This window comes from Tachysurus vachellii, chromosome 20 (assembly GCF_030014155.1).
Source record: "Tachysurus vachellii isolate PV-2020 chromosome 20, HZAU_Pvac_v1, whole genome shotgun sequence".
Classification (NCBI taxonomy): domain Eukaryota; kingdom Metazoa; phylum Chordata; class Actinopteri; order Siluriformes; family Bagridae; genus Tachysurus; species Tachysurus vachellii.
This window is the reverse complement of record NC_083479.1, coordinates 8,842,876-9,131,233: the sequence shown is the minus strand read 5'-3', so window position 1 is coordinate 9,131,233 and position 288,358 is coordinate 8,842,876. Positions and strand designations below refer to the sequence as shown.

General features: G+C 37.3%; 10 protein-coding genes and 1 long non-coding RNA gene across 20 annotated transcripts in view; 3 read left to right on the top strand and 8 right to left on the bottom strand.

Moving 5' to 3' along the window:
- Positions 1-3,058, top strand: part of rab38b (RAB38b, member of RAS oncogene family) — a 4,691-nt gene extending 1,633 nt beyond the window's left edge. Inside the window, exon 3 of the mRNA XM_060895939.1 lies at positions 2,127-3,058. Coding sequence (XP_060751922.1) covers positions 2,127-2,279 — 153 coding nt within the window. The 3' untranslated portion in view covers positions 2,280-3,058. The remainder of the gene's footprint in view (positions 1-2,126) is intronic.
- A 979-nt stretch (positions 3,059-4,037) lies between these two features.
- Positions 4,038-14,492, bottom strand: LOC132863330 (uncharacterized). Its single transcript, XR_009650114.1, has 3 exons — positions 13,575-14,492; positions 8,336-8,456; positions 4,038-4,241 (listed from the first exon to the last, which is right to left on the bottom strand). It is a non-coding gene; the product is annotated as an uncharacterized LOC132863330 (long non-coding RNA).
- A 940-nt stretch (positions 14,493-15,432) lies between these two features.
- On the bottom strand, positions 15,433-27,752 carry tmem135 (transmembrane protein 135). Its single transcript, XM_060895211.1, has 15 exons — positions 27,588-27,752; positions 25,858-25,985; positions 23,153-23,245; positions 21,181-21,214; positions 21,017-21,082; positions 20,757-20,803; positions 20,607-20,648; positions 20,332-20,493; positions 20,020-20,089; positions 18,752-18,919; positions 18,529-18,592; positions 18,371-18,447; positions 18,074-18,172; positions 16,580-16,647; positions 15,433-16,386 (listed from the first exon to the last, which is right to left on the bottom strand). Exons 1-15 carry the CDS (start codon positions 27,726-27,728, stop codon positions 16,254-16,256), a joined length of 1,392 nt encoding a protein of 463 aa, XP_060751194.1. The 5' UTR covers positions 27,729-27,752; the 3' UTR covers positions 15,433-16,253.
- A 1,045-nt stretch (positions 27,753-28,797) lies between these two features.
- Positions 28,798-36,468, bottom strand: cct8 (chaperonin containing TCP1, subunit 8 (theta)). 2 transcript variants are annotated; one of them, XM_060895209.1, is made up of 16 exons: positions 36,309-36,468; positions 35,339-35,429; positions 35,168-35,247; positions 34,316-34,465; positions 33,426-33,606; positions 33,260-33,321; positions 33,000-33,137; positions 31,783-31,961; positions 31,600-31,666; positions 31,427-31,514; positions 31,076-31,191; positions 30,878-30,949; positions 30,265-30,429; positions 30,028-30,147; positions 29,529-29,660; positions 28,798-29,038 (listed from the first exon to the last, which is right to left on the bottom strand). In XM_060895209.1, the coding sequence occupies exons 1-15, from the start codon at positions 36,366-36,368 to the stop codon at positions 29,553-29,555; spliced, it is 1,677 nt and encodes a 558-aa protein (XP_060751192.1). In that variant the 5' UTR covers positions 36,369-36,468; the 3' UTR covers positions 28,798-29,038; positions 29,529-29,552. The 2 variants fall into 2 exon arrangements, with proteins under 2 accessions (XP_060751192.1, XP_060751193.1); XM_060895210.1 differs by lacking the exon at positions 29,529-29,660.
- A 2,576-nt stretch (positions 36,469-39,044) lies between these two features.
- map3k7cl (map3k7 C-terminal like) lies at positions 39,045-47,121 on the top strand. Of its 2 annotated transcripts, XM_060895993.1 has the most exons (6): positions 39,045-39,250; positions 39,541-39,658; positions 39,743-39,825; positions 41,619-41,677; positions 43,777-43,892; positions 46,146-47,121. In XM_060895993.1, exons 3-6 carry the CDS (start codon positions 39,750-39,752, stop codon positions 46,324-46,326), a joined length of 432 nt encoding a protein of 143 aa, XP_060751976.1. In that variant the 5' UTR covers positions 39,045-39,250; positions 39,541-39,658; positions 39,743-39,749; the 3' UTR covers positions 46,327-47,121. The 2 variants fall into 2 exon arrangements, with proteins under 2 accessions (XP_060751976.1, XP_060751975.1); XM_060895992.1 differs by lacking the exon at positions 39,541-39,658.
- Positions 47,122-50,577: 3,456 nt separating this feature from the next.
- bach1b (BTB and CNC homology 1, basic leucine zipper transcription factor 1 b) lies at positions 50,578-63,884 on the top strand. 3 transcript variants are annotated; one of them, XM_060895394.1, is made up of 5 exons: positions 50,578-50,712; positions 52,518-52,769; positions 52,930-54,093; positions 59,578-59,784; positions 62,634-63,884. In XM_060895394.1, the coding sequence occupies exons 2-5, from the start codon at positions 52,530-52,532 to the stop codon at positions 63,045-63,047; spliced, it is 2,025 nt and encodes a 674-aa protein (XP_060751377.1). In that variant the 5' UTR covers positions 50,578-50,712; positions 52,518-52,529; the 3' UTR covers positions 63,048-63,884. The 3 variants fall into 3 exon arrangements, with proteins under 3 accessions (XP_060751377.1, XP_060751375.1, XP_060751376.1); XM_060895392.1 differs by having other exon boundaries at positions 59,566-59,784; XM_060895393.1 differs by having other exon boundaries at positions 50,599-50,712; positions 52,492-52,769; positions 59,566-59,784.
- Positions 63,885-71,739: 7,855 nt separating this feature from the next.
- grik1a (glutamate receptor, ionotropic, kainate 1a) lies at positions 71,740-126,121 on the bottom strand. The gene is made up of 17 exons (XM_060896159.1): positions 125,850-126,121; positions 96,836-97,003; positions 96,345-96,602; positions 92,051-92,232; positions 91,750-91,803; positions 90,956-91,129; positions 86,495-86,638; positions 81,982-82,089; positions 79,094-79,204; positions 78,736-78,939; positions 77,953-78,176; positions 77,272-77,390; positions 74,379-74,596; positions 73,520-73,745; positions 72,918-73,168; positions 72,483-72,652; positions 71,740-71,820 (listed from the first exon to the last, which is right to left on the bottom strand). Exons 1-16 carry the CDS (start codon positions 125,965-125,967, stop codon positions 72,518-72,520), a joined length of 2,694 nt encoding a protein of 897 aa, XP_060752142.1. The 5' UTR covers positions 125,968-126,121; the 3' UTR covers positions 71,740-71,820; positions 72,483-72,517.
- A 1,875-nt stretch (positions 126,122-127,996) lies between these two features.
- On the bottom strand, positions 127,997-177,576 carry tiam1a (TIAM Rac1 associated GEF 1a). Of its 4 annotated transcripts, XM_060895338.1 has the most exons (28): positions 177,296-177,575; positions 167,890-168,024; positions 160,908-160,983; positions 159,323-160,220; positions 158,058-158,529; positions 156,237-156,409; positions 155,368-155,592; positions 153,848-154,033; positions 152,029-152,175; positions 151,697-151,771; positions 150,388-150,555; positions 148,721-148,825; positions 147,682-147,763; positions 147,501-147,587; positions 144,026-144,238; positions 143,191-143,327; positions 135,845-136,057; positions 135,560-135,628; positions 135,189-135,314; positions 134,992-135,100; positions 133,900-134,079; positions 133,275-133,393; positions 133,083-133,191; positions 131,644-131,702; positions 130,801-130,897; positions 130,282-130,369; positions 129,989-130,158; positions 127,997-129,848 (listed from the first exon to the last, which is right to left on the bottom strand). In XM_060895338.1, the coding sequence occupies exons 4-28, from the start codon at positions 160,208-160,210 to the stop codon at positions 129,301-129,303; spliced, it is 4,845 nt and encodes a 1,614-aa protein (XP_060751321.1). In that variant the 5' UTR covers positions 160,211-160,220; positions 160,908-160,983; positions 167,890-168,024; positions 177,296-177,575; the 3' UTR covers positions 127,997-129,300. The 4 variants fall into 4 exon arrangements, with proteins under 4 accessions (XP_060751321.1, XP_060751322.1, XP_060751320.1 ...); XM_060895339.1 differs by lacking the exon at positions 167,890-168,024 and having other exon boundaries at positions 150,388-150,549; positions 177,296-177,576; XM_060895337.1 differs by lacking the exon at positions 167,890-168,024.
- A 24,659-nt stretch (positions 177,577-202,235) lies between these two features.
- Positions 202,236-206,621, bottom strand: sod1 (superoxide dismutase 1, soluble). Its single transcript, XM_060895833.1, has 5 exons — positions 206,463-206,621; positions 205,166-205,262; positions 204,966-205,035; positions 203,946-204,063; positions 202,236-202,723 (listed from the first exon to the last, which is right to left on the bottom strand). Exons 1-5 carry the CDS (start codon positions 206,532-206,534, stop codon positions 202,616-202,618), a joined length of 465 nt encoding a protein of 154 aa, XP_060751816.1. The 5' UTR covers positions 206,535-206,621; the 3' UTR covers positions 202,236-202,615.
- Positions 206,622-207,854: 1,233 nt separating this feature from the next.
- Positions 207,855-221,892, bottom strand: scaf4a (SR-related CTD-associated factor 4a). 2 transcript variants are annotated; one of them, XM_060895660.1, is made up of 20 exons: positions 221,713-221,892; positions 218,149-218,232; positions 217,945-217,989; positions 217,676-217,837; positions 215,955-216,093; positions 215,675-215,820; positions 215,407-215,583; positions 215,214-215,302; positions 214,781-214,901; positions 213,805-213,957; positions 213,550-213,620; positions 213,230-213,420; positions 212,910-213,010; positions 212,683-212,796; positions 212,433-212,589; positions 211,105-211,211; positions 210,739-210,901; positions 210,494-210,574; positions 210,252-210,344; positions 207,855-209,792 (listed from the first exon to the last, which is right to left on the bottom strand). In XM_060895660.1, the coding sequence occupies exons 1-20, from the start codon at positions 221,740-221,742 to the stop codon at positions 209,065-209,067; spliced, it is 2,952 nt and encodes a 983-aa protein (XP_060751643.1). In that variant the 5' UTR covers positions 221,743-221,892; the 3' UTR covers positions 207,855-209,064. The 2 variants fall into 2 exon arrangements, with proteins under 2 accessions (XP_060751643.1, XP_060751644.1); XM_060895661.1 differs by having other exon boundaries at positions 215,961-216,093.
- Positions 221,893-254,927: 33,035 nt separating this feature from the next.
- Positions 254,928-285,187, bottom strand: postna (periostin, osteoblast specific factor a). Of its 2 annotated transcripts, XM_060895768.1 has the most exons (24): positions 285,001-285,187; positions 284,535-284,633; positions 279,180-279,244; positions 277,761-277,918; positions 277,440-277,604; positions 276,302-276,448; positions 275,370-275,514; positions 272,788-273,000; positions 271,638-271,772; positions 270,998-271,146; positions 270,607-270,743; positions 268,730-268,860; positions 268,503-268,633; positions 266,074-266,176; positions 262,682-262,749; positions 262,510-262,555; positions 262,401-262,433; positions 260,478-260,723; positions 258,939-258,989; positions 258,701-258,778; positions 257,149-257,208; positions 256,949-257,035; positions 256,823-256,864; positions 254,928-255,640 (listed from the first exon to the last, which is right to left on the bottom strand). In XM_060895768.1, exons 1-24 carry the CDS (start codon positions 285,117-285,119, stop codon positions 255,582-255,584), a joined length of 2,667 nt encoding a protein of 888 aa, XP_060751751.1. In that variant the 5' UTR covers positions 285,120-285,187; the 3' UTR covers positions 254,928-255,581. The 2 variants fall into 2 exon arrangements, with proteins under 2 accessions (XP_060751751.1, XP_060751753.1); XM_060895770.1 differs by lacking the exon at positions 258,701-258,778.
- Positions 285,188-288,358: the final 3,171 nt, after the last annotated feature.

Below are 288,358 nucleotides of genomic sequence, written 5' to 3'. Positions count from 1 at the left end.
GAATTTAGGATAAATTTAAAACTGAAGCTTAAATTTAAAATTCAAGCTCTAAGCTTCCTTAATGTTGTTTTAACTGATGTTAGTAGTTCTTGCACCAGACATAGCCATGGGGCCCATTACTCCCTGCAATCCCATACAGTATCTTTTTTTTTAACACATTCACCAATAATTTTGAAAAAAAAAAAAGAAAGGAGGAAAGCAGTAGCATTTTGGTCACAAACAACCTATTACACACTATGGGCCTCATTTATTAACACTGTATTAAAAAAATCTAGATTAATGTCCTAGAATTCATACAATACACAATAAGATGTTAATTTAAAAAAGCTGCATAGGCAGATTGTAGAGACAATCGTAAGTAATAAAATATGATAAATAACAGCTGTTTGTTGTAGCTGCTATGTCACATTTGAATATTGGCATGACCATAATTAACCATAAATTGTATGCTAAGCATTGGTTTAAAGAAAACCTAAAAAGGGCTTATTCTATTTAAAAAATAATGTCTTTGCACAGGTATTACATTTGTGTGCCTTGTGTCCCTCTGAACATGGGCTGTAACTGAAAGTACAGACTATAATCAGTTTTGGAATATGACAGGCCTAGTTTCTGCCAACAAACCAGTCAGACATCATAGCAAAGGTTAGTCCCTACAGTATGTCTTCTGTTCAAGTGCTCTGGCTAGCAACCTCAGGTCACTATTTCTAACAACTCTGTTACCTTTTAATGGGATACAGAAATTTAGATTTTATAGTACAGTATATTAAAATGCTAAGAAGTCCAGATGATTAAAAAAATTATAATAATCTGCATCTGATATTTAATTCATGCACTATATAAAACGATGCACTATATATCTAATTCGTGTACTATATAAGTAAAAACACAAATGATCTTAAATTATATAGCTATGAGATTTTTAAGGTCCAGCTGTAGCAGGATTCATTCCTGTCTTCTGATCCTGTTAATTTATTTTAATTTATTTTTTTTGTTTTTTTAGTGATGGGTATATAAATGTATATAACGTCTATAAATGTCTGTTTTACTGAAGTGTTCTACAATAACAATGCTTGATTAAATATTGACTTTTTATATTTCATTTTACATTACTATCTACTTTTTTAAGAAAATTGTTGCTAGATGTCAAGATTTAGTACAGTTGACTAAAGAATTATGACCTTTTGTCTGGTCAAACAATACAAATTATGGAATCTGAACTTCACAAAGAACTGATATATACACACAAATAATGTGAGAGCTGTTGATTTTAGAGCTTGACTTTTTGACTAGTCACCTGCCAATATATAAATAGGATTTGGATTAGAAATAGCTAAGCAATCTTATATAGGCAGCTCAGGCTGTAATAGTATGTCAGGTGGCCAGAATCAGGAGATTATGAGATTATGAGACCTCTAATTAAAAGTCATGAATATTCAATTCCTTATTACAGCAGACGGGCAACTCAAGCAGCTGCTGAAGGAAAGTTTTAAGCTATTCAAGGTTTTTTCTCATTACACTTAATGCAAACTTTTAAATAAAGTAATTTATTCATTCATTCATTCATTCATTCATTCATCTATTCATTGCAGTTTACCATCCACTTTCATTTATATGTAATGAAGACAAAATCAAAACTGTCGTCTTAACAATTTGAAGCATTTTAATAATTCACAAAATTTCTCTGATATCTTCATATCAGCCTAATGATCAAAGGCATTGGGAATAATCATACTGCAATGTTAGTACGCTATTCTGTGCCGTGTGTTTTGAACCTGATTACATTTTTTTTCTCTAAATAACAACCGCAATGTATTAAATGGCTAATTTCCCCATTATTAACTAGATAACATTCAGGAAATAAAATGTTTTTAGGCTGATAAAGGAGTGTAAATGAAATTGCTTGACCTCGAGTTGTATATTTGCCAACATGGCAGTACACAGATATACGTAGCTTAGTTTTTCAGTAAAGTCAGTTAATTTGCAGGATATGTATTTACTGTGTTGATTTTTACTGTGCATCTGATGTTTATCAGATGCAATGATTTACTGTGCATCTGATGTTTATCAGATGCAAAATAGTGCACATTATTTATGAGTTTTCACCTTCTCTCTGTCTCAATGTTTAGGAAAATCTAAACATCAACGAAGCTGCAAATTTCCTGGTCAAGCACATCATTGCCAGCGAGAATGATATTCTCAAATCAGCAGTTCCCGATACCATTTCACCTCAACTGTCCACGAACACAAAGATGAGCTGTTCTGCATGTTTTAAACCCTAACATCTGGCCAGGAGGTGGATTCAGGCTTAGCAGCTGAGAAGAACACTTCCACTAAATCTATAACCATAAGACCTAAGCAAGACTTCAAAGATTAACGTGTGTGAATGTAACACAGATACATATATATAGGTACTTTGTAAGATTGCAGTTATTTATGTGCAACACAAGTCTGGAATCAGCATGCACAGTTTTCAGGTTATGTTTGATTCCAGATGAACAGATTGACAACCGTAGTGCCCTTTTTAATAAGTTACATCTGTCCAGCAGTTGTTTGTGACTTCTGATCTCATATGTGTTTTACATGTAGGACTTTTAAATGTTTAAATGTCTCAATGTTGTGTTAAGCAGATATTTTTATTGAATCATACTTTTTTAGAATTGAGACTATGTAGATTACATGCAGAACAATTTTAGATAAACTTTCATCTTTATGGTGCATGAAATGAAAACCTACACACACTCTCTGTGTGTCTCAGTAGCTCTTTCCATCTATTTTCTGCATTCTTCCCATCTCTGTTTCTCATTCTCACTCTTTCTCCATGCTCTTCAGTGATTCACTTTCTGACTCACTGCCATTATATAAAGCTCCCATGAAGCCCCTCTTCAGCACACACTTTGTTCACATCTTTAAACATGGTTATTGATCTAAGTTCCTTTCTGTTCCACTGCCTGCTGAGAGCAAACCTCTTGCACTTTCACATCGTACTAGTCTATTGTCGTCTATGTGGGAAGTATTACATAATTTAAAAACACTTTATCCCAAGTATTAAATAATTTTTTTTTAAAGTAGACATGTATATAAATATAAATATAAACTCTTTTGTATTTGGATAATAATAATAATAATAATAATAATAATAATAATAATAATCATGTTTATTTCTATTGCATAAATGTATTGTGTTTCTGACTTAAAATGGAAGAAATCTGTTTTGAGTAAATTGTCTCTATTTGTCTCATTAACAATACTACTGTTTTAAATTGAGAAATCCTACGCAGTATTATAATTAACTCTGGTTAGGTTTTTGTATGTAAATATAATCATGGAAATGCAGTTATTTAGTTTTCTTAGACTTTTTTCTACAGCTTTTAGCAATAGAGTATCCACTATTATGTATCATGTACTATTATGTATTCCTGATATAGATTTTAATGAAAGTGACAACAAGCACAAAACTAATTATTTTGTTGGACAAACAACAATTGTTCTAATATACTGACTATATATTTAGTTCTACATTTTTCATTTATATTTGTATGGATTGAAGCACAGAAACAGTAATGACTCAATTCTCAAATTAAACTAAATATGTGTTTCACTATCTGGAAAAATTCTTGAGGAGAATAAAAGCAATAGTTCCTGTCAATGGGAAGAGTACATGATAGAATGTTGGTGAAATTGCAGTGCATTTTAGCATATTACTCATATTCAACCCAAGTCCTCTGGTATCACCATGACAACTGCTGAGCACAGAAGTATAAAAGCTCATTCGATGAAGTTTGAAGCTCCTGCAACATCCGGATGATTAATATTCTGCAAACCTGTGCATGTTGTTGCTCTATCGTTTCATTAGTACCCTGGAATTAAAAAAAAAAACAATTGATCAGACTGAGATATTGACCAAATTAAAAAAAATGAACGACAGGAAATATTGTTAGTACAATTCACATATAGGTGATTTATAATTATAATAAGCACTTGGGTTATATCCATCTTTACACTGAGTGAATTATTATTATTACAGCGAATAAATGCAATTCTAATATATAACAGATTAGTTTTTCTACCTTTCAATAATACTTCAACCAGGTTATGTAAAAGTATGTTTATAGCTGAGGTAAGTGATAAGCTTAGCTGAGGACTTAATGTGGAATTACTGCCCAGTTGAATCAGGAATTCACAGGTTGCTGGTAATCAGTGGCACTGCTAGTCATATGAATCCCATTAGCATGCCTAGAGTACTTTAATGGAGACACACAAGAAAAAAAAAGATTTACAGAAAAATGCAAGAAAGAACACCATCCACTATCAGTCAAATTGAGATCATCCTATTCTTTTTTAAGAATCAACACAGTAGCTCATAATCTATGTTACCAAATATCACTCCTATTTGATGAGAGCATTTAATTTCAGATGTTGTATTCATGAGTGATGCAATTCCTGCAATTCCTTCTCCTCCTCCTGGAGGAGATGTGCTTCTACAGCAAGGCATTCCTAATTTAGACCTGACAGGACATGAATTAAATCCAGTTCTTCAAATATATTGCATCATATTCATTATAACATTCATACATCATTTAAACTCACCATAAGTTAAAGGACAAAGAAATATTATATATATTATTAATTCCCTTGGTTTATTTTCAGCACAGGACGAGGATGTAACAGACATCCTTGAGGTTTAGAGCACATTCTGGGAATAATAATCTAAAATACTCTTAGATCATCTTTGAAAGCAGAAAGTACATTATATTTTCCTACACATTGTGGTATTTAAGCTGTACTTCCTTTTAATCATCATACTGCCTGGTATAAACTGACTCTATATACACACTCCACTAACACTTCAGTCAGATTAGCTTTTCCAGAGAGTATCACCCACACAAAAGCAGCAACACTGCACACACACACACACACCCCCCCACACACACACACACATACACACACAGCATGCAGGCATAACTGAACACCACCACCTACACTCACACTAGTTCAGACTGTACACAGATATAGAGGTTTAGAAATACTATCTGGCTTCTCTCTCCTCTTTCTCTCTCTCTCACTCATACACACACAAGCACACATGTACACACAAACACACACACACACACACACACATGCACACGCAGAAATTTTCCCTTTTTGTAGGTTCTATTCCTCATGTAATGATATGCTCTTTCTCTATAAACACATAGTGAGTTATCACAGACCCACAGCAAAGGATACAACTAATAATTCTGATAAATCTTTGTTAAACATCTGAGTAAATCTGATACACAATGATAATCCACTGCATACAAAGCAAGCTCCATAAAATGATGGTTTGCCAAGGTTGGTGTGGTGACTCTGAAGTGGCCTGCACAGAGCCCTGACCTAAACCTCACTGAACATCATTGGGATGAGCTGCACATTCCAACATTAACCGACATCAGCGCCCAAACCTCACTAATTCTTTTGTGGCTGAATGAGCAAATCCCAACAGCCACATTCCAAAATCAATTGGAAAGCATTTCTAGAATAGTAAAGGTTATTATAACAGCCAGAGAAGGACTAAATTTTGAATAACATGTTCAGCAAGCAGGACAGGTGTCACTGATCAGATATCCTCATACTTTTGGGAAAAAAAAGTGTATATTTAGACATTCTGCTTGAATCTCGTACATTTAATTTTAGTAGCTAGACACCTTTGCTTTAAAAAGTTTTTCACCCTAATACTCTGACAGATGTTCAAGACACATGGGGTCACCAAAAAACGTGTGCAGGGTATGTCTTAATTACACACTGCAGCTTTAACATGGTCATTGTCAAGGCAACAAGCATGCAAATGGTGCCCATCTTCATCTTCCTGAAGGATGACACTAAAGGCTGCACAAGCACAAGTCTTGTTGCATGGCCCATTAAATCACACTGGAAAACCAAGAATAGCTTGAATTTAGAAAAATATCAAATGATTTGTGTTAAAAGGCTCAGTAGGTGTGGTGAGGAAGACTTCCTTGAAAGGCTTTGCAAAATGGTTAATAAAAGGGAATGTAGAAAATAGCAGTGTAGAAAAATCTAGAGGCAGTGCCCAACTCAGTGTGTAGAATGAGGGGTGGCAGAAAAGAAATCTAAATCTAGCCTTATTGTTGTGTGTTTGCAGAACAGGCTATCATAGCAATTTATCCCTCCAGTCACATGTTAAGTGTTATGTATAAGAACTACCACCTAATGTTCTCATGGAACTGTGTGGTTGAATTTTAAAGGCAGATAAAACCAGAGCCTATAGGCAGTTACTTGAGGTATTTAATCTTTGAACTTTAGAGCATGACACTTGAATCACATGATTCTGGCATTCTGAAGAACAGCGACACCACAATGATGGAACAAGCTCAATATTAACTACTCAAAGACCAACTATATGATAATATGTTGGAATTTGATCTTAATTTACATTGTAAGCCAGAAGAGAACATTCTTTATCTCTGGAGTTAAAACAGCAGGCTAGTGTTTGCCTTATTTAATCTATATATTTCTGTGAAGCTGCTTTGAGACATTCTGTATTGTAAAAACTGGTAAATCTATGCAGCTATTCATAAACCTCTATATCATGGACTCAAGATCAGGATCTTTAACGGTGGATGATGTAACCTCATTACATTATAAGGTTGATATGAGCTTACAGCTTACTCTTTGCAAATCATTAGTTGACTCAGAAGCACAGGTTTAATTGTACGGCAATTAGGGAGCATGGTTTCAGTCCTAAAATACAATTTTAAAATATGTCATTGGTTATATGGCTCATGATGTGAATCAGTGTTTCAAATACAACCTACTTGTATTTCAAATACAATCAAATACAATCTTCATGTTCATAGAACTAATTTGAGACTGAAACTTGTTCTTTGTGAGATGGTGAATTATCATGCTGGAAATAATCAAGTGGGTTAAATAGTAGCCATGAAGATATTAGCACATGGTCGGCAATAATATCAGATATTCAGATCAAAGCTTGGCATTCTATAAATGTTTGGTATTAAGGGTTCTATTAAGTGCCAAGAAAATATCCCTTATACAATTTCACCATCACAACCAGCCTAAACTGTTACTTTAAGGTAGATTAGGTCCATGAATTAATTCTGCTGATGAAAATTCAGACCCTACAGACTTCCTCAGACCAAACAATGTTCATTCTTTAGTTGTACAGTGATGGTGAGCCAGTACCCACTGTAACCAAAGATTCTTTTTTTTGGTTGTCAAGAGTAGAGCCCGATGTGGTCTTTTGCTGCTGTAGCTCATCAGGTTTGAGGGGTTATGTGTTCTGATATGTGTTTTCCTCACACAACCCCACAATTACACAACAATTGCACCATTGTTCGTCCCTGGTGGTCCAGTGGCAGGATCGCATGCTCTCACCGCCCTGGCCAGGGAAATTCTGGGCAGATAACCAACCTAGCCACTGAGGGGTTAACTCTCAGTGCCGGTCCCAAGCCCGAATAAAATGGGAGGGTTGTATCAAGAAGGGCATCTGGCATAAAACCTAGGCCAAATCAAATATATGAAGATCAAATGATACGCTGTAGAAATCCCAGACAGGGAACAGCAGAAGGACAACATCAACAGTTTTACCAACAACAGTTTTACCACCTTATTTGCCTGTCAGGCTACCTCAAGCCTGTTTGCCCATTCTCCTCTGCCCTCTCTCATCAGTGTGCTGTTTTTGCCCACAGAATTATGGCTCACTGTATGTTCTGTTTTCTCAGAATTAGGTGTAAAAACTACAGACAGTTGTACATGAAAATTCCACTTTCTCCCCTGTCTAGACATCAACAACCATACTACAGTCCAAGTAACTGAGATTGGATTATTCTGATGTTAATGTGAACATAGGCTGAAGTTTTTGACCTGTACCTGTATTATATGATTTTATGCATTGCACAGCTGAAACTTGTTTGGATGACTGGATAATTGCATGAAAGTGCAGATGCAAATTTGATTCGATTAATGTATCTCGTAAGTTTATATTTTATAGGGTTTTATGCAGCTTCATTAAAAAAGTTGTCTGTCAATGGTCACTATTCTTCAGTAAAAGAAAACCAACTGTGTTGGATTAGCGCAGTTCTATGGTGGGTTTCAGTTCAGTAAGAACAATAAAGGCTCACTGCTTCCAGAATGATAAGCAAATTTATCAGCAGGATCTGTGACAAGCCATATGGATGTGGTTTTGCTTCATGTATTTTGCTAGGAGACCATCTCTGGCTTTTAGCAGAAGACGTAAACGTCTATGTTTTCAAGAAATAAAATACATTAAAGAGACTAGACAACAGTAATAAGTGCTAGATAAAACTAAAATACTTACAGTGGAAAAATGTTTAGTTCAGATGATATGGTGGAGCAGTGGGTTGCATTTCTGCCTCATAGGTTTTCCCTGGGTTCATTGGTTTCTTCCACCTCCCAGAACATGCCAGTAGGTAGTTTAGCTGTCATTTAAAAATAACACAATAAAAATTGACATACAGTACAGATGTAATTTATTGGCTTTGCGTGTCATATGGTGCTTTTTACAGCCACTTAATGAGTTCTCTTATTGTGTTCATAAGTGGGGCATTAGAAACAGACACAAGTGTAGATTCTCAGTGGACTTAAATGAATCAAGAGCAGCCAAAGCTGAATATAGGCTGCATTTTAAATGGCATACAGTATAAAATCACTTAGGATTCTAAAAAAGCCTGCAGGCTTCCATTTAAGTTTATGGAAAAGCGCTCTGCCGAGGCTCTGATGTAAAAGGTTTTTAGTTGGAAAAATGCATTTAGTTTAAACAAAGGGTCCATATTTAAACCAATAGACATAACAGCTCAGAAAACAAAGTGCAGAAAAGGCAAAATCAGGAGAGCATGCTTATGTCATTCATATGAACATTACTGGTCTTGTATTAAAAATCAATAGCAGTTGCAACCTCATTCATAAACAGTGGAAAGGCATTTTAAAAAACTGTCACCCACAGCATTGTCAGCTAGGTTGTCATCCTAACTCTTCTAAAATACCTCAGAGATTTAAATGAAGAATAAAAAAGCCTTATGGTCAAGCCTGGGGCATTCATTAAGAGAAGGACTTGTTTTATGACACACAATGACAGAGTCATGGCCCAGGATAATACCCTTTATTGCTCTGCATGGTGAGTCATGTCTGTCCTTAGTAAGATATTTCCAGCCTTAGCGACTCCAATGCACTTTTCTGTGACAGACACACAATAGGATGACACACTGCCCATCAGGTTATGGTTATATCCACTGTTTATGTCTGTTTTTAAGAACATAAGCAAAAACCTGTATTTAAACTTGTATCCACCTGTATTCTCTGGTTTATACACTAGTTTATACATTACTATTCAAAAGGTGGTGATAGCTGCGGATAAATAAATAAATGTAAAATTAAATTATTTTATATTTTTATAATTACTATACTATAAAATATTTTTTATTACTATTACTTTATAATAATAACGACATTAAAACCATGAAACAACATAGATAGACTTTCACAGAGTAAAGTGTTACAACCATTAAAAAACAAATAAAACCAGTGTTCAGAGTTCCAAATGAACAGAGCACAAAGAATGACATTATTTATACAACATTTTTGGTACACTAATTTGTTTGGGCAAGTTTCGTTCCAAAAGTGCTAATATTTAGTATAAAAATTATGAAGACATTTCAATGTTTGTAAAATACAAATTCAAGCAAAATTGTGTTATACTGAAACCCTTTTTTAAGCAAATATGAGGTTTTATAGGTCACCAGAAGTATAGGACCAAATAGTCTTTAAATTATTAACACATAGATATCAGTTCCTTGCAATAACTGAAACACTGCATGAATGAAATCAAAAAGCTGGTTCATTATTCTTTTTTAAACAGATTCTTTCAGATGTTGTTTGTGTTGGGAGTTTCTTTCATCAGTGTCCTTTCTGGAGGTGGGATACATTCTCAGTTTTCAGGTCTGGTGATTGGCTTGGCTAGTCTTTCACTTTTTTCTGATTTCCTGTTGTGTTGGCAGTGTGTTTTGGCTCAATTATTTAGATGCATTTCTCTGTAAATTGGCAGATAAAATGTTTCTGTAGACTTCTGAATTTTGTGTATATGGATCATGAGTGGATCCTTTCTTCCTTCATGCTTTGGCATTGTCATCTCTTCTTAAGTTTTACAAGTTAAAGAATGCATTTCTTTCTGAATTCCAACCTGGTTTTCCAGTTCTTACTGCTGATGAGTGGTTTGCAACTTGTGGCATGGCCATTATGTTTCTGCTCTCAATGAAGAAAAGGGTGTATTGTGATATGTTTACTTCTGCCCTGTGGAGGTTGTTGGTGATGTCACTGACTGTTGCTGTTGGGGTTTTCTTCACAGCTTTGAAATGGTTCTGTCATAAACTGCTGTGGTTTTCTATGGTCGACTTGTTTGATCTCTCAGTTATAACACTAGTGGTTTATTCCTTTGTCGGGATATTCCAAAATCATTCCAGTTCTGATGAACCTGTACAAATGATAGCCTTTTTGGTTGACAAGAATGTTATAGTCCATCCACCTCAAGGTTTGATGCTTTTCTGCTCATAAAGGTTGTAAAGATTATTTCACTAAGATGTTTCCAAGTGCAGAATTGTCACTCACTCAGTTTTTATTTTGTTTTACACAACGTTCTGTGAAAAGTCTAGAGTCTGTTGTGTGTGAAAGGAGATCAGCAGATTATGAAATACTCAATCCAGGACATCTGGCACCATCATCCTTGCCACAGTTAAAGTCACACACGTTTTCCCCATTTTTCTTTAGTCTCCGCTGCCACATGATTGGCTGATTAGATATCTGCATGAATGTGCAGGTGTACACATGTTCCTATACATGCACACACAAATAGTATAAAACTGACTTATACTATATAGAGTCAGTGTGTTTATATGTTTACATTTTTATTTAGTTATATATGACTGTAATACAATTCCAACTGCTCTAAAGCACCCACAACCAACTCACACTTGGGTCATTACATAGAAAGCTGATCTAGGATTAGCATAGTAGTCATTTTTATTAAAACTGTCAGGAGCATCAAAGTGTAATGGCTTCTGCTCTGTAATTAAAAAGAAGACCCATTTTAACGTGAGATAGAGAAAGAAAGAGCACAGAGTCCCAAACTTCTGTACCATGGGCCTTACCCTCCAGACACATCTCCTGCACATTTTAATTAAACCTAGAGAACAAATGAATTTATCTCCAAGATAAGGAGAAAAGGTATTCCACAGCCCAATCCAACGTTCAGATAGTAGAAGTAATATATAGAGCTGAGATTCTGTTTTAATTTTGGCTGGAGATATAAATTCCTTACAAGAGGAGGGGAATTTACTTATAAGGCAGCAATATCAAGATCATCTAAAATTATTAACACCTATAATGCAGAAACAAATGAGAAAAATGGGAGAAACTGTTAGATTTTTCTCTAAAATCATTTTAAGAATTACAATTTTTAGAATTCCTTTTCTTTTATATGTGGCAAAATATTTTCAAAACATCTTAACCTTTCATAAAAGTTAATATTCTATATAAACAATTTAAATATAGTTTAAAAAATCTGGAAACACTTTAAAATGAGTGTTTTATATAAGGTGGTGTTATTTAAAACAAAAGCATTTATTCGCTATATATCACTCATTGTATTAATTTCATATTTGTATTAATGTATATTTTATTAATGTCATATTTTCATCTTGTTTACATACAGGGATGGTGTAAATAGTCCTGGAGTTGATTGTACATACACAGCCAAACGGAAATGATTCTTTCAACCAAATGATTTCTGGTATAAAGTTTACTGTGTTTTAATACAAAAGTCTGGGGGAAAATTTGCTAAAGCCCACCAGAGTGTTGTTTAATGATCATCATGTTTTCTTTCATTCCCTCATTTATAAGAACACAAAAATGGGTCAACATAGATTATGTTTTCAACAATTGGACAACAAGAAAATTTCACTATAATGAACCCACAGTGTAAGAAATACACCAGTGTGAAGATGCATTGATGCTCTACAGAAAATTGCAAGCACTTAATCCAACTGCACTGTTGTGAATGCGAGTGTGTGGCCTCATTCTGCCAAATACACCTGACAAGGCCAGCAGTGAAAGAAGGAAAAGCACAGTGTGTGCAGGTGCACAGAGGACAATAACAATGCACACACACCTTATCTGTTTGTACATGACAGGATGACATGGTTCCTTGTTCAGTGCTGTTTGTAGACAACAGACTCTGCATAATAATGTAGGTAAATATAAAATCTGAAGCTATGTCCAAATACTGTACTTTACTTAACAGGTGCTAATTAATACAGCAAAACTGTACCGCATCCTATACCCTAATAAAGTGGTAAGAATTAGCTTATGCCATTGTACAAACATTACAACCCATCTACAGTACACAAATGCATGCGGCTATGCTTCATATCATCCTCTGTTGCAACAGACAAACAGTGGTTTATTTATACTTTTTTATATAAATATAGATAGATAGATAGATAGATAGATAGATAGATAGATAGATAGATAGATAGATAGATAGATAGATAGATAGAAACCCCTCATTGTCACACACACACCAATTAATACATGACCAACTTAGGATACGTACTGACAAACAAAAATGACATTGTAGTGGACCTATATATATATCTAGTTTATCCAGTATATAAAGTTCATGAGCATTTTTGAGTAGTGTTGAATATTTAATAGTAGATCACAATGCAGTTTTGGATGTAGCCATTGAAGGCTGTGAAAGTGGGAGTGTGTGAAGAGCAAACGATTGTATGGTATTATAAAAAAAAAACATAATCTGAAAGTCTCTAAATGTTAACATTCATTATACTAAACATCCACACACATCCACACACACACACACACACACACACACACACACACACACACACATTCTCAGAAGCTTATGCAGTGATATGACAAGCTCCTGTTGCCACGGCGACAACCGGGCGTGATTGGCCTACGCGCAAAAAGAAGTGTTCGCAGAAACTTTGAGTCGTTATTTTTATGAGCTCTGTGGGGAAATGAGAGCCTTATATGGGTGAATTTCTTCCTTGTGCAATTTTCTCAAGGTCAGTTAAAAAAAATACTGGCTTAATTAGATGCGTATCCCTTAAGACAGAGCATATTAACATATGTAAAGTAAATCAAAAGTGAGGCTGAACTGATTCAGTGATTGGAGGATAGTTAACAACATTTCAGACAACATCTTTTTAAGATCTGTTTTGCCCCTCCAAAATTATTTCTCAAGATGTGTGAACCTCTGACCAGAGATAAAATTACTGTCACCAGAGAGAAGTGAAAAGTGTTCCTCTCTCCCCATCTGATGAGAAATTGCAGACCATTTTAAAAGACATTGTTATAAAGTGGAGCATCAATAACTGATCTATATCATATTGAAAAGCCATTGAGTTATTATTTTAAAAGAAGAGGGTGTGGTGTGTGTGTGAGTGTGTGTGTGTGTGTGTGTGTGTGTGTGCATGTGTGTGTGTGTGTGTGTGTGTGTGCGTGTGTGTGGTGAAAGGGTATACCATGGGATTGTCTGGTGATGTGGTTTGGGGAGTTTAGGGCAAAGAGTAAGACCATCACACCTCTCTGGACACAACGCAGCAGTACACATGCATTCCTGGGGGTCTTAGTTATGTGGCCTATAGGAGGAAGAAATCTCTCATACAGAAGGTTCTCTGTGAAAACACAATGAGAAAGGGTGAGTGATGAACAAGTCCTGGACTTTTCTTTCCCGAGGCAAGCCAGAGCTTAGGCTTGATCATGTGAAAAGCACAAGGCTGAAACCTGTGCTGCTTATGTGTCTCGATTCTATGACTTCAGGAAGCTAACCAACTTCTGGTGTGTAGAAAATGGTTCAGCCCTTTAGTATAGCATACTCTACAGTCAGATGATTAAGTCAACAACCAACAAGGGAGGACAGATGGAAAAGGCATGTTATAAAAAGTTAATATTAAAGTTAAAATAACAGAAATAACAGAAGCTGTTCATATTGTACCAGTTTGGATCCAAAGTATTTTTCAAGGTTATAAAATGATCATTTGAAATCAGGACATGATTTCAGCGCAGCACCACATCACCCTCCAGTGGACAAAAATATCAGAATTTCTATATAATTCTATATAATAGAAATTCTATAGCGCCTTCTCCAATTGTCACACATATATTTATTTATGTCATAAATCAAGTTACACAAAATTGCCCTTAGTATTGAAAAGCAAAGTAGTTTGCAAAATAATTTATAAAAAGTAACTATATGCTGGGGGGGCACGGTGGCTTAGTGGTCAGTACATTTGCCTCACACCATGTGTGTGTGTGTGCCCTGCGATGGGTTGGCACTCTGTCCAGGGTGTATCCTGCCTTGATGCCCAATGACGCCCGAGATAGGCACAGGCTCCCTGTGACCCAAGAATAGTTCGGATAAGCGGTAGAAAATGAATGAATGAATGAATGAATGAATGAATGAATGAATGAATGAATGAACTATATGCTGTTGCTATGAAACCTCTAAATTAGGTTGAGCTGCCTTAGGAGATTCATAATGATCTGAATGGGTTCCGTCTGTGTTACAAGTGATCTCTATAAATGCACATGGTCCTGGAAGGGCCTTATTATGCTTCATGACGATGAAGGATTTATTCAATCAAGTCTGATTAAGTTTAAAAATTCCAACATTCCCATGAAGCACCATTCAATCAATTATTAAATTCCACATCCAAGAGGCTAAAGGTTATTCAAAACTACCAATACAATGATTCAATGTAGGGATGAAACTCTCAGGGTCAATCAGCAGTGTTGTGTATGCCTATATATATTACTGCCTGATATTGTTCAATGATTTTATATTCAGAGTCTACATATTGCACTGTGGCATTTTTCTCAAGTTCAAAGGAGCAGAGCCAGCAGGTACTGTAAGTCTGTCACGTGGTGTTTTGTTTTTTGTGTTTACTAGTTATAAATTTTGTAAATTTACTAGTTAAATATGGTATGAAAATAGAATGACCGACCCAGTATGAATTTCTGAACTCATTCAGCGGACAGGCATCCATCTCTTTCCTCTTTTCTGCCTCACTCCTATGAGTTTGGGATCTCAGAAGCACTCCTAACACTCATCTTTCCATACTTTAACAATTTTTTGTTCTGAGCAGTTGTATACATCCTGAGATCTGAAAATAATGTCCTCGTCCTGCATCGTAATTCATGAAATGATTAATAAATAAATAGCTCACATATATCTCTACTATATAATAGTACCTTTTTGTACTGTTGCATATACATCAGGTTATTAAGATTGTAAGAAACAGCTAAAAAATAAACCTTTTATTAAACCTGCAAGGCAAAAAAAAAAAAGTTTCAATGTTCAAATAAAACTATCCACAGAAATGCAGTGGAAGACATTTTAATATAAATTATTTACTTATAGAAACAGCAACAATTTTACATAAATTACAGGTTCATACAAGTATAATATTTTGATATTATATATATATCACTAAATTAATTAAAATTAAAGAAAATCTGTGCTACCCTAATGTTTCTATAATTATACACATATTCAGTGTGTTTCATGATGCAAACCTGCTTTTTATCCAAAGCATGTATTCAGTTAGTGCTGATCTTGGGCATGCACGATTAAACTTAGGTTATGTTGATTTTCTCCTCTTGAATGCTTTCAAGTAATGTTTTATGTACTGAAAATGCCAGTAAGTTTACATAAAATAATTAATTCCACTACAGAGGAAAGCCTAATTCTTGTGTATCTGTCACATGTTTTGGACATTTGCTCATACATCATGATGAGCAAATGAAAGGCCAGATTGTTCCACTGGATAGAGTTACAATAGTGTTACACATTCTTCCATATCTAAGCAATCTAGTTTAAAATCACATCTGAAATTAAGGCATTATGTCAAGTATCCATAGTCACAACTAAAATAAAAATGATGGTCTCAGCACTACACGTGTAATGACTGAATGATGAGAAGTCTTACACCTACAAGCCTTAATTCTGGCAACGTTTCAATCAGTTTAAGTGTGGTAGGAAATTGTTCCAATTAAACTCCAAGGATTACGATTGGATAGGAGGATTTAATACTGCCTTCTGGCAATGCCAGAATTTTATACTAGCAACCAGTGCAATTATATTCACATTATTTGTTGAATGAGGCAGCCTGGGTGGTCACTGCAGTGATCTTCATAGCTTGTTAACTTAGCAGCATGTCTTCATCTTGAACAAACAGCGTGTATCTGGGGTCCAGTTTGGGAGTGAAGCCTTTAAAGTGTCTAGAAGCCTCAGTCCCAAACAAATCCAGCACTTTTCTGTTCATCAGTGCAAACCTGAAGATTTACAAAAAAAAACAACTGGAGGTTATCTAACATGCTTAGCTAAACTCTGGCTTCAGCTTGCTTTCAGTTTGCTTTATTTTTGCCAGAAAAATCACCCACACCAAAAACACCCACACACCCTGCCTCAGCTCCTGATAATAAGCAGCAAGCAAAGAAATACAAGAAATAGTCTATACATACTGACCTGCCCTTGGTCAATCTCAAGAGAAACTTCCAGTATGATGGTCGCAGATTCTGCACTTCCATCACCGCCTAGAACAAATCAACAAATAAAACATTAATACAAAAACTCATTTGAACTTACTGGGCTTGTGCTGAACAATCTGATAATGTATTACCTTTATTACATTTAAATACTAGCTAGGACACATCATGTACATTTTTTAACTCGATTTTCATAAAGGCAGCTGCTGAATGCCAGAAATATACATGTAAATACTGTATGTCCAGTCACAAATATTCTGCATTCGCTAATGAAAAATAGGAACATTTTCGAGAAGGAGAAGAACATTTTCACTGTGGTTAGATACAACATGTGCTTTAATCTATTGTGACATGGTGGCAAAATGCTGACTGAACAATATATCAATTAATATACATATATTCATGTATGACGGCTGATCCTGGAACTGGACTATAAACAGATTTTCAAAATACTTATTCAAATTTTAAATACATAATATAATATGTACAATATGTGTCATATAGTATCTGGTCTAAAAATATTAAATACAAAATGCTTAAAATAATCCTTCTGGTAAAGATACATGAAAAGTTCAGGATAATAAAATATAATATAAAATATAACATATGGACAAAAAGGAGTGTTGTCTAAACTTTTTTTTTAAAGCAGTCAGTAGAGACGTCATGACAAAGAGGAAGGCTGTTTTTGTTACACAATGAAGACATTCGGTTTTGAGCTCTAATTATATCAATAAATATTATTTTCAGTTTCAGATTTCATGTCGATTTATTAAACAATTTGTTAAACGTGTAGATGTATTGGATAAAAACATGTATGTATCATAGTATATTGGATTTCAAATTAAATAACAGATATGACTTTAAAGTTTAGACTATCAGCTTTACCATTTTAAGGAGACCCCCACTCAACACAATTATAATACAAATGCTCATTTTTAATATCCACTTTAGTTTTGGACTCACACGGTGCCTCACAAAATGCTCAGTGGTTTCCAGGTTTGTACTTGTCTGCAGCCTTAATAGTTCATTTACACAGCCTGCTGCCACCCACAGGTGAAAGTAATAAAATGCAATATGTTGGATATATTTTAAAAGAGAAGCTTTAAGCCTGTTAACATACTGAATGTCTATAGGCCATGTTTGATCCTGGCCAAAAGTACTGTAGGTACACATCTGAGCATCGCACCCACATCTGGACCTTTCTTCAAACTGGTGCCACAAAATTGGGAGCACATGGTTGTGTAAAATGCCTTTGTATACTGTGGCATTAAGATTTCACTTCACTAGAACCTGTTTCTGCATTGTACAGCTTGTTAAATGTCAAAATGTGACCACCTGAAGGGTTTTCAAAGGCCACCACAGGCTTAACCGACGACACCGGTCAGGTTTTTATCACAGATTGAATAATCGTACATTAAGGTTGCATAAATTATTGAGTTTAAAATGTGTCTTAAATGCAGTTGTGAGGACTCACAGCCTGGAAGCAGATAGCCGTTGAGATGGCATAGATTAATGTGTCAGAATTAGGGAAGTAGGGGAAGTGTCCTGCCTCGATTCCTTTGAAGTACATGGTCTGTCAGGAGATGGTAAAAAATCCAATGTAGTGAAGAGAAATACAGAGAGTACCAATATACCACATCAGATCCTAGCTTATAAATAAAATATATATATAATCTATAAAATACTTTATAAAATAGCTTACAGCTTTAGGATGTACGACTAAAAGCTATTGTATGAAAATAAACTGTAATAATATGAAAATTAAAGTCACCTCCACAAGCTTTGAAAAGAGATACATGGAGATGGTGGTGCTCTTATAGAAGAACATGGAGATGCCTGCGAGAAAGCCTGAAAGAACAGACCAGAAGATGAGATCATCCAAGAGCAGAAAGCAAATGACACAGTGAAAACACACAAAAAGGAATATACCTGCTATAAGTGCATGGAGCTCATCATCCAGGTTACGCACCCACCTAAGGAAACAGCTAGTTCCCTTCAAGAAGGGGAAGAAGTAAACCAAACAAAAATATCAAAAACCGACAGCAATATAAGTGAAAAAAGCTTTAAAATGAACAGAATCCAAAACTGCAGGCAGTGAATATGATACACGCCGTAGGTCACACGTTAAAAATGACACATTGAAAATCTCTACCTTGTAAATGCTGACGAATGAACCGAGAAAGGCTCCCAGTTGGAAATTCTCCTTATTGTAGAGTAGTGATAGAAGACGAGAGGGTTTGGTGAAAACATGCCTAAATGTTGATGGAACCTTCAAACAGCACTGGATGAGGTAACCCACGCTAAACATGCGGATGAATCCCTTGAGACGCACACAAAAAGGTTTTTTTTTAACACTTTATGCATCTAGATAGCAGTTTTTAGTTATATTCTTTGATAGACCCTGTAATGCTACAGACCTTTACCTCACTCAATAAATGTTGGACTTTTGTCAAAAACCTCTACAGATGTGCTTTGAAGTCTCTATCAATAAATACTCCCTGATACTAGTTTATTAGGTCACAGACTAAGAATAACATCAGTCTAAAAACTCTGTTGGGTAGGAAATATACCAAGAAAACACAGACTTAATTTTTTTTATGTGCTAATTTAAGTACTTACAGGACTGTAGATGTTGTTATGCTACTAGAGCTGGTAGATACGACAATATACTATCGATACCATAATAAATTAGAAGTCAAATTATAGTTATATAAACTTGTTTAATAATAATATTTAACATAAATTGATTATATCGTTCATTGATATAATCATTCATACACAGTATGGTCAAAGGTTTGTGTTCGCCTGACCATCACGCCAATAAGTGGTGCATCCAGCAGACTGGCTGACTTTGTATGATGTAACATCACAGTTTTGCTTCACTGTAACCAAGGGGCCCAAACATGTTCCAGCATGATATCACCACTGTTCACAAAGTCCATGAAAGCATGGTTTACCATGTTTAGAGTGGAAAAACTTGAGTTAAGTGACCTGGCACAGAAGCCTGACCTCAACCGCATTGAACACCATTGAGATGAACTGAATCATTGACTGTGCCACAGGCTTCTTCACCCAAAATCGGCTGACCTCATTAGCACTAATATGGACTCTTATGGTTCCAAAATCTAGTGGAAAACCTTCTCAGGAACAGTAAAGAGGAAATTTATCAGGAGAAGATATTCAAAAAGCACATGTGAATGATATGATCAGTTGTCCACAAACCTTTGGCTGTAATGAGTTATGAAAGTTTTATGAAATGTTAAAGGGAGAACTTTTACATACTATTTCAGTGACCTACAGTTAAATGTTTAGTGACAATTTACATACTGACCAAAAGATCTGTTAATCCAAATAAAGCCTTCAACACACAAAGATACATATCCACTAGCAGCAAAGCTAAGAAAGGGCACAGACTCTTACTTTGATGCAATAGGAGATACAGTTGTCCTGGTAGTGTTTGCAACACCTATGTCTGGGACCATGTTTGCATCTAAAAGAGGGCAGCAGAGTACAGAACATGTAAACAAGCGGTACAAAGAGGAGAGCATCAAAGTGTTTTACTTGTTTAATATTAATATGTACCGTTATGTTAAAAAACATTCAAATGTAATATTGTTTATTCAAGTAAAAAGTTAAAATGAAATGAACAATAACAATTTTGAATTATTTACATACAGCCATCTACACAGCCACAGTAATATTCAAAATTAGATTAAATGTTTGTCTACTCACAGAAAGTCCAGCAGCCTGCGAGTCAGAGCAGCGATGCTCCTTCCACATGTCGAATGCTGTTCAGCGTCTGTTGGAGGTAAAACTGGCCTTTCTGATCGAGATGCACTGGGCAGCTCAGACAGACTGGAATGTGTGGGGATCTCTTCTTTTCCTACAACAAACCTACCATAACAAACAAAAAGAATTATATAATAATAGCAGCATTTTTTGCAACAACAAATATTAGGTAAAAAAAAAAAAAAAAAAAAAGATCATTTTGTAATACGAATACGTACTTCAATGCTGAGAAAGCAAAACCATTAAGTCCGTCTTTACATCTGAAAACAAAACAAAATAACTCAAATATCTACAAGTCAGAAGCAGACTTCCATAATGATCTTTAACACACCACATGATTCATTTTGCGCAAAAAGGTTTCCACTCACCTGAAGAAAAACATGTAAAGTGACGCAGTAATACAGAAAAGGAGAACCTGAAAAGTGAGATGTCCACAGAGATGGAGATTGTCAGACCCAAGTAATGTTAAATCCATGTGAAAATAAATTCACACGCTGGCATAAGAAAAGAGCAAATATACCCGTACATGCAGGATTGACCCAACTATTCAAGATATCTTGACAATAAATACATCAGCACAGAGTACAGTGAAGTATAACAAATTTAGAAAGTTTAATTCTACTTGTACCTCTCCATGTTTTAAAGGGTTAATGATGCCTCGTGTGACAGCCATCCGAAATATTGTCTCGGTTGCCTAGAAATAAGTGGACATTATATAATGTTAAGCATAATATAAAACCTGCAATATATAATATCTATTAATAATCCTGATTCGATTCTTAAGGGTCTCACCAGGTTTGCCATATATATTGTTAAAAGTCCTCTTCTGCAGCAAGAGAGAAATTAAAGATTATGAAATAAGTCAAAACATTAAAAAAAAGAAGACTTGTATATCATCCACTTTATTAGAACTATTTGTACACCTGCACATTCATGCAATGAGCTAATCATGTGGGAGCAACTCAATGACTCTAAGGGCTTTACTTCATGTTCACATAAAACATTAGATTAAGGATAAAAAGTAATGGCAGGACATTGCATGGTTGTTGATTTGAGCATCCAGAAACTGCTGATGTCCTCTGATTTTTAGTCACAACTCTGTTTCCAATATTCAGCTATAATGTTTTAAGGAGCCTGTGCCTACTATACACTCAGATTCCTGTTCTTGGATGAGACGAGTGGAACCCACCCTACTAGTACCAACAACCAGCAATCAAATTCACAGAGATCACATTTTACCCCATTCTGATGGTTGATGAAGTCCTGTATTTGCACATCATTTCATTCTTCTCCAGATTCACATGCTAGAATATTTTTGCAGATTATATGTAGAGAAACCCAAAATCCTCTTTATCAGCATTTGGCATACAGTCACCTTTGCAACTTCTGGAACAATCATTTTGCTTTTGCTATAAACTGAAGAGTTTGGGTTTGAGATCAAAAGAAAATATGAGCTGATAGATCACAAGTTTCATTTTTCAGATATTTATATCTTGAACTAAATATAAGCAGTAAGAATCAGATGGCCAAGCTTAAACGTAACCAAAGTGATGGAAAGGCCAAGGATCTTCTCCTGATCTAATACAAACCAGCTCATCAGTCAAATATGGTGGAGGTACTATCATGGCTTGGGCTTGTTTGGCTGCTTCATTCCAGTATTTTTATACAGTATACAGTATATACTCTGGTCAGCGCTGCTTTTGTGTAATGTCTTTTGTCTCACACTGTTTGTACCAGGTTGCACAGATGCACTTTATGTGGCTAGGACTAACTTAATTAAGTCCTTAGCTCTGTGTTGTTGTCTGTAGCCCTGTCTTTGTTCTATGTAGCACCATGGTCCTGGAGAAACGTTGTCTCATTTCACAATGTACTGTGTCAGCTATATATGGTTAAAATTATAATAAGAGTTTCTTGACTTGACTTGCTTCTGGAACAGACTCCATCATCTATATTGATGATATAACTCATGATGATGGCAGAATAATGAATTGAGAAGTCTACAGAAAGTCTACATTCTGTCTGCTCATATTCATAGAAATACATCCATTCTTATTGGGAGCAATTTCATCATGCAGCAAGACAATGATCTAAAAACACACTACCAACACAGCAAAGAACTTCATCAAGGGGGGAAAGTGGAAGTTCAAAAAGACCCGAAGGAAGCTGTTTTAGTAGAAGTCTAGTAAAGCATCACAAAAGATGATGGAATCAGTTTGGTGATGTCAGTAAATCACTGACTTGATGCGGATTCAAGCAAAGGATTTTTTCAAACCAGAGATCATGGTGTCAAGGAAAAACTCCCTGTGACAACATGAAGAAGAAACCTTCAAAGGAACTAGTCTTCCTTTTTTTTTATATATATATATAACTGTATACAATATTTTTTATATAACTGTATACCAAAAATTACAATTGTGTAACCAGTATAAACTGTATATCAGAGTTATTTACTTTAACAATAACTGTTCCTGCACCTAAATATTGGGTGTTCAGCCACCAAAAGTGTTAAGTTCTAAGTTGTTTAATACAGCTAAATAAAAATATCAGGAAGCTGAAACTCAGATCTATCATCTCATATTCATCATTTGATCTTAAATCCAAATACCTTCAATGTATAGCAGAAACAATCAAAAGGGCTTACTGTTCTAATTCTTTTAGAAAGGACTGCGTATAACATTTATTTGTTCATAATATTGATTGTGATTTTTTTATGCATGTTAGTATGTCAGTATTCAAAGTTGGGAAGGTTGGAATCCAAGCAAACCTGCTTTTGCGCTCTATCAGAATAGCGATGTATGAAGCCGGTAGTGCAGCTCCAAAGCCTGCTGACCAGGAGTAGAAACGACCCAGCAGCTTCCTGTGTACCAAATGTGATTACTACCATTAAAACAGATGTAAAATCAATATCACACAGTAGAGTAGTACGTTCTAAACAAAATAGCATTTAAACTAGATCATCAACTAACCTGTATAATCCTGATAAAATGTTCAACAATGCTTATCCTTATTATCAGAGTTAATTCTGAATTTGAATGCACATGCACAAATACATCACCACATATCCTCTCCAATCACATATGGGCCAGTCCTTGGTTTACCCACAGAATAATTCTACTTAGGATCTACTGCTATGGTTTTAAGTCTGCAGGATGTTGCTTGTCCATTTAGCATGAATCACATAATATCTAAATTTTCAAAACAAGCACCGAGTCTCATCATACCCATGTCTCTATCCCATTTCCAATATTTGTTCTGTTTTCCTGTGCATCAATATATTTCTTGAATAGCTCTCACAGCTATGATTACATGGATATTTATGTAATAATATGAGGTCATATTAAAACGTCTGGAAAAGAAATTAGGAGAACTTTGCTCCTTCTTGTTGTAAATGTATTATATGACATTACTTTGAGATATTACATTTAAATGATACATCTCACAGTGATATTAATGATCATGGAACAGCAGCCCATCATTTATTGAATAGTTTTTCTGGGTTCTGTACAGCCACTGGGCTGGTTTTTAATCCTGCTCTCTTCTTGTTCCTTCTGTTGCTCCCTGTTTGGTGTCACCTCAGCGGGTCATCCAATCCGCATCGAAATCCGGGCTGCCGGACCACCAGGGGACACAAATAGTTCTTATTTCTATATATAAACAATAAATGCTGCATTGCGCATTCTGAAATGCTTTTTTGCTCACCACAACTGTAATGAGTAGTTATTGGGGGTATGTGTTAGCTCAGTGGATAATGTGTTGGGCTACTGATCAGAAGGTCATGAATTCGTATCCCGGATACACCAAGCTCCCACTGCTGGGCTCCTGAGAAAGGCCCTTAACCCTCAATTGCTCAGTTGTATAAACCGAAATAAAATGTAAGTCACTTTAGATAAAGGTGCTCCAACTGATCTGCCAAATTTCCTTTGGCCCCTTTTATTAAAAAAGGAATTTTCAGGTTTTCTTTTCTACTCCATTCTGTACAAAGACGTTTGTTAAAACATCAGCATCTGCTTGATTTTATGAAATGCAGCCACATGATTGGCTGATAACTGCATGCATGATCACATAATAAAGTAACCAGTAAGTGTATTTTAGATAATGTTTTGTTAGGTGTTTGATTTACTACAGTTTAATCACTACTGTTGTTACAGACCAAATGAAATGATCCAAAAATTGTAATTATATAAAGAAACTGAATTCTTTCTGAATGGTCTTAATTTACTGCCACTCTGAATGAGCTCCTACTTAGAGGCTGGCACACTTATATTGTAAACAAGATAGAATTACAGATAAACCATAAAACAAATATGTTGTGTGACAAGTACCTAATCAGAAAGATGTAGATTTTTAATCAAAAAGTCATTTTCATATTAGATTAGATCTAGACTGGTAAAATAAGTAAAATAAAATAAATCCAGTAAAATAAATCAACCTACGTTAAAGATACAATAAATATCTCACACACCTGGCCAAGAAGAAGACTCAGACTTTCTGACCCTTCTGATTATTCTCTTTTTCTCTCTTTTCTCTCTCTCTCTCTCTGTGTCTCACACTCTCTGTCTGATACTCACACTCTTAATCTGTCTGTCTAACACTCTGTCTGTCTCTGTATGTCTGTCTAACACTCTGTCTGTCTCTGTATGTCTGTCTAACACTCTGTCTGTCTCTGTATGTCTAATAGATAGAATACTATATTAGAAGTGCATTAGTATTAATTTATCCTTCACAATGCAGCCAGAACTACATGATTGTGTTCTTCCAATCTGTCCAATCAGACAAAATAATAAAGAGAAATCTAGACACGTTACTTATTTCATTTTCTCTGGCAGTATACAGACATAACAACAAGAAAATATTTACTTGGCATTTTGAAACAAGATTATTCAGAGACATTTTCTCATCACAGATAATTTGCAGTTTTCTGTTGACATAAGCAAATTTATTCTCCAGTAACCTCTTTAAAAACACGATTGCAGACAATATGCTGCACTTTTAGTATCCGCATGATGACATTCAAAGACACTAGTCATTTTGAAAAGTTTCAGTTTAGGGGTCGGATACTGACCTGGAAAAAAAAACAGCTGTAAAAAAAAACAAAAAAAAACATATGACCTGAAAAAACCAGTGTACGAATGGTCTAAGGTTTGCAAGGGGGTTATGTACTGTATAGCCTCAAATGTAAGATTTTTTTTTCATGAATCACAACATTTGTTAGAATGAAACTCTTATAAAAGAAGCCCTCAAATGGACACATTCTTTTATATTAAAGGGGTGAATATCCAGATGTCTGATGATTGTGAAACAGAAATTTATTCTTTCAGAAGTCTGTACATTGAACCTGGACTTTAACCAGTTGCTAAGAGCAGATATTCGAAAACTGATAGTCCCTGTCTGTAAAATGACATGCTACTTAACTGACATGTAAAATGGCTTTGCTTTTATTGCAAATAATTAATAATCGTGTACTCTTACCTAAGTATGCAGAAAAAGGCAATGTACAGGCCTCCATTTGTAGTAAGAAATGATGCAGACTGCAGGATTTCAGGAATGAGTCTCTTCTTATAGTAGTCTTTTTTCCTTCTTCGTAAGATAGCTGCAATCTAGAGAGGCATTACATTTGTATGAAATGTACTGTGTGGTCAAAAGGCAGGCTTTTCACTCTAAATTTACTTCTACAAATATACTTGACTTTTACTTATAATTTTGTAACAGAATGGGTATCCTGGCTTCTCTGGTCTTTTTCTCTGTAACGTCTCCTGGGTATCTGAAAAGCCGAGTCACTGTCTGTCTTCAAGAGAAGACCTGCTGTTTTGCAAGCACTGCACTTTAATGAGCAGTGAATAAAAAAAGAAGGAAAAATGATGTCTGCATTGGTGACAGCTTGGTGGTGTTCTAGCAAAGTTGTGTGTTACATGGCCAGTAATAAGATTTGTAAATCTTGTGCAAAAGGTAAATACAGGCATGCGTACCGTCACATGGTAACTGGATATATTAAACGTAATTTTGCTGATTGCATAACAATCTAAAAAATATATTTTAATTAGTGAATGTATTGTAACTCATCAGCCTATTAGTATAATAAATTTGATCGAATATGCAGATCTGAAACGCATTTTGCTACTTAATTTTTTAAAAATGAGCTTAGAGGCAAATCTAGTGACTTTTGGAGCTGATGTTAACAGCGGTTCTGCACTCAATATGGCTCTCAAGTTCACATGAGGAGTTAAAAAACAGGTTCAGTTGACTGACCACCAGTTTTGTTGTGTGACTAGTACATGAGCTGATGTTCTCACTAACCAATCACTGAGCACCACTTTTTTTAAGTGACCAATCATTGGTGAATATTTGTTTGTCCCACCCACACACACAATGCACCTCATACTCTTTTCATGGCTATATGTACATTAATAAAAGTTAATCCATCCATAAACATTTTCAATGTCATTCTAAACTGGACATAAAAACTTTTTTTCTGCCTTATGTTTGCAATAGAAATAATATATCTTGCAAATGTACAGATAGTTAGTACATTAGTGGAACCAAGGAAATAAGTTATCATCTTTATTTCTATTTTGTAAAACTACATTCTATTCAATTGTCTTTTCTTCTATTCAAAAATTTTTTTCCATTTCAAATATACTAATATGCAAATGATTATGATAATTCAACGAATATGCAAATTAGTCTGTTGCCTTGACGACTACTTATAAAAGAACGCATTGGTTTGTTTTTTTTCCCCCAGCACATTTTCAGGGATTTTTCAGTATTTCTTCATGACTCTGATGTTATTTTTGTGTGATGAGTAACACCACAGATCATGTACATCCACATAGGACACAGATTCAACGACAGGTCTTTACCTGATTAGCTCTGATGAACTCTTGCAGCACGTAAAGGCTTCAGTTAGCTAATCAGATTAAATGGATTTGCAGTTAAAAAGTACACAAGTCTTGTTCTCTTTGTGACATTCACCATTGAACTAGAGCTGATCACTTGAGCCATGATTATATAAGACTGCTTGCAATCTTTCAGAAGAGATTAAGACTGTAACCTACTTATTTACACCGTTTCCACAGATATAATAGGTATCTCGTTACAATCGAGACATCCGCTAGCAGTGTCATTGCTTTTTAATGCTAGCTAACGTCACCGAGCTTCATTAGTAATCACTGTATAAATACTTACAAGAACAAAATACTTACGAGATATAACGGTGCATATATTTTGAGAGAGACCTCCAGCGCCCCGGCCGTGACTTGCAGTGCTGACAGTGTACATGATGGGCTCCATGTATGTCCTATCTCATAGCAGTTGTGAGGTATAGACTTGCTGAGAGCAGCCATGTTTAACTGAAGAGCGCGGGAGCGCGCACTCATGTGCTTGTGATAGAAGAGCGCGCACTCGTGCCTTAAAGTGACAGAAACCTCAATCGCAAGTTGAACACTAATTAATTTAATACTAATTCAGCTATTTATTTACGAAATACACCGTCCAAACTACAAATTCAGGACATAATATTCAATAGAAAATAATGGCAAAAGCTTAACAAGAACCATCTAATATGCTAGAAAACTGCTGGAATGCTGCTACCATTAAATGAAAGTCTTATTTCAATAGTCGTTTTTACTTTGCTAAATACTAAAAAAAAATTCAAATTTACCAGGGTTCCCACTCTTTTTCAGAGATCATTTTCCAGGACTTTTCCAGGACATTTCAAATTTAGCAAAAAAAGACAAGGCTCACAGATACATGGCCTAGAGTAATATGTCCTTCTCTCCAGAAGTCTTAAACAACATACACTTTATGGCTATTACTTAACTATACTTTTAAAGACAATTTGTCATGTGAATGAAATTTCAACATTTATAAAATAAAAAGACTGCACATATTAATACCCTTTCCTTTCTCAGGCCAATGCAGTCATGCATGCTTTAGTTTGCTGTGCATTCCCCTTGCACATGATATTCAGATTAACAAGGTTAATATAACCTGCTTACCCCTCACCATTTGCTGAAAACATTCAAGCACTTAAACCATTCCTAGCACCTGAAACCGCCAACCCAAGACAGCGTCATCAGTCACAGCGAGATTAAACAGCATAACAAAAACTCAGCATCCCCGAACAGAGCGCTTTCTTTTACTAACGTTAATTGTTTTGACCAGTTGTAAACTGTTCTTTAAATGATCAAGAACATTTAAAAATAATAATTTTACAGGACAAGAAGATTTTTTCCAGGACAATTTATGTTTTCTCTCATTTTCCATGTGTTTTCCAGGACTGGAACATTAGTCATTAATTTTCCAGGATTTCCAGGTTTTCCAGGACGCGTGGGAACCCTGTTTACTTTGCAAATAGACTTTGGATAAGCGAATTTTGTCTCTCTTTACAATAAAGGAAACAAACACTCAAAATGACAGCTCAAGTGCCATTTATTGGGACCACAAAAACTACAGAGCCATCCTTTTGTGTTCACATGAATAAATCAAAAGCTCGTTCTAAAAGGAAGAAAATAATACAAAACAAGTGTTGATATTAAATAAACAGTTGAAACGTTTAAGTGGTGAAGCAGGACATGCTGGCTCAATCATCTTCATCCCAGTCCTTCTTCTCCTGAGGAGCTTTGGGCCCTCCTGCTGGTTTGGCCATGATAATCTGAACAGACAAGGAGACAATTTTATCACACGGAAAAAAGGACAAGGTAAAGTCCTATAGCAGTTAGTTCAAGTCTGTTAACCACTTCTAAAAGGGGAGGAAAGTGTGCTTCATTTCATGCGACATGCAATCTTCCTGTACCAGAACATAACGTTCAGTTTTGCAACTCTTTGGAACATATTGACAACCGGTTAGTACAGTGCTGTACAAATGTCCCGAAAAGTTTCACAAGTTAACATGTTGGATGAGTGTAAATTAGTAACAAAATCATTTATTTATCCAAGTTAAACAACTTAAAAACGACTTAATATAATCCTTCCTTTTTATATAAAGCTAAGATAACTATAATCCAGTGCAGTATTTTTCATAAAGACCATCTTGTGCCAGTTCAAATTGTGAAAAGGGTGCAGACAAAACAGTAAGTGTGTTCATGCAGTCCCATCCAGCACTCCCACACAAGTGGTTAGGCACACACAAAGAAATAAGGCACCTGTCCCAATTCTGGGGTTTCTGATCAATGATGGGTGTCAAATTTTTCAGGCTCTTCATTCCATTCGTCTTTGTCCCAATGGCCTTGCTGTTTGGGAGCTTTGGGGCCCCCAGCCGGTTTCGCCATTATGATCTGATACAGTATATTCTAGGCTTAGACACAATTGAAGGGATTCCAGAATAATATTGCCTATTTATTCATTTTTTCTATTTCCAAGGATGTCCATCAACAGATCCCAGAGCTAAATGCTAGCAGAACTTTTAATCGTCAATTTAATAAATTCAATGAAACTGAGTGTAATGAATTAAGCAAATGACAATTCTGCTATGAACCTATCAAGGGTGATAATTTGGTAGTCAGCCAAAGAATTAAGGAACAAAATAAAACACAAAAACCTTTCCAGTTTTGTGTGATACTGTGAATATGAAGTAATATAAAAACTGGACAATATTTCTGTGAGGATAAGTAGTGTTTGTGACGACGTGAGGTAGCAGCTGACCTGGTCAACCCGGAGGACAGTAACGGCAGCATTTGTGGCCAATTTGATACCCCAGTATTTGACCAGGTAAGGGTCCAGAATTCCAGCCTCAAGCATGTCCTTCACCGCAGGCCCTTCACCCTACCAACCAAAAGAAGGAAACAGTTAAAACAAGAAAAAAAAAAAAAAAAAAAACAACAGCAACACAAGAAAGCAAACATAATAGCCTTTTGTTCACATTCCTGATTGCACTCTCACCTCAATATCAAAGCCCATGTTTTTGTTGCCCTCATGGTGAACAGCATACAGTTTGGAGATCAACTCGTTACCTTTCACGCCTGAGTTTTCTGCCAAAGCACGTGGCACAGCCTCAAAAGCCTCAGCAAATTTCTTAATAGAGTACTGCTCCAGACCTGGGCAAGACTGTAATGACATACCAACTTAATTTGTTTTAATGGTTTTAACACTATTTATACAAAAAAAAGAGGAACCCATAGACATTGCATGCTGGAACAGGTGATAGATCAAGATGAACCATGTGTTATTGTTTGTTGTTCTTTCGATCCTAAAAGTGTATTCCAAGCATTTGTTGATTGGAATAGGTTTAAAAAAAATAAAGATTTTTAAAATATATTAAGATATTTTTCAAAAAATATCTTAAAAAAAAGGCACTACTAATGCCTTTGACAACTCATCTTCAATCTATTCTAGAATTGTATAACAAACAAAACAAAAATATTTGGTGTAATTAAAGTGAATTTTTCATGTCCGAGAACAAAAGTTGTTGAATTTTACAGTTTTAACACCCGTGTATAAGGAGAGAATAAATAAGTAGTATTCAGTTTTTAAATGTTTCTAGGCAGTGACCTACCTCTCCATAAGACATGATCTGTTTAGCTAGTTCAATTTCAGTAGCACCAGCACCAGGGCACATCCGCTTGTCCTAGAAATAAATAAACAAATGAATAAACAGAATAGCAAGGTGTCTGAGTCTGTTCTGAACAACAACTTTAATATTAGCCATAAAACATGACAAAATATATTTCTTTAGTTATCTGAACAGACTTACCCTGACAAGGACCTTAAATGTGTTTACTCCATCATCAATAGCTCGTTCGATGTCATCCATCAGGTTGTCTGTGGAGCCTCGAATCACCAAGGTAGAAATAGCTCCATCTTCTTTCTCTGTTAGAATCAAATACAGCAAGTCATGCATTCATTTCTGAACGGTACAGAAAATGTGTTCGCTTTATTGTTTGGAGACTGCGGATTTGAATGCCACCACTGTGGAAAGGGTGTGAGGATTGAAGTATTCCTGCTCCCTTACTAGAACTTTCCTCAATGTGTGTCATGACCATAAATTCACAAACAGATAAAACACACTTGTGGAGATATCCGGTGGTGAAGTAGTTTAACTCACCATGTTTGAACACAACAACCTGGGTGTCTCCAACTTCAGACAGGTAAACGCTGTTACAGTGTCCCATTTCCTCTGGGGTAGGAACAGTCTGACAACACACAAAAGGTAAATGCCACCAACAAAAATCCAAAGCAAAAACCAAAGTTCTATTGTTAACTAAAAATAAACCTTACCATTCTAGGCAATGCCACAGCACCAACAGTTTTGCATAACCTTCTCAGGTCCCATTTGGAGTTGAGCCTTAAAGTACAAAAAAAAAAAAAATTTAAAAAAAAATCACATCAAATTAAGCACTGTGTGTGGGTGTATATGAGAGAAGTAGTAGATGGGTGAATCAGTCTATTGAAGGCACTCACCGAACTACCATGAGCTGATATTTGTTGGCGTAGTGTAATGCCATGTCTGCCACTTTGCCCCCAGTTACTATCACATTAGCACCAGTAGCAGCGATCGCCTTCACCTGGGCCTCCATTAGGTTCTCCTCACCTTTGCTGAAGTCCATCAGCTCCTCAGCATTCTTTATCAGCACTGTGCCCTGAGGAATGCACACACCAATGTAATGTAGTCTATTTACCAATATCTGCAGGCAGGTTCTTTAATAACTACGCTTATATTTCCTTCATTTATTATATGCATTTACAAAATAAATTTCTCATCATATATAAAAATATAAAAATATTTTGGTTTGCAGTAACAGTAAAAAAAAAAAGTACAAGTACAATTTTGGTGATGGTGATTACATAGGTATGAATTTAAACAAATTAGCATATTGTGACGTCACTGACTGGGTCTTCAACCCGTGCCTTCGGGCGCATCATTGCAAACCTCATTTTGATGCAGGCTATATAGACCACAAACATTTTGTTTACTGCAGCCTCAGCCATCATTACCAAGCGCGAACCGTTGACACTGACAGTGAATGAGAGTATGAGACGAAGCAAACACACAGGCCATAGTGTAACATCCCTTAACCAATAGTGTAAACATAGATGACGTCACAGGTTTTTATTTAAAAGAAAGAACGTATCCTTCATTTGTATGTAGGCCTGGGCAATTTATATATTTACAATACTTACTAAAATATAATTAATATTATTTTATTGCTATTGTATTAGTTGTTTGAAGAGTAAAAAAAAATTGGTCGGTCTTAACGCAAATTTACAACCGGACTTAAAGCAAAAATAAAATTGCTGTTTTAAAAAGATATGATTAACCTAAAGAACATTTTGTTTATATATTAATAATTAACTTCTGTTATAGCAATTTGTTTTGTCTGAATTTTTTTCAGTAAATTTTTCTTCATTCAGTACTTTAGCATATCCTGAGAATCGAATCAAAAAGCCAGTATCATGAATCAAAATGTGAAAAGCCTAGATTGTTCCTCCCCCTACTTTTAAATCAATGCTATATATAAAAAACTAAATAAAAATCTAATTACACATTGGAATTAGTTTAATTTATTACATATTAGAAACAAATTTTTAAGCCATTACCAAAATGCCTGCAACAAAATGAAAACTATACATTTTAAAAAGATAAATAGATTTCATGTCATTTTAGCCATTACACTCACCTTGGTCTCAGTAACCATGCAGTCAAATGGACAAGAAAACACAACTATCTTTGCATCTTTAATTGATGTGACATCTCCTTCAGTTTCCTTCTTAAAGACCATACCATACAGCATGGATGAGGAAAGCAGCCCACAACCCTACATGAACAGACAACATTTGAATAGAAAAGAAGCCAGTGACTAAAAGCATAAGCAAAATATCAGATGTGTTGTATTGCATAATATTCATATTTACAGTAGGATTCCATATTACAACTCACCAAAATCTTGCACACTCTCACATTATCAACATTGAAATTGCCGGACTCAGGGAGAATCGATACTGTGTAAAGGAAAATGCAGCACATTTAATAAGGGTAAGGTAAATATTATAAAAGCAAGAAAATACCGGGATTAAATACATGTTAAACGTCTGAATGCTCTCACCACAGGCTTGTGCGATAAGGTCAGCAAGGAAGTCCTCATTTCCGTACTGTTTGCTCATCACTGCTGTGCGGATCATGGCTTTGGCCTCAGTCACGTCGTGCAGGTTCTTAGCAGAGGTGCAAACACAGTCCAGAAGAATTTCTAAAGCCTTCTTACAGGCCATCTCATAGCCCTCAATGACCTGTAAAGTGAGGAAGTAGGACAGGAATACTTGGACAGACTCTTTGAAATGGACTACAAACAATTTCTTCTCCTCATAAGAAGTGTGTATGAAACAATTCCACAGAAGACTATAGGACCATTACTGTTGTAGCATGTGCATTAGACACCAACACAGAAGTAGGCTGACACAGTATGAAGAATTCACTGTGTATAGTAGAACAACATTACAGGTTCATAATAGCAGATTATGGTCCTGTACGCATCCAGGCGTACAAACAAGATCAAAATGCTGCTGAAATAACTTATTTCTTTTACTTTACTCATCCAGTAACCAGAAAACAAAATTGTATTGACAAAGTGTTCAACCAACAAGAAACTTTTTTAATGAAATATGCAGTCTGGCTGTTTAGTAAGAACAGTTAAAATTAGACAAACTGACTAGTTTAAACGGATTTAAATGGAACATACAATTTAGGGATTTAAAGATTATGAGAAATTAAGGACATAATTTGAACAGCATGTCTGAAAACATGACAGCTGTTCTTTAAAATCAGGCTACACAATTATTTATATTCTAGTTGTATATGTCAAGTAGCAGGTCACAACCTTTTTAGTGACATCATTACCTGTACTGGTGTAATAACACTACAGCCATTTCAGGTTTCCAGAGTACCTTCGTTTCCTGTAAATTCTTGTCTTTTTAATGCAATTACAACGTTCGTCCTCACCTCTGACACAGAGAGCCCCATTCGGAGCAGCTCCTCTGCCAGCTCTAGCAGAGCGCCAGCAAACACCAGGACAAAGTTGGTCCCATCCCCTACTTCCTGCTCCTGCATATGGGACGCCATAACAATCATCTTAGCAGCTGGGTGCTGGACCTAGAAGAGATAGACACAGTATTTAGTGCATTATGCTGTACATTATTAAATTTCTGTGGACATAGTACAAAAGATGCAGTGGGTGTTTCTCATTTCTTTCACTGAGTCTCCTTGTTTCTTTGCGTCCCTCAATTTGTAGCTCCTTTCTCAATGAAATCAGAGAAAGGTTGGAGGAAAAATACAAGGACAAACATCAGAATAAATGTATTCAGCAAATAAGAAGTTTTTACTTACGGACATAGCACTTTAAAGTAACTTTAGTGAACTAACTAAATGAAGTTTTTTTCCCACAAGCTGTATCAACTGTATAACAGACCTCCCCATGCAGATCAATGCAATTTTGTTATACACTAAATAATCAGACCATCAAATGTGTGTGTTTTTTTGTGCATGTTACAAATCACCTTACTTCATTTATTGCAAGACATATTGATTGACTGTCAGGCAAATATTTTATCTGTATGCACTATTTAGTTAATAAAATTTTGTCATTTTGTGTTTGCGGTGGGAAACACCTGCATACCATCACTCTACAAGCCTCCTAGCTCATGGAGTCCTCTGTGCACATCTGATACAAGGAATTGATGGGAGACTTTGAATCATTTTCAAATCACGGGATAAATATGGGAGGACTGACAGATCAAAAAGGCATCATTTAGCAAGGCAGCCTGTTTTTTACAAAATCACATCATCCAAACTCACCTCGAGTTCTCTTAGAATGGTGGCAGCATCGTTGGTTACCAGGAGTTTCTCTAAATGGTTGATGACCATCTTGTTCATGCCTGGCAAACATAATAAAATGCATTAAGGAAAATTTACATTACAAACTAGATTAAATAAGCAAAATCCTGAAGCAAGGAAACAGTCAGCCACCATTGGGTCCATATGCAGTTCTTGTAGTCTGTGCCAGTTCCTTGCAGGCCTGGATGTTTCTAAAAACTGCCTCCTCTAGACCTGAATAATGCTGATTAGCAGAAAATAGTACAAACTCAGTACAAATTTACAAAGGTTTATATAGAATATCACATTATATTTGAAAAAAAAAATAATAATAATAAATAATAATAATAAATAATAATAATAATAATCAAAAGCCAATAAAAGTATGTCTGGATGACATTATATAATAATGATATCTTTAAATGGTGTCAAAATACACAGATAATGTAAAGTAGTTTTTTATATTTCTTTGTAAAAAATGATTACAAATACAGTAAATAGCTGATCAAATTACAAATTTGCATTTTATCATTTTTTATATTTTTATTACATAAAAACCTCGTTTTGAACATAAAAGTTCAAAAAGACAAAGGATTTGTTAATGTTGTAGACTTCTTAAAAAGCAGCATTACTGTATTGCTGGGAAATGTATTAATTAGCAAACCGTGTTACGTTTGAGAGTCGTGATATGATATAACGTTTTTGTTTTATCGCCCAAACATCCCACAGGCTACAGTGAATCTTCCCCACAATGTTTCCTAATTTGGTTAAATCAGAATTACTGACAGGGTGAAGCAGCTAGCATGCTAACTAGTTTGCCGGCAGATGCACATGCTGAACTAGCAATGCAGCTAATGCAACAAAAAGCATATCATCAAAATAAGTCTAGATGTTATCTCAAATAAAAGGAAGCATTGCCTCAATACTAATTACTAATATCTTGTGCGTGTATAGCTGGTCTAATTTGCTAAATAACTGAATGAGTAGCTAAGACGGTGGAGCCTGTTCTAGAACTCTCCACCCACACGATTCAGGCTAACACGTTAGCTAGCTGGCTAACTAGCTACTTAGCTAACCGTTAAGAACAGACCATAAAAATAAGTAGGATCCTAATGATTCTTACCTTCGCACCATCCTTTAACATTTGGGCAAAGCCAGGTGCTTTGGGGACGTGAAGCGCCATTTTTCTGCGTTTGAACAGCCCCGATATGAGAATAATCCGGACTGGATGCTGCTCGAAGCCACTCCACAAGGCAAGGCACGCAGTTAAGAAAAGACTGGGCGAGAGTTGAGTGCAGAATCATAGATCATCATCCTTACAGGTCAGATAGCAGATCAACGATTCCGTCGAATTCCGGTTTGTTAGTGGTTCCTATTGGGTAACTATAACAACAGCTACAAAGCCTAAAATACAACCAAACCATAACATATGTTACGTGAAACTCTTTAATTTAGATATAATACCAGGTCAACAATACAATTACACTGTAGTTTATACTATAGTTGCTCACATAGTTTCTGACTAACTTCTGATTCTGACGACAAAAATATACAAGAAATGTATTATTATTATTATTATTATTATTATTATTATTATTATTATTATTATTATTATTATTAGGGTTCAAGCGCGAAGCGCTGGAAACCTATTGTTTTCGTTAGGATTATTATTATTATTATTATTATTATTATTATTATTATTATTACGCCCTATAAATGATCGTGCAGCCCAAACCGTAAGGCCTAGAGAGCACAAACTTGGTCAGATGGTAGTACTGGTCACAGTTACTCAGGCCCAAGCGCCCCTCAATGCGTTTGTGCCCATAACTCCTAAACCGTATGTCCAAATCTCAAGTACTTTATATCATTGGAATCCTTGGCTCATGACTTAAAAAACGTATATCTCCGATTTCATTTCCGCCATTAAAAATTTTTTCGCTACAGCGCATTTTTCCGAAACCTACTTTTGCGAACTAATCCTAGGTTTTTCGCCTGATCAAGACCAATCCAGTGCACTAATATTCTTTGGAGTCTCAATTTCAATAATTATCGAAAAAAAAGTCGACATTTTGATTCAGGGTCCTTAAGGGGCCCCAAAACTTTCGGACTGTGAGAGCCAGTTTTACTAAAATGTGAATAACTCAAGAACTAAATGAGCTATCAACACCAAACTTGGGACACATGTGAAAGTGGTCAAACTGAGGTCACAGTTCAAAAACTGTGATTGTTTGTTCTTGTTCTCTCTCTCTCTCTCTCTCTCTCTCTCTCTCTCTCTTTGCTCCACTATCTATCTTTTCAGATCCCTACCATTGGACATCTCCTGTCAATCTTCATTATCCTGTGTGACATCACCCGTCAATCCACCAATCAACCAGAATCAGAATCAGGATTAGAATCAGAAACAGAGACAGAAACACAAGGAGAAAGATGTGTGCTAATTTGTTAGAGGGCTCTATTGTTGTTCATTCGGTTTTAGTATGTCAGACTGTTCATGTATCCCAATTTCTTAGTTATTTTGTGTATGTGACTTGCGGGTCACTTTGTGTATGTGACTTGAGGGTCACTTTGTGTATGTGACTTGAGGGTCACTTTGTGTATGTGACTTGAGGGTCACTTTGTGTATGTGACTTGAGGGTCACTTTGTGTACGTGACTTGCGGGTCACTTTGTGTACGTGACTTGCGGGTCACTTTGTGTACGTGACTTGTGGGTCACTTTGTGTTTGTGACTTGTGGGTCACTTTGTGTTTGTGACTTGCGGGTCACTTTGTGTATGTGACTTGCCGGTCACTTTGTGTACGTGACTTGCCGGTCACTTTGTGTATGTGATTTGCGGGTCACTCGTTCTGCCTCTGGATGCTTGTGTTTCTTCGCTTTATGGATATGACTTTGTTTATTTTGGGGAAAACTGGACAGGTGAGTACTTCACATGACATATATTGTGCAACACATTGGTAAGCTTTTCTGTATTAGAGACACTAGGTTAGGAGCGGGTGCCACCCTCTGTAACTTGCGGGTCACTTTGTGTATGTGACTTGTGGGTCACTTTGTATATGTGAAAATCCTTTAAGGCCTTAAACTCCCTAAAGGCCTTAAACGCTTGAACCCCAGGAAATGCTGCTTGCAGCTTTAATTATTATTATTATTATTATTGTTGTTGTTGTTTTTATTATTATTAGTGGTACTAGTAGTACTAACAGTAGATTAAACATAATATAATATAAAAAAAATAATATATGGAAAGCCTAAACTATCATAGTGTTGCAATAAAATAAAATTGTATATAAAACAGTCTATATAAGATGTTACCCATTTTTCTTATTTTTTCACAGAGCTAAAAATATTCACCTAATAAACTTATTGTTATGTGGAATGACCTTTGTGGCACAAATTTTTATTCAGTTTAAAATGTAATATTTATTTATATACTTATACAATATAAAACATCATATAATCATCATGAATCATGGAACCATGAAATCCAATTTATTTATTTTTTTCATGGGATTCATGGCATCACTCTAAAATCTAAATTTAATAGTAAGTCTTTATTATAAAAAATGTACAGTGAAAGAAAGAAAGGAAGGAAGAAAGAGGTAGGATTAGACGTTAATTATCTTAATCTTGTAAAACAGCTAAATTTCAAAACAGTGGCATCAGGACAGTGTGTGTTACTCAGCACTGATTGGAACAAAGGACATTTTTCTTGCCTAAAGTCATGCGTCCAAGCCTTTTAACTGGCACTGGTGTAGGGGGTGTATCTGTAGTCCTAGTGGGCAGATACACACACACACACATACACACACACACACACACACTCTCTCTCTCTCTCTCTCTCTCTCTCTCTCTCTCTCTCTCTCTGCCATGTTTCTGACGAGTAGCCGAGATGATTCTTATGAAAACAGTCTTCTTCTTCTCCCTGGCCTTTATTAACTGGCCCAGATGATTGTATGACTAGCTCACTGTGGAAAGCTCGAACACGTCCTGCACGCTCTTTCTGTGGAAGGAGTCACTCTTGAATCTCTTGAAGTTTAAGGACTTTCTCAGAAGTAAGCTTTTGTTGCCAGGTAAGTTCAAATTTATCTATATGTGTACTGTGTAAAAGTATCATAGCCGTGATACTTTTAGCTGGACCCACATCATTCTAAAGATGTATTTATCTTTACTCAAAGTTTACTCAATTTTATGTTGCAAAACTTCCCCTTTGCAACTGCTTTGATTTTGTTTAACTGTGGAAACAACATGTTACTGTTCATTATATGGCTTGAGTCATGGCAGATCATAAAATCTCGTTTAATAGTGTATAATTCCATTCATAAGTGCACATGGATTAAACGATAGAAAATGCTTTGGTCAGTGCAAAGAAATTGGAGACGTGTGACCTCACCCTCTGGCTCGGAGGGGCTCTACCTCTAATTGTTTAATCCCCGATGCAGCTTTGGGCACATGATGAAATCCAGTCATTGCCCCGAGAGGTGAATGATCTCACATTACAGCTGTGTATTAAAGGAAACTCGCTTTATGCCCCCTATCCTGTCATACTTGTTTCCCTTCCACAGGGAATAAATGATTACCTCAGCAAGACGAATCAACACAGACAAACCTGAAGTTCAAATCTCCTTCAGCCTTGATGAGTCCTCAGGTACTGTATGTTGCTTGCTTGGGTTCTACATTTGAAGTTGTTACTACCGTTTGCTTTAAAAAAGGCATTGTCCTCTCAAACACCTCCCCCTTGGCTATAATGGCATACACTGCATGCCTCACACCAAAACAGCAACCCACAACAGCTAATACAAAGCCCTTCTCGTACCGGATCCTTTTTAACTTTTGCCATTCTTTACAGTAAAACAGGTGCGCTCTCTATTTCAATCTATCGCTGGCATCTTACAAATAAAATATCTACCTAGACACAAAGCTTATCTGGTCCCTGCTGTCAAAGTGTTTTACAGCTATTCAGACGAATGTTTGGATGGCAGCTGCAGCATCAAATTTCCTCTTTAATACCTCACTGCTGTGTGATTCACTCATTTGCTTTTATAACACTGGCCTATATTTAAAGGTGCCTAACACTTCATCCTCCGTTGCTGCCCGGGAACCTAACATCTTAGTCAATTAGTCTTGTGTTTAAAGACTGTCATGTAAACACGGAGATGATGAAGCACATCTAGTTCTTTGCCGCATAGGTTAAGTTAGTTTTCTTTGATCTTATTGATCAGTACTGTATACTGTATGTCAGACTGGATTTTACTGCTGGTTGTTTTACCTAATTTTTCCTTTTTAAAGAATCTGAAGATATACAAAGGCTTTGTCTTCTGTCTGAGTCTAAGAGTATGTTAACCTTTATTGGAACAGAAGCCTGGTATGTTTGCAAAACCTAAAAAAGCCTATAAATATTTCTATTATTATGGAGTGACAAGCGCTAGAGACTGGATCTTCTACGTTGGGAATTACCTCATCCCTACAGTGTCTTAATTGAGTTGAAATGCAATATCAACTTGTGATTCAAACAAGTGGCTAATTCTGCTTGTGTATATCTTGCTTATAATTAGTCTCATGGTCAATGTGTAACCACACCCCATTTTTAGCTGGTTGCATCAGAGGATTCCCGACATGTGTACCCTGGCTACGTATGGACATAGCTTGCATGATAGCAGCCAGTGTAGACAACTCGTCTGTCATAACCCTCGTTAAAGACAGCTCATTGTCAGGTATCCAGGAGATAGTTAGAACCAATCTGTCCACCAAAGCTTTAGTTCATGTGGACCAGACTAACAGGTGTTGACCGATATTCCCTTTGCAGTGATAGAAAAACAGGCCTGTGGTTTCTATAAACATAGCCAAACTGAAGAACCTCTGTTGTTGGTTAGGCACTTAATTTTATAATTAGTAATGATTTAATTACTTAAACGATGAAATATGTAACCGGGTGCCTCTGCGTATGCTCTGTTTGTGGGATAGGGCAGAGGAGGACATACAGAAGCACCTCTGGCATTTAGTATGTTTCTAAAATGGTATCTAGCCACCAGACAAAATTAGAGTCATTACCATTTAAGAAATTAGATTTTAAACCAATAACTGTAGCGATAATGCCTTGCAGTTCCATAACAGAGCCTGTGATTTGATCCTGAGGTTGTGTTAATGCCCATTTGATATTTTGCACATACTACCTGTGGTTCTCAAGATTCTTTCCACCTTAAAAAAATCTATGTGACCTGTCCATGATAAATTGCTCCTAGGTGTGAATGAGTGTGTTAATGTGTGTGTTCACGGTGTTCATGGTGATAGCCTGCTGTCTCATCAAGGGTGTATTATTACTTTTTAGTACCCAGTGTTCCCCGGACCCACTGCAACCCTTACCAGCAACTGATACTTTCCATCCTTTCTTACTTCCTCAATGCACCAGAGATGCTAAACTGATTGTCTTTATTAATACAGAGCTGACCGATGCAGAGGATCGATTCCCATCTTTCCCTGACCTTGAGCAACGCTTGCAGGTAAGACTGAGTAATTATCTGAAGACAGTGATATATTATTATAAATCAAATATTTGGTTTATAAATGTTTTTGGTCATTTGATATCATAAATAATCAGTGAGTCAGTAAAGGGAATGGTATAAGAATAAGAAAGATGAACAAACGTTGCAATACAATTATTGTACCACAGTTTGAACACAAGAGGGCAGCAGTATGTGTTTGTATATTTTAAGTTCATGAAGCACTGCCTACACAACAGGGTTTCTCACCTTCCTGGAGCCACACTAACCTTAAATTACTAGTAATAATAGAATATTATTAGTCATTATCATTGAATCATATTAAAAACTAGTACTGGATACTTATAGTAAGTACTACTAAATTTCCACTATGTAAATTAGGGCATGTTGTTTAAAACATCAGGAGGGTTAGTTGCTTTATTTTACAATATACTTTAGTCTAAATGTATTTACGAAAATGCCTGTAGTTCACAAAGGACCTGCATTTAAAACTGGCCATAACATGCTATTAAATTGTTGTTAAGCAGTGACTGCTATTACACAACACTTCTGCTTGAAATTCCTGTACAATACAGGAACAATTTACATATGCACACAGGTGACAAATTAATAAAATTAAAACTAACAACGTGTGGTATTAAGGTGTTGGACCCCCACATGCCTCCAGCTTCGTTGCACCTTAGCATACATGTCACGTTAGTAGGTGTGCTAAAGTGATGAGCATTCTTCCAAAAGATAATACCTAACTAATGTATTGACGATGGTGGTGTAGATAATTTTCCAACATGTCAGTAAAAATTCTCTTGTAAGATTGGATATATATTTATTTATTTTTACATTCTTAGGAAACCATTTAGCGAAAACTTGTGATTGCGGATTGGGAAACTCCCATTAGGATTCAAATATTCTATAAGATAGGTTAGCAATTAGAATAACATTTTTCCTACACTTCATTCCTACAGTAGGGCCACCAGTCTTTCTTTCTTTCTTTTTTCTTTCTTTCTTTCTTTCTTTCTTTCTTTCTTTCTTTCTTTCTTTCTTTCTTTCTTTCTTTCTTTCTTTCTTTCAGCATTGGGGGTAAAGGCAGTTAAATAAAATTACACTGATATGTGTTGCGCAGGCAAGGGTATAGCAAAGGTCAGATGAATGAATGAATAAATTAAGGAAAGAATTAAATAAAATGATTAAATGAATACATACATACATACATACATTCTTTCACAGAGCCAGCAATTACGTAATCAGATGTTAAAAACAATGGGTATAGTTATGCATCAGATACGTGCTAACTACAGCATTGAGAACCAACTAAACACAAAGTCACTGAAAGCTGGAAAAGGAGGAAGTAGACATCCAGACAACATCAAATGGGATTCTAAAAAAAAAGAAACAGGATGAATGTATTTTTTGTAGTATATCATGAAGATGCCATCAAACTTATTTAATTATTTTCTCTGTAAACACACACAGTTGGAAGAACTCCACTGCGACACATGTACAGTCAGATCTGCAATAATATCTGATCCCCTAAATGAGCGAACTTATATTTTTCACTTATTGCTAGAGTTCTCGCAATCATCGCTTCATTACATATGTTTAACTAATAAGGGAGTTTACAAGTTCACATACATTTTTTTTAATTTGTTTATTACTTAAATAAATAGGTTGTGAGTTTTCCAGAGCACTTGATGAAGTTGAAGAAGTTGAAGTGATATTTTAGAGGAGTTAGCTATGAGTCATTGTGAAAGCAGAAGTCCTGCTTGAGATCAAGCCAAAAATTTTTTTACCAGCAGTTTCCTACATAATGTGGTTGGATCTGCAAGAGATGAACTAGTTGATATCACGGAAAGCGATACTTTCTGAGGGGATTTTTGTTCCATAGACACCCCAGACTTCAGAACTAGTTTTGTGGAAAGCTATTCAAATAAAAAAGTCCAAACATGGAACAGAAACCACAGAACCTAGTTCAGTTTCAGCTAACTCACTTTCTGTGAGCTCCTTTGACATCAGCATTGATACAATCTGTGTAATTGCTTATTTTTTGTCACGTTTTATAAATGTCAAATTATGTTGGTCTTGTGTCCTCTTCATTTTTGCAGCCAGTGTTGCCATGTCAGTCTCTAAAGGAGTCTGTCCAAGTCTACAGGGACCATTGCAGAATGGCGAAAGAGTTTCACCAGGTTAAAACAGAAATCGCTCTGTTGGAAGACAGAAAGTAAGTGTAAAGACTGAGAGCAGGGAAAACCCTGCCAGTGTACTAAGAAAGCTGATTTTCCATATTTCCCATAACACATTTGTGTGCTCATACATGGAAAAATCTGAATCGTTATAAGTTTCATAAGGGAACAAGGACCAGAACAAGTTTGGATTCTTTTAAAGTTTATTTCAGAGATTTCTGACTGTGATGCAACATGGTTCATGTGGTGCTCTTCCTTAGGACACATTCCATTTTGACTGACAAGAGGGATTTCCTTACATGTCATGCTGTGCTGGGTAAAAATAGGCCTGTGTAATCATGACAGCCTCTTACATACTGTATTGTGGCATGCAACACTTGTGTTTTTCGAAAATGGCTTGGTTTGTCCGTAGCAAACAGGCATGATTTCTTTACATTCAAATGATTTTTTCATGTAAGTGTAAAACTATTTTATGAATTCCTTTTTTCAAAAAAAAAAAAAAAAACTGGATAGCATTGATAAAGAAAGTGTAGTAAGACTGATAAAAAAAATCCATCTGCTTTATTCTTGAAAAAGCAATATAACAGAAATAGCTTCTTCTTCTGTTCTCCAGTGAAATCTTTGGGATATTTTGTAAAGCAAATATTTGAGCTTTCCACAAGTTTTAAAGTTTTACAGTGAAATACAGTATGTTATAAGCGTCGTTTAATTCTCAAATTTGATGTCAGATGTTGATTACTTTTACTATAGCAGCATGCCTCTGACACTACTGCGAGGTTGTTTGTAATAATGCACTTGTTCTTTTATCAATGTTTCAGGGTAACAGATCATTAAAAGGGACTTGCCAGATGAACAAAATGATCTAGTACTAACCAAGCAACTTTCAGTGGCTATTTATTTATTTATTTATTTATTTATCTATTTATTTATTTATGTCCTATAAACTCCTAAAGAGAGAGAGAGAGAGAGAGAGAGAGAGAGAGAGAGAAGAGGTAAAAAGACAGTCTCGTACAGGAATGAAATTGTATATATTTTATCTATAATGTCTAGACTAAAAATATCCCACAACCTCTAATTTGTCTGCTTATCATTGGCAGACCTCTGTGGTATAAGAGGAATAATTGTTCCACCCAGTTGTGGATTATTTTCCTCTGAGTACACACCCTGTCATCTATTATTCCCTACATACTGTATCACATATTTATGAGTCTTATGCTTACATCCATTCATACACTTATAGTTACATGGTTACACCCACATATACATTAAGAGTATCCTTTTAACATTTTTATTGTAAGCTGTAAATTGTTGTTCATTTTCTGGAAGTCCTAGGCTATTGTACCCACCCTAGAAACAGTGTTCAAAGGTCCAAACACTGGCAGTTTCACTTGACAACACTGGCAGCCTGCCATGTGATCACACTTAGTAGAAACAGGAAGTGGTAGTACATGAGACAATACAGATAATTACATTTCAGCTTTTACAAATCTGCAAATAGGTGTTACAGGTCCATGTCTAATGTCAGTGAATTTGTTGTAGATAAATATGGTAAGATTAGCGGACCAGAGATTAGGTGTTTGTTTGACCTTCATTTGATATTAAGATTCTATGTGTACACAAACACTGTGCAAACACATCCATTTAGGAATGAATTTAAACTGCAAAAAAGTTTTAATTTACACACACACACACACACACACACACACATATATATACTCTGAGGTGAGAAAAGCATTGAAAAATTACATTTGAGTGAATGAGTGAATGTTGAGGTAATGTGTCAGTAAGCAGTAAAATGTACTCAAGTATAAAGGCTTCTACTATTAAATTGAGGTTTTAACTGATGAAATTAAGTTAATAAGTTAATAATTGTTAATAAACAAACAAAAAGTTTGCTGGTCATATGCATGACTTTGAGTAGGTTGATAATGAATTAAGCAGAAGTAAAACATTATGTAAATATTTACCATTAGCTAACTCTGGACAATTAATGTACTGAAGTCAATGCAGGTCTAACCTTAATAATAACCTTATTAAAGTAAACAGGCTAAAGACTTTGTTAAATGTAGCCAGTTAACAGCAAATCGTCATGTTTTTTTCAAATGAGATGCAGTTCATTCCTTCTAGCAGGCCATGCAAGATAGCTTGCTAAGACTTTGCTTACTGCAGTATACTGCAGTATATATTGAATGCTTAAAAAAGTAAAAAAAAAGTTAACAAAGTTAAAAGTAAACATCAGTAAAGGATTTCCTTGCCTGTTCTTTGTGTATGTTCGTGTGTTTTTACCACAGAAGGGAGCTGATAGCTGAACTGGCTGAGGATGAGAGGGTCACACTGGAGATCGCTAGACTGGAGGAAGAGTTCCGGCTTTTGACAGAGGAGAACCATACCCTCGTCAGCATGTACACGGAGCGAACTCAGCAACTTGCAACTCTACGCATACTCAATCAGAAGAGGCAGGGTTCCTCCTGACCCTTGGCCTTTTGTGCAATGGTCAGTATGAATATGTTTCAAGATTTTCTCCCTTATGAGCCGCATAACACCGCAACATTGGGGTCTGCTACATTGTACAGTACATTTAACGTTTAACATCCCATTAGCTGTTTTAACCCCAACAGCAGTTCAAAATGGTGAACTTTATACTATGTGAGGTCAGTACATTAGAAAGGGAGGATTGCATATTAAGAAGAGTTTTCTTTGAGACAATTACATCAGGTTTCAAGCTGTATCACTAACTAAGAGGGACAATTGCTCTCTAGCACTTATTGATTGTATAATACAGATCTTAGAATTCTGAGCAACTGTTAAGATGACTAAAGGGATTTAATTCGGAACCTGGATGTACAGTTTAAAATAACCATTGATAAATAATGGGTACAGTCAGCTGTGTCCTGTAAAGCATAATAAAAAATAAATTGTGCTGAGATAATACCAATCTGAGCAAGTAAACACTTTCACACTAGTAAAATTTAGACAACTGTTTATATAATCTGCACTAGAAACCAGAGGATTATCCATTCGGACTCCTATATGGGCTCGGGTTTGGGGTTTGTATGTTGTGTATACAGTTTATGCAAATATACATAATTTTGACATAAATACAGAGCAACAGTTTGTTCTTTAATTGTACTTTATTATAATCATATGTAACCTATAAATTCCAAGCATGCAAACAAAATGATAACCATAAATGAATTCAGAAAATGCATATGCACATTATATTATGATTATGGTCAAATTAATCACATCTATAATCTTTCATTAATCACAACAATTTAAATCAATTAATATGTATATATATATATATATATATATATATATATATATATATATATATATATATATACATAATGTCAAACACTGGTGCTGAATCTAGAAAGCACAATGATTGATCTGTGTTCTGAATAGCTCAATGAAAGTGTTTTTATGTTTAATTCAAAATTCACACTTCTTATGATGTCTTTCACTACAAAGTTATAAGTAATGGATAAGGAGGCAACGTTTCTATTTTAGAATATTTTTATAAATATGACATCCCTGGTGGAGAACATGCTGGGTTCTGAAGTGTTTTGTAAAGGATCACATCAATCTTATCAATAAATACTTTAGGTAATTCTTGTCTGTTTTATCTGTTTATTGTCCAAATGTCTGTCTTCTCATTATTTGACTGCTATTCCGTACTTGGTTACTGATAAACTGACATGGTCATATCACTCTTTAGTCTGTAAATATTATGGCTTTTTATATGTTGGTGCAAGCTGTATACTCTTCACTGTGGTGATTACATAATGAGGAACTGATTGTTAAAAAAATGAGATCAGCACATTTTAGGATTGAGAAATACTTTAAAATGTGATGTCTCACATCCCACACAGCTTCTCCAGACAGCTTCAGAAAGAGGCAGTTGATGTAGCAGTAGATATGGAACATAAAACATGATACATTTGAACATGCATGTGGTGTCCCATGTAAAATTGCTGTTAAGTTAAAAACCTATGTTACCTATGTTAGTAGTATTGTCTATAAGGCATAGCATTGAGTAGGTAGTGCAGATACAAGCAAGTTCTGTGCAAACACTGGGGTGAAAGTTGCGCAAATTAGGTCTTTTTTTAAAATGTCCAGTAGTACCAAATAAAGACAGATGAAAAACTAAGATAGAGTCACTCGTCGGTTTGTACAGTATGTTTCCACCCTGCCATACATCAGAGATGTTGTACAGTCTAATGGCCAGGGGGTCAAAAGAGTTCCTCAGTCTGTGTCAACATGCCTTTGATCATATTGTATTGCATGCTCCTTGGTAGTTTCAGGTTTTTTTTAAATCTCCCATGAAGCAGCTCCTGTTGTCAAATTCTATATGGAAACAGAGATCCTTTAATAACGTAGTTGCAGACTGTAGTATGTTGCCTACTATGAAACTATCACCCAGTGAATCTTAATTCTCAACTGACCACAGAGTAGCTTTGGAGCACACTAAGGAGTAGTAGGTTTGCTCATAAATGTATATATGCCTTCAAAAAATTACACTACCACACATGAACGTCGTTGATGGGAGATACACAGCACTCATCTCATCTCACACATGTCAATGAGACTGACACATGACATCTGGGAGCTCTTCCACAGAAAACTTCACAGTATGTAACACACAACCTAATGTGGTGTGATATGATCCCAAAGGGGATTATTTTATATGATCACATGGTCTGGAGTGTGTTATTTTGTTTATACCACAGCATTTTACTGAAAATTATAATTCTTAATTTTAGTTAGTTATTTATGAAGTTTAATTACTTAATAAACCCCGACACTTTTAACAGTTTCTCGTTATATTTAATGCTGTGGAATGGCATAGGAGTTCCTGTGTTCACTCAAGTTTAATAATAATAATAATAATAATAATAATAATAATAATAATAATAATAATAATAATAATAAATAGTCATTTCTTCAAAACATCTCATTTTCTCTCTCTGAATATATGCAGCTTGTCATTACACTGATAAACTGGAAAGTGCAAACTCTGTTTTGAAATCTTTCCTTCGCTGAGAAACATTGCAAAGCCCTGTGACTAGTAAACTGACTATGAAGAATCCTATTATAAATGGTAAATTCATGTCTCCTGTCAGAAAAACTTCAACAAAGCATCAACAATCATGAACAACACTTTTCAAAAATAATTTATTTCATCTGGAGTGTGTTGTTCCACGTATTTCACAGCTATTTCCCAATGATTATATTTATAGTTAGATATTATGTTGTGGAATATCCAAGAGACAAGTTACTTCCTGTTATCACATACATTACCATTCCTGTCCATCATTACTTCATTATACCAAGAAACTCAACTATGTCTCGAAATCTGTCTATCTTCATACATCCGAGACCACTTCTCTCATTCACATTTATGTCTTATTCACAAACTACTGCCCATGCTTTTACACGAAAACATAGCACCACTCTAGGGTACGGCAACAATTATGATTTAACAAGATTTTTAATCCATTTTTTTTATTATTCTTAAATTTTTGTGAAGCATCAATTCCAAATTAAAATTAAAATTCAGATTCAACTTCAAATGGAATAGTCTTCCTGATAGTGTTCTGGGCTCAGACACACTTTCCCAGTTAAAATGTAGATAAAAAACTTATCTCTTTAGTCAGGCGTACACATAATACTGTACATCCCATGATCTTGTGCTCTAGTACATCTGGTCAAATGCACATTATCATCTAGTGCTTGCTAATATTATGAACAGCAGCTACACTAATTACTCTCCAATGCTTCAGAAATTGTACCAATTGAATTCCATGTCATGAAGATTTTGGACCTTCACTGAGATGAGGCCAACAATGTGAGGATCCTGAGACATCTACAGAGATGTACCAGCTCTAGTTAGACTCTGCTTCATGAAGTATTCTAACCTACTAAGAGGAGATGCCTGTGTATGTAACTCCATGTGGTTTTTAATGACAACAACCTCCTCTTCAATACAACATTTATCGGACCGTATATTGAATTAGCGTATATTTATAATCGCACTTCCAGTGTCACCCAAATGAGGATGAGGTTCCCCTTTTGAGTCTGGTTCCTCTCAAAGTTTCTTCCTTTACCATCTAAGGGTTGTTGTTTTTTTCCTTTCCAGTCACCACAGTCACCTCAGACTTGCTCATAGGGGATAAACACATTTAAATATATCTAATATTAGAATTTGAAATGGAATTTTTGTATTATATTCATCTTCATATTAACCCATTGTTTTATGTTTCTGTTGTGTAAAGCTGCTTTGAGACAAAGTCCATTGTTAAAATTGAATTTGAATAATTACAATCATAACCTGTCAGGAATTTGTTCTCATGTCATCTCTCCTTCTCCTGCTGAATTTGACCTATTTGTTATTTGACTTATTAAACCACAGGACGCCATTATTTTTAGGAGAAGCAGTTTTAATTGAACTCTTATTCAAGACTCGATTTATATGGAGAAGATTTACCTGTAATCACCTTTTTTTGTGTGTGTTAAAGACATTCCTTTCCTTTCCTTTCCTTTCCTAGTAACTTAAATTACTAGGAAATTACATACTGACCATGGCTGAATCCCAATTCATAGTTGTTGGAGAAGTCCATATGGTGTAAGAGACGATATTTTGTACTTAATCTAGGGCACCTAAAGAGAGAGAATGGAGGTATTGGGATTGAACCTGCGTGTTTTTAGTGGGCTGGACAATAACAGTGTTGGCTTTGGTCACATGATGGAAACACAAGCGCCTCCTTGTTTGCTACGAGTCTGAGTTTTATTAAAAGCTACGTGTTATTGTTGACAAATCGAAACGTCTGAAGTTTTCCTCAGGTGACATGATAGGTGAGTGTTAACTTTTCTCACGCTCGAATGTTTATCATGGTGAAGGATAGGCGCTCTTAATAAAGAAGCGCAAGAGAAATACGTGACAACAGCTTGTTCTGTTTAAACATATGCTGTCAAACTTTATCAGACAGGATGTTTACTCGCTAGTGAAATGAGATTAACGTGTGTTAAAACGTGTTTTTTAATAGAACGTGTCAGGATAAGGAGTAACAATCAACACCGCTGGGTTTAAATGAAACGAAATTAAACACGTTTGATATTTACTCTCTCCTTACATTGTTCTGGATGACTTTCTTCGGGTTTTTGCCTTAAATGTGGTGAGAGCTGAACTCCTCCAGGGCATTTAGGGAAGTGGGGTTGTGTGTACGGTGACGTGCGGTGTTGTAGAGTTTCTTCGGAAAGTGACTGGAATGTGTGAAGGGAGAGGCGGAGAAAATGTGCTGCCTCATGCTTTATCAGCAGCGACGTGAGTCAGCACAAGTGACTCGCCTGACTCTACTTCTGTCTTTAGTTTATCTCTGATAAACAATAAAGGCTGATAAGGACACGAATCTGCCCGCAGTTCCATAGCATGTAGAATTAGGGTGCATTTTTTAAAAGGTTAAGCATGTGAGATTTGGGTTAGGTAATTTGTTAGTGATTGGAAGGTTAAGAGTTCGATTCCCAGGTCCATCAAGCTACCTCTGCTGGGCCCCTACGTAAGGCTCTTAAGCCTCAATTGCTCAGTTGTATAATTTATTTTTAAATAAAAAAAAAAAGTAAGTCACTCTGGATAAGGACTTACTTATAAGGGGCAGTGGTGGCTCAAGTGGTTAAAGGTGGTGGATCGGGGTTCAAGCCTCAGCACTGACAAGCTGCCACTGTTGGGCCCTTGCTGCCCCTGTACTTCCACCCCAACCTCCTCATTTGGGATATGTGTAGTAAAGAATTCCACTGTGCTCTAATGTACATGTGGCGATAATAAAGACTTCTATGTCCCCCGTTCTTCTATAAGGGTGTTTGCTAAATGCCATAATTTTTACATAATAAATGTAAAAATATAAATAATAAACAGGAATAGGTAAGCCCCTGTTTCTTTCATGGAGGTATTAGTTCCTGCTTTCACATTGTTTATGGTTAAGGAACATAGTCGCTTCTTGCAGGTTTATTTTTTTTCTTGCATGCACGTGCACCTACACCTGTATCGTTCATGTTGTTTATTCATTTATTTATTTACAAACAAAGACGTGATGATGGTGGTGACTACTGTAGCATCATTAACTGCTTACTGAAGTTGAATGAGTTTGAGAATGTGCATGTCACACTAATTTGTATGTAAAAAGTTGTTCATTTACTAATCTGAAGCTTAGTAAATTCAAACAAGCTTTGGTTTGACTGCAGTTTATTAAACTAAGAAATCTGCTGTAATTAAATAATAAAATCTTAAAGCTATAATTTAAATCTGTAGGTGACAGGGAATGAAATGCTCTAATAGTGGCAATAAATAAACACACATTGATTGTTATACAGAATTTTATTAATGTTAGTAAAATAAACCTGTCATTATTAAGGGGTCCTTGCAGTTTGTCTGTGAAATATGTTCTGGATTGGAAACGACTGGATGTCTGTCTTGGTACAGATCTTAGTTCTGTGATTACAGACTATTTGTCATGACTTGGTATGTGTCGAAGTCCATCTGTTGGAAATCCTGCCAGAGATAATAGGCAGCCATAAATATCTATCGGCCTTGGTTAGGACTGAGCATCAGATTCAACATGTTATTTTTTTCATGTGCAGACATTTCCTCTTTCACTATGATGTAGATGTAATTTAACATGACAATGTCGAGCTGCAAGACTTCAGAGTTCACGTTCCAGTCGTCGGTGCACAGTACCCATGTACTACGCTGTCTGGATGAGCAGAGGCAGAAGGACCTCCTGTGTGATGTGACACTGGTGGCAGAGAACCGAAGTTTCAGGGCCCATCGCTCAGTTCTCGCCTCCTGCAGTGAATATTTTAGCACCCGCATGACCAACCACACAAGCCCGGGACTCATCATAAATTTGCCTGATGAAGTAAGTATACACTGAATATCTAATACCATGTAACACTGACTGCTATTTATTTTATTTTACATTTAGCTTTATACAACTCAGTGCTAACCCTTGAATATTTTTTCTTCAAAAAACGTCTTTAAAAAAGTAATTCTGATTCCAATTGCTCGTATTATCCTAGGTAACAGCTGAAGGATTTGAACCCCTGCTACAGTTTGCATACACCTCAAAACTGCTCTTCACCAAAGAGAATGTGCTGGAGATCCATAACTGTGCCACTGTGCTGGGCTTCAAAAACTTGGACAAAGCCTGCTTTGACTTTATTTTGCCCAAGTTCTTTGACAGCAGCAAAGGTTCATCTAAGGTCCAGAGTAATCAGTGCTGCAAGACCAAATGCTGGGGAGCCAAAGATAAATCAAGCTTTAAAAATGATTGTGCTAATGATACTGGTGATGCATCATCAGCAACTCAGCCTTTGAAAAAACAGGAGCCGAACATCTCCTCAAATCTCAGTGAAAAGGCAGTGAGAACCTGTAGCCCATGTCAAGTAGAAACTGAGGCAGATACAGAAACAGAGACTGACTACTCCGCACTTTGTCCAAAATACCGCAAGTTTCAGCTCGCTTGTGGGAAAGGCCTGTCTAACCCAGACACAGAACCAGAGAACACAGAGAATACCTGCTCTCTAAATTGCCTGCCTTGTTCCAGCTTTGAGAAATGTGAGTCTGCATATACTCTGTCTAGCAAAATTTCAACAGGAATCACTGAGGAAGATGCAGCGTTTTTTTGCTGCCCTTTAACAAAGCACTCACCAATTGAAACACCTCTGAATCTTTGCTCAGGCAAGACATCTCCACAGATGTGTCCAGTGACTGCATCCTGTAGCCTAGGAGGCTCTTTACCCCCTCCTCCTCCTCCTCCTCTATCTGCTGGGGAAGTGGTTGAAGGTTTCCCTGTGCGAGTCACTGGTGAAGAGTGCACAGTATCAGATTGTAAAACTGGATCTATTTGTCCAAATCCAAGAAAAGTGCAAAGGAGCAGTGTGGAGATGGAGGTGGCCAATCAGCTCAGTGCCTGGCCTGACATTTGCAACTCCGGTGTCTCAGAGCCTTCTTCACATGGCCAAGGCATGGCTGTGAAAAGCTCAGAGTTACAATGGCTTAAACAACTGGAGTGTCCCTTTCTCAGGGATTTGGGTGCAGTGGATGCTCAGGTGCGACGTAGTGAAGTGACATCTCACGCAGCAGAGTGTTCCTACATTTCCTCCATTCATTCAGGAGAGGACTCCGATAGCTTTGACACTGAGGGGGACAGTGAGTCCTGTACCAGTGAGCAAGCAAGTCTGGTAAGTCTGGTAATCTTTTTGCTTTCTGATACCTTAACATATTAGCACTCATATGAATGGCTGTACAGAAAGTTGTATTAATCTTAATTGTGATCTTGATCAGTTCCTCAATGCAATTTGATTAAAACAGTGCTGATTCGGCAACATTTGCATTTGGATAACTATCATATAAAACAGATCACAGTTTTTCATCCATTATTAATAACCATAAATGTTGTACCACATGACTTCATGCACAGACCAGAAGTGCTACAAGTCTATAGAAGAAAAAGGCAAGAATCAACCCCATTGGAAAGCTAAACTGTAAGTGAATTTTAAAATGACCCAAATGCCTGCATGTAGTCAGAAGGAACACTACAAAATATACTAAATTCCTAATTACTTAACAAATGATGACTAAATGTTTGAAATGAACAACTGGTCCAAGCACCTAATGGTAACAAGTGCTGCCTCAAACAAACAAGTGCTGCCTCAAACAAACAAGTGCTGCCTCAAACAAGTGCTGCCTCATCTATAAGACTTTATAAAGTGGTTATACATTGCTGTCATTATGTAACTAGCTGTTAATATTACTGGTTTATTTTTAACTTTATAGAACACATTGTACTCGGTGCTCTTTCATACTTCTGAAATAATAGAAAGATATCAGTAATTCAAAATACAGATTAGCTGTAATTAACAGACATGCACTTGAAATAAAGTTATGTAAGATCGTAATAAGTACATATTATTAAATATATAAACATATATTTCAGAGAACATCACATTTGTGATTTTCTTTTTAAAAAGATAAACTGATACTTTTAAAGAAGCAGATTGTAATACAGTCCTCTACTCTCTGTGAGGTCAATTGTGATTGTAATTTCTGACAAAAACTAGGTAAGTTGCCTTTGAGCATTTCGACTATTTATCATAGACATCTGAATGTATACATTTCTCACTTTTTTTTTTTACTACATACCTACATTAGTGTCCTGGAGTTACTGAACAATTTATAACCAGAATATTAAGGGTCTAAGGATAAATGGGGAATATCTGTAATATGGTTAGGAATGCAACTCATTTCCAAGCCAGAAAACTGTATATTTAATCAGGGTTCCCACGCGTCCTGGAAAACCTGGAAATCCTGGAAAATTAATGACCAATATTCCAGTCCTGGAAAACACATGGAAAATGAGAGAAAACATAAACTGTCCTGGAAAAAATCTTGTTGTCCTGGAAAATTATTATTATAAATGTTCTTGATCATATAAAGAACAGTTTACAACTGGTCAATTAACGTTAGTAACAGAAAGCGCTCTGTTCAGGGACGCTGAGTTTTCACGGGTTTTTTGTTATGCTGTTTAATCTCGCTATGATGGATGACGCAGTCTTGTGTTGGCAATTTCAGGTGCTAGGAATGGTTTAAGTGCTTGAATGTTTTCAGCAAATGGTGAGGGGTAAGCAGGTTATATTAACCTTGTTAATCTGAATATCATGTGCAAGGGGAATGCGCAGCAAACTAAAGCATGCATGACTGCATTGGCCTGAGAAAGGAAAGGGTATTAATATGTGCAGTCTTTTTATTTTATAAATGTTGAAATTTCATTCACATGACAAATTGTCTTTAAAAGTATAGTTAAGTAATAGCCATAAAGTGTATGTTGTTTTTAAGACTTCTGGAGAGAAGAACATATTACTTTAGGCCGTGAATCTGTGAGCCTTGTCTTTTTTTGCTAAATTTGAAATGTCCTGGAAAAGTCCTGGAAAATGATCTCTGAAAACGAGTGGGAACCCTGTTAATACAGTAGTACATTTATAGTAGAATTATATTTACCCCCTTGGACCTTTCCTCATTTTTAGTGTTTCAACCTGGAATTGAAATCAACTAAACTTTTTACAGTTTGATTTAAACAATATGTCCAGTATTTAAAGATGCAGGGTTTTTTTTATTGTTGACAATATTTTTTACTTTAATGACACAAATAAAGAAAGTAATATGGTAATTACATTTACAGTTGGTTGTATTGGAAAAATTATATCATCTATATTTAATTTTTTTATTCCTGAAATGCAAAACATGGTACTACTTCTACCTTGCTTTAGTGTGTGACTAGTGTCCTCATGGTGAAAAGCAGTTTTTCATTTTTAGTTTTGATGAAAGTTTCCTCTAGGCAGAGTCACAGATTTCTATGATATTTTTAATGGATTTATTGGTGATCTGTTGACTGTTCAAATTTGGGAAACGTTTTATAATCAAACTCTGATTCATTCTTTACCAGACTTGACTCCGTGGTCTACTAGAAACAGGTCTTTACATTTACATTCATTTACATTTACAATTTACATTCTGATATTCTGACACTTGACACTTCTATCTATATGCATATGCAAATTTTATGGGATATATTTTGTGTAGAATTGTTACATAAAATAATAATAAAGTTTATTTCATTTCAGAGGGGTATGCAAAGAATAAACAAGTCTCTAAACTGTTTATAAAGCCTAAGAAGTTTTAAGTTTATTGGGTAGATTTCTCTTTTTTTCCTATCTTTTATTCTATAGAAGTCAAACATCCAATTGTGCAACAACTGCACTTCTGTAGTAACTATGCTTGCTGGGCAGTTATAGAGGGAGTATAAAATGTTGGCAGTGTTGGTGACATTCTTGTTGATTGGTGACCCTTAACCAGCTTTTTGGAAAAGGCAAAGGTCCATTACATCACAGATCAAATGGCCTCACGTTGGGTAGACACAGGTACACAGCATTAATCTGAACACCCCAGAACTGTATTGTAGCACTGCCACATATTGTTGCATATTATATGTGTGTATAAATAAATAGTAATTGACTCATTTTACTTGATTTTGTCAGAACACTCCCAATGCCCATGTGATTTGTCTAGTGTTTGCATTATCGCAAAAATCAATGGGGTCACCGGGTCATGCCACATGACATGCTGATTAGGCTGCTTGCAGAAGTGAACATAAAGACAGAGACAATGGAAAAGAGCACGCTCAGCTGTTTATGTCAAAATGCTTTGGAGGATTAGCGTCATGCTTAACTGAGCTTGTTACCACTAAAGATACCACTGAAGATTGCCAATGGAAATAATTTGCCCTTTTACTTTTTGGTTCATAGACAGATTTGCTAGTGGAATTATTCAACCCAACCTGTAAGAAATTACCTTTTACAATAGGAATGGTATTCTGGTCAGGACGATTCTTCAATACTGTAATTCTTGTATATGTTTTACCAGAGTGGACTTTCCTCAGCAAGAGAGACTCGAGGTGCACAGGTTTATTGTAAATATTTGGTGGCACTTCTTTTGTATAATGTACTACAGACTGTTGAACCTGTTTGTGATTGTGTTTATTCTTTGCTCTTCACCACACACGATTATAGTCTGAACTAATTATAACCTACAAGTTTGGTGTTATCAGCACCCATGGCCTATTCCAATTTCTAGTAATCCTTAATTAACGAATTAATTCTTTGTTAAAAGCTAGTTGCTATAACTGGGAGCTTTAGTTTATGAAGGTTAGCCAAACCAATTCGTACAAACGTTCTAGACTACATGTTCACTACATGTGTACACTTGTGTTAGTTGCTTTGGTGTATGCTAATCTCTTCATTTACTTACGTTGGTTCGCTCGTTATAATTGTAGTACAATGAGGTAGCTTTCCAGAAAAACTGCAAAGAACTCCCAGCTGAGGCTCTGTTAGAACAGTATCACAGAAAAAGACATGGCTTTGCTTCAGAACTGTCAAGAGCTTCAAAGTAGTAATTAATTCTTAGTAAAAAGGGTGGTTGCACCCAACCTGCACTTGTTGTTGGAAGGTAGAGAAAGCTAAATACATGAATGGAAGACTCTTAACTGCTTCCCTACCTGATGATTACTTAGTGAAGGTTTAGGACAAGCTCAAGATACAGATACAACAGCAGGGACGGAAACAGAGATTTCACAAATGATTACCATCCTCTCTGCTTGAAGTGGAAGGCAGATATCAAGGTAGAGGAATTGGTAGGCTGCATTCTTACTAACATCAATCCCAGTTTTTGCAGCTGAATAAGAGGAACAGTGAGGACAGTTTAACAGCTGTTAAGGTGGGCTTCAGGGTAGAAAAGGACTGTATGGGAGCAAAGGACTATAGGCAAAAGGCTGGTATGCAGAACTCCAAAAGAGAAACTAGCAAGAAACTACCTGGAAGCAGAGGTCTCAGAGTCCCAGAAAATTGACCTACACCTCAGGCAAAAATTCAACATGGCAGATGGGAAAGTGCATTACTCAAGAACAAAGAGGTCGATCACCTATGAGTGGCACAGTTCAACAGTAGATATTTAATATCATGAATGATAACAACCTGGCCTTTATGGTTATCCGGAAGTTAGACCTCACGTCACAAAGACGGTAGCAATTCTTTATGTGGCTAACAATCAGTACAGGCTGCATTCAGGACAAGAGTATGTTTACCATCTGTTCATTAATCACCAGTGGATGCTAGATCCTCCAAACAACATAAGCTAGATTCATCTGTAACCTTGTATTATCACCAGAACCAAAATCCCTGCATCTAAGAATGCTCTGAAATCTGAGACCTGGTCTGGTAATCTAATAATTACCAGGAGTTGAGGAAGCTAATGGAGGCCTAGATTTTAATCAGCTCCTATGCTTTTGGGCAAACCAGCAACACAGGATTTCCACCCAGGATGAGGTTTTGATTCAAATCAGAGCATACAGATTATCAGCTTTCGAAAAACCCATATTGAAGAAAATGTGACAACATGCTAGAATCCTCATTGCGATCCTCATAAAACAGACTGCTCTTACTGGTTTTGCATAGACTACAGATTGAGCAGCAAGACTATTCCTGATACTTGTTCAATGTCCATACTACTTGACATCTTTGAACTTTTGGTAGGCATGTCAGGATGTCTTTGAAGCATGTCTAGAACCTGCCTTTCCAGGTTCACACAGATGCCAGTGAGGTTTGCCAAGGAAGGTTTGCCAGTTTGAAAATGGAGAGAATGTTTATGTCATATGCAGCAAAGGACATTTAAGAGGGCCTGAGCTAAAATACTCTACCCCAGAGAAGGATTGTCTGGCAGTGTTTTGGGCAGTAGAAAAGTGGCGACATTTCTAAGAAGGAGTAGATTTTGAGCCACTTGAGTGGACATTCTATTACCCAAAGACCTCCTCTTATCTGAAAAGGTTGACACTGTGGCTGCAACAATTCCTCACATTTAAATTAAGCATGTTTCACACCTTTCATTCAAATTCCATATAAAAACCCTTACCCAATTAAAACTGAAAGTTTGCACTTATTAGTTTTTCATTATGTTCGTTATTTAATTTTAAGTTCCAAATGCTGCACTATTTTTTTTTTTTTTAAGATCAAAATGTCTGTAAGTAAGGTCAAAATAAGAACTCTAGCACTTTTGGTGCTTAGCACCAAATTTAAATGCAAATGCAAATTGACTGATTTTTCCAGCTTTTTGCACAGATTCAGCTGCCCTTTTCTGTGGAGGGAATTGTATCACTGAGCCGCAACGACTTCCAGCAGATGCTAAAGACACAGCGGCTGACACGTGAACAGCTTGAGTTTGTGCATGACGTGCGGCGTCGCAGCAAAAACCGCGTTGCTGCTCGTCGCTGCCGAAAGAGGAAACTTGATTGTATCCACAACTTAGAGTGTGAAATTGAAAGACTGGTGAGTGACTATAATGTGGTAATTCTTTCCTTCTAAACAGAAGTTCAGTTAAATGATGTGGTTTCTATATTGTACCTGTGTAAAGAAGAAATTGATGAAATGTTACTGAAGTGAATTCTGTAATAACAACTTGACCATTTATACCTGAGTTTAGTAGTAGTTAAGTTCTTAGCCAGTCACCCAATTATCTATAAAGCAAATATCTAATAACATAAATAACAATAGTGTAATAACTAGAGATGCAAGATATATTCAAATACTGGACACATAATGTACATTCAGGAGAAAGAGAAACACTGATTTTAATTTGTTTAGGCAACACCAACATTCAGTTATATGGTGAATTTTGTTTTAATAATGAATTAAATAAGCCTATTTACAGATTCCCTAGTGCAAACACTACCTTTCTCTCAGCTAATCTGATCTAAATATACCACGCTAAGAGACATTGCCTGAACATAAGATGGCACATCAAATAATTTAAGCAGCATAATTTATTCATTCATAAAATGATTAACTGTAGGAGTGACTGGATAACTTTATGAATCTACTGTACTTCAAATGCTTATTAAGGTCATACAGTCAGTAGTGAATTCTTATTCTTTAGCCAGTGTTAGCTACATTTTTTATGTATTACATTTATGTATGATAATCTCGGTTTGCTAGTTATAACTGCAGTACAATAAAGTAGCTTAAACTCCCAGCTGAGGCTCTCAGTACCACGGAAAAAGTCACGGGTTTAGTTCAGAACTGTCGGGAGTAGGTGCACATTCACGAAGCTACTTTCATGTCCAAAATTGCCAATGACCTTATCATCCACACCCTTTTATTCATTATTTTATTTAGGTACCTACTATAAAACATTTATCATCTGGAAAAAAATTCTGGGGGAGACATCAAGGTTAACTGAACTGAACTTGTAAAATATAAGTCTGGCTAGTTCTCCATTCACTTACATGAGAATGGGCAGAGTTAAAAATTGAGACTTTTTTTTTTTAAGTATCAGAGACTTTTTGGCCTCAGCTTTTCACCCCTATTACTATGCCCACCCATATATTCAGTCATTGGTTGGAATACCTTGCTGCCATTGCCTGATATAAGGCAATGGCCTGATTGCCAAGAACTGCATACTATGTAAGGTCTGTTATTTTCACTCACCTTTCATTGTAGACTTTCTTATCTAGACAGCTTTATTGCTGTTGTGTACTCCTTAGTAATGAACCGCTCATGAACTTTATATTTTTCATGTTTATCAGGTTACTTCATGCTTTCTGCTCTTAATCATTTTATAGTGTACATTAGTTTACTTTAAAGGAAGAAATTGAATTAATTAGTTAGAAGAAGTGGGGAAAAGTAGTATTTGAATAATTGTACTTTGTTAATATACTTAAGTACAATTTTGGAGGAACTGAAATGGAATATTTTTCTTGAATAATTGTAATTGAATAGTTAACTTCCAATCAACAAGCCAGAGCCGTAACCACTTGAGCTACCACTACTTACTACTTCATTTATACCTTCAAAGTCCTCCTTAAACATCACAAACAAAACGAAAATGATCAAGGATTACAAAGACTGAATGATGTTTTCAGGCAATAGTCCCTTCAGCTTCAGTTTCAGATAGGTCATTGGCTTATACATGAGTTTTAGAGTTTGATTTCATCAGTTTAAAACTTTTACTTTTTACTTTTATTGAATACATTTTTTTCTTTATTTGTTTAGTTTTGACTGAGTATACTTCCTGGAATTTTATAAAAATACATTAGAGCATACCACACAAACACTCTTGTACTCCTGCTGGTTAACCTTCAGTTCCATGTTACATCAGAAGGTTTGGATTACATTGCGTGTAGCTAGGTAATGTCAGTAATATTTAATGATAAAGGTGTCTGATGTTAGCCACAATATTACATTTCTCCAACACTGAAGACTTTATGTGCCAGAAGACACGGGCACCTAAGATGATTTCTAGATGATTGTGGGCAGATGACAAACTGCCTGTGTGCTGGCAGGAGTATGATAGAAAAACTCTTTGTGCACACACTTCTATCCTGCCTTAATCATTATAACCTATCCTTGATAACTGAAAAATACGGAGTAATAAACTAACCACTGATTACACTTAACTGGTCAAATGTGTGTCTCAGAGTCTTCTCTCCTTACTGCCCCTGAGGAGAATTTCCAGGGAATCCCTGGTTCTCCTGGAATTGGAGCAGCTTACAAGGGACAGACTATTTTCCAGGAATTGGGATGGAAGAGCTTGTAAACATGTGTCCCAGAGCTGCTGCACATAGATGAACAGGTGGCCAACCTAGCTGAGAGTCAAGAGACCACATTAAACATGGCCTGGTTCTGCTGCTTGTACTCCAACTGATTTGGGCTTTTCATTTGGACAAGGCTTTAAAAGCTAGCTCCAAGAATTCCACAGGTGCTTTAGCTGCAGCTGTAGTGCCAGAGGGTTACTCTGCGTATAGTTACTCAGTCCTGCACAAGTATTTTAACTTAGATAACAAATGCTGCCATGTCACTGTGTTGAAATGGGCCATTGTACAAGTTGCACTGAGCATCATGCTAAATGAAAAGCTTTGTCATCCAAGCTAACACTGTTTCAAAATAGTTAATACCTATATGGTGTGATGGTACTTTGGCTTGCAATTAGGTATTGTAGTAAACAGATTTGGACTGGGCTCTGATTTATTATGACCTTGTAGAATGCTTTTCAGAATATTTACCAAAACAGCAGCAGATAGAGATTTGCACTGTGATCTCTTTCTTGATCAGATCTAGTGTTCAGTGAGTTATCCACTAGTATGCATGGGTTTGACACATGTTTGCCTTTTGTTGCACAGAGGAGTGAGAAAGAGAAGCTGACTGCTGAGAAGAGACAGTTGGACCAGCTGAGGCTGAAGACAAAGGAGAATTACTCAGTTTTGTATGACAGGCTGTGTGCTGAGGCCAAACTGCAGCCTGAACAGCTACAGGTGTTTGCCAAGTATACCTCTCTGGCAGAGTGCCCTTTCTCTACACATCTCTCCACCAAAGCACAGCTTTACCACCACTCACGTGCTGAGCTCCAGCTCTTGGCATCATGCCTTGGCAATGACACTGGCATCTATGAACCTGGCACCTCCACGAGATCTGTCAACACTCACAGTCTTGCTGCTTCTAATCTCCGATCTACTGAACCTCCACACACAGGGAACAGCGAGACCATGTCCATCTCTACAGACCAAAGCAGTAAACCTGAAACAGATAAATCATAAGGTGCTTCCTTTTTTATATTTGTAATTCAGGAACTATATTGTCTCCCAAATGAAGCAAACTGTTATTGTTGACAATCAGCATGTTACATTGCTTCAGTATGCTTGTCTTTATGGTGGAAGCCTTTTAATGTATGTTTTATTTCAAGGTCAGGTTTGTTTCTCAGTGTTTTTATGAACCATTCGAACCAAATGATGTTTTTATACTTCTAAGGTAGGTTCCTCTTAATTATACTCCATGGAATCCAGAACAGGTAATCAGAGATCTTGCATTTGTATGCATTACAGTTTATTAATTATGGCAAAGGAACAAGGGCTACAGATGGCCCAGGTAAAAATACATTTTAGGATTATTTTCTAATTTACAGTATTTTGTTTATACATTTTATTTCTCTCTCAAATTTGGATATACCTTCTTAAATATTTGGTAGTTTCATTAAGGTGTTAGCTTTTTTCTTGCAAGAGGCAAGATTATTCATTTCTCTTTCAAGACAAGTCAATAAATCATTTGCTCTTGAGCTTCACTATACACCGCATTGACTCCTTTTTACAAAATAATAAAATTAATTTGATCAGAATTTTAAAATGGTTGTTGTACAGATATATTTCTACATTAATGTTCATTGTCAGCCACCACTTCACCAGCAGATGGCAGCACTTGACTAATAACATCATTGGTAAGATCCAGCCAGAGTCAGAAGTTTTTCGTTTTCATCTGGTAATAGATGCAGCTCAAGCAAAGCCCCTTTATTTTTTATCCTGAAATGTTGTATATTGTTGCCTCATTATAAACTGCACCTTCCCCTGATGTAATAAAGCTGTGCCATTCTGAACCAGAAATAGATTTTTCTATCCAGGACCAATGCAGAACAAAAGAATGTACATGATGTGTTTTATTAGAAAACAGGAAATATATTTTTTTCCATGAGTTCAAAATGCATAAAAACTGGCAAGACATTGGGTGGCATGTGTCACTTCTCATTCTTCCTTGAATTGAAATGTGAATTAAAATTCAACAGATGCTGTATCTAAGGTAGAATCAGAATCCTCAGTGTGTCCTGACAGATTGTTCCCGAACTGTCATTCAGGTGACATTAGATGCAAAGAATAGGACAGATACAGAGGCACATAATCCAAAGTCCTGTTCATTCAAGATTAAAATATAGATTAAATATTCTGCTTGGGGCACTGATTAAGAGCGGATTAGAGGCAACATATCCACCATTACAGCTGTCTAAACCAAATCGTGGAATTAATCCAAACAGGCTACAAGTTAGGGAGAAAAAAATCTTAAGCTGGTTTAACATAATGAAAAGCTTTCTTGGGCTGATGCCTGAGTCCAATAAACATATAACAATGTATAAAATATAGCTGCAAGCAGCGATGGCGGGCTGCTTGCAGCTATACCTAAGCTAACACGTTTTTTTAGCGCTATACGGTGCCTCCCAGAAAACAATGCACGGTGGGCAAGTGCATCAAGTGGGTAAATATCAGTGGACTATTTTATGTTGTTACTGACCCATTTGGGGACTGTAGGTAAATGAAACCCCACATTTTAGACAAACGGGGACGCTAGTGAGCCACTTAAGAGACACACCTTTGTCTGACCTTTTTGTCCACACTTAACAGCCGACAAATGTGATGTATGTGTCAAATTTCAAGTTAATCTAAGCACGCCAAAAGCCTTAAATATGCCTGAAATAAAAGTAAAATTTGACACGATGCCATGGCAACAGTGTTTGAGATATCAAAAATCCGTTCGCAATTTTGCATCTCCAATATCTCTGCGTCATGGTGGCCAAGTCTGGTCTCAATTGCATGAATCCCCTAGGAGGAGTATTTAAAAGTTTACCACAAAAAAAATAAAAATACTCCCGAGCAAAAACAATAGGGCTTTGCACCATTCAGTGCTCGGGCCCTAAATATTGAGTCTTCATGCTTCAGAATTCTTTGAATTGCTTCACAATGCTTTAAATCAGTGGTTCACTGAAAGTGAAGCTTGTCCCATAAACTGGTAGCCTGTTCTGTAGACATTTGCTTCAAATGACATAAGCAAAGCTTAACAGAGGAAATGTGATACTCTTCATTAAACACGTAGAAATACTTTTTGAACTTTTCAAATACATGAATCACTTTCCTTTTTACACATTGACAAAAATGTCCTTTAATGTCTTTTCTTTAAAACTTCCATAACTAGCTCAGTGTAATGCATCTCTCAGCCTTTTTAAAATGACGGCTATTAACATTGATCCCAGTTTTTGAACGCTTATTGCTTTAATTACTTTGCCAGCCTCATTATTACACTGACCAAACTAATGGTATTGTGCTTCATATGTAGGACGTCTCACTGATAAATATGCATCATGAATTCTCTGACTGATTGAAAGAGCTGCTGAACCTGCTACTATCTTCCCACACTGCATTCATTTAAGTATTTTGGGTGTTTTCATGCAGCAGATGATTTGCTGTAGTGTATGTGCTTGTAGGTAGTAATATCTGAAGTTAAATATGAAGCAGAAGCAGACTCATGAGCTCATACTTATCAAGGAGAGGTTTTTACATGGCGTATATTCATCAACCAGGACTAGTATTTCAGCAAGACAGGACCCGTATTGTATTTTTAATGGTATTTATAATGTTATCTAAAGTAAACTAATCTGTGAACTAATGAAACTCCACAGATGACTTCGGAAACATGGTTGTTCTAGACATCCAGACATCTTGTTATCTTTACTGAATACTAGACAAAATATGTACAAATTAAATGGATGAAATATGCTAAAGTAAAAAAATAAACAAACAGTTAAAAATAAAATAACCCAAACAATCATAGACTTAGTATTTTCCCAGAATTGTAAAAAAGAAGTTGAGGTTTTTTCAATCTTCATCCATCGAGTGATGAACCAGGTGAACCAGTTTTCCCTGAAGCCTCAGATTCCTGTTTTTGGCTGATAGGATGGAACCCAATGCGGTCTTCTGCTGTTGTAGACATTTGCCTCAAGGTTGGACATGTTGCATGTATTTGTGTGTTTCTTGATCTCTAGCTGTGTAAAACATGGCAACTTGACATACCTCTTACTTTTTTGGTGAGTATTGGAATAGATAGTCTTTAGACTAATTTAGAGTAACTTAATATTTAATTGCACATCCCTTGCTTGCATTACTGCAACCCACAGACATCGCTAAACTGTTGCATTTTTCTTTTGTGATGCTTTTCCAGGTTTGTACTGCATCTTCCTGATGAAGTCCTTTGTTGTGTTGGCAATGTTTTGGGTCATTGTCTTGCTGCATGATGTCCCAGTTATTCTGTATGTATTTCTCCATGATTTGGCAGCCAGAATATTTCTGTAGACCTCTGAATTTATTCTCATGCTACCACCATGAGTTACTGATACCACTGATGAGTGGTTTGATTCTTTTGGTATAACATCTATATTTCTACTCTCAAGGTCTTATTCAAATGTTTGATTGTGAGACCTTCACCCTGCTCAGTGGAGGCTATTGGTAACGTGATTGACTGGTGTTTTGGGGATTTTTCTTCACAGCTCTCTTATTGTCTCTGTCAGCTCTCAAAACTGCTGTAGTTTTCCTTGGTTAAACTGTTCAGTATTTGATTGTTTCTCCCATACACAGATTTCTGGTTTTCATGCTAAGCTTTCATTTTAACAACAAATTCAGTCTTCAAAAACCAGCCTGGATTTCCATCGATCTGAGCCCACAATTGTCTTTACATTAATAATTTTGCCTCATCCACCAAATACGATAATGTATTAATTATAATTAATTAATATTTGCTTGGGGGGCACGGTGGCTTAGTGGTTAGCACGTTCGCCTCACACCTCCAGGGTTGGGGGTTCGATTCCCGCCTCCGCCTTGTGTGTGTGGAGTTTGCATGTTCTCCCCGTGCCTCAGGGGTTTCCTCCGGGTACTCCGGTTTCCTCCCCCGGTCCAAAGACATGCATGGTAGGTTGATTGGCATCTCTGGAAAATTGTCCGTAGTGTGTGAGTGCGTGAGTGAATGAGAGTGTGTGTGTGCCCTGCGATGGGTTGGCACTCCGTCCAGGGTGTATCCTGCCTTGATGCCCAATGACGCTTGAGATAGGCACAGGCTCCCCGTGACCCGAGGTAGTTCGGATAAAAGCGGTGGAAAATGAATGAATGAATGAATTAATTAATAATATTTGCTTCTGTCTGCTGCTGTTTGCACTGGTCCCAACATGATTGCATAATTTCATTAAATAGGAAATATACTCTGTACTTGCCGCATTGTTGTAAAGCACATAGACAGAGGGTATATGGCCAAAAGAATCTGAGCTAAACCTGTTGTTTACAGGTGCATAGGATCAAGCACATAGCCATACACACATTGTTCCAGTGGGTTCTAAAGAGCTCTGTGACATTTTAGGTTAAAGATTAAAGCTCTAATGCTGCTTAGTGTCAATGTACCTTGTCAAAAACACAATATAAATAAAATTTCATAGAATGAATTACATGCTAAATAGAAATAGATAGCTTGTTCAGTAGAAATGTTTATCTTCAATGAGGCAAAATACAGTAAACACACATACCTCAGATGCATTATCATGGACCCACCATGGCTCTCTCACTAACGCAGAATCTAAGAGGATGATTGAGTTTTCTGCCCATGGTTTTGAGTCTGAAATCATTGACAAAGTTAAAGAAGTGCCTTTGGACAAAGAGTATATTTCAATTGTTAGAAGTTACAGCCATCTGGAGTGTTTAACTGAGAATATACCCCCAACTGGTTTAACAGATGGAAACTATAGCAGGAGCTGCTAGAACAGGCCCTGCAATCTGTTCACACTACCTACAATGCTCTTTTTTTCTGTATGTCTCTGCACCATATGTGCATCTACAAAGTATACAGCAATTTCTCTGCACATATCCAGAATTTGTTTGATCAGTTAGGCCACTGGGTCTTTAGACTCCAAGTTGTGTTGCTTGCTAGAACTGATCATATTTATTATAAGAGGAAATATACTGAATTTTGGCACTGACAGAATTGCTACAACATGATATAACATGCAGTATATAATTTCATGTTTTATCCATCTTTTATCCTTCAAAAATGAGTGAAGACTCCTTAAGCAGTTTATGGTGCATTCACCCATTCAAGTCTCAGGGCTTTGATGCATATGGCTAGTTCTGATCATCCTTGAGCATTTCTTATCTGCTTGTTTGAATGGCTTCCTTTAGCTTTTGAAGTTGATCTCATTAACTAAAGCTTATTGAGGAAACCTATGTTAAACCAATGCATGTGTGTGCATTGCAACTTATGCAACCATGTACATAAATGTCTGTCGGCTAGAAATAAAGAATTACATACTAGAGGTTTCCTTTAGATCATTCACGTCACAACTGTTTTCTTCTTATAGTGTGAAAATCTATTCCGTCTGAGACATATGAGAACAAAATATGTGTTCTGAATAAGAAAAAAATATAGCTGATTTTGATTGAAATGAATGGTTGCTGTATAATCATGATATTTACATTTACATTTACAGCATTTGGCAGACGCCCTTATCCAGAGCGACGTACATAAGTGCTTAAATCTCTAACATTGAATACATTAACGCTGGCTCACTAGGTTACATACTTAAGATACCCTGAGTTTAAAACATTTGTTCAAAGCTTCAATGAAAAAGTGTCATAAAGGTTGTGTTTTTTTTTTTGTTTTGTTTTTTTTGTTTAGTTTTTTTAAATGCAAAAGATAAGGAAAGTAGTGCTAGTTGAAGTGTTCCCTGAATAAGTAGGTCTTCAACCGCCGCTTGAAAATAGAGAATGACTCAGCTGTCCGGACCTCTAGGGGAGGTTCATTCCACCACCTTGGTGCCAGAACAGAGAAGAGTCTTGTAGTATACTTGCATCTTACCCTGAGAGATGGTGGAACCAGTCGAGCAGTGCTGGTAGATCGGAGGGTGCGGGATGCAGTGCGAGGAGTGATGAGGGCTTAGAGGTAAGAGGGAGCTGGTCCATTTTTGGCTTTGTAGGCCAGCATCAGTGTTTTGAATCTGATGCGTGCAGCTACCGGAAGCCAGTGGAGGGATCGCAGCAGCGGGGTGGTATGCGAGAACTTGCAGGTTCTAGCAGGTTGAAGACAAGCCAGGCAGCTGCATTTTGGATCATTTGCAGAGGACGGATTGCATTCATAGGTAGACCTGCCAGCAGTGCGTTGCAGTAATCCAGTCTAGTAATGACAAGAGACTGAACAAGTACCTGAGCAGCCTGTGTGGACATGAGAGGAAAAGAACAGTTGATTGTCCATGGTTACCCCAAGGTTGCGAGCTGTGGCTGAAGGGGAGATCAGATCGTTGTGCAAGGATATAGCAAGATCATGACCTGGGGATGAATCACCTGTTATGAACGGCAGTTCAGTTTGCTAGGATTGAGCTTTAACTGATGAGCAGTCATCCATGATGAAATTTCTGCCAGACATGCTGACATCCGATCAGAAGCTGTGGTATCTGAAGGTGGGAAAGAGAAGATAAGTTGTGTATCATCAGCATAGCAGTGGTAAGAGAACCCATGTGAGGAAATAACTTCATCAACAGAGTGAGTATACAGGGAGAAAAGAAGAGGACCAAGTACTGAGCCTTGTGGGACACCAGTGGAGAGTCTGCGTGGAGCAGATGTCACTCCCCTCCATGTTACCTGATATGAGCGTCCTTCCAGGTAGGAAGCGAACCATTCCCAAGCTGATCCGCAAATCCCAAGACTCCTGAGGGTGGACAAGAGAGTCTTATGGTTGGCCGTATCAAACACTGCTGAAAGGTCAAGGAGGATAAGGACGGATGACAGTTGGCCGATCTAGCAGCATGTAGTTTCTCAGAGACATCCAAAAGGGCTGTTTCTTTAGGATGGGAATAACCCTTGCTCTCTTGAAAGTAGTTGGTACCTGACCAGATGCTATGGATCTATTGATGAATGTGGTAATGAAGGGCAGAAGGTCTTGCGAGATGGTCTGGAGCATAGTGGAAGGGAGTGAATTCAATGGACAGGTGGTAGGATTGCAAGACTGGATGAGTTGTAAAATCTCTTCTGCTGCTACAGTTGAGAAATGCAACAACAAAGGTGTAGGGGAATCCATACTCTGAGATGTAAGTGCAGTCAGGGCTGAAGTGAAGGTCCGGCAAATTTCCTCATTCTTCTCCTGGTAGAAAGAAGCAAAGTCTTCCGCAGTCAGGGAGGATGAAGGTGGAGCTGGGGGGTTGAGCAGAGAAGAGATGATGTTGTGGAATTTCCGAGGGTCATGTGAGGAAGCATCAAGCTTTTCCTTGTAGATGGAAGTCTTGGCAGGTCACATCTGAAGAGAACTTGGCAAGGAGTGTAAGAATCAAGATCTGCATCAAGTTGTAATTTCCTCCACTTTCTCTCTGATGATCTTAACTCTCTTCGACTGTTGCGCAGCACATCTGAAAGCCAAGGAGCTGAACAAGATTACTTGGGTTTAGTGGACATAGGGCAGAGGAAGTCCATAGTTGAGGAAAGAGATGAGAGGAAAGTATCTGTGGCCGAGTCCAAGGGTAGTGAGGAAAAAGACTCAGGATCAGGAAGAGAAGAAAGAGTGCCAGAAGCTACAGAAGAAGGGGAGACAGAGTGAAGGATGCAGCGGGTAAGAGCAAGGGAGTGAGAGGTAGTTTTAGGTAGGATAGGTAGAGTGATGGTGAAGGATACCAAGTGATGATCGGAGACATGTAGTGGGGTAGCAGTCACGTCTGTAGCTGGAGAAGGACGGGTGAAATCCAGGTCCAGGCCTTCTTTGTGTGTGGGGATGTAGCTGTTAAGTGTGAGGCGAATGAGTCGAGAAGAGTCAGGAGGGAAGAAGATTGAAGCTTGTCAGAGGGGAGGTTGAAGTCACCAAGCACTGTCAGATGGGAGCTATTGGAAGGGAAAGCACTAAGCAGCGTGCCCATTTCTTTCCAGGAAGTCCCCTAGGGGACCAGGAGGGCGGTAAACAACAATGATAACAAGGTTGATTGGAGAGGTAACTGAAATGGCATGGAATTCAAAAGATATCATTGAATGCCAAAAAATTCTCCTTATGTCTTATTAACAACCATTTGATTTTAAATGAAAGCTTATAAGAGTGCACTATTCAGGGTTTCAATAAAGGCAAAAAGTAGGGGGAGTTTTATATATGGCCTCTATTGAGGGCCACAGAACTTTACAAATAACCTTTGTCTGGTCAGTACATTAGGGAAATGCTTTGTGTATATAAGAAACTGTGTACTGAATTGCCAAAGCTTAAACATTAAATTAGTCTGGAATAGCTTATGCTCAAATTCCACCTGACACTGTCTGTGTGTACTTATTTTGCTGTACACATTCCCTACAGGAATTAAAATTTAAATCATTTGTGGATACTTGCATTTGACCAAGACCTGTATACAACTATTAATTCATATAGACTAAGATGGTGCTAAATAAAATGTGTAAAACCTCTTTTTAATTTGAAAATTGAGGACTGGACACAAAAAATGCTACAGAAGAATGATACATTTACAATTATGACTTCATTTTTATTCAATAATTCTGAGTACTAAACAAATACACCAAGAAGTGTTCCACTATCACTAAATAAATAAATAAAAAATAATATATTTAATTCAATTCAAGTTTCTTTGCTCAAGGAGCGTTTGGAATTGCATAAGACTCCTGTGAGTACTGCTTTCCCGCGTGGTCTTCTATTCCTCATTGCTTTCCGACACCTGAAGGAGACTCCAAGCTCCTCCATTAGCTCGCTGAAAAAAATGCACTGAAAAAGAAGGTAAAGCCACAAGTGAGCGCTCATTCTAAAAGAGTAACATTAATCTGTCTTACCTTAAAATCTAAATCAGCGAAATTAATTGAAAGAGCATCAGGCACGTTGATATGGAAATTGCTTGGCAGTTCCGGTAAAACTTACTAAAGTTTTTTTTTTTTTGTAAACTTAATAAAACCTACTTAAGCCTTAATGAAAACATATTATTTCTCTTGCAGAAGTGTGAAGTCGAGTTAATGTAGGACTGTCATCATTTCATCACAGTTTCTGTCAAGTGCTTTTCATTTTTTTTTAACGTTCATGCAGTCTTTTGTAAAAAATAATGAAATAAATAAATAAATAACCTTTCAGCCATTGTCAGGTCATGTTCCTGAGAAGAAATGTAGCCTAATACCTTTCTTTCTCCAGTTGGAACAAATAACATTTTTAATTACCTCAATTAATCTATGTCACATTAATGTAAATTACCATGAATAATTTTCTTAAAAGCACACAAGATTAAATGAGTCAGAAATAACAAATTCAAAGAATTGCCATCACTAATGGAAGTCTTTTGCTTTCTTTTTTTTTTTTATCTGAGGGGGATTTAGACAGTGCATGTACAAGTGAACAAAGGTATAGTTAAAGGGACTGGTGATTAATAAGGTCACACGCACCCCTTCAAAAGCTACTGAGGTGAGAGTGGGAGTGATCAATGCAAGGAGCACACATCATCCTCAAGAAGGTGCCCACTCTCTAAATCTGTGGATTTGGATGTGCCAGTGAGTGACGGTGAATCACGTCTCTGCAGCTGCCGGGACTGAACCCCATAATAGAAGCAAAATGCCTTGCAGATGAAAGACACAAATATAATAAAAGAAAATAAATGGAATCATGCAAATAAAAGCACACAAAAAGCAATGCAATGAGACAAAGAAAAAAAAATTACAAATTTAAAGTAACAAATGAGTCCTTATTGAGAGAAAAATAGAATAAAATAAGGTAAAATAAGGTAAAATAAACCTGTACTCCATAAACATGTACTGGTACATGTCAGTACTAATGCTGAACAATGAATTCAGATATTTTTAAACCTGTTAAATCATCCCCACCTCCTCAACATCACTGTTCTGGCGAGATTTGTAGACGAACTCTCCAATTGCCACAAAAACAGAGAGAACAAGGCCAGCAGCAAGCACAATGAAGATGCCCCCAATGTTCTCTACTCCCAAGGCATTGGCCTCCTTGTTGTTCTCCTCAGGGCAGCCATTCCCCCTCCACCACTTCTCCTTCATCATGTGGAGCTTGCCCTCCTCCTGCAGCTGCAGAATAGCAATGGTCATCTTGTCCCGGTAAGGTGAACCTGCAAAAGACACAACTATTATGCTGTAGCTTGTGTAACTGGATAATGGGCATATTCATCTTTACATTGCATATAGATTCACAAACAATGGAGCTGCTTATAAACATTAATGATTTACATTTTGTAGAATAAACTATATCAATATATGATTGCCTGGAAATTTCCTTTCAGCTCCAAATATAATCCAAGCAAAATCAAAAAAGACGTAAAGTATATCTTATGAAAAAGAAATAAAACCTACAAAATAACATTTTTCAAAAGATTGCACAATACAGTAGGAGCATGTATTTATTTGCATTGTCCAAAATGTGTTTGTTAATCTGTAGTCTTTGAATCCACCAGTTGTTTTACCTATAGGTGTTCCTACTCCATAGCCTTTGGAGTCTATGAGTCCCCCAACCTGTGTGAGGTTACAGTTTCTCTGGCTAATGTATTCTATGCTGGTGGACTCCATGAGGAGGGCGTAGTCTGTGGTGAGAACACGTGTGATACCCTCTTTATTGTTCTTCACCAGGGCCGTGTTCTTCCTGCTGCTCATGAATGCCCACATCTTCTCGTATGTTGAGATCTTTGACTTCTGCAAGCAAACAAAAGCAAAACTAAGTAGCTACCGACTAAACATTCTAAGGGTAAAGAGCAATACCATGTTTTCTTAGATCTTTTCTCTATCAATGTCACACTTATCAGTGATATAATGTGGGTCAGATCTGTGCAGCTGATGTGTAATAAAATTGTACCCACTGTGCCTCTCAGGATCAAGTGAAGAAGGCAAGGTGCCACTGATATACTGTACAGCCTTTGTGTTTAGAGAGCTCAGGCAGGTGAAATAGGCCAGCTGCAATGTGAATTTTTCTGGGTTGATTTAATTTGTTTTGTTCGCCTACCTGTCACTGTTTTATTAGCTACAGGAATGCAGTAATCACGGTCTTTAATCTTTTCTGGATAAACCATACTGGCTGTGTTAGCTCTCCTGACCCCAGCATGGTTACAGCTATGCTGTGGGCTCTGTCTTTCTTTTTGCTTGTGTCTTTCTTGCACTACAATATTACTCTGTTTTTCTGCCTCCATCCTTAAAAGCTTTTTTATGTAAGCAGCATAAATATAGCTCACATACACTACAGATATAGCCTGCGAAATCCCCCAATAGCATCACATTGTTTAGATTCTAAAAAGACAGTACATATACAGACACTGCTGTGTGAAATCTTACCTTAAAGAAAGTCATGGTGGAACCGTCTCTCACTGCTCCATATTCTATTCTAGACTGCTTGGCTAGATCATCAGCTGAATCGATTGGAGCATCCATCCGCTCCACAGTCAGAAATGCAGCCAGGTTTGCGGTGTAGGATGATATGATGATTAGTGTGAAGAACCACCAAATACCCCCAACAATTCTGGTGGATAAAGCCTTGGGCATCTGGTCTGACCCTGTCACAATAAGTAGGAGAATTGTTCCGTGCAATATAAGAACACCTTAAAAATGAGTTAGGACCTGCATTAAAAGTATTGTCAGAACTGTAATTTGTGACTATTTTTCATTACTTATAGCATTATCATTTATGCTTCCAAGTATTACTTACTACATTATATCACACAAGAAGATGTACAACCACTGTAGGGCTATGCGTAACTATAAACTACACGAATCTACTAATATACAGTACACTATATGGCCAAAGGTTTGTGAAAACTTGACCAGGACACCCAGTTATGCATTTTTAATTCAACCCATTTGCATGAACATGAAGCATGTGATCTGCAGAGGGGGAGAGGTATTTAATCTTATATTTATTTTATACCACCAGGGCCGTGTTAGAACAGAAACATTGTTTAAAAATCTAAACAATGACTTACTGCAGCATTTATAATACTAACTACTTCATCATCTGTATTATATACTTCACTAACTATTTATTATTTTGTTTCTTCATTATCATTAGAATGTTCATTAATTTCCATGTCTCCAGAAAGCCCTCATTACTAAGATAGTAACTCGTTTATAAATTAATGAGTAACCTGACTCATTTGTTATTCATTAAGCGCTTTGTTAATGGAGCTTGCATGCAGTTCTACCTTAAAAAGGTAGAGGACACTAATATCTTTACAAGAATATTCACCATGCCATTAATTGCCCTATGGTTTAACTTTATTAGTAGAATTGTCTGTAGCATGGTGGAGAAGGGTGGTGTCAGTGGTTCAAATCACAGCTTTGACCACATGGTTGTTAGCTTTACTATTGCCATGTTCAGATCTGGTATTCATATATGTTTCTAGAGGTTGTTAGGGATGTAACAGTATGCAGCCCTTCAACAACCTTTGACTTATAACTTATAGAAGTATATAGAGAAATCATATCAGAAGAAGCTCTGATTAAATCTGAAGTTAATGCTGTCAACTTTTAATAGGGTTACACTAGACAGATGTTAAAACCAAACTGACCAACTGCAGCCTGAACACATGCATTCAAGGGTGGTAATAGACTATAGCACAATGTTTGTGGATAAATATTCAGGAAATGTTCTGTTGACAATATGGCAATGCCTATTAATTTGGTCTATGTTTTAGGTAACTGGATAAACTCATAAAAGTGTCATCAGAAGACTTCAGGTAAGAATAGAATAAAATACATTTATTCGGAATGTAAAGACTTTCATGTTTGACTGCTCAGAAGACAGATAGTTCAGACTCGGTTGGTGGTCTTTGGTTTGGCTTTGACATTTCCTTTGACTTGTCAGGTATTACTATTACCCTATGATTCACAAAGTACATCAAGCAGCTATATTTAGTGGAAAGCAAACACCAACACACAACTGCCATTACCCTGTTTTATAGCCAGAAAAAATGAATTCAACATATTATGGAACAGTTAAAGGGTTCATGTGAGAGCACTAATGGTAGCCAATAAATTAATATAGCCCTGTTATACTGATTGAATGACATTAGCCATCATATATGAAGCGGATCTATGAACACACATACAATTTAATAGTGGCTTATGGATATGTAAGAAGTTTGCTAAAAATATGAGCTTGTATTTTTGGAAGACCTAAACAACTGGAATTACATCCATAACAGGATGCTGAATAAGCTGCAACACCAGATGTTACATTTCAACTTTGACCTGGGACTAGGATGGGCCAACTGAGGAACTTAGGATAAACACTAGAGTTACAGAAAGTACCAAATTTTCTTTTTATAGATATATAATATCCTGTTGTTCTTCACGATGCATTTTGTAATGAACTTTATATTTTAATATAAAGTGTAGTGATTTTTAACTCAAGCCCAGTAATAGGCATAATTATTATTCCTTACAGAGCTCATTGTTATAGATATTATTAATTATTATTAGTATTAAACAATCAAGAATCACATAATCTGCCTGAAGCAAGGCAAGAGAGGTCACCACAGGCCAACATAGGCCCTAGCAAAGTAATGTGGGACATTCAGGCAAAAAGGGGCAAAATCAGAGATCAGAAGCCCTCGGTGAGAGATGTTAGACAACGAATGCGTAGTTCATCTGACAAATGCATGGAGCAGTCAAATTATTAACTTAATATACAAAATTGGACATGTAACGTGACACAGGTGAAGTCACGTGTGTTGAAGACTGGCATTATAATCTGATGAATAACAACATATTTAATTGTACAACTCAGTAATTCTATGCTACAAAATTAAAGTAAAGACACTTCTGTACAGCCAAACTCTGACCATACCATACCAGCCGATTATAGGTGGCTCAATAATGTGTTCATTTCCTACTCCTCATTTTCTATTAAAAGCCACACTTGCTGCAAATTCATGCCAAAATTCACGTGAGCCTTTGCCAGGCAAGAACTGCCTTATTACAGAATAAGTAGGATGAGACTACGAGGCTAGGTTAAATCAGGCAGCCTAATATATATGAAGTCACCTGATAGTAACACCAGGAAAAAACAACTTAATGAAAAAATAGAATTAAAATAATTGTGAATTGCAAGTTTATTTTATTTATTGCTGCCACTCTACCTGTGTCTGTTAGAATGTTTGTACAATATACATTGTTTCTTTCAATATGAGTGTATATTTTATTCAACAGAACTTATTTTTTAATTTCCTACCTTGCCTCATGAGTGCTGCAACTCCAAACCACAAACTATTTAATAATGTAAAGTTGTTTTCCATTACATCTGATGAAGGATTGCAAGGATGAGGGTTATACCATTCGTATGGTGTGAACCTGTATAAAGATTGAACAAGAGAATTATGCACAACCAATACAGGCATGGCCATAAAACTGTGCAGTTTAATATTTAAGTTTTTCAAAGGAGAGGAACAACACGTTTCATAATTGGGGACCCGTTTTCAGATCTCTGGTGCAAAAAGTAGGTCAAGACAAAGTCATGGTTACAGAAGGTTTTGCAGAGAGATTAATTTGCACATATTATAATGAAACTTAACAGAGAGTGTTAAGACACTCATTTGGATTTCCATTACATTTGGAAGTGTGTGTAATCTTGCTCCATTGGTTTCTTTATTCCATAAATGCTCTCTACTCCCATAGAAAGATCAAACCTGGATTTAAAAACACACTAAAGATCTTTGACAACAGATTACGGTTACTTAAAATCCTGACAATAGCAAGATTCTCAAATGAAACAACTTTCATTGTGAAAAACAATACATTCTGCTTTTACATTTTTCCCTGATAAGCTAAAGGAATCACTTTCTCTGAAAACTTGATCTTGAAAAAACCTTGGTGTCAACAATGCAAAATGTCAGCATTGGCATGCTTAATATACCTAGCAATAATGAAGAGAACACAGCTGACTCCCAAACATGCCAACAGCACATACATCCAGATGTCTGGGGTGAGGGGGTTGAGGAAAGAGAAGACTCCTGGGTTGGTGCCATTGGGTTTACGGTACAAGATACTAATACCTAGGGTCATAAACGGCTTAGAAAAATCTATTACTTTTTCTCGCACATAAGTGATGGTCAAAGGGGCCACAGCCAGATCAGCTACCTGGAGAGCAAACAAACAGGTGGTCATTCATTTAGAGTAAAACAAATGCATGCATACATGTGAACGATGATCTGCACAGTGATTAGTATGGATTTGGAAGCCATTCAACAAGAATTCTATTACTAAAACCTGGAAGACTGATGAGAATGATTGTGAATCACACAATAGGGTTTAAAACCTTTGTCACAGTATAATTAAAGAAGTTGAATAGACGATTCACTCAACTCTTTTTAGTATTATGTGTCAAATAATATACATGCCAGTTATTTAAACAATCTAAATTAATCAAACCACACTAAATTAATTATCCAATCAGCCAGACTAAAATATGTATTTAATTAAATGCACATTAATTCTCTAATCAGGTTTTAAATCTATATTATTATACTGTCCTCTTTATGCAGCAGCATTTTATAATATGACACATAATAATTACAATTACAATAATAAAACAATTTCTCCTGCAGTGTCTGTATGAAAAAAACATAAATTCTGCATCAGCCATATGTAAGCATTATAAAGGGGTAAAATGTTTTGGTAAATAAAGTGTGAGACTCACATGGTCAATGAGCTCCCTGACCATTCCGTTCCATTCCCCCTTATCATTTTGGGCACCGTACTTGCCATCTGACACCAGCCTGACTTCATAGCTGAATCCCAGAATGTTGGAGAGCTCCTTCAGCAGATCCAAACAGAAGCCTTCAAAGCGATCATTCCCATAAAGCACTTTATCAGACTTCTTATACATTACATACGGGTTCTCCTGCAAACACCCAAAAGAAATCCACTTTATTAAAATACCTTAATAGCCCTACTCCATTATTACACAGTTAATGTTAATTGCTTTAACTAATTTTGTTATTCATTTCTGTTAGAATTCAGTATTCACAGATAATAACGCTTTTTTAAAATCTTACCAGAATTGTGGTAACAATCAAAGTTCTGTTGGTCAGAGAATCTGTGATGTTATTAGAGCTGTCCCTTGTTTCCGTCAAGTTAAAACCAGTGTATGATTTCCACACCCCAATCTATGAATTATGTAAAATTAATACATAGCAGGAAGAAACAAATCCAGCATATTATACAAGGTTGGAAAAAAATACACTAACAGAAAAATGACAACAAAATGTAATATGGAATTGTGTTAATACAGGTGAAAAAGAAAGATTTTTAATTTTAGCTGATTTTCTAACTTTTTTTAATAACTTTAAATTTTTTTTAAGTATTTTAGTGAGACACGTCAATTGTAATATGATTACAAATATTTAATTTAATTTAAAATATGTAAAAAAAAATGTCCATGTTTCATTTTGCTTGGCACATAACTTAAATGGTATTCTTTCAACATTTTCAGACTTTATCTGTCACAATGAATCTGATTTAACAATAAACCAATGCTAAGCAATGCTTTTGTTGAATGAACCATTAATTAATACACCATTAATACAATATTATTTTTAATATTCAATGAATCAAAGTTAGAAAAAAATCATTTGTAATATATATATATATATATATATATATATATATATATATATATATATATATATATATATATATTCAAACTGTGAAAGGAGTTGGAACACAACCAGTTACAGCTGCAGGTACTGGTGCTCCAAAGCAATATTAAATTAACGATTTTAGAGTCTTAAAACGGAAAAACGGACACTAATTTGAATATGAGAGCTTGATGGGATTAGGACAGCATTATCACCAAAAAATTATTCGTCAATCTGACAAATGGGTTAACTGTATTCACAGGGGAGTGACGTCAAATAAATAATTTTTAATAATTTGTTCGTTTACACATTGGCATTTCTTCAAAAAAGCTAAATATATGAATTTATAGATCAAACATATCTTGTATATGTAAAACAAAAGGGTGGTGATGGTGTGGGACAGAGAGCTTGTGGAATGGGTCTGAATGGAGGTTTTAAGGAAAGTTGGAGATGGGGAGAATTTTGTTCTACTGTGACTGTCAAGCTTGAATCTTGGAGTTGTTAAAACAAAAGATAAATAAAAGCATTCAATTTGACAATTGCATGAATTAAAAAAGCATTGTCAACATTTTCAATTATGTGATTTGGTGGATTAACTGGAGCTGTTAGCAATAAGAATATTTAAGGCAATAGTGCCATTAAATGACAAGCCTGCCTCTGTTTGACAGTGTATTTATTAACAGCCACTTAAAGCCACTTTAAGCATAGTGCAATTCATACAGAACCACTCCAAAGATTTCTAGAAGGCCCCAAAAAAAATTTGGGGCCTTCTGACAAATACGGAGGCTATTCATTAGTTAGAATTTAAATATTCCCAAATCTCAGCTGTGCTTTATCCTTGTGAGAGTTCAGGGATAATCAGTGGAGGAAATTAATAAGGAAAAATTCATAGACAAAGATGACTAGAAGGGTAAGGGATATTTTGTTTAAGGTCTGAAAAATCAAAAAGAAGACAACAACAAACCTTTGTCCACAATTTAGTACGACGTGGCACACCTTCATCTACATGCTTTTGAAAAGTAAGGATATAAAATTAGTTCTTTAATAATTCCTGTATTCATTCAGATCACTTTGAGAATGGCTACATATTAAAATTAATAAAAAGCATTAATTTAAAAAATGTCTTTGTTTTAAAATGTTTTTTAAACCCACCGATTTAAACCCACCGATTTATCAAGTGATCAAAAGTATTGAATCACTTGAATAACAGATAGCTTTCCAGGTCTGCCTTGTTAGACTGACTGCTAAAATAATTATTAGCTCTGAATAACTACAACTGGTTTGAGCCATGGATTTCACCTTTGCATGCTACATTTGTAGTAAAGGACAAATCAACATAAAGATCAAAGAGCTGTCAATGGGAGAGCCAACATGAACAACAACCTCCACTGGGCAGAATCACAAACTACTGTTTGAAGAAAACCTTGAGAGCAGAACTATTAGAAGCCAAACCACAAGATGCGAACCACTCATCATCAGTAGAATCAAAAGACCAGATTGGAAGAAGTTCAGAGATACACAAGAGCCACAAAAGATTTAAAACCAAAATAAACCAAAGTAATGGAAAGTGTGGACAACAAAAGGGTCTGCTCTCAGTCCACAACATACAAGCTCATGGCGTCATGGCTTCAGCAAGGTTGCTTCCATGACAGGGTCACTGATTTTTATTGATGATGATGGAACTCATGAAGGTAGCAGCAGAATGAATTCAGACGTTTACAGAAACATTGTCTGCCAATTTACAGAGAAATGCATCCAAACTAATTGGAAGGAACGTCATCATGCAGCAGGACAATGATCCAAAACACACTGCCAACACAACAAAGTACTTCAAAATGATTAAAAAAAAAAAATAATTCAAAAAGAATTAAGAAGATTAATATTCAAAGATTTTAGACTGGCCAAGCCAATCACCAGACGGCATTAAACGGCATTTCGCCACCTGAAGAGGAGACTAGGTGAAATATCCTAAAACAAACAACTGAAAGAAGCTTCAGTAAATGTCCAGAAAAGAAACTTAAATGATGAATGCCAAAGTTTGATGTAAGTAGATCGCAAGGCTGTTGCAATTATTAAAGGCAAAAGTTATACAACCAAATACAAGCCTTGTTGTAGACAAACAGTCCCCCTTGCTGTAAACCTCATACTCGTATACCAGGGTACATTATATAACATTCAAAAATAAGAATGTAATGAATAGATTGGATCTAGACAAATCTTTCAATGATCCATCAGTCCAAATACTGCTCCATTAGATGCTCTAAAATCTTTTTTTTTTTTTCAGAACTTTAACTAAGCTGCCTCACCTTTGTTGTCCCTTCCTCCATAAGGCTGATGAGGTCCAAATCAAAGTCTCTCCTCAGTCCATCAGTCTTGTTAAGGACAATGCGTCCTGTCAGTCCGTCCCATTGAGCCTGGGGTGTCCACCGAGGTGAAGAAGAGACAAATGCTTAGATGAGATTTGCAGTTAATTATTAAGTTACACCTCAGTCATCAGTGCAGAACAAGCAAAGTCAACTTTTTTAGCAACACGTTGTAATTGTTCGTGGCCTCCATAATATCTGACAGAACTTTGTCAATAAGAATTTGCAAGAAGGGATCCAAATGTGCAAGTGCAGACTCAGATGTGGAAAAATTCAACGGGTGAGTTCTCATTACTTATGCAAGAGCTGTAATTCAGTAAATGCATTTTAAAATAATGGCATTTTCATTCATTCATTCATTTTCTACCGCTTATCTGAACTACCTCGGGTCACGGGGAGCCTGTGCCTATCTCAACCGTCATCGGGCATCAAGGCAGGATACAGCCTGGATGGAGTTAATGGCATTTTATTCAACAAAATGTAACTTTTTGATTAGTAGTTTCACCTGCAGCTTCTGGGAAGAGTACCATATTTGAGTCAGACCAAGAACGGTATTAAATACTTTCTTGTGACTCCAATAATAAATATTGTGATTGTGGTAAGGTAAGGCACATGCTGTTATAAGGCTTGAATTACTTTGCATTTTGAAAGATGCATTAACAGAATCACTGCTTGGGGAATGGAAGATGATGTATTAAAATAAACAGGCAACTCTTCTGATTTCTGTTAGCCATACTGCTAGCCAAAGTCAATGATGCTGGTCTTCACAAAAGTAGATTTCCAACCTGTCACAACACCCAGTCATGATTGGTCACAAAACCAGGCCATACACATTTCCTCTCTGTGATGATCACAGTTCTACTCCCTTATCTCATTACCATTCAGAGGAAGGAAGTCCAAATCCTGTCCAGGAGGATGACAGCACTGCTGTGTGTGTGTGTGTGTGTGTGTGTGTGTCTTCTCAAATCCAACACACAGGACTCAGCTCAGGCTTTGATAATTAACCGTTAATCCAGTCAGGTTATACAAAAGAAAATACTACACACAGCTGTGCCTTAAGCCTCAAGCTTTAGATTTCGAGCACCCCTGCAATGAACAGTAATGAGTCAGAGAAAAATGCTGTCATTCAGCAAAGGTGAATGGACCATGAAACAAAAAGTGACACTGGCCAGGATATATAGCTGCCATCAACATGGACAAAATTTGAAATGATGTAAATACATACTACTGTCAAATACAGTATATCTGTCACACACAGAACATAAAATAAAACCTTCAAGTAGTCTCAAGTATATTGCTGAGATTTTTCTAAAAGAGCTAAGGAGGGAAGAATTCATGACCTTGTTCTTTTCAGGATACTTATTTCACAGGGCTTGTGAAATAAGAGCCATGGTGAGGAAAGCTATACCAGCTTCAGCATTGAAATGTGGCCTTGAAGGGCAAAGCATAGCTCCATGGTATAATCTGCACGGCAGTAAGCATATGATGAAGCGCTCAAACCCTAAACCAGATCCGGTACATTGGTTAGTATTATAGGTTTGTGGATAAACTGTGGAAAAGATCACAATGCAAAAAAGTTAAACAACTTAACAATGCTGTAATTGAGCTTTTATGGGTCATTTAAACATGCCATCTGGAGTCATTTGAGTGTCTCTCTCTCTCTCTCTCTCTCTCTCTCTCTCTCTCTCTCTCTCTCTCTCTCTGAATGCTTTCTGCCTTAATTATACTCTCTGAATCTCTTCTCACATCCACTACTGCAGAGCAATAAATTAGCTAACAAAAAACAAATTAGTCACAAATACTGTTCTTCTGTTCCCATTCAAATATGTAGTGTTCTCTGAACTCACATAATTCTATTGTCCATTATTACTGAAGGCATTCAGTTTGCATGATATAAACAAATATTAAATTGTGATTATATGGTTACACAATGTTCTGCAAGTTTAATATAGTATGCACATAATATTGCATTGATTATTTAACTGAAATTATTTACAGTAATTATTAGGTCAATTTATCAAGTACTCCCAAAAAGATGGAATATATGTGATTGTCGTGGAAGTTTTAATTTTCTAGAGATGTAAAGTATAAAGTATCACACTGGTAGGCACAGGCAAGAGTAAAAAGGTTTCACAATTTATTGTGTGCTGCTGCGCAACAGGACCCAACATTGCTCATTTAGCATGAGTAAGGCAGGGCCACGATTAATGATTACATCAAGATTTTATATGCATGATTCAAACAGAAAAAAAACATGTAAAAGGAAAACATCCTCAATCATTGGCTTAGATGCAAAATGCCTGCTCACCTCCTGATCAAGCTAATCTTGTCCTTACCCAGGTCTACTACAGCTGTTTATGAGCCTAAGTCCCACCATCTCGTCTCCAGTCCCCTCTGTCCTTGTCAAATTCTACAAAAACAACCACTGGCAATAACAATTTCTAGTCACAAAAACTATCAGTCACGAACATAGAAGGACAGGGCTTCTAGTCAAAAGTTCCACCACAGCATTTAACAACAATTATTTAATGGACAATAGAAATACTGAGAATCCTAATACAGTAATAACTAATACATATTACACTGCTCTAATCTCACATTGCCACATGACAAAAAGCATGCAACTGCATTGCATTTTCATTCAAGTCAAGGTTCTAGAGCTGAATGTTCAAAATTGAATTTTTGAGTCTGATGTCCGTAGGCCATCTTGAAAACTTAACTGGAATTGTGTTGAAGGAGTACTACAGCCTAAAGCACCTCCAGGAACTCATTTAATAGTCATCTTTTGTGTAATGAATTCTTCGAGCAAAGGGTAAGCACAAGCTATAAAATGGACAAGGCTAGTGATTTAAACTACATTCAGAGTGCATCAAGCAACACATTTATCAAAGTCCATTTTCTGCCCACATATTCTGGCCTGAAAAATATCTTTGGCATCTTTGGGAGCCTTCAGGTAAAGTGAATAAAAGTGTAATGCATCAAATAAACAAACTTGGAGGTAAAAAATTGTTACTGCTATTCCAGTACTAAAATGCAGTTTTAAGATGCCAAAATTCCAATGGTTTTCCATTTTAATCTCTTGTGTTATATTTGATGAATAATATAAAATAGTGCTATAACAGTATGTGTGTGTACTGTTATAACCTTTAATTATTTTATGGCATGGATTGTTTGAATTTGGAGGTAAAATACTTTCAAATAAACACAAAAAATGTGCTTCGCTTTATGACACAAATATGCTCAGGTAATGTACTGTACCTACCAGTAGTTTAAAAGCTACAAATACCTTGTAAATAACTTATGTAGTTTTAGGAAAGTTATAAAAGACAAACTGTAGAAAATGGGCAACATTAAATCTTGTTTTCCAGCATTACAATCTTTAAAAGAATCTAATTACTGGCCTTGCCTTGACTATTTAGAGTCAGTATTTTGCTACAGATCTGGAGTTTTCGTGGTAAAAGAATCTTTGGTGAACTGGGATATCTGGATGTTGTCACCTTACCACCCTCGCAAGTCACTCAGGTTTGCAGACCGTGGAGTGGTGGGATGCTTTATAGGATGTTTGTGTCACCTTCTGGCGCTCCCTTTTAGTTATGCTGTCATAGCTAGTCTTGCCGGAGTCCCTGTCTGCACTTGATCCCTCCTCTCTCTCGCGCTCTCTCTCTCTCCCTCTGTGTCGAGCTATACATGCCACTCCCAAAATCCCAGTATTCTGAGTTTCTGTTCTTCTCTTCTTACAGACCTACTTTGTCAATCCAGACATTCTACCCCTGGTTGAAGATCAATCCCCAGCAGGGCATTGTCATTTCAGCCAGTCAATCATGGGATTGCTGTGTATGAGGCCGTCCGGAGACTGTCATGCCTTTTTGAACCATTGTTGTATCAGTTAGTTGTATGATCTGGTCTTTATTAGCAATAATTTGAAGACTTGAAATAATTTGAATAATTTGACAGGAAGGAATTAGTGTTGGGTCCATGGTGAACACAGAGTTTGCTCTGACCCATTAGTTCCTCAGGAGCTCTCAATTACACAATTATAAACTGTTGTAGAAATGACATTATTTACATTTAAATTATACACTGAACAGTAAATAATTTAAATGTAAATAATGTCATTTCTACATCACATCTGGCTTGCTCATTAGGGATAGATGTATTTTAAATTTTAAATGAATATTTTAATAAATTAAATTGAATTAATCTTTAATTATTTTATATAGAATTGTGCTATTCTTGCTTGTGGTCTATAACTAAGTATTAGTTTATTTTCAGCTATGCAGAAGAATGTTTATTTTATTTATTGATGTGTTGTTCAGTTGTGCTTGTCAGTTGTATAGTTACCATACCTGATCATAATCACAATGAAATATGAATTACTTCACTGAATAATGTGTATTTTGTATATATTTTCTTTTGTGTTGCTTTCATTTTGTGATTTTATGGACAGACCACCCACCTCCTTAAACAGGTTCATGAAGCGGGGTCCATACCGCCACGGTTTGTGCCTGTGGCACTGCAGAGAGCTCACTGTCATCTGACTGGCCCGCTGGGATGCCACGGCAACCATGAACACAGCATCGTACATGAGAGCAGCTGACGTCTGCATAGAAATAAAACTGATTCCAAAATATTCCAAAATAGAGATCAACCTAAGAGCAGTCTTTCCTAAAACTTGTTATGACACCTTAATATGCAATGGTTCAAAGGTGACTGACTGAAATTGTCAGAAAGACAGGGCAGAGAGTATTGGCTTCTATGTGTTGCCTCCAATATATAATAGGACAGTGTGTTCTCTAAGAGTCTTAAAGCACAGTCAGCAGCATGGCTTAGAGCATAGAGCACTCCAATGCTTCAACATCTTTTTTCAGCATTTATGAGGTGTAGAAGTTGTTAGTCAGCCTCCAAAGACTGGAGCTGTGACCCTGTTAGTGTCTCACTGAAAATAAACAGGGCTAAAATTTGGTAAAACCGTATTCATATAGATTATAGATTATCATATAGGTTATACAGTTCTGCTCAAAAGTTTGCATACCTAGGGAGAATTTGCAAGATGTGTACCATTTTTAAAAAAAAAACATGAGCAAGTGTAAATGAGCAAAACAAATGTATTTTATTTCGTATAGGACTCACGTTAATATGTGAGGCATAACAGAATGGCACAATCATCAAACAAAACATAACAAAAACGAAAATAAGGAAATAATCCCTATTCAAAAGTTTGCATACCTTCAGTTCTTAATATTGCGTATTGCCCCCTTTAGCATCAATGATGGCATAAAGTCTTTTCTAATAATTGTGCACAAGGTCCTTAATTCTCTCAGGTGGTATAGCTGCCCATTCTTCCATTTCCTGTAAATATTTTTTTTGTTGTCTTGTACAAACTGCATGTTTGAGATCTCTCCAGAGTGGCTCAATGATATTGAGGTCAGAAGACCTCAATGTGATGGCCAAATCCAGATGTCAGCAACGCGGGGATAAAAACAGAACCAAATGCAGGATAGCGTAAAATAAACTGAATTTCTTAACTAAAAAACACGAAACAGGGACAAGGACTTGACAAAACATGACATGACCAGACAACATAGGACGACAAGGATTCTACGCCGCCATAGGCAATGCGGCACGGTTAAATACACAACACAATTAACACATCAGGAACAGGTGTGCACAGGCAGGGAGGAAGAGACAAGGGCAGGGCAGACACGTGACACAGAACATAAACAAAAGCATGTGGCCAAAGGTCCGGGCTGGATCCTGACACCAGAACCTTCACCTTTTTCTGCTGTAGCCATTGGAGGATCAAGCTTGCCTTGTTGTTTGGTTTATTGTCATGTTGGAACATCCAAGAGTGTCCCATGCGCAGCGTACATGCTGTAGAATGCAAATTGTCTGCTAGTATTTTCTGATAACATGCTGCATTTTATCTTGCCATCAATTTTTACTAACTTCCCTGTGCCACTGGAAAACATAGACCACCATTCTTTACAGTGGGGATGGTGTACTTTTCACCATAGGCCTTGTTGACTCCTCTCCAAACATAGCGTTCATGGTTGTGACTATAATGTTCAGTTATAGTCTTATAACTCCAAATGAATCCAGAAGCTGTGAGGCTTATCTAGGCGCTGTCTGGCATACTGAAGACAGGCCTTTTTGTGGTATGGGTGCAGTAATGGCTTTCTCCTGGCAACTCAACCACGCATGTCTTTCGCGTTGAAGTATCTCCTTATTGTGCTCCTTGAAACAATCATACCACTTTTTTCCAGAGCCTGTATTTCTCTCAAAGTTGTTTGTGGGGTTTTCTTTGTGTCTCAAACTATTTTTCTGGCAGTAGTGGGTAAAATCTTCTTGGTCTACCTGACCGTGGCTTAGTATCAACAGAACCTCTTATTTCTATCTCTTTGAGTATGAACAGTACTGACTGGCACTTTCAAGTGCTTACATATCTTTTATATCCCTTTCCTACTAAGTCCAACTACCTGATTTCGCAGGTCCATTGGCAGTTTTTTGTCTTCCCCATAGTGCAGTATCTAGCAGTGTCTCATGAGCTGAGAAACTCACTAACTATTTATACACAGACACTAAATACAATTACAATGAGTCACAGGTGTGGAAACTTCCCTTTAATAGTCATTTAAACCTCTGTGTGTCAACCTGTGTGTTTATAATGTGGCCAAAAATTCAAGGATGTGTAAACTTTTGATCAGGGTTGTTTAGGTGATTTCAAGTTCAAGTTCAAGTTTTCTTTATTGTCAACTCTTCCACATGTACAGTACATACATAGAGAATTGAAATTGTATTTCTCTCAATCCCAAGGTGCATAATATTTACAATGGAATTAAAATAAAACAGTGCAAGGCATATGCAAATAAAGTGAAAAATGAGCAGACCAATGCTGCACAAAGTGACTGGTGCATGTTGTCGTATGTTAGTGGGAGGGGGGAGTGGAAGGACCTAGGGATGTGGGATCTGGAGGGGTGTGTTGGGTTCATAGATCTGTGGTGCCTGGGGCAGAAAAGGAAAGTGGAGGCAAGTTCGAGAGCGAGTTCAGCTTCCTGACAGCCTGATGAATGAAGCTGTCCTTCAATCTGTTGGTCCTGGCCCGGAGACTCCGCAGTCTCCTCCCTGATGGCAGCAGACTGAAGAAGCTGTGTAATGGGTGGGTGGGATCACCTGCAATGCAGAGGGCTTTGCAGGTGAGACGGGTCTTGTAAATGTCCTGGAGGGAGGGGAGAGAGACACCAATAATCTTCTCAGCTGCTCTCACTATGCGCTGTAGCATCTTCCGGCAGGATGCTTTGCAAGCACCGTACCACACAGTGATGCAGCTCTATAGTATGCTCTCGATGGTGCCTCTGTAGAAGGTGTGCATGATGGGTGACGTGGCTCTGGCTCTTCTCAGTTTGCAGAGGAAGTAGAGACGCTGCTGTGATTTCTTGGCCAGTGCTGCTGCGTTTTCAGTCCAGGAGAGGTCCTCTGTGATGTGCACACCCAAGAACTTGGTGCTACTCACTCTCTCCACAGTGGCAGCGTTGATGGTCAGAGGAGCATGCTGAGAGTGCGCTCTCCTGAAGTCGACAACAATCTCCTTCGTCTTCTCCACGTTCAGATTGTTGTCACTGCACCACCCGGCCAGGTGTCTCACCTCGTTCCTGAGGTTTATCTCATCTTTGTTGCTAATAAGACCCACTATAGTCGTGTCATCCGCAAACTTGAAGGTTGGAGTTGTGTGATGGTGCGCAGTCATGGGTCAGCAGAGTGAAGAGAAGGGGGCTCAGCACACATCCTTGGGGGGCCCCAGTGTTCAGTATGATGGTGCTGGATGTGTTGCTGCCGACCCGTACTGCCTGAGGTCTTCCAGTCAGAAAGTCCTATAGCCAGTTGCACAGTGAAGTTCTGAGCCCTAGCTGAAGCAGTTTGTTACTGAGCTGTTGAGGGATGATAGTGTTGAATGCTGAACTAAAGTCTATGAACAGCATTCTAATGTACGAGTCCTTTTTGTCCACATGAGTGAGTGCTGAATGGAGGGCAGTTGAGATGGCATCATCAGTCGAGCGGTTGGGCCAATATGCAAACTGGAAGGGGTCCAGAGAGGGGGTAGGGCAGACTTGATATGGTGCATGACTAGCCGTTCAAAGCACTTCATGATGATAGGAGTAAGTGCAACAGGACGATAATCATCGACACATGATGGAGACGGCTTTTTCGGGACTGGAATGATGGTGGCAGCTTTGAAGCATGTGGGGACAACAGCTTGACTGAGTGAGATGTTAAAAATGTCTGATTTCAGTTATCATTAGGTTTTAAAAAGGATTCAAACAACTGTGTGATAATTAATGACTTCACTTGCCCACTATCCTTAAAAAAGGAAATATTTTTTTGCATCATCAGTCATATTTTCAAAATAAATGCCAATGTTTAACAATTTCATTCAGGGTATGCAAACTTTTAAGCACAACTGTATGCATAAAATATTAGCAAGAAACTAAAGAATATTGTATCATAATTCAAGAAGAAATGTCATGGATCAAATGTTAAAATTTTAAGTTTTAATTTAGTTAAGTTTAAATATGATTGTGTAGTTTAGCATCCAATCAGACCAATTTATAGTATGACAGTTTGTGTTAATTCTACATCTGTGCAAGTGTTATGCTGAAACCATCTTCAAACTGTAAATATGTGTCTGGAATATAGAGGCATTAGTTTTTAGCTTACCCTCTTGAGTGGGCCATCTTTTTCAAACAACTTCAACCAGTTTGACTATTTTTACCTAGTGTACAATGCTGGCTTTCTCACTTGTGCATTGTACTCTGGTCATTAACCTTGAAAACATAATTAATTAAAAAAATCACATAGCTCCACACATAGTTAAAATGGAGCTTTAACTGATGGTTGACAAGTGGAAGAGGTCAATCCTTACAGTCATCATGCCACTCATCAGGCTACTTTCAGGTCTGTATGGGGCAAACTGCCAATCCGCACTCCATTTCTGAACAACAGATGCAACATTGGGGTTGTCCAGGTTTAGCAGGCGGAAAGCAGTCATATTCACACCACTGTATCGGTATGGCTCCAGGTCAAGTGCAAAAAGATCCTTAAAAGTAGGCAAGAAGTTTTTTTTAGACTGACAGAAGCTGGTGACTCCTCTGTGAAAAAGTGTGAGAGAGATAGCAGACATGGAAACAGCAAAGTATAGAAATTTTCCAGAAAAACAGGACATTATCGACAAAGACCATTCATCAGCTGTGAAGTGCTTCTGAGGCTCTAGGTGTTTAAAACTCATTGATAGTTTGATTGCACAGCTGATGAATTACTTTTGTACTACATGCCCTGATTCCCTGAAAAGATTGTATCAGGCTGCGATTTTACTACCTCAACATTTATTACTGAACTGATAAATTTATTAAGTGAAAATAATACTTGTACAGTATATAGAGTACCTCTGTGATCAAGTGGGGTGATACACATATGTATATGGTCTGATGGTTGAATATAAAGCATACAATTGGAGTTGTATGTGGAGCCTACGCGATATTTGCATGTGCTATTATTATTAAAACCTTCAGCATCTGTTAATACAGATTAAATATCGATTCTATTTTTATTCATATTTATTTCAGCCAACAAAGCATTTCACTACATGCTATCAGTATATGAATGTGTGTATGACAGCTAAAATTGGAATAAGCATTTTACTGTTTTTTTCAAACTTACCAAAGTAGTGAAGAAAAAATGGTAGTATTCAGTCATCATCCCCATTGACATTAGCTATATGCAGGAAAAAAACAAGAATGCACTATAGCTTACAATTCTTTATAAATAACTATATTTTAAGTATAATAAAATGATGCTTTAAATATAGTAAAAGAAAAAAGAAGAAACTCATGAATAAAATCACAAAAGTTTACATAACAAAACCACATACCTTCAGTCTGACTGGAACATTTCACAATACAAAGACCTTTAAGAGTTTAAGAGTCAAACAAATTTGTGTTTTTTCTTTAGCATCTGACACCTGTTTAAGCAGCTCAGAGGCCATTTGATAGGAGCAGTCAAAAATGACATAAAACTCCTGCTCCTTCTTCATCTCCTTGAGAAGTGGGCGAGCGTCACTGCTCCCTGTGGGCAGCTGCCGAATACGCACCTTCATACCATTCTTGGATGGTGCTTTGATCACCTCCTGCATGCGCATCAGGCCTGTTAAAGTGAGCATAAAGGGAACAAATAAAGATCACAATAATTACGGGGAACAAACTCATTTTGTGCTGCAGTAGTTGCATGCTATTGATTTCCCTGGAGTGAGGATAGTGCTGCACTGTATCACCAAAATTTCGACCCTAATTGTCTTCTATCTATTTACCTCATTAACCATGCTTATACTTTTCTTTAATCTAAAATTTACACTTTTTCCACAGTTATTTAAACCTCTAAACATAAAATTGTGCTTTGTATTTGGAATATGCAACCAGGATTTTATTAATTGACATAAGCAGTGTGTTATTATGGTATCCTGAAGTGCTTGCAGAGGACATGCAAAAAATGCTTGCAGAGGGCATGCAAACTTTTGTGAACATCTATTTACAGTATGACATCACTAGTGTGACCATACAGTTGGAGACATTTATACTGTAGGTTAAAATTCACACTATATACTCTATCCTTATGTTTCTTCTGCATTTTAAACAAAACCTAGTCTGCAGTGCCTGTTACTCCAGTTTCCTACTAATTACCCAGGCAACTTACATATTTTGATCAAACACTTAAGACCAGGGGTCAATTACTTTTAACAGAGGGCAAATTCTTGCAAACAAATTAATTGTCAATCATATTTAATTTTTTTTATTGTTATTAATGTTATTGTATTATGCCTTGATCTTTGTATGACCTGCTTATTTGTTCTTACTTTTAAATTACGAATTTTGGATCTGTGAATTTTGGTATTCTGATCTGAAGCTGGCTTTTCTGAGAGGTTCTGAGATATATGTTGTGACAGCAGCATAAACACTACTGCACAAAGTCAAGAAAAACATTCCTTGTCCCCTTGAACTTGTGGTGCTGAAGAAGCAGCAGCATTTCAGCACCAAGGCTTGCACCACTCGGACCAATCAGGAGCACCCCTAACTCCTCGCCATCTGGGAGAAGACTCCTGTGGACAGCCAGGCTCCACCGCAGGAAAGTATTGGGTGTTAGCATGTGATTCTTTTCTGTTCACAGTAAGTCCACAATTCATTGATCCATTTAAAATCTTATGTTGAATGTCTACTACTAAAACCTGTCTATCCACCTTCTTAAAACCTTGTGACCAAAGCGGAGGTACCACTGCTGCTGAAGAACAATTGATATACATGTTTTGTGCTACTTGTGCTTTTGTGTAATTTTTGATAATAGTTCAGTGTTTACCTCATTCTGCAGACATCATTGCAGATCAGATTTTAGTGTACAGTAAAGTGGCTGAGTACAGATGTGTGTTGATGTCTATGTGTGTTGATGAGGGGCATCAGGGTGTTCAGTGCTCTGACAGCTTGGGGAAAGAAGGTCTTGCAGAACCTTGTAGGGTTTGCCCTGCCGCAGAACATCCTGCCTGATAGCAGAGGCTCAAACACATTGTGGGAGGGGTAGGAGGGATCCTTCCCAATGGCAGAGGCTCTGCATATACAGTGTGCCCGGATGATGTCCTAGAAAGAGGGGAGGAAGACCCCTATAATCCTCTCAGCTATCTTCACTATGCACTTTAGGGCCATGTGTTCAAAGGTTGTGTAATTTCCATACCACACGTAGCTGGCCAGGGCACTTTCCACAGTTTTTCTGTACAAGGTGGTAAGGATGGGTTGTGGGAGGCTAGCTATCTTTTAGTCTTCACAAGAAATGAAGATGTTATTGTGCCATGTTTAGCAAATAGCACTCGGAGATGTGGTAATCTAGTGGTTAAGGCGTTGGTCTACTAATCGGAAGGTCATGAGTTTGAATCCCAGGTCCACCAAGCTGCCATTGCTGGGCCCCTAGCAAGGCCCTTAACCCCTCAATTGCTCAGTTGTATAAATTGAAATAAATTGTAAGTCATGCTGGATAAGGGTGTCTGCTAAATGACAGAAATGTAAATTGTTCCCTCCTCACTGTAAATTTGCTATTTGTATTCCAGGTGAGGTCATCAGAAATGTGTGCCCCATGAAAATTAGTACTACTGTCTCTCCACTATGGAGCTGCTGATGAGCAGGGGAGGGTTGTCAGCTGAGTTTCATTTGTCGTTTCTGATAAGTCCCACTACTGTGGTGCCATCAGCTAACTTGACAATGACATTGGATTTCATCTTTGCCATACAGTCGAGGGTGATCAGCATGAACAGCAGAGGGCTAAGCACACAGCTTTGTGGGACACCTGTGCTCAGTGTAATGGTGCCTAATGCTCTGCTGCCAATGCACACTGCCTGCAGTCTCTGTCAGGAAGTCTACAATCCAGTTACAGAGTGGAGTGTTGAGGCCCAGTAGAGAGACTTTACTCACCAGTTGCTGAGAGATTATCGTATTGAATGCTGAGCTGAAGTAAATGAACAGCATTCTGACATATGTGTCCTTTGTGTCCAGATGAGAGAGGACAGAGTGCAGGATGAGAAAGATAGTGTCGCCAATGGTGCGGCTGGGACAGTATGCAAATTGCATGGTTCAGTGAGGTGGGAAAGTGGAGTGAATGTGTCTTTAGACCAGATGCTTAAAGCACTCCATCATGATGGGAGTCAGTTCTACCAGGCAGTTATCATTAAGACATATGACTGTTGACTTCTTCGGTACTGGGGTGATGCTGGTCTTGCATGTCGCATGGACCACAGTCTGCTCAAGGTAATGTTAGAAATGTCTGTGAGGTACCTGCCAGCACAGTCCCCGAGCACTCTCTCTGGTATGATATGTGGGCCAGCAGATTTCCATGGGTTGACTGTAGATAGTGTCCTTCTCACGTCAGATGTGGCCAGGCAGAGCACCTGATCCTAAGGTATAGGCATGGACTTGCATGCTCGTGTGGTATTCACAGCTTCAAACCATGCATAGAAGTCATTTAACATGTCAGGCAGATGTCAGATTTCTTAATGGTTTTGGAATGGTGAGCCCTTACTGACCTGAGAGGCAACTTGAAGGCAGCATCCCTCTGTTTGAGCAGGTCAAGGAACTCATCCATCAACCACGGCTTCTGGTTAACTCACATGGTTATGAGTTTTTCAACAGTGACATCCTCAATGCACTTCTCTATGTACCCAGTCACCGGGTCTGTGTATTCTTCCAGAAAAATGTGCAGGTCATAGGTTGCAGCTTCCCTGAACATGTTCCATACTCTCCGTATGGTCAGTAACTTTCAAAACAGACCTGTAGATCTGAAGTGGCTCCTTCTGGCTTCATCGATGGCCTATTTGCTGGTAGTAGGAGCACAAAGAGATGGTCTTATTGTCCTAGGTGAGGGCGATGAATAGCTTTGTGTGAACCCTCGATGCTTGTGTAGAATAGGTCCAGTATGTTGTCTCCTATTGTGGAAAAGTTGATGTGCTGGTAAAACTTTTGTGCAGCAGTTTCCAGTTTTGAGTGGTTAAAATCTCTGTCAACAATGAAAAAGGAATCCAGGTGGGTCATATGTTGCTCAGTGATGGTATTGTGCAGCTCTCACAGCACTTCATTAGCATTAGCACTAGTGCCAGGAAGAATGTACACTGCTACTACTATAATAGCGGTGAATTCCCATGGTAGAATGTACCGGCATTTTACTGCTAAAAACTCTAGCTGTGGTAGCAGTGGGTAGCGACTATTATGGTATTCATACACCCATCATTGTTTATATAAACACAGAGTCTGCCACCGTGGCTCTTAATGGAAGTTACTCTGTGCATCTATACGCACGGTACAGCGTCAGTCCATGCAGCTGGTTAGCTGTGTCTGGGACGTTGCTCTGCAGCCACTTTTCCGTAAAGATAAGCATACAGCAATTCCTTGTTTCAGCCTGGGTATTCAGTCGGAGTCTGAGGTCGTCCATTTTATTGTCAAGAGAGTGCACATTAGCCAGTAATACTGACAGAAATGCCGGTCGGCTGGGTTTAGCCTTTAGCCTCCAGCTAAACTATTGTTATACATTTGTGTGCCCTATGATTTGTGTGCCCTATTGTGCTACATTTATGTGCCCTATGAAAGCCCCCTCGTCAAATGTAAAAGAAAATGTAAAACTCAGGGAAAATCTTACAAAGTTCTCCTGAGTAAATTAAACAATGAAACAAGTAAAATGTTTAATAAACAGAATACAATCACAAACCTTGTCAGACTGACTTTTTAACTCACCTATGCTGTCTTCATAGACAACTGTTATAGTTTTCCACTTATAGTAGGTCACAACATCCAAAATGGCCCTGCTGATGGAGCTGTGCTCTGGATAGAGATTTATAAAGAAGGAGTCCTTGTTGTCCACAGAGTGATGTTTCCAGTGGGTCTGAATGTGAGGGACTTCCAGTGCATTACAGATGGACTGAATCGCACTGACTGAAGAACTGTGAGCAGGACCAATCACTGCAGCAACCCCTAGAGCTAACTGATCACATGCTAAGAGAGGGTGGATACAAAGGGGTAGCAAAAATGAATATGGATTTTTTAAAGAGATAAAACAAGAAAAGAGAATCAGGGATTAGTAAAAAATTAAATACAGAGAATGAGTAAACATGCAAGTAAAACAGGTAACAAAGAGAAGAAATGAAAAATAAGAACAAATTAACTGAAAAAGTTAAATAAAAGTAAAATTATTACTCATAGTTATACAGCATGATTTTAATGCTGACCTCTACGGGAGGCTTCAAAGCTGTCAAAAAAGTTCACTCTTTGGATGTCGTAGGTCAGTGTGGTGTTTGACATTAGTGTTCTGTTTCGGTTGATACTGGTAACAGCAAATTTGAAGGCTAACTCGTCCACGCTCACTGGCTCATTCTCCCGAGTTTCAAATATGCCCCCTGCAAATGTAGACAGAGGAACAAACAAGGGGTGAAATATGAGATAAAGAACAAAACAAAATATTTGCATATGTGAATGCCTATTGCTATTTTGACATTTAAAAGTGAAAAACATCTATAAAGTAAAAAAAAAAAAAAAAAAACTATAAATATTAGTGTAATGCTATCAGAAAAGCATTTTGAATACCATTGATAGACTTTAACTGTTCAGAACTTTTTATTTTCCACATACAGGGAGGAAGGAAATGATTTGACTCATGAAATCATAATGGGAATAATGAATTATGCCCCATATAAATAATAAAGACTTTTTTCTTGCCTTGGTAAAATAATCTGTTGTTAACTGTAGTAGGTATTGCCAACAATGCATTAAATTGGAAGTTGTTAGAACATTTTGAATTTCAAAGTATTAGATGTGCCTATTTAAAACTATCACATATTAAGAAGTCAAAGGCAAAGCCAGGCTGTACAGCAAGGTGATGGTGAATGTGGCTGCTGTTGACAATTGCTCAAATTACCCACAGTAGTGAAGTTGCTTCAAAGTCATTAAAACTCAGTGTAAATATTTAATGAATGTTTAATATTGCAGTGAGACTCAAACACATATTACAATTTCACAGAAACAAAGTAAAATACTGTAATGCTACAGCAACACTCCTAAAGCCTCCTCTGAGTGCATCTCTCTGTCACACACACTCACCCCCCCCCCACACACACAAAGACACACACAAAAGATATTGCCCATGTATATAAATACCAAGGATATTGTACATGTATAGCACACATTAACAGAACTCTAGCATAGGTACATTATATACAAACTGAATTTAATGTTGTTTTATAATTTTTCATTAATATAATTGTATGGAAGATGGCGGCACGGCAGTAGCACGCAGAGGCCACTCCGGATTTAATATGCTGCTATTTACATTTTTTATGGTTTTACTTACCTTTTTTTAGCACGACTACTACCAATACATGGACACCAGAGACAGCAGTGTTCATGTATTCAACCGCCAGAAACTAATAAAATACAGAAATCGTGCAACAACCAACCTGCACAATGATGTGCTGGAAAGGCTTCGTGAACTCGGCTTGCTGCGGAGACCAGGCCTCCAGTCCTCGGCATCACCTGATACTGGAGACCAGGAGAGGGAACGCCGAAAGTGGTGCTCGAGGAAGCGGAAATGCGCTAAGCATGCGGGTGTCCATGCTAGGCTAATAACAAACCCTAGCCGGCCGGCTCTCCAGGCCATTCTACTCTCCAATGTTTGCTCCCTGCACAATAAACTGGACTACATCCGACTCGAACGCACTACACGGTGAGAGTTCCAGACGTCGCCATTCAGCTAGACGGGCTCACCTCGTTTCACGCTGACAGAAATGCAGCTCTGTGCGGTAAGGCTCGTGGTGGTGGTGTGTGTGTTTACATTAACACAGAATGGTGATCATCATCAGTAGAGTTTGTGACTGTTAGATGCAGGCCATTTTATTCACCACGGGAATTTACCACTGTTTTCATTGTCGGAGTTTACATTCCCCAGCGATAATGCTAAAGAGGCGCTATGTGAACTCTATTGGTCTATTAGCAATCTTCAGAGTTTTCACCCCGACAGACTGTTTACCATCGCCGGAGATTTCAATCATGCAATTCTCAAGTCAGTGCTCCCTAAATTCCACCAGTATGTGGACTTTGCGACGAGAGGGGAAACCACGCAGGATCTTGTTTACACAAATATTCCCAGCACGTATCATGCGGAGCCCCACCCACACCTCAGCTACTCAGACCACATCTATGTTATGCTAATTCCAGCATACAGACCACTCGTCAGATATGCTAAACCGGATCTGAAGCAGGTGAAAACCTGGCCAGCAGGTGCCACCTCTGCTCTTCAGGACTGCTTTGAGTGCACTGACTGGAACATCTTCAGGGAGGCTGCAACCAACGGCGAGTCTATTAACTTGAAGGAGTACACGTGACCGTCTCATGAAGACTAGACACCTAGCCTTCAGAACAGGGGACAGGGCGGCCCTAAGAACAGCAAGGGCCAAACTGTCCTGAGCCATCAGAGAGGCAAAGTGCGCACATGACAATCCACAGCCACTTCCAGGACAGCAGAGACACCTGGCACATGTGCCAGGGCATGCAGGCAATCACAAACTACAAGACAGCTTCACCTGCCTGTGATAGAGATGCCTCCCTCCCAGATGCGCTGAATGACTTCTATGCTTGGTTTGAGGTGCAGAACAACGTAACAGCAAGGAAGACCATCCCTCCCCCCAATGGCCAGGTACTCTGTCTATCCACGGCCAATGTGAGGAGAACTCTCTACAGAGTTAACCCACGGAAGGCTGCTGGACCAGACAACATTCCTGGCAGGGTGCTCAGGGAATGCGCAGAACAGCTAACGTATGTCTTCACTGACATCTTCAACATTTCCCTGAGCAGCGCTGTTGTTCCTACGTGCCTCAAGACAACCACCATTTTCCCCGTCCCAAAGAAATCTACAATGTCCTGCCTCAATGACTATCGTCCTGCCGCACTCACACTCATCATTATGAAGTGCTTCGAGAAGCTCGTCATGAGGCACATCAAGACCGAGTTAATACCCTCACTGGACCCCCTACAGTTCGCGTATTGTCCAAACCACTCCATAAACAATGCCATTGCCACAGCCCTTCATTTAGCCCTCACCCACCTGGGCAATAAAAACACTTATGTATGAATGCTGTTCATAGACTTTAGTTCAGCATTCAATACAATCATGCCTCGGCACCTGATTGGGAAGCTAAGCCTGCTGGGACTGAACACCTCCCTCTGCAACTGGATCCTGGACTTCCTGACTGGGAGACCTCAGTCAGACTGGATCGGGAACATGATCTCCAGCACCACCACACTGAGCAGTGGAGCGTCTCAGGGCTGCCATCTCAGTCCATGTCTATTCACCTTGCTGACTCATGATCCATATTACCTAGTTCGCCGATGACACGACCGTGGTGGGTCTCATCAGCAAGAACGATGAGTCAGCATACAGAGAGGAGGTGCAACAGCTAACCGCCTGGTGTAGAGCCAACAACCTGTATCTGAATGTCAAAAAAACTAAAGAGATGGTTGTTGACTTCAGAAAAGCACAGAGCGACCACTCTCCGCTGAATATTAACGGATCATCTGTAGAGATCGTCAAGAGCACCAAATTTCTTGGTGTTCATCTAGCGGAGAACTTCACCTGGTCACTTTCTGGTCACTTTCCACAAGCCATCAGACTCCTTAATAACTGAACTGAACTGTACTGAGCAGTGTTGTTTAAAGTACTAGAAATACTTTACAAGTATTTCTATTTACAAGTACAAGTATTGTGCTAGAAAAAGACTTTGGTAGAAGTGAAAGTTACCTTTTATTACTCAAGTAAAAGTCGTAAAGTATCTGATATATACTGTACTTAAGTATCAAAATTAATTTTCTGATATTTAATGTACTTAAGTATTTGAAGTAAAAGTAAAAAGTAAAATTTCAGTGATTTTCAGTAGGCATAAGAAGCACTTCATCCGGTAGGAAGAATCTTTCATTCCAATGTACAGAAACATTTCTTGCAAATGGGCTGGCCAGGGGGTAGCCAAGGCAACTTTAGGGGGTCCACAGACTTATGACACAAATTACCCTAACAAGGAGCATGGATGAATCCCATAATTGCTCATTAGAGGTAGAATATATCTCTCATAATCTATTTTATAATTTATAATAAATTATGTTATAAATTTATCTTGTGTATGTCACACATAAATCAACACCTAATTACATTTTTATGTAAAGCCTAAACTGATGAAACCATCTGTAACAAGCTAAACTTAAATTCTGAACTGGACATGTGACTGACTAACTGACTGACTGCCTGGTGGGTTCTCAATCTGTACAGTATGTGTTTGCTTCTTTAAAAAGAAGTCTGATATCTCTGCCTTTCTTTTCCTTTTTTTATTGACTCTATGTAAAAATATGACACATGGATATAATACATTTAAGCATCAAATAGATTTTTTTTTAAATTAAAACTCAACTTTAACTGCAAATCCCACTATAATAACTGCACTTTAAAATCAACTATTGTATGTATAATTTGAAAGAGCAAATTTTATAATATGAAAATCAAACATGGTCTATCATGCAAGGGATTATCATGCAAGAGAGATTGTAGGTTTAGTTGAAAGTTCTATAGAAAAAAACTTGTGGGGACTTCTAACAATAGCTCTCAATTCTCTAAAGGATATTACTGCTGTTGGCCACCAAGAATAATATCCTAAGTAAAGTGAAAACACTTTTATGAGCATGCTATAAAGGCTGGCAGTTTAAGACATTAACTTGTAAGCATTGAGAACAAGACACTCCTTTTTAAAGACAGACAAGTCTTGAACTATTGTATTATTCTACTATACAGAAAATAAACAAGCACACACACACGCACGTACACACACACAGTGCAATGGAATCTATAATGCGGTTTTAATGAATAACACAGGCAAACAAATCCTAACGTAGGCAAAAACATAATAGAAAGCATGGGCAAAGGTCAAAAGCACAGACAATCAATTCGTGAGGCAAAGGTATCCAAGCAGGTTTAAGAAGAGAGACATTAGAGGAAAGAGATATGCAGTAGTGGGGTGGTAGTACGTGATATTTCATTAGATTGACTTGATGCAGGATCTTGGATGGGATGATAAAACATGGGTTGGGTTTGAGGCCATACCATTTGACCTGGATGATATTGAGGTGGGAGCATCGTCAGTGATTAACCTAAAGCTCCTGACATCATACAGCTCTCTGTAGCCTCAGGTGGGAGCTCTCCCAATCCTCACGACTTGTATTGAACCAGTCTTCGACCACTGGGGTGTCCAATTCTTCTTCTGACCAAGGGAAGAGAGGGGCTTAGTACCCCAATATGCACTGGAAAGAGTTTAGGTTGGTGAATGAGTGGGTGTGCTTAATCTGTCCACATGAAGAACTCCCTCCAGTGGTGTTGTTCTCTGTTGCAATATGTTCTTAAGAAATGTCCCATGAACTGGACCCTAGGGTAGAGTGAGGGTCTAGTTCATGCAATTCTAAATACTTTGGAGGGACCAGCATGTCAGTTACTTGCTTTGTCAGAAAACCTGGTGGTTGGAACCAGGGGAACCCCAGGATGATATGGTTTGCTGGACAGGCAATACTAACATGAAATAGTCCAATCTGAATGCTTTTGGAGATAGTTTGATGAGTGATGAGGCTGTCTCCTAAGAGACCTCTGTGATCAAACTCTGTGATCCAGAGTGAAAATTGCATGGTGTGTTGGGGATGTAGAGTACTTCTAACAGCTGGTGGGAGATCAGGTTGATGGCCAACCCTGAGTCTATGAGGGTTGATACATTTTAACTGTACTGGTAGGTGGAAACTGTAAGGTTTTGGCTCAGCTTGTTGGGTCTTTGGCCACAGTTCAAGCACCTCAACCATCAAGCTCATTCCTCAGGCTATACCCGGTTTTGTCCCTAACGAGTGCAATGGGCATGAGAGACGCTGACAGCAGATGAGATTATCCAGTCAGATGGCCGTGGTGATATACTGTGATAAGGACATCCTGCTCTTTACAGGCCATTATACACAGTTATTTGCTAAAGAGTTGCTTTAAAGTAGAGTAAATGGAAGAAAGTTTCTAGCAATTCATGCAACTTCTTATGCCACAACCTGATAAAACCATCAATCACTAATCTAACCCATGTATCATTTCCTAAATGAGTTAAATAAATTTATCTTAATACACCAAGTATTACTGTATGTTATAATCAAGATATTATGTTTGTGGGGATTTGTACTGTTCAACTAAAAAAGCATTAGTGAGGTCTGGCAAATGTGGTGAGGAGGCCTGGATTGCAAATGTTCATCAAGGTGCTCAATGTGTTCAGGGCCACTCAAGTTAATCCACTCTAAACCATGTCTTAAGGACCAGAAGCTTTATGCACATTCTGTCAGAGCTAGTTTTCGAGTTCCCATCAGCCCTGACAGACTTCAAGAGATCAAATAACCCTGTCACTCTCACCTCAATTTCTGAGGTTTATATGTCTAGTTTCTAAGTTTGAAACCCATAGTAGGTGTTTACTGTGCTGCTGCCAGTCATTACTATTAATAATAATGTAGTCCAAATAAACAGCAGTGTAGGCAGTATGTGGGCAGAGTCCATGAGTTGTTGAAATATGGCCTGGGCTCAACCTAAAAGGGAGGGCGACAAATAAAAAGATTGGAAAAGGAAAAGGAGATTACTTTTCTCTAGATATCTGAGTCATGTAGACCTGCCAATATACCTATATAATACATTTCAGTGTTGAATAAAAGTGAGCCACACCTAATCAGGTAAGAAGTAGGATTGAAGTATGTCTATTCTACTGTTCAACATATTTGCATATTCAGAATATATGATACAAACATAGCAACTACTATTGTACAGCATGTGAAGACATCTTACAGAGATTAACTAAGTAAGTCTTTTGAAAAAATATCAAAATGGTAGATGTATTGACTATGTCTATAAAGTGAGTAACACTTGCCTCTAAAAACGATTCAAAAGCAGGTTGTTTGTTGTGCAACCCAAAAAAAAAAAAAAAAAACATTTTTTAATGGAATGAGAAAATATAGGTTATAAAATTAAAATGTTTTCCTAACCTATACATAACATCTGTACATTTGTGCTCATCCATGGCTAATCCTGTTCCTCATCACAGCAGCCTTCACAAAATCATTTATTATAATTAGTATAATAAATGTTATTGCCTTCTTATTTTTCAAAGAAACATTCAGAGCCTAGGTCATTGCTGATAGTAGGCCTAATAGGAACTAAAATATATACAGAAATACATTCATAATTTAAAATGTATTAATGTCACTTAATTTTCTGTTCTCTCAAAGGAGACCATGTAAAACTTTGGGATACCTGGTAGATTCACCAGCTGACAATTTTGTACCAGCCAATATTACTACAAAGTAGGTGATTCAGTTTTATCCTGACCTAAAAGTCCAGCCATCTCTTTGGGACCAACAGTAGGGCTGTGTCTTTCTTGTCCTGTGTCACCCTATATAATATATCCTTAATAATTGAAAAGAAAGGGTAGGACAGTAAGGGTTGGTTGACCACGAATTACTTAAAATAGTCTGAGCCAGTCTCTAAAGCACCTGTTGATCTTCAGTCTGCTCCTTATGGAGAGAATCTTGACCTTGTAACTCAGCATGCAGCTCGAGGAGGGCTTTATATTGGCTTACTTGTATGCTGGCAAGGGTCAAAATGAGGTCGGCATGGGGCGAGGACTCCATTCTGGCATATCTTCCTAAATTCTGTGTTGAAAAACACTTGGTTGATGTGTTGAGAAATGAGGACACAAGAGGCAGGCTTTAGAAAGTGGCTCACTTTGATCTTCAATTTCTCTTATTCTAAGATGCGTTTTTCTATTTACTGACAGGTGTCACACGAGCATTTGCTGCATCATAAAACATCACATTATCAGACACTTGAACTACATCACACAGACAGACACAAACTGATTAAAGGGTAGTATTTACATCTTTAATAAGTTGATATTTTGGCTGCTTCCTGTTCAGGGTCACCACAACAGATCACGTGGTCCCCATATTTAATTTGGTGCAGGTTTTAAGCTGGATGGTATTCCTGTCGCAACCCCCCCATTTTATCTTGGGATAGGACCGACACTGAGAATTATTGATCTTTAATAAGTAATTTGCAAATTACTTTGTGCCACTAAAACGTGCTGTCCAATTAAAATTTTATGAATTAACAAAAAGAATATGTAGATCTGCCAATACAACAAACTCCTGCTTTGGCATACGAAATATACAGACTGCACTGTCCATATCACCATATCAGTTTAGAAATATAAGTGGGGAATATCTGAGATTCTCTTTTCCCAAGAAAAGGACTAAAACCCAAAATGCAACCTAAAGCTATAAACAGAAAGATAGAACAGTCTTTATATTAAGGGAGGGAGTTGGTGTTAAGACAACCTGAGAAAGACAGGTGCCTCTAGGCAGAATAAGGCTCTAACTAAGTAAACAGAAGGGATAGGAAAAACCGAGAAAACAACTCTTTCCATGACATGAATATAAAAATCTATTACATAATACATTTTACACATATTGTTAACATAAAAGATCTGGCCAGATCTGCCAAAAATGGAATAACCACAGCATAAGGTTTAAGTAATTAAGAAATATTATAATATACCAATGCATATATATCTTCACTGATAAAAGGATGCAGCACATTTCAGAGCATTACTAGAATAAGCAAAAATCAAGAACTGATAATATCTATTGAAACTGTATGGAAACCACATTAATAAATGTTATGCGGTTTTGCCTCATATACAGGGTGAATGTCAGATGTAAGAAAATGTGGCTGTTCTGTGTAAACTCAGCTATAAATATTGTGTGTGATAACTGATGATGTTCATAATGTTAACTGGATTATACAATAAATACCCAAAGGTTAGTGGATATATGACCATCACACCCACATTTGCTTGCATTTACGTTTATATTTACAGTATTTGTCAGACGCCCTTATCGAGAGCGATGTACAAAAGTGCTTTTAAGTCTCTATCATTGAATACATTAAATATGGTTCACAAGGTTACAGACTTAAGATACCATGAGCCTAGATCATTCTTCAAAGTTTTTTAATTTTTTTTTTTCTTTTTTAGAAATACACACATGCAACAAACAGGAAAGAAAGTGCTAGTTGAAGTGTTTCATGAATAAGTAGGTCTTCAACTGTTGTTGGAAAATAGCCAGTGACTCAGCTGTCTGGACTCCTAGGGAAAGTTAATTCCACCACCTTGGTGCTAGAACAGAAAAAAGACTTGTAGTGTACTTACCTCTTACCCTGAGTGATGGTGGGACCAGTCAAGCAGTGCTGGTAGCTCTGAGGGTATCCGTGGGATGTGGTAGCCTAGTGGTTAAGTTGTTGGACTACTGATCAGAAGGTCAGGTCCACCAAGCTGCCACTGCAGGACCCCTGAGCAAGGCCCTTAACCCTCAATTTCCCAGTTGTATAAATTGTAAGTCACTCTGGATAAGGGTGTCTGCTAAATGACAGAAATGTAAATGTAAATGTGGGTGTGAGGTGCATTTCCAGGAGTGATGAAGGCTTTGAGGTAAGAAAAAGCTGGTCCATTTTTGGCTTTGTAGGCAAGAATCAGTGCTTTGAATCTGATGCGTGCAGCTACCGGAAGCCAGTGGAGGGATCGCAGCAGCAGGGTGGGATGCGAGAACTTGACGGATGAAAACAAGTCATGCAGCTGCATTTTGGATCATTTGCAGAGGATGAATTGCGTTCACAGGTAGACCTGCCAGCAGTGAATTGCAGTAGTCCAGTTTTGAGATGACAAGAGACTGAACAAGTACCTGAGCAGCCTGTGTGAACAAAAATGACAGAATCCTTCTAATGTTGTAGTGAAGGAACTGACATGAGCATGTCACATTAGCAACATGTGAGGAAAAGGACAGTTGAGTGTCCATGGTTACCCCAATGTTGCGAGTTGTGACTGAAGGGGAGATTAGATCGTTATGCAGGGTGAACATCCCATTCCATTTAAAACTTATATATATATATCGTCGCTGTCAAACGGAAACCTCGTATGTCCAAATTTGGTCAATTTCATATTTTTTCACATATCGATGCTATTGGTCAGTCCCCACGTGGGTCTGTTATTTTTAGAAGTTATTAACCAATCTAAAGTCTTGAAAATAGCTTGAGCGCAAATCTCATAACTCCATTGGACACTTCAACTGTCCACCTCTTCCTCACTCCGCGGGAGAGCTTTGCGGCATATTTCTCCTAAAGAAGAGTCGCAACGAATCAACACGTCTTCTGAGGTAAATGTCTTCAAAACACTGGGCTCAAAGAAAAAAAATCTTGACCCCCGCTAGTTCTGGTGCTCGTCTGAGGACAGGAATTTAGCGCAAGACAATCCACTGCAACGCGGACTAAACCCTGTGCACTGCAGATTTTTTTTTTTTTCACTGCAGGTACAGCGTTTTTTTAATTTCCTGAAAAATAACGGTTTTGGAGATTCGAATGTAATTGCTTGTAAACATTTAAGCAAAATTTATTAAAAAATTAAAATAATGTTCCCCCCACTCTTCAATGCTGAATTCCTTTAGCTGTGTGATATTTGAGAGTTTTCTTGCATGCACAGTCCGTTTCATATCACCCCACAGGATTTCAATAGGATTTAGATCTGGGCCATTTCAGAATTCCGTGTTTTTTACTTTTCGTCGAGTTCTTGGTAGATTTACTGGTACATTTTTGTCATGTTGCAAGGTCCAGTTCCACTTCAGCTTACATTTTTCAACAAATGGTCTCACATGTTCCTCAAGTTACTTCTGATACAATGTAGAATTCATACTGAATTCTATGATGATGAGCTGGCCAGGTTCAACTGCAGCTTGATGTTGCCTCAGTCTTGGGGGAATCGCTTTTCGGTGCATCTTTTTTCACCGGCCACCTATAACTGTTCAGCCATTATAGGGCTAGAAAATAATGGGTATGGGGCGATGCCTAGGATAGAAGAGACGTGCCTGTTGGGTCTGTGCCCGCTCCTATTCCTTGTACAGATATGAACCCTGGGTCAGCACTTGCCTGTGTGCAGTTTCAGGGTGCCAGGGAGATCAGCGCAGGGCTGACTCCACTCTCAGAAAACCGGGCAGCGTGGGAAGTTCTGACAGGCGTGTGTCAGTGGGTCCTGGATACAGTGGTAAAAGAATACAGGATCCAGTTCACCTCCTGTCCTCCACTGTTTCAGGGTGTGTTGCGAAGCTTACCAGTATTGTGTTCTTCCTTTTGGTCTAGCTTTTTCTCCATGGACATTTACAAAGTGCATGGATGCTGCCCTCTCCAGAGTATATGTGTGCTGAATTACCTGGACCAGATTGGCTCATTCTGGCCCTGTCGAAAGCTATGGCAGCCAGTCACCGAGATGAACCCTTCTCAGAGAACCACCTTCCACAATGCAGGCACATCTGTCTCCTGCCCGGGTGTCTTATACAGTATACAGTATATACTGTATATACACACTCACCGGGCACTTTATTAGGTACATCTTACTAGTACTGGGATGGACCCCCTTTTGCCTTCAGAACTGCCATAATCCTTCCTGGCATAGATTCAACAAGGTACTGGAAACATTCCTCAGAGATTTTGGTCCATATTGACATGATAGCATCATGCAGTTGCTGCAGATTTATCGGCTGCACATCCATGATGCGAACATTCTCTGTAAACCCTAGAGATGGTTGTGTGTGAAAATCCCAGTAGATCAGCTGTTTCTGAAATACTCAGACCAGCCCGTCTGGCACCAACAACCATGCCACTTTCAAAGTCACCTAAATCACCTTTCTTCCCCATTCTGACGCTCAGTTTGAACTGAAGCAGATCGTCTTGACCCTGTCTACATGCCTAAATGCATTGAGTTGCTGCCATGTGATTGGCTGATTAGAAATTTGCGTTAATGAGCAGTTGGACAGGTGTACCTAATAAAGTGGCCGGTGAGTGTGTATATATATATGAGTGCATACACATGTATACATACATATATATACATACATATATATATATATATATATATATATATATATATATATATATATATATGTGTATGTAATATATATATATATATATATATATATATATATATATATATATATATATATATATATATATATATATATATATATATTAGGGCTGCAACAACAAACAAAACGATTATTTTGATAATCGACTAATCATCGATTATTGTCAATGTCATTGACGACTAATCAGTAAGTTTTGAACGATTATTCAGCTTTTTCAATTAGTTAAAACATTGAGTTATACATATTCTAACTATAATATAAAAAAAGAAAATCACTTCAGCTTTTGAAATGGTTGTTTTAATGAACTTTGAGCCAACTAAACAGGTCATTCTCTTTTTAAGCACTGTTTAAATATTCTGTTATCTTTTAATTAAAAAAAAAATATTTTTACACAAATGAATCAGCTGCATTACAGACAATATATATATATATATATATATATATATATATATATATATATATATATATATATGTATATATGTTTGAATGTAAACATCTCTTGGCAGCAGTATTAAGAGCTTCATTTGTAAAACAAGTGTTCAGTTTAATGAAAAGCAGTATGTAACAGTGTCCTTTCTGCACTGGCCTTTTTTGGATTTTCAAATAAGTGCTGAATTAAAATGAAGAAAGGTCAGCATATCAACATGTTCACGTGACAAGCTTGCTCTTTTTTGTGAGCAAATGTTTCCTGCAGCAGAGTTCACAACGCAAGTTCTGCCTTGCATGTATTGCACACAACTGCATTTTTGGTTGGAAGTTTTGTAAAACTTTCCCACACCTTGCTGGTTCGCATTCGCTTGCACTCCGTCATAATTTGCGCTTCTTTTAAAAGTTCTCTTCTACCGCATTTGTTAGGGCTGCATTACACTCTAGCGCTACAGCGCCGTAGCGGTCAAATCGCGATACTGCAGGCCCTTACATTAGGACACGTGAGAACAAACGACTACTCGACAACAAAGATATTTGTCGACAATTTTTTATTGTCGACGTTGTCGACAATGTCGACTAATCGTTTCAGCCCTAATATATATATATATGTGTGTGTGTGTGTGTGTGTGTGTGTGTGTGTGTGTGTGTGTATGAGTGTATATACCATGTTGTGCAAATTTTTTATTTTCACGTGATGACACGTGAGGACACGTGACGTGACGTGACCATAACACACGTGAGGCACTTCCCCTCATTGGGCTGAGTGTTTTGATATGTCACATGTCCATGTTGTGCAAATTTTTGATTTCGCTTATTTTGGGGGCGGGGCTATACACGTGACGTCACGTGACGTGACCAAAATACACGTGGGGCAGTTCCCCTCATTGGGCTGAGTGTTTTGATATATGACATGTCCATATTGTGCTCATTTTTGATTTCGCTTATTCTGGGGGCGGGGCTACACGTGACGTCACCAGTATACCCGGTGGGGTGCCAATACTTTTGGCAAAAAGTGGCTACTGAGGGTTTGGACATTTCATGTCAATACTGCAGTCATTATGGGATTCTACTTATTATTATACTGCATAGAACACAGGAGAGAAGCCGTGCCTGAGCTCTGCGCACGCTGCGTGTGTGAAAGCTTAGAGGAATTTTAGGAATTCTAATTACCTTTATTTTCAAGTATGAGCATGTCATATTTTACTGACAGAGCATTTATTATTGAAGATTGATACTGGTATTCTAAAAAAAAGTAGCTAAAAACGAGTATCTGTACTCATGTTGAAGAAAATTAGCAGGCAATGAAAACATCTGCCAACACATTTGATTTATTCATATGAATATCACAGACAAAACAAGAACTCAGCTTGATAATCAAAACAGAACTCTACACAAAACAAATTGTGGTTTATCGTTGCCACTCATTGGCTTAACTTCATATGATTTACTGAATTCTATTGTCTTGTATATTTCATTGGTCTCCATGGGTACCAGAGAATTTATAGAGCGTTCCACCCACACAAACTTGGCTCTGCTTAAGTGTTTAGTTCTTAGTCTTTGAGGAAGAGGTAGATAAATTGGGGTTCAAATAGAGAATGAATTTGAATGTGCTTGCTTATATCTGCCTTCCAATCTTCCAATAATCTCTACAACCCCTTTCAATAACGTTTCTCTTCTTCCAAAGGCACTAAATATCTCCTCAGGGTTATAAATGATCTCTTCGCTAACTCTTATTCTTTTGTACCTCAGTTCTACCTTGACACCATTCCCCTCTCCCTACACCTATTCCAGGTCACAGCCATTGGTATGTCCGGATGGCAATGACGTATAATGCTCAAAACTAGTTTTATGAGTATGCGATTTACACATTAGCCTGTTTATCTGTTTCAAATCCGCTTTAGTATTTCACTGATGTTTTCTGACATATGCACTTTAACTGGTTGTAAAATACCATTAAGGTTATATCTACAATCAACAATATCAACAATAAAGCTTGAAAATGAAGACTGAATTGCAAGACTTTTTTGTAATCTCTTGCATCATCTTTCTTTAGCCTCACTAAACTGAATACTGCATATTATTGCATTGTATGATGTTCCACACCATTTTTTTTTGATACCTTGGCTGTATTAAGGTTTCTGTAGGCAGACTAAAAAAATTTCTTAAACATGAGCTCTTTGCTTAAATTTTAAGCAAAGAGCTCATATTAAGGCCCAATTGACTTTCTAGAAAATAAGGCAAAAAATCCTTTACCTTAAGAACTCTCATGGAGGAAATCTTACTGAATATCACAAATTTCTACAAAAAGATAAATGTTAAATAAAGGTCTTCTAACAATGAATGTATATAATAACAATAATAATAATTATTATTGTTATTATTATTATTACTACAGAGGAGGCAGAGCAGGGGAGCTTTTGGCTCTGGCTACGCAGAAAAGACAAGGCTTGGGGAGAGACGGAGCCTAGGGCAGCTGCAGGGAGTGGCAGGGAGACCTCCCTGCGGCTACTCCACCACCTAGAGATGTTAAGGGATTAAAGGAGCGAAACATCAAGGATGGGTGGCTCCCGGCTGAAGACCCTGCAGCTGCCTACCCGGCACTGGCGGAAGTGCGTCTGGCAGAAATGCCTAGCAGGTAGCCTTACCTGTGAATTTAAAGTGACATGACATACGGCTAAGTATGGTGACCCATACTCAGAATTCGTTCTCTGCATTTAACCCATCCAAAGTGCACACACACAGCAGTGAACACACACACACCTTGAACACACACCCGGAGCAGTGGGCAGCCATTTATGCTGCGGCGCCCGGGAGCAGTTGGGGGATCGGTGCCTTGCTCAAGGGCACCTCAGTCGTGGCCGGCCCGAAACTCGAACCCACAACCTTAGGGTTAGGAGTCAGACTCTCTAACCATTAGGCCTGACACCATTAGGAGTCAGACTCTCTAACCATAACCATTAGATGTGCGTACATATATAATAATAATGAACTTTATTAGTAAGAAACTTTACTTCAATTTTTGTCCACACTGGCATTGTTAGTGTAGTGTCTCCAGCTTGCATGGTGTGATGTCCTTGTTTCCATTCCGAGTCTATTTTTGTTACTCATGAGAGTGAAACCTACTGAAATTAACAAAACACAGTTACTTTTTGTTTTCTGTGCACTAAATTTAAAATCATAATCCACATTGTGCGACCTGCAAGCCTCATACAACAGTTCTTCAGTTTCATAATTACAGCTGGCATATTACTATGGAGAAAATGAGCAGAGCAGTCGCAGCTTAGTAGTGCGAGCTCTTTTTTAGTGCTTTACATCGAGTTCTTTGTATTAGCACAAATTCTTCCCGAACAGTTTTCTGAAACATGGTGGAGTGCAGAGCAGAGAGATAATCTGTTATATCAATGTGCTCCATACTAGGAAACATTTAGAATGTGCACTAATGAAGTAACAAGCTTAAAGTTAAAAAATAAAGCTTAAGTATAATTAGTAAACAGGAGAGTTCACGCAGTGTGGATGAGAGAGGTGCATTTTTATAGGTGCATCAATCCAAACACATAATAACAATACAAAGGCTTGGTAATGCAAAATGAATGACAATACTTTACATAAGTATTTGAGTGAGTATGATTTATATACATCAAAAACAGAAAGTAACATTTTGACCTGGAATTGGGGTCAAACTAGTTGCGGTCAAGAGTTCCCACTGGTGGTGCCGAGGGGGGGAGTGCCACTGGCATTGTTAAAGAATGTGCCCCTCTATGAAAACCTGTAGACATTCTTCTACCAGGACGACCCTGGGGTTTGGGAGCTTCTCCTGGAATCCAAAATTGATTTCACCAGATAGACTGGGCCTACCTTGATCTCCAGCAAAGGGGGAGATGCCACAATAGAACTGTCCTATCTGGGTGACTCATGGGCTGTATTCCGAGTGGAGCTGCAGGTGATATGCCACTAGACTGACTTGATCCAAAATGGGCCACTGTATCTGAGGCTGAGCTTTTGATTTTACTGCTGAGGTGGGTGCAAAATTCTCTCCAACCTCTTGAAGTGCATTGAAATCGCTTGTCTAAGACAATGTCCTCAGAGATGCCATAAACCTTAAACAAATGGTGAAACAAGGCCTTGAATGTTTGAATGGCTGTGGGAATACCCTTGAAAGGAACCAGGCAGTAGGCCTTTGAGAAATGGTCATTAATTACTAAGATTGTTGTATAACTTTGTGAGTTGGGTAGATCAGTGATGAAGTCAAGGAAGATGTGAGACCAGGGACGTTGGGACATGAGTAGTGTACACCTGGAAAACCTTTATAAAGTCTGTGATGTCAGACACCAAGGTAGGCCACCAGAAGGCATTCTGAACTAGAGTGTTGGTCCGCTGTCTGCTGGCCAGCTCTGGGGCTGTCAAAGCACCTGAGAGCTGAACTGCTTATTTGGAGATGGAGCATGCCCGTCCACTTGTCCGGGATTTAGCCTCTTGGTACTCCAGAAATATTCTTGTAGTCAGTGATAACCTGGAATGTGTGTTGTTCCCCCTCGATGCAAATGCCTTCATTCTTCAAATGCAGCCTTGATGGACAAAAGCTCCTTATTACCCATGTCGTAGTTTGTCTCAGCCGGTGTTAGCTTCCATGAGAAATACAAACATGGAAAAAGCTTGCCTGCTGTTCCATGGCCCTTCAAGAGGACCGTCTATATCCAAAATAGGAGGGAGGTGTCAATCTCTACTATGAACAGGAGTTTAGGGTCAGGGTGCTAGAGGATTGGGACAGGAGTGAACTTCTGAACATCGTTGAAAGCCTTTTGTGTGTCCTTGTTCTACTGTAACCTTATGGGTTTTCCCAACAAAGAGATAAATGTCATGGCCACAGTGCTGTATCCCCTGATGAACCGTCTCTAGAAGTTAGTCAACCCCAGAAATCGCTGAAGATCCCTGATAGTGGAGGGGGGCAGGCCATACAGACACTGCTTGTTTCAGTACTTTAATCGATCCATGGCCTCAGACCCATGTCCTTCTTTTCTGCAAAGAGAAACCCTGCTGCCTCTGGGGAGGTAGACCTCCCCAATGTAATCCTCCATAGCCAGAATCTTGGGAATTGATAACAGGTAGACTTGGCTCTTGGCAGGATAGGTATTCGGCAGGAGCAGTCCCGAGGACTGTGTGGGGATAATAGGGCAGCCTTCTACTTGCTAAACAAGAAAAATTTTTGAGGCTTCATAAGGCTTTCTATGGATGTAATGTGGCATGGAAGGTCATGCTTAATGCAATGTGTGAGGCTGTATAGAGACCATCTTGGGGTCATAACAGCCAGTGAATGAGCTCCTTCAGCTGGCAGGATATGTGGGGGTCATATAGGCTTAACCATGTATAGCTGAGGTTGATTGGTTCTTCCGAGCAATTTCAGAATGATGGTTAAGGTTCAATCCCTCCCAAAATACTGCCTCATTCCATACGCTTTGAGCTGCCAGCATGTGAAATCGAACCGTGAAGTTTGCCGCTGTGTTGGAGCTTTGCCGTAGCTGTAGAAATTACATAGACATTTTCTTTCCTCCTGTCAGATATTCAAAAACATCCCTGATTTGTTAGGAAAAGTGAGCAAAGGAGCTTCAAATTAGGGTGTTATTATCCCAAATTAACAGTGCCCATTCCAGAGCAATGCCAGTTAGGAGTGATATTACAAAGGCACATTTAGTGGTTTCACTCTCATAGGTCTGGCTGGTGATCAAAGAGCACCATTTTAGCGATGTCAGTGAGGTCTCGTAAGACGTTGATTAGCTGTTTGTTAGTGGCATGTAGTATGGCAAGCTTTCGATTGTAAGCTGCAAGCATTTTACCTTGGCGTGTTTAGGGCTGAAAGTCATAGAATCTGCACTAGATCCTCGGTAGGTCAAGTATTCTGCAATAAATCAGCAGAAAAAGCAGTCATAGGATCCATGTGCAGAGACTTATTGATACCCGAGAACATACAATCAAATCAAAGGCCGAGAGAGATAACCAGAACAGCAATCCATGTTTAAAAGAAGTAACATTTTGACCTGGAATTGCTAAAACTCGGGCGAGGGCTCCCTCTTGCAGTGCTGAGGGGGGAGTGCCACTGGCATGGTTACATCTACAGTGTTGGTTGAAAGTTTGTGAACCCTTTAGAAATTTCTCTATTTCTGCATAATTTGACCTAAAACTCAGTCCTAAAAATAAACATAGTGAATACAATTAAACAAATGAGCCAAAAATATTATACTTCTTCATACTTCATAACATTTAACCAATCCTGCATGATGACATGGAAGAATTTTATCTCATTCCTCAGTACAGAAGGGCTTCAACACTGGGATTTTGTTGGGTGTCCTCACACAAACTGCTTGCTTTATGTCCTTTCACAACAGTTCTTTTGGATTAATGTCAGGACTATGACTTGGCAATTCCAAAACATTATCTTTGTTCAGCTTTAATCATTCTTTTGTAGACAGACTTGTGAGCTTGTGGTAGTTGTTTTGTTATATGACCCATTTTTTTTTTTAGATTTGGTTCATGGACAGATGTCTCATCATTTTCCTTTAGAATTCACTGGTATAATTCTGAATTCATTGTTCCATAATTCAGGGCAAGTTGTCCTGGCCCAGATGCAACAATGCAGCAATACAGACCCAAAGAATGATATTGCCACCCCACTGTTAAGTTTAAAATGGTATAAGGTTCTTATGACAGAATTCAGTATTTTCCTTTCTCCAAAAAATAACATTTCTCATTTGAAAACAAAAATTTTATTTTAGTCTCATTCCTAAATAAATTATTTTTCCAATAGTCCTCTGGCTTGTCCACATGATCTTTAGCAAACTTTATGGGCAGCAATGTTCTTTTTGGGAGTAGTGGCTTTCTTCTTGAAATTATGCCTGACACACCAAGGTTGTTCAGTGTTCACCTGATGGCAAACTCATGAACATTAACATTAGCCAAAGTAAGAAAGTCATTTAGTTGCTTAAAAGTTACCCTGGGTTGCTTTCTGACCCAACAGACTTGTCTTGCTTTTGGAGTGATTTTTGTTGGTTGACCACTTCTGAAGAAGGTAGCAGTGGTCTTAAACTCCCACTATTTGTAAAGAATCTGTCTAACTATAGATTTGTGGAGTCCAAACACTTTAGAGATGATTTTTTAAACTTTTCCAGCCTGATGACAATAACTTTTTTCCTGAAGTCCATAGAAATCTCCCTTGTTTGTGCCATGAACCTATTAAACAAATGCACGTCAGATATATTTCTGTTCTGTAAATAAAACAGGGCACTCACAGACACCCGATTGTCATCCCATTGACTGAACTCAGATGGACTCTAATTTGACCTTGAAATTAAATACTAATCCTAGAGGTTCCCATACTTTTGCCTCTGAAAGATATAAAATATTGGACCATTTTCCTGAATAAAAAAAACTTTTATTTTTTTTAAAAATAAAAAAAAACTTTTATTAAAAAAAATAAAAAAACTTTTATTTTCCTGAATAAAAGTATATTATATTTGTATAATTTGTTTGATAAGCTTTGCTTTGACTGCTTTTGGAACTGAAAATGTGATGTTTTGGGTCATAATAATGCAGAAATATCAAAATTTCTAAAAGGTTCACAAACATTCAAGCGACTCTGTATATTATGTTATACTACTCAGTAATCACGCTTTCTAAGTTTCTCAATTTTCTCCAACAGCCTCAAAGTCATGATAAAGGAAGTAATTAATCTTTGCTGACAAAGGAGGACAACATAGAATAGAATTACAGTAAACACTTTTTTAAAAACAATCACAGTCAGTAATTGTTAACCAAACAACAAAATCAACTAGATAAGCAGTAATAATGTTAGGTCCGTGCCAATAACATGTTCTGCACATTCTGTGAGCTAACAGGATTGTATTGCTGCATGCATTTTGAATAATTGCATTTAAACTTAATAAGGCATTACAATAAAGATATACTAGAAGAGCTTGGCTTCTCCAGTGCCTCAAGAAGTATAAAGACATGACAAAAAATAGATAAAAGAAATTTCCATAATTTTCATGTGACATGACAGCTTTTACTTGTAATTTGTAAAGGCATTGGAGGTCATTATTATCTTCAGTAATCACTTTATCATGGATTAGGTATAAAAACCCTGGTTGTAACACTAGTCATATTCATAGCTAGGGAGCTTAAAGGGAACTAGAAAACCTAGACATGATGAGAAGAAATTTACCCAGTAAATTTCAGTAACCTTCTACCTGTTCTACCATAGTGCCACCAGATTGTTTAATTATATTTAAGTTAAACTGCTTTTAATTTAATCAACATTAATGTTTATGTCATGACGCGGGATATAAACGGACCCAAACACAGGATAGCAAAACAAACGGGGTTTAATAACAAAGGAAACACTAAACAACACACGGACTAAAGACAGGACAAGACAACAGTAGATTCCACGCTGCACAAGGCAACGCGGCACAGTTAAATACACAGGGTAATCACAATAGGAAACAGGTGTGTAGACAGGTAGGAGCAGACGAAGGCAGGGCAGACACGTGACGAGGAACGTAAACAGATGCACGTGGCTAAAGCCCGGGCTGAGTCCTGACAGTTTAAAGTTAATCCACTTCTATGGTGTGTGTGCAGCTATTATTTGTTAATATGCTCTGACACATGTGAGTACTTCTGTGATTGCATGTGTGGAAAAAGGATATGTGGAAAAGTTATTAGTAAATTAAGAACAATTTCAGAGAAAACTGCTTCAATATGTCAAACAAATTGACAAACGTCTGTTTACAGCGGGCTTTGGTGTTTCTAATTGATTTCTAAGGCTGCTATTTACTGGAGTCTGTAATTTTTTTAATCACACACTCAGTAACACGAGTCTAAACAAACAAGCCAAGATGCTGCCTTCACCAGCAAGCCTGGGCGATTTGACAACAAAATATATTCCGAACTATAAATTGTCATATATGTTTTCTGATATATTGTGGGTATTATTATCTTAATACTCAAATGTTAACATTTTCTACTATAAAGCATTATGCAACTTATTTTTCAAGTCTATTCTTTAATGCTAAACTATTGTTTCTTTGCATTAGAAAAGTTATATGTTAGGATGTATATTGTGTATTGTAGAGTTATGTCAATGCTGGAAAATGGTGTCTACACTACACAGAGCACAAGGCAGTCTGCAAACATGGCTGCCATGGTATACAACACCCAGCCCCAACAAAGACTGTCACCTTCAAATTCACCATCTTACAGATCACACACTCCCCTGCTCATAATCACAGCTCATGGTATTAAAGGACTTCCTAACCAAAACCCTTTGCTTCTCAACAGTCATTACCATACCATGATATTTGCCTTAGTCTTGCCTAGTCTACACTGTTTACACATCACCTGTTTGCTTACAACTCTTTTGTCTGACATTTTGGAATTGTCTGCCAGTGTCTGTAATAAAACTGCTGTTTTATCAACACTTGCATTTGCTTCTGCCTTGTGATATATATCTTCAATACATACTGTACATATAGAAAACTTCTCAAAATGTTTTTTTTTTTCATATCCATCCCTATCCCTCAGTGCAATTTATAAGTTGTTGCTAAGATTAAACACACACACACACACACACACATACACAAATTATATACAGCCATGGTAAATATGCCATCTGTGCCCATGAGCCATCCATGCACACAAGTCTAGAGAGCAAAATTGGAAGTGCTCTTTGGGTGGCAGGGATGGCATTCTCTCTCTCTCCCCTGATGTTGTTTGCACTCCTCTGACTTTAGTCCCCCAACATCATAACTTTCTGTAACTTTTACACCCCTCCACAGCGTTTTAAACAAAGATCTAGTCAATTTACTTGCAGGAAAAATGCAAGTAAATCCATGGCATGGCAAATACATGGCAGTCTTTCTTACATAGTTACTAACATTTGGATAAACATACTTCACTGCATATAGGGTGGAGAAACAATCATTTCATTGCCTACCTGGTAAATAGAGCACTTATATAAGGAGTGGGAAGGTAAGGTGAACATTCTGAATACTAAATACAGAAAAGAATATTCAAGTATTCAAATTGGTTAAAAACAGCCCTATAGAATAAAAATAATGTAACAGAACAGAAAAAGTAACACGTGAACGGGTTTAGTAAAAATGTGAGGAACTGGGACAAAACTAGGCCACACAAGCAATATGTTAAGCCCTTCAGTACAAATCAAGTCCAGTGTTTGGGGGATGAGGATCAGATCAAGCTCTAGATAGAAAAGAGGATTAATGGAGGTTGTTAAAACTGATTTGGGGATTTTTTGAATGGCACTGGCAGACCTTATACACAGGCAAGGTTTTTCTTAGACAAAACACAGCTATAAATGTCTATGTAGTCATCCAGGTCATTTTATTTGTGAGGTAGTAGCACGTCTAGACATCGTTTTTCATACTTGCCTTAAAAACAAAGCCTGCAAAAGGATCAGTTTTCAAACAAAAATAAAAACAAGTGAGACAAACCTGAAAGCATGCAAGTGTACAAGATACAAACATCATGTTATGATGTGGTTAAATTAGTGGAACACAGTCTACTGACATAAGTGAGAAATTACAAAATCTGCAGCTAATGTTGCTGCTGTAAAACATTACTTCTTGTAATCCTGCTGTACATATGACTGTGGGTTTGGAGAAATAAGTGATCCCACTACTATTTCTGGACTATGCCTTAAGCATTAAGGGTCAACACCTGGTTCATGTGATCAAAAAGAAGTAGCACACATTTTTATGCATATGGCATGATGATTTAGAGACTCACTGTGCCAAAGATCCAAGCTACAGCAACCTTTACCAGTTTTACCCACTGGAGACATCCGCGGTGGGTCTTTCAAATCCACATGATAAACAAAATGTTTTTTGGCGCACAGTCAGAGCTTACTAACAGAAATAGACTGACAGTATACAGCATCGTTTCATAGTGTACCACCACCTCTGTCTCCCAGTGTCATAAAAATAAAACTGTAACAGCTTTGCTGGAGCTTCACAAAGCTGGAATTCACTGTCAGAGCCAGAAATCTGAAACCTTCTGGTGTAAAACACCAATATTTAAAAGCGAATAACATAGTATAAGGATCACAAAGCCTTGACCCCTGAGTAATTACAAAAAATAGAATGGTTTGATTAGCCAAATTTCATCATTTCCCTCATTAAGAATGGAGTTATATTTTGGAGAAAACCAAGCAATGCTAGCACACAATGTCAGCTGCCAACTGTTAAGTATGGTGGAGGAGACACAAATGTTACCATGGTTATTAAACCACAGTGTATTTTTTAAAATTCACTGGATCTCCAGGATGTCACTAGATGTCCACTTTCTGCAGCTCACAAAAGAGGTTTTATGTGTTTCATGGTGTTGTGTTCTAAACTCAGATCACCTCCTATAGGTAGTGATGGGTTCAGGACCATGGTGCACTTTTTGATCCAGATGACAGCTTTGGCTTTGCTCTGCTTGAGACTAAACTGCCTGTGTGAAAGTTCACATAAACATCAATGTCTGACTCTGGATCCATCACGACTCTGATCAGAAAATATGTTAGGCCATCCTTAAAAATATTTTGGTTTGCAGTAACAGTAAAATAAAAATGGTCGGTAGGTAGGTCTATATTTTTTTTTTCAAGTTTCAATGTAAAAAAAAAAATTACAATTTTGGTGATGGTGATTACGTAGGTATGAATTTAAACAAATTAGCATATTGTGACGTCACTGACTGGGTCTTCAACCCGTGCCTTCGGGCGCATCATTGCAAACCTCATTTTGATGCAGGCTATATAGACCACAAACAAATTTATTTGAATGGTGACCGCAAACATTTTGTTTACTGCAGCCGCAGCCATCATTACCAAGCGCGAACCGTTGACACTGACAGTGAATGAGAGTATGAGACGAAGCGAACACACAGGCCATAGTGTAACATCCCTTAACCAATAGTGTAAACATAGATGACGTCACAGGTTTTTATTTAAAAGGAAGAATGTAGCCTTCGTTTGTATGTAGGCCTAGGCAATTTATATATTTACAATACTTACTAAAATATAGTTAATATTATTTTATTGCTTTTTTATTAGTTGTTTGAAGAGTAAAAAAAAAATGGTCGGTCTTAACGCAAATTTACAACCGGCAAGTCGGTCGGACTTAAAGCAAAAAAAAAATTTTTTAATTGAGTCGGTCCTAAATTGACAGGGTCGGTCGGGTTACGGCAAACAAGAATATTTTTAAGGATGGCCTTACCAAGGCTGAATGAATAACATTTTATGAACCTTAAGCACAGAGCACATAGCAGATATCCTCCTACTTTATCTCTGAAAGAACTGGAAGATTCCTCCCAAGAACATTCAGCACTTGTATGACAGCAGTCCAAGAACGTTAGAGATGATCCTGTGGCAAAGAGCAGCTCTAGTCCAAGGCAGCTGATATTAATATATTGTTACATGTTTCTCATTATTACATGTTACCTCTCTGTATTTTACAGTATGCATACAGTATGTTATTTGTGAGAATATGTGTTTTGGTGGCTGCCATCCCACATTAAATGTGGGCATTTTGCTAAATGCCAACTAGAGCAAAACTGCATACATTATTTTCATCTTACATAATGCTACATGGACAGAGATTGATATTTGTGAATGTCCCTGTTAAAACCCATCTTATGTCACTGAGACCGCTGAATGACAGCCACAAAAGTAAACGATAAAACTAAAGAAAATATGAAACCACAAATATATTTCAGATAAAAACAGGAAATCTGTGCCATAGTAAAATGAATATAAGCTTAATCAATTAGAATTTTTATCAGATACCATCTGCCGCTGTTGCCTCAGACTTGCTCATTAGGGATAAACAAAAATTTACTTTAAAAATTTTGTCTATATTTTTATATTTCTGTAAAGCTGTATTAAGACATTGTCCATTAATGTCCATTAATGTCCGATAATGTCCATTCTTAAAATCCCTATACAAAAAAAAAAGAATTTAATTGAATTGAAATAGGCATGGGCAAAGTAGGCAACAGAACTCATTAGCAAACACATCAGCAAGTGTAAGAGGCAACAGTGAACACTTTTCTATAAGTAACATTTATGAATATTTATGAACATTTATAAATATACAACTCATTGTATTGTGTTTAACATATTTACATTACAAGTTCACTGCACAAACACCAGCAATGTTTAAAACACAGCGATGAAAATACAAGCCGCCCTCAGACACCAAAATCAAAAACACAGCTAACATTATTGGTATCATTTTTCAGAGCTGTGATGTACGACATATTTTTTCCCCTTGGTGTAAAAAAACACATAGCTCCCATTTTGTCTATGAGCTGCCTAGTCACAAATACGTTGTAAAAAAAACAGCATTGCCATGTCTGTATACTGCTACCTGTGAAAGAGTAGCACATAAGTTGGAGAGAGATCTTTGTCCTACATGATTCTAAACTGGATAATACAAAGTGTTTGCCTCTAGACAAGATAGTGCTTTCCTGAAAATCACAAGTTAAAGTAAAAAACAGGGGCTTAAAGAAGGTTTGCCATCTTGGAAGCTTAGAAAAGGCAGACAAGTCTGTGTGAATCCTGGAAATGGAAGCAACGTTCAACACTTTGAATCTGATCAAGTGGAGTCATTTCCAGTGTTGTGAAGTAGACCTACTGCACATACTGTAGACCGCACAATGACACTGGTAAGTTATAGCTCATTTATATATATATATATATATATATATATATATATATATATATATATATATATATATATATATATATATATTATATATTCTTACACTGAATTGAAACATTGATTTTCACAAGTGAATTCGAACTTTATTCTGTTTAAATATAAAATAACTTTAGTAATGTGTGTGTGTGTGTGAGAGAGATAGATAGATAGATAGATAGATAGATAGAGTGAGAGAGAGAGAGAGAGAGAGAGAGAGAGAGATAACTTTTTGGTGTCAGAGTTGTTTTGAGTGCCTTTTCTTTCAGCTGAATGAGAAGAAGAGATTTGGCTTCAGCACAGGATGATTTGGCCCACCCACTCATCAGCTCATTACTGAGTCCCCAATCACCCTGGGGTCCAAACAAAAAACTGACACACACAATTTTAGAGCAGGAGAAAGCCTTAGCCTCGGTTGTTGGTTCAAATTAGTAATTTACATGGCAACACATAGGTGTCTTAGAGCCAATAAATAAAGCTGTAAGTCCATTAAAAGTGTTCACAGATGCACTGTCAGTGTGAGAGTGTCCTACCACAAACCATAAAGTTTTTTTGTGCTTGCACAACCCTTGGATATTTAAAATAAACTATTTTTTATATCATTTGATTGATATAGGAAGTGCAATTTGTTATTATGCACATCTACATTACATCTAAAAATCTATTCTAATAAAAAAAAAACAGTTTGAATTATATTTTCCCTTTTCAGTTGCATTTCACCTTTACAGATTTAAATTGTAATCAGGAAATATCTGACATAAAAAAAGCATTAAATTAATAAAAACATCTCATTCCACCCCAATGGATACAATGTGGACAGCATGGGGAATTTAACTTGTAAAGACAGCAATCTGAGTTCAAGATCCAACTCAGGAGCTGTGAGGTTGCAATTCTACCTGCTGCACCACCTTGTCATTTGATCCTGATTTAGTACAGTTTAGAAGCTTATTTACTCTGAGCTAAGCTCCCACGTTTTTTTTTCTACCATATATGTTGTAAATTATGGAAGTACTATTACCAAAATTAGCAGCATTACATTCCCAGAGGAGGAGGTTGATATAGGTTGATGTAGCTTGATAAAGTTTAAATGTTTATTTCACCTCATATAATAAGCAATAGGCTGTTTTATGAAGAATAGCCTACTTTATTATGCAGTCTGTAGAATATGTTGTTTGATACATGGATGTATGGAATTGCAATATTTTTAACGAACAAAACAAGTTCACACTGCAACGTTACAGCCCTACCACTTTACCCCTGAAGAGGTTTGGTAACACTACATGGTCAACCAAACACTAGAGCAGTCTCAGATCAGTGAGTCAGGTGAGGATCAGTAATCCATTTCTTTTACAGGGAAATGAGGTTAGAGAAGAATTGAAATGATAATAAGAAAGATTTTATTAATAGTTAATTTGGCTCAACAAAATTCAGATTTTTCAATACCTGGCCAAAAAATGTCACATACTCGTCGGAGCGCCTTTTGCTTTGATTGTGGCATACATTCGCCATGGCCTCATTTTGATAAGCTTATTCAATATCACAAGGTTTATTTCTGCCCAGATTTTCTTTTATTTCTCACACATCATAAAGGTTCTGTGTAGGGTTAAGGTCTGGACCCCAATAGATTGGAGGTAAATCCATGTGTGAAAATGATGTCTTATACTCCCTGAACTTTCTTACTTTGAGTCTGATGAATCCTGGCGCCGTCATCTTGGAATATGCCCATGCAATCAAGGAAGAAAAAATCCCATTGATAGAAAAACCTGGCCATTCATTATATTCAGGTAGCCAACAGTTTTTGGGCACATAATGTTGCTGAACAGAGACCTGGCCAACTGTGAAGCAAACCCAGATCATAACACTGCCCCCACAGGCTTGTACATTATGCATTAGTCATGATGGATGCATAATTTCAATTTCATCTGCCTCTCTTTTAAACCTGATGCACCCATCACTCTGGAATAGGGTAAATCTGGACTCAGCAGGCCACACGACCTTTTTCCATTGCTCAAGCAAAATTAAGCCATTTTTCCAATTAGTCTCACTGATAAGGGGTTTTCTTAACATTTTCCCAAATGCCATCATTCAAGATTTTTTCTGACCACAGTTCTTCCTTGAAGATGACAATTCACCACTATCCTACAAGGTTTTATTAATGAGTTTGACAGTTCTTAAGCCAATTTAAGTAGCTTTAGCAATCTCTGTGGTTTTCTGTCCTTGAAGCTGGCCAATGATTTGACACTTCTGAAACAGAGTAAGCGTCTTTTCCTCAAACACGGGATACGTTGTGTTTGTGGGATACAATGTTTTCATGCAGGTACGGTATGGTTGTTTAAGAAATTAGAAGCTACTCACTGAACCACTTAGTGTTAAATAACTTGTTTCCATCTGAAACATACTAATCACTGCAGTAATTGTCCAATAGAACTATTTGCTTAGTTAAATCCAGGTGGTAACTTTTTTTGGCCAGGCAGTGTAGATTCTATCAGCAACACTGATACTGATATCAATATGTTAAAAGCAAGCAAAATTTGTCATTTCTTCTTCTTCTTATTATTATTATTATTTAAAGTGGGAGATAGGGGTGTTATTAAGTGCCCATAACACCCTACCTCCACCTTTAAATAATAATAATAATAATAATAATAATAATAATAATAATAATAATAATAATAATACAATAAACAATGGTCATAATATTTTGGATATAGTCACCCACTAAGTCTCTACTTTCTGACACCTTTTCGTTTTTGGCTCACCAACATACTCTTAAAAGTTTAGGACCAGGGAATATTTATCTCTTCAGTCTGTACAGAGACTCTTCAGAAACAGTTCTCACAACGTAAAAATTAATTTTTTTTTAACATAAACGCAGATTCCAAAGAAAGACGGTTTCCAGAAACCTGCTAAGTTCACGTTAAGCTGTTAAGGGACTGAATGATGAACATGAACGTTGTCCGTATACAAAAAAACAAAAACAAAGGCTGCACAATTATATCATGTAACATACCGATCCGGAGGACCTGGTGCTCACTGAGACACAACTTCGACATGATGAAGAACAGCGAGAGCAGCAGCTTGGCTCGTTTTTCCATGGTTCCGTAATCCAAACTGCTAGTAAACTTCATCTCCAACGTCTAATAAAGACGCTGTCGAGTCCAAATGCACTCGCATCCGCTTCCCAGCTTTTTATCCTCAATGAAAATCGAGCATTCTTTACCGACTCGAATGTCAAAAAATCGGATATTTCTCTTCTACCTTTTGTCCGTTTGTTTTGTTCAAATCTCAACCGTCAGTTTCTACATAAAGAACACCTGGATGAGCGCGTGAGAGTTAGCGCGCGCTGTTTTGAGGCGCGTGCGTCGAGCGTTTACATCAGCAACATGATTACACCCAAAGCAGTTTAGCTATCAGTAGGTATTAAAATGTTGTATAATGAATAATATACAATATATTAGTGGAAATTCCAACCCTTCTATTACCGAAGCTGTTACATTTATAATTAAGAGTGTTTATATTTCACTAAAATGCAACTGCAACATTATAGAATTAAATATTTTTCATCAAAAACTCAACAACTCCAAATAAATCAGGCTTCAAAATAATGTGAACCAAATAATAATACAGAAGTTTTCTGAGAATGTTTGATATAATCTGAAGATTATCTCTGAAGATTATATCAAATAGTGAATTGTGATTATATCTAAACATAATGTTAGCTGAATGACATTAGATTAGATTAGATTAGATTAGATTAGATTAGACAGATATTTTAATAGCATTTGATGTTTTGGGCTGAAGACTTTGTGTAGACTGAATTAACAGAGTAAAAGCTGACAATTTGGCAAAAGATATCAAGATAAGAACAGATCACGGTTTCCAATTCCCCATGAGGTGGAGAATGGCGCCATCTAGTGGATATCTATTTACAATTCTATTTACGTATTGTACATCCACTGTTAATGCATTCTTAGAAATATCCTTGTATCAATATGAATTTTATCATATTTGCTTAATTTTTAAATTTTTGTCTTTTTATCTTGTCTTGCACCAGGTTGCACAGATGCACTTTATGTGGCTAGGATTAACTTACTTAAGTCCTTATAGCTCTGTCTTTGTGTTATGTAGCACCATGATCCTGGAGAAACATTGTCTCATTTCACTGTGTACTGCAACAGCTATATATGGTTGAAATGACAATAAAAGCTTCTTGACTTGACTTGACTTGGCTATCAGTGGTACTGGACACATCTAATAAACATGACCTGTTAGACCGCCCACAACGTCTTTCATTTCCTAACCTCAGATCTGGTAATCATCAACCCAAATGTCAGCTACCTGTTTGTCCTGCTGACATATACATCAGAGAGCAGACTGGGTTGGTACTGACTCGGTGCTCAGCAGGTGAGGTACACCTGTCCGCCCTTCCAGGATATTGTGTAGGCCAAAAACATGTCATTCAAAGTTTGGTAACTGTAAAGTACTTCTCCTATCAGGTCTAGCATATTTCTATATATTTGTTATTTCAATAGAAATCTAACAGGAGTAGGACTCATTATCAAATTATATTATATTCAAAAGCAGCAGAAGCTCAATTAATTCTAATTGGAGCATTCACCATGAACTAAGCTGAAATTTAGTGAACAACAGGAAGAACTCTGCTTGAAGTACAACGGAATCAGTGTTTAACTGGCTTGTAGATTTCTTGTAAGCTTTCTTTCTTACAACTTCTTTAATCATTCTTGATCATCTATTTAAAGCCATTCGGGCCTTTTTACAGTATAGTTTATTACATTTACAGTATAGATTATTATTTTAATTGATTGTGTAAATACATTTTAAAGTAATTGCTTTGCTATTTCTTTCTTTTAGCTTAGGTCAGATCCACAGTATTCATTAATATTAATTTATTGACATACATAGATTGCAAAATACAGCTGCGAATTCCTGACCATACTTATGAATATCTCACTCAAAATACTATAATAAAAAGAAGCTGTTTTCAAATAAATTTGAAGGGAATGAATTTCCACTGTACGTAGGTGCAACATTCGGCTTATAACCCTACTGAATCTAAAATCTAAACTTTATGTAGAATCAATCAATGATCTATTCTTTCTTTCTTACTTACTTAAGTAATATATTAAAATACAAATATAAATAAAGATTTTTTTATTTAAAGAAGCGCAATAATAATAGGTCACAAAACTATGAGTATACATTTTCAAAAATCCACAAAGTAAAAGTTGAACAATATTTACAAGTTTTTTTTACAACACATCTCAGCCAAAAGTGATTGCATTTCACATCGTCCATTTTCATTTTAAAAATATAACTTTTATTAATATGCTTTATCCACCATCATCTAAACAACAGTTGTATAAAATACAACAAAAGGTCCAAATTCATCGAAGCCTTATATTTCACATGATTCAATTAAAACTCACTGCTTTTGAACTGTTATTCAAGTGTTGTTCACTACATTACAAGTGTGATTGGTGATGTTACATCGTACAGTGTGTCAATGTTGACCTTGAGTGGGTTTGTAATTCAGTGTTTGACAAAATTGTGATGAGTTTGGTACCTTGAACCAAAAGTACTCCCGTTATTGCAGTGTGCGGGGCTAAAAGGTCAGGGCATAACACCTTCCCAAAACAACTATGATAGAAAATTCAAGTACAGCAGGATCTATAACAATAATTTAAATCATCCCTTCAGTTAATAGGGTTGGGTAATACTGGACTGGAGGGTATACTGTAAAACCAATAGGAAAGGAATGCAAAAAGATGTTGCAAATGCTTAATAGTAAACAGTGAACGTACAGAGGAACGTAATAGCAACACTATACTCTTGTACTCTGGACAAAGTGATCTGTGTGGTGCTGTTGAGAAAAATAAGGCTTGAGTTTAGCCGTGACTCCCTGGACATCACAAACACACACAGCCCTTGAGTATAGAACAGTGGTCAAAAGCTATAAAAACAGAAAAGACCCACGTTCCTAGCATTTTTACAAAAATAATTATTTTGGCAAATAGATTTGGAAAGGAAGTGTAGCTGCCTACAGGATAGGAGTGCACAACATGCAGCATATCAGAACGTGTAGGATCCTTAGACGTGTGATTGTGCAGTAGGTCCCAGGTGAAAGTTGATATGGAGTCCACATTGCTGTGCAATTCCATTCAGATGTTTTTTAAACCTTAAGCTAGTTCACACAGTCATGATACACTACTTAAGAGCTTGGAAATAGTGTTACTACATCCAAACAAGGTGTGCAGGGTCTTGAAGATCCATTGATTGTAAGCCATATTGCTTCTTTAAGCTTATTGGCAAATGTATTTACACCAGTAACAAACCATCCTTTGACATTTTGTTTGCCAGTGAGCTTAATCTATGGGTAGACAACTGGCTTAAATGTTTGTATGCATCTAATTTTTCACTCTCTTGGACTTTCACCATTGACTTCAGAAGATATCAGTCCCACAGCCACTGTTGAAATCATCTCTGCGAACCCAGATAACCTCCACCTCCCTCTGGGCCACCTCATCCTCTACAGCACACTGCTTGCGTAGTGGGGCCAACCTTAGTTGTCCAAGGGATGTTTCTGGGAGCTTGTTCTCTGAACTTCTGTTGGGAACACTGTCTTCCTCCTTTTTGTCCTGCTCCTTCTGGTCCTCCTCTACTTCAGCAATAAGAGCTTCGAAAGATTCTTCCAAGCTGGGCTCAGCTGAGGAACCCTTCACAGACTCACAGTATTCATCATCATCGCTGAGGATGTCTGTCTCCTTTACATCAGTCTGTTTGTCATACAGCTGCAGGTCAAATTGCTCCTCCAGCCAGTGGTTTGTGTCTCCATCATTTTGCTGATTGTTCTGGGATGGCAAGGGATAATGTCTCTGAGGAAGATCTGTGGAGTCTTGGCTAGAGTAATTGTCAAAAACAATGTCGGTGTTGATTGTGAAGCGGTTGCGCACAAGTCTTTTTCGGCCGAGCTTTCCAGGTGGCGCTGAAACTGAGAAAAAGAAGAAGAAGAAGAAGAAGAAGAAGAAGAAGAAGGAGAAGTGAAATATTATCAGTGATGCTGACGTTTCATGACTTGGTGAGTAAATGCCAGGCAGGTTTCAGACATGAAGAAAGTAGATTGATATTTACCTGCTCTGTTCATGGGCCTGGCTCCTTTCAGTGCAAAGAAGCGCTTTCCTCCAAATGGAACGTACTGCTGATTAAGAGGCAAACTCTCTGTCTTCATCAGCTGCCTACGCTGTTTATCCCTTAAGACAGAATGGACTGTTTTCAGGAAGTCCCTCTTACTCTCAGAGGAGCTGGAACAGAAAATAAAAGAGGTCAATACTGTACATTTTTTATAGATGTCGCAGTTAATAGTAATGTCTTAGGCCATGTAAAAATGTATGTCTCATTTGGAAGTCTCCTGGTTGTTGACTTACCTACAACATAGATGAAAAGTCCTCTCTGGCCTCCCTTCAGACTCTGATTTTACGTGAACTATCTCACATACTGCCGTTCCATCAGAATCTTGATAAACATAGACAGATAGCATTTACCAACTTTAGTAGACTTTAAACACAAAAACACTACATGTAACTCAAAGGACATGATTTGTTTTCATATAGAAAGGCAAAATTTGCCAGATAAAGAAGACTTTACAGCTAATCTGGTCTGTGTGGATTTAATGGATGCCTGATATACAGATATAGTGCCTTTAGTAATATAATACTTTATATCTTTAGGAAATGAGATGGAAAGGTACAAAAATCAAAAATCTTTTACAAGCATGATTAATGGCCATTAAATACAGATATGATAGACAGGTTTATGTTTTGTGTATCTTCATGAATCATCAAACATTTAGATTCATTTATTTTCCAAGGTTTTTTCCAAGTATTACTTCTACCTTTTAAATAAGGAAATGGTGAAATAAAAGAAAGTGGAATAGAGACACTCACTGGTAGTATTCCGGACTTGGAGAGCATCTGAAGCAATCATGTGCCTGAATCGAAATGGGTCTCGCTCATCAGAAATAAAGCCTCTATGAGACGTTCCCTACAGCAAAAGAGAGAGAGAGAGAGAGAGAGAGAGAGAGAGAGAGAGAGAGAGAGAGAGAGAGAGAGAGAGAGAGAGAAATAAGTAGAAATGGTCAAAACCATTGTTGAAAGATTAGTGTTAGAACTCTATTCTTTAGAATAGAAGTCTCTACTCTGTTAGAAGTCTCAAGTGCTAAGAGAATAAATGGTATATTATGTATTACTGCAAAAGAATTTTGCCACGTCTCATAAAGTTTATTTAGGGTCAGGTCCAAAATTATTGGCACCCATTAGGAGAAAAAGCAAAAATTATTGTATAAAGTAAACACTGTGCACAATCAGTAAAATTTCCTACTTTAAAATTAAAATAAAAAATCTATTGAGTATAGTTATAATGTATTACAATGTGTTCCCAATATGCTGTAATGTATTCTCCATATATTTAAGTAGTACTACCCAGTGTATGATCTTTCTTTCCTTCTTTTTTCTTTCTCTTTGCACATTTTAAAAAGTGTACCAAAGTGTGCAGTAAGGTCAGAGTCAGTCCTGAGAGTCTATACCTGTTTTGACAATTAATGGGAACTGTAAGTTTCGCTCTGTGCAAAGAGCTTTTCTTCTCTGACATTTTTATTAAAGTGGTACACAATAAAGGGCACAAAGGGACAACCATAAATGCATTAACCATAATCATGCTGTCAGGACCAGACTTGTACTGCCCACGCTGTAATTCTCATAATGCATAATAAAAGCAACAAAAGCACTCACAATTTTTTTCTTCTGCTTGGAGCAATCTTTGTACACAAAAACTATGGCTGTCTTGAAAACTGAAAAAAGAAAAGCAGAGAGAAAGGCATTAGACCAGAGAATTCAAAAAGCATGTCAGAATTTAGGAGCACAGATGATAGATTAATTTGTGCCTGGGGCTCCATGTTCTCGTTTTTTATTTTTCATCCTTTTAGTTCAGCATTTGAAGGGGAAAATCTTCCCTGATATAATGACCCAGGATAACCTGTAATCAAACTGTGGACAAAACAACTTTTAAATCATCTGTCAATTTCTGTTTATTTCTTTTTAAATTTGCTTATTGGCAAAAATATGTGCATAGCACCAACATTGCTTTCAGACACATCCATGGGCAAGTGGTGCATAGTAAAATCATAGATATTCTTACATAACCCTAAATTTTGAGAATAGTTTTTAACCACACAATATTTTTTTCTGTTGACCTTAACTTTGATGTTTTAACTTTTGACTTTTAACAACTGCAATTTTATACTTCTTTAATTTTTTTAGTCCATTTTTTTTCTATAGCAGCTTATACGTCTACAAGGAAGTAATCAATTAGAACAGATAATAATGTTCAGTTTGTCTTCTGATAGCTACCAAATCCACTGCAAATATGATCAATGAAAGACTATTTCATTAATTTCACTATTTCTATCATTTTTGATACAATACACCTTGGTACAATACTAGGTGATTGTCGAAGCTAAAATTTGCCAATTAATAAAAAATGATTCTGTTAACATGTTTGTTTGATGTATATTTGTTTATATTTAAATATACTAATATTAATATGTACGCTAAATGAAAGTTGTTAGCTAACTGCAAATGAAAGTTTGGGTTCATCTTAGTTAGCTTGCTAAAGTGTTGTTAAGGTAGCCTACATTTATAGTGAATGCAAATAGTAAATGGTTGAGTGAAACTGTGTAAGCTGTAGTTACCTATTTGTATAATAACATAATAAAACTACTTGACTTTTCATCTAAACATTCTGTACATACTTATGATTAACAATAATTTAATGCTAAATTAACACTAATGCCTCATCTATGGCTATTCCATCTCTATGTTCCGAAGGTGTATTTATACAGCTGACTATCCTGTCATTACTTCCTGCAGCATGTAGAAATTGATGAAAGAAGACAGCAAAAGTGACAGCAGAAATATAGGTCTGTACATTGGTAGTGTTCTTTAAAACTTAATATTTGAGAAATTTAAGAAAAAGAAAAAGCCATTGTCCATAAAGTTTGTTTGCTTAAGTCTGACTGATGGATCCTTTACACAACACTGGCCATGGGAGAGTAAGTGAAGAATTCTGGTAATGAATAAGAGAATAGATACTATTCCCAGAAGCAGTGTACCACATTTTCTATTGCTCCTTCAAAACACACATAGACATCAAGACACACAGATGCACTTACCAAAGGCAGCAAGCTCTGGGTCTTTCTTTCCCTTCATCAGAGATGATGGAGGATTGATCCAAACCACAGTAACATGCAGTAACAGGTCACCCATAGACAAATCTGCCACCTAGCACACATAGCAAAAATGTAATATACTATTCGCTTTGTTTAAAATATGAAAAGAAATTGTACATTTAAACACTAAATTACCTCTTTCTTGTCTGTACTCTGCTCACTGATAAGTTGGTCAAACACAGCTCCATACTCCTCATGGATCTTCTGCATCTCATTGATGTGACTGGCCACTTTATTCATTGCCTTAATAGCAACTGTTTGTGATGAAAACCAAATATAATCAGACTAGAAAATAATATACACTATGCATTTAACTAAATACAAAGTTCCAAAAAATGACACAATGTTATAGATAATGGACAGTTGGACATTGTTGGACAAGGTGATGATTTTACTTATTTTGGTCACCAGCATATTGGATTTGGAAACTGGAACAATGACTGTGAGTGTATTGTAGACTGACAGCTTGAATTATGTTAAGTACATCTAAATAACTGGCTAGAGAATTACAGCCATAATAAGTAGACATTTTTGGTCCAAGTATGTATCCTTGCATCATTTGTGCATTCCCACAAAAGAGGGCTAACAAAACGGAATGGTGGAGGTTATGGTTAGTGGAACCAGTTGCTGTTCTACAAGATATAATAGTTACTGAACAGGCACATACATGCTTCACTGTAATTTAGCAGACTATTCATGTGAATATTGTTGGTCCCATTTTACACCATAAAACCTAAGGCGTGGGCTTTTCTGTTCTTACCATTGAGATGGTAGTGCTCCTCACTATCAGGGTCAGTAAGACAGTAGAGCTCTCGGAGCAGCAATGGGTATTTCAGTACCCTCTGGATTGGCTTGATCAGGTAGGACTCCAGAGTGGATGAGTGTTGCTGTCTTGGGTTCCTCTTGGCAAGGAATGCTTTAAACTCTGGGTCTGTTTTAGCTATATTTACCCAAATAGAAAAAATGGGTCTCAGACACATTTACCAAAAATGGTTGAAAGAAAATCCCACATAAGTAATATACAGTATTTCTGTATTAAACATATCTTATGTTAAAAATGTCTTTAACCCTTTTTACCAGCACATTGGTGCTTTATTCCACGGGCATAATAGAAATCGACTTATCAGACATTTATAATCAGTATTAACAAATGAATTATTTTATCAGCACAGGTCTGATATAAAATTAGTTAGCTGGCTTTCACTGTTAGTCTTACACAGAATTTTAGTGGTTAAAGATAATGCCTCAGATTTTAGAGACATGACTTAACAAGCACTTGGAGCATCTCAGAGAGTAGAAAATGGTTTGACATCACCATGTACTTTGAAGATAGAAACGGTTTTGTGGGAAAAAAGCTGTCTGTGGGTTTTTGCAATGTTTCAATGAATATATTGTCCTTAGTAGACTACAAATTTGTAAGACTCTTAAGTCATTTCATATTACCCATTACCCACCACTGTGGAGTGTGACATAACAAATAAATGTAATGCTGAACATAGACACCTCAAAACAGATGGAAATATCATATTTTGGCCTCTGGAAAAAGAAGTTAATAATTGCTTATTCCAATGATCCCTTCTGACCTGTGCACCAACAAAGTTATATTCACAATTTAACAATACAGCAACGATGTTAAGGTACTGTAGTTAATGCTTTCTTTTTCATAATCCATATCCATCATGTTAAAAGGCCAGTGTTTCTAACAGCACATTCTACCTCTATCAGCTTACTCCAATCTGTGCTTGAAACAGTCACCCTTTTAATTTTTTCAGGAATGGGGGTTCCTGAACATTGAAAGCACAATTATATAACCACTTAAATTGAAATAAGGGTTAGTGTTGAATGAGTTTACCTTTAGTGAGGACTTTAGGAACTTTTGTATGGCTGGCACAAAAAGCACTGTAAATTTTGAAGCGGTCGGCATAGTAGAGGAACGAGCCACCAAGAGAGAACAACACTTTCTGTGGACCAAGTGGAAGAGAATTTACTAGCACTGAAGTAAAAAAAAATGCCCAATAGAAACAAAATGAGATAGTTTGTGTATAGCACCTTGAACTGATCCACTTTCTCAAGCTTGTTTAAATCTGGAACCAATCTTGTTCCATCTTCCAGAGTCTTAAGGAACTCCACTTGAAACTCAACCATCTCTGGCAAGTTCCCAAAAAGCACATCGAGCTGTAAACACACGCAGAAAACACATCAACATCAAGCTTCTATCAGTTTCCTAGCCTCAAATCCATAGCATCAAAAAACATACCGTGTTTTCAATTTACCTAAACAAAATTTTTTTTTTACAGCAGGTTTAACAACATATTGAACAGAACATGTCCTGCATTTTGTTTTTCATCATATGTTGAAATGACTCAGTTAGTTAAAGGCATCATAACAGAAGTTGGTCCTAGGGTAGTTTTGGCACCCACCTCATCCTGTGACAGGAAATGTTCCTTCTGCAGAGGAGTCAAGTATCTCTCTATCAGAAAATGTAGGTCCTAGTAAAAAAAAACCACATGAGATGATGTAAAAACAGAAATAGAGTCATTGTGGTTTTCTTAGCAGTTTCAGATGTTAACAGAAATAAGGATGTAGCTGTTTTTTTGTCTTTAACCACAACATAAAGTAATCATGATTGGATACAGTATGCAGATGTGTCACACTCATTGCAACTAGTTAAGCTGTTTAAGTATTGTAGTAAAAGTTCTTCTGACCTTCACATAGGTGCGCTCTGTATCCACTAGCTCACTTATAACCTTGCGCAGCTTGTCAGCATCAGAGAGCTGCCGCTGGGTGGAGGGTACAGGCACTGGAGAAATAGGGCTAGGTACACATGAGGAGGAGGCGGATGAGGAAGAGGATGCAACAGACTTGGCAGGATTCATGTCATGAAAACTGCGGCAGAATGCAGTCATTTGCTCTGTACTCTGAAAACAGAAAGAGAGAGAAAGACCACATGAGATACCATGCATTTACTTGATGGAAGAGTAGTATTTTAATTGATCATCTAAAAATTTCATTCATTTCAAATTATAAGCAGCAGCAGTAATAACACAGAGAATGGTGTTAAAATAAATGTAAATGCTGATCAACAGATGACAAAAATAAGCAGCATTTTATTATTCTTTACTAAGGAACAAATATAATTTCAGGTGAATATTAACTTAAGTGTAAGTTCAATTGTAATTTTGGATATAATGTGCTGGATATAAAAGCATATAAATATTGATTGAGGACAGATTCTTAAACTCCACAGAATGTAATGAGAATTGCTTAATCACACTTGCATGCAGAACTCTTACATATATGGGTGTTGCTTTTTTTTTGTTTGTTTTTTTTTTGCTTAACTGGTAGTTGTGTACAAACTGCTGAGGGTAGGTCAAAGACAAAAACGTGGACTAGCCGGCCTGACTGGCTACAGTTACACACATGCACACCCACACAAATATACTACTGATGCCAGTTCATGAGCAGATCTAAAGTTATAAATGATCTTGAATGTGCTTAACACGTAGTCTCACATATTAAACACCAAAATCTTTTTACTTTTCTATGAATGTATTGCCTAAGTAGGTAAAAACAGAAACACGAAAACATTCTTAAAGCAAAATTACATTCCATAAAGTGGTCGTGCAGAATGTAAATCTGTAAATCATATGCTGTAACATGTCGAACGACTTCTTCGAATCACTGATCTAAAGAATTTTCATCTAGGAAACGTGAGAGAGTTTGCATGAGTGTGTTCCTGTTACTCTGGAAAATATTAAGGATATGGCCTGTGCTCGTCTTGCTGTTAAGAAGAAATACTTTACACAACATAAATTACACAACACACAACACACACACTCCACCATCCTGTTAGATTTCTGAATAATTTGATAAATCATGTAAAAGTCCTTCAGAAGCAGCATACACCCTGAGTGTGAGAAGACTGTTATAACACAAAATGGTCAAGTTTTTGTAATATGGAACAACTTTGTTTCTTTGTTTCTTTCGCTGCCCAGTTTAGGCATAAATTGTGGTCACGGTGAATAGTAATAGGTAAATAGTTTTGCCTACTAGGACTGAAAAATGTTATGCAGACTTAATAACTTACAAATATGTACAGCGCTACTTATGCTTGTTTTATTATGTTTTTGCTATGTTTTTTTACTCAACAGGACTAGCAGCAGAGGTGGAACAGATCGACCGGGACAGCAGAAGGAAAGGACAGATGTGGCGGGCAGCAGCGTGGCCTCTCCCCTAATACACAGAGACAGACTGACAGCCCTTCACTATTTTCTGCAAACTGCTGAGACAGCCAATGTAGAGTAGAACGAAAGGCAGCTGAAAGACTGACAGATCTTTTGGATCTACAAGTAATTATTTATTTTACTCTTTGACAAAGAGAGAGATCAAGATTACAGATAAAACGACATGTATAAGGGAATTAAATTTAGAAGGTCATGCAATCTGCAAGAGTGGTTACATAACATTCCCCATAGCAGACACATGCTCAATCATGTACACACATGCACATACTGTACACACACACATTTGGTTGCCTCACCAGCTGCAGCATGTCATAGACAGATTCAGATGAGGGCTTGGAGCTCCTGTTCCTCCACAGCACCGACATCCTAATCCTAACGTTTAAGTGGGTCACAACAGAATGACCCCTAAAGAAGGACCAAACCCAGCTCCACCTTGAGTTTATCTCCTCACAATAGTTGCCCAAGCTTGAGAACAAGACTCAGTGTTCTGATGATATGAGAAAGCCTGCTTTCTGCTCTTTCTAGCTCAGTGTTTTATCAGCGAAACTATTTCCTCCCTGCAACCCTTCCTCTCTCGCTTTGACTACTCTGTTTTCTGGGTGGATAGCTCAAGTGGCTGCTTCGAGAGAGCAGGAGAGAGGGAAATAGAATAATAACAATAATAATTCCATCTGCAGCAGGAGGAGAGGGACAGGATGGGAGGGGTAAAAGGCAGGAGAAGCTCAGCGGCGGCATGTCACTCGCCCCCACTTGCCCAGAAATCCACAGCTTAGTGCTGCTAAACACACGTTATACTGCAAATCAACAACAAGAGCTCAGCATGTGACTCTGTGATGCTCGTTGGTTCACTTTGACTTTTCTTTTCTCTGGAGAATGAGTGTGAACAAATTCCAGTGTAATTACTGTATACTGCAAATAAAGGGCTGTTCGTCTTGACATGCTCAAGTAATGACTTTTCAAATGAGTTATGAATCGAATCTGTCCGTGTACAGGCAGAGCTGCATGTGACACAGAAGCAAGACATTATGCAAATTAACAGTGACTCCAGCATACAGAAGTAAGAACTTTCACCAAAGGACACAAACATCCAGAGATTCTCATTGCAACGCTTCTCAAAACAAGCAAGTGCAGTTATATATATATCTCCTTTCAATATAGAACAGGATATATGAATATATATTATAGAACTGAATATTGTATGTATTATTTATGGCAATGAAGGAAAACTGGCACAAGCAACTAGTACAGCAACTAGTGAACAGAAACCATATAAAGTAACAAAAAAAAAACCCTGGAAAATTTAAGAAAATAAAAAATTGTGAAGATAAGCAAAACATTAACATGAACATTATATTGAAATGTGCCGTACCTCCATCCATGCATGTAGTACCAGTAATGAGCTCAAGGGAAACAACCAAAAGATGATGATAATGAGAAATAAAAAGGGAGCAGTCAAAAGTATGAGAGTGAGAAGGAAGCGAGTCCAAACCTGTTCACAGACTAAGGAATCTGAACTAGGACAGTTTTGTAGGTGTAGTTTTATACTCCCAAGTTCCCACCTCCCAAATAACACACACATACAGCCAAACACTTAAGGAAGACTTGTCTTATCAGAGAAGTGACTCATGGGAGATGAAGGCAAACATTTCCTTCCCTAGAGAGCACGGATGTCCTCTTATCACCCACTTCAATTTCAGCCCTATATTATTACTATAACAATGTTGAATGACAATCGTGCTGCGAGCTCTGGACAAACTGACAAACCTTTCACGGTTCAATGATTATTGTTCTGAGTAAAAACATTAAAAAAGTATAAAGCAGAATGCAGAAAAAAATGGTGCTGCAAGGCTCAAGCTCACATAAGTGTGCGCCATCCATCATTACACAACTGCACACACTATACTATACCTATCCTATAACCAAATCATTAGGAACTCTATTCAAAAACTGGGTAACACTGTGCATTTGAAGTCGTCTTGGAGGTATCATAATATTCCTAATAAATTGGTCAGTGAGTGTATTTGCAAACACAACACACAATGAATATTGACAAATATCAGACTACTACAATGATCTTCTTTAAAAAGTATTTCTCAATCTTATTTTATTATCATATTAAGTGCTGCAGACAAGTGCTGCATTCCCTTCTGTTCAAATGCATTTTATTGGCTGCCAGCTACTACAGTGAGAAGGATTCAACAGGATAACGACTATCATGCATTTTTTTCCATTTCTGTATGACATCACCGTGACAGCGGATACATTACTGGACATTTACTGCAGGAGGGAAAATAGGTTTTTAGTTCAGCTATCATTAAGGTCCTTTATGTCAACATAAAATAATGATTAAATAAGAAATGTATTCCTTAACTGTTTATTCTACTGTCTGGAATCCACCCAAAATGTATGATTGTAACAAACTAATTAATTTGCTTATTAGATCACACAGCGACATCTAGTATATTTCCTCACGCAGTTAATACTTGGCCACGCCACTGTTTGTGATTAACGAATTTTTGGAAAGGACGAAAACAGATAGATAGAAGCATTTAATTCCAAGGTCTTGCTTGGCATGAGCTAATACACACAGACAAGTCTGTAATTCAAAAGTGATAAATGTAAAATTAACTTGATTTTTTAAACCTTTCGGATTTTTTCCCCTCACTGTGATCTGCCAAAACTGCGAGAGTTGTATCTGACTGGTTTAGAACTTAAATGACGACCCTTATCATCCGATCAGAGAGGATGAGAAACGTGTGCATGTGTTATTCAGTGGAAACATAATGAAGTCCTTCTACTCTTTGTATGCTGAGCTGTCCATTTCCTTCAGCACCTGCCTCAATTTATCAGCACTAAGCAATCTGAATTGTAATAAAGCAATTAGAATGATGGGCTAATTTATTTATTTATTTTTTAAATAAAGTGTTCTCCTTCCCTTCCTTGTTTTTCTTTTGCTTTCAAGCAAAAAACAGGCAATGAGATCATAACACTGGCCAGCAGTGTAGTTTAAAGGAAACGAGTCGACAAGGCATGGACGGCTTAAAGGGTCGTACTTAGCAGGAGCTGAATAGCTGTTAAAGATGTTCATTTGATTATACAGAAGGAGCCATGGCTTTAATAAGAGCTATATAAAGAGGGAAAATGGGGTCTAATTACAGACTCTTCACTCTGGAGCGGCACTAGGTGAGAGACGTGAGAGACACTATGATGGCTTGCAGGAATATATTTTTACCTTCAACATGGAAAGAAAATATCTGATTTACATTAGCTAATAAATGAAACATGCAAAATACAAATAAATGAATAATGCATGTACTGATATAGATCAATTCTCAAAAAAGTGTTAGCTGTTAAACCAAAATATGGTAGTGTTGATTTTAATCTTTTTGAGACTTATAGGATTCCTGTGTGATTTTACAAGGTGAATACTGGTGTAATGAGACTCAAGTCAAAAAAGGAAAAAAGAGACAGACATGCATGCGCGCGCACACACACACACACACACACACATACACACACAGACACACACACACACACACACACACACACACACACACAGATGGCATGGCATTGCTGTGCATGAGTTATTGAGGCTAAACATGAGGCTTGGCAGCAGATGGTGTGTCTGCTCACAGGCCAGAGAGACAAAGATTATTTGCTCCTCCTGTACTGTCATCAAGATGGCAGTAACAGAGACATATAAACAATATAAAAAATAAGAAAGATGAGGTTGAAAGTACAAACATGATCAAAAAATAAGCGAAAAACAGGTATCAGCGTTCGTGTATTCATATATGTGATATGACAAACAGACAAGCAGTTTAAATCAAGCATGTAAGCATCAATTTATTTCCTATTCCTGTGTGCTAAATGAATGTACAATGCATTATTTCAGATTTAATAGCATGATGTGATCTCTGAAACATTTATTAACTGGAGGAAATGGGTATCAGTAGTAATTGGCTTTGACTGCAGCAATGGATAATCAAAATGACTAGCGTGGAGCATGCAGCATGGCTTCTGCACTGACACTGAGGCAAATCAAATGTATTGAGCATGATTAGAGTCTTCATCTTGATTAGAATGCGACTAAATGAGGAAATGTGTGCAAACCGGCTCCGTTTTTTTCTGGTTTGTAACCAATGAATATTAAAAAAGCTCTTATATTTCTCTTTTGTTTTTCATCTCAGATTCAATTTAGGGGTGAAAATGATCCTAATGAACGGTCTTGAATGATCCAGATATATATTCAGTAACTAATGACTGGGTTGCTGTGTTAAAGACATCTGTTTGTGCCTGATGTACCGCTAATATGGTTCACTACATGTTCTGTTAAAACTAATTGTGTGATGTTAAATTAACACTAAGTGAGTGATGTTAAATTAGGACTTTAAAAAAACATAAAATCAGGATTTTCTGGCACCCGTGTACACACATGATTTAGCAAGAATAAACTTTTATTTACAAGAATTATTTATTTATTACTTTTTTGCCTGACTGATTACACATCCATGCATGACCTCACTTACCTCAATAGAATATAACAGCAATGCATCATTGCTACAGTTCACCGCACACCCAATGTGTGAGCAATCTCATCCCTCTAATACTGCCTATAAAGCAAATGTGATCTTTAAGATCACATGACAAAAGAATACACTATACAATAGATTTAGACAAAAACACAAAACTCCATTGCAGTGATAGCCATGAGCTCAGAATAGAGTATGCCAGATTCTGTGCATAGTGTAAATAAAACCTCACAGAAAATTACCAATAGCAATAGATTAAGCAAATGTAAGCCTCAGTATAAATTGTGCCCAAAGAAGAAATAGGTATCAGTTATGATACGATATAGGAGATGGATACATTGTGCTTTAGTCAGTGTGCTGATGGAAGAGGACAGACAGGCTTTAAGAAAGCTGTAGAACCAAAGAATCTGAACCTAGGCAAATGAAAACCAAGCCAAAGGCCCTGTAGCAAACATGGAGACGTGCTCGAGACACACACATTCTGCATTTGTCTTTGTGTGTGAGTGCGCATATCTATAGTGACACAATGGCACACATCTGTGTGTGTGTGTGTGTGTGTGTGTGTGTGTGTGTGTCCAGGGACACAATAGCACACAGCTCTGTGTTTGTCTTTGAGTGCATCCACAGTAGAGCTATAATCCAAATATAAATATATTGTTCAGACTGAACAGATAAGGTTCCCTAAATGAATACAATTATGTATATAAATATGACATAAACTATTCATGAGAAATCTTCAGACTAGTGTGTGCTTTGGAGAGCTATTGTGCTTTGGAGATCACTTAAGATCTACTTTCATGCAGACATGAAGACGTCATGGGAAGGGTTGCCAGGCTTCAGCAGAATTCACCACCCAGCTACAACTGCACAAATATCCTTAGCCAGAAATGTTTGGGAAAAAGAAAAATTGGCACATTGTTCTGCTTTTTCTCAGTACTTATTTGATATAGAAGTTAACAGTGGTGCACACACAATTCTAATGTGCAGTAATTGCAATATACATACACTAAAGGACAAACTCCAAGTTCAAGTTAAATCCGAATATGAAAATATATCTGAATATTTTGAGCCCTAAACAAATACAACAATATGGCATTGTGTTACACCCCTAATACTCAAGGACACTGTGTTGCTGTACACACTCATACAGCGCATCTTATCGACCATAATGACATCTGATCTGAAACACACGGACCTTCATTTAATTACTTAATTAATTACTAAGTGCATACAGAGTTCAGAGGCTGACATCATATGATGGTACTTCTGTCCTACCTTGTGTTCAGAGTCCGTATCCAGCTCAGCCACTGAGCCATCCACCGCATCATCCACAGGTAAAGTGACACGTTCTTCTACTTCTGCAGTGTCTGGGCTTTCAAGCACAAGTCCAGAGGCCTCATCCAGGATGTCCTCTAGATGGAGTAGGAGATCAGAGCCAGGTGTTGAGAACACAGAACGAAACCGTAGAGACGTCAGAGACTTATTAGGTGTAGTGTTTCCATCTGAATGTGTAGCAGTTTTTGGACACAATTTTTAAACGTATTACCAAAACAATGCATCATTTATTTGTTTAAAGAAATCTCACCTTTGTAATGTAATATTTTACCTGATATTTGTAAGAACTTCCATCCATCCATCCATCCATCCATCCATCCATCCATCCATCCATTTATCTATCTATCTATCTATCTATCTATCTATCTATCTATCTATGCTTTCTGTACGTTTCCTTTCAGATTTTCTGAGAGTTCCTCCATTATGCCTGATTTGCATTTACTCACACTACCACACCATTTCTAACATGGTTATGTCACATGTATAAAACTGTTCCTGATTTGTAATCAGCCTCACCGAGTAATGTCTAGTATTCATGAAATAGGAAAAGATTAGTAATAAGTGCAGTAGCAATACAATCTGACCTGATTGCCTCTATTGTTATTAATTAAATTAGGGGTAGTTCAAGAGTATCAGTAAATTCATCACTGAGTTCAGTTAGAAAAAAGCAACGCTCAGTTTTTGTGTCCAATATTGTTTGTAATCAAGGAATCAGTGCTTTTTTCTGTATCATAACATTACATCCTAAATCCAACTTGAATTGTGATAATTGTACCTTGGCTCTGCGAGAAGATGTCTGTGTAATGGTCGTGTTGTGCCTCTGAGCGACGAGGAAGCTGTGGATATCGTTGACATGGCTCAGATGAGGGCACAGCACTGACGGTGAGAGTTAGAGAAGGTTGAGCAAATGCAGCATTCAGGTCTGACAGCTCCAACGCACTCGCCTCTTTATCGTTCAGTTTCAGGATCTCATCACCAGCTCTCAGACCTACAAACACACACAGGAATGTAAGAGTGAAAAATAGTTTAATAACCTTATGGTCAAATTTGACTAATAAGACGTATAGGGTGCTCTTTGTGGAAACTCTAGGTAATTGTGGAAATTCTAGATAAATCGATGTGCTGTTGTTTTTCTTTGGCGTTTTCAAAAAAGAGCTGGAAGTAGTGTCACACATTTTAAATCACCTAAATTACGTTTTTGAAATTTTTATCCCTTAATGTCACGAATCATTCATTTATTACACCTCTTGCACATTAGGAAAAGCAAAAAGCTGCCTCTGCTGCACCAAGCAATTCCACTTCTCTTGGTTATCTATTAGCAGCACAAGAGCTGCCCAGTCGTCACCTGATTCAGTGTAATTACAATACCACATGACTGCCACTCTAATTATTTATTGTGCCTGATGTAAAAAATTAAAATAAACTGTTACCACCATAAAGTTGATTATTTTCCAGCAGCATGTTTGGAAGTGTTTTATTCTTCTAAATTTGAGAACATTCATTAGAATTCTTACATTTTTAATTAAAACCATGCCATAATTTTAACCATACCAGATCCTGTTTTCACTTACAGGTTACATGTTAGAGTTATAAACAGTTAAATAGAAGATAAATAAAGTTAATAATTGACAGAATACTTACACCCATTAGAAACACTCCCATCCGAATATCACTATTTACAACCATGTTAAGTAGAAAAGCATCTCAGCATGCATATGGTATCATGGGGACAAGAAGAGGATTAGAAAACAAATCACCCTTCAAATATCTTTTTCCAGTCTTTAAGTTTAGTCTGTCTAGTTTGGGTGCGTCTTTTCCCATGAAACCCTCAGATTCTTGCTCTTGGCTGGCAGGAGAGGAATTTCATAATGTCTTCCTATATTGTTGCCCATTTATCTCAAAGTTTGATGTGTTGTGTTATTCTGAGATGTTCTTCTGCTTACCACAGTTATAAAGAGAGCTTTGAGTTACAATAGACTTCCTGTCAGCTGAAACTAGCCTGGCCATTCTCCTCTGATCTAACTCATCACAAGTTGTTTCAGCCTGCAGACTCTTCACATACAGGAAGTTTTTTTAAACAAATTCTGTGTAAACTTTAGAGACTGTAGCGTGTAAAAGGAGATAAGCAATATCTAAAATACACAAACCAGCCCATCTGGCACCGACAACCATTACACAATTAAAGGCACAAAGATCAAACACACACACACACACACACACACACACACACACACACACACACACACAAACACACACAAACAGAAGCATAGCCTGAAGTGTGACCCAATTGGATGTGAAGCAAACCATCACTATAGGAATAATAATAAAGGTCAGAGGGATGGCATGAAAAAGAAATGCCAGGGCCAGTGTATTCAATCTGACCTGGATTAAGAGCACAGCCTCTAGGCAATATGCTACAGTGTTATATCTTCTATGTGTGTTCATCTCAGACTGTCTTTAATTTCATTGGCAGTATAAAGTGTGTGTTTGGGGCACAAGCTTCACACAGGCTTTGTTCTCTGGGGACAAACACTGTCTACTTGGCTTCGTGTTGATTGGCCTGGTTACTCCTGGAGTCTAGTCATAAGCATTTTTCTGCTCTCATACATGTAAATAGCTGGATGACCAGACTAACTAGTGCTATTAAACCTAGCACACAAGCATGTACGTTTTTAAATTATATAAAGTTTTAATTACAACAGTCCCAAAATATCCTACAGATTACTGTTCTGAAAATCCATATCTCCTAGATGTCCTAAAATAGACATGTGTGCAACTACCTCATAACATGGCCTCTAGTCAAAGACATATCCCTGCTCCTGGTCATCTGATAACTAATGACACTCGTCTGTTTCTAATCACAATGCTCCCTTTAAATAACACAGACTCTCAAATTAAAGGCATACACTCTTGCTCCACTTTTGTGTCTGTGATCATTTCAAACTTTTTGTTATCTACCTGGTGTGATAAATGTTTTGACCATAGAATGCGTATTACTGCTTTGCTCTTGTCTAGATTATGCCAATAGCCTGGTCATAGTCTGGTAATGGTTATTAGCATAACCATATTAGTTTTACTTAGCCTTTAGTTTGCTACGTTGGTTTTAATAACCAGAAAGCCAGAAAACCTGTTAGTCTATCTGCTTTGAGAAATACTGGAGTAAACAATGTGTCAGAAAGAGCATTGAAAGTTATGTTTTTATTTAGCTTTTTGAAGTCATAACCTATGTCAGATGGAGATGAGCCGACATTTGGTAGCATGAAATTGGTTCACCGTGTTGGTCCAGTCACATGTGAAAGCTTTTAAAACACATTTCCTCCAGCTGACTGGAGATTTGGGTCAGAGTGGTATTTTAAATAGTTTGATATTCCCTCAGCAATGTGTCAGCAAAAAGGCCATGGTAAAGCACTTTATTAGAGCATACTAGGTGAGGTTCAAAATGAATCTCCTGCCAAACCTTTTAGCATTAGCTGCCAAGGCAACTTTTGTCAGTAATACTAATGTTGAAGTCAAACTCCACTAATTAAGGTTAACTGGAAAATCACTGGACATTGGAGGGTTTAATATTGAATATAATCAACTAAACTGTGCAACTGCTTGTAAAACAAATTTTAAATATTTATTCACAGGCTTAGTTGAATCTGACTGTTATATTTGTATATTTATTTATGGTACCTTAATTTGAACAGGATTAATCCAGGCCTAATTAATTCTATAAATAACTGTATAAAGAACTAGTGCTTTTTGTTTGTCTCAGGATAAAAAAGCCGTATATGGAAAGATGTTACTGTACTAATTTAATGTTCATAAAAAAAAATGGACCGGGGGAATTTATTTTATAGTGAATGGGCATGTTGCTACAAAATGGCTAGCATTTATCTGGGTTTGGGCTGATTGCACACTGCAAGTTGTAGTGAGTCTAAAAACCACCAGAAATAATTAATTTAGATCCAGACTATCTGGTAGTCATGTGTGATTTGTCAACATGAAGTCTATTTTTTTTGCTTCTCGGGTTCTTGGAAAAATTCAAAGTTGTGTTGAGTAACCTTTACCTTTGCCTGGGCAAAGTGTTTCAGATTTAGGTATGTCTTGTTCTGTGGTTTATCTCACTGTTTGAGCTTTTAAATTTCATCAAATTTGGAAAAATGTACCATCGACACAGATAGGTACAGAACAGTATCCTTTTTTTCTTATAGTGTACTTTTACATAATATGCCTAATCTACATGGAGACAACAGAGTTTAGCCTACCTTTAGTAAAAGCCATGCATCCTGCCTTCACGTTTGTAATATGTAGCTGCTGTGTTCCATCCTCATCCACCACAACTACAGAAAACCCTATGGAGTAGAAAGAAAAAAGAGTGATTGATTCCATTCGAAAAATAGACTGTGGTGCAGTACATTCAGTACAGTAGAGTGAAAAAAGTCTTACCATAACCAATTGCACAGGATTCATTTCTGTCAAACTGGATAACTTTGGTAGATTTGGTACAAATTTCAATCTCTTTGTAAAGCTGAAAGAAAAAGGACAGACTCATAAGGAAGAAAGTGTTAAAAAAAAATAATGATCTTGATTTGACGTTATTAGATAGAGCCTACAGAAACCTTATAAAAGAAAGCTTATGAAAGCAAATAATTTGACATCCTATTTGATTTACACACAGGAAAAATAACAGTAAATTGTTTCCTCAAGGAAGCAAAAAATCAGTTTAAAAAAATAAGACCTCTAATAGTGTTATGAAAATGGACAAATGGTAATATGTTGTTACTGCATTGGTTGCATTTGTCCAATCTAATAACTAATAACAATTCCTCTTTCAATTTATTATTTATACACATAAACAATTTTTCATGAAAGACCAAAAGCTCTTCAGTTATGTGTGCATGCATGAGTTTTATTATTATGTTATTTTGCTGTGGTATTTAAAAGTTTAAATGACTTACACCCTTTTTTGTGCACTTTTGCTATCATATTTATTAAGGAAACTGAGCAGAGCTATTAGTGTTTCAATTAGGAAAATCATTTCAATATTTTTCCACTTTTAATATGGTTATTGTGACCTGAATCCTGAATCAGGAATTCTGAGCCCAAAACCACATCTACTTCATGCTAAACTCTGTGCTCTCTATCAGAAAGTCATTGGGATGAGCCAGTTTTTTGAAGCTAATAGAACATCAATCGATCTATCAATCCATCCATCCATCAATCAATCAATCAGTCAAAGGCATCTATAAGAAGGCCCAGCATTCTATTACTGGGCATGGAACCAACCCAGACATTAAGGGGTTAACTCTCAGTGCTGGTCCAAAGCCCAAAGAAAATGGGAGGGTTGTGACTGACAGGGCATCTGGAGTAAAACCTGTGACAAAATCAGATATGTGGATCAAATGATCCACTCTGGCCCCAAAACAGGGTGCAGCCAATGTACACCAACAACAACATTCAAACCATGACAAAAATGAAATCTCACCAGGTCCCAGAGTTCCTCTTCAGGCTTAGGGACATAGAATTGCACTTGATTGTCGATTAGAAACTTAAGCCGGAGATAGTGCTTGGGCCGATCAAGACTGTGGGCCTTTGGAGAGAACAGAGAAAACAAATACATCATGATTGAGGTCAAACGTGGTGAAGTAAAATAAATGTACCAAAAGACACCATGACGAAGAACCACTATGGGTAAAGCTTGCCCTGTACTGGTTCTGTACAGGCACGTGGCAAAAGGAGATGGCAAATATGTATTAAACATTCAGTACATACCTCACCTTTAAATTATAGATTTTTTTCAGATTTTAAAGAAATTGTTAGGGTTAGATCACCAATCTGAGCCACTTGAACTTGAACTAAAAACCAATACTTCTTTCCAAGTGCTAGTCCTAGTTATGCTGTACGCCTCTCTTTCTCCTACAAATGGCTGGACCTTTGTATCATAAACCATTATTTATTAAATCATGAAAAAAATGCCACTCCATGAAGTGAAAATATACATTTTTTATGACAGAACACAAAACATTAAGTGCCTCATACTGTATTCCATTACGTTATTTGACAGTAAGCTATTTTAATGATTGAATAGGTCTGCAAACTAACAACACAATATAACTTCTTTAAAATTCTATTTCCACAGCCACTGCTTGTTTTTTTAAAGATGTGACGTGTGCATGTGCACACAGAATAAATGAAAACATTCAAGTTCTCTTAGCAACATTCATGTATGAAACAGGCAATCAAGCATGCAGCACATTATCAGCAACCAGGATGAATATAAGTATTGGTTATTGTACACTTTCACATCCCATTCTGCTTCAATGTAATGTTCTCCTCATCAAGATATCAGCCTGAATTCCATTCTAATACCTCAATCCTTCCAACACATCCGACCCATGCTTTACCTTGTTACAGGGAAAGCTTTTTTAAAAACTATATTATATACTGTTTAAACGTATTGTTCAGGGTCAGGTTCTTTGATTCCTGGGTTACTGTTACCTCTAAGTAAACTACACGGAAAAACCCAATGTCACCAGACAGGAATTTGAATTTGCCTTCCTTAAGTATACCAATCCAGACCAGATAAATTGACAACAATTACAAATAAGTGACAACAGCACTAAGGAATTAAGAGTTTATCCCTAGTTTAGGCATATGTACTGGAATCTAAGATTTGGCCTCTTTATGGTAATTACCGGTCTTAGACTTGAAGCCTATTTTCCAAATGCAACCCACTGGAAATATGTTTAGAAGAGTGAGTAAAAATTTAAACATGCATTGTAACTTCTACAATGTTTTGCTTTCAGGAAACGGACTGCAGTCTGTCATATAGCCTGTAATGTAACAAACTATTGGATAATATCTACATATTTACTTCAATATATTATCCATAATTAATACACATGCACTAATACACACAGCATATAGAAATATTGAGAGGTATTCTGACTGGTTGTTATCATTCAAATTAGATATAATGGAAATTTGACAAAATTTAAGCACTACCAATAATCCTTTAGAGGCAGAGAGAGAGAGAGAATATAGTGAAATAGAAAGAAAGAGTATATATTATATCTTTAAAGCTATATCTTTAGACCTGTGCTGATCTCTATGTATGTGCATGTGAGTGTGCATGTATACGTGTGTTTTCACCTTGCACACTGACTCCAGGGCTTCCAGAGTTGTCTCTCCTGGTTGTATAGTTGCCAGAACAGGTTGATCATTGGGCAAAATGAGCCATGATGGAGTGAGGTATTCAGTAACCCAGACATCACTGTCTGCAGCATGCTGAGGAAGGCTCCTCATGGACCCTGTCTGATCCTTGCATAAAGTACACAACAAAAATAGTTAATGTGCAGGTAATAGGGTTGTACATTCATAGTGTGCTCATTAGACTGCTCCTTGGTTTAAGTAATATTGTGGATCATTTAAACAACAAATCAAATAATTAATGCATGAGTGAATTAACTAATGAACAAACAAACAAATAGCAGTTTCATAAGAGTTTCTGATAGTCAGTAGATTTTTTCAACCTTCCCATTTAGCAAAACACACACACACACACACATATACACACTTCGCTGTGTCATGCCTGTACTATTTTAAATGTGTGCTTTATTTAGCCGTATCACAATTAAACAGAGCTGTCTAAATCAATATAGAAGAAATGCATCAAGTCAGATCTGTCTCTAATTCCAGCTAATTTGCCGAATCCAATTAACTTGGCATCCAACCTTGACAGTATCTGATCTCTTTTTGCCCCTTAGAGCTCCTTTGGCCTATGATCACTGATCAGTGGGGTGAGATTTGATGAACAGGAGGACATTGTGGCCAAGGTATGGGACTCTGGGACTCCCAGGCCTGTCTGCAGATCTGTCCTACTGTCAGCAGCAGCATACTGCCCAAGTGCTGATATCTTATCATCCCGTATCAGGTGACAGGCTTCACTGTTCCCTTTCCCTCCCAGCAATCTGGCTACTGCATGCCACTGATGGTGGGCTATGTAATAAATGTGAGCACGATCCCACACACAGGGATTAAGGGGAGTGTAAAGGACTGTGGTTGCACACACATGAACACTCTGATGGCAGGATGATGAAGATTGTTAAAAGGCTGATGAAATAGCAACAGTTCAGTCACTGTGAGGTACTAATACCTGCCATTTTTTAATTCTCCGTTTACATCAAACATAGTATAAAAAATTCTCCGTTTACAAAAAACATAGTATATTTGCTCTTATTAACGGTTCTCTCTCTTGTCACATACTCATGCAAACACAGTTCACCTACCAAGACAGAAACCATCTGTCTCATCCAGATCTGTTATATATGTGACGGGTGGGAAATTGTCTAGCATCCCCCATCTCTCCCCAGAGACCCCTTTTTTTCCCAAATTTGGATACACTTATCTCTTTCACACTAACATCTTTTCACTTATTCGCAGTAAAGCTTATTTTCCTTACCAAGCTCTCCTTAGTCGGATCACCAAACATTTCCTCCAGACTTTTCTTCGCTGGGTCCTCGCCATCTACAAACACCTAGAACAAAAAAAAACACCCAAAAGATCAAAAGAAGGAAATCAACTTCTGCAACAAAAAAGAGAGACATTTTTGTGCATATTAAAAACATTTGCTGTGCATGTAAACACAATAGCAACCATGGGAATCTTTCAATGTATGCATCTTGTAAGATTTAATCACATGTTTTTGAAATGTAGAAATGGCATTTATATTCCAGTCATCCAAATATTAATGATGTTCTATAATCATAAAGAGATTCAGATTAATGTGAAGACCTGGCTAATGCTGGGTCTGCTTTTGCTTTTCTTCTTTGAGGTAGTGTCCAGACCCCACAGTGAGGAAAATCGGCTTTTGCGTTTACTGGAAGATCGGGACAGGGCGTTGGTCCGCCTCCGAACACCGCTCTCTGTCCGTGCTGCAACCTGGAAACCACACACAAATGCACAAAAAAACAATTAATTATCCTACAAAGAGCTTTTAACTGCATATGCAAATTTACCAGAAGCATTAGCCATGACATATAATTAAACAGTAAGCCTCAAGTTACAAAATCATGTCAAATAAACCTGCTGACATAGACAGCAACCAGCTTATCTTCCCTACAGTTACCATTTCTTGGTAATAGTGATAATATAACATGCTGACACCTCAGCAAGCCCTAGGACTCAGATAGGATTTTAAATATTTTGCTGCATATATAGGTCACAGCATGAATTTACAGATAGCCACAATGTTTTGGCATCCACATTCACCTCCTGTAGTGAATGGGAATCTGTCTGGCGTTTCTGGGTTAATTCACATAGGGGCAGAGATGCATAACAAAGCTGTAACTCTGCAGCAAAGACGAAAACGTAAATCCCACATGTCATTAGTAAAGCACTAAATCACTTAGAAAATATGATTGCAACTCTCTTTTGAGGGCAGTGCAATCGCTGATGGGCCAATGCACTGAATCCTGGTGGAACAGGGTTGAGTTTTCTGTTCAGTTTTTATACGGAAGACTGCGAGAAGAAAAGAGTTCTTTTAAAGGACACGCTATGCTTCTTTAAACTTGTTACGTCTTCACAAAGAATATATTACATGGATAGAAGTTCCTACAAACCAAACAAAGCCAATTAATGACTCAGTGCTGAAGCTTTTGTCAGGAAAATAAAACTGTCTCAGCTTAAAACTGTAATGGATTTCGCATTGAAATTCCTTCTCACAGAAGGGAAGAACAATGCTGACAAACTCATATAGTTCCTTCAGGAGGAACTTGTGTTGCCATCCTGTACAGTGTGGGATGATGACTAAGTGTTAACACTAGATGTGTTAAGAGTAGAGTGTACTTGTGGACCATTTCGTCAGTCCGCCTACATACCTCAAACCTGTCTTTTATTTATTAATTTTTTAACCTGAGGGATGTTACATAAGAGTGCTAAGAGTAAGTAAATGTGTCTTGTGAGAAACTGAAATGTACACATACAGAATAATACTGAAGAATGGCATGTATATCACAGAGATTTACATTTATAGCTGTGTGTTTTGTGTACACTGTATGTAGCTCAAAAGGGATTTCCATTGAAAAAAAAACAAAGGTAAGAAAATAAGATATTTCAAAGAAATTGAAAACAAGAAATACAGATATGAACCCTAAAGAACCATTGCTGCGCTAAGGGACATTTTAAGGGACATGTTTACAGGAATACATTAAAGCTATATATGAATAAATAAACACTGGCAACACTTTACATAATTGGCAGGTTTATAACGCTATATGAAACTTTTCATATCAGTTGAACTAGCTATTTTGAGCCATCTTGAAATCTGCCACAACATAATATAATTTATGTAAACGAAAATAAACGTTGTGTCAGCTCTGTCTTGACATCATAATTGAGAAAAAGTAGATATCAATATTTTATGTTAGAACAAAATTTAATAAATGTTTATACAGGCTTATGGCAGTTGTCATGAACAAAAATGTGGTAATGATCTCTTGCTTTACAGGGAGTTCAACAATAATGGATACAGTGAGTGAGCATGTGTGTGTGTGTGTGTGTGTGTGTGTGTGTGTGTGTGTGTGTGTGTTTGTGTGTGTGTCTGTGTCCGTACCAGGGCATGGAAGGAAGAGACGGAGAAAATACCCAGGCGGCCCATGGCCAGCTTTGTGGGGCGCGAGGCGAAAGCTAGTAGGCGCTTGGGGTTAGGAAGCTCGCCGCCCTGCAGGCTGGATAAATAACAGCGAAAGCGAAACAGATCCACATGAAACTGCTCGAGGTTCTGCTCCCAAAGGAAGATCTAAGACCGAAAGAAAAGCAAAAGTGAGGCATAAATTCAGTGAGGACTACAATACAGTTCAATAGCAAAGATCTATATGAGACTGCTTCAGGTCCAACTAGCATTTGAGATTTAGATAGAGAAGTTTGTGGAATAAGATCAATAAAGAATAAAACAGCTTAGAAATCACTGTCTTAACACGCTCTCAAATCTGGCAAAAAATATAAAGCATTAGGTGTTTATGGGCTTTTATATTACTTTTATTACAAAAGATGTAGAGTATGAATATGATAAGAAAGGGTGAGTTGAGGTGGTGAATGCGGTGCTGTGGGCAGGAATTATATTAACACTTATATAGTGCTAGAAAACAGTGTTAGTGAGCAAACCACGTACACACGTTATACTGGATCTATTTAAAAACCACGGAGGAGTATACACCTCCATTATTGGACCAACACAAAACAGAAAACTCTCTCTTGCATAAACCCCTTGCACACACACACACACACCCCCAGCTCCCCCAACAAGCAGTCAGACAAAGCAGTTCTCAAACACATACTGCAAACACCACACACATCTCCCACACACAAATCATAATGTCCATTCATTACTCAAAGACTCAAAGCATTTTATCGCAACCCTATTCAAAAGGTTGTTCTATCAACTATTAATCTACACACAGTACTGTGCCAAAAACACATATAAAAGAAATACTCTAAAGCAAAAATGCTTACAAAAATATTGGGTTATTTTTTTCTTCAGGTTTTTGTCTGAAACATTATATGTTAGCTTCTTTCTTTTTACTGACCCAATAATGTAGAAATCAAGAAATAAATATGTTAAAATAGTTAACAATAATTAATAAGTGAAGACTTTTGAACAGTCCTGTACTCCATACAAAATGATTTTGTATAAACCATCAGGATGAACTATGAGTATGTTTTGAGAAAGCTCTAGAGGATGCATAAAACTGGCCCCAGGAAAACAATGACCTAACTGTAGGAAATTAAAAACAGTAGCAGAAATACACCTGCATTTCGGCAATCCAGTAATCTTAACCGTGTGCACTACATTCCAGTCACATGTAAAAACACAGATTTAGGACTATGCCCTCCTGGGCATGAAATTCTTTCCATAAATCCTTACACAAGCAAAAAGGTTTCAGAGTGAAATGTTAGGACATTTCCCTTGAGACAACTATTTAAAACAATAAATTCACACACACACCTGTTCTTTTTAATTTGACCCTATCAACTCAAAACATTGAATGTTTTGTTAATGTCTCCCTAAATAAGAAAACTGACAGTGCTACAGTAAATCTGGATGTGAGAAGCTGATTGCACTCTATAGCACACCTGTTCCAGAATAGTCTTTCTCTTTTTACTGTCAGTGACAGCTGAAAGCTGCATGTCTCCCATCTTCTTCATCTTCTCATCCATATCAATCTTCTGCTCCAGCTTCTTTATCTCAGCACGCAGGAAACGCACGGTGTCCTCGCGGTGGTGCTGCCGGGCCACTGCCGTAGCACATGCTGAGTGGATGGCCGTGATCCAGTTCTCCAGCTCTGTCTGCCCTGACGTCTGATAACAGGCACACCGAAGTTTGTGGTTAGACGGTGGACTGAATTAGACGTTTGCTGAAACATGTGCCTACAAATGTACTCAACATACATCTGTGCTTATGTTAGATATATACAAAAACAGCTGTTCCTTATTTAACCAACCAAGAACTGGAAACACTTGCTAACTAAAAACTAGAACTGCACGTTTATGGCTGAAAAGAGAGTATTTGGTCATTTATTTGGTCATTCATGGTTGTACGGTCCTCATTTTAATATGACACTGACATAAATAGAAAATTGTGTTGCTATCTAGGACAGTTATAGCATGAATAACATTAAGGTCAGTTTGGAACAAACCTGACAGATTGGCCTTTAAAACTAAGATACATATCATATCCAACACAGTGAAATGCCACTAAGGCATACAGATTTCCTGCAATATTTCCAAGCACATAAAATGGTTCAGTAGAAGTCTTAAGCAAACATTCTGCTGCTACTATCCTGTTTGGCTGAGAAACGTGTAAAATTCAGAGAATTTATCACCTAGTTAGGACAAGTGTAGTGTACTAAATAGCTGGAGGTCTCTAATCTTTGTGTAAAAACTCTTGCTTTAAAAAACATGCAGTGGCATTGCTTTATCTATTGGAATCAGGAATAACTCACCTGGAAGAGAAAAGCATCACCTAATGAGTTACTTAGGCAGAAAACAAAGTCCTTCTTGGGGTGTTCAGGAACAGCCTGGACGATGCTGTTCTCAGCCCACACTGCATGCTTGGGGATACTGTTGTGATCAATTCCTGATCGTCCATCGGTCTCGTAAAGGAAGAGGGTGCAGCCTAGAAAGAGCAGACAACAAAAGAGATTAGATATTTTGTTTGTTAGCATACGGTAGCTAGTACCAAACAGACAAATCTAGTACGGTATAAAAGCAAGATTCCAGCCCATATGGCTTGTGTTCTATAATCTTTTAACCAGTAGAGGATCTATGCTCTCATTCAATGCATTAGTTTAACAAAATAAGCATATTTGACTGAAATCTGTGTGACATGAGATCGTCACACATCAGTGGTCACAAGACAGACAGTGAAAACCTAATTAGAATATCACACCAGATTTGTTTGGGAATTGCAATCCACAGAAAGAGACATAATGGAACCTGGAACAGGCACTGCATTAAAATTCAAGGTTAAGGCTTGGCAGCTAGGTCAGAACTGATTTGTAATGAGCACGGAATAAATAAATAAAAGGGAATCTAAAAGTATAAAGATTCATCTCCACCCTCCCATGGTAATGACAAAATGAGTCAAGGAGTGGGAGGGCAGCAGTGATTTGATTTGACATAGCAAGGATGAGGTAAATTACAGCACAAGGTCTGGAGAGAATACTTTTAAATTATTTTATTAGGGTTTATGTGCAAAGGACAAGGATAGATGTAATTTCTGATATTTTAGGGTGTATCTTATGGGAATAATGAATGAGAGCTAATCCAAATAGATTTGAGTAACCAAAATGAAATCTACAGTGAGTACATATTTTGTCAAATTATATGAAAAACACAGGACACGATACTCTAAAACAGTGGTTCTAAAACCTGGTCTATGTATTTGTACTCCATGTCCTCAGCAGCTTTCTTAGGACTGGTTTGAGAACCACTGTCTTATAATAAACATGTTTCTGAGATGCTGTGAATTGTCTAGTCAGTTCTGTAACAATAATTGACCGTCAGCCCTGGGTCAGGACTATCAAGTTGGAACAGGAAGGGAATTTTATACTCATACAGCACAGATTCAACAAATGTTTTCACCGCAACTTCATACTTCAAAGAATTCCACTCTGTGATGCATTGTGATGTACACTCTTGAAGTGGTTGTAACTAGCATGCTAACACTAACTAGTTTATGCCAAACAAAGTACACAGATTAAGTAACATCCGTGAATGGAAAAGATAGATCGGGGTAAAAAAAAAATCATATCGGAAAGAACCAGGTTTTAGTTTGTTCTCTTCACTGTTGTAGCTCACAAGTATTTTTGTTAGGAAATGTACTTCTGCAAGTAGCCAAGAGTAGCAATTTTTGTTGCTAGAGTGTTTGATATTCACCAATCTTACATCCTGTAGCTGTTGTATGCATCAAACAAAGGAATCAAAAGCTCTGGGGGAAACATTTACTGTTGAATTGATTAGCTAGTGAGGAAGAAAAGGAACAGGTGGTTAGATATTATGTCGTTGCCTAAGGCCACAGAGTTTGTCAAATTCTATTGTCCTTCAGTGGATGTGAGGGCATGTTCTTTTGAGGGAACAAAAGTAACCACAGGTATTTGAAAAATATTTAGTAGGATAACCCAAATCTAACCAACTACTATTAAACCAAGCAATTATTCAAGAATATATAAAATTATTCAAGGTTATAGAACTTTTTCAGCACTTGAATCTATGTCAGATAAATGACAGGTCAGGTGCCATTTACAGTCCATCAGTTTTCTTACCTTTCAGTGATACCCAGTAACGCTTCCACTTGCGCTTTGTTGCAGGCTCCACCTTCTTATTTTTCTTATGTACCAAGAAGTTCTTCACAGCCAAAGCACCTGCCTTGCGTACTGTACCATGTGTTGTCTCCAGAAACAGTGCCTCAGACAGGAAGACAGAACTTGCTGTGCCACTGCTTCTCTCATCACTGACAGCCGACCCTGCCTCCTCCAGGCTTTCGTATGTCAGCCGTGAGCTTGACTCAAGCTCCTGTCGAAAGTTCTCATATACTCCGTTGCCTTCACCCAACCGTCGCTCCCGATCCCCTCCTCCTCCACTGCTGCTGCCACTACTGCTCCTGGCGCTGACTGCAGAGTACACGGAGAAAGAAGCCGACATGGCTTTGCAGCGACGTGACTGGGGCTTGGCATCAACAGTCACACCATCGATTCCACTGTCTCCATATTCACTGCCCTCGCCTGCTGTGATGTCCTTTGAGGAACATTAAGAACAGGTTTTAGTCCCTTTAAAACACTTATGCAGTTCTGCTACAATGACAATTGGATGTGTACACATTTGGAAACATTTGCCAGTTTTCCATGGATGCACTTATCATTCACCCCACCACTGTATCTGAGTTTGGTCTTGGACAAAATTTTACATTCAAAATATTGCTTTTAGCCCTGCTGGCTCAGTGTTGTAGGTTCTTGTAGGAACCTAAAAGCTCCTATGTAGTTTACTACAACAAAAAGGATCCAAGTTGAACTCGTTCACATTTACCCATCCAAAGAAGTCCTTGAAAATTTGTGTAAAACCCTCTACAGTGCCACCTTGAACTACAGAAAACACTTACAGGGCACTTAAAAACCTGACTAGTAATGAAACGGTCTATGAAACACCATCAAAATATCTGTAAAGCAAATATGTAGAAGGCAAAATATTGCTATTGGGATCTTTTCATTTAACATCCTTTTACCCCTTTACATCCTTTAAATCCCACAATCTGGATATTATTTCCAACACAATAGCATGAAACATTCAAAGGGCACCGCATTATTTCTAGATCATTTCTAGAACAAAATGCTTGAGGCCTTTCATGCTTTTTCTGAACCAATATTAAGGATAACAGAGATCAATAATCATGACAATCTGAGGAGTCATATATAATCTAGTCATACATTCCTTGATAATTGCACTTGCTAGTTGTGTTAATATTTTTGGTATCTTTTTAATAAGAGAGTAACTGTTGTACAACAATGTGTATTCATTATTTATGTGTACTTACATGTGAAGTCTGTGCACGCCTTCCATGCATGCTGGAGCACAGTGTCCGCTGTTGGCTGGGAGGACCTTCAGAAAGGCAGTGTGAGCGTCTGCAGGGCAGAGTGTATGCTCCATAACCACTTCCTTCTTCCTCATCTGGAGACAGCATGCTATTGATTATCGTCCCTGCTGCCATCCTTGTGCTATCCCGTCTGTACTTATAGCGATTCCTAGAGCCACGGTGTGTGGCTGTCTTCTCTGTGCACAGATCATCTAAAGAATTGGTCCTCTCACCAGAGTGACCCTTATGTTCGCTGTTTACTATTTTTTCAGGCTCAGTGGTGTGGATGATCTCCTCTGTGCTAGTTAACTGTTCCTGGCTAAGGTCGGACAGCGAGCACTCAAGTGAGTCTTCACGCCACATGTCGGCTGATTTGGAGCGCTTCTTGTTCTTGAAGCTTCCACCTTCACCAGGTGGATCATTCACCTTCTGTAGATATGTCTTTTCTGTCTCATTGAGACCATCATCATCCTGTATATCACCCACCACTGTTTCCCCTCCGTCCTCTGAGCCTGGTGCGGTACTTGGTTCACCAGGCTGGTCATGAAAAGATATGGGCCGCAGGTTCACGCCAACCGGATCCTCCCACTCGTGTCCACTCAGAGCATCTGTCTCATTAAAGGGCTCCAGGCAATTTTCACTCAGCGACTGAGGGATGCTGGGAGTGCTGCTTGATCTGGTGCTGGCTTCTGAACCATGATGCTCAACTTTACCAGATGAAATGTTGCAAGCGTGGCGTGAATGCTTATTGGAAATCCGGAGTGAGTGTGACATGTGTTTGCGTGATAGATGGCTTTGAGCGTCGAAGTATAAGCTCTGGTCTCCATTTTGGCTCTCTATATTTCCCATGGTTTAGCATCTATGACAGACAAGAAGCAAGTTGCAATTAAGAATTTTGCCACAACATAGCGTACTGTTGCAGTTGTAATGAAAGCTGTGCTTTTCCCAGAAATCAAGCTCTCAAACCTGATTGGCCGGCAAACTATACATTCCTCTAATAACGTTACAAATGATGTACAGGCAAGTCACTGTCACCGCATTAGAAGGGAATGGTTTCTCAGATCATGTAAACTTACACAGCACCTGCTAAGGTAAATATAAGTGAATGGCAAAAGAAGTTTCACCATCAATACAATAAGAGAGAGTTGGAGCGTGTGTGTGAATCTTAATCACCAGAAAAAGCCTACTACACCTAGCTGTTGTGTAACCCTATCTTCTCGAAGGGCACCCTATCATGGCTGACCTTGTGCTCTAAGCCCAACTAGGATATGCAAAATATTACTGTATTGTGTAATGTATATGTGACAAAGAAAGGCTTCTTTTACTTCTTCTTCTTCTTCTAAAATGCAAATGCTCTCATTAACATACATAAAAGTTAATTGTTGCTTAATGCCGTTAATATTAAAGCTGTGAACTGGTACATCAGTTTTTAACTTTAATACTTTAATAGCTTCTGTATCATAACAATACTAACAACAATTAATAAAGCCATAACAAATCTTTGGGGGCTGTGTTATATCTCTTTGTATATGAGTTCTTGCTTTACCTGACATCTTCAAAGAGGGATGTCACTGTTCACACATCTCATGGTCTTTCCGAGCTTCTTTAATCATGCAAAGAGCCTGTGGAAAAAAAAACGGAACAACGTGAGAAACTGTAACTTACTTTTCTCTTCTTTTTTTTTTTTTTTTTTTTTTAAAAAGGGGATAATACTCAAGAAATGAGTTAGGGAAATGTTAAATGACCTCCACACATTTGGAAGCAAACACACACACACAAATCCCCTAATTTGACTGGTAAGAAGAACATCATTCATGTGTAGAATTGTATGCCTGAGGAATTATAGTGGACCAGTTCCAGTACCAAAGTAAAAAAAAAACTCAATTACATCTCTCTCAGTACAAGCATGACCTAATTTCCTCTTATCCAAGCCTGAGAAAGAAAGAGAGAGAGAGAGAGAGAGAGAGAGAGAGCTCCTTTTGATAGAATAATAACAAACAAGAGGTCAATGGCATGTTTGCAGGAAGGTGCAGCATACAATCAATCAGAAGCTTAAAAATAGCCAAAGCTATACATATACTCAGATATACCTATATTACACAAAATACGAGTCCATATACACCCACCAGACACTTTATTAAGAACTCCTGTATACCTGCTTTTTTATTTTTTCAATGTGCAATTATCCACTTAACCATGTTGCACTGTAATGTTATAACTGTACACATACATGGCAAGAGCTTCAGTTAATGTTTACATTAAACATGAGGGAAACTTTCAAATCTCCTAGGATTTTCATGCACAGCGGCCTATAGAGTTTCCTTCTAACCTCTCACTGGAATGTTTTGTTCTTCACTATGCTGTGTAAATTCTACAGACACTTAGAGGCTATATATAAATAATTGTAGAACATTCATCTCAAGGGATTGAAGTGTTGTGGAATTCCTTTTAGCTAAAGGGGTACCTGGCTATAACGTTTGAGTGTGGGATCCTGGAATACACATTGGACCACCTGCTGGCCTCAGACATGTATTCTCAAGCTCATTTGATAGTCTGAAAGATTATATGAAACTAGGACACAATTAACTAACAGACTTTTTATATGTCTATCATATATCAGTGTAGTATTGCTGTTTTTATTGGAACAGTTTATGGACTGTTTATATATCTCATTATGCAACACTAATTTTTCAGCATATAAAATTTGATCAACTAAAAATCAGGCTGTGAACAAAGAACAGAGAGAAGTAAGTAGCAGAGTTTTGTGTGTTTATTTCAGAATGTACTCTCAATGGGATACTCATTGTTTCCCACGGAAGCAATGTGTGTGTTTGGTGCAATGGGATGAAGCAGAAAGTTGTCTGGATCATGTTCTATTCTGCTGTCACTAACTGTAATCACAGAGAACGGTAGCGTGTGGTGCCATTAGATGCTGTGCTTCAGCCAGTTGTTCTACAGTGTGTCCTCTCTCTCTCTCTCTCTCTCTCTGTGTGTGTGTGTGTGTGTGTGTGCGTATGTCTACCATGCACTTTAGCAGTCAACCCTGCTGTAGCCTTTCACGAACTTGATTTGGCCCCTTTTTCTTTCCCCGGCTGCACTTTACTCTTCTTTTTCCAACCTCCTCTCCTTTCATCACCCCTGTGTCATTTCCCCTACAGCTCTTCCATTTCCTACTGTCTTTCCTCATCTGTCACAACAGCTGGTGGAATGGAATCTTCTCCACAAAAGATGAAGATCTCGACTAGATCTCAGAGGGGAAACAGACAGACTGATCATCGTGGTAATTTGTCACAGGAATTCCTTTGTAAACTGTAAACTAAAACATTTTTTTCCATCTGGCTTAAACTGTGATCCACCAATCCAGTATAACTCTTGATTGGAATGATTTTCACAGGAATTCATAATTATATTTAAGCATAATACCCTATCACAAACCCAGCCCCATTTTTCATTTCCTTATCTCAATAGTTTATCTTTATTCACTAATCTAATTCGATGTGGGCAGGAATCAGAAGGCCTTTCTTAAAGGATTTAAATGAAAAGAAAAGTTATTCACAGCTTTATTCCTACAATAATGTCATTAAATATTTCTCTCACTGTTTCATTAGTGTCTTAGGCTGATGTGTCCTTCTGGTGTGATTAAACAACAAAAACCTGTTATAAATCGCACTATTCTGCCAGAGAGTCTCACCGAATCTCAAACAGATCATTAAAGGAGTAGTGACAAAAACAATACAAAGAAATCTGCTTATTATTGTTAGCCGAAACTACTACAATCAGTGATATTCAGTATGCCAAGGAACTAAGGTTTTTGGAATTACAGACCAGTAAAATATGCGACTGTGAAAAATGTACAATCATCATCATCATTATAATCAACAACAAGAACAACAACAACAATCTACTATCAAATTTTCCAGAATCCGAAGAACCATTTCAGGAAGCAGAGCAGATTTCAGTTGTTGTAGCTCCAAAAACTATTATAGTTCTTTTTCCATATAAGCTGCTTTTCTACAGGCATGGACCTATATATAGTAGCACAATATCCACAGTAACAAAAAAGGTATTAAAACAAAATAAATGTCCATACCAGTCATGCAAAGTCTCCGCATACGCACACATCTTCCTACTGTTGGCAAAAAAGTACAGTAGGAGCAAAGCTTTTATCGATCCATATGAGCACAAACTATTTAATTATGAAATGACATCAAATGGTTAAAATGAAACATTCCATTTAAGTTTGTGTTTTGAAATGGCTGGCACTTTGGACAATGGTTTTGAAATATCATTGGATGACTGATTGTTAAAAGTGCTCACTGAAAACGTTCATTCATGACCCATGAAAAGCTGGTGTGAGCGGTTATCTGTCTTAGACGATCGGATCAAAAGTGGACAGCGCTAAGTACAGGTCTGAATAATCCCTGAGTGACTGGATCACAAGACACATTCGACTCTGTTGAGACCTGTATTTAGTGCTGTCCATTTGTGATCTGATCATCCGAGACGGATGCTATTATCAAGTCTGAATGGGGCCAGTGTGTCAACTGAGCACAGAAACAAGGAGAGAGTTAAAAAGAAAAGAGAGGTAGAAAGACAGAGGAGAGAAAAGGTAGGTCCATGTTCATGTTTTCATCACAGCTTGCCATGTCTGCTACCTTTCCTGCAAGCCTACATGCATAACTTTGTGAAACTTGAATCACAGGCACTTAGTAGGAGGCCTATCTCCTCCTTACTGTGTAGGATGTTCTGATCTGAAGCCTGTTATTAACACACACACACACACACACACACACACACACATTACCACCTCCTACATACAGAAATGCAATAGAGCTCTAATGTAAGTCATCACATACTGAATCTGCACCCTTTCCTTCCTATCAAGGAAGAGCAAATCTGAATCCACCCAAACCATCATTATGTAACAGGGAGATAAAAAAACATAACACATTTCTAATTAGAAAATGCATCATCAGTAACAAGTCATTTGTTGTTTATGCAAAGCCTTTGCATCCCCCTTCCTTTCTCTAGCTCCATTTCAAAGGAACATGATGATCACCTAACTCAAAATTCAGCCGTCAGACTCTAGAGAAGAGAAAGAGCACAGGATAATGGGATAATGGAAATGAATGACTCCAGCAGCCCCTCCCCCGTATCTGATGGCATATTTTGTGAGAAGAATAGACTCCTGTGGAGTAATGTAGAGGGGGTTTGAGAGGAGGTCATCCCTGCCCCCTAACTCGAGTGGAGGTCAATGTTTCCCTCCAGCTCTTCATTCCTCCTCATGGTAGCACTACACTCCAGCTACAACCTTAGATCAATACGGACCTTAACCAAAAATAGCAACTCTTCAGTACACTTCTCTAAATGTTCCCTAACATCCTGTACACAGTTGCTTCACATTTAACTGCACTGAAATAAACGAATTAGCAACAGCCCTGGATATGAATCATTCAGACAGGTTTCTAAGCAGCCGGGGGAAAGCTGCAAACTCACAGTTATTATAATCCTTCCTTTTTTCGTCTAGAAGAGCCGGCTTGAAGTGATGAGTATGTATGGAGAGAAGTGATGAAATGAGAAAGGATGCAGAGAAAAACATTCTGAACTGAAAGAGGAAGAATTGCTGTGGGGGAAGATGAAGATGAGGATGGAACTGCATATTCCCACTTCTACTTCAGTTCTAGTTAGTTGAGTGCTTAGTCTTTCGTTTTGGGCTGCTTCGCTTAAGGCCCGGGGCAATGAGTGGGGTTAGAGAACTCCCTGAAGCCCAGTGGTAGAGAAGAAAGGGAGAACAGGGGGAAGACAGACAGACAGACAGAGAGAGAGAGAGAGAGAGAGAGAGAGAGAGAGAGAGAGAGAGAGAGAGTGTTCTATTGTTCTCTCAGCTGGAGTCTGTAATTCAGTGTCTGTACATTTAGTGACAGAGCAGAGACAAAGTAATGAACCCAATCAGGACACGCAAGGCTGTTTGTTATTGTGCTGAGTCATTAAAGAACATGCACACACACTGTCTCTTAATCAATCTCACGACCAGCCGTGCATATTTTTTATTATTTCATAGATGTTCAGGTAAATCTAATCTGCTTTCCTTTGTTTGGGTTCATTTAGACAGCAGTAATCCAGTTCTGAAAAACAATTCAGTTGTTGAAATGAAAAAATATGCATCCGTTGTATTGGTATTACAAAGCACAAAACTGGAACTGCAACATAGATTTTTTTTCTATTATTTTGCTGAATTGCACATTAAAGCAATGATTAGAATCATTTAACCCTTTCATGTGCAGCATCCACATTCAGTGCTGTCATGAGAAACAATAAGACAAAGGAAATCCCCTGCAAATCACCTGAAAACCTACCATACCAAGGCGTGAAAAAATTAATGCTATATAATTTTTCTTTTTTCCAAACCCCCAAACATTATATGCTTTGTTTAGCCTAGTTTTCTGCATGGAAGACCCCCAAAAGAGGTGCATGCCAACTGCACCTACTAAAATCCCCCCAAACAACATTTATCATTTCACCTCTTCTGCACACACACATACCCTCAGAGCTCACAGGTATCAGGTTTTAATGTTTTAATGCTTGTGTTCTAATGTCTTCCCTCTGTGCCGTGTTTGTGACAGCACATTTTCTTTTGTTCTATAAAATCCAAATAGGCGCAGCTACCCTTTCAAACCTGTCCCAACAGGAGCAAGCAAGTTTTTTCTCTCCTGCTCTCCTGGCCTCTCCCTCTCTCAGTCACCTGCTTTACAAATTCACATTATAAATTCATAATCCCAGCTGTTAAACATTATAACTGAAAAACGTTGTAATATAAACAGTGTGCTCATAGAGTTTTTGGAAAAACACGGTAGGTGAAAGCCAAACAGGTCTGAGAGCGTTTATTTTTGCATTTAACCTTGTTGACAGGATTAACATGAAAATAACAGAACACCCACAGAGCTGATCTTATCAGTGCTGTATATACGCAACATCAATGCCCTTCTCTGGCATCTCAAATAACATTGGTGAGATAACTCACACTAATGTTCTGCTCTTTCTCTCTTAGGCCACAACAGCTCACAATTAGCGCTGCAGTGAGGGAATGATGGTGCACCATGAAAAAGCAATGTGAAAAAGTAAAAAAAATGTCAAGCTCTTTTTCATTAACAATGCTTCTGAAAAAACAATGAAAACTCGAAACTGTGATATCAGAAAACTACTAACTGGGAGTAAATTATGTTTTCACATCTAAATCTCTGCTACACCTAGAGCCTTCAGGTCAGGTCTCCACTTCCCACATTCCTCATCAGATTCCCAGCTTGGGGAGAAAAGCCATAGAGTTGGGAGGAGTAAGAAGAGTCATTGTTCTTTGCAAAGCTTAGTGTATGGATGAGAGGAGCTATAATCCCAAAGCTGACAAGACAAGAGGGGGCTGAGGAAGGGAAGTTGGGTCAGAGAGAGAGAGAGAGAGAGAGAGAGAGTCTTGGCTTATTCACAAGAAGCCTATCAGTGGTGGTTCTGATGAATTTTTAAGCTGCATTGCCTTGTAACAGACATGTGTACCACAATGCAACCAAAACATTTCCTTCTTGATTCAAAAGGAAATGATTGAAGTGTATCTGAACGAGCTAGGTGGTAAGTGTGTGTAAGATCAGCTTATGTAGATAACATCCCAGCTTAGAAAGGCAGAGAAGGAATCCCAGAGGAGTAAAACCTACACATGCTAAAGAGGAAACTCAACGGACTAAAAAACTACACATGCAATACTGATGTATACACAGAGAAATCCCCAGTATTACAAAGTTTCATTGAAGCTTTAATAAACACTGGGGGGTTTTGCTGAGTGTATATACCACAAGAGGTACCACAATAGTTTCTACCATTAAAGATTGCTAAGGGCTATGCTGTATAATCAAGATGCATAGTACTAAAAAATGAGTCGCATATGTAGTAAACTTGTTTTGACACATTTCTAACATGTACTGCTTCAAAGCCATGTCTGCTCTCGTACACTCTCACTGACCTCTTAATTAATATCTGATGACGTAAATAGCAGCCATCTGCATCAAATCTTACCAGGATTAATATAAATTACTGGCTCACATCCTGAGCTCAGGTTACTGTGTATTTCCTTCAACTTCTCCAGTTTCCTCCCACCTCCAAAAAACATGCAAATCAGTGGAATGGCTATGCTAATTGTGTGTAAATGAGTGTGTGAACGTGTGTGTGCATGCCCTGTGAGTGACTGGCAACCCTTTCTGTATGTATTGTGGCTCTGTGGTGCCTGATCCACAGACCTGACATTAATTGAACAAATGAATTAGTGAATAAATGGATCTATGGATTATTTTTTCCTGTCAGTTGTTAGCAATATATTGTATATGTGCATGGGTCAAAAAATGGTATATAAAATATACTTGCACTGATTAGTCATGTTAAAATCCTGTGTACTAGAAACATTCAGTATAAAAAGTATTTTTAATCTAAATTCTACCTTCTACCCAAAGTCACAGAAATCAGCACTGTAGACTGGTCTTATATAGTACCTCTGATTTATATTCTTTTTGAAGGTTTAGGGTTTAACCGCAGGCTGTTCAAAGTCCGACTCATCAGTTCATCTCTTCAGTCCTGGCTTTACCTGAGATTACACTGTACAGTTTCCTGCTCCCTCAGTGCTCATACTAAACACACACACACACACACACACACACACACACACACACACGCGCACACACACATACACCATACACACATGCACTCATTAAAACCTATAGGCAATTTATATAAAATATTCAAATTTATATTAGCCAATTAACCTTCTGACTCAAGCTCAAAATCACACTTAGTGAATTTACATACAGATTACATACAGAACAATACATTATAATTGTGCAAGGCTAATGCTTATACACACTATGCTGTTGCAGTACTTAATAGAGTACTTAATCACATTTCTTCAGTAATTCAGTAGTAATTAATTAATCAGTAAAAATTCCATCCCTCAGTCAAAGCTGGGGTTAAATTGGTAGACAAGTAAACATTGAATGATCTGCATGTTAATATGAATTGTGATTTATCTCTGCTGCATGTCACTGCAACAGTGGCTTAATCTATTTCAATACCTGACCTGTGGATAGCTGCCTTGAAAGCACTGAAAATACCTGTTTAAAAATCGTCTACACACAGACACACATAGACACCCACACACACACTCATGACTAGATGGTGGTTAATAGGCAGGGATGGTGTGAAAATGGGGCTAATTTCTGTCCGCTGTTTTAGAGAGCAGAGGGGATTGTACAGTGATGGAGTGATGACATGCAGGAGAAGAGGAAAAGAAGAGGGTTGGGGGTATTTGGGGGGAGCACAGATGGCCCCTTCGGCTGTTCAGAGAGAAGGAGTTTGGCTAAGAGAACTTATCATTAACACTCTCCCACTGACACGCCTGAACAAAGCCCTGCAGCCTAAGACACATACGCACATGCAAACACACACACACACACACAGATACACAATCAAACATAGAGATGCAGTCTGAGACTCTAGAAGCTGTCTGACTGGTTTAATAAATGAATGAATGGAACAGAACTGAGATTCTAGTTTTAATACATTCATCTTTTTACGGCTTTTTTTATCCCATTTATAATCCTGATGGCCAGGTTAGGCACCATGTCTAACACACCACACAGACGAAATACAAACACTCTCATTCTAGGAGCACAAGCTTTGCTAAATGCTACAAGAGAAACTGCAGCGAGATGGAACTGGTTTTCAGCAGAGTGGTAGAGACCATGAGTGGGAAACACGCAAACACAGAGGCTTAATCACCTGCCATTATGAGTGTTTACTCAGCACACTGCAGCTCCCTGAATAGAAATAGAATTAGCGAGAGGAAAGAGGGCTAGCTTTTTAAAAGTTTTCTGCAAGTCTGCAGGTTGTGTAGGTAGTCATGTAATGACAACATGAGTAAAGCTTTCTTGAATTAAACACAAAGAAAATACTGCACAGCGAGTGATAAAGAAAAATAGAAAGCTACTAACTGTGCACAGGTTTCCTCTCATTTTATGTTGTTGAATTGTCTAATTCTATGTTAGTCTACTTTTAACAGATGCCTCACTTTTAGCAGACAAACATGCAGTTACTTGCTAAAGCAAGCTGTCGCTAAATAATTATGCTTCAGGTTCTGAGAATTGACTCAGCTCAACATTTTTAGAATCATAAAAGGCTCTTTGCAAGATATCCATCAAATATCATGTTGGGTGGTGTGGTAAACAGAAGGTACTGAATATTTTGTATGTTGTTCAGACCAAATGGTGGCAACAAAATGGTGCGAAAGCTACATGTGTTGCAGAGACCTCATTTGAGGATGTTTTTTTCTGTTTAGTTCAAATACAAATTTAGATAGAAGAGACAATTATGAAATACTGATTTAGTAGCAGATAAATGAGAAACCTTCCTCCAACCAAACAAAAATATCATGCTATGTGATAGAAGAAGTATAAAATTTCTAAACAATACTCTTTAGATACTACTACTAAATACTATTTAGAAAAGTGTTCTTCTTTCTGGGTATGTAATAAAAAAAAAATAAAAAAATAAAAAAAAAATTAAAAAAAACACTGGTCAGTTGCTAAAGAGTGTGGCTCATTCAGCACTTTTTGTTTCAATACACTAGTTATGCTGGGAATATTGCAGCAGTATGACCTGGATAATATCTCTACATTTAACAATTTAAAGGATCAAACTCAAGGTTCTGAAGCTGTGAATCAAGAGAAGAAACAATGTGGAGGAGAAGCTTAGATCCTTGCTCAATGCCTTCAATGACAAAATTCCACACATAATACCTGTGTATGTTTCTTCTTCCACTTGTGCATGTAACCATCATGAACATGTAAACTAGAATCTGCTAGTTTTTGTAAATGGCACTTAGCCAGTGCTTTTGTACACACTGTAGTAGCTTCTGAACTGTTTTTTGCTACTAGGCTCTTGTGCACAGGACAGGTATTTAGTATGACAGAAAGAGAGCGAGGGGGAGATGTTCACATGGACACACCTAATACACCTGAGGCTAGTTCTTAGAAATTCCCTCAGCTGATGGGTCGGTGTTCATACAAGCCCTGGCAAGACCAGACAAGACGGGAGGTGGGCAGGGGGGTTTAGAGGGACCATTTTAAAGAGGCGGAATGAGGGTTCTCCTGTCCTGCTGCACCTGGGTCAACATCCACTGTCGGCAAACAAAGTGTGTGTAGAAAAGAAGAAAGGAGAGGAAAAGGCGGAGAGGGAGGTGTAAGACTGCAGCTTTTGTTTTGGCCCTGGAGAACATCAGAATGTCACACACAAACAATGAACTCACACACACACACACACACCAAATGCTCCTGAAGATGGTCAAATTTTCAAAGAAAATTATAAAGAGTTCAGAAGTTAGAAGAGTAGATTCTGTACAACATTGTCTCCATAATCTACGCTGCTGTGGTTAAAAGACCGTGCGACCTTTTCTAAAATAGTAACAGCCATCGTTGGAGGCCTTTTATGACCCACACTTACAAACATTACCTGTTAAGCAGTCAGTCACTGTGGTTTTTGCTTTTGTGCTCATTTTGTATTAAGAGCTACATTTACATTTGAATCACAATAGACTCATCCTAACATCGCACTTCATTGAAACGGAGACAACAAGCTGGCTTATCTGTTTATCTATGTGTGTGTTTGAGTAAAACCCTGTATACAGTATTAAAATTGTACTATTGCTGGTATATAAACATCTCCAATGACGTAAATATACAATTTCTAACAACGTTATTGAAACGACTAGCTTACTCCGAGCCCCAGCAGATCACACTCACACATCTATATATAACCATGAATTCTACACATCATTGAGCACATACACACCACTCCCATCTCTTACCTCTTACCCACAGCAGGCACTGTGATCGAGCATGTTTCGGCCACAAACACACAATGCACACACTGTTGCTTTTCATAAACAAATTAACAGCACTCTTTTTAGCAACCCGCACTAAAACATATATACAGTACAGTCAGGAGAAATTCTGTCTTATTGGTTTACTGGTAAAGTTGTTCCGCTAACAGAGAACATTAGCAAAAAGTTTTATCATTTATTTAACAGTTTCTGAGAAGGCTTGTCTGTGCTGTGAGGGTGTAATAGAAATTTTTAGAAACATTCTAGAAATTCCACAATGTTCTTAGAATTTTTTCTCATCCAATATGGGGGAAGGGGTTATGTTACAAAAACTAAAAGAGTTGCAAGAACATTTATACTTTATGTAAAAAAAGAGACTTATTCAACATTCAGGAAACAGGAAGTCCTTCGAGTTTTGAGTAAAGTTGATCAAAGAAAAAACAGCTAGCAGAGAATGTTAGCAAAAAAAATTCAATAAATATTGGCAGTTTATATGAAGCCTGTAACGTTCCAGCAACGTTCTCTAAACCCATGATTTAATGATGTTAGTAAAAGCCAAAGTATTAGATTTAGGAAAATTATAAGCCGCTTCTGCAAATGCTATACCTGCTGAACATTTCTGAATTATCCTGCATTAGATAGTTATAATCATTTACAATAAGAGAGGAGACTTGTACTTTGTAGTTTGCATAAAAGGTATAAGGAGAAGTCCATTTCAAATTCTTAAAAAAAAACAAAAAAAAAAACATGGGCCTCGGTGGCTTTCATGACTTCCTGCCTCTTGGCTCAGGTAGCAGAATGGCGATTTTATTGAAACGTGTAATCAGGTAGCCTGACTGCAAGGCACGTGTGACAGACACACTGCAGTCCTAGTGCTGTGGGGGGTTTGTGTCAAGTTCCAGTGCAAGATCACACAAAGGATCTCCTCTGTCAGCAGGTTCCAGCCCAAAGGGGGAAGAAATGCAAAAAAAAGCAGTGCAGGGACACAAACAATAAGACTGCCTCAAAACATGTAGGCTGAGAAGTCAAGCGGCTGCCATCTTGGACTTTTCCATTGAACGATCTGATCTCTTTACTGAAATAAATGTACACAAAAGAAGCTGCTTGTTCACAGAAACACTCGTGTGTGAGTGGGTTAAATACATTTTACTCTTGGGCTGATCATTTCACACTACAGTGAGGCAGCCAAGTGGAAAAGAACCTCATCAACACTCTTCCCTCTGTACACACACACTTATAGACTCAGTTTCTCTCTTCTGTGTGCCGCCTGTGAGTGTCATTTCATCCTTTGACCTCTGTCACCAAACTGATATAGCATCTATAACAAGTAAGAGAATGGCCCATGGGTTTGTGAGCTCCTCTAACAAGCTGGTCATTGCTAATGCACTGAGTCAGTTACAAGAGGGTGTGAGAAAAATGAAGCAATTGTTGATCTGAGAACAGTATTTTGCAATTTATTACGTAATGAGGGTTATTAAGTAATAACTGTTAAAGACCTGTGGACTAAATGTTGAGGATGACCATGCATAGACAACCCAAAGATACATGAGCTTACTGTAGATTATGTCACCCTGAAACCATGAAGATGGCTTTGGACTTTTGATTATAACAGTTTTTCTCGGAATATGCTATGACAGCTTTAGTACCGCAAGTGCAACAGTGAATAATTTCCTGGTACTGCACACCTAATAACTGCACTACTGACCATACAGTTATTAAAAGAATTATTATTTATAATCGCACTATCTGGTGTCACCCACAGTAAGTTCCTTTTTTTTTTCTCTGGTTACTCTCGAGGTTTCTACCTCATATCATCTCAGGGAGTTTTATCTTGTCACCATCACCTCTGGCTTCCTCATTAGGGATAAATTGAAACATTTAAAATGTATATCCTGAATTGATATAGCTGCTTTGTGACAACATACATCATTAAAAGAGCTATACAAAGAGTTTTTTTAAGCTAATGTTTTTTTTAATCAGGTCGCCAAATGGTTAGTCACCAGAAAAGTCCAGAAATTGTTTTAGTTTCAATACACAATGTAGCAAAAGTGTTGGCACCCAAAATCTGGAACTGTTGCAGCAAAACAGCCAAATAGGACAAAGGAACAAATGTTAATACCCACTTTTATTGTCTTCACCGTGACAAACATACTGAAACTAGTCACTGTCACCCACTGTGTGTAGGTGTGAAATGCAAAGGTGATTCTGCTGAAGACAGAAGAATTGGCTACACTCTCTGTTTGGGCCAATGTAGGACTATTCAGGAATGCACTAATCCAAGCCATTATATTGGTTCATTTACAGCTCATTTACAGTGTCTGAGTGGTTTGTGTGTGTGTGTGTGTGTGTGTGTCCATTTACCTAAAACAGTTTCATAATGAATCTGAAATGTTGGCATGCAGCCAGTAAAACCAGACAAATGGCATTACACTGATGCTGGTGGAAGAATAACACAGACACACACACAAACACACAAAAAAACAACAAAATTTTCAAGATGTTTTTACTGTTCCTTTGGAAAGATATGCACTTCACACTGCACATGTCTTCTCTCAAAGCATGTAAAGAATGAGAAGAAGAAGATGAAGAAGAAGAAAAAGTGAAACACAGAGGAGTAAAAAGATGCAGAGAGAGTGAACATTAGTTATACATCGCGGGATGAAAAGGATGAAAAAACAAATTTGTAGGCCTTTTTTCAAATGTCAGATTCTTTCACCCAGAAAACGTCTCACCAGACCCCAAACCCCCTCCTCTGTGTCTCCTCCTGCTCCCCCCTCTGGGCGATTTTGCTTAAACAGCTATACACTCCTATGCTAATACTGAGGCGGGGGGACACGGCGCATTAGGAAGACACACATTAGCTTAAGAGAGGAGGAAGCAGCAGGGGAGGTCAGGAAGCCCATAACACGTGCAGCTCATTCATTCATGGAGCTGATAAAGGACGAAGGAGGAAATTTGAACAAGATAACACAAGCGTTGTGTTATTGATTTCATTTGAATGCAACATGTAATTTTTTTTTTAATATATAGTATTTTTAATCTATGAATACAAGTATCAACACGATACTTAGCCGTATGTCACGTCACTTTTTAGTTATAACTGTGGCAAAAAAGCAGTGTGAAAAACTAGGTCACTATACACACTCATACAAATGTGGCATGGTCTCTTATTGACTTCATTAAGGTGTGCTTTAGACATGTTCTGGAAATGCTACGACCCATTTAAGCAGCATCCAACCCCCTCATACACACAAACACCTACATTCACATGCTTCCACAACCACTCTCCACCCCCACCTTGTACCCTGATGTACCCATCTTCCCTTCTCCATTGGGGCAGAAAGCTGTAGTAAAGTCGCTTCAGGGTTCCTGTGCACTCAGAGCACAGCCTCCATGTTTCACAACAAACACTGCTACATTTGAAGGGTATTTCCAGTGACCTGTGTATTACAGCAGCTCGATAATGATATACTTAACCCTAAACTCAACCCAATAAGCATATATCTTTTAGTTCTTCTAGTTTAAGTGTGTTACATCACAGGGAGAACCACATATCCAAAAATTTCATTTATTCTTTCACACTATACACTCCATCCCCTTTAAGTGTTTAATGGTCGGTAAGCATCCAATATTTTCCAGTCTGTCAGGAAAAAAATCAGCTAAAAATCTATTGAACCTAACGTCAACATTTTTACTTATTGTTTTGCAAGTCACAGGGACGATTCTGAAAAAATACAACCAAATTCTCCACATAATCTATATTTGAAGAAATTGTGTTTAAATCACCAAGACAGACATCCAGACTGAGCCAAAACGAGTTGTGACTGTGATAGAAAAGAGCAGATAACACCAACCGTTTGGGATGGAAGGAGGCTGCTTGCTGAGTGTAATCTTCTCTCTATAGCATGTGTGTGTGTGTGTGGGCAAGTTTTTATATCTTTTTTAGGGACTGAAAGTCACAACAAGATGATAGTTTTGACCTTGTGAGAATAGTTGTCTATGGAAACATTTTTTTAAATAAATAGATTAAATTAAACACTAATAGTAAAATAAAACAAAACAATTTAAAAAACTGACACCTAAAAGTGCTTATTTAGGTTAAGGTTAGGTAAAATTTTATATGTTGTATGGCATCAATTATCTGCATCAGTAATTATTTTAATAGAAGGTCCCTACAAGAATAGTAAGCCAAATGTATGTGTGTGTGTCACAACACCAGGGCAACTGGAGTGTGATAAAGAGCAGACACTTTCTAAAAGCAGCTACTCAAACACAGCCAACCACTAAAACCAGAGTCAGCAGTACATACAGGCATGTACACACACAGGTTTTCTCTCTTTCACTCAAACACACGCACACACACACGCACACACACACAGAAATCGTGGCTCATTGTCTCTTAACTCTCCTCAGTGTGGAGTGGAGGAGAGGCAGCAGGTCTTTGTTTGGGTTGGCTCTCCTCCACCACACTGCACACTAAGCAATTCCATTCAGAAGTAGAGTGTGAGACAGAACATGTTTAAAGTCTAGGAGCAAGTCAGTTTCTTTCTCCTATCATTCTTTCTATCACTCTTTGTATCTCTCACGCATTCTTGTTTTCCTTCACACTCCCTGTTTCAGAATGCACTATATTAAAAAGCCTTGGCACACTTTCTGTGTTTCTTTCTCTCTTTTGTGTCTTTATAGTCGTCTTCCACACACACACACACACACACACACACACACACACACCCCACACCCCCATCTCTGTCTACCTCATTTGCTTTTCTTCATACTTTGCACTTCAAATGGCTTTATAATGGGTGTTTAAAGACAATTAAATGACAGCATATTAGTCATAAACATCGCTGTAATAAGCACTACAGTGTTGATTGTAGTGGTCAGGGACTTCCTTCGATTGTCATTCGTAAGTTGTATTAGGATCAAAAGGAAAATATCAAAATATCACTGAAATCAAATGTCCCTTTTTTCCCCCTCTGTGTGTTGGATGACTGCAGTGACGCTGCACAGCCGAGACATACATCAGCGACCTCCTGACCTCAGCAAGAGCATAGCAATGTCTCTCTCTCTGTCTCTCTACGTTCACACATTCTTCATCTTATGACCCCTGTCTTCTATTCCCACCACTTACTCTCTGTTTTTATTTCCTTCCTGATCTTTGCCTCTGTCGTCTTCCCGTTTCCTTCTCACTCCCTTCCACTTTGACTTCCTTTAACATCATCTCATCTTCCTCTTTCATCCACTCTCTTTTTAACTCTTTTCAAAGTTCAAAACAGTCTGTAAAATACGGAAAGGCCTTTTTATCGACTTTACTTTGAGAAAAAAAATGAGTCCCACACACACTGAAGGTCAGAGCAGAGCACAGCTGAGACATCAAACCAAGATATAGCCAAGATTGTGAAATGATGCAGCACACTCTCTGAGTTCTGGGACGGCTCCAGTTTTGACAGGTTCAGATAAACACAGCACTTCCAGTACATGCTCAGGAGACCAGTCACTCTCTTACAATGCAATATAAAAAGTAAGTGTGGAAGTGTGTGTGACAGAAGATGGATTTCACTCCAAGGATTCCACATATTGACTGCACACTCACAGAATCAAAGAGCATGCACACAAGAAAGAGAAAGATGAGTGTGCTCCCCCCTACTCATCTCTAACACCTCAGTCTGGTGGCAGGGGCTTTACGACCACAAGGCACTTTGGTTCAAAGAACTGCATCTCCACCCAAAACAATGCTGGCCACACACAACACACACACACACACACACACACACACACACACACACACACAAAGACACCAGTTGTCCAGCAAAGGTAGCAATCACTTGTAAGGAAGCGTCAAGAACAATGTGAAACTGTGGTTTTAAAATAACCAAATGTTTTGTATACACACACACACAGCAGAACAACACACACACACAATAGTAATAGATACAACAACAAAAAAAGGTATGAGTATAAAAGAGAGCAAAGAATCACTAAAAGACTATGCAGACTATTAAAAATCCACATATGACTTTGTGTACCTCTAAAAGTCCAAGAAATGCAGCTCCTCTGGTCTCAGACTCTCCTCTTTTATGAAAGAAAGAACTGCAGGTCTAGATCCCCAGCTGTACAGGTAAAGCAGTAGAGTCCACCATGAGCTGACATTCCTCCTGCTATTTCTCTTTTTCTATCTCCACTGTGTTACTGTTGTTACACAGCCATGTGAGGAGTAGAGTAGTCTATCCGGTAAGAGCTGGTGTGTGGAGGGTGTGTGTGTGTGTGTGTTTCCCTCTCTCTAACTCACTCACTCACTTGTTCTCTTGCTCCACCCTCCTCTCTCCACCCCCTCCTTCTCTCTCTCTCCCTCTTTCACTCCCCTTCTCCAGTCTCACCTCCTCTGGATCGAGAATCGGTTGCCAGCATGCAGTCTGGCACTTTGCCTCTGGGTCACGTGACTCCCACAGACTAAAGTTTGCATTTTTAAATTTTCTTTTCCACTGAAGTAACAAGAGAACTTTCTAAAGAAAACTAGGCACTAAAGCTCTATATCAGAGGGTACTTCCAGGAAAAGGCACACACTCACACTAGACCCAGTTCATGGATGGCTGCCTCTTTTAAAAGACCGCCCTTTTTTTCATGCTGCATTAAAAGTAAGTAAAGAGATATCCTTAAGCAAAGCTGATCACATTATCATGAAGCTGCTTTCTTATCTGGAAACACGGAGAGCGTGGGAAAACCTCTGTCACACACACCCATGCATTTTAAACCACAGGACCTGAAACGAATGGTCACAGCTTGAACAAATGCTATTATTGTTACTGTAACTGCTAGCTAATGAGTAACCATGGATGGCTAGGAGCACTGATCAGGTGTTTTCATGGTTGGCTGTGAGATCAGCATATACTGGCCTCCTGCCAGTGACAAAACCTGAATTAACACCCTTCTACAGACGTCACACGCTACCCTGATGTTGTAACAATGCTGAGAACGTTAAATGCTATAAGCACATTTCATTCTGTTGACTTTCATCTCAACAGAAAGAAGAATCCAGGGAGTGAACACTCCCAGCTTTTCTAGCTCTAGCTGTTAAGAACACACACACACACCTACACACACCTACACAGACACACACACACTCCTGAGGTTCTGTGGTTTCCCTGTGCACTTGGGTGTTTCTGTGACTAGATAAACAGCTATGCAGAGAGATAACTAAAAATCTTTTACGGGGAAACACAGCTACAGAGGTCAGCTACCCTTTTGTACTATAAAACTCAAAAGTTGTGTCATGGTTCCTTAACATTTCATGTAAAATAATTCACAATGGTTAAAATTAGATAAGATTACTTATAATATTTAGTTAAATATTCCAAACTTGTCAAGACAAATAGAGTTAAAGAAAAGAAAATCAGATTTTACTGTGCACCTTCAATTAGTTTCCATTTACTGTTTCTCACACACACACACACACACACACACACACACACACACACACACACACACACACACACACACACACACACACAAAATAGATGCAAAACGTATAAACTTGGTCGCAACTTATTCCGTCTGTCATATACTAATATATGTCTCATTTATTTTCTATAGAGACATTATGAAACAAAAAATAAAGCTTGGAAGGAAGTAGCAGAGATGGTTTGTATCGATGGTGAATGTTAGCTAGCAGAGTTAGCTTGCTTTTATTAAATACAAAATAGCAGCAAAACTAATATGAAGCCAAGTGGTATGGGGGAAAGATGTTAGACTGCTGATGGGAAGATCATAAGTTCAATTCCTAGGACCATCAAGCCACCTCTGCTGGGCCCTTGAGCAAGGCCCTTAACTATCGGTTGTATAAAGGAAATAAATGTAAGTCGCTCTGACGTCTCTAATGCTCTGATGTCTGTCAAATGCCATGAATGTGAAAAGCCAGTTTTGAAGAAGATGATGAATTGGGACATGGAAGCCTTTATTATCGCCACATATACATTACAGTGCAGTAGAATTTTTTTTCTTTGCATATCCCAACTGAGGACATTTGGGTGAGAGTGCAGGGGCAGCTATGATATAGTGCCCTAGAGCAGGGAGGGTAAAGGGTCTTGCTGAAGGGTCCAACAGTGGCAGCTTGGCAGTGCTGGGGCTTGAACCCGGATCCTCCAATCAACTCAGAGCCTTAACCCAGAGCCTTTCATACTGATTGTGATTGAGAAGCCTACTGCCACTGTTTGTCAGTAAAACTATTCCTGCATGTGACAGTAATGCTCAAGGACACAATCGACTGTTTTGCTTGCTAGTGTGTATGTAACTACCAAAATTAATGCAAAGGTAAATACTTATGAGAAGAAAGCATTAGGTCCAATCTGCCTGGACCTGCCAACAACTCCTGGCTGTTTTTTTTTTTTTTCAAGTCAAGAAGCTTTTATTGTCATTTCAACCATATATAGCTGTTGCAGTACATAGTGAAATGAGACAACGTTTCTCCAGGATCAAGGTGCTACATAGAAACAAAGACAGGGCTAAAGACTTGTAAGTAGTCTTAGCCACATAAAGTGCAACTGTGCAACCTGGTGCAAACAGTGCAGGACAAGACAAACAAGACAGACAAGACAGTGCAGGACAAAAGACAGTGCAGGACTAAAGACAGTGCAGGACCAGACAGTGCAGGACAAGACAGTGCAGGACAAGACAGTGCAGGACAATGACAGTGCAGACACAAGTTACAAGACAATACAAAAAGTACAAAAAATGCAGTACACAAAAGACAATAAATAGTAAACAGTCACAGAAACAGCGCCGACCGACCAGTGTTAATACTGTATGTGTTAATATAGTATGTGCGAAATGGCTGAGATATTGTACAGTATGTGCAAAAACGGCTGAAATGTTGGGACAGTTTGTGCAAAAAACAGCAGACAAGGTGTGCAAAACAGCATGTAAACAATTTGCTGGATTGTAAGCAGCATGTAAACAGTATGTTGTGTCAGTGTGTGTGTTTTGTGAGGGTCTATGCAGTCCATACAGATGATGTGTGTGTATGTTGTGCTCAGTACAGTACATTTCAGTTGTTGAGAAGTCTGATGGCTTGTGGGAAGAAACTGTTACACAGTCTGGTCGTGAGGGCCCGAATGCTTCGGTACCTTTTTCCAGATGGCAGGAGGGTGAAGAGTGTGTGTGAGGGGTGTGTGGGGTCATCCACAATGCTGTTGGCTTTGCGGATGCAGCGTGTGGTGTAAGTGTCTGTGATAGAGGGAAGAGAGACCCCAATGATCTTCTCCGCTGTCCTCACAATCCGCTGCAGGGTCTTGCGTTCTGAGATGGTGCAGTTCCCGAACCAGACAGTGATGCAGCTGCTCAGGATGCTCTCAATGGTCCCTCTGTAGAACATGGTCAGGATGGGGGGAGGGAGATGTGCCTTCCTCAGCCTTCGTAGGAAGTAGAGACGCTGCTGGGCTTTCCTGGTGATGGCGCTGGTGTGGAGTGACCAGGTGAGGTTCTCCGCTAGATGAACACCAAGAAATTTGGTACTCTTGACGATCTCCACAGATGATCCGTCGATGTTCAGCGGATAGTAGTCACTCCGTGCTCTCCTGAAGTCCACAACCATCTCTTTAGTTTTATCCACATTCAGAGAAAGGTTGTTGGCTCTACACCAGGCAGTTAGTTGTTGCACCTCCTCCCTGTATGCTGACTCGTCGTTCTTGTTGATGAGACCCACCACGGTCGTGTCATCGGCGAACTTGATAATATGATTCGATCTGTGCGTTGCTGCACAGTCGTGAGTCAGCAGAGTGAACAGCAGCGGACTGAGCACGCAGCCTTGAGGAGCTCCAGTGTTCAGTGTGGTGGTGCTGGAGATGCTGTTCCCGATCCGGACTGACTGAGGTCTCCCAGTCAGGAAGTCCAGGATCCAGTTGCAGAGGGAGGTGTTTAGTCCCAGCAGGCTCAGCTTCCCAATCAGGTGCTGAGGGATGATTGTATTGAATGCTGAACTAAAGTCTATGAACAGCATTCGTACATAAGTGTCTTTATTGTCCAGGTGGGTGAGGGCTAAGTGGAGAGCTGTGGCAATGGCATCGTCTGTGGAGCGGTTTGGACGATACGCGAACTGTAGGGGGTCCAGTGAGGGTGGTAGCTGCGTCTTGATGTGCCTCATGACGAGCTTCTCGAAGCACTTCATAACTATGGGTGTGAGTGCAACGGGACGATAGTCATTGAGGCAGGACACTGTAGACTTGTTAAAGGGTTAAATAGGTGGAATCTTGTATATTGTTATCCTACATTCAACACTGTAATTTTCTGCAATCCCATGTCTCAAGTAGTGACAATGTAAGATACCCTTGTGTATTCTGTCTGAGTGGTGTATATGGTGCTGGCTGTATTCATGTAAAATTAAAAGCTTAAGACTGCTTAATCTATAGCAATAAAGCTGCTAGACCGGTAATGTTATACTACACCCAATCTCAGATTATTTGAATAGCTGGAAAACTATTCAGGGCTAATGATAATGTAATAGTTGCATATTAGCAGCTGGGGAAGAGAATAAGGTAAAGGCTTTTCCAACCAGAAAAGAATTTCTGAGTGATTTCTCAAATTTTTCTATTGACAAAGATTTGTATGTTTGCAAGGCAAAATCAGTCAGAAACTACCAGCTCAAGTCTACCAGCCCGTATATGCTTCAGGTTTGATTGAGCTACAATTCCTCTGTATGCCACCGTGACAAGGAAGACACACCTTCCAGGCATATAGGCGTGGGCGACATTCCAACACGCAAGGAGTTTTCTGTTCATGTGAAAGGGAGGCACAGACGACATAAAACACTGGCTTAGAATAGCAAGCATTCAAAGAGAATACACTGAATAACGAGCGCTAAAATTCATAGCGCATTATATCAGTCAATCTCAGTGTGTGCTGTGACAGCTGTTAAACGTGTTAAGACATGTACACAGAACAATGACTGAAACTGCAGGATTTGCCTTCAAAATGCCATTATAGATGGTGCATGTTGTTACTCGACCCCTGGGTCACAGGATGTGTCCCTCTGTACACGGTGGATAGAAAGAATGCATGAAGAAAGTATATTGATAGAATACATGAAGTATAGGGCATAGGAATCACAAGCTATTTGCAATAAGTCCACTGCATTTGTGTGACACTATCAGACATCTCTCATTTTCACTACACTCTAATTCTGATAATGGGGGGAGGGGGCAGGACATCTCTAGGCTATTTGATAAAGATAAAGTGGATTGAGGTGACTGAGATGAACAGAGGCAAAAGAAAAAGATCTCCTTCCTTTCATCTCTCTGTCTGCCTGTCGCTGTCCCTGTCTGTCTCTCAGAAAATCTGGTGAGGTCTGCAGTGCTCTTTGTGCTAGTGACTGACATGGTTTATTCATTTGGGTTGCAATTCACTACTGGAGTCTGGCATACACACACACACACACACACACACACACACACACACACACACACATGCACACACCACACACACACCGTAAACACACACTACACCCACACACCACTCACACACCCACACACCACTCACAGACACTCTACTCTCACACACACACACACACACAAACACACACACACACATACACACATTCAGCACCTCTCTTGTGCATAATATGGGCTTAAGGGAAGTATTAAGTGTTATCTATGTATCTGTGGGCCTGTACATTGAGGAAGTTTGTGTGTGTACATAAGATAAAAATGTTACAGATACTGTATGTACCTATACCTGGTCTCCTATCTGTCATCTTATCAAGAGCAAACTCCACTTTAAGGAAGTTAGATCTGTAAATCCCCCCATTCTCTCTCTCTCTCTCTCTCTCTCTCTCTCTCTCTCTCTCTCTCTCTCTCACACACACACACACACACACACACACACACACACACACACACAGATGCCTTATTACACATATGGAAATATCTGTGGTATTTCCATGTCCCTACTGCTGACCTTAAATTCAGTATAAGAAAGTGAATCTTTTGTCCCTTTGTTGTTTTACTTAAAGCAATAATGAAAAACTCTGCTGCAGTCTGCCAACACACACAAACATTTACACATCCAGAAAAAGCACACACACACACACACACACACACACACACACACACACACACACACACACACACACACACACACACACACACACACACACACACACACACACACACACATACTGTACACACACACACACACACACTGAGCAGGTTACAGCCTGTGGGAAACAGAATCAAAGGCAATCGTGACATGGCCTCTCAATTAAGCTGGCAGCTGACCACCCGGATCCGTCAGTGTCCCAATTACCATGCAGAACAGTGTATTTATCTTCAGGAACAACATAACACACAGCTCCTTTAAGACAGTTAGACACATAGAACATTTGCCACACTCTTGCTGGGATGTACAGACAGACAGCGAGAGGCAGACATGTATGAGCAAGCTGTCTAGCAGGTCTCACCTTTTCTTCCCTGAGCAAGGTCGACTTATCCTGCCTGAGGCCACCTGGACTGAAGCATGCATATTTATTTTGGGGATGCATCACCTGCTTGACCAAAGGCAAGGAGACATGACCCACCTGGAAGTAAAAGAGAGACTAATGTTTGTGAATCTTTGCTAGTGCGTGTAAAAAATTGTGATGAAAGAACGTGATGAAAAGAACAAATGTGTTTGTGTGTGTGTGTGGAACTTTTATATACCTGTTTGCATGCTAGTCTGCTCTCTTTTCTGTTTTGCTTTGGTATATCTTTAATACTCAATTAAACTGTAACTCTAAACATTACTTACAAAAATGCATGGTCCTTCACAGCATGGTTGTGGAAAGGTAGTTAAAAATATTCTATATATAAGTTTTCAGTATTCTACTCAAACTTTAGCAGAGATATTATCAATTTCACACACTGTTCTCAGATCTGAGAAGTCAGTGATATGAAGTATATATATATATATATATATATATATATATATATATATATATATATATATATATAAAGATGTCCAATTTAAACAGATGAGAAAAACACTAATATACCAAGAAAACCAAAGACCGAAGAGGAAACCCAAACAGACACCAGGTTTACGATGATAAAAAGCGACATTGAACCAGGGACCTTGGAGCTGTTATGCCTTACATGTCAAGCATTCTAAGCTTCGGATATTACATTTATTTTTACTGCACAGCTCATTAGCCAATGCTTGAAAAATAACTTGACTATATGACAAAAGAAACATGTTTGTGGTAGTGTCAACAAACAGCATGGTGTATAGCATTACAGCATTTGCTCAGGAACCTGTATATTTAGATCCTGTCAGTGCCTAACATGACTATTGTCTCTTTTAATTAAAAAAAATTAATGCCTCATGCTTTGTCGTCCTCAGGAATTTTAGGAAAAAGTATTTGACAACATTTACACCTAAAGGACAAACAAGAGACAATCATTATTAAGTCTCCTGAGACGTCACAGAGAAAGCCTTAAGCAAAAAAAAAAAAAAAATCCTTTAGGAATAAAGAATATTATAGTCTTGCAGAGAAATTCCCAGGAGAATGCAAAAAACAAGCTTGAGGATCTTAAGTATATTTCAAATGCTTTTGGGAATATCTTACTGTCTGTTAATCTTCCTAGAATAAATGAAAGAGATACGTTGCATAATTCTGTAGTACATTCTGTAGACCTGACAGACGAGCTCTAACCAAACACATCCATAGTAATAAGTGTGTAATAATGCAGTAGCATTTCTGACGTTAGGTTCAGAGCACAAAACCCTATGTTTCTCCAGTTCCCTTTTCTCCTGAGAGATCTTTGATGGAGAAATAAACAAATAAATAAATATATGAAAGAGAACGCTAATGGAGGTGTGGCTTTGGGGTGAAAGTGATGATGGAGGTCAGGAAAAATAAATAAATAAATAAAACAAAGACTCAAAGAAAGGACTGAGGAACAGAACATCATTAGGCAGAAAGCCCAGCTTGTTTGTGTACAGTGTTCCACTACAGCAATTTATATCAAAGCACAAAGAACTCAAGTCCAGGGAGTAAATTAAGCCCCATTTATAATTGACATGGGAAAAAAAAGAATTCTTGCATTCTCTGACACACACACAGACACAACACACACACACAGAGCACAATTTTCAATCAATTTTTATCAGACATATTAATATCTCCTGTTTATTACTATTTTCTATATTTGTCTGTTAAATATAGTAATAAATAAAAACAAACAAATGAATAATGTGATTAATTGATATGATTAATGTCGTTACTATGCTACTCAACAACAAAAAAACATTTTGGATGTCAATGTCTTCTTTAAAACCAACTGCAGATGGAATGATACAGATTTCTAACACTTTTCACTCCTCGTGTTAATTTCATGTTATTACTAGTGATCTGTGTGCATTGATCCAAATGTCACTGCATTTGGTTATTTCCTGTCTGACCCCTGACACCAAATCACTACTAAAAAGTATTTTTTCTGCTCCTTCTGCTTTCTACTTCTACAGATAGTATGCAGTTAGGGACACAGTTAGGGACACACCCTGTGTGTATGCTGATAGCAGTCAATCATCATGTATGTTGAGATGTAAAGGGGTTAATTATTTTCCAGTAACATCATGTGTTTTATTCCTCTTATCTCATAGCAACAATACTTATTTTTAATTCATGAGTGAAAGATACAGCTTCCTTTTTTTAAATCTGTTTATAGTTACATTCAATGTTGTGGATCAACCATGTGTCAAGATCTTGTTTTTCTCATCAGACTCTATGTTTATCTCTTGGAATTGAAATGTCACAGTTCGTCATTTGTTCGAGAAACCAGAAAGCAAGCAGAAAGCTCTGTCCTGAAGACTTTTTTTTAACAGAAAACTTACTGACTCTTACTTACAAATGCTGATGCCAAAAGATTTGTTCTATAAATGTGAAATAAACAACTCATTACAAGACATTTAACCACATTAGCGATAAGATTAGCAATAATTATAACGATTAAATGAAATGTAATAGTATTTAATGATTCGTTTTACTGTATTTGTTAATACTTATAATTAGGAAGAATTCAGCAAGAATTCAGCAGCGTTGTCCAATAAACTGTAAATCTCAAGAAACATGTCACAACCAGAAATATATATTTTAAAGGCATCATTAGCTGTAGCAGTATAAAACAACTTTTTGTCCTTAAAATGTCTTACAGTCATAGGCAATTTCTATATTAGAAAATGTTCTCACATGTCATTAAGACTAATCTACTGTATCTCATGATCAGGTGCACAATCATCATAATCTGGGGAACTATTTGTGTTCATTGTTGTATGCAGACATTTAGCTTTAATGTCAGTTTTCTGCTTAAAGTAAAACTCTTCACAGCACAGAGGAACCTTCAACAGATAAGTATAGCAGGAAAAAGAGTGCTTCAAACATAACTATCATTTCTCTTAGGCAAAGCAGATGTAAACCTAAAAGCCCATGCAAACACAGTTACACACACACACACACACACACACACACACACACATACACACACACACATCCTGATTCTGAGGTCTGAACATGTTGTTCATAAAGTCAAACTAAAAGAAAAAATGTCAGACATCAGAAAAACATGTACTGTTAGTAAATCGTGTGTTTTCACAATCGAAGAAGAGAGAGAGAGAAGCTGGGTTAGGCAGTGAGATAAGACTCATAGTGAAATGGCACTGTAGAAGTGGATTATGAACTCCTGCATCCACTGTGATAAGGGCTAACATGGCTAATGCATTCATTTATCTTCACTAACCAATTTATAATAGCCCACTGTCCCACCTTGCCACCCTATATGGCTAATATGATGATAAGAACATTTATTAGTCATATAATCTTTTCCACAACCTGCATAATAGTATGTTAGAAAAGGCACACCATTAAAAGTTAGTATGTAAAATCACCCCTTTTTCAACCTGAGTGTGGTCACTTGTCAATTCCCACAACAATCCAGTTCTCTCCTATCACAGGACATACTAACTGGTGAGAGTGAATGCTAACACATGCTTCCTCCATGACACATGAAGCCAGCTAGTTACAGCGTTTTGAACTGCTAGCCTTGCTGCATTACTGAGGAACGTACCCACTTCCACATACATGAACTCACAGACAGCTTTGTGACTGTAGCCTATTAGTATTTGAACTGGCAAAACTTCTGGCATTAGGGTAAATTCTTTTTGTTGCTCCAGTCAGGAGCCAAATTTGTTTATGTTTTATCCACATTTGTCATCAGATTACAAGACACTTTGTTATATACTACATCACAGCTTAGCAATTAACCAAACCAATAGACATCGCATAGCATAAATAATTACTAAAAATGTATGTCTATCAGTAATTTAAAAGTAGGCAATGTACTTCCTGCCATGTTTATGGGGAGTATCATGAGTATAAACCTGAACCCTTTAAATGTGAATCATCATCATTATCTGCTGCTTTGCTGTGCTGCTTAGTACATTATTATTATTATTTACAAATTTTATTTTACTCCTGGCCTTCACCATAGGACATAAGCGGAAAAAATTACATTATATTTTTTACACATATTTATAGCAGGGTCCTGGACTTGATCCTCAGTTCTGCATGTTCATCTCATGTCAATGCAATTTTGCTTGGTGTGCTTATTCCACTATCCAGACATCATGCTGGTAGGTGGATTGACAACTCTAAATTGGCCTGATGTATGAATGAGTGTGAATGTGTCTGTGTTTGATCCACGCGAGTGTACAGCGTTCCTGGAACAGGCTTTAGATTCACTGTAAACCTGACAAAGACCAAGTAGTTAGTGAAGATGAATGTATCAATCAGTCATTCTATCAATTAATCTCAGGGATTATTTTTTGTGAACCGATTTGAGTTCGTCTGTAGTTTCCATTACTCAGTGTACTCTGGGGACATGAGCATGACGCAGCCACACTCCACTAGTGCTGTTCTAACATAGTACACATTTCCACGAAAATAAACAGCAACAAAAGTCACATAACTACCAATCCAGTTTTCTAGACACTGACTAAGGCTTAGACTAAATATTAGGCTGTGATTATAACTTGTCAAACTAAAACCGCAGTCTTTTGTGTTACATTAGCAAAGTGACTTCATGCTGTCACTTCTGTGAAATCATGAGTAATTCACATGTTGAGTAATAAACATGGGCTGGATTGATGTACCAACTGCCTTGTGCTGATTGCTCATCACCATGGAAATGAATAAACTGTAAAGAATAATATACTGGTAAGAGAAAGAGTAATAAATTGTACCAAGAGTGTAAAGTGTAAAAAGTGGAACGTATTATAATACATGTAGTGTGTTTGTGTATGTGTGCACATGCCCATGCAAATGTCCCTTATTCTATAGATGTTGGAACTGGTTCCTCATGATTAAAACCATGTCATGAGCAGTTAACTATGAAAACTGAACACACCCAGTATCGACAGAGGGTAGTTTATTTTATTTTATCTAGCCCCACACATTCATTGCAGACATGAAAAACTTGCATTGCAGCTCCAGCGATCCATTAATCAAATCCCTGTAACTTGTTTAATATTTAATACTTTTCATCTAGAATTGGAATTACTATGATAAATAATTTCATGTGTTTATAACACGTTTACCAACTTCAGAATAATCTTCCAGCAGGCCTAACATTGGGTTATTTGGGAATGATGGTCATAAAGAAGGTCACTGGCATGAGGATGTTTACACAACTCTGTACTAAATATGTAATGCAAGTTCCAACATGTTTCTTGCTAAATATCTAATGTGCTGTTTCACTTAATTAATGCACTCAATTAAACTTCATTTAGCTAATAGTGATATAAATGTTGCTGATTTAAGTCCCCTCTCATCTGAAACCAGTGTGATAGTTGTAGGAAGGAAAAAAAACATGAAGAAACATCTTTTACATTTACAGTACATACTGTGCGTATAGCTCAAATGAGCAGGTGTATGCTTGAGAATGCCAATTCTGAGTTCCTCTCTACTCTAACCAGAAAGTATTCCTTGTTCCGCAAAAATGCTGGAACTTATTCCTCTTGTGACGTTATTCATGTCCTGGTAAACACTGAACATTGATCACACTCTGTATTTAACAATTTTAGCTTGTCTGACAATCACAGCACACATGTGTGGATGTATGTTTCATTAAGTGAAATAAAAATAAAATATATATTAAATATATATTAACTCCCACCCCTGCCATATAACACTAATGTATCTATACGACAATCTGTTCAGTTTATAACTTAAAGTTTGCACTACCATAGTAAAAGTTATTCCAGTAAACAATAAACATACAGTATACTGTCCAGAAATATGTTTCCCCAGGTCCACAAAGGCATAAGTTATTTCCAGATGTATTCATCTTTTATTCATTTATAATTATAACCTAAATGCATGATATATCATTTTCACACTGTTAGGAGTCTTAGGAAAATGTACAGTATGTAACATATTCAGTTTACCCAGAAGAAGCATTTATTATTTGTCACATATACATTTTAGCACAGTGTAATGCTTTTCCCCCACATATCCTAGCTTGTTAGGGAGTTGGGGTCGGAGCACAGGTCAACCATGATATAGCACTCCAGGAGCAGAAAAGGATAAGGACCTTGCTCAAGAGCCCAACAGTGGCAACTTGGTGGTTGAACCCTGACCTTATGATCAACAACCCAGAGCCTTTACAATTTGAACCACAACTGCCCACCTAAAGCCTGGTGCTGTGTATTCACAATCACAGATTTGTACACTGATACTGATTGTACACAGATTTGTACACTGAATTTCTATGTGATCCAAGCATATAGCTTTTAGTGTTGCATACATTGATACAAGTACAAGAAGTGACAAGAGAGAGTTCCTTCTAAAACAAACAGAAAACAACTAACCGTAAAGGTTGGTGCTGAGTGCTGGTAGTAATAAGTGCTACAAACAACAATATAAATGATAAGCGTCAGAGACGATCATGCATTTACATTTACTGATAGCGTAAAGTCATAAAAGATGCATGGTTTATGACTGAATCCTTACCACACCCGCTGACCTTATCTTTACTGAACTGAGCGTCCACAAAACAGGAACAAAGACAAATGGTCAAGAGTCATTTCTGTTTTCATGTTCTTGTGTGGCCTGATGGGACGATGTTCAGCTGGTAGATTGGAAACTAACTAACTGTATATGTTAGAAGATGTGAGAGCTCTAAAGCTGGGGCTTCTGATTTCACAACTTTGTCAGGAATCTCAGAGAAGTGAGCAGGAATTATTGACATCCTCATACTGTACAGTATTACTTTCAAGAAGTTAGGTCATGAGTACACACACACACACACACACGTTTTAGATGTGCCCAGAGCATATGTCACCTTTGATAACCTTCGGAAGTCACCCTCTGTTCCAACTTTTTCTCCACAAAATGTGTATAGGATGAGACATTCCACACATTATATTACACTATTTTCATTCATTCATTCATTCATTTTCTACCGCTTATCCGAACTACCTTGGGTCACGGGGAGCCTGTGCCTATCTCAGGCATCATCAGGCATCAAGGCAGGATACACCCTGGATGGAGTACTATTTTAATTAAGAATCATAAATCAGTCTACAAAAGCAATCTAACATGACCTATTTCACAAATCTTCAATTCAGTTAATCGTACATTTACAGTACAATTCTAAGACTACACTTTGCTGTATAATGCACATGGACACCTGACCATGGCTTGCAATTAATATTCCAGTTAATCCCAAATGTGTTTAGTGGGGTTGAGGTCAGAGCTGTGTGCAGGCCACTGGATTTCTTACACACCAAACTCGCCAAACCATGTCTTTATCAACAATAAAAGGGGCACAGGGGCATGTGCACAGGGGCATTGTTCTGTTAAAATAGGTAAGTGCCTTCTTCATAATATTATAAAAAAAAATTGAAATCATTCAATTGCATAAAATGGCTTCGTGTGCTGAAGCATAAATATTTCTGTTCACTAGAACTAAGGAACTCAAGCCCAACTCCAGACCATAATCCATCCACCAAATCTTACTCTTGACTATGCATTTGGGTAGGAAGCATTCTCTTGCCATCTGACAAACAAAGATCCATCCATCAGACCGCTGGATAGTGAAGTGTGCTTCATCAATCCAGGGAACATGTGTCCACTGCTCCAGAGTTCAGTGGCAGTGTGCTTTCTATGTGGCATCCCAAGACAGCGCCAAGTCACTGATTTCTTCAGTACAAGCCATTGTACTGCCAACACTTATCTTTGGAGATCTATGGCTATGTGCTTGGTTTTATGCATCTGTTAGCAATGGGTGTGGTTGAAACCTTTGAGATCAATATTTACAAGAGATGTTTTAACGCTTTTAGCCATATACAGAATGTAGATAATGTTTATTGTAGTAAAACAATAAAATTTTTAAATGATAAAAGTGTGAAGATCTCATAGTGCCATGACAACAAATATTTTAACAAAATAGGCATTCTCATTACTTTTATCTTCACTATGCCTTTGAGTGGTATAATGAAGTCCAAAGTGTTTTGTCTACTACCAAAAACTATTATTCCTATGACAAGTAATGATAACTATCAAGGATGATGTGGTGTGAAGTACATTTTTAGTCACAAAATTTGGGTGCTAAGATAGCAAGCATATTGTATGTTACAAGTAATAATGAATTTCCCGGTTGTTATGGTATATGTTACAGGTGTTTTTTTGTTGTTGCTATGAACCTGTTCATACTGAAGCCACCTTTTCAAAACTTTTCATATAGTCTGTATTACCACCTTGATTCTTGATCAAATCTTATCTCCAGAACTTGTTCGAACCACAAAAATACATTTTATGAATGTCTCACAATAAGCTCATTCAACCATATGGCAACAATTCCTACTCAGAAAGCAGTGCAACTTGTAACACTGACCTAGAAAATCCACTAACAACAGGAATCATTGCATGAATTATGAACTTATTTTCTTAATTTAAACTATTATTCATATAAATCTGTATTTTACTATATAATAAAACATTTTTACATTATTGACTGTAATAAGGTATATGTACTGTAACAAGAATAAAACAGATATGCTGCAATTTGCTTCAATATCCTTCATTTATTCTATATCTTTATAGAAATATATCATTATCTCAGTGCTACTCTTCTTTCCCTGTCAACCTGTCTTCCTTGAGTCTCACCGCTTTTACTAAAAGATGGTAACAAGTCCAAAAACAGGACAGCTCGGCAAGCTTTCATGTGATGTGGCATTTAGCTGTGTTGGGAATGATTATTATTTAATTTTATTGTAATTATTCTACAAAGACTTTCTATCTATTTCAATATGGTTACTGCCTTGAATTGAATGGAAAACTGTTTTGAATGTGATTTTAACAGTTTTGAGAAAAGTGTGTTTTGCAGGTGGTGGAGAATGAATGACAAGAGCTCATGGATTTTGGAAGATGTGGCCATTAAATGCATTTTTTTTGTGAAAGCAATGAAGAATGATTCACAGTTTGGAATGCACAGACTTCTGTTTTACTGTCACAGGTTTAGTTACTGCTAATAAATCTCTGTGAATATGACAATGCAAAATGAGACTCTGACAAACGCTGTTTATTAGCAGTTCTATAGGACTATTAAGCATCACAGCACTGAGGTGTTTTTGCTTGTTGCTTGTAATAGTAAATTCATTATTGTACATAGATTACATGAAATATTCTTATAATGGATAAAAAAAAACATTTGCCTTGATGCGCTATAATTCATTTCATTGGCAAAACAAATATACTACAAAGACTATTTAAGAACTGTTCACCTCATGTCTATTAACACATTGACTCAGGGGCATTGTGTTTTATGTGTTAATACCGATAATGATTTTGGTAATTAACGCACTTTTTTGGTACTTTCATAAAAGTATGTTTTTGCCTATGTTTTTTTTTTTTTTTTTAAATAAATAATTAATAAACTAATGATGTTTATCGGTATTGAACTCTAAACCCTACTGAAGCCAAAACTCTTCTATTATACTTTGATTTGTTCTTCCTGGTTGTGTTATTTATGTCTTAAGTCCAAGGTAGGAACAAAATTATCCTGCAAGTGATGCTGCTTTTCCAGATCATCCAGTAGATTGAATGACAAGGTAGAAATAGATGCTTTACAGTTTAGGGCTTGGAATATGCAGATAAAGCTCACAAAGCGTGACTCCTCTTAAATCGTTTTTCTCTCCTAATGATGATTCAGAAGACGTTCTTATTGAGGGTAAGGACTGGGTGTAGGGCAGATTCTGAAAGCTGGTATTTCATCATTATTAATTTAACATTGCATGATTGTGGTTGTGGATTGTCTATGGTAAACAGTAGTGCTCAGAAATATAGAACATGCAAATGGAGCTGACAGACCAACACTGGAGTTGGCTGGCTATGGCATCTCTCTCTCTCTCTCTCTCTCTCTCTCTCTCTCTCTCTCTCTCTCTCGCTTACCTTTCCCTTTAACCTTTCCCTTTCCCTCTCTCCATTTGTTACTCATTTCCAGGTCAAAGCAATGTCCTCTATACAAACTGCGGACTTTATTATCACAATAACATCACATCTTACAAAAGGAATGAAACGCACAAGTATGACTTTCAGACACAAAGCCACTGTATTCAATTCCACATTACACAGTATATCTAATACATATCTCCCTCTCATGCACATACACAAATCTCATTTTGGCTTGTTTAATATTACAGCTAGAGGTGAATTAAAGGGGATTAAGACATCAGGAAGTCTTATCCTGTAATACAGAGGAACGAATAATCCTGGCACAGAGACAGCGTCTGTACTATTACTAACATGCAGACATATACACACATACTCATACACACCCAAAACCACACCAAACAGCACCAATCCTTTAAGCAGTGTTTGATTCAGGGCTAATAAACCATGAACCATGTAATATTTAAAAGAAGCAATAGAAAAGTGGTTTGAATGTACCAACCAGTCATCTTACAAAACTCCCATAAAGCTAAATGTCACTAAACAGCCTCATGTCACACAGTAAAGACTCAGCAGCCAATATATTCAAATGCAGCACCTTATATGTTAGTGGTATGGAGCTATAGTTTTAGGCACAACTTTTGGGTACTAAGCTAGCTGGTGTATTTATAAAGTTTAACTAAATTTCTGATTGTTATGGTATATGTTAACATATGTATAGTTACTGTTGATGTTATATCATATCCACTGGAGTGTCATCTAAACACGTGCTCTCACTCTTTCTCTCATTTTCTACCGCTTATCCGAACTACCTCGGGTCACGGGGAGCCTGTGCCTATCTCAGGCGTCATCGGGCATCAAGGCAGGATACACCCTGGACGGATTCACTCACACAATCACACACTATGGACAATTTTCCAGAGATGCCAATCAACCTACCATGCATGTCTTTGGACCGGGGGAGGAAATCGGAGTACCCGGAGGAAACCCCCGAGGCACGGGGAGAACATGCAAACTCCACACACACAAGGCGGAGGCGGGAATCGAACCCACAACCCTGGAGGTGTGAGGCGAACGTGCTAACCACTAAGCCACCGTGCCCCCCTCCACGTGCTTTTAATGGAATTGAATAGATTAGACTCTAGGAAAACTTGACCTTTTGTGGAAAAAAGGTAACATGGAGAAAAATTCCAATTTGCTTACACTTAGATGTGTACACCACCTTTCATCACAATGGTGCTCTACTGGCTTCAGAGCTGTTCACTGGGAAGCCCACTGAAGTCTACTGAAGTCACTGTCACCTTCATGGTACCTGTTTGGGATGATGTGCTTTATGACATGGCACATTATCATGCTGGAAGTAACCATTAAATTGTAGGTAATTTGTGGACGTATTGTTAGCATCAATACTCAGATAGATTTTAACTATGTGTTCTTTGTAGGCCAAGAAAACATTCCAACACATTATCAAACCACTATTACTACAACAATAGTGATAACTGATGATCATGGCAGGTTAGATCCATAGATTTATGCTGCAGACGTTAAAGTTTTTAATTTTAAATAACCAAGTTTAGGTGAAACTGTGCTCACTGTAGCTTCAGATTCTCTGTGGTCTTCTGCTGTTTTAGCCCAACTGATGTGTTGTGCATTCCTGCTCAACAGATATAAAAAACTAAACTCACTCCTTAACAGATATATGTTTATAACAGTTATATATATAAAAAAGTAAGAAAGTAAGATATATATAAGATACACTGAGCAAATACTACCTATAAATCTTTGTTTCTCTCTCTCTCTCTCTCTCTCTCTCTCTCTCTCTCTCTCACACACACACACACACACACACACACACACTTTAAATTATCTCCAAGATGCCCAAATCACAGAGCCCTAATGCCCTCAGGTATTCATCTCGACCACAACACATTGTACCAATTATCATCTCTAATTACTAACGAGCTCAGAGACAGACACAACATCCACCAGGGTCTGATAATGAAAAGCAATTACAGAAATAACATTTCTGTAGAGGGTTAAATGCGGTAGGGGTCTTTCTTTTACTGATAACGAATAGCAAAAATTTATACAATATAATCATAATTTATTGAGTATGTTGATTGATGATCACAGTGTGTGGCTTGCAACAGCAACATGGGAAGCAGGAAGGTAGTGTTATTTTGGCTATTAACATTCAGTGCTAGTGACTTAGCTCTGAAGATCTGCTAAAGAGCCAAAACTGAGTTAATCTCTGACCCCATTTTGCCCTAGACGTATGCAAACTTTCGTGCTCAACTGTATGCTGTTGAATGCAAATTGAATAGTTGGTATTTGTAATTACTCCTGCCTGATATCTATGGAAAACAAGCACTGACTTTAAACAGGAAGCAGGTTATGTTCTTATATGAGGACAGAAGGTCTACTTTTTAAATGGCAAGACACAAAGTTTTCCTGCTTTCTTCCTTCTTTCTTTCTTTCTCTCTCTCTCTCTCTCTCTCTCTCTCTCTCTCTCTCTCTCTCTCTCTCTCTCATACACACACTCATGCTGTACATCTGGATGTTCCCTTTCTGCTTCAGCAGTGCCACAATTGTGTCATTTTCCTCTCTGTCAGTTTCTCCCGCAGCACACTGGACATTTGCATTGACGTTGGTCATTCACCAGGAGATTTAAATAACTGCTATTCAGATGGGTTGTCTGGAGTCCCACTGGCCTGCCAGTCTCACAGGACACAAATAGACTAGCATTACTTAGAGACACATTCATAAAGACACAGGCCTCTTGACCCCTGTGAACCCAATAGCTTCAAAAAGTCTGAAAGACCTTTTAAATTCCCACTTCCTGTTTACACTATGAGAGGAATTCCCTACAATGTCAAAGTCTCAGAGATGTGCACATTCGGCAAGTGCAGTAGGAATCTCTGTTTACAGCCAAGTGTAGAGCGGTGTCTTCAGCATAAAGAGCACACACTGTGAGGACAGAGGATTCTGTCAGCAGTAAGTTGGAGGTTTGTTCATTCATTCATTCATTCATTTTCTACCGCTTATCCGAACTGCCTCGGGTCACGGGGAGCCTGTGCCTATCTCAGGCGTCATCGGGCATCAAGGCAGGATACACCCTGGCCGGAGTGCCAACCCATCGCAGGGCACACACACACTCATTCACTCACACACTACGGACAATTTTCCAGAGATGCCAATCAACCTACCATGCATGTCTTTGGACCGGGGGAGGAAACCAGAGTACCCGGAGGAAACCCCCGAGGCACGGGGAGAACATGCAAAATCCACACACACAAGGCGGAGGCGGGAATCGAACCCCCAACCCTGGAGGTGTGAGGCGAACGTGCTAACCACTAAGCCACCGTGCCCCCGAGGTTTGTTCAGTCAACAAATAATTATATAACTTTCCTATAAGATTTGCAAATTCCAAATGTACTTCATGCTCAAGTCTTACCAGTAATCAGACTATCCTGTGCTCATCCCAGTACTCATAAAGACCATGCTTATCGTGACCATCCTGTCATCACACTTAGCACTATTGGGCTTTATAGTATATAGTATATCTTAATTATACACAGTAGATAAGATATAGATATATACATTGATTTATAAATCGACTCTTAGGTGTCACCCAGAAGAGAATGGCTTCACTTTAATGTGAATTTTCTTCATGACAATGTTGGCTCTGGCTTCTTTAATAGAGACCTACATCTGCATCTATATTTACGTCTGGATTTCTAGATTGTCGATTGTTAAAAGCCTGTACAAATAAACATGAATGTGCTTAAATTGACTACAATGTTCAGTGTTTATTATTGTGCTCATTATTATGATTTATAACGGACAGCACCATCTTTTTAAAATCATTTACAGATTTAAGAGCTATTGATTGGCATTGGCTGAGGTCACATTGCACTATGGTTCAGTTCCTGTCTGGAAATCAGTCTGTGGTCAAAGGTCAGGTCCTGCATGCTGTGAACCACTGAGCATAAGTAAAGAGTTGAATAAGGAAACAAGGATACTTTTGATGCTATTGTGGATCTTTAACATTTTGGATTATAAAGGAAATTTATTTCATTATAATGGAAAAAAAAACTGTGAAACTGTATTTTAAAAAACAATAGGCTTCTTTACTTCCACTTTACCAGAATGTTATAATGTTTTGACATGTTTTCTGTTCAGATATAACACTACAAAAATAATAATATGAATTTGCACATCTTTCACCACAATCTTTGCAAAGAACTTGCTTATATCTGCACTACCTTCTCACCTTTCTGCCTTATAGACAATGCTACAGCGTAACAGATTTTTAACTTACATGAGTTGACATTTTACTTCGTTCAGTCATGATTTCAATGTATGTTGCTTATAGTTTAACTACTGAGAATTAGTTTGGGGGTACTGTGTTGTGATAATCTTGATTTTTTTTTGTATGTTGCTACATCCAACCATCCATCCATAAATCCATCCATCCATCCATCTATCTTTTTCATATGTTTCATTGTCCTGATTTTCGCAATTGTGTTATTTTTAAATCACAGTTTTGTAGACATTAACCAAAAAATATAATCTAATGCAATTTGTTGGCTCCATGGGTAGTGGTGTAGTAGTGTATTGTAACCCACATGTTTTTGCACACTATCCCCATGAGAACTTTCCACTAATATAATTACTGATGCAGCAAATTACTGCTATGCTAACACCTAAATCCAACATCAGTAACCAAGATTAAACCTTTTGGATCTTTTAGATTTTTAAATTAAAGCTAGTTATTGAAAAAAAAAAGCAGAAAAATCATGAAGACCAACCAAATGTTCTCACAAGGTCAAAAATATTTGATCCCTATCCTTGTGGAGACATTTGGTTCTCGGTCTCAGACAAATTCAGTAAGTAATTCGTAAGATAAATTCAAGCACATTATAAGTTCATATTTGTAATTGAGAGAGAGAAAATTATGCTGAAAAAAAAAGGAGAAGCTTTCACCCTTCGCTTCCAAATAAATGTAATGAATGGAGCGTGAGGAAGCTGATCCTCAGATCGTTTGTGATAAGCTCAGATATACTTACAATCCATTATGTGCTGTAAAGGTCAAAAAAGAAGAGAAGACACTCTACTCAGAGTTTTAATGTTCTGTGAAAAGTCTGGCCAGACATGACTTCTTAGCAGGCTGTTCTCAGACCTGTTCATACTATTGATTCAGGGAGTCTAGGCAAAAGTAAATGCATGCCAAAGGTGAAAGGTCAGGTCATCAGGGAGCAGTCATTTGTAGGAGAACAAACACTAGGCAACTGGTGGCTCCCACCATGGTGGCCATGCATGGCATCTAACCTGTCTGACCTGCAAATCTAACATTAGTTCAGAAATATCCTCAGATTGTAGAAGGTCTGTGTGAAATGAGGACCTGAAATGCCCCAGAGGGGTGTGGACCAGTTTCAGTACAACAGTTAATGTATACCACACCTTGAAATGAAAAGCAGGAACGGGAATTTATGTACTGTTATATCTATCAGAGTGGTCCCATGTCAGCTTTTATGTTTTAATAAAAATGTCACTAAATTACTTTTTTACCAGCATTAAACTTAGGATGCATCATCAAGTTAAAATAAAATAAAATAAAATAGATTTCAGTCGATTTCATGACCCCATCTCCTATATTCCCTAACAGCTGTTCAAACACACACACACACACACACACGTGCACACTTCAAGCAGCTGAAGAAACTGTCTACATAAACTTTAGTTCCTGCTCAGTTACTGCTAACTGAGATGAAAGATAAAACTGGTTTGTTTTTATGTCTCGGAAATACACATAACCTCATTTATGTAGTTGTATTTGACACCAGCATTTAGTACTTTGTATGTAATCATGTGAGACACACAGTAATATCTGATGTAAACTTTTGATTATAATGCAGCTGTATTGCCCTGAAGTCAAAATGTCCTGTGTCTGTGAAATGCCAAAGTGAACAGCACATGAAAGTTAAACCTGTTTGTACCGATGATGTCATAGTACTTTGAAGTGTAGTCGCAGTAGGAGGCCATTTTGAAAGCTTACTGTTAAACCATGCAGGAGATTTGAGCTGTGCAGAAACACAATCCTGCTCACCCCCCACAGGAGTGTTAAACAATTACTCTTTAACAGGTGCAAGAACAGATTGTGTATCAAGACAACACCACAAAAATGTCAAGTAACTATTAGCAATACCGTGGCGAGCTTTATAAGAAAAGGACAAGAATATTTAACTTTAGTCTTAAGTAATTGAATGTTTTGATAATGTATGGACTAAGGATTGTGGACATCTGGCTATCACAAACAAATGTGGTTCTTTCCCAACTGTTGCCACAAAGCTGGAAGCACACAATTGTACAGGATGTCTACAAGCTCTAGCAGCACACTTCACTGGAAGGGGCCAAACATGTTCTAGTGGTCTCATCGGTAAAAGAGCTAGTATAGGTGCTGGTTTTTATTGCAGTCAAGCAAAAGCCAAACCTGTCTGTCTATTTAAAGCCATGATCAGCTGATTAAAAAGGTTAGAGCTGGATTGGAAGGAAAACCTGTAGCTATACCAGCCCTGTGCAGATAAGATCGGACATCTCTGTTCTAGCATGACAATGCTCCTGTGCACAAAGCAAAATCATGGTTGTGAAGTCATGGTTTGCCAAAGTTGGGGTGGAAGAACTCAAGTGGCCTGCACAGAGCCCTGACCCTGACCAGAGCCCTGAAAGTAAACTATGGTGGTGACAGGTAGGGCAGTAAATCAGTAAGATGTTCATAAACCCAACAGCAGAGATGCAAATGAAAAGAAAAGTGTTTTAATTTCCAGTACAAATGTGGTCAACGTCACTAAAATAACTGATCTGTGGTGATTTTAACATTTTATCTATGAAATTCCCAACATTTCTGTTTTACAGTGAGTAGAGTCAAGTAGTTAGTCCTAAAGGCAAGTTAGCCTTTATTAGAATAAAGAGCAAATATTCTGTTCTGAGGTATTTGTTATGTAACAACTGTCCCTGATACAATGACACACAGAACCAATTCAAAAAAATCATGACATTATGGAAGGCCTACTGTGTACTGAGAGCAGTATTAAATAATAGTTTAAACTATACAATTATAGCTCATACAGTATATATTTTTTAAATTCTATATTTGTTGAGAATCTTTGATAAGGTTGTATTTAGTCTTGAAGTAAATGGAGAAAGCTTTCACAAATGCACACCCTTTAATTAAGGGTCTAGAACTCAGTACTGAAAGATAAGGGTCGTATCTTTTCTAACTGGGGATTAATCAAAAATATCAAAAGTTCATTCGTTAGGTATGACATTTATTCTACTGTAAATGCATCAATAAAAGAGTGAAGTGTGACAAAATGCCCCTCTCTGCCAAACCAGCACCTTCTGTGTCTTTTACTAATGTAGGTAAACATTAACACTTAGCACTGTTCAAGCACATTTAGCACAACGCAGGTTCAGAGCACTGTAAATTTGATCTGTGTTTAAAGTAACCCAATGTTTATTGGATTAATTATGGTAATCAGTTGATATGATAATCAATCTAGTCTTTTTGCTTATTCGGGTTTGAAACACACCTCGTTCTTGACCTTTTTTTTTAAATCTTTATTTTTTTGGTTCTGAGGACATTTTCTGCTTGGGAGCTTGTGCTTTCTCGCATCCATTGTACACTTTCTTTATTATTCAAAGCCTGCCTTGCAGAAGCTATTTTTATCAGCTTTTTGAATCATCATGCTTCACTGACTGTGTCTGCTTCAGGAAACTCAACCACTTGAAGCCTCATGATTGTGACTCCTCACAATGTTTCAGGCCACTAAGCAGTTCCTCTGAAGATAGAATGGCAAATTAATCTTGAATTGCATCTTAAGTATAAACGGGTAAAAAAATTAAATAAAAAAAAAATACCCCTATTGCCAGTAGTCTGGACCTCTATGCCTTCACTCCAGACATCTATCATTTTCCCAGTCTATGGCCTGATTTCTTGTTAGTTTTGAATGACAACACTCTCCCTGGAGAATCAAGAGAATCTCATTTCCTGAAGATGGGAAAACGGAAAGCGACATGCATAGTCATGTGAAAGCCTACTATAATACAAGGGAAAGGGGTCCTGGAGCATGTCATTTCAGCTGGAATACATTAACCATCTGTGTACGCTGGCTAGAGCTGGGTGCAGCTGTTTAATAGCTGGATCAAATATAGACAAGATGTCAAGAACACTTTAAATCATACACAAACAGAATGATTACTTCTTTTTGCTAGCACAGGGTGCATATTAACATTAAGGGGAAAAAAAGAGACTTTTCATTTCACCTGGTTTCATGAAATGTAACCCATAACAAAAGGTGTGTTCACAATGTGTACTGTAGGCAACTAATTATGTTGTACAGACACACCCTAGAACTATTTTGTAAAGACCAGTATTATAGATTTGTAAACATTTTATGAAAAAACCTATAGATTAAAATAGTATGGAAAGCAAGAAGCAGGATAAGGAATGTTTTAATTAAAGAAGAGTTCACAAACATGAACTATTGTTAAAAATGTAAAATGTGCTCCCCCTAGTGGACTGAGCAGGTCATCACATAAGGACTAGCTGAAACACTGGATAAAAACGCCTTCTTAATAGTGGAACTGAACAAACGTTTATTGGATGAATGGGACTCCATTAAAGAAACACCACTAATTCCAATACTTAATGAACATAAGTAGCTGCAAAACAAATTTAGGAGATTGTATGACCATTCTATATATCTGTAAAAATAAACTATTTATTTGTTTTAAGGGCTTAGTTGGGGCAGCAACGTTGGTCACGTATAGTTGAGGTTCCAGTGTGAAAAGGAAGCGGTGAAACTGGTTTCTGGTTTCACTCAGTGATGCCTATCACACCACAAGCTAGACGACCTCCTGCATTGCCTGTTTTGTGACTTTCATCATCTCCGCCTTTGCCCAAGTCATCTTCCTTCTCATGAATCTGGAATAAGACAAGAATTTAAAGTGACAAAAAACAATAGCCAGCACAATTAGGATAATATTAAAATATAACATGATCTCTGTATTCCCAAAGGTTTGTAGGCAATTGATCACCACACCCATATGTGCTTCTTTACCATCTTATTCCAGATTTAGTCCCACTTTGCTCTTATCCACACTTTTGGGAAGCTTTTACATTAGATTTGTACCCATTTAGCCACAAGAGAATTAATGAAGTCAGACACTGATGTTGAGTGATGAGGCTTGGGGAAAAAAGCCAGGCTTACAGTTCATCCCAAAGGTGTTCCTTGAAGTTGAGGTCAGGGCTCTTTGCAGGCCACACAAGTTGTTCCATTCCTTGGCAAAACCTTGTATTTATTGACCTCACTTTTTGTACATAGGCAAATCCTGGAACTTGTCTGGGCTTCTTAATTCCAGTGAAAATAAATCTTAACACGGCAGCACACAAAGCCATTCAAGACACTTGTAAGCTTATACTTTGGTGAAGACCTAAATATGGGTAATAAGCCAATAACTTGCCTAAATTCCCAAAAAGCTTAATCCTGAAAGGTCCATTTAGATCTAAAGGTTATCTACATTTTATTGTTCTGCATTTTCAGGGAGGAGGGACAGTGGTATATTCTGAAGAAAAAGCATTCAGATTCTATCTTGCACAACTTGTTTTATAAGCAATATATAAAATCAACAATTCCTCACTTGCATATAAATACAATGACAAAATGAAAGAGAGAACATGGTTATTTTTGTGTCAAAAATAAAAAATTAAATCTTTCAAAATGTATTGGGTACTTTGTAGAAGCAACATTTGCATCTTAAAGCATTCTTGTTTAAATCTCTAGAGCTTTTGCATGGATTAACTGTGTATCCCATTCTCTCTGTCAGATCGGTTATTTGACTTATGCCAAAGTTCTCCACAGAGATGGTATACTCGCTAGTTGAGCAGTACCTGCTCTGATAGCATAGCTGTTAGATTCATCTCTAGCCAAGCCACTGTATACACAACATAATCTACCCATAAAAACACACAGTCGTGCAACTACAAATTCAAACTCCTTTAATTATTCTGCATTCCCAAACACTATCAATTTTGTTGGTTTTTCCCTATTAACATGACTCATGAGGTTTTATCGTTAGAGGAGGAGTCAAATGGAACTGTAAAAGCAGTGAACGAACAATTAGAAAGTTTAGTTTGGTTTGCTTACCACCATGGTCCTCCCAATGATTGAGTGTGGCCCTGTCAGTGACACGATCTTGTCCTCAATGTCAATTTTAGCAATTCCATCGGAACCGGCAGTCACATTACCCAGATCTCCAACATGCCTGTGAGAAAAAACATTAAAATTAGACTGGTTATTAAAGTTGACATCATCAATACCAACAATGGTATCAGTCAATGTGATGTAAGCCAATAATGAACAGACTGCAGGAAATCTGGTCCTATTACACAATTAATGAGGTAAACAGAGCACAGCAGACCTCAAACTGTGCTGTGTGAAAATAGGAAAAGGAAGAACCATAACCTCTTACTATAGTACAAGTGAAGTAATAAAACCTTTCAAAAAATAAGTAAAAAAAACCCTGAACCCTTGTGTGTGTGAAGGGTTGAGTGCTAGCAGCACACCCATCTTGTCAGTCAGTGAGGCAGGTCTGTACTGTTCAAGGCCACCATTTAAACTAAGGAAATATAAACAGAACTAAACAACAGGTTAAGATGTCCCTGATTGCTTAATATTAAAGTAGATTTCCTCATTTCATGATAAGTATCATCAAGGACCAAAAAAACAAGCTGGTAAATGGTCTATTTGTGGGATGGTTTAAATATAGCACACAAACAAATTCAACTATGAAATCAGCAAATAGGAAGTGATATGTCAGCAACTGTTTGAGCTATTGCCATCCAGTTTAGCATCTCTCCTTTGGAACAAGTGCTGCTGGTCCTATTGGTGTATGGTGTATGTATATGGTCTCCAACTGCTTCACTAACTGACAAACACTAACTCTGCGGTAACACAGTAAAAAATGTGGCTCTTGGTCTCTGACTAGTGGACACCCCTGGTATACATCATTATTATTAAAAACAGACAGCAAGCTGCCAAAATGCATCTTCTTAAATGAATGTATAAAGATGATCTGTGTAACAGGTTTCTGTAGGTAGACCTAAGACAGTTATTTAAGTGTGGCTTTTTATACATTTATCTGTGAAGTCCCTAATAAAACCTTACCTGATCTCATCAGTTGGCCCACCATGGGTCTTGTTGTGGGGGTTGAAGTGAGGTCCTGCACTGATGCACCCTAAATATTAAAACAAGATTGAAAGCACATAGCAGTGAATCATCTACAGCACATCTTAGTGCCTGAGCATGCCGTTATGTAAATCAACATTAGCAAGTTAGGGAGAAAAAAAAAAAAACCCGGACCATACCATTTGTATTGTCTCCAAAGGCATGAACATGAAAGCCATGCAGGCCAGGGCTCAGGCCTGTGATCTGTCCTGTAACTTTCACTGATGCACCATGACTCTGTAAAACAAGGACATAATTCATACATCTAGTATTGTAGAAGGATGGACAAATTAGTACCCTGGGTACATGGGAAAATCATGATTGTGCATGCATGCTATTCGTTTATACTCAGGTGACAACTGGGTTAACCTATTAATAATGTTAATTCAATAAAATTGCCAGATCATTCAGTTATTAATTCATATGTAAGCATCCATTCCGTGAGAGGTTCACAGTACTCAAGCTTGCACACACTATATCGGCTAAGAGTGTATACAATGCAGAGTGCACCATTTGAGACGATTTCAGTTGCAAGATACACGTCTAGATGTAATGTTTCACAAAGCGGCCCATCTTTGCACCTTGTGGGCATGTGGTAGACTAGTGTTTAAGACGTTGGGCTACCAAGCGGAAGGTTGTGAGTTCGATTCCCAGGTCCACCAAGCTGACACTGCTGGGCCCCTGAGCAAGGCCCTTAAACCTCAATTGCTCAGTTGTTTAAAATGAGATAAAAATATAAGGGCGTCTGCTAAATGCTGGAAATGTACCTGAACTACACTGCGTAGTGGAAAAAAGAAACCACTGCCAACACCAGAATCCACTCCATTTGTTCACTTGAAATGAAGTTTCTAATTATGTTTAATAAGCTGCAAATGTGTTGTTATTGAGAATTGAGGTCAGAGAGGAGGAGCATGACTCAGCAATATAAACACCTCACAGCCTCATACGTTATAACCAAAGGTTAACTCCTGTTATTCACGCTGCATGGCATTAGCTACTGCATAACATTATTCGTGGCTCAGACTTTAGAATAATAGCGTTTATATAAGTTAAAATGTATCGTGTGGATTTTACATGTAAATGGATCGATATTTAGCTACAACCTGTGTTTTTCCCCACAGTTCTAATGCCAGCTAACAGCTAGTTATGAAACAAGCTATAAACTAATTAGCAGCCCGTAAGTACAGGCTAAGTGGCTAGCTAGTGAATGACGTTTAAGTATACTCAATATTCTCCTAATGAATAAGAAGTAAAAGCACCACAAATATGACCGTTAAGACTCACCGAGTTGTGATACATTCGTTGCACTGTGCACCAGGCTACATGCTAGCGCACGCGCGCATGCTAGTGGCATGTCAACGGGTTTAGTAACAGACATTAGCATTGATGCTAAAATGCTAAAAGTGTAAAAAAAAACATATAAAGACAAAACTTTACCTGCTGTTCAAAATAGACTGTGCCAGTCACTTCTCCTGTGCCTTTGAGGACGCAGACGGCTTTCGCGGCCATGTTGGTTGAAAGTCTAAAGCCAAACGTATAAACGCAATACTACGGTCGCCACAAGTATATAAGAAACGGCAGGTTGTGTGCTGATTGGCTGAGAGAGTAGGCGGAGACATACTGGTGATTGGCTGAGAGAGTAGGAGGAAACACGCCGTTCATTGGCTTAGTGAGCAGGCCGTGAGAACAACATACAAGTAATACTACAGTATTTTATTGACTAAAAACATACATTGTCAGGGCTGTCAAGTGTCACGCATTGAGAGTGACAGTCACTCATTACGGTCTTTTGTCACGCTCTCCCGCCACACATCGTATTTGTCACGCAGGAAAATGTTTTGACTATTTATCATATATTTAATATGCCGCACCGCTGTCTCTACGGAACCGGGCAGGAATCAAGCGCGTCTCCCCTGGAGTTCTAAGTCGAGCCTGACACTTATCAGCCAATCAAAAAAAAAAGATGCTACACGATAGCCAATCAGAAAATAGCACTATCTGGGAAAAATTTAACGCAACAACCAATAAAAATTGGATGGTGTCACGCTCGCCTGTCTTAAAAACTTGAGAGCCCTGCATTGTAAAGACCTGTATTTTGCTTTAATTGGATTTAATTAAGCCCCCGTAAAAGAAGACATATAACTGATGCCAATTTGGAACTAAAAACGGTCCGTTGATGCAAGAAAAAAGAAAAGAAAAAATTATGTTTATATACTCGCGCACACATATACATGTACGTATATGTATATCTATACACAAGCTGCACATTGACTGTACACACACACACACACACACACACACAGTACAGTCGGGCTATTAAATCGGCGGTAATATGTTCCGCCCCATCAAGCAGCCTAGAGTAAAAAACACATCACTAGAATAAATGTAGTTTAGAGGAACAACGGACCCTACAGTTATGAAGTGACGCGCATGCTTCAAAATACATCAGGAGCATGCTTAAATATAAAGGGGAAAAAGCTTACTTTGGTGTCTTATAGTGAAAAATTACAACATATGGGCTCTTATATTGTGTCATCTTTCATATTGCAAGCCAGATTTTTCTGGCCCCTCATTTGGGATGCTTTTCATGAACATGAAAAACTAATTTAATAGCCCTGCTGTACAGTGTAATGTGACCCTGTCTCCAGTTCTTTAAAGACAGTTGCTCAAAAACAGTATGAACTTTTTGTTGCTGTACAGACTATCTAGTGCAAGCTGTAGCATCTCTGACGAAACGTTTCCCAAACGATCATATTTAACCAATTAATCGTTCAACACGATTAATAAATGCTATACTTTTTTTTTTACACATAAATGAACACATCTGCATTTCTATATTTTGAGTATTGTTTCCATACTTTAATTTCTATTTTGTTTTAATGTTCAGAGTCTGCTTCCAATCTTAACCATTTACAGTTGTGCCCTTTTGCAGTTCAACTCCAGTTTAAATACAGTGCAAGCAAACTAGGCCTGATCCAATACACACTATAAAGCAAACAAAGGTCATTTAAAAGTCATCTAATTTTGCTGACATAATAAGTCATAGTGTGAACTCAGTTTTTTTTTATTTTGGTATGAAAATAGTTTATTAAAACTGAATCCCCATTGCTGAAATATTAAATGAGTTCACATCTGCACAAACTTAAAAATTATACAAACATTTCATCTCTGGTACAATGTAAACACTGTAGGTTAAAAACATTACAGCAAAAGGGCTTTTGTCTCTTATTTTAGTCAAGGTTTCCATCGGGGACATTGACTGAAGAATACTCATTAAAAAGAAAAAAAAAACAAAAAAACAAAAACTGCAACTCTACAAATATTATTAGAGTAATGTAAGCATATTTACAGCTGAGTTATTTTTCTTCTTTTTTTTTTTCCATTTCATTTTGTTTAAAAACGTTTTTATCTCCAGTCTTACTCAGGGGATAGTCCTGCACTGTCCACTTTTAGCTTGGCCCCTAATCCCAACATGCCTGACTGAATTCTTTAACTACTAAGAAGCCCTTCATGATTTTTACATGGGCATGTTAGAGCAGGAAAACCACCAAAATGTGCAGTACAGGCACATGAAACACCGGCTTAGTACAACATTTAACCTCAATAACGGGACACATTCACAGGATGGTGCGCCATATTAGCCAGACACTTGACGTCAATTGCATTTTAAATCAGTGAAATCATTGAAGGAAGACCAGGCATTAAAATGATAATTGAACCACAAACCAGAATTAAGCATTTTTTTGAACAATTTCTGCTCATTAGTGTGTAGTGGCCAAGATTTGGATGGATGGACATAGTATGCATTTTTATAAAGCAGTGCACTGGCCTGGCCTATGCAGTAAGAATGATGTCTGTCTGATTTCTCCTTACATACATATCGTTTCCTTCACATCTAAGCCCATGCAATGTTATCATATCGGTCCCAATCTAGAGAGTTTTCTTGTACATTTTTAGCAAAAGATCACAAGTACACGCTTCTGATTAGGATAAAAAAAAAGGACACCATTTAGAGTTCCAGTCCACTGCCTAGTGTGACCTACGATTGATCTGCTTTAGTTTGTTCTGGAGGTTGGCTCTGATTCTCTGCTTCTGTACTACCTTCTTTGGAAGGAGCTGGAGCTTCTGCCTTGGAATTAGGCATTTCGTTTGAAGAATCATTATGCCGTTCATGGCTGCTAGAGTCTCTGAGCATCTCGTGTCCGTTAGGCTCAAGTTTGTCGAGTCTGTCATCCCTGTCCCAGCGGGTGCTTCTCTCTCTGTCCCTGCGTTTGCCCCGTTCTTCCTCTCTCCCTTGATCCCTCTCCCTCTCTCCATCAGGACTTCTCCAGTCTCTACGTGACCCTGCTCTCTCCCAGCCTCCCCTTGAATCCATCTCTTCATGCCATCCCCCGAAGCGTTCACGACCTTCTGCCCGTTCTCCCCCAAACTGCCTGCGCCCTCCATAACGCTCCTGCTCTCTGTTCCGCTCTCCCCTGAAAGGAGGGCCTGGAGGGGGAAAAGGACCTCGGAGGGCATGTGATGGAGGAGGATGCATGCCAAAATTCCCTGGTGGAGGCTCATGGTGCATCATCTGTGGTGGGCCTCTGGGGGGCATCATCTGGGGGGGCATGGGGGGCATGCCAGGCCGTGGAGGGGGCATCGGGAAGCGCTGCAGGTGAGGTGGTGGGGGCATTCCTGGTGGACGCTGAAGTGGCATCGCCCCTGGCCTTGTACCTAAAAGCCCTGGTGGATTTTGCATATTCATGCCAGGTGGAACTGGGTTACCTTGGGGAATAAAAAAAAAAAAAAAGACAATCAAAATAGAATTAGGCATTATGTAACTATAAAACATGTATTTATATTTATGTAGTTACAAAACTTGCATTTTAGATTAAATGGCACAAGAAAATGTTAACTGTGTTACAAAAAAACAAAAATTGTCAAAAAGTGCTGACAAATGCTAACATACAGCATGTGTACATTAAAAAATTGTTTTAGTTGACTATGACTGTTTGAAATTAATTTTAAAATAGATTAAATAATAAATTTGTATACACAGCATACAAATTTATTATGTATACAGATAAAGTTGTATACACAGCATTTGAAAATATGGAACAATTTGTACTTAATGGCAAAATGTATAAGAAATAGAGCCAGATTTAGTGTTTCTCTCCAAAAACTACTGAATTACACCCATGAATATGGTATGAAGTAGTCTAACTCTCGTTCTTATAAACTCACCTGGACCAGTACTGAAACCATCTACACCTTCCCTATTGGTCCTTGAGCCCATTCCTACTGAATCACCAGACAAATCCTCAACAGAGCTGCCAACTGCAAACACACAACCAAGAAATTATTCATATAATATCAATCATTATTGAAAACAGACATGTCATTTTTCATGTGCCATACGATCAGACAAGACAATTCTGAAATTTATAAGGAACAGGGAAAGGGTCTGCAGTGTGTGCTGGTCTTACCTGGTGGCATACCAATGCCTGCTGTGGAAAGAGGGGGTCCTGCAGTGCCAATAGGAGGCATGCCACCCGGAGGGAGAAATCCTGAAATTATAGGTGAAGATAAACCTCAAAATATACGAACGGACATTTACTACAGACACATTCACAATTCTTCTTAATGCTCAAAACGACAGCCTTAACACTTCACTTTGCAATATCGTTACAACATAAATGTCACCTGTGCAATTAAATATCAGTTAGGTTACCGGGCGGAATCTGCATGGGGTTAAAGCCAGGCCTCATGAAAGGTCCAGGTGGAGGAGGAACTCCTGGTGGAAATGATGGTGGTGGGATATTCATGGCAGAAGGAAAACCTGGGGGTGGAACGCCAACTGGCCCAGAATGCCCTCCTGACTGGACAGGACCAGCCTGGATAGAAAGAATATAACGTTCAACTGGATCCTAAAATAAATTAAAAACTAGCTTAGTTATCTACAGCATCTAATATGATACGGTTTAAAGACAAATTATTATAAACGCTGAACAAATGACAAATGGCGCATACAATAGCATGATTCTAAGATCAGAGTTCATGTAAACACAATCAAATTATTGACATTTGTGCATATTACCTGCACAGGGAGCAGTGCTGGGCTCTCAACCATCTGGGGCACTTCACCTCTGCCGTTTTGAGGTGCATCATCTGCAGTCTCCAGTTCACTCTGCACACCCTTCCACTCTGTAAGAAATAAAACCAGTAAGTAAGCCCTTATTTATACAAGCCGATGCAAAGTTGTCGGTGTACATTTTGGTGCAAGTGCATGTTTTGACATAATAAACAATTTCACAGAAATCCAGACTGATATGTACATACCCTTATTGTTTTTAGACAACTTTAACTTTAGGATGTTCATTAAACATTGTCTGAAAATAATAAATAAAAAAATAAAATCGGAAAAAAAATATCTTCCGTCATCTCTTATTATTCAGCTCCGCCAAATAGTGTGTATTGTCATCTTTGTCACAAGATATCAGGCCTTCTAGAGTCCTGTTCCTACACAACTCGAAAACCTGATATCCATCCCCAAGCTATACCACTGATCATGATGGCATGTATTGGACGTAACGTTAGGATGTTTTCTGATTATAGTTAACTTGTATTTGGCAAGCCAGATGACACAGTGGGTTATGTATACCAACAAAAGTGTTGATTTTGTTTTTGTGTTGAAAAGCATCAACAGTAAATTGTAGCTAGCTACAAAATGCAAAATGTCTAAAAATCCCATTGCTTGAAAGGTTCATTTGCATTTTTCAGATTTGCCTAACTATAAGCAGGAAAATCACTTAGTTCTTTCATAGTACCCCATCACCCTGTATACCAAATGCAGAGAGAACGCAAAAATATGACAGAGACGAAGCCTTCTGTGTTATACAAAAGTGAAAGTCCTGTCGAGGTCATGAACACAACAGGCTTTTGATGTCTGTTCACTGTGTGTGTGTGTGTATGCTAGCTATATAGCTTTTACTAGCAAATATATATACACAAGTGTCTTAAACTTTGAGGGATGACCTTCCCTCAGTAGCAACTATGTAAGGCTGTCAAGTGACTGGTGAAAGGATGGTGCTTGGATACAGAGAAGCACAATAAGTAAAAAAAGATGCTGGACAGGGTACTTACTTTAATGATTAGTCTTTTTTGTCTGATTAAAAAAATGTAAGGCCTTTATTTAATTTGTTTTAACTCTGAACAATGTAAAACCAAGGTTTGCCCATAACGTCTTATTTCTACAATTGTCATAAATTAATAAATTATATAGAAAAATCCAGAAATGTGAAAATGCTGACACAAAAAGTAACAAAAATATGAAAAGCTGCAATGTCTCCTAGCAAGAAAACCAAATTACAGAACAGTACAAGGCCATAGAAACGTACTACTGTTTAATACTGTTTTGCAGGTTACCTGGGGAGAGTGTATCGGCATCCAGCATGCCCCCCTCTCTAAAAACTTCCAAATCTTCCATTTTGACTTTGGACCAGGGGACATAGGTGACACCAAGCTCTACGTCCCAATACTGCTTGAACTCTGACTTAATTCCTTTGTTCAGAGCCCAAGCAATCTGTAGACACAAGTGAACATAACCCTTCAGTGTGAATGTGGGGGGAAAAAAAACACTACCACATTTGATTTAGAACAGTAATATATCTTGTACCTTTATGGCTTTTTGGTTGACTTTGTAAGTGCCCCTGCTAAGCTTCTGGAGAGCTCGAAAAGCATCCTGTCGATGAACCATGACGATGTAAGCACAACCTCGAGGAGGAATCATCTGCCAAACAGAAACCAAGACAACAATCAGCATTAATTATGTTGTACATTACATATGATGTTTGACAATATACATAGGCTCATTGTGATTAGAATGTTCCGGTTTGTACGTACGTTTATGGACTCTATCTGGCCAAACTCCTCTAATAGACATGCCACATCCTGCTGTTGTGTCCTTTTGTCCAGCTGACCAACCCAAAGTGTAGTGCTGCACACTTCATTGGGGGGGGGAGCAAAAGTTACAGCAAGAACAAGAGGGTGAAAATCTCAGAAAGTCTCAGAAAGAACTGCAACATTTCAAAAATTAACTTTAAAAGGATTCAATTTAAACCTTCAAATATCAAATGAGTTTACATTTTACAGAACATTTTTGTAGGGAGTGTTTGTGGAGCTTTTAGCCCCAAGATATACTTCATGGCTTAATCATGGCTCACCACTTAAGGTGTCAGGTTTGATGAGTGGCAGGCCTTTCTGTCTACGTTCTCGCTCCCTATCCCTCTCCCTCCTCTCCTGAGAGCGAGAGCGGGGTGAGTGGCGCCGCCTTTCTCTGGAGCGAGAGCGCGACCGTCGATGTCGGAAACGTCTGGACCGAGAACCTGACCGCGACCGCCTCCTTTTAGGAGATCTGGGAAATTAACCAAAGAATGCAGACTGTATTTGAAAAGTCTGAATAAGAACATTAATGATTATATTAACTATATTTTGTGTCCTATAGGTATTATTCGATTTTCAAAGACTGACTGTCACTACTCACCTTGAACCAGACCTAGACCGTGTCCTCCTGCCATCTTGGTGTTGTCTTGTGTCTAACTCCATGGAGGAATCCTGTGGCGATACGTATGCAAACATGTAAACAAGTGCATTATAAAGCTTTATTAACAAAATAAACTTAAAAATATATATACTTCGTGTCCCAATCGACGGAAATGTTTCCACATATTTCTGTGATCACAGATTTAGGTTTCCTTTGAATGGTCTACAAATATCAGGGAAATTCAGAGAGCCTTGCCTGATGCTGCTGTCCGGTCATAAGCTGAGGAAATGCATTGTTCTGAGAGGGGAAGGGTCCAGTGAAACCAGTGGGACCTGGTGGAATCATCCCTGGGTAGGGCTGAGGAGGCATTCGGTTAAAAGCCTGAGGCTGTCCATTTGGAGATGGAACCTGGAACAAGATGTTCCACCAAATTATCAAACAAAGGATATAGGAATGCACCAACCTAATCTAGCGATGTTAGCAGAGACAATGCTGGCCTGACACATTTTCCAATTCACTTAAATATTTTAAGCTGCAAGCTGTTGTCTGGAATACAGTCAACATTGTCTGGCACATGAACACAGAGTCTTATACAATTTGTCTTGAAGCAAACCGCAAACTTTTTGGGAGGTTTTACAAAAAAAAAAAAAAGGTTTTTAAAGAATTGTCCAGCACAAGGATGCCAGTATCTGATATCTGATCAGTAAGAACTGAAGGAAAAGAACGTAAAAAAAATAAAAAATACATTTTATATATATATATATATATATATATATATATATATATATATATATATATATATATATATATATATATATATATATAGCTAGCAAAAGGAAGGAACTTTTACAGATATTCATAGTAAAAGACATGACAACATGGTTAAATTAAAACCCGTGCATCTAATATTGGAGAGAAACAGGTTTTTACACTAGCTCTGTGTTATTGACAGGTGTTAAAGCTTAACCGTAACTTATTTCTAGCCATGCCATAACTGCTAATAGTAAAATGTAACTCTTGTCGTCTGTATTACATTAGTGTCCTACCCAGAGACTTGTAAATAAAAAATTCTATGCTGCTGGACCATCGCAGATTTTAGCTAAACATCTTCATTGGAGTTCCTTCCAACGTCTGCGACAATTTGTAGGCATGGCAACTAACTGGGGCAGAGTGGTCACAAAGGCGCTGAAGAAATATACACTGATTATTTAGCATGAAACTTTAAACCTACCTGGTGTTCTTGACTCAAGCCCATCATGTGCTGCTGAAAGTGCTGCATCTGACTGGGAGCTTGAGGGAAGACTGCTGATGCCTGCTGAAGCTGAGGTGGCTGGACACCTTCTCCAAAGCCACTGCAGATGCGCGCACACACATGCGCACGGACACAGACACACGCACGTCAAACACATGAATCAACTTACAAAAAAATACATTTATTAAAACCCTGTACAAGCAAGTACAAAGCCTTTTCCGGTTGATTTATTGTCTAAAATTCACAACATTGTCACACAGGGTCTTACAGTGTGCCAAATATGTACCAATTAATCAAAATAAAAGATGCTGTAGATGTTTTTTTGTGGTAAAGTAATTTTAAATGAGACATTTAGCAACTGAAAATTTTACAATAATTCTGATATAAAAAGGGTTTCTAGTTCATAGCATACAAGGCAGACTGGACAGAGGATGCCTCATCCCTTTTTGTCTCTTCTCCTCCTTCTGGTTCATCATCATAATCAAAACGATCAAGAAGTTTCTGAAAACAAAACAACAACAAAATGCAGGCTATATTTAACCCTTAATTCTGTAAATACAAAGCAGATGGGGTCCTTTAACCTGGTGATTTAGACGTGTACTCACCTTGTCAAATGTAGCTTTCTTCTCTGCAGGCTGCGTGATGTGCGGCTGGCCCTGTGTCAAGCCTGTGGGTGGCTGAATAGTTGAGGCTTTTATCTGAAGATGGGTCATCATGTTATTCTCCAGCGCTGGAGACTGGGGCTTCCCAGGCTGCTGGAATGTCTGGAGCATCTGCTGGAGCTACAGTTAGAGTGTTGGAGTTAGGACAAATTGCTAAGGAGACCGAGCATTTCATACATATGCAATGTTTTTAAATGATGGTTTATCAAACCTGTTGGCCTTGGGAGGACTGGAAGAGCTGAGCTACAGCAGCAAAGGCATCAGAGTTTTGAAGCTGTGGCACAGAAGCCTGCACAGAGTTAACTGACACTGTAGTGCGGCTTTCAGTTTCTCTTGCTGGGGAGGAAGGAGACGCAGCTGAAAAAGAGCAAATTAACAAAATCATTGATCAGTAAATGTAGTTTTGACGGCAATGTACGCGTTACATTTTCGCTTGTGTATTTAGTTCCATGTTAATTAAAAAAAGAAAAATAATGTAGCATATTATTCACCCGCACCAGGGCCGTTGTCCATGCTTGGAACTGGGCCTGAGCTGCTGGATCCGGCAGCCATGTCCAGAAGAGGCTGGATCACCTCAATCTTAAACACACCATTCTTTTGCCACAGGTTCAAGACACGCACAATCTTACTCTGTAAACATAACAATAAGTAGAAAGGATAACAAATTATCATAACTCATATGGGGGGAAAGAAAGAAAGCCTATCCTCTTAAAAAAGCATATCTGAAAAGTTCACCTAAGTGAACAGTTACTAATATTAAACTAAAACATATTCCCTTACTATTTTAAGAGCGAGAGACATTAAATGTCAGTGACTGACTATATAATTAATTATAAAGCTCAGATCTGTTTCTATAATTGTAAATGGGCCAAAACCATGGGCGATTTTTGCCCATCTTTAATACAGGGATGAAATGAGACGGTGAAAAAGTGGTTTTATTTAGCCACCATTCAGAATATACTGTACAGACAAAACATTGTGATTATCTGACAATCACACAATATGCGCAGTCTGAACATTACACCACTGCCATTATAGTAACCTCTACTCATTGAGAAAGGACTAGATTTTGAACTGTGGCCGTGGGGATTCATTCAGACACAAGAGCATTTCTGAGATCAGGACTGGGGTGCAGTCAACATTCCAGTTGAGGTCAGGGCTCCGTGCAGACCACTTGAGTTCCTACACTCAGAATCAGAATCAGAATCAGGTACTGTTTTTTTGGCCAGGTACTGTAGGGTCTACATGTACATGAATTTGTCTTGGTGTGTTGATGCATAGTAATAATAGAGAAAAAGCTTAACTATAAGAAACAACGATTATAAATGTGCATAAACATAAAGATGTACAAATAACAAGCACTTTGTCTTCAAGGATGTGTCAAAATGCACAAGGATGTTGTCATGCTAGAACATGTCATGCTTAGCTCCATTGAAAGGAAATTGTAATGTTACAGGATTCAAAAGTCATCATATACAACTGTGTACTTCAAACTTTGTAAAACTAGACATAGTCAGTCACAGCCATAGAGTGCATTTTTATTTGTTTTGCTGTGAAAAACCCAGCCAAGTATTTAAATACCCAGACACTGTTGGACAATATGTTAATTTTGACTCAAGACCAGGGGCTGCAACAAATCGTGTTTGTTTTCTGAAAACACTAAATTGAAATTTGCTCCATCAGTTGTGAGTCACACAAGTGCCCGAAGTTGAAGAGTGAAATGAGGCACACAAATGAGGAATTCTAAGTACTTTTCATCATAGGCAGATTTCAGAGAGAAACTGGGAACAGAGTAGTTACTTCTATTTACAACTGCACAGTGCTGGATGCCACACCTGTGATAAGGGAGTTCCACACAATTGCTGGTTCTCCTGATATTAATAGCTTGACTGCATTCTGATGGAAAGACTGTGACAAGAAGTGTGTTTGTGCATTTCCAGGTGGCACACAGGAGTCCAAATTTAAGAACCTTTTCAACATGATGTTATGAAATAAGGCCCAAGACACCATGTGGACCAGTTTGGATGCTTTTTCATTTACTCAAGTAGGATTTATAACTTATTTACAATCTTTAATAAATAAAATATATTTGATAAAACTGTGAAATTACAAAGCAAAGTGTTTGGTGCATCAGAAGCCTGCAGAGTCAATGCATAGGTATCATGCATGGGAGAGTTTTAGACAAAAAAAAAAAAAAAAACCCTCCTCTTACCCTGTCCTCTGTAGGACATAAGCAGAGGTTTTCAAAAGTCCCACTGATGTTCTTAGTGAACCGGGGACCAAACACATCCTTGTCTGCACCAAACTGATGACGAGACTGGCGCACAATGGAGTCCACAACATACAGTCCTGGTACTTTATACTCAGGCTTGCACTGTGGAAAAAAAGCACAACACATTTTAGTGAAGTACGATTTAAGAAAATGACTAAGTTTTGCAAAAACATTTTGGAAAGAAAAAAAAAAAAAAAAAGCACTATTACCTTCTTGATAAATTTCTCAACAATCTGGACAACGTGCTTGTACAACTGGACCAGAGAAAGACAGACAGTGTTAATGCCTTGCAGCAAAACAGCAATCTTTGTTTTTAACTGCATTTAATTGCTGCATTAATAAAGGATTTTAAGTTTATTTGAACTGATATGGAATTTTAAGTTAATACTAACTCACACATTTGCTATACTTACTTTAATGGCTTTTATTGCAGATTTTGTAATGGAGATCATCTTTGCCCTGGAGATTGGAGGTTTTGAGTCCATCAGGGAAAACAGCTGTAATGCAAACACAATAAGAGTCAATGCTCATATCCACTTAAGTGAGCATGACGTAAGCACTTGTGAGCATTAATACGCAACAATTGCATATCACAAATTACGAAGAAAAAAAAGGCTTAATAAAAAGATTTACCAGCTAAACAGTAGTAACGATTAAAATTTTAAACTGAAATGCAATCACAATATATTCTGTAACATTTTACAATTTTAAATATTTTGTACAAGGACATACACAACTGCTTATGGACCGACTGTGTAATTGTTAGTGTAAATATATATTGCAATCTATGTAAATCGCCATCATATTGCTACATGCAAGTATGCCGGCCAACTTCAGCAAGCGTAGCTGCTTATGTGCAAGGGTTCGAGCGCTGCCTGGATCTTGCCCTAAACTGACTACATCACAATACATTTCTCTACTCTACAAATCAGTATTTCTTTAAAGCACAGCACTACACAGCGAAGACTTGGAGGTCCACATGTCAACTTCTTTAGAAACAAAGCTGACTCACAACCCCCTCTAAACATTGATTAATACTGGTATCAGTAGAATAGCTGGTTTATCTTTTTAGTACTCATTTACGTCTGCTGTATAGTTTACTTGGTAAAATATTTAGAGAACAATCAGTGAAACAGTGAAAACACTGACAGTTAGGATACAGGTACAGTTGTTTAAGCCGCCTTGTTGATTCCAAGTTCCAGATTGGTGCATAACCATCTGGGGTGAAATTACTGCCGAATGATGCTGTCTTTTTGAACGAGTCACTAAGGAGAAAGAATCAGTATCATTCGCTGTGTTCATTTGTTTTGGTGTTAAAAACTGTTGCAAACTAAAGCACAACATTTCCAAACATATCCATAACCGACTTTAACAACGAACACCAGCTGTTCAAAGACATTCATGAATCTATAGTAACTGAGATACACAGTTAAAACCGGCAACACCGTGGGAAATCGATGAAGTCTAGTGTCAAATCTTCAGCTTTAATTATTAGCAAATAAGAGAGTTGCTCATCATGTTGTATAAAAAGGAGGAGTCTCACAGCTCTAATCTCTATTCACGGTGAAGTTTGTAAAGGGCAAAGGTCATGTAAATGAGTGTGTGTTGTTTTTCCTGTCCACAGAAAAACAGTAACAACTGTGCTTTCTATATTTCTCCACCATTGGTTTCACACACTGGTGAAAACTCACAGTATGTACATGCACCTGACACAGCTACAACTTTATACCTGCCCCAAAACATTTTTAATATATGCACGTCAGGGAAAATCTCTCAATGAAAGAATGATGACCTAATACATCAAGGTGGGAAAGGGAAATTATTGAATCGTTTAGCTGTATAGTTTATTTATAATTTGCAGAAACACTGAAATTTCATGCATAATCAGTGTAAAAAGAAACCAAAGCTCCCAAAACATGTGTAACTGAAAGGTTCATCTTCCATTTCACATTCAAAAAATTTACATTAGAATCTTTTGAATCGTACGTTTAGAGCAGGAGATGTTCGATACAGCCAAACTGAAGGCGTACTTGATAATTAAAAATGAAGGTGCAGTGAGTAATCGACCAAAATCAATATAAATATTTACTGCATAAAACAGCTTTTCAACAGCTTCTCAGATGTTCCTTACATACTGCATAAGGCTGAGACATTTTTACAGTACAACAAATTTCTTGGTGCAAACATATTGCCCGAACACAGGAACATGCACACACAAGAGCAAAGAAAAGCAAACTACACAGTTGTGATGCCACATGGGAGAAATACATCAGCCAAATGAAGACCAAAAGCTAGTGTTTTAGAACTTTCACTCTGAAAAATGCTGAAGCTCAAAAGAGGATTTGAAACATGTTCAATGTTCACTTTGTGAATCGGGTCTATGATACACCCATGTCAACTAAATGTGGGGGCTGAGCTAAACACAACAGCATGGCAGTTAAGTAAAGCATCCAGTTGCACAAGCTGAATACTAGTATGATAACACCATTAAGTATGTAAAAGGTATAAATATTATGCTGAGTAGCAATCCACTGCCACACAAGGAACACAGCAAAGATCTGATTTCATGATTTCAGAAATTAAGGCAAAATTAAGCAAACATTGAATCACAAGTCATCACAACGCACATTCACCCAAAACTCTCAGAATCAGAATCAGCTTTATTTGCCATGTGTGCGCAGACACACAAGGACTGTGTTGTGGTTTTTAAGGTGCTCTTGATACATTAAACAATTAAATAGTAAGCACAGTAGTTTGAAAGGAGAATCGTGTGCTTGACATGTCACCAATTCAAGCATTTTCCCCACACACAAAAAAACACCTCCAAGTTGGATCACTCATTTTGAAAGAAGCTGCAGCAAGAGCAAGCGTTTGTAACCACAACAAACGCAAAAGCTTCAGCAAAATACTAGAGGGACTGAAAAGTAGATAACGATACACCAAATACAGAAAGTACTGACTTAATATTTTTAATATATAACTTAATCTTCTATTCTGTTCTTTTCTTTGGGCTTCGTGCAACAAAGTTATCTGCAATTTTGTAGTGAAACACAACCAACTCCTGCAAAACTAACCTTCTGTCATTTTACTGAACCACAACATAACGCGAATAAAATGCCGTAGCTAGGAAATTGAGAAAAAATAATTATGAATCGCATCTGATTTCCTTTCAATTGGGTTTCATGACAGTTCCTCTGCACACGTGTGTGACATCGGAAATGCCAAGGTTACAATCTGATGCCTGTACAACAGTATGTCAGTGTTAGTGATGCCCAAAACAAACCCCTTCACGCGGGCTAACCGGCTAACTCCAAAAACACAGCGACGTGGTCATCTGCAAATTCTGAACCATCTTTATTTGATGTGAATAAATGATAAATACTAACTACAATGGGGTCACCATCGTGCTATAAAGTAGAAGAGGGGGGGCAGTGTTGCTATATTACCCTCACAACACTAGCTAGCTATGCTAACAACACAGGGCTACTGTAAACACCTCTGCCTATAAACGGGCGTCTAATAAAGCATTTATGGCTATCAAAATAGCAAACCGCTTAACTAATTCACTCACCGAAAGAAGTAGAGAATAAACAAACAAAAAGTACAAAATGAGCACGCGAGCACAGCTAACTACAACTAGCTATATTGCTAGCTAGCAAGCCACCTAGCAGCCCAGAGAAGAAATGAGTATTGTGTATTATACACTTTACCTTCCACCGTAAATACACACTCAATGCATTTTGTGGCTACATCCAGCTTTACAGTCCACACCACACGAAACGAATCAGTCTAGAATGTGTGCATGTTTTAAACAACAAGGCCTTTGTTTTCTATTTGGCCCGAGCATTAAGGCTAACCGGGGCCCACTTTATATTCATAGACAATCCGGTAGGTTAAGCAGCTAAGCTAATTTTTGCTAGCTTTTCAGGTAACCTGTAGCTAAACGGCTAGTGCTACACCTGTAGAGTTAAACTGACCTCGTGGTTAAAAGCGTTGACTGCATCCATTGTGTTCCACCTTTGCTGATTTTCTTCCGCTTCTTTAAATTTCCAAATAAATGAAGTACTGCGCCTTAAAGGACCATCCCAACATGTCCGCCGCCTCTCGCCCTCAGTACAAGACAGGAGCTGAGTGGTTGCGACGCGCAATGCATGCTGGGATTACTGCACGTGTTTCTGAATACATCGCACAAGATGGCGCTGCGGAGATCTTTTTGCGACCGATATTTGGCATCAACTGGCTTAGTGGCGTGCAAACTACGACCTGTGGACCACTGGTCTGTTTAATCCGACACGTCAAGTATTTACAAAATTGTTCTAAACACCGCATTCATTTCGCATGTTTCCTGCAATACCCTTAGTTCCAGTTTATTCCACTATGTGGCGCCCCCAAATAATACCGAGCTTTGTTTACGTTTGCTATTGCATTGAGCCATTTACTTTAACACTTAAAAAAAGAAAAGAAAACTTAGATACACTGGCAAAAAAAAGGATGACAAACAACGCCATTCACATTCAAATTGAATAAAAGATTTCTTTACTAATAATAATATCATCCTCCTATATGCCACTGGACAGGTTTGTCTTTTTTGAAGAAATATATGTGACAAATACAATTTTGTTTGTTACATATCACACATTGAACAAAACTAGGAAATAAAATTGTCTTTAGGAAAAGTGCAAGCTGGCAAACACCAGAAATGTTTTTAGAAATGCTAAAAAAAAATTATGTTAAAAAAATATGCATTAAAAGGAAGTTTTTGGAGTGTCTGGCAACCTGCTGTTAAATTTAAAAATAAGTTAATATACTCACCAGCTGCTTTTTCAGATAGAAAATATGTAAGTTAGCCTTTGTTATTGTTTTGGGTCAGCTGATTAGTTTAAGAATTACATATATTAAAAATAAATAAATAAATAAAGAAAGAAAAAAAGAAAGAAAAAACAAAAATTTCTTAACTTTTGATATGTCCCCTTTTTGTTTTGATTACAGTGTGAACTTGCTACGATAGAAGAGATTATACATGGTCAATATCACAGATTTGCTTAAATTTAAATAGGGACCAAGACATAGTGCAGAATCCCAAATATTAAAATAATAATAATAAAAAAATTCAAATTATAAAACCTGTTTATTTTCTATTTTAAGTGCAATTAAAATAAAATAAATAAATAAAAAATAAATAAATAAAACAAATAATAATAATAATAATAATAATAATAATAATAATAATAATAATAAACTTCAGATATTCAATACTCAATGGATTTAGAGTTTTGAACCCCACTCTGAGGTCTATTTACTTTTCTCATTTGCATGCAAGCATTAGAAATTGAGGTGATGCACCTGCACTGGAATTCTCGCATATCCTGTTAGTTAAAAAAAAAATCCAGTTTTATGCTACTATTTTACCCGAGATAGTTCGGATAAGCGGTAGAAAATGAATGAATGAATGCTACTATTTTAAGAAATTATTATAGGGTGGGTTTCCCAAATCATTTGTAGTGCTAATGACATTGTTACCTCATGCATTCTTTAATTAAGAAGCATTTCCTGTTACTTCACCAAATAACCTGACCCATTTATTATTTAAGTACTTTATTATTTGGATCTTGTGTGAAGTTCTACCTCATAAACAGCAGAGGCTGCTGATTGTTATTTCTATTTTCTAACAAACAGTTCACAGTTGTATAGTCTTCACAGAGTATAGCGTCATCATTATCCACGATCATTGTTCTGTACATAGGACCCTGGGGATATAAGGCAACAAAAATTAATCAAGTTAATGTAATACTTGACAGCATAAAACATCCTCGTGAGATTTGCCAATATAACTAATAGTCCAAAGGATAACACTCACTCCACGTAGCTCAAGTTAATATAATAGATTTTTTTTTGTTTAATTTAAGTGTTGTGTGAGACATCGTATTTTAATGAATAATTATCTTATGTAAACTATACATTATATAGTTTCTTTTAAATCTCTTCCATACAAACCTTATATCTGTGATATAATTGATGAATTGTTGGATACATTTTATCTGTCACTCGCTCATCTATTAAATTACCCTCTATACTGTGAAATAGTTGTTTGACTGTTCATGCACTTTTCTCTAGATTCAGGTTGGGCATAAGCAACAGAGACTTACAACTCATATGTTAACTCTCTGATAACAAAAGCTTTCAGGAAATGCTCACAAGGCTGACTTTATTTCATGTGGTCTATGAGGACTACAACCATATCAATACACAATTGCCAGGCTGTATATTTATAATCACACCCTCTAGTATCACCCAAATGAGAATCAGTTCCCTTTTGAGTCTGGTTCCTCTCAAGGTTTCTTCCTCTTCCATCTAAGGGAGTTCTCAGTCTCAGTCGTCTCAGTCACCTCAGGCTTGCTCAATGTAGATAAATAGAAACACATTTAAATATAAGTCTAATAGAAATTTTTGTATTATATTAATGTTTGTATAATTTCTTGTATTATGTTACTTATATTCTGTAAAGCTGCTTTGAGACAGTGTCCATTGTTAAAAACGCTATACAAATAAATTTCAATTGATCTGAAATATGTAATAAATTTCACTTTATTGTGCTTATATGACATATTGTTGGTGAATTTGAATATCGAAACCATGACTAAATACCACAAAACATTTTTCCAAATTCCCAAACAGAATTAAAAATTTTTCTTTTGTCAATTTAAAAAAATAATTGGGAGCCATGACTGTGTGTATGGCTGAAAAAACTGTCTGATTCCACTCGCTCTCCCAACTTGTGCTAGACACTGCTGGACATTGTCTTTTGTAGAAGTTCATTGTGATAATCCAGCTCAATCAGAGGCCACTCGGAGGTATGATTTCTTGATCAACACAACAAGCCTTAGAGGCATAAAGTAGTATCTATATCATTTCTATCAGTACTGTTTCTTCATGTTATTCAATACCAAGGAATCTTTAGATGGTCTATAATTTCCTTTTCCATCTATTTTTTCATCTAATGACAGAAAAAGTATAGTCCCACAACAACACCATCTATGAATCCTAATCTTAAAAACCTAATCATCCAGTGTAAAAACTTAACAATAAAAATCTAATCATTAGCGTAATTATTGTGGTTTTAAAAAGCTTGAAAAAATGCAATAAAGAGACTTTAATAAATCAGATTTGCGAATCGAGATGTATCAGCTGAACATTAAAATCATAGGAACCCTAGGAATCATAGGAATCTAGGAACCTTAAAATGAAACTTTTTACATCTGAACTATTTTTTGGTTAATATCAAAAGGTTGGATACGGTTGTATAAGAATGTATTATTGTATAAGCGATGACATAATAATAAATAAACAAGTATTTAAACATTGAATTCATCTGGATTTCAAATGACACTTGACATTTTTGACATATCTTTTTATTCGGAGCTCTTGAAATCACTTCCTACCCTAGCCTATGTCTTGATTTTGTGTTGAGTTTTGAGGAAGAACGTTATCTTGGAAATATCTTCAATGCTTTTTATTCTTTATTTGAACTCTTTCCTTCACACTGACAAATACATTAATGACAGTTCCACTGGTGAATTATGTTCAGAAAATGTGCACTAATTAATATATCTACTTACATTACAGTAGTCAAAATAGCAATCACACCAGGTTTGTTTCAAAGTGGAATGATGAGTTAATGTTAATTTTAAACTTAAACTTTGTGTATATAAAAGCAACTGTATGTAAAATTGTCAATAGGCATTAGCAAGTGTGCTGATTTTTACACAACATGACCTTAGGCTTTAAAATGCTAATTTGAATTTGCGAATTTGAAAATCTACAAATTTAATACATCAACTATTCTTTGGCCCTGCGATGGGTTGGCACTCCGTCCAGGGTGTATCCTGCCTTGATGCCCGATGACGCCTGAGATAGGCACAGGCTCCCCGAGGTAGTTCGGATAAGCGGTAGAAGATGAATGAATGAATGAATGAATGAACTATTCTTTGGTATATTGAGCAAGTAATCAACTTTAACTTCTTTGCACTAAAAAATAGGAGATACAATACAGTAATACATGTACCAAACCCTGATGATTGTCCAAAAAAAAGCATTTAACTGTACCAAAAAAGTATTTAACCATTCGTCAGTGATTCTGATAATAAATTCCATTAGAATGCATTAGAATTCTGATACAAATACTTTTTTAACCTGCTTGTAACAAACAAAAATATAGTCTGATAGTAACATGTTATAATGAAGTAACATGTTATATTGACTCAACTTATGCAACAGAAAATGACATCTCTTTTTGTCTCCCCTGTCAATCACACTGACACTAGGCGATCATGGGTGTCTTTGAATTAATGTATGCAGGACAGGATAGATGGTGCTTTACACCCAATGATGCAACAATAGCAATTTGAAGATGGCCGGAGGAACACGTGTTAGCTCTAAATATCCCTGCTTGGTGGATATTATATTATAGGAGAAAGCTTATTCGTGTCTTGTGCTCAAATCTTTCCAGTTTAGCCCGTAACCATTTATTGTTTAATAGAGTTAAAGACGCAAATTAAGCCGATATACATAAGAGAGTGACACTGCATTACACCCCTAAATAATATGTTTTGTATCATAGAACCAACTAATTTAACTAAACGGGTGACAGCAACTATTTTCACCCTGTATTCAACATTAATTGTGTTGTGTTGTTTTGTGTTTGTTGTTGCAAGTTTGTTTGTTAAAAATATGGTATTATTAGACAGTTTGCTTCAATAGTGTATATACAACTGAAATAGCAGTTGCGAAAGGCATTAGACTGAATACAAAGTTTTTTTTATTATAATAGTGTGCTGTGCAATAAAACTAAATGTTAGGGTTATATGTAGTGATTAAAGTTTTAAAGTGATTGAAAATGTGATTATTGTAAGATTGCATTATCAAAGTGACAGATTAAAGTATGCACTTGATCATGCTAGTGTTGGTGGGAAATGTTGTGGTTGTTAATCTGTTCTTCATTGTTATTATCTGTTGTAGTAATACTGTCGTAAGTCAGGCTGATGCTCATGCTTCACGTTGTACCGTGTTCTGTTGTCGCTGGAGTTCTTAGAGTAAACTAGCATTCACCTGAAGCTCTATTTGTATGTGTGTGTTTTTTTTTCACATAACAGCTAGCTTTTGTGTTTAAATGTGGATGTGTTCTTAATTGTGTTCACGTTTGCTGGAAATCAGCTTTTTTAAACATTTTTATGCTTGGACTGAGCTGATTTGTAAGTTGCATATGTTATATTATACTTTTTACTACAGAGGGAGCCATTGTTTTAGAAAGTAACAATGAGCCAATTTTGAGTTTTTGGCGAGGAAGCATACTGTACATCCTAGCAAAAGGATACAGGATAAAGGAAAATACAATACACTGTTATGTTGTTGTTTGAGATTAAATTTTTGTCTAATGACACTTAGATAAAAGTTTGTGTTAGATAAAACACACAAATTTCCTGCTCAAATCCTGTTATTCCTGAAACCAAGAAAGGGAACATTCACAGAAGGCGAATCAAATTGATGGACGTACAATATTTTACTGCCAAAGAGGTGTAAACAGACTGTGGTACAAGATTAAGGGTAGAATCCTTTGCATGAATAATGACATGAAGCTTATGGATATCCATGAGAGAGGATAAACCTAGATGCCACCCATCTGTGCAGCTGCCTGGATTTTTTATTTTTAAATGAAAGCTGTGGGGGTGTATTCAGTTTTACAGATGAACAGAGTTGTAAAAATGAAACAATTGTGCAATTCTGAATATATGGGTTGCATAGCAAATGAACAGAATCACATGCAATTTAAGTCTTTGGAGGAAGAGGAAGAGGAAACATTATCCACTTCCCAGATACAGCCTTTATGATTCCATGTATGCATTTAATGTGCAGACTGGGGTTTTTAAAGCTGATAAAAGTGCTATAATAATCAGTTCAATATTAATTCCAAAGCTAACATAAGAAACCTATGGACCACAATCGTTCCATGCAATGGAGAGTTCTTGTTTTGTTCATTTCTGTTTTTGGTTAAATTTTTGCAGTCCTGAAATTCTGACAGAACCACTGAGACCACTGAACCGCTCCCAGAAGTGTTATTAGGTTTCAGTGATATTTGCCATCTCTTTCCCTAAATAGAAAAAAAGGCATATTCATACTGCCTGTGTTATTTTTTTGTAAAAAGAAAAATAAATAAAATAAAATGCAGTGGCATCAGTGGCACAGAGAACATAATACTGAAACATAGGCATTATTTAATTCTTCTTGTTCTTTATTATTATTATTATTATTATTATTATTATTATTATTATTATTATTATTATTATTATTATTATTATTATTTCATTTATCCTTGGAATCACAAGATGAAATAATTGGATATTAATTTTGTGAATGTGACATACTACTGAATATATGTGAGAAGGTCCAAAAAAACACACAAATATTGCTTAATAGAAAACACTGCTTTGATTTTACTGCCTTAATTTTTTGTCACAAAATTAGAATCATAAACTGCTGTAGACTTTATTTATCTAAAATGCAGAAGGCTGTATGATGCAGCAAATTTATAGTTAATATATGTTCTTCATTTGCCATTGCAATCATTATTTTCTATATAATTCACAAGAGGGGTTTAATGTACAGGACTTGCCAGAGGTCAACCTATTACTCTACAAAATTTATAGATATTGCCAACATTGTTCATCTGACATTTTTAAAATTTGTTTATTTTTTAATCAAAATGTTAACCCAGTGTATGATATTACATTGAACGTGTTTTAGGTTTGATGGAACTATTTATTTATGTTTGTTTAGTGTAAGTGGAATTTTGTTAAATATATCCCGATTATATTTTCCTTATATTTAACATTGCTGGACAGAAACTGTCTGAACTGTTTAATACTGTCTGAGCAGAGAGAAGAGAAGAGCAGTGCAGAATGGGCTCTAGATAGCATCTTGGATTACAGTGTATGCTTGTAAATCAAACCAGAAATACACCTTGCCTGGGGTAACTTAAATGCATAAGAAATAATGCATATATTTTGCTTTCAGCAAATTGGCATGAATGTGAACTGAATGAAGGAGCCACAGCCCATACTTACCTTCCAATTTGTCAACTTGTCATTTCCTCTTTTCATCTTCTCATTCTTCAGCATCATAATTATGACATTTTTCTAAAAGCACTGCCAAGATCTGCTTCCAACCTTTTTATCTGTGCTAACGGGATCACTATTTTGCCATAAAAAGAGTTTTAACTGAACAGTGGAGAAATTATTTTTAGCATTCTGATGACTGCGTGCTTACGCTTCTGCATTAGAAAATACCATTTCTGAGTAGGATTGGCAGCTTGCATATGTTTTTGTTACTTCTTTCTTTCTTTCTTTCTTTCTTTCTTTCTTTCTTTCTTTCTTTCTTTCTTTCTTTCTTCAAAATCAAAACCAATAAATAATTAATTCCAGCCTTAATATGTTGGAATTTGTACTGTGCTGGAATTGGAATTTGCTCTAGAAATACATGCATATACACTCACTGTGCATTTTATTAGAAACTCCTGTACACCTGCACATCAGCGAATGATGTAGAAGCTGCCCAGTGCATAAATCATTCAGATGCAGGTCAAGAGCTTCAGTTCCTGTTTACATTAAACATCAGGACAGGGAAAAATTGTAACCAGTATTCTAGGAACAAGGAAGTCAAATTACTTTTTGGTTTTTCAAAAAAACTTTTTTTTGAAAAATGATTTTTCTTTTGTAAATTAATGTCTCGATATTATCTCGTCTATTTCAAAAATAGACTTTCAGTTGAATTTATATCTTAATTAAACACACATATATACATGTACTTCAGATTATGGTATATAGGTCTGTATAAAAATCTATATGTGTATTCTGAATATACAGTATAACTGATTTCAAATTTATACATAAGTATTGACCATGTAAATAATCTTTTAAAACTACTTTATAAACTTTTGTGGATTATAAAGTTTAACCTTTATATTATTTGGATAATAAATAGGCCTGAAACACTCAAGCGACCACATTTTTAAGCTGTGTTTAAAATTAATGACAAATCATCAGGAAGTCATATCTGAACCCACTGACCTTTTTATAGGGCTATTTTGCCAAGTCTGATTGAATTAACTTGACTAAAGATCAGTTAAAACACGCCCTCGTATCCCTTTTGTTACAGGAATGCTGAATATAAAAAAGGAATATTTTCCTACACATTAGAGAGTTTTGTTGCTGTTATAAAAGAATTGGCTGTGTTTAGAGTTTTAGTAGATCTCTTTAGAATTGTTGCCCAATCATTCCCCCCCTTTAAAGCTACAAAATACCAAACAGACCACATCATTCATACTAAGACAAAGTAAAAGTAAAAGCACAGTAGTAACTTCATCATATTCGGAATGAAAAGTCAGCTGATGAAGGACATTCAGTCTGCACTGCTTTTGTCACTTAAAACAGCCTTACTAAGTTTTCCAAACATAATAGTTAAAATCTATTTGAATAAAATTTGGGAATTTTATTACCACTGACATTCTCAATACTGAAATATGATGTGCTTTTATTTTCGTATATTCCTGCTGATCTCTTTTTTCCTGTTAATGATAAAAATTACGACCTTTCGTGGATTAACCAGCAAAAGAACATGAAAAATATTCAATATGAGCTAACTAGAAACAGTTGTAACATATTTTCCTTTACCCATTAAAAGACAGAAAAACATTTCCAAGTGCAGTTTGGACAGACTCTATTTTCATGAGAAATTTCCCAGGAAATTTTCTTGAACTGTTTATCAGAATTTATTGTTTCAAAAGAAAGTTTCTTCACTTGAAATGCTGGGAGTTAACATTACAGATTGCTTTTGTTAGAGTAGTCTTCTGAATGGAAACCTTTAGGGGAATGATGTTTATATGTCAGCCCTCCTAACCGCAAGGGACTAGGAGATTTACTTGGATACATTACACATTCATGCCAAGACCTTCCACGAGGTCACGTAATGATGTAAAGTATGATGTAGCTTTTGCAGTAAGTTATTTAGCCATCTTTGCTCGTCTATTTCTGATCTTTCACCCATGTTTGAGTGCATCCACTCAAAACAGAGCTATTTGCTAAGAAACTTGTGACCACAGTCACAGTCACAGTTGATCTGTCCTTCTCTCATTAATTTCTCTGTGACTTTTATTTTACACTAGGCAGCCAGGCTTTTCTACTGAGTCTTGGCAGAAGCAAAATGGGTGATAAAATGGGACTTTATACAATACCAAATAGCAGCCACAGTAGTGATACCACTAGACCAGCTTTTCAGAAATGACTTATTAGCTTACAGGAAGACCCCAAATGGTCATGTAGAATCGTATCAGTGAAATCAGCCCAATCATTGACTTTCTGGAGATGCAAGACATTTTATGTACAATGGGATGGACCCGAAGTCGATTAATCTAGGGTGAACACAACCAGCTGGCTGTAAATATTGCAAATAGTACATCATGTGTCAATACATTACTTTACAGAAAGTTTTGGCATCCTTGTCTTTAGATGGTATCCAAGGTTTACAGTAGCAAAGGTGTAACTAATAATCTGTTTGATTCAAAGTATCTCACACACACTCACACACACCCACACACACACACACACACACACACAAATAATTAGAAAATGTTCTTCTACCAGGACATGAGCAAACTGATTTTTTTTAAATGATATGCTTATACAGTACACACACAGCATATGTACTGTACATCTCTGCACTGAGAGGAGAATAATTAAGAGGGAACTTTAATTCTTTCAAGGATCAGATCTTATTTTTGGGACCTTAGAAATAATGCATTTAACTGATATTTATTGATAAACTGATGTCGTTGTTTATAGAGCACAGTGATACAAGTCAGCAAGTAAAAGTAAAGAATTTGTCATGTTTGGACATGGAGCAAGGCGACATAAAGTGATTATCATAGTTTTTTATATACATAATGTAAAAAAAATGACCTTTTGAAACATATTTTTATTTTTGACCTGAAAGGGTTCTCTAGAACTAGAACTTAGAATTGAGCTGAAAGGCAATAATGAGATTGTAAAAATAAATGTACAAAGCCACAAGCAGATCTAGATTCACTGTAACCATGAACATAATAGTGCAGTTACTGTCTATCAATGAATTAATACGTTTGATTTAAGCAGAACATGGGGATTGTCACAATCGGCACTGAATATAGCCAAGTTTAAAAATATACAGTTTTGATTTTTATAAAGGGTTAAAGCAGGGGAAAATATGAAAGGCCTCCACTAACAGTTGAGCCATCTGGTGATACTGATTACATCACTGAAAACACTGGCTGGTAGTGTTCTGCTTCTCGTGAGCCAATGTATATCCAGCTGTGAAACTTCAAGAGGCCCAGATCACCTTCCCAGTGCTTGGCTAGACCATTCCTGATTCCTAAAGTCATGGCTAACAGTGGTGTGTTGGCTAGCTTATTTAACCTAATTACATGAATCACTACAATGCTATATGCAAAGGGTAACTATTTTAGCTAAAATAGCTGAAGTGATAATTCAGCTATTTTAGCTAAAATAGCTGAAGTGATAATTCACTGAAGAAATACTTATACTGTTGTGCCTTATGCTGCCACCATGAAGCAGGAACATAAGTAGATGTACTTATTTCAGATTAAGGCAATAAAAACCAAATGAACTTTAACAAACAAATGAACAAACATGCAAACAAAGAATAAATATACCAAGCACTGTGAATTGTTGATGATACTTGGAGACTTTGATAGTTAGTTAGATGGAGAATTATACCAGATGCCACAATCACAGACACAGTAGGCCACTTTAAACACAGTATGTTACCAAATAAAACATCTCCAAACCCCAAGGTGTTCTGCCAAAATAGTTAATGGTTAAGAAGAAAAGTGGCATAGACAAAAATGATTTCTTTCTATCTAGTAACTTCAGGCCACATAATTGGATTCCTTCTTTTGTCCAACACCAAATGCCATTTCTTAAACAGAACAGAACATTTGGCCATGCTATTCCCACATAGGATATTTTTTTCACGTACTGTCTTCAAAATCCCAGTTATAGTATCAATATCTCTGCATATTACAGCCTCCAGAATAGTTTTCTCGATTTACTTCAGAATATGGTTGTATACAAATTTTTGTAATTTGTCAGGTCCATAAGTATTTGGATAATTTTGTCTTCATATACCAACACAATGGATTTGAAATGAAGCAATCATTATGGTCAAATTGTAGCCCTTCAGTTTTATCACAAGAACTTTTTTCAAAACTCAATTACAAAATCTCTCCCACACAGGCTTGCTGAGTTGTCTAGCTGTAAAAGAATGATGGGAAGAGAAGTGTATATGGAGAAGGAAAGGAAGGGCTTATGATCCAAAGCAAATCACATCATTTGTCAAACATGGTGGAGGCAGTGTTATGGCACAGGCATATATGGCTGCCAGTGGAACTGGGTCACTGGTGTTTTTTTGATGATGTGACTGCTGATAGAAGGAGCAGGAAAAATTCTAAAGTGTAAAGAGCTATACTTTCTGCTCAGATTCAGTACGATTTTGCAAGATAGCAGATAGAACAGTGCTTTAAAGTACAGATTGATAACGACTCAAGCAAAAAAAGCACATCGATGAGCATTTTGATGAGAAAAAGATAAGCCTGTTGAGAGTGAAGCTTATACAAACTCTGTAATAACCATCTAGATCATTTGTGGTTGTTGGTGATTGAGACCTGATTTTGGTGAAGGGGTGTAATGAAGAGTCAGGGGCAGGTGGACTGAAATCTGAATCCATGAGTCTTTACTGAAAAGGCAGAGCAAACAATTTAAAAATGCCAGGCAAGGCATGGTCAGTAAACAGGCAGAATAAATACAAACACAGACATAAAACAACGATAATCCAGAGAAGCAGAAAATAATGGTCATACACAGAAAAACAAAACAGAACAATAGCATGGCTCAGTAATTAGTACCAACTAACAATACTTTGTGTGGAAGCCAGCGTGCACATGGCTTTTAAGTCTAAACCCCGAAGAGTACTCGGGACCTGGAAGTGCTCTAAATCTGTGCGACAGCTCCGTCTGGCAGCGTGTAGGGGGACTAGTCGCTGACGTTATTACAGAGCCCCCTTCTAGGAACACTTACTAGTGTACTTCTCCTATGGGGTCGTCTTTCTGGTGAAATGGATGGAGTTTCCTGGGTTCCTAATGATTTTGTGAGAGGACCCCTCCGATGCCACAGCAGGAAGCAATGACCTCGGCCACAAACAGTAGCATGGGGTCTGGGTGTTTTAATATATGTGCAGCGGTGAAGCTTCTCTTTAAGTTCTCAAAGGCCCTTTGAGATACTTTCTGATAAAAATCTTTGATAGAAATTTGTGAATATGTTGCAGGTCTTTAATTGTGGAGGGAGTGGGCCAGTTAGTGACTGCATGCACCTTGTTGGTATCCATTGCTACTCCTTCATCACTGATGACATATCCCAGAAAGTTTATGGAGGTTCAATGAAATTCACACTTTTCCCCTTTGACAACAAGCTAGTGGTGCAGGAGGTGAGACAAGACGATGCACACTTGATTGATATGACTCTTGAAGTTTGGTGAATAGATCTGAATATAACTGATATAGACTATGACACAGGATTCTTACACATCTTGGAAGATTTTGTTCATGAAAGTAGCTGCCACATTAGTGAGTGCCCACTTGTGGTGTGGAAGGCAGTTTTCCACTCGTTTCCCTCCTTAATCCTGATGAGATTGTTTGCGTATCTGAGGTCAATCTTGGTAAAGTAATGCACCTCTCATAGTTGTTCCAGAGCTGAGGGAACTAGTGGGAGCAGGTATGGGAATCTCACAGTGATGGTGTTAAATCCTTGGTAGTTGATGCCGTAATCCCCCATCTTTATTTTCAACAAAGAGGAAGCTGTAATCCTCATTATATCTAATTCTACATTGCCTGGTTTACAACAGAGATATGGGAGAGAGCTAGGTAAGCAGTTCTGGAGACCATGAGAAGACCAATGGATTAATTCCTTTTGTTTCCAGGACACTTGGTGGTCATGGGTTTGTAACCAGGGGAGGGGAGGATATGACATAGAGAATCATGGTTTCTGGATGGAAAAGTCTGACCTGTAGGCAGAGAGGTGCAGATGTGTGGGTTATGTAAATGTCCCCAATAAGATGGCTGTCCATGGCCGTGATCCGCGGTGGGGTGGAACATGGTGAGGCAGGGAGGTGGAGGTCTTCAACCAGTTGTTTGTGAATCACATTGATGGCAGAGCCTGAGTTCACTAGGGCTGGGAAAGAATATTTGTGGTTAATTTGAGTTAACCATGCAGGTAAAACTATGCATTGGAGGCAAGGGTTTAGATTCACCTTAGGAGTCTTTGTGCCAAGTATCTCTGGGCATATGAGGCAGTGATGACACATAGCCACAGTAGAATTAAGTGAACTTGGGACCTGGAAGTGCTCAAAATTCGAGCAACAGCTCCCTCTGGCAGCATGTAGGGAGAATACATGCTGATAATATTACAAGGAGAATCTGTACTTTCATGAACCTTAAGGGTCAGGGCAGCCATTAGGGTCCATATAAAAAATACAAAAATGACACTCTTGGAGTCTGTTGGGGTGGCATGTGCAGTCAAGTGTGGTACATGTGGTAACCCATGTAAGGTAGTCAAGTTCAGATTGAAATAGCAACTTGAAGCCACTTTGGAAAGATTAAAAAATTCTGACTGTTCTCTGTTAATATATACCAAACAGTAGTTTTCATTATTTAATATTCTTTAAGAAGGTGGCACAAGTGCTCGAGAGTGTACCACCTGTTGACTACACTGTTACTGGAGAACAAAGATTCTTAGGGGGCTTTACTGTGAGTAACAACCTCTTTGATCGGTCTCGTATGCACGCCTGTTTGAGGTTATTATGGACAGGATATCAAGATACAGATAAGGACAAGCAGTGTCAAGTTAACCCTAATGCTAAATTAAAGAGAATTAACAGGCACATATCACTTTACAGAGATCGAGCAGCAGACCCAGGACCTGTTGGAGAAATGCAATTAATTGAAAATGTCTGAGGTCGTCCCAGGAGGAGGTGGAATGTGTGGCAGAAGATAGCCTGTTGCCACCATGACCTCCACTAGTAAAAGTGGAATTGAAAAATGAATTAATGGATGAAAGAAAGATCTCTTATGCTTAGCAATCAGAATATATATTCACTTATATGCAAATACATTGTAAATGTACTTTAAATGTTCAAGAGCTCACACCAAATATCCTTAAGGATCTGCATTGTTTACTATTTTTTTCATTTAACAAAAACTGGGAAAAGTATTGACAGATGTAGTTAATAATAATAATGAAGAAATATTTCTTCAGTGAACAGAAACTAATTGGACAATTTTCATAAATGGTTTCTCAAAGCAAAGCAAAAATGCTGAATGTATACATTTTGTAATTTATCTGCTCCTGCACTTCAGTAAAGACATTCATCTGCAAAGGTCAACTACTAGAGCTCTACTACTCTAAAGTTTATAATGACTTATATATAAGAACATCTTTATGCGTCAGATAAAATGTCATGAATTGAATTTACATTAAAAATATGGAAATATTTTATTTGCAAATAAATCTAAATTAAGCAAATATTTAAATCAGCACATACAGTAATAAAAGATAAAGTAGCATGCCTAATCATGAAATTGTACTTTCCTATAGCAGCCCATGAGGCTACAGAGACAGGAAACAGGACACATGCTTCTGGAGCCATTACTGCAGTGGTTAATGCATTAATTTGTTATGACCAAATCTTGGTTTTTCAGAGTATTACAATATTGAAATACAGCTTCACATTCAATCACATATAACACTGCTGCAAATGTGGTAGAATATTATGCAGAAATAATGCAGAAAAGCAGAAATATATGATTGAATTTTGGACCCTGGAATAAGAATAATAGACCTATGACAAGAATAATTATCAATAAGCAGCAGTCGCTGTAGATGCTTATAAAAAGCAACGCTATTAAATTCAAGCCTCTGGCTGATGAGCCTGAAGTTGCAGCTGTGTTGTTAGTGTGAAGTTTAGTTTATTTTCAACTGCACTGCTTATGCAATTTTGTGGTGCTACTAGAAATGTGATATATCTAACAGTAATCAGTATAGCAGTGGATTTACGAAGCAGCAATCAAAGCCACACAAACCACAGTCCTAACCAATTTTTGTTGCTTATACAAAATATATCACATTGTGTTGTGAGTCATGAATTGATTAATTTTGCAGAAATATTCTACTTTGCCAGTGGAGATTTCTAATGTCTGTCATTAAACAATTTGAAATGCTCACATTGTTTGTGTGTTTTTATTTTGTTCAAGTGATTTTGTTCAAGTGATAAATGTATAGCGTCACTATGTTTTTCAACCCGAGGCTTTAAGATGTTTTTTTTAAGGCTGCAAGGTTCTCGAACAGAGTGATCTCAAGTTAAACTCTCTTCACCATCTGCCTTTCTTGGGTGATCTGCGTGTTTTCAGTGGAAATACTGACAAAAGCATTTGTCAGTACTTGATCACATAAGAGTACATATCATCACTCAACCCAAGTCCAGACATGCATTTGATGAAAGAAAGGGCTTTGAAAAATCTTTTTTCACTTCCAAACATCATTGGCCATCTAAACCAGAAAATGTCCACTGTAGTGAGATAATATATCAAAAGATAAAAGATGATTTGGCTAAACCTTTAACATATTGAGCATTTGTAGCTTTAGCCCTGCAGGGTTTGTTTTGAAGGTATTAAATTACTCAAGCATAATAATAAATAAATTAATTAAATAATACTTCTGTGAGTAGAAATGTTTTATCTGTAATTTATTCAGTGACTCCCCTGCTAATTATTTCATTGATTTGTCATTCAGATGAAATTTTAAATAAAATCTTTTATCTATTTGATCAATACAATAAAAAGATCTTTATTAGTGGCTTTGTTAATAATAATAATAATAATAATAATAATAATAATAATAATAATAATAAATGCTACAAGTTTCATTTTTTATCTAAATGTCCCCACAGTGTTGCCGGTTGGGTCTCCAGGTTTACAATCTCAGCCTGTGTTCATACAGGGGGTTGACATGGAGATAGACTGGACTGGACCATGAATGTGGATAGTCACCTCAGGAAAGGACAGAGCCATCTATACTTCCTGAGGAGGCTTGCATCCTTCAACATCTGCAAAAAACGTCTACACATCTTCTACCAATCTGTGGTCACTAGTGTCCTTTTCTATGCTGTGGTGTGCTGGGGAGGAAGCTGCAAAAAGAGATATGCCTCATGATTGGACAGACGGATGAAGAGGTCAGGTTCTGTGGTTGGAGCAGAGCTGGACTCAGCAGTGACAGTAGCAGAGAGAAGGACTCTCCTGGACAACATCCTGGACAACACCCACTACCCTCTGCACAGCATATCACCAGGCAGAGGTATGCGTACGGTGGCAGAGGATGTCTTTTGTCCCCCTGACCATTAGACTGTAAAACACCTCTCAGGTATAGCAGGTTGGAAACATACAAACTGAGGAGTGACTTAGTACAATTTTTCATATGTACTTACTTGTCTATTTGGTGCTACTAGACTGCTACTGTTTGCTGCTACTGCTACTCACTGCTACATTTTTGACATGTTTACACATATTTTTATTTTATTATTTAATTTTATATTTTTTATATAATAATAAAATAACCCAATCACCTCATTTGCACTTTTGGGTGAGATGGTGGGAGTGTTTTTTTTTTTTTTTTTACTAAGTTACTATATTTATTTTGGAATTTTATTTCTCTGTATGTTTGCTACTGGATGCTTGAATTTCCTCCAGGAAACTCAATAAAGAATCTATCTATCTATCTATCTATCTATCTATCTATCTATCTATCTATCTATCTATCTATCTATCTATCTATCTATCTATCTAAAAAGTTATGTTGCTGGTTCCTACCTCTTGCATATTGAGGTTAATAAAGGGCTTGTTATTTGTTAAATTCATTAACACTTAATAAAAAACACTTCATTAAAACAATTAATTAAAACAAGCTTCTTAATAGAGTTAGAAAACTGTTCAGAATAAACAGGTGTATTAAAACATCTTCAATAATTTCTATGTGGAAAGCAAGCATTTTACATGATAATTAGAAAAATGTCTTTCAGACAATAGTCAAAACTCAACAGGCTGGAGATAACCTGTAAACTACAGCTTGGCTGTTTCATGCTAGTCTTAGGTAGGGGCTTCATCCTTGCACGACAGCCTGTCAGGACATTATGATGTAAGACTTTCCATGTTGGATGGAAATAATTCAGTACCTGGTACCTCCAAATTCTTTACTAGTTTATTTGTTGTTGTCTACAGCTCAGTTTCCAAACTTTTTTCAAAGCAATATTTGTCTGTAGCTTTGAGTTAATTTATGCCAATTTTTGCTGAATGATGTAGTCACTGTGTGGTCTCAAGATTTGTATATTTGTATATACAGTTGTTTGGACATATGCTTGTGTGTTGTTTGGAAATTGCTCCTAAGGAGGAATCAGACTTGTGGAGGTCCAAGGTTTTGGCTGGGCTACTTAGCAAAAAGGCAATGAGTTTATATCCTACTGCCACATGTAAGATCCAGACTATTACAATTAGCTAATCAGAAGCTTCTAAAGGTCTTTTTTGCCTATTTTCATGAAGAGTGCTGGTAGTTCTGGACAGCACTAAGTTTTACATTTTAACACTGACAACTGCAATGAATAAACAAATGTACATGTACAGTGCATATTTTATGTGCACTATTTAATAGTCTTTACAGGCTGTGCTAGCAGACAGTCCCTTCACTGGGGACGAGGGTGGAAATGAAGATGAGGTAAGCCAGAAATCAGCTGCAGGAAGGACAGTGAAGCATTAAACTGGAATTTCACCATGAAAAGGGATGAAATGAGACCCAGAATAAATCCTCATGGTTCCCTAGAAAAGTTTAGTAAAACTTTCCCTTCCCAGGAAGCAAATGTTGTAATTTATAAATTGAACTTATTATTATTTTCCATTTTTCAAAAAGAGTCAGCTCCCTAATGCGCACAAATAGACAGGTGAGAGAATGCTATGATACAGCTGTCTAAACAAAGGATTTCCTTTACATGAAAAACATCCTGCAAAAGCAATAGTCTATTAATTGCTGTACATTTTGAAAAATCAGAACTATTTGGTTAGGTATTAATGCTGTGAGAGGATCAATATATAAACCAATTAAATAATAATCAGTTCATCAATAATACTCAGTTAAATCTCTTTCCTTTATGTCATTTAATAACACTGATTCTTAATAAAAGTAATAAGATCTCCAGAGCCAGTTCCACATATGCACTCATTACTTGCACAGGCCCAGAGCCTCATGAGCGTGATGATCTACTGCCTCAGCAATGAGTGGAGCCAAATTAACAGTGCAGTCCAAGTCCAAGACTGTTGTGTGTCTCTCTGCTTCCTGTAGATGACATGTAGTGTTTCATGTCATTGTAGAACAATGTTTGCATTTGGAAGGGTTTAATTGATTTCTATTATATATAAAGCCATGCATCTTTAACCTCTTGTAGTAAACAGACATGCTTTTGTAAACACAAAAATTCTAAATGTTTTACACACACACACACACACACACACACACACACACACACACACACACACACACACACACACACACACACACACACACACAAGATATATCAAAGTCCCACAGTCAGATATTTATTTATTTGCTTATTCGCATTATTCATTATTCGTACAGTTTCATAATAAATAGCCTACTCCGGGTTAATTTACTGTCTCTTTGATTTAAATACTATGACACAATGCAATCCTTGCAAGCAAAATATGATCTGACATCAGTAAAAAATAAATGCAATTGCAAGAACACACTAAAACATACTGCATGCCTTTTAAAAGCTTACAGTGAAATACAGTGTGATGTAAAGTGATCTCTTTCGTTTATTCCAAAAATCCATGTGCTCATGAAGCATGCATCAGTTATAAAATAATTAATAAATAAACACTGAATATATGCAGAAGCAAATAGACCAGTGCATAAGTGTGTCATCAGTATTATACAACAATTTTTAAAGATTAAATAAATTGTTGAGATTTTATTGTATTAAATCTTTTGGTTAATAAGTCAGACACAATTGCTGACAAAACCAAAAGGAGGCTAAAAAAACAAGCTATAGTCTTATGAGACTAAAAAACACAAAACAAAATAAAAGACAAATGGTGTTTATTATATCATTATTTAATAAAACAGCATGTATACTTTGCCAAAAATGTATCACACACTAGGGTGAAATTTTAACAATATTTTATATATTTTATTTCCTGCATTAAACTTAATGTAATTGCTTTTCTGTTAGAATGCAGGTCAGGCCAAACGTTGTTTTTTTTACTTTGGGATGTGAAATGTGCAAATAAATGATCAACTTCAATTCTGGAAAAATGACCTTTTTAAAAATATATATATAAAATAGATAACGTAAAAATATGTTTATGTATAATGTGATTATGTGTCCTAGGCCACCACATAGAGTCGGATGATGCAAACATTTTTGACAGACACTTACACAGCCTCGCCTTAAATATGAAGCCTAATGGCATTAGTGACATAAAAGCATACCGGATCCTTTTGGCAATAGATCAGCAAGGAAAACAAAAGAGGTTAGAAGATGACAGTGGAAGCAGGATGTGGTTGAGTGGCTCTTTTTGAATAAAGGGCAGAGTCAGGGGAAGTGAGGGGTAAGGATCAGACACCTCTCGAATGTCACTAATGACTGTTCTTTATTGTAATTTGAGGGAGGGATGGGAGCTGAGGAAGAGAGAGGAAAATATATAAACAAATAAAGAAAGGTCAAGTTGCAATCTCAAAACCTGCTTCGTTTCCTCTTTCCCTTAATATTCTAAAACATGCTACAAATATACAGGATTTGGCAGAAGACATGGGCAAGATACAAGAGATATTATTGGAAATGTGCAGTGCTCAAGGTAGCCTTCAGCACCCTTGAATAAAAAGACAGCCCCTAGGGTACATTCAGTGACTGGGTTCTTTTCTCTTAGCTTGAGGCCCAGTGTACAGCAGTGTACTGATAGCACATGACAAAGCTGATTGAATCAAAACTGGTGGTTAGCTGCTCAGGCAAGTTACTAGGCTATGTGTGAACTCCATTAAAGAGCATTCAAAGTGCAGACGCAGGTTGTCTCTGGTGCAGATAAGGATGGTTTCACTACTTTTAGCTGAAGCCCTAGATATACATCAGTTTGGCATGCAGCTATATATGAAGAAGCTGACATAATGGCACCACAGCAAATATGGACTGCAACCTTAATATACGACACATATCCGAGAAGACTGAGAGTATATTTAAAACTTAAAGGGACATAAAATATCAAATTTGCTGATGTTGAACAAGCAAGCTTTGGAAGTCGCATTTGAACACATGTTCAAATAAGAGCTTAAATAGGTGGCAAAATAGACCACACACATTGAAATGGTACATCTGTCTCCTGGACACGACCCCAGTATACTGGCATCAGCTATTATTGTGAGTGCATGTTGTGGACCTACATGCTGCATGTACAAAGACAAGTTTTCTCACTATGTAACAAACAAGGGAAAAATGCTCAATAAATCTTAAACCCTTATTTGGAACCACATTTATGAGATTTTGCTGAATCAACTAGAATCATCACTTTCTGGATCAACTTTCTGGATCAAGTGTGTGTGGCAGATTGTCTACCACTGGGAGCAGTGGAAAATAGTTAAAAGATTTTTTTAATGTACATGTTTAATGCTTTGAGCACTGTACTACCTGAAAGAGTACCTAAGAGTACCTAAGAGTACCTACCTCTTCATGAGTCCAAAATCATGAATACTATACTGTAGTTATACCTTAATTTTAGGTAATTTAAAATTTTAAAAAGCCTTCTTGCCTTGAAAAGATGAGTTACATGTTTTGCTTCTGTATCTTTCTGATGCCAAACATTTAATCAGTTTATTTCTCCTTAAATAGTTATTTTTCACTAAGAATGAACATATAAAACTTTATCTTTATTCATTAAGTAGATTCATTATTTGTTTGTTTTGTTTGTTTAACCTTTATTTTTACAGGCAAGTCATTAAGAACAGGTTCTTATTTACAGTGGCGGCCTGACAAGTGGAATAACCACTTAGTAGTAAGTAGGGCTAAAATAAATACAAAACATTAAAAATACACACAGGTTAACAATTACATAAATACATATTAAAACAAAATTATCTAGAGAAGCAACTGCATATATCCGTGAACAAATATGATATAATATTTTTAAAGGATGAAATTGGAATTAATTTATCCAGTTTGAGAGTATTTTGCAAAGCATTCCAGTCGCGAGCGGCAGCAGATTGAAAAGATTCAAGACCAAACGCAGAGTTGGTTTTAGGAATGCTTAATTGAAAATGAAGTGAGGATCGGGTGTTATATGTGACAGGCTTTAGCTGCAGCAAGTGACCTAAGTAAGGAGGTGAGTGGCCCAGAAGGGTCTTATAAATGAAGGTGAACCAGTGGATTTTATGGCGATTGTGAAGGGAGGGCCAGTTTACAGATGAATATAAAACACAATGGTGTGTATTGAAAGGAGCATTTGTGGCAAACCTGATAGTAGAATGGTAAAGAGCATCAAGTTTTGATAGGATGGACTTGCAAGCAACCCTATATATAGTGTCTCCATAATCTAACATGGGTAGAATGGTCATTTGAATAAGAATAAGTTTGGCAGAAGTGGTGAAGGAAGAGCGATTTCTGTAAAAGAAACCAAGCTTGGCTTTGAGCTTAGATTGCAGCTTTGATATGTGAATAGAGAAAGAAAGTGAAGTTTCCAACCAGATGCCCAGGTAGTTATAAGCAGTGACTTGTTCTAGAATAGCCCCCTTGCAGGTGGTGATGTTAAGGGCAGGAGGAGGCTTAGTACACCTACGGTAAAACCACATGCTTTTTGTTTTGGAGGTATTGAGAGTGAGATTGAGTTGTGTAAAAGACTGCTGTAGTTGGTAAAAGCTATGTTGCAAGGTAGCTTGAACAGCATCAGAGGAGGGACCTATGGCATAAAAGATTGTATCATCGGCATATAAGTGAATGAGTGAATTACCAACTGCCTGGGGAATGTTATTAATATAAATTGAGAAAAGTGTGGGACCAAGGATGGAGCCTTGGGGGACACCCCTGGTGACCGGGAGAGAATGGGAGAAAAGGTTTTCAAATCTTACACGTTGAACCCTGTGAGAAAGATAATTTGAGAACCAAACCAGTGAGTGATCAGTGACACCAATGCTGCTGAGTCTGTGGATAAGTGTGTTGTGGTCCACAGAGTCAAAAGCTTTTGCAAGATCAATGAATATAGCAGCACAGTTTTGTTTATTATCTAATGCAGATGTAATGTCATTGAGCACTTTAGTGGTAGCTGTAACACAACCATACCCTGATCGGAAGCCAGACTGTGCCCCGGAGATGATCCCGTTCACATTAAGATAATTGATTAGTTGTTTATTGACAAGGTTTTCCAGAATTTTAGACACACATGGCAAGATGGAAATTGGCCTGTAATTATTCAGGTCAGCCTGATCACCGCCCTTATACAGAGGAAGCACAACCGCTTCTTTCCAAGCAGGTGGAATCTCGGCTGTATAGAGGGAGAGGTTAATGAGGGCTGTTAATGGAGCCGCAATGACGGGGGCAGCAATTTTAATAAAAAAAGCAGCAAGATCATCTGACCCAGCTGCTTTATTGGGGTCCAGGGCGGTCAGTTCCTTCAAGACTTCCCCCACTAAAACAGACCGGATGGAAAAACTGTGAGGGGGAGCTAAAAGGCTGCAGGTATTAGATGCTACAGGGGCTGTAGAAATAGGGTTTAATGTCTTTGAAACAAAGCCAGCATTTATGAAGTGGTGATTGAATGCTTCAGCCATGGAGTTTTTATTAGTGACCACTATGTCATCCAATTTTAGGGACGATGGTATGGTCCGGGGTTTGTTTTCAAGTTTTTTTACCGTATTCCAAAATGCTTTTGGATTCGCACCACAAAGCATGAACTGTTTTTTAAAAAAGCCAGCTTTAGCCTCCCTCACCGCTTGTGTGGCCTTGTTCCTGATTTGACGAAATAAAATGTTGTCTTTAACAGAATTTGTCTTGCGTGCCCTGCGCCAGGCTGTATTTTTTTGCTAAAAGATCTTTAAACAACAACCATGCATCATTCACTGTAGGAATCAGACTGACTCTATACCAACTTACATGATTCAAATCATGTAAGAAGGCTTGAGCATCAAAGTAGTGATTACGACAGGCTGTTTGACAGAAAGTTGTTTTCTAACACAGGCAATGAAACAGTGGTCGCTAAGATCATTGCAAAAAACACCTGATAGGTACATGTGTGGGGCGTTTGTAAACACAACATCTATCAATGTGGCGTTGTCACAACCTTTTGGGTTATATCTAGTAGGTAGGTTTATGATTTGATGAAGGTTTAAGCAATCAAATTGTTGTACAACTTTCTCAGGGGGTTTAAGCATGTCCCAGTTTAGATCGCCAAGTATGATCAACTCGGACCTAGTGAAATGCGCAAGAGCATTGTTCAAGGCCTCTAGGGTACATGCTGGTGCAGATGGAGGGCGATAGCAACCAGCCACAGATAAAGAAAAACTTTATATAAAGCATAAGAAATTTGTTGAAAAAAAGATTATTTTTTGTAGATTTTATTACGACCTATTAACATTTTATACAGAGACAGAAAGTTGTCCAGTCTATATGTTTAAAACTTATATTTTAATAAATATTTATCCGGACAAGGATTCTCTACCCTTAAATATTACTGCAGAGTCTTATGAGTATGTTGTTTATACTTTATTGTGTTGCACGTTTTGTCTTTAAAATCTTTCAGGAGATTTTAAGTATATAGTAAGTATAAAGTATAAGTATATAGTAGCCCAGGAAAGGTAACAATCCTGTGGTCCAGGCTTTGACCTATATTTGTTTGGCACATGTGCAGTCAATGACCTAATCGACATGTGAGCAGAGGAAAATTTTATGCACTCAGCTGTAGTTCAACTAACATAATGAAATTTGCTCCTGCATGTTGGCTATAACAAGTAAAATAATCAGTCACTGGCACACAATGCAAATAATTTTACAATTAGTATTAAAGATACAAGAAAAAGTTCTTTAGAGTGAGGCCATAAGAACAAAAAATTGGATCCACAAATAAAAAAGATTTTTGGTTCTCTAAAGATTCATTTGGTCCATGATTCTTTAGTAAGTTTTACTGTTGCTATAAATAAACAGAAGTATTCATTTTCATCAAAAATATAGTATATACATTCTCTGTGGCTCTTTGGGAAATCAAACCTAAGGGAGAAAAACAAAACCTTTTCTAGCAATACTGGAATTACTACAGCATTACAACAGCACTTTGCTCTATCTCACCACAAAATAATAAGGGAATTAAAGAAACCATGAAGAACGAAATAAGCTTTTATTTGTTTAATCTATCAGAAATCTGCATTTTTTTAATCTATGAAAAAGTATAATAATTCTTTATGAAAAGAATAATAAGTTAATTTCTGAATACTCTTCTGTCTTGTTATGTTGGAGCTCAACTTGTTGGAACTTGCAAAGTATTAACACCTGAAGCACACTAAAACCTGTATTATTGAACTTATTATTGATAAATAAAAATGCATATCAATAGTTTTTGGATATTTTTAATACTTAAAAATGCTTGCAATAATATGTACTATATACACATATGATTAATGTTAGATACATAATGCCGTACATATAACATACATAAAATAACAGATATGGTATATAGGTATAGATATAGTCACTGTACATTTAATAGGAGCACTCATACTTATCCAACATCAGAATTAAAATTTTAAGTGAAAACATGTTTAAATAGATGTTTTCAGTATTATGAGTGGTTTAGTGCAGATTTCTGGGTAAACATGACAGGTATAGCCATGAAAATCAAATTCACATCACACTTAATGTGCAACAAGTAAAGAAGTGTGGGATGTGGTGCCTAGTGGTTAAGGTGTTGGGCTACCAATCGGAAGGTTGTGAGTTCAATTCCTACGTCCACCAAGCAGCCACTACTGGGCCCCTGAGCAAGGCCCTTAATGCTCAGTTGTATAAAAAAAATAGATTAAATAAATGTAAGTTGCTCTGGATAAGGGTGTCTGCTAAATGCTGTAAATGTAAGTCTGAATACTAGTGCAGGCAGCCAGTATTTCACTGAAGTGGAATGATGCAATATATAAATAATTCTATGCCTCTTGATTTATGGAACTGAAGACCTTTGCTGGATATATTCACTTGTCAGTCCGTCTCCTGCTGTTTCATATGGTGGAGCCATGGCAAGTTTCTGATACTAAAGTCTCTAAAGATAACGTTTTCCTGACAACAAAGAAAATGAGTTCATATAATAAAAACAAAGGTTCTCCGTAGTAGATATCTTTTAAATGACCTTGCTTTAAACATGATTCAAATATTGCAATACACTTCATAGTGTGTCTTGACTGTACACGAAAAGCTACATATAAAATTTCCTTTGACACACCCCTTCAATCTCTCATACTTCTTATTTTTCTCCCACTTACTCCAGTCTTTCATCAGTTTTGCCACAAGAATGGCAGCAGTAGTTGTGATGGCATGCATCACCCTGAACATATCTTAACTGTCTTTACCTGTATGTCACAGCTGTCATCATGACCAAAAAATAAACAACCTAGGCTTAGAAACACAGAAATATGTGAACTCAAGAAGACATGCACATGCAAGTAGTCCATCAGAACATGCCTGTGAATGTATTAAATTACTTACCTAGCTTATAGCAGCATAACCATAATATTATTTATTATTGAATTTCTTCCTGGCACTGAGATATAAAAGATTGGGAAGATTCCAGCAGACCTCAAGCAGTCCAGCAGACCTCTAGCAAAGTGTCTTTGCGCCAGGAAACAAGAGCAATAAATCAGGCAAGTGATCCGTTCAAATGTTAGGACTTGGAATTCACTTTATAATCTACCTTAAAACATTAATTCTCACTAAATGTTCACTAAATGTCTCTCTGTTAAGTATCTACTAGTTCAGTTGAGTCTACAGTTTAATGGGTGGATGATTCCTTTATCCATATTTTTTATATTTCTTTAAAGAAATGCAGGTCTGGAGCACTGGATTCTTGCCTGATTCTGAATAATAAATAATGAATTAAATCTGTAATAGAATATATTATGTACATCTGGCAAATGGCTTTTTTTCTCAACTTTTAGCCCAACCTTATTACATACAGAACAACATTAAAAATTCACAAGTAAAAGTACATAGAAATCTGTGTGTTTGTGTGAACTTATTCAACTCTTCAACTCCAGCTGTCATGACAAATTTTGTATACTTAAATCATGATTATAAATTGATTAACTCAAGTTTTCAAAGATGAAACATTAATTGAAAGTTATCTTATTTATTTTATTTATTTTTTTATTTATTTATTTTATTTTATTTATATTATTTTACTTGTGTTTTGCAACTGTTTCTTTCTGTTTCTGTTTCTGTTTGTTTCTGTGTTTAACCATATTGAAATGTTTTACATAGTAAATAAAGTGTCTTAAGGTTATCTGAACAACAAGCATGAACTTTTAAGGGCTTCCATAGTTATTCTACTGCCAGCAAATCCGCTAATTTCCCAAACAATCAAACAAGCAATTAAAATTAAAATCAGTGGAGAATTCAAACAGTATGCTATATGATCATTTTCATATCATATCATTGAACAATGGAGATTGAAGTTCAAACACAAAACGAAGAACACGAAGCAAGCACAGTATTGAATGTGTGCATGCTGGAAATTATTATTTTTATGAAATTTTTAAAACCACATACTGTAAGAGATAAAAAAGCTTATATTACTACTGGCCAAAAAAGTGTCATATCACCTCCATCAAGTTTGTGTATAAACAGAGATTATTGTGGTTAGTATTTAAAAATCTGTCTTTTACACATTTATTTACACAGTCATCTGCATCTTTTGAAAACAATACATCTTTCAGTCACATGCGTTCAACACTATGGTTCTTCAAATCAACTCTGGTTCTTCTGCTTTCCATCATGCCACAGATATATTTTTTTACATTCAAGCCACGCTGTCTTTTTAGCAACATGGTCAATTGAAAAAGCATTTAAAAAACATTTTATGCTAGCTTTCACATTACGCTCCATGGCAGCTCTCCAGGTTAACAGGCAGCATGTCTTGAAATGAAGCATAACACACAAGCGACTATTGTTCTTGGAACATTAATTGCAGCAGAAACAGGCCTTATGTGCCGCCATCAATATCAATATCATCTCAACTGTTTTGAACAAGTTCCATTTCATCTCTTGGGCAATGAACAAAATGAATTGCAGCAAGCTTTCTAATGAAAGAACTGAATATCCTCTATTATATTATGTGGATGGAAAAGAACTCCTAAAGCCTCCTAAAAGGTGCATGGATATGAGTTAATAAAATGAATCGAAGCACTAGCTACAGTACAAAGACTGTAGGTGTTTAGACATGCAGCAGTTGCTTGGATGGAACTAGCAAAATTACAATGACTGAAAGTTTCCAATTTGTGCAGGTGGAAAGTTTAACTGTTTGCATAGAGAATACACACCCACACTGGTGCTTTATGGATCATGATGCTATGTCATGTTATCATTGTACTGTGGTTGTTAATGTTTTCAAAGGAGGTACACTGGAGAGGGTTTGAATGGAGGCAGAAGACTAATGGGAGCAAATGGGTTCCCACACTGGCTAAATCTTTTGGAAATCACTGGCATTGCTAAGAGCAACACAATTCTTATTAAGTTGAAGTTATTAAGTATTTTATATACATATATATATATATATATATATATATATATATATATATATATATATATATATATATATATATATATATATGTAACTTAAACAAGGTAAAAACTAGATCTAGATGAATGTATGTTTGTCCTGCAGGACATAATTTCATAGTGCTGTATATTTATGGATGTTCCCAAGTCTTCCCAAGTCTTCCCAAGTGCTTTCTTTTTTGTATCTTTAAGTTTAATCTCCTTTTTGATACTCATGCCTATCTTTTATTTTTTATTTTATTTGATAGAATATAAAAGAAGAGTAATGTCTATGCAATGCATACTCATGTCATGGCCTTGATGACACCACTAAAGCTAATGGATATGAAAGTCTTTGTGAGTCAGTGTTTCTTTCTTTTTTTTTGTTTTGTTTTGTTTTTTTTGTAACAGTAACTACATGCATATGTGAAGACCTCTTGGCATCAATGTGCCGTGTGATTCTGTTCTTTCCGATGCTTTTGACACATGTTCCAGCTCAGAGCTTGCCATACACAATAACCAGGGGAACAGTGTCACATATTCCTACCCTGAAAGACATTAGCAGTTTGCACTGTAACAAGAATAGCTTAATGGACATTTGTGTTGACAAAATCATTTTGGTTAAATGCTATGAAAAGATTTGCATCACTTGATCCAGTCAAATTTAACATTTTAGAGTCCACAACTAAGAGCTGTGCTTTGTTTGAAATGGCAACTAACTCACTAGTTTCCCCACACTAGAAAATCATAAGCATTAGAACAGTGTTATTGGGACAATGGTCACACACACACACACACAAACACGCACACACACACACACACACACACACACACACACACACACACACGCACACACATACACATACACACAGAGAATTAGCTAACTTGCTACCTTAACTGAAACCTAAAAACAAAAGTAAGTGGACTAGGATTAAGCAAAACCTATGTACAGTAACTATAAAACTGCTTGAATAAATGTATCTACACCTCACATAAATTTGTGAACAGATGTGAATATGGGTGTGAATCAAACCAAACAATACAGTGCACTACAGATAAATCATGGATTCTAGGGTACATTGTTTGTGCACTATCTATCGTAGTGCATCAGTGGATTAAAACATTTTTCAGCTGTTGAGGAAATATATTCTCCAGCTGCATTTCAATGAATTTGGAACAGAAAGCAAACCAATTTTTCTTGCTGCGATGGTTGAAAAAATTATTTATACTAATAAAAACCTCTAGAGTTCAATATTATGGACTTCTATACACTATGCATTGCCAATACTACTAATTTCCAGCAAATTCATTCATTCATTCATCTTCTACCGCTTATCCGATCTACCTCGGGTCACGGGGAGCCTGTGCCTATCGCAGGCGTCATCGGGCATCAAGGCAGGATACACCCTGGACGGAGTGCCAACCCATCGCAGGGCACACACACACACTATTCATTCACTCACACAATCACACACTAAGGACAATTTTCCAGAGATGCCAATCAAACTACCATGCATGTCTTTGGACCAGGGGAGGAAACCGGAGTACCCGGAGGAAACCCCTGAGGCACGGGGAGAACATGCAACCTCCACACACACAAGGTGGAGGCGGGAATTGAACCCAGACCCTGGAGGTGTGAGGCAAACCGTGAAGCCACCGTGCCCTCCTCCAGCAAATTCATTTCAAGCTAATTCATTTTAAGCTAATTCATTTATTTATATATTCGTCTTCTGTAACTACTTTATCCAGTCCGCCTATTAAATTATTTTGTGGGTGGGAGGAAACCAGAGAACTTGGAGGGAAGCTACTCAGACACAGAGATAACATACTAAAGTCCATGCAGCCCATAATCTAAATCAGGACTAAACTATGCCACTGTTTTGCTCAACAATTGTTTATATAGAGGGCTTTCCAATATCTCTCAGTAAGCTAATGGTATTATATCACATATATGTTCATATATTCATTATAGTTATGTATGTTATTGTTGGGGAATAGATATATAATGAACAGATAGCTTGTGTGTTAACATTATGATTAGTGCAAAGGAGACTACTTGCCATAAACAGCCCTGCCTTAAAGCACTTTAAATATTTGCTTCCATTACTCCATTACAGACCGTACACAATGGAGCAAGCATCAGTTTGTGCGTTTTGAACCATTCAATGACATGATTAATTTGCTGTGCAAATGTAAGCTCAGATTTGCTTATGACCCAGCAAATAAGCTAATGTTGAGCCAAGACTATCAAGCCCTGATTAATTAGGATATCAAATACTACTGTGTAAGCAGTAAATTGTGTGCACTGAGTGGATGTATTGCAGGTGATTTATAAAGAGAATTTGTGTGAATATTGTATGTAAATAAGTTTTTTGATAAATGTTCTTGCTTGCTGTGGCATGTTCAGTATTCAAATAGACTCCCAGAGTAGTCACACTGAAACTCATGTACTAAAGGTGATGAAACACAGCTGATTGTATTACAATATAATTCTAAAGTGAAAGATTATAGACGCTTCATTCTAGGAATAATGATTTATCATTTTGAGCAAATTTCTGATAATGTTTCTGATTTCATAAAGAAATATTTTTGCATTGAATCCTTTAACAAGACGAAGTTTGTGGCCAATATGAATCATAGTTATTTTGCAAGTTAAAGATTGCTAAAAGACTGATGATTCCAATCCAATACCATGATTTCCAATCTTCACCTGTCCAGTTTCTTCTGCACCTTCTATAGCCTCAGATTGCTGTTCTTGGCTGATCGGAGTCCTCCTGGTCTCCTGCTTTTGTGGCCCAAGATTGTCACTGCAAGGTTTGATATAGAGCATTTTGAGTTAAGGTTCTTCTCACCATGGCTGTACAGAGTGGTTATTTGAGTGTAGTGTTCCTGTGATCTCAGTGAAACCAGTGCAGCCATTCTCCCCGACCTCTTTCATAAACAAGGTGTTTTACTGTTACCTGCTGGATTTTTTGGATGTTTGCACCACTCTATTTAACTCAAGAGACAGTAAGCTATGAAAATACCAGCTTCTGAAATACTCAATGTACCCAATATGCCCAACTCAATAAACTCAATAAAAGTATATATAAAGTCAAAATACTCCACAAATATGCCATGGTCAAAGTCCCCAATCTTATAATATTATGTATTGTGCTGCTGGCACATGATTGGTTAATAATTGTGTGAATATGTTTGTGAGGATAAGTCAAATGAAAAACTTAAAACTATGACAAATAAGCAATTGGGCTAATTTTTTTCTAGAGGAACCCAGACACTCCGAAGCTGGGAAGCTGAAACTCTTGCACTGACTGAAAGCAATGAAAGCTTGTAAGCAAAATATGGCCAAAGGTTTGTATGGTTTATACGACAAAAGAATTACAAACGTAATGGTTGATGGCATGAAAGAGCCTTCCAGATGTCTTGAAGCACGTGGCTGGGGTGGATGAATTTGTGGCTGAACATGAACCAAAGCTGCCTCTGATCAGCACAAAAAGGATGAGAAGGATTATCCATGATAGTTTTCAGCTTCTCTCTTATCCTTCTGTCACTGCCTTCACACTATCCCCAACAAAGGGACCTGTCTCTGAGATGGAGCTTGGGGAAAAAAGCTGGATTAGGTTATTAAAACATCTGCAAAGCTTTGAACAGTCCTTGCAGCACTGTGAAATCCATTATAACAAAATAGACTGGCTGTTTGGGTAAAAAGGGCATTCATCAGAGAAGGGTCCAAGAGTCTATGGACTAAGAGACTACAATACATAAGATGTTTCAGAGCTCACTGGTTTAAATAGGAGAACATAGGAGAACTCAGTTTTTTGGAAGCATGGCCAGAAGAAACTCACTTCTGAGTGAGTAACAAGGCTAGGAATTAGCTAGAAAGCATTTTACAAAATCTTTGAGCTTTTAGAAAAAGATTTTGAGCCATTTGGTCTAAAGGCAACTGGCCAAAACAAACATAACACCATTCTTGCCGTCATGGACAGTGATAATAGCATTGAACTCTGTGGTTACTTTTCAGCACGAGGAGCTGGAAATGATGTTGCAATCAAGGGGGTAAATGGATGGAATTAAATACAAGCAAATTATTGAGCCAAACAGACATGTGTGTTATGGTGACAGTGAAACTTTCCTCCTAACGGGACAATGACCCAGAGCACAGGGTAAAAAACTACAAATAGAAGACTTGTTTTAATTAATCCCACTCTGATATACATAAACATCAACACAGCAGAAAGAGGAAAAAAAGGCGAATATTTTAAGGGACTGTACTGTATACAGTATGCTATACGCTATATGCTATATATCTACCTTATTGAAGGTTTGCTGCAAAAGGGTAATCGGCTTTTAATATTATGCCATGCTTTTTCCACACTGTCATTATTAGTGTGTGCGTTTTATTTTTTATTACTTATCCAAAAATATGAATAATAGCCACTTTCCTGCATGAAGTTTCAGAGATGATCAAATTAATTTATGAAATGTATTGCAGCTTTTTGCTAAGCAGCAAGATTTTTCCAACACCCTGTAACAAATGTTGGGTCTGAGGAGCAATAGACATCTCAGATGGCGTGTTCTGTTCTGCACATATCTAGTGGAGCCTGAACCTTTCAAGCCATTTAAGTTTTGGCCAGTGTCAAAATCACTTTTTTTTTGGATAGATGAATCTGTCACACTGGATGTCAGAATAAATGCAATAACTGCAGGCCAGGGAAACTGATACTAACAAATTGCTTTACTATGCTTTTAGTCTGATTCGGTTGATGTTATGCTGGATTTAAATAAGCAAATTCTGAAACAAATGACAATATCCATCTATAATAATATACAGAGAATATTAAAATATTAAAAATATTAAAAAATAATTTCCACATTTGATCTTTGAAACAAATAAATAAGGGAATATGGGATTCTTTGCATCTAAAGAGATCTATTTTTAATAGATTTTTTAACAAAACTGAAAGCCTAAGACACACACATACACACATACACAACACACTGAAGCTGCGTTTTTAACAAAAATCTGACAGCGTCACTTCGGTGATAGCCTGAGATTAAACTGAAGAGTTGTAAAAAACAATCATTATATATATATATATATATATATATATATATATATATATATATATATATATAGATATATATATATATATATTATGCAAGACGTGAACAGGACGAAAATGCGCTTATTAATTTCATGAAACACTGGTCAGATTTCAATTTTAGATTCAATTTTATTAAGCAATTTTTCAAACGGTAATAGGTATTTTGGGTAGAGTAGGATGGGAGTATGAAGGGAAGAATGCTACTAAAAATGAAGAGTGCACATAAATGACACACACACTATTCAGGCAGGGCAACATATGAAAAAGCAAACGAGTGATTGAGACAGCATATACTTATAATAAAATGCATGAGACATTAAACTAGGCAGCAACTTTGCTTAAATGTAAAACCTACATTCACAGGAGTGAATGCAGTACCAGAAAGTAGCAAACATGCACAGGTGAAACCTCATGTCTTACATGACCACTCCATACATACTCTCGAATATATAAAAATATAGTTTTAAAATTCCTCTCCATCTTAAAAGCAACATTTCAATTATATGCAGATAAGCTTCATATGGGAGGCATGAACTGTGTAAATCAAGGTTATTAGCACATCCGGTTTCAGCAGATGAACTGTAAACACTAGTACTTTTCACATGTAAAGGAAATTTTTGGATGGAGCTACAGTACATGTGCTCACAAGTTACCCTGATACCAGTTTAAGCCTGTTTTATTTCAACGTCATGTTTAATGAAGCCAGTCAGTATAAAAGAAATCTAACAGAGCCTAAAGAAAAAACTCCTGGTGTCTTTTTAGGCCTTCTTTTTGGGGTTGGATGGATGTCTAGCAGGCCTTGCTCGTCTCTTCATTCCTGTTGCATAGCAAAATGTAAATATATGAGAAGTGTATACTATATGACATTTATTTGATTTGCATTAAAAAATCATCACATGCACATTTATGGCATTTGGAAGATGCCCTTATCCAGAACGACTTACACGGTTTCATTAGCTGTTTTGTTAAATTATATTTCTCACACATGCTAATTCCTCATTAGTAAAAAATAAAAGTTATTATTGGATTTACTCAGTAGAAATAGGAACAAGCATACAGAACTACGCAAAATAGTGCAAAATTAAAATAGCAGGTAAAAAAAGATAAATCATGTCAGATCTTATTCCATCTCTCATATGATTAAATAAAAAAATAGATAAAACAAACAGAATTAGTTTTTGCCTTACGATAACACGGTTCCGCAAGTTTATATGCTTTTTGATGAGAACTTATCTTGTTTTGTCAATTTTGTTCCAATTGTATGTTCCAGACCTTTGAAACTGCAAGGAACACTCCAGTTCACAGCCTTCTTCAAATCATTCCACATGTTTTTATAGAGCTCTGACTGGGCCCTTCCAAAAATTAGATTTTCTTTTTCTAAAGCCATTCCTTCATTCACTTGGATTTGTGCTTTGGGTTGTCATCATGCTTGAAGGTGAAATTTTTCTTCATCTTCAGCTGTCTAACGGAGGCCTGAAAGTTTTGTGCCGAAATAACTTCATGTTTGGAGCTATCCATGATTCTCTCCATCTTGACTAGCGCTTCAGTTCCGGAACAAGAGCAGCTTACAGTATTCAGCATTATGCTACCACCACTATGCTTCACTGTGGGTATACTGTTCCTTGATTGATGGCTTCTTTTTGCACCAAACACATCTTTTTGTATAATGCCCAAAAAGTTGTACTTCAGTTTCATAAGTTGTTAACGATATTGATATATATCTTTTGGAGGCTTAATGATCATTTTTCATCTTAACTGTTCGTCTCTTTTGGAGGGATGTCCTGTTCTTGGTCATCTCACACTCGTGTCCCAATTTCCATACTTGTTGATGCTGGCCTTCACATTGTTCCATGAAACATGTAATTCTTATGTACCTCTATTCTGATAGATAACTTGAACTCATGTACATGCTTTGCAAGCTCTTTGCTGACCAAATGCTGTTACCGAACTGTAACTATATAATATAGAATTTGAATAATCCATCTAGAGCTTTTCATACCTGGCGATCTTCGGAAAGCTGCTCTTTTCTGAGAACCACCATCTGAAAAGAAAATAAAGAAAAAACAGTTTCCTTTATCCATAACCATAATCATCTACAATAAATTTAGAAACTTAAGTCTCTAACGTTGGATAATTTTGGTGATTCTCTCTGATTCCTCCTCAATGAGCTTTGGGCTGTGCTTGAAAGATGTGATCCTTGAGAAGTCTGGTCCTGTAACATAAGAATAGAATAGGAATGACATCTCTAACAACCATCAGAGATCCCAAGAACTACTGATGTTGATTTAATTTATTTAATTACATTTCATTCATCCTAAATCTCACCTTCAATAATATGAGGATCAGGCCTAATCACCTTGGTAACAGTGGTGATTTCTCCACCACCTCAAAAAAAAAACAAACAAACAAACAAACAAAAAAAAACATTAAGTATTTACTACCAGTAGACACAACCACAAGAATAACTGTGACAGCATAACATCTCATTTGTTGAGGCTGAATTTATTTCTAATTCTGATTTCTGAATGCTTTCTATTATTGACCAAATTCCATAAAATCACAGACAAACCTTGCAAATGTCATAAAATATGAAAGCTGATTTTACTGAAATGTTTTATATATACAAATACGTGTGTGTGTGTGTGTGTGTGTGTGTGTGTGTGTGTGTGTGTGTATATATATATATATATTCACACACACACACACACACACACACACACACACACACACACACACACACGTATTCTGGTAAGTTTTTTTCAGTTTTCCACTAGATTGGAACTGATGTTGGGTGAGGAAGCCTGGGGTGCAGTTGCTGTTCCACTTCAACCCAAAGGTGTTCAGTGAGGTTGAGGTCAGGGCTCTGTACAGGAAACACATGTTCTTCCACTCCAACCTTGACAATCCATGTCCATGGACATTGATTTGTGCACTGGGACATTGAGGTGATAACATTGAGGTGACATAATTTGGTACCCTTCCAGAAAAGGGAAACTGTAATGCTACAGCATATAAAAACATTCAACAGTTTGGTAAAAGTCCATATATGGTTGTGATGGTCAAGAGTCCACATGATACCTTTGGCCATGTAATGTAAATATTTTACATAAAGCATAGTCTCCTTTGTGGAATACCATATGTGTAGGTTAGGGGAATGACAAGGGATTAATGAAATCAAGTGAAAGCAACCGTTTTATATATATATATATATATATATATATATATATATATATATATATATATATATATATATATATACGTATATATACGTATATATATATATATATATATATATATATATATATATATATATATATATATATATATATATATATATATATATACGTATATATATATATATATATATGTATACGCTGTAGAAAACACATGTAGCTAGAGAACAAAACAAAACATGGAAGTAAGCATTTCTACTGGAAGCTGTTTTATACACATGACAAAAACAGCCCAATTTGCCAAAAAATCCCTAAATAAATCTAAGGTGCTACATTGCACAAAATGGCATCTTTGCAAGTAAAGATTATCATGAATAAAAGAAAATGTTTAGCATCTCTTATTATGAGATTATACAACCACCAATCCTGTTTCTTTATATATATATATATATATATATATATATATATATATATATATATATATATATATATATACTGTATATATACTGTATATATATATTTGTTTCTATGAGTAAATTTCTCATAAGCAAAACTAGCTATCCATAAAATAATACAATTTCAGAGGACTGCTGATGAATTTATGTCCAAAAAATCCTGTATAATTATTTCTGTTACAATGGAATTTTCACTACCAGCCTAAAGAGTAAGAAGCAGATAGATGGCCAAATACTTTCTATACTCACCACCTTCAATCAACTTTGTAATCTTCTCCTCCTGCATATGCAGCTCATCTTCCAGAACCTTCTTCACCTTGGACAAGTCTGAAATAAACAATATGGCAAAAACATGTAACACTTCACAAAGAGTTGAAACTCATTCATAATATATTTAAAAAAAAAAACAGCAACATGGAAAGATGTAGCTCAGAACATTCATTGCATATCTTATTTCAAATCAGTATTTCAGAGAATATTCACAAACCTTCACTAAGGAGCTTCTTAACGTCTTCTTCAGCATCAATTTCCCCACCAGCTGAAAAAAAAAAACATGGTATAAAAGTGTCGAAGCCTCTAGACTATATACTTTGATATAGAATTGACTTTCTGATACATAGGTACCAAAATTCCTCGGATATTTCCATCAGAACAGCCAGAGGTTGCTCTGTGCTTGTACGTAGAAATAGCAGTAGAATATAGAAAAACTTCATCCTATGACTGTGACTACCTGTGGATATCCTATAAAAAAAGACCCTGCAATGCCACATTCATTCTAAGTATCATTTGTTCATTTGTTTCTTGCTAATTACTTGCATTAACAAGGAGTCCATGGATATAATGAGAAAATAATTTCACAATTGTATTGTATTGGTTAAAAGTATTGTGTTTTCACAAGCATTATTATATCAGGGCAGAATAGCAAGCTCCTTGTTTTGCAAGGGAGAGGATGCACAAATCAATGCTCAAAGTCTTTGGAGTTGAAGTGTTTTCCACAAGCAAACATAATATACAGAAGCAAAGCTTTGCCTTAACTGTAGCATACTGCCAACAGCAACATGTGTACACTACTGACTATTCATTATCCTTCCTATAAAACATTTTGTTCTTGGCAGGGAGTAAAGAAAACATAAGACATGGATGCTGAGCCTTCTCAGAAGAAAAAGATAAGACCCTTTGTGGAACGATCACAACAGTCACAACAATCACAATGTAGCCTGTTGTAACGCAAGCAAAGCAGTTGGCATGGGGCAAAAACTATTACCAATAAGGCAACAATGTAAACAGAGGAGCTTTGTACAGCTGCCTAACATACAGAGAATTCAACTCAATTTAATTAAAATTTTATTTGTATAGCGCTGTTAACAATGGACATTGTCTCAAAGCAGGTTTACAAAACATAAGTTAAAAAAAAAAGTTTAATATTATGCAAAAATTTTAATTATTTAAAAGTTCTGAGGTGACTGTGGCAAGGATAAACTCCCTTAGATGGAAGAGGAAGAATCACATGAATGTGTCCCATTGCAGCGAATGTGCAGGTTGATATTAGACCCATTTCATTATATGAGCGCACAATGTACCAATTTCTATAAAGCGCTTGTGTCAAGAACATACTAGTGCTGACATGATCGAAGCAAAAATTTATTTTGAGAAAATTAGAGCACTATGGTAGAGGTTAATATATCTCATAGAAACACACAACCCGGCTTGCCCTAATCGAAGATAAAGTGCTGCTGTTTGCACTGAATAGGTGTTTATCTAGCTCATGTACCACTGCCAGAGAGCTGGATCTGCATTTAGAGAATATTCAATAAGGTATGCTATCATTGCTCTTTCTTATTTTCTAGAGGAACAAACACTCCAGATGTGTTTAAAATCCATGTGATGACTTTGAAACAAGGTTCTTTAAGGCACCTTAATTATATAAATAATGTAGGCTCATTTTTGTAGGCTCATGATCACAAAGTGATGACGTATTTAATATTTGTAAACACGAAAAGTTTTTAGTGATATACAGAAAACTTACTTCCAATGATCCGTGTAACTGTTGTAACTGATGGCTTCCCTTCAATGACTCTCCTAACTGTGGTGACTTTTGGCTTTCCTTCGATTAACACTTCTTTCATCACAGGTTCAGTCATCTTAGTGAGCTTATATTCAGTGATCACATGATCTCCCTCCACAACCACTGTTTCCACTTGTGGGCCAGATTCAATTACTTGGGTGACTTGGTTAATAATAGGCTTAGTTTCAATAACCTGGATTTTAGGGCCTAGAACAAAAGGCAGAAATTTAAGACAGATTATTTAATCTATGATCTCATTAATGCATATTTTACAGTGTGTCACATTGCCTAAAACTACACCAAAACATATAAGCACAGAAGTCCCTCATCTCCAACAGATCTACTGTTGATTCATATGTAGGGTGAGAGCCCGGTCTATAATTATGTACTCCTCTCCCCTAGCTCATGCCCTTTTTTCCCCTCCACACAACTCCTTCCATCGCAGTGCACAACTCATGAATCAAGAATAGCTTCTTACCTTAAGCTTACACACAAACAAACACACACACACATATGCAACTCTACATTTACTTTGCTGTAGTCTGTGTTGGGTCTAAACATTGTTATTTCATATGTTTGGAAAAAATCTAATACTAATATGCTCTGAAGAAGCTTCCAAAAATATACACTATACATAAATGTACTTAGTTCTTTCTTTTTTTTGTGCCCTTTTAATATAACTGGGAAATAATGTCTTGTTCAGTCAGTTTAAAAGCCAATCATTCTCACCATTGCTGTCTTTAATGGCGATCATGAGCACACTTTTTGGTCTTTTGCAAGTAGTATAAATTCACTAATGACAGCTTGAATTGGACTAAAAACGGCTGCTGTTTTGTCAGCAATATGGAACAGTGTCAATAAGGATTTGCCAATGTGGAGTTAAAGAATGTCTACATAGTTTCTGGGAGTGTTACTTTATCCAGCATTGTAACAGTACAACAGAAGTTTATTTTAATAAAATTGGAAACCTATTCATCTTTTCACTGTTTTCAGCTTAAGACTGTGGGGTGATAATAAGCGGACAAACAACCGGCTTTTTTTACGAGAAAGGATTAGTGCTATATTCATAGGAGAAAGTACTTTCCTGTCCTCATTACATCACCAAAAGTCTAAAGACATTTGATTTGCTTAGTGTTTTCCTGAGCAGGTGCCAAGGAGAATGGCAGCCAAACTTAAGTCAGTTTCCAGTCCAGTGCCACAGCCTGTGTTGAGTTCTTTTGTTTCTCTGGTTCATTGACTTAATATCTTTGATAAACAAACACATACAGTAATACATAATAACGTATTTGTAATTAATATAAAATTCTATTAATGCAATTAATGCAAAATTCTACTCAGAATAATAAAAAAAAACAAAAATCCTCAGACATGAAGAGGTAGATGCATATTCTACTTTTTCTTTTTGGCTTTTCAAAGGAAACAAGTTAGCAATGGTGTGCATTTCTGATTTGAAGTATCTATCTGCAATAGATTATACATTATATGTATAACCTGGCAACCTACAAAGGTCTAGTCTATTACATGAAGCCTAGAAGCACTAATTCTTTTTTTTTTAGTGGTTTGCTCCAGTAACCCAACCTTAAGACTGAAATACTGAGCTCTAAATAAAATAAGATTTCTATCTAAACACTTGAAAATCTTTCATTTATATAGCCACTGCTCTTCATTCACTGTGGATATTGTCATGGAGTATATTGGAACACTTAGAGCTTTTCCCTGCTTTACTTCTGTTTCTTATTCTACACCAGTGTTTTTTCTTGTATATTGTTTAACTTTGTAAAATAGAAGCTAAAATAAATTAAATTAAATGTGAAATGTTGAACAATATAATGTCATCCACGGAACAAAGATCAACAATATATGTGCCATGATGCTGTGCATTACCTGTTTCAATAACATGAGTGGTGATGAATCTCTCTGCAAAAAGAAAAAAGTTAATACACATGAATATATAAATGTGTCAGTGGTAATAATCTCAAGACATAAAACTCACTAATGAAGGTGAGTGGAATCTCCTTGTAGGTGTATCCATTAACAAACTAAAAGATAAACAGACAGACAAGGCAAATAAACATGTGCTAAATATGTGGGGAAATGAATGGCAATGTAACTCATAATAACTGCTGTTGTTATAGAAGTTGTTAAGAGTTGCTGTATAACGCTACCTTTATCTTGATGTACCGTATAAGCTTCCTCAGCACATAAAGCAGATCCTCACGGCCTACTGGTAGATCTGGCAAGAAAAAGAAATTTTCCTCAATCAAGTTCAGGTTATGGGGGGCACGGAGGCTTAGTGGTTAGCACGTTCGCCTCACACCTCCAGGGTTGGGGGTTCGATTCCCGCCTCCGCCTTGTGTGTGTGTAGTTTGCATGTTCTCCCCGTGCCTCGGGGGTTTCCTCCGGGTACTCCGGTTTCCTCCCCCGGTCCAAAGACATGCATGGTAGGTCGATTGGCATCTCTGGAAAATTGTCCATAATGTGTGATTGCGTGAGTGAATGAGAGTGTGTGTGTGCCCTGCGATGGGTTGGCACTCCGTCCAGGGTGTATCCTGCCTTGATGCCCGATGACACCTGAGATAGGCACAGGCTCCCCGTGACCCGAGGTAGTTTGGATAAGCGGTAGAAAATGAGTGAGTGAGTGAGAGAAGTTCAGGTTATTTCATCCTACCATTTGGCAGCGATTAGAAGAAAGTACATGTCAGTAATTCTCAAACATTCTGAACTTGGCAGTAGAAGACTGTAGATTCGATACACTGCACAAAAATCCAATGCTGCCAACCATTGTTTTATGTTGTGAAATACAGGGATACATGCTGAGCTGAGTATTTTAGTCTGTTGTATCTTGTGATAATAGTGCAAAAGTTTGAAAATTATAAATAAAACTCATAAAGATGGCCATCTTGCATTGCAGTGGTCTATCTGCTGAGGGAACAAGAATAACACTTTCACATCTGAACTTAGCATAAATGCCAATGATAACACACCAGTATATTAAAAAATTGTGCCTTATTTTAGTAAAAGTCATTTAATGTTTTCTATTGCTTACCAACTGGGTGGCAGAGGTGTGAAAAGTGATCTCTATTATTTTGAAGGAAACCAAAGGAGGTAGAATGGAGGTTTACGTATGTAACCATAGTTCCATGAGTAATGGACAGTCATGCTGCCTGGGTCATTTGGGTTGACAAGAATCTCTAGACATTTATCATGACCTGGGGAATCGTTTATGGAGCTCAGATGTGTGGTCATTATCATGAAGTGACAGCTTTGTGTGTTGGTACTCAGCCAGTTATCAAAAAAAAAAACACTATTACTCCACTTTTACACAACTAGACACCACTCAGGCATAGAATCACAGTTATATATTTATGTCAGGACTCAGCCCGGACTTTGGCTACGTGCTTTTGTTTTGTTTGGGTCGTTTTTATCCCCGCGCCACTGACAGAAGGATTCCGCCAGACCAAGACCCAGCAGGATAGCGTCAGCCTGGACCGGCTTTCTGTGGGAGTATTTTTTTTTCGAACTGTTTTCTGCCTTGGATTTTTGTTGTGTGTGACATGGGTCCGCTCTTTTTCTGGTGAAGGATGCCGCTCTGCTTCCGGTATTCCGCGGGGGCGCTACCTCACTTCCTGGTTGCAGATTTCCTGGTTTCTCTGTGTCCTGCGACATCGCCCCGCTCCTGTCTGGTGGGGAACGTCGCTCCACTTCCTGTCCGCGAGGGGTGTTGCAGGCCCGTATGTTTTTGCCCTGGGGGATTTTTGTTTTATTTATTTTCTTTTTTTGCCCCGTGGTGGAGGACTTTTCCTGCCCTCCCTCCCTTCTGGTTTTCTGGACTCGTGTAGGGGGATTGTGCTCAGGCCTTCAGCTCGGCTGTGGACGTCCCTCAGCCCTTCAGCTCAGCAGTGGGCGTCGCTCGGCCCTTCAGCTCGGCTGTGGATGTTGCTTGGCCCTTCAGCTCGGCTGTGGACGTCGTTCGGCCCTCTCTGGCTGCGTCGCCGTGTGCCTTGCTCCCCCCACCTGCCTCGCCGTGTGTCTTGCTCCCCCCACCTGCCTCGCCGTGTGCCTTGCTTCCCCCACCTGCCTCATTGTGTGCCTTGCCCCCCCCACCAGCCTCGCTGTGTGCCTTGCTCCCACCACCTGGACCTTGTCGGGATCATCATTAAGACGGATTGGCACATCGGGAGCCGTGCCTCGAGGGGGGTACTGTCAGGACTCAGCCCGGACTTTGGCCACGTGCTTTTGTTTTGTTTCGTGTCACGTGTCTGCCCCACCCTTGTTTACTCCTCCCTGTCTCTGCACACCTGTTCCACATGTATTAATTGTTTATAGTATTTAACTGTGCCGCGTTGCCTATGGCAGCGAGGAATCCTTGACTTTGGTTGCCGTCTGATGTCGTGTCTGTGTGCTTGTTTCATGTTTTTGCGTTATCCTGCATTTGGGTCGTTTTTATCCCCGCTGCTTGTGACAATTTAACCTACTTTTATATTACTTTCCTGTTTTGTAGTGTCTTTTCTTGATGCATGATGCTTGATACATTGTTCCAGAGTCTCCAGGGTTTAAGGGAGTCTTCAGCCACCATGTCTCCAGTTGTCATGAATATGAAGACATCAAGGTTTCCCATAGACACAAAAGATTGATGTCAAGTCTGGAGAATGCACTGCTTGTGTAAGTACGTGACACCTGTATCCCTGTAGTTGTCTTAAGTCAAGGGATCTCAGAGGTCATCTTACAGATGACTACAGTACATTCCACATTGCTGCTATGGAATGTAGGGCCACATATTGTTCATAATCTAGGCCCAACACTGAACCAAGACCTTCTGCTCCATTGCCCAGGTCTGCAAATGTTTCATGGCCCAGGTCCTCCAGTGCTCCATAATCTGAGACCACCACTGCACCAGGACCTTCTGCTCCATTGCCCAGGTCTGCAAATGCTTCATGGCCTAGGTCCTCCAGTGCTCCATAACCTGGGACCACCACTTCATCACTACCGTCTGCTCCACTGCCCAGGTCTGCAAATGCTTCATGGCCCAGATACTCCAGTGCTCCATAATCTAGGTCCACCTCTGCACCAGGAACTTCTGCTCCACTGCTCAGGTCTGCCAATACCCCATGGCTCCAGTCCTTCATTGCACCAGAACCCACTGCTCCATGATCCAGTCCTGTCACAGTTCCACATCCCAGATCTACAATTGCCCTATGGTCCAGGTCCACCACTGGTCTGTAATCTAGGACTAACACTACTGCGTGGTCTGGGCACACACATTGCACGATGCCCATGATGCTTGTCCTGTTTTGCCCTTGCCCTTGCCTGGATTCCTTTGTGCTTGTGTTTCATTAAAATTTTCTAACTGCATTTTGAACCTCTTCCTCATCTTTCACCGCACGTGACATACACTTTTACAGAGATTTACCTTATCCGTATTTCAATATCCAGAATTATTTGTACTAGCAATGGGTTATGATCTTGGTAACATCTAGAAAGCACATTTGTAGGTCACTCTGGATAAGGGTTACTGCAAATTGCTGTAAATATAAATGTACAAGCATTTTTTACTTACCTGCAGGATAAAGCAAGTTCTTCACAATATGAATCACTCCATTGGAGGCCATGAGGTCATTATAATTCACATTAACTGAGTTCACATTAATGGAGTTATTGACCTGAAAAGAGAAAATATATTAATGACATTTAATATGCTGCAACTATGTTGTATTAAATGCAATTATATATTATTGCATATAACTATATGCACACCCTTTAACAATGGTCCAATACAAAGCTAATAATACAATGATTCAGATTATAAATATAAGCTATAAACAGTGGACAAATATAGGAAGTAATGATTGGAAGTTTTAGTGTAGATTAATCATTCAATAGAATTAAGGCCAATGTACTACAAAACACAGTAATAAGTTTTATTGCAACAGAACAGGCTTTAAAAACCAAGGCTTGTGCTTAGTTTTAGAATTACAAGAAGCATCCATATATATTATTATTCTTTATAGCACAGTTGTCCAGATAAGATGTAACTGTAATGGAATTTGTGAGAAAAAGGCCATTGTTCTGTGGAGAAAGGCAAGAGGATCTTATGGGAAATGACGTATAATGAGTGTTTAAGTGATTATAGCTTATCATCAGGAAGGCAGATATTTATCAGTGTAAAAAGACTGAACCTGCAAAAACACACACACTCACTCATGCTATGAGGTGAAAAATAAGGTCTCTGTAGCGTTGAAGCAATAGTAAATAATAAATATATTCCTATAAAACCACATATTACAACAAATAGAACTGTGCAGAATGTTTCCAACAGATCTAACTTATCTATTAACTTTACTGCTATGAATTCCTGGCTCCATAGCATCCAACAGTAATAGAGGGATTAAATGCAATCTGAGATCTCTTATACAATTATATGAGATGCTATATTGTAATATAATTTACTATGTAGAAATTGTACTGCAGTCTTATGGTTAAGGCTAAATATCTCACTAGAATATCACTGATTTTATTCCACAAACCCTGTCAATGTGCTTCAACGCAATGCAGGCACCTGCCAGAACTATTAACAATGGCTTATTTTTATTCCCTTTGGAATTTCTGTATTGTAAATAAAGACATTATATCTAGCATGAACACAATACTTTTTTCTGAAGTGTAGAGGATAATGTGAGTGGGCAATGTACTTAAATGCCTGCTTTCAGAGAAGGACAACAGTATGAAATGATTTCAAAGTGTGAATCATCGTCTGTCTAGATGCTAATTTTTTTAGACTAACAATACTTGCTCTCTCTCTCTCTCTCTCTCTCTCTCTCTCTCTCTCACACACACACACACACACACACACACACACAGTAAATATACTTTGAATGTGTAGTCAATATCAAATATCCCAAGATTGCACCTCTGACTACAAATATGCAAACATGGACTTTACGCACTGTGCACATGTACACACTTGGATTCAATCACCATTCCACACTATTATAATGTATGATTAAAGGTGCCCTGCCACACGTATTTCATTACTTTTGTGGTAATGTCTGAAGTTTGCCATGGACTCTGTACCTTGTTTCAAGCCATTCTAGTGTGGTATAGAAAGCCTGCAGTAAGACTTAGCTCGATTTGCGCCAGTTCATATGAATATTCAAATGAGCTATGTTGCTTGGCTCCGATTGGCTAACCGCTAGGATATGAGAGCATGACTATTCATTCACCCAGTGCAATAAGTAGCCTAGGCTAGAGGAAATTTGTTTACAATCGCCTTGAATTGCGGCAGAATGGCTTCTGTATAGGAAACTCACTGAGCTACACGAATTCTGGGGGCGCGGTCTCAAGTGGGAGAGCTCATGAATAGTAATGAGCTCAGTCACTCTGACGTTAGAGTGAACAGCTTTTCCAACTGACCTGATTTCTCCCCTTATTTCTTTTAAGTGGCTAGAACTGACCGGGGAGGTAGCAGTTCGTTTTCACATTCCCGACACAACACAAACACATATGGACCTAACACGTATCAAAAAATACAAGTAAAAACGGCTTTGTGTGGAAGGGCACCTTTAAATTAAATATTAATAACTATTCATCATAGTACCAGTTTAATGTTTACCCTCTGTTTCACTAAAATGTTCTTAAAGCACTTTTAAAAGAATAACATACATACATTGTATTAACTGGATGTATAATTTAACACAATAGGTAAAACTATGTACAACACAATGTTACAAAGCATTAATTAAGACGATCTTAGTATTAGTATAGCTGATTTGATACGTTTCTTGTAAAAAAAAAATAAATAAATTAGAAAAACTGCTTAGTGGGCAGTTCATGAAAGTTGTATTTAAACTTGTGTTTTCAATCTTTGTTCAATTTTAATTGCTATATAGTATATCTTGCTGTCCAATCAGTGTTTTTTGTGAATCAATGAGTTGTGTATGAAACGTGGATATGTATTGTAAAGCCAAACCCAAATATGAATCCACACACAGAAAGCACTTGTAAATTGTTGCCCTGAATGGTCTTGAGCAGGTTGGTCACTCCACCTTCAATTCCTCCATTAATGAAGATGCTATTACTGAAATGGTAAAGCAGGATTGTCCTCAAAACGTTCACATCACCTAAACAGAAGTGCAGAAAAATATTAGTCATTTAGGTTCCTGTGGTTGTTCCTCCAACAATTTTAACATCCCTGTATGAAGAAGAAATAGGTTTACTGGTGAGAAGTTTCATGTCGTCCTCTGTTATATCCTTGAAGGCATCATCAGTTGGAGCAAAAATTGTGTATGTTCCATCTTGCTTTAGCATCTCGGTCAGTTCGGCTTTCTCCATCAACTTCAGGAATATTCTATAATATTCCAGGCAAATATTTCTTAAAGATTCTTATGCATTTGAAATTTTGGAAAAAAGAAAACAACAAAAACAAAAATTATGCCATTTTGCTAAGTAATGAACCCAGTATGGTCCCACTATATATGAAGTGTCTCTTATAACACTGGTTTTGCACGTACACTGTAGTTGCAACTATATTGGCACACCTTCAGTAGATAGTGGACCCAGGATATATGAAAGGAGCATCAAATAGTGCAAACAACCAATTGAACAAACATACAGATTCCCTGATTAATATGTCTCAATGGAAATGCTATTCTAGCAGCTGCAAAAGTTTCTAACACATATTCAAGAGATCAAAATTGTAAATATTAAACAAACATTCTTATTGCTATTTGGCTTGAGCTTATATTCCTTCCTTATGATACATTTAGTTGGCTTAATTGGCTTCTTAATGACAACTTTGTTTGAGTCCTTTGTTTAAAGGGTTTTCTAAAGATTAAGACTGGTAATGGTAAACAATAAATGTGCTTGAAAACACATCCACAGCCGAGCAGAAGACCGGTAACAAGCCACTTCCACCACTGGAGGAAGCAAATGACCACAAAAAAAAAAAGAAAGACAAACAGATTCAAGCCTGTATCATCTCCAAGAAGTGAAGTGGTGCCCGCATCCTCCACGGGAAAACAGGAAGTAAGCAGCATCCCCCACAGGAACAGGAGTGTCACAGGGCACCAAGGAAACAAAAAAAAGGCAGAGCAGGCTGGTGACATCCTCTGCGAACAAGAAGTAAAGCAGGAAACCAAAAGCAAAGTGGCATCCCCAACAGGAGCAGATGCAGAGCAATGTCCACAGAAGCAAAAGAAATCCAAAATCTTATAGGATCAGAAAGGATAATCCAGAATAGTTGCTCCAAAAATCGTTAGGTGCCAGGTATCCCGCTGAGTCTGTGAATGGCTGAGTCCTTCAGTCAGGAAATGGGATGTCTTTACAGATAAAATCTAGACACAAATGCAGGGATAACACAAAAGGGCTAACAAAAACACATGGAAAACACTAAGGAAGACAAAGCAACTAAAACAAAAACCAGGGAACATGACAATACACAAAAAAACACAAAACACAACGACTCAGCAAAACAAACAGATGCAAGACCACAGGATTAAATAGGGAAAGTAATTGGGAAGACATGAGGGACAGGTGTGCAGAGGCGGGAACAGATTAAGGATAGGGTGGGACAAACACGTGTGATACACAAAACAAAAAAGAAGGAAAAGACCAAGCCGTCCATGACGCGTGTTACTTCTCTCCAAATCCTACCCCAAACACCAGGACGCAACACAGGATAGTTGTGGGAAAGCTACAATGCACTAGACCAGGACAGACATATAATCCTGAGCTCGCATTACGTGCATAAATGTTAGGTAACTGCTTGGAATGTTATGCACCTTTACACATACTGTATCTTATATGTTTTACTTATATCTTATGTAAATACATGTGTATCACTTACTGAGTTTTCTTTTATTGTGCTTTAGTTTTGTAGCATTTTAAATATTTGAAACCCACTGCCATTGCAAAACCAGCAGTTGGCAAGCTACACAGACTCCAGTCTATTACTGAAACTGCCACCTGTTATTCTTTTCATTCAGCACACATAACTCATACAAAACATACTTGGCTCATACCACTTTTTTCAGTCCTTACAGTATGTGTTACTAATACATCTCAAAATAAACAATGGTTTTTGGTATAAACTCACGTGAAACGGCCATCAGCCTTCAGCAATTCAAACATGGTCTTCTCTGGCAATCGAATTAATGACCGCATTAAATGAAGAGCACCGTTGCTTCCCTCTTTACTGCCACGGAGCATGCAGGCATTCTCAATACACACAGCCTAGGACACAAAAAGTAAAGTATCAATCATTAATGCTCTGGGCATAACTAATAAAGTGACAGCTGAAGTCTCACAAATGACAAAATGCTGGCAGGCATAACAGATAATTTTCCACAAAATGGAATGGAAAGAATGAAGGAAGGACAGAAGGCAGTTTTCTCCAACAGAATAATGGAGAGAGTAAATTTAAATGAAACACCAGTTTTGCACCCCTATTCCTATTCTTTTACACACATTTACTATAGAGAACTAACCGTTCTGTAAATAAAGACTCTAAGCAGCTTTCCTCCAAGGGTCTCCAACAGCTGACCATTATAAAGGTCATTCAGGGTAATCCTGACCTTCAGGATGTGGTTTTCAAGAATAATCTTAAGCAGTTTTTGGTCCAAAGTGATTATTTCATCTAAAACAAAAATAAACAAGTTGTTATGAACAATTGGATTCTGAGATGATTACCAGAGTGTCTTATTTTCACATTTTATTTCTCATTAAATAAGAAATATGTAATAATCAACTGCTCTACTTTTAATTCTGTTCGATTCAGTATTATTTAAGTATTGTAAATATTCAGTATATTTTGTAAGTATTGTAATTCTGGTAGACAAAGGAACAACAACACAAGGTCACACCATCAGAATGGAGCTTAAAAGCATACATCTCTGGAATTGTACTAGACTAGAGCAATAAAGACCATTGTTCTTAATCTTTCTTGGGTGTTTAATTAGGCTGAGAAATGGTGACTGTGAAGGCTTTTTGAAAAAAAATATTTGTCAGAACTTTGAAAGGTCCACTTTGTATTGGACTTTTAAACCTTTCTGATTTTGACATTATATCAAGCATGATATTATCCCCATCTTTATTTAGATGTCTTTTGCTGTGAAGTGGTGAACGCACTGGTAAAGACACTGTTCAGAGGGGCGAGGAGTGTGTACTCAGTCTCAGGCTTCATGGCTGCAGACAAGCCCATATCAGACACCATGTCACCAAACATTCGCTGGGAATCACCAACCAGTTCAGTCACCTGCTTAGCTGGAGAAAGAAAGAAAGAGAGAGAGATAGAGAGAGATAGAGTGAAAGAGAGAGAGAGAGAGAGAGAGAGAGAGAGAGAGAGAGAGAGAGAGAGAGAGAGCAAGTATTGTTAGTCTAAAAAAATTAGCATCTAGACAGACGATGATTCACACTTTGAACTCATTTCATACTGTTGTCCTTCTCTGAAAGCAGGCATTTAAGTACATTGCCCACTCACATTATCCTCTACACTTCAGAAAAAAGTATTGTGTTCATGCTAGATATAATGTCTTTATTTACAATACAGAAATTCCAAAGGGAATAAAAATAAGCCATTGTTAATAGTTCTGGCAGGTGCCTGCATTGCGTTGAAGCACATTGACAGGGTTTGTGGAATAAAATCAGTGATATTCTAGTGAGATATTTAGCCTTAACCATAAAAATGCAGTACAATTTCTACATAGTAAATTATATTACAATATAGCATCTCATATAATTGTATAAGAGATCTCAGATTGCATTTAATCCCTCTATTACTGTTGGATGCTATGGAGCCAGTGTTAACAGGACTACACCACTTCATCAGCAGGACTTCATCAAACTATACCTGAAGCATATGGCTAGCATATCAATCAAAGATTAAATTCATTGCTTCCTTACATTTTGAGCATATTAAATTATATTTACATTATACCATAGAAATTATGTTCAGCTCATTTCCACATTTAGATGATGTATGAAGGGGATTTTTCTTTCAAAACTAAATATTACCTCTATGTTATATTTGAACTGTGATAGGAAAATAAAAACTAGTTACTAAAGAAAAGAGCAGACTAAAAGTATTTTTTATTCATTTCTTTAAATTATTATCTGATTGAGAAAGTATAGGAATAGCAAAAGCAATACTTTATTTTGGCTTTACATGTGGACATGTGGGTTTGAGATGAATATGAGATGATAGATGAGAATTTCAGTATTTTATTCCTAGCTTCCTAAACACATACACAAATGATAAGATAAGAGATGGAACACCAACCTGAGTCAGGTATGAGCACTTGATCAATAAGATGAATAACTCCATTGCTGGTGATGATGTCCTTCTTCAGTACCATTTTAATGCCATTGATGGTGAGGCTGTTGCCATCGCAGCCAATCTCAATTGCACTGCCCTCCAGGGTCTCATATACAGTGCCAGCCATGATGGCTTCTGAGCACTGGACTGAACTCAGAAGGTGATACTTTAAAAAGGCTATATAGACAATGTATGGAAAAGAATGCGGATGTGAAAAACACTCACAAATGAAGCATATCATCAATATTTTCTTTTGTTTTTGGCACCAGTTAATAAGTACAACAGCCTGGCAATTCTGGAAAAAACAACAACAACAACAAACAAACAAGCAAAAAAACACTTGGATGCCCCTTGTCTTTATTAACTTGCAAATAATATCCAGATGAGCTTTAAGAAATTTTAGAATTAAACATATTTTCTGGCCACATAAAGGTATTTCTACCATTGCAATCACCTCAGATGACTGTATATTGAAGAAGATTACGGTGGCAAAATCCCGCTGGCATGGGAGCATTTGGAGAATGCATGGAAAAATATTCTCACTAGTGATTTAAAATAGATTTAAATCATACGTCATTTACATGGTAGATAATTTCCCAGGAAGCTCTGCAAAGATCACTAAGCCCAGCATAATCCTGTGCACACCCACGCTGTCCTTCCTGTACTGACATGGTCTGGACATTGCCAGAAACTACTGTATGCACATTATCAATTTTCCAGGAACTCTCAGTCTGCTCTGTTAATTATCAGTGTCTGTTAAGCCACTCTGTGTGTGTGGGGGGGGGCATGTGTAGGTGAAAAGTCCTATCTAATATCTCTGTATGCTTGTATTACTCTCTGTACACCCGCCTACCAGCAGTATTTAATGAACCTGATACATGGCTTCCTATAAAACAACTTGATATATTACCCAGAACAGTGCTGTCTAAACCAGTATAGTATTATGTTTTATTCCTTCCCAGGCTGACGGAGTGTTCAGCTCTCATCTCTTCTGATGACTAAGTGTCTAGTTGGTTTGGCCAGGAATTGAAAAAAGCTCTAGCTCTGAAATAACCAAGCTATCTGTTGCTCTAATTCCCTCACAACTCATTTCTGTCTAGTTAACTGGCAAGTGAACTTTTCGTTATATTTTAATTGTTTAACATTGAAACATGTCCCCATTAACTTTTGTGACACTATATATGGGTTACTCCAAACACATAAACAATTTTAATAAACCCTTTCCTAGCATAATTAATAATTAATTAATTAATAAACCTACCATTATACCATTAATAAATTACCTACCATATAATTTACTATCCTTTTTCGAAGAACACAATATGTACAATGTGGTTTTACTTTCATAAAAGAAAGCTCATTTACATTATTTACTTATTATTACATTATTTACATTATTTTAAAAAATGTACTTTTTAAAATTAAATTCATTTATTTAATTAAAATAAAATTCACTTAGAAGAGACTACCAATTTTAGCCAAGCCAAAATTGTCTAGCAGCATGTTTTTGGACAAAGGGTGGAAACTGATGAACCCGGCAGAAATCCATGTGAACATATGCAACTCCACACAGACAGTAAGTAACCTGAGCTCAAGATCGAACCCTGGAGTTGTGAGTCAGCAGTGCTGCCTATTGTGCCACTAGCTGTACTGCTTTTAAAAATCAAATAATGAAAAAATATTTTCTCCTTCGTCTTATTTTTACTTCTGTCACACTTCCACTTTTACATTTTTATTGTTAATTAACAATTAATTCTAAAAATATCTCTAGTAGTTGTTGGATTTGCAATTTCTGGTAGTTCTGGAAATTTGGATTAGCAGTCTGCAAAAAAGTCATTGTTTTTCAGGCTACATCACTGCTTAAGCATTTCCTGCCAGGGGCAGAGAATGGGGGCAGAATGTCTTGACTTTGGAAGACAGAGAGACTGTGGTTAGAGCTGCTGTTTGTCCACCGTCTGAAAATCTAACATGACTTTCAATGGTCTGCATTCATGTCATTCAAAAGAGGAGACGCAAACCTTCAGAGTCTAAAAGGACTAAGTGCATTTATTTTGCTGTACATACCTCAACAGTGATGAGTGTCTAAAATCCACAATGTTTTGTTAAACTTTGACTTTTAAAGACTTTTAAAGTGTATTATTATTATTGATTGTCAAGTGTGCCAAGCAAGGGGGCACGGTGGCTTAGTGGTTAGCACGTTTGCCTCACACCTCCAGGGTCGGGGTTCGATTCCCGCCTCCACCTTGTGTGTGTGGAGTTTGCATGTTCTCCCCGTGCCTCGGGGGTTTCCTCCGGGTACTCTGGTTTCCTCCCCCGGTCCAAAGACATGCATGGTAGGTTGATTGGCATCTCTGGAAAATTGTCCGTAGTGTGTGATTGCGTGAGTGAATGAGAGTGTGTGTGCCCTGCGATGGGTTGGCACTCCGTCCAGGGTGTATCCTGCCTTGATGCCCAATGACGCCTGAGATAGGCACAGGCTCCCCGTGACCCGAGGTAGTTCGGATAAGCGGTAGAAAATGAATGAATGAAGTGTGCCAAGCCCTTACCTTGGAGCACAGTCTTATCACCCAGGATCCGTTGTAGAACGCTGTTCTCCATTTGTTCAAAAGCCTCGTTGGTTGGAGCAAAGAGCGTATAGTGTCCAGGCTTGCTGAGTCTTTCTAACAAGCTTGATTCCATGTTAGCAGTCTCCTGCATAGATAGCAAAACATACTATTACTGCTGTGCACTAAGATGTATTGCAACTATTATAACTTTTCATGTAAAAATGCTTTCAAAAATAAGAAGTGTTTATTTATTTTTATCAATTAAAAAAAAGGAAAGTAAATGTACAGAAGAGACTGATGAGTCAAAAATGCTGGAAAGCAGCACCTTAATGACTGCAGGCAACAGTGAAGCATGGTTAAAGGATCATGCAAGTCTGCTCTTCTGCAAATGGAGTTGGAGATTTGTTCAGGATTAATAGTGTCCTCAATGCTGAAAAATTCAGGCTGATACTAATCCATCTTGCAATACCATCAGGGAGGCGTCTGATTGCCCCTAAATTTATTCTGCAGCAGGAAATTGACCCCAAACAAACAACCTCCAGCAAATTATCGCCAGCATAGAGGAGAACAAGGAGTCCTGAAAATGATGGTTTGGCCTACACAGAGCCCTGATTCCAGTCTCTATGATTACATGTTAAGACAGAAGGAAGGCATCCTACATCCGTTGTTAGTTCTGTAGGTAGTTTGAAACAACCGATCTGCTGAGGTCCTTCAGAAACTGTATGCAAGATTACTTGTACCTGATTCCTGATATCTGATATTTGAAAACATTCTTTCTTCACTGTATATATATATATATATATATATATATATATATATATATATATATATATATATATATATATATATACACACGTGTGTGTGTGTGTGTATATATATATAGTATTCATATATTAGGGCAAAAAAACATTTTTCTAGGCTACAACACATACACTCAATAAGGTGAGCTCCTCATTGCTTTCAATCACATCCTTGATGCTGTTTCCCACTGCACTGATGACACGGTCAATTACATGTACAACCCCATTTGTGGACACCTGGTTGGCATGAATGATCCTGGCACAGTTAACTGTCACAACCTGCAAAACACCAACAATAAACAATAAGACAACATACGTTACTGTCATATCCTGTTTTTATTCTTTTTTTTTTTTTTAATAATATAAATAATAATTTCATAACAAAATTGTAACAGGTAAAAGGAAAAAGGAAGGAAGCTAATAATAGATAAAAAATACACTACTATAATGTATATTTTGAAAATATCAGTCACAGCAATTTGTTGTTTAGGGTTTTCCCAAACAACAATATATGGATTTCTCAGGATTTAAAATGACAGTTACATTTACAGCATTTGGCAGACGCCCTTATCCAGAGCGACGTACATATGTGCTTAAATCTCTAACATTGGATACGTTAATGCTGGCTCAGTAGGTTACACACTTAAGATACCATGAGTTTAAAACATTGTTCAAAGTTACAATGAAAGTGTCAAAGGTTGTGTGTGTTTTTTTCTTTTTCTTTTTTTAATGCAAAAGGTAGGGAAAGATGTGCTAGTTGAAGTGTTTCCTGAATAAGTAGGTCTTCAACCGCTGCTTGAAAATAGCCAGTAAAATGTGTTACTGAATTATAAGCACAAGAGTTAATCTTCAATTTTAATATATCACTTTTCATTATTTAATGTTTGCACATTCTGTAGCATTAATAAATGAAACATTATTGCAGATCATGCTAATATATGTAGCGTGTAAAATATTGCATATTATAACCTATTACCTCTCCTTATTTCTTCGTATTTCTATTAATTCATTTTTTGGCCCAGGTTCACAAATTTAGGTTATTTATATGAAATGTCTAAGGTGCAGTAATTCTGTTTTCATTTTACTTTACATTGTTTACTATATATAACTGTGTATGTAAAAATAGCATCTTGAATCTTTAATCTTGCATTAATTATTTTTGTCTGTTAAAATAGCATTCCCTGTGAAACAAATGATTTGTCTCTCTCCTGTCTACAAACAAACCAAAACCCAAATGTGCTATCTGCATGGTGTTTATATTGATACATACTCCATTAGAATAGTGGTTGATATGCAGTCCCTGCTTGTTGTACATGGACTTCAGGGTCATGTCATTCTTCAGGTCTTTGGTAAGGAAACGTTTGCTGACAATATGGTAGCGCAAAGCGTTGTACAACTCTGTCCGTGCATTGATCTCAAGGGCATTTCTAGCAGTCTGCAATATTTAAAATTGAAATAGAACGAGTATTATTAATATGGACACTAAAAGAGTGAAAACAAACTAGAATACAGTTGACTGAATGGTTAAATTAAATGTTTGTTGACTAAAGGCAATTATACAAAATAAATGTATAAATAAAATCTGCCTTACAACATCTAATTGTTTCCAGGCATCGTCGGTAGGAGCAAACATGGTATAGGCACCAGATCCATCAATCTCCTCTCTGATATTGGACAGGTCAGAATAATGCTGCGTGACAGCCAGTTTCAGCACACCCAGTGTGCCATAGACGGTGTCAATTGGGACAGCTGGAAAGCAAGGTAAATACCAGATAGAAGGAGAAAAGCAATTGAATTCAGTACACTTTTTGTAATATAAGAATTGTTATAATTGGCTTAGTTTGACTCATGTAACCAACTGACCATCTAATGTGATGGATCTCTCACCGTAGAATTTGGTAAAACTAGAGAAAACGGGTTCTTCATTTTTAAAGTAAGCAGAATTCAGGTAGAAATTGGATAGAGGTTAGATAGATATGGATATGTAGTTAAACAACAAACTGTGACAAATCATCAGTATTTACTGTACATGGATGAAATGACTCTTCAATTAAATATTCTGTTTTTAACTTGTATCAAGTTTGCAAAGAAAACTCTTTGGTGATGTTTTGTAATTCACACTCTTGCACATTTGTTTTACCTTATCATTTTCACCAGGGTTGTTGGTTCTCTTTTATTACTCTGCTTTTTCTGCACTGAAATAATCTGATATTAAATTCTAAGATCAACTCTGCAGAACATTATACCAGTTAATTAACTAGAACAATCTTCCCAACTGTTGCCAATGTGTCCAAACAAACATCCATTTATTCATTTATTTTCAGTGACTGTATTATCTTGGTCAGGGTTTTGGTGAACTGGAACGTGCCAGGGGCACTGGGATATATCCTGGATGGCATGCCAATTGAGTGCAAGGAGCTATTCACGCACATTTACACCTAGAAGCAATTAGGAGTTGCCAGTCCACCTGAAGGTATGTTTTAAGAAGTGGAAGAAACCCACACAGACACAAGGAGTGCATGTGATAAAACACATACAAAACATGATAAACTAGGCTTAGGCAAAAATTATTCACTCTGTATGATTAAAATAAAAAGGATATATACAGTAGACATATCCACATGCATAGACTATATGCCTACAGATAAACCATCTGTTTGCATGTTGTTCTTATTTAGATATTCATTATTGAAATTTGAAAGTAAGAATTATTTCTATAATAAATTCTATTCTAACTTAAATAGTGTTTATTGCAGTGTTTGCAGTTTGGGGCAATCTTTGCATTCCCGTTATAAACGTATATTTAATTGACTAGCTGGATTTAATATCCTCAGACTAAGCATAAGCATAAAGTTCCTGCCACAACACAACTCATAATTTTAATAAGATTTTGTGAATATGGCATTCTTCCCAGTTTAATCAAAAAGGAGCACTGATGCAAAAAGAGAAGTATGTTAATGCTGTACCGATAAATAATTCCTGGAATTCATCCTTATCAGGCAATACTAACCTGCAGGGCAACCACGCATCCCCTCCAACTTCATATAACCAGGGCAGCATTCATATAAAACATCCCTGTAAAATAAGCCACAAAGAGTGTTATTGAGCCTTACAGCTTGAAAGACAAATATAAAACTATTTCAGTGGACGATTCCTTGGTAAAACCAAACCATCTTGTAACAAATGCAGAATGATTAACCACATTGAGTACGTATTAACAAATATGTACAGTATACAGTAAATATAAACATTCATTTTATGAAATAAAATACAAACAAGAAACAAAAAAGTAGAAATATTTCAATAAAGATATAATAGCTTGCATGTAAGTTTTAGCAGATCCTCTAGTCAGAATGTGCAGGAAATAATTATTACTGTAAGGTGAATGGAAACGTTGAATGTATAATCAAACATAAGATTCTTTGTCATACATAGACTGTGAGCATATAGATGGTGCTTGACATTTTCAATAGCAAGAGTACTTTACTGGTAGGGATATCACCTTAACTTCATTATCAGTGAAGAGAAGTCACAAAGACAATGGAATGGATATAAAAAGAGAAAAAGAGAAGAAAAGTTTTGAGAGTTGATGGGAGAACCCATGAGAACTTATCGCTGAGCCCAGTGGTTTAGCATACAGAAGGAAAAACAGTGGGCCAAGACCTGATCCCTGAGAGACTCCAGTATTAAGATTGTAAGTAAATATACTGTAGAAATAAAGAAAAAAAGAGAAATAAAAAAACATGCAAAAGCCCAAAAATGCAATCTGTTGTTATTTTATTTATTTATTTATTTATTTGTTTGTTTGTTTGTTTGTTTGTTTATTAAAAACTCTTAACAGTTCCATTTAGAGTGAATGGAAAAAAGTCTATCCAGTAATATCCTTAGTTATTTATACTATCCAGAGAACATGAATATGGATCTTGCCCATTATCTTCACATTTTGAGTATCTTTCTCTTTCTTATTTAACTTATAGAGATTATGAAGGTAGAATTTTGTAAACAAACAACAAAAACAAATCATAGAAGTATGTTTCTATACATGCTAGAATATATATATGCTAGCAATATGGCTAAGCAGTTTCAGACCCCGCTTACTGTATATTTATTCATTCTAGAGATGGTTTATCCAAAGCCACTTATATAATGAAGTGCAACATAGTCATGCAGTTATGAGCATAAGGCCATTCTCAGTGATTGAGCTTGGAGGTTGACCTCCTGCTCACCCATGCAGTACCTTAATTACTGAAAACCTTAGCCAATTTCACCTGCATACACTTGCATTCATGGACAATGCAGCATATTGTGTGGTAGAAAGAATCTGTATGCAAGCTTGTTTACTACACTGTACTTATAAGAGTACTGTCTCAAAACAGGCAGGATCTTTTGGCAATATTATGCCTTTGCAACAGTGGGTCCAGATCAACAGTATTATGTTACTGTGTTTGCTCAAAGTACGAAATAAAATATTTCATGAATAAGAGATACTAACATATAGAAAGTTAGAAGAAAATAGAAAAAAGGATACTCTAAGTAGCAAATTTCTTTTCATGAACTCTACAGGATGTGGTAATGTCTTGGGTTGAGCACAAATTCTAACAGCTGCCCACCTGTTATTCACAATCAAGTAATGCCTAATTTCGACTTCCTGGCATTAAGGAGATTAGCCTGTGAACTAGGAGGACAAATGTGGAACGCACACACGATGTGGCAAGTTTCCATCATATATAAGCCAAGCAAATACATCTATGTCTCATTCTGCATCTGCTTTGTGCCTCTTTTTTCTCACTCTTTTCCTGTTATCCAAGAATCCCAGCCATTATAGAACTCCTCCATGGAGGAGGCACTTTGTATGTGATCATAGCAATCTCTTAAAAATGTACTCCCAAAAAAGTCCATATGTGTCTTTCCTTGTTAGATTTAGAATAAAACTGTTTGATAAGAGTTAAAGAGGAGGTTCTTTATAAATACAAAAAATACAGAAAGAACCATGCACCTCTTGATACTACAGCTTGCATGGATTAGTATTATTAGTATGAAGACAGTGTTGGTTTATGCAACAGTTCAGTGGGTAAACACAACTAAGGATGACACATCTGTACATAGATAAGAATGCCTATAGAAAATGATAAAACACTGCATATCTGCATATTGTAAATATTGCTGTCCACTTTAATAGGAACACCTTTACATCTGTGCTTTCATGCAGTTATCAGCCAATCAGCCAATCATATGGCAGCAGCACAATGCATAAAATCATGCCAATACAGATCAAGAGATGTAAAAATCAGGCGAGCTTCGTGACTTTAAATGTGGCATCATTGTTGGCAACAGATGGGCCAGTCTGAGTATTTCAAAAACTGATGATTTTCACACACAACAGTCTTTTGTGTTTTGCACAAAATGGTGTTATACATAAAAACACTGTGTGAGTGATAGATTCACCAAAACTGGACAGCTGATGTCTTAAAAAAGACCAGAGGATTTAAGATTATGGTCAGACTTTTCACAGATCGTCAGATTTCTGTTCTTGGCTAAGAGAAGTGGAACCCACTGAGGTCTTCTGCTGTTGTAGCCCATCCATCTCATGGTTTTATGGTCTGTTCATGATTAAATGATCTTCCCATGATAGTAGAAAACAGTGATTATATGAGTTAATATATCCTTCCTTGGCCATTTTTCTGTAACTTTGCTTATCAACAAGATGTTTCCACCAACAGAACTGTTGTCACTCAATCAGCAGTTTACGACACATCCACATCCACGACAAAGTCACAATGATCAGACCTTTATCCCATTCTGATGTTTGATTTAAACCTTAACTCACACTGTTGACCTGTATCTGCATGTTTGTTTGTTTTTTGCATTGTGTTGATGTCACATGTTGTAAGCATTGTATATATTACTGTACATAAGCACTATAAATAGCTAACAATATTTAACTCATAAAAGATAACTCATCTTTTTTTGTATGTGTGTGCTTTATAAATCCAGATGCAATTGTGCACACTAACAAAAATGTAAATAGCTTAAAGATGTTGTTAGTTTGTACAAAGCCGAGGCCCCCAGTATTTGAACAAGATCCAGTATGATGTAAATTAACTGTCAAGGACTCCTTTGACTACAGCTCATGTTCTCAACCCCCTAGACAGTTAAGGACTGAAAGAAAAGTGAGTACTGAAAAAGTGAAAAGTTGTTTTTTATCAGTTGCTTTTTCTCATTTTGAAAGGAATATGTTATTCATTGATGGAATCTACTAAAATATTACTGAAAAAGAGAAAATAATTACATTGTTTGAAGAAAGCAATGTGAAAAATGAAGTGGTTCAATAATTTTTTTTGTTCACTGACTAAGCAATGAAAGAAAATATGTTTAGGTCAAGTTAAACCTCATTGGCTCAGACTCAATACTCTAAAGTGCAAGTGGCCTTGCATAAGCTTGCCTCATGTCAGCACTGTAAATTCTATCACATGAAACACTATGTTGTAATTTAATGAACCCTTAGACCTTTCTTTGGCAAGAGCAATAAATACAACAATCTGTAATCATCTCCAAAGGGGCCTAATTTTACTGTCAAAACTAAGTGCCCGGGTATATCAAAAACTCAGGAGTTGGTAATATCAAATGTTATTGGATGGTGGGTTGTTACTTTATAGTTCCAGGATGGACCCAAGTGACCTCTGAGTTCCTTCCACCCCCAAAAATCATGCATGTAGGTCAACTGGTTTAATTAAATTCCCCCTGATGTGAATATGTTTGTTCATGATGCCTTGAGATGGACCAGGAAAAAGTGCTTAGTGAAGGTGGTTGAATTAATTAATGAATCTTTATTATGTTTTATTGATTTATGTATTGATTTATGTATCAAGTTAAGGTAATCAGAAGTGTAAGGTGTCAGAGATCACTGTAGGTGAATGATAAATCAAATGATACCCTTAGGTATACATGTAGGTGACTTCACACAGGATATGTGCCTGCATACAGTACATGTGGGTGATGTGTATCGATGTGCATTCTCATTCTCTTTTCCTTCTGTTCTATGTTTATGTTCTGTAAAGCTGCTTTGAGACAATGTCTGTTGTAAAAAGCACTATACAAATAAACTTCAATTGAATTGAATTGAAATTCTCATGTGAATAGCAATTTAAAAAATAAAGGAGCACGTGCAAAAGGACATTGTTTTTTATATATATATTTTGGTAGGGCATTCTCATTATCATGAGAACATTTTTAATTATTAATGATTTAACTATAAATAAAATGACCTGGCATTGTACAACATCTACAACTCACAACCCAACATATCCACATGAGATTATTTATTATTTATTATTTAATTCTGGCTGAATTTGCACTAAATTTATAATTGTCATTTTGTTTTTATAAGTTAGGCTTCACTTGAAAATGATGTAGAAGAGTAATAACCTATGAAGCCTAGTTTAGATTTTTACTGCATATGTTTTTAGCAACAAATTGTCACTGCCTTCCAGTATATCATGTAAAATTTGTAGCTTGAATTTTCATTCAGTACTTGCTTTAATTTCATTTTAACAAAAACTTTAAATTGTATTTTATTAATTACTCTACTTACTCTAGTATTGTTCACACATCTCTAGTTTGGCACAGTTTAAATAAGGCGACCAACTCAGGAATACATTTTGTGTGAGCCTTTGGTTCCAAATGAAACCTACTGTACAAATTTTAACAGTTCAGTCAAAATAGGCTAAACTGAACAATCCTTTACGGTGCTAACCAACAGGATACATATACAAGATGACAGATTAAAGATGAATACATTTGTAATGTGAACCCTATTAGGCATGTCCCATAATTTTACTTCATTAATCTTATTTTCTGTTGAAAATTAAGATAAAAGTTCAATGTTAAGAATTTAGGTGGAATTATTTAAACTTTTAAAGATTATAATAGTTGACATTACCTATTATGAACTGAGAATCATGTCCCTATAAAGAATGAAGGTAGAACACTTTACTTTCTGACCTGATTCCAGTGTTTTAGCTATTTTAGATTACTAGGATTGTCTTAGATACTGTAAGTACAGCATGAAATGTATTTCCAGAATCAAAGAGGAAATCCAAATTGACTCCACCCTCAAACACAAAGACAGCTATGCTGATATTTATATGCACCTGAACCTCCATCCACCTCTCAAATGGAACCCATAGTACAGCTAAAAACTGCACACAGACACAATCGTTCATATTTCATGTTTTCAATTTGGTTTCATCTGTACATACCTTACCCATCATCCCCACTCTTTTTCCAACACACACACCACCACCACTAGTGTGCAAAGCAACACAAAGACCATTGTTCAAAAGAATACCCAGTCTGACACACTTACGTTGGCCTTCCACAGATGGTTTTTTGGTACCAGTTCCTGCATGTGCTGAAATATGTCTTTTTGGTCCCAACTACCTGCTGGTGGGCACAGACATTGGGCCTGTCGAGAATGTAAGAATCACAATTAAACATAAAAGAGAAGAAAAAAGGGCTGGGATTCAATACTGAAAAATGCTTTATTCCTGAATTAGCCAATTTGAAGGTCACGTCAATTTAGGCGCTTTAATTTGCTTGTAAGTGCAATCAACATGGTAAAAAAAGCCAGGAGTAACTATTTAAATTTAGTATGCAGATTCAGTTAGATTAATTTTTTTCAGACATAAAAAAATGTTTGCAGACATGACTTTTTTATTTATTACTTTTAAAAAATAAATAGGTAACATAAATCATAGATCTAATACTAATAAATAATCTAACACTAAAAACATATATTTATATATGCATCCTGTATAAAAACTTTCTCTTACCCCTGTTTCTTGGCCCTGATGCGGCTGTGAAACAAAATCTTGTCATAGGCAGATGACTCCACTTTGTCCAGGTAGCAAAGCACCAGCAGAACAAATGTTACCAGAAACACAAGCTTCATCCTGGCTTTTGTCCCTCACATCAACACCACTGACAAACCAGGAGAAATGGGAGCAGACTATAGCAAGGCAGTTTTATACCACCCCTCCCCTCACTAACCCTCATACAGTGGGAATGAACATAGAGTGAGAATATCAACCTGTTCCATATGTAACTACATCCTCCATGGGAGCCCTGAGCACCTAACTCATCTTACTGTCATTACACCCGACTGTGAACGATACATGACTTAATTGATTTTATTGTCTGTTTTTAGAGCAATATTTTTATTATTGCCTTTTTAATCATTATACATTAAGCAGTCTCCTGCCTGCTAGAGTAAATTGATTTGCAGGATTTCCAGTGCAAAACAAGTCTTTGTATGTGCACACTGGGAGCTAAGCAGTTTAATTATTACCAAAAAATGGGTTGCTGTATTGTAGCCCTTTCTACAAGGTTTCAATTAAGTACCAATGGACCAAATCTAATCAAATTAGAGGATTGTAAAAATTATTAAATTAGGAAGCAGAGTTACAATTTACTCACTCTCTTTGGGACTGAGAGATGCTCAGGAAAGACACAATAGGGGACACGATCATGTGGAAGACAACTCAGTGTGAGAAATGTGAGTTGCTTTCCATACTTATGGACACTTTTCATTTTAATGTTATTTTAAACTGTGTGTGTCACTACCTCTAGTGGTGGAGACATAGCAGCACAATACCACCACAGAATTGAAATCATCGACAGGGGTAGCTAAGTGGTTAGGAGCTGGGCTAGTGATCAGAGGGTTGTGTTCAAATCTCAATATGACCCTTGAGCAAGGCCCTTTATCAACTGCTCAGGTGTATAAATGAGATTGATGTAAGTGGTTCTGGATAAGGAGCCAAATGTCGTGAATTAAAATAAAAAAAAAAGTTATACACAGAAAATAAATTACACATTTAACTGAACTGAATCAATATTCCATTCAAAGTTGGCTCCTGTCAAGATAAATAAATACATAAATAAAATTCAGATTTTGGATATCTGGATATTTGGGTATCTGATTTTTATGCACAGTGGATACAGTCAGTAGATCCTTTCTTGCCTGTGGTTGTTTATTTTGTTTTTTGATTTTGTTTCACTGCTTTTCTCCCTTAATATGCATATAATTTGTAGAGCACTATACAGCCAAATTAGAATGTTATGGAATCTGATTGTTTGGCTGAGGTGCTAGCATGTTTCAGATCTTTCCCAAAAAGTAATCACAAATCAGATGTAACACAATCCAGATTAGAAGGATTAGCTAACATACAGTTATGAGCCAACAGTCCTGAACAGATGGCGTGGAACTAAACATTAAACATAGAAACTCATATCAACCCTGAACTTCATAGTGATTTTGGATCATTCCTTTAGGGTTCATTCCACGCCTCAGCCTTTATGACTCATTATCGTCATTTCGTAGCCTCTAGAGATTGCATTTCTCATTATTTGTATCTAGTAAACTGATATCTGAAAATGAGCAATATGCTAGACTGGAAAATAATTTAGATTTGTGGGTTTGTGTTGCATATCTACAGAGTGATCAAGCTAGGAGAATCTAGGAGAATAAGATAGAGCTGTTGATTAATACCCTGTACTGGTATGATCGATGACCTTTGCTGCATATATGACTGTGTGCATTTCGGGATGTTTTAAAGTAGCATTTTTAGCAACTTACAAGAGTTTGTTCTAGCTTACCTTGTTTCCTAATATTAACAAAAAGAACAATTGTTGGCTACTTTAATGGATGTATGAATTTTAATTTAAGTCACCTTGAATGAAAACAAATAAATAAAGCAAATGCAGTAACTAGTTACCACACTGAACTGTATATTTTGATATTAATCTATAATTGTGTTAGAACAGCTTGCATTGAGAGGAATGTTTATCTCAGGGCACTGATTTTTGTATTTGAAGGAAGCCAATATTAAGAGAACAAGTAAAAAGAAGACCAAAGCAGCCTTTTCATATGAGACTGAGCCAGATTTGGCTCTTGCCAAGAAAACAAAAGCACCAAACACCATGTTAAAGACAAAAGAACTAAGAGTCATTAGTAATTAACATCATCTCTAGAATATCCCTTTTATTTTGCAGTGAGATTCTTTATTTATTAAATGCTGCATATTTCAGGAATTTTTCCAAGGATTGTCTAACTTTAAAATACTGTGATGGACCAGTTCCACTTCTTTGCATTTCTACCAGAAGGTGGCTTCCTTTGTGACTTGTGGGATATCAAAGTTTGCTAGTTTTCTTGCAGTTAGTAAAGTGATGACCATGACCCCATGTGTGACCCCAAGTGTGTGTCCTAAAAATCCTGTGTTGCAAAAATCACTACAATTTTCCATTTTAATCTTGTTGAGCAGTTGAGAATGTGAAATCCACATTGTTTCTTGTTTATTTTGTTATTGTTAGTTATTGTTATAAGTAATATTGTTAGTTATTGTTATTGTTATAAGTAATTTACCAGTTTGAGTTGCTGTACATCTTGGGTGATGATAATTATAATGTTTAAATGAATATTATTCTTGCCACATTTGACAGCATCTCTATTATACAGGCATGGTAAAATATTTTGTTTCGTAAAGCTATACATTTCTAAATTCATAATTTGTTCTTATTTGTTGGTCTTTCCCAAACTCTTCTATTTCAAATGGCCACAGAGTAGTCTATTAATAAAAATGTAAGCATTTGACATAATTTAAATAATGACTATTATTACTATTAACTATATTAAATAATAGAACTAAATATGGTATACAATGCTGTCAGCCTAGCGTATGAGCATTTTACTCTCAAAAAGAGGCATTTGTAAACACTTTTAGAAACTGCAATGGCAGGCATGTAGAGTTACACAGGATGCGACATGTGTCAGGATCATGCTACCATACTAACCTAAAACAATAGAATGGTTTGTGTTAGATCAGGATGTGAGCATGCTTTATGGGCACAAATCACCAAGACATTGAGTGTTACCTCTAGTTTGGATTATTGTAATGCCTTACTGCCAGAATGTTCTAGTAGAAGCATAAACAAGCCCCAGTTAGTCCAGAATTCAACAGATAGAGTCCTAACTAAAACCAGAAGATATAAACACACTACGCCTATCATATCCTCACTGGCTCCCAGTCAAATTTTGCACTGTTTATAAAATATTAATACTGACCTACAAAGCACTGAATTATCTCATGTCATAGTACATGAGCAATCCTTTGGCTTTTATGATCTACAAGGTCT

What these genes read in the sequence shown, in the direction of transcription:
- sod1 (XM_060895833.1), bottom strand. Translation starts at nt 206,534, where the DNA reads ATGGCCGCGAAAGCCGTCTGCGTCCTCAAAGGCACAGGAGAAGTGACT. An exon ending in CTTTGGAGACAATACAAATG is followed by an intron (nt 205,036 to 205,165) that starts GTATGGTCCGGG and finishes TTTAATATTTAG; the next exon opens with GGTGCATCAGTGCAGGACCT. An exon ending in GGGCCAACTGATGAGATCAG is followed by an intron (nt 204,064 to 204,965) that starts GTAAGGTTTTAT and finishes TTTTTCTCACAG; the next exon opens with GCATGTTGGAGATCTGGGTA.
- map3k7cl (XM_060895992.1), top strand. Translation starts at nt 39,750, where the DNA reads ATGATTACCTCAGCAAGACGAATCAACACAGACAAACCTGAAGTTCAA. An exon ending in CAGCCTTGATGAGTCCTCAG is followed by an intron (nt 39,826 to 41,618) that starts GTACTGTATGTT and finishes TTATTAATACAG; the next exon opens with AGCTGACCGATGCAGAGGAT. An exon ending in ACCTTGAGCAACGCTTGCAG is followed by an intron (nt 41,678 to 43,776) that starts GTAAGACTGAGT and finishes TCATTTTTGCAG; the next exon opens with CCAGTGTTGCCATGTCAGTC.
- grik1a (XM_060896159.1), bottom strand. Translation starts at nt 125,967, where the DNA reads ATGAAGTTTACTAGCAGTTTGGATTACGGAACCATGGAAAAACGAGCC. An exon ending in CTTTGAAGCCTCCCGTAGAG is followed by an intron (nt 96,603 to 96,835) that starts GTCAGCATTAAA and finishes ACCCTCTCTTAG; the next exon opens with CATGTGATCAGTTAGCTCTA. An exon ending in GTTCTCTTCATTATTGCTAG is followed by an intron (nt 77,391 to 77,952) that starts GTATATTAAGCA and finishes ATCTTTATACAG; the next exon opens with GTTCACACCATACGAATGGT.
- tmem135 (XM_060895211.1), bottom strand. Translation starts at nt 27,728, where the DNA reads ATGGCTGCTCTCAGCAAGTCTATACCTCACAACTGCTATGAGATAGGA. An exon ending in GTATCTCCTATTGCATCAAA is followed by an intron (nt 18,920 to 20,019) that starts GTAAGAGTCTGT and finishes GTGCGTCTCAAG; the next exon opens with GGATTCATCCGCATGTTTAG. An exon ending in GCTCCATGCACTTATAGCAG is followed by an intron (nt 18,448 to 18,528) that starts GTATATTCCTTT and finishes CTGTTCTTTCAG; the next exon opens with GCTTTCTCGCAGGCATCTCC.
- tiam1a (XM_060895338.1), bottom strand. Translation starts at nt 160,210, where the DNA reads ATGGGAAATATAGAGAGCCAAAATGGAGACCAGAGCTTATACTTCGAC. An exon ending in ATCCGACTAAGGAGAGCTTG is followed by an intron (nt 150,556 to 151,696) that starts GTAAGGAAAATA and finishes ACTTTATGCAAG; the next exon opens with GATCAGACAGGGTCCATGAG. An exon ending in CAGAGCGCACCTATGTGAAG is followed by an intron (nt 135,629 to 135,844) that starts GTCAGAAGAACT and finishes TTTTTTTACTAG; the next exon opens with GACCTACATTTTCTGATAGA.
- postna (XM_060895768.1), bottom strand. Translation starts at nt 285,119, where the DNA reads ATGAAGCTTGTGTTTCTGGTAACATTTGTTCTGCTGGTGCTTTGCTAC. An exon ending in AAGGCTGATGGCCGTTTCAC is followed by an intron (nt 268,861 to 270,606) that starts GTGAGTTTATAC and finishes GGAATATTATAG; the next exon opens with AATATTCCTGAAGTTGATGG. An exon ending in GAACTTGCTTTATCCTGCAG is followed by an intron (nt 262,750 to 266,073) that starts GTAAGTAAAAAA and finishes TTTTCTTGCCAG; the next exon opens with ATCTACCAGTAGGCCGTGAG.
- cct8 (XM_060895209.1), bottom strand. Translation starts at nt 36,368, where the DNA reads ATGGCGCTTCACGTCCCCAAAGCACCTGGCTTTGCCCAAATGTTAAAG. An exon ending in CCTTATCGCACAAGCCTGTG is followed by an intron (nt 33,322 to 33,425) that starts GTGAGAGCATTC and finishes TCCTTTACACAG; the next exon opens with TATCGATTCTCCCTGAGTCC. An exon ending in CATTTAAGGTCCTTGTCAGG is followed by an intron (nt 30,950 to 31,075) that starts GTAAGTCTGTTC and finishes ATTTATTTCTAG; the next exon opens with GACAAGCGGATGTGCCCTGG.
- scaf4a (XM_060895660.1), bottom strand. Translation starts at nt 221,742, where the DNA reads ATGGATGCAGTCAACGCTTTTAACCACGAG. An exon ending in CTGCAATAAAAGCCATTAAA is followed by an intron (nt 217,990 to 218,148) that starts GTAAGTATAGCA and finishes TCTCTGGTCCAG; the next exon opens with TTGTACAAGCACGTTGTCCA. An exon ending in TGACCGGACAGCAGCATCAG is followed by an intron (nt 213,621 to 213,804) that starts GCAAGGCTCTCT and finishes GTATCGCCACAG; the next exon opens with GATTCCTCCATGGAGTTAGA.
- bach1b (XM_060895392.1), top strand. Translation starts at nt 52,530, where the DNA reads ATGACAATGTCGAGCTGCAAGACTTCAGAGTTCACGTTCCAGTCGTCG. An exon ending in CCAGTGAGCAAGCAAGTCTG is followed by an intron (nt 54,094 to 59,565) that starts GTAAGTCTGGTA and finishes TGATTTTTCCAG; the next exon opens with CTTTTTGCACAGATTCAGCT. An exon ending in AGTGTGAAATTGAAAGACTG is followed by an intron (nt 59,785 to 62,633) that starts GTGAGTGACTAT and finishes TTTGTTGCACAG; the next exon opens with AGGAGTGAGAAAGAGAAGCT.